Source organism: Gorilla gorilla, chromosome 8 (assembly GCF_029281585.2).
Source record: "Gorilla gorilla gorilla isolate KB3781 chromosome 8, NHGRI_mGorGor1-v2.1_pri, whole genome shotgun sequence".
In the NCBI taxonomy this organism is placed as follows: Eukaryota; Metazoa; Chordata; class Mammalia; order Primates; family Hominidae; genus Gorilla; species Gorilla gorilla.
In genome coordinates, this window is record NC_073232.2 from 116,362,001 (window position 1) to 116,624,184 (window position 262,184).

Below are 262,184 nucleotides of genomic sequence, written 5' to 3' on the forward strand. Positions count from 1 at the left end.
TGTCTTGTTTCCCCTATAGATGTCTTTGTCCTCTTTCTTGTAACTCAAGCCAGGTCGAGCCCATCTGGAGAAAATAGTTGGTGAACTAATTCATAATATGCTAATGACTGAACGTACTGAGCAATTGGTGGGGTAGGGGTTCGTTTTACAAAAGAGGCAACCAGATATAGTGATGCTGACCTAAAAGAGTGACATGTTAGTGATGGAATTTTAGGCATTTAGCCACCTAATACTGGAGAGAGGTGCTGTTGGGAAGGGATAAGGACCTTCTTGTCCTTCAAATCAGGTGACCGCATAGTCTCCATACACCTAAAGACATGTGTGGGCTCCCAGATGTCCTGCAACTCCAAGTACATCCTGGGGACCTTTAGATTTCCCTAGAGGGTCAACTTGCATCAATCAGGATAATTCTTATGAATACCTGGATAGCATCTGGCTTCCCAGGGGGCCCAAAGACTAGCTTGAGACACTTGGTGTTGGTAAAATGGGAAGTCTGAACCTGGAACTCACTCAGGCAGTCCTTTGAGGCCATAGCACATTCCTGGGACCCAGCATCACCCTGGGATTCCCAGTTCTGAGGCATTGTCCTAAGATACTGGAGGGGAGCAGTGGAGCCCCTACAGCATAGCACCGATGTGCAACTGCACCTTGCTATTGTGGGCACTGCATCCCATGGAAGGGTAGCAGACCACGACAACAGCTGTGGGGCTCTTGCTCCTAAGCTGCCCATATTCCACACTGGAGTCGTGCATTTCAGAACCCTTTCAATTATGCAGAATTTGACACTTGCTTTGTAGGATGTTCTTGCCTTCCCCAAATAAATACTCAATATGTCTTCCGTCAGTTTCATAGTAGAAGAACACTGAAGAACCCAGAACACACAGAGCTTTCAGCATAAAATAGACATGCCCCTGCATCATTTATTTCTTTATTCATGAATTCAAGAATTAAACAAAAATATATTGGCTCCTGCTTGGAGCCAGACATTAAACTATGTGCTAAGAGTTTGGTGGTGAAATATGAACATATTCCCTCTGCTTATGGAGTTCACAGTCTAATGGAGGAAGACAGGCCTTACATAATGTATTAGTCGGTGAGGGTTCCCATAACAAAATACCACGGACTGGGTGGCTTAAACAACACAAATTGATTTTTTCACAGTTCTGTGGGCCAGAAGTTCAAGATCAATGTGTCAGGAGGTTTGATTTCTCCTGAGACCCCCTCTCCTTGGCTTGCAGATGGCCGCCTTCTTGCAGTATCCTCACATGGCCTTTCTCTGTGCATGCACATCCCTGATGTCTCTCTCTGTGTGTCCTCATCTCCTCTTCTTAAAGGACACAGTCAGATTGAATTAGAGTCCACCCTGGTGGGCTTCTTTTTTACTTAAATTTAACTACTTCTTTAAAGACCCTATCTTCAAATAAATTCACTGAGGTACTAGTGGCTAGGGCTTCACATGTGAATTTTGGAGGGACACTATTCAGCCTATAACAGTTACGTACAATATATAATTGCAGATTATATATATGTATTATAAGGGCAATTGCAAGAATGTGATAACTATTATAAAGAAAGCATACTGACTTGAGGCCAGGAGTTCAAGACAAGCCTGGGCAGCATAGCAAGACCTTGTCTCTACTAAAAAAGAAAAAAAATAGCTGAGTATGATGGCATGTACCTGCAGTCCCAGTTACTCGGGTGGTTGAGAAAGGAGGATCGCATGAGCCTAGCAGTTCAAGGTTACAGTGAGCTATAATGGTGCCAGTGCACTCTAGCCTGGGTGACAGAGCAAGATCAGAAAGAAAGAATACTGGCTACTATGACAGCATAAGAAGAGACATAATCTTGGAGAGGGGTGTTAGGAAAAGTCCTGCTATATAAGTGATACATGAAGGTTGAAAAGAGATCACGCAGGTGAAGGGCAGGGTGGAGAGTGTTCTAATATCTAGATGGGGCAAGAGTCTCTGAGAAGGCTCTCAGGTGGAAGCTGCATGGTGAGTTGGGGGAAGAGTGATGAGGCCGATTTGCTCAAAAGCATCAAGTGAAGGGAGGCAGGCAGCGGGCGAGAGGCTGGCAAGGGAGGCAGGACTAGATCACACAGGGCCTCACAGGCTGTGGAGGGACATGTTTTGGGTTATGTGGCAAATGTTCTTAAGTTGACATTAAGGAGCAACTCCCTACAGGCACTGTGTGGGTGTTCAGATTACTGATCCCAGGAAAGAAGAACGACTGCAACTAATGCTTTCTAGAACTACTGTAAGCCAAATATTTTACATCCATTCTCTAACACAATCCCCACAATGACTCCGAGAGGCGTGTACCATTATTATCTTCATTTTATACCTGAGAAAAGTGAAGTTTGAGAGGCTGAGTAACAGGCCAAAGGTCTTCCATCTCATAAGTGGCAGAGTCTAATAGATTCCACTTGACTCTTGGACCTTCATTTCCCACTGCCTTGTGTATTATTAAAATTTAAGTCTGCCCATAGCTTTCAACCGAAAGAAAATAGGCAATATTAGAACAGATCAGGCTGAGGGCAAATTACAACTAAAAAAACCCCCAAACCATCTGAACAGTGGGGATGTTTTCAGTTAACAGCAGTATGGTATTGGAATAACTTATTGATAGTTTTAGATAGAAATCTGTTTATAGAACTCAGCAACCACAGACCAATCAATTATTCAACTATAACAACTATATAAAACCAAACACACAGGCCAGGTATTGTGGCTTATGCCTATAATCCCAGCACTCTGGGACGCCAAGGCAGGAGGATCTCTTGAGGCCAGGAGTCTAAGAGTAGCCTGGGCAACATAGTGAGACCCCCATCTCTACAGATAAAAATAAATTAAAAAATAAAATAAAGCTAACATGCTAAGCAACCATCAGAATCAGCATGGATGGTATTTTCCTACCCTTGGGTTCCTATAAAAATATTAGTATTCTCCAGGTACAATAGAACAGTCAGATCTATAACAGATAACCCCCAAAGTTAATTAGTCAAGGATGCTCTAAGCTAACTCAACAGCTAATAAGACTGCATGTCTGTGTGTGCATGTGCAGGTTCTCACATATTCAGATGTGCACGTGTGAGGAGTGTTTACAGAGTCCTGTATTAGGCATTTTGGAGGAGAAGAAAAAGAATTCAAGTGCTCACATTCTAGTTATTCAATGTTCATAGATTATTGTACTTGGCAAATCTGTGAGTAAGACATGGTACATACAGTGAAAGAAACTTCATTTAACATTTATGTATTAAGTTCCTACCATATGCCTGGTAGTAAGGGAGCTGTCTTTTAAATGTTTTTAAATTAGCCAGAAAACAACAAAATTCTTGCGAAAATGAAGAAGCTTTAGGAAATAGAAGTGACTAAGACACCGGAAAGGTGTTTTTTTCTCTCTGACTGCATTTGGAGCTGTGTTAATGAGTCACATTAATCCATTTTTGATGGACTAGAAAGTCCCTTAAAAGGCAACCTGGAAAAATAGTTTTACTTCCAAAATTATCTACTGACTTTTAAATAGGCTGGGGAGAAAGAGTGTCTTTTCACGTGTGGCCCAGATTGGCACCAAGTGACCAGACGCATCATTCTCTGAGCAGCGTGAGTACAGGCGGACTCTGCTTTATGTGACTGATGTGTTTCTGAAAAGGGATTTGTTTTCGGTGACCAGGGTGAGTGCTTTTGCCAAGTGACTGTTCACTACCTTATGAATCTTTGTAGATGCATATTTTCTTTATGAGTTTGGTTTAAAGGGGTGTACCCAATAGGTGGATTTCTACCTATTCTATGACTCTTTTCTCATAAAAACAGTTATCACATGATAGTGCCATGATGTGCTTATGATACTTTCACGAGGTATCTTATAGCTTTGGGACACATTTTGCCCTCCATTCTCAAGAGACAATAAGAAATAAAGTTCTCTGAAAAGGAGGTGAGGGAAAATAATTTTATATTTACTGAGGTAATTCCAGTATCTACAATTGTTGATTCAGCTCTTTTGTTGGACAGTAAATCCACTGATTTTTTTTTAAAAAAACCAATTCTCACATATTAAATAAAAATAATACAACAATTATTTGTTAGTTGCCTACTACTGTTCTAAGACTGGAAGAACATCTTCCAGCTTGGCTTCTTTGCTTAGCATGTGCTACTAGATAAGACTTCTCTATACACAATTATGACAACATCATATGTCATGGTGTGTGGAATTGTTTGGCTTTTGGAAGGACATAGCTAAGTAGTACGAACTCCTGCCCTTCCCATGTGGGCTTCTTGAATTATCGACAGTTGTGTTCCTTGCTGCCTTGATTATAATAACAAAGCACCCTGGTTTCCTTTTCTTCCATTCCCAACTTCAGATCTATTCACTCATTTTTCCATTCAAAACTCATACATATTTGTTGAGTGAGTGGACTACCACCTATGGAGTGTCTATCATGAGCAAGGCATGAGGTGTAGAAATACAACTGAGGGTGAGATATAAAACCTGCCTTCCAGTAATTTACAACACAAAAAGAAAAAATATATGAACACAGTCACCACATATACCAATAATTACAACATACAGAAGAATATAAACCACAAGAGAACAGTTAAGAACTATGAAAATTCACTCTCAGCTATGAACATCAGCCAAAGCTTCGCAGAAGAGGTGTCCTTTGAGCTGGGCCTTAAAGGATCGGGGGTGGTGAGAAGCCAAGGCTGAAGAAGATATTTCAAGCACAGAATCCAGCATGAGAGGTACAGATGCAGGAAAGAGGAAGGCTTGGGTGGAGAGTGGTGGAGCATAGTGTGAGAAAGGAGAGAAGATGAGAGGTGGGAAGGGTAGGATGCACCTACCCTTCAGAGAGAGTCTGAAGTGCCAGTCTGCGGCATGTCAGTGTCATTCTGAGGGTGAGGGGGAGTTGCCGAAGGTTCAGCTGGGCTGAACAAAGATAAATTTGGTGATAGTGTAGACAGTGGAGTAGAACAGAAAGAGGCAAGATAGACTGATGGGGACGCTCTGGCAGTAGTTTAGTGAAGAGCCTGAGCTTTAGCAAGGCAAGGATGAAAAAGAATAAGGAACTGAGAAGCGCAAGATCAGCAAGGTTGGACAGAGACAATGGTATTTAGTGGTTGCTGTTAAGATGAGGGAGACTGCAGGGCCTAGGATGATGCTGAGATTTTTCCAGGCCAACCACTGACTACAGCACTTCTTTCCAACTTCTCTGCCAAGTTACCTTTCTCAAAAGTCCCCATGTTAGAGCTTACCTTCTGGTGGAGGATATAAAAACAATAACAACAACAAAAAGTTTATTCGCTTTGGTTTGCACTCTTCCTTGCTCCCATTTTGTCCTGTGTTCACCACCTAACGTATTATCAATGGGAGATGTGTAAAAAAAAAAGGTTTCCGTTCTCTGGACTTGAAGAACTTAGATATTAAGACTATAGGATTATATTAGAATATATCACCTATAGATGATGCATTTAATTAAAGCTACCATAGGTTATTTTTAACACATGGCCTACTAAAGTATCTGTAACTTATGTCTAATAATTTAACAATTATAAATTAGCTTTATCAAAAGACAAAAATGAGCCAAAGAAAAATCTGTGAAGTGTTAGCCTTAGCAGTTGTTCCCCTTTTGCTAGAGTTTGAATATATCCCCCAAAGTTCATGTGTTGGAAACTTAATCCTCAATGCAACAATGTTAAGAGGTGGGACCTTTAAGAGGTGATTAGGTCATGACTCTACCCTCATTAATAGATGATTGGCATTATCTCAAGAGTGGATTTGTTATCTCTGGAGTTGATTCCTTATAAAAGGATGAGTTTGGCCCCCTTCTCTCTCTCTCACCCTTATGAGGCCTTCTGCTATGTTATGACATAACAAGAAGGCCCTCACCAGATGCCAGTCCCTCAATCTTGGACTTCCCAACCTCCAGAATTGTGAGAAATGTTTTTTTAAATAAATTACTTTCTGGTATTCTGTTATAGCAGCACAAATCAGACTAGGACACCCTTTATAATCAGAAAAAAATATCCCTTTGATTCCAAAAGATTCGCCTTATTAGCAGAAGAAATGAAAATCCTCCCATCAGGATGGGAAGTCACTTCTTGTTTTATGCTTGGCAGTGTTTATCTACCCACCCTGGTAGAGTTAAGCCTCTCCAAGAACTGGGGCAAGCCAAGTCATATGTACGTTATTTGCTCAGAAATGACATGGGAGGGATGTCAGGAGCAGCAAGAAGAGGAAAAGTTTAATACTGCTCACAGAAAAAGATAGGCTCTCAAAATCTGATTATTTTATATAAATAGACCAGTTCTTTGAAATTTGTGTTAGGCTTGATCCCTATTGGAGGCGCAACAAAAAATTTCAGCAAAACAGCTGGAAGCCACCTGATAGATGGATTTGCCAGAGAGCTGAAAAGTCTGCATAAGGATGAGCATTCTCTTATGCTGCAGGCCATGATTCAGGAGATGTGCTTAGTTTTCACAAAACATGTCTACACAAGGACTATCTTCATTAATATAAAGACCACACCCTATTACCTGGCTTGTGGTTGCCACTATTTTCCTCAAGGATATATCTGTAGTACATGAACTCATGCTGAGAATCAGGTCTTATTGCCTGACATACTCATTGACTTAACATTCTACTGATTATAACAGTCATCTAAAAGTTTTTGAACTGTCATTATGCCAGTGGTTTCCAATATGTGTTTTTGACGACCCTGGTGTCAGCAATTTGCCAGAATCAGATGCAAATCAGAAAACTCACATTCGGTAAAATTCACTTTTTAGTGGTCTAGGAGCTTTGACAAATGCATATAGTCATGTAACCACCACCATATTTAAGATATAGAACAGTTCCATTGCACGGTAAAATTCCTTTATGCTCCATTGTGGTCCACTCCCATCTCCAGCCTCTGGCAGTATCTCTATAGTTTTACATTTCCAAAATGTCATATAAGTGAAATCATACAATATATGTAACCTTTTGAGTCGACTTTTTTGACCTAGCACTGAGATTCATTTATGTTGTCATAAGCATCATAATTTATCTCTTTTTATTATTGAGTAATATTCCATTGAGTGGAACTATAATTTTTTTATACATTTATATGTTTATGGACATCTGGATTATTTCCCATTTTGTCAATTATGAATAAAGTTGTTATAAACATTCATGTACATATTTTATATGAACATAAGTTTTCCTTTCTCTTGGGTAAATGCCTAGGAGTAAAATGCTTGCCTAGGTAAATGTATATTTAACTTTATAAGAAACTGGCAAACAGTTTTCCAAAGTTTTATACCATTTGCATTCCTACTAGCAGTGTATAAGAGTTCTAGGTGCTCTGCATCCTTGTCAGCTTTTGGCATTATCAGTTTGTTCCATTTTAGCAATTCTAATAAGTGTGGAGTGATATTTTATTGTGGTTTTCATTGGCATTTCTCTAGTAACTAATGATGTGAGTCATCTTTTCACATGCTTATTTGCCATTCATACATCTTTTTTGGTAGTGTCTGTTCAAATCTTTGCCCATTTAAAAACTGGGTTGTTTTCTTATTATTGAATTTTGATAGTTCTTTATATATTCTGGATACAAGTCCTTTATCAGATAGGTGTTTTTGCAAATATTTTATCCCAGTCTACAGCTAGATGACCATTTTCTTAACAAGGTCTTTTGGAGAGGAAGTCCAATTTGTTATTTTTCTTCCTACTATGAATCATATTATTGATGTCACGTCTAAGGAATCTTTGCCTAACCTGCATTCACAGGATTTTTTTTTTTTTGAGACAGAGTCTCACTCTGTCGCCCAAGCTGGAGTGCAGTGGCGCGATCTCGGCTTGCTGCAACCTCCCTCTTCCTGAGGTTCAAGCAATTCTCCTGCCTCAGCCTCCCGAGTAGCTGGGACTACAGGCATGCACCACCATGCCTGGCTAGTTTTTTCTATTTTAGTGGATACGGGGTTTCACCGTGTTGCCCAGGCTGGTCTCAAACTCCTGAGACCTGGCAATCCACATGCCTTGGGCTCCCAAAGTGTGAGGATTACAGGCATGAGCCACCCCACTTGGCCAAGGATTTTCTTATATATTTTTTCTCGAAATTTTAGTATTTTCAGCTTTACATTTATGCCTATGGACCTTTTTGAGCTAATTTGTGTATAAAGTGCAAAGTGTGGACCAAGGTTCGTTTCTAAAAATTTAAAAATTTTTTTTATAAAATGGGATCTTCCTATGTTGCCCAGGCTGGGCTCAAACTCCTGGGCTCAAGTGACCCTCTGGCCTCAGTCTCTCAAGCAGCTGGGAGTAGAGGCATATGCCACTGTACCTAGCTCAAGGTTCATTTTTAAATATAAGACTGTCTGTTTGTTCTAAAACCATGTATTTAAAAGATTATCCTTTCTCCATTGAATCATCCTTCCAAATTTGTCAAAAATCAACTACTCGCATAAGTAAGGATTTATTTATCAACTACTCACATAAGTAAGGATTTATTAAAATTTATTTATCAACTACTCACATAAGTAAGGATTTATTCTTACCTCTGTTATGTTCCATTGATCTATGTGTCTACCTGTCACCAATACCATATGGCCTTAATTGCTGTAACAATATACTAAGTCTTGAAATCAGAAAGTACAGAGCCTATGAATGTTTTCCATTGCATAATGGTGTACGTTCTGGACTCTGAATCGAGAAAGTGTAAATTGTCCAACTTTGGGGTTTTGGCTATTCTAGTTCCTTCATTTTTTCGTATAAATTTGATTTCCACAGAAAATCTTGTTTGTAAATATATTGGGATTGCATTGAATTATAGATCTATTTAGGAAATAAATGGCATCTTAACCACAGTAAGTCTTTTAATCCACAAACATGGCGTATTTTTCCATTTACATATATCATTTTGACTTATTAGTGTTATAGTTTTCAGCAAACAGATTTTACACATATTTTGTTAGGTTTGTACCAAAGTACTTAATATTTTATGGTGCTATTTAAAATGCTTTTTAAAAAATCTTTATTTTCTAATTTTTCATCAATGATATGTAGAAGCAAAACTAGTTTTTATATATCGACTTTGTATACTGTAATGTTGCTAAACAATGGTTCTAGTACAGTTTTGGATATTCTTTGGAGTTTCTTATATAGACAGTCATGTCATCTGTGAATAGTTCTATTTCTTATTTCCAATAAAGAAATACCCTTTATTTATTTTTTGCGCACTGGCTAGAATCCCCAATGCAATGTTGAATAGAGTAGTAAGAGAAGACATCTTTGATTTGGTCCCATCTGGGAAGAATAACACTTAGTGTTTCACCATTAAGTATCATGTTAGCTATAGGATTTTTGTAGATCCCCACTATTAGGTTGAGAAAACTCCCTTCATTACTACTTTCTTGAGAGTTTGGTTTCTTAAAATCATGAATGCTTGTTGATTGTCAAATGCTTTTTCTGCATCTATTAAAATAATTACATTATTTGTCTTCTTTGGTCTATTGATTTGGTGGTTACATTTATTTAAATTTTTTTTCTTTTTGTTTCTTTTTAACTATTTACTGCTACATCTCACAGAGCTTACAGATTGGCAAATTCTCTTTTTTTTTAATTTTTTAAAATTTTTTTTGGCTGGACACAGTGGCTCACACCTGTAATCCTAGCACTTTGTGAGGCCAAGGCAGGAAGATCACTTAAGGCCAGGCGTTCAAGACCAGCCTGTGCAATGAAAGCAAGACCATGACTCTACAGATAAATTTAAAAATTAACCGGGCATGGTGGTGCACACCTGTAGTCCCAGCTACTCAGGAGGCAAAGGTGGGAAGATAACTTGAGCCCAGTTCAGGCTGCAGCGAGTGGTGACCACGCGACTGCACTCCAGTCTGGGTGACAGAGTAAGACTCAGTCTCAAATTTTTTTAAAAAAAGATTTACCATCTTTACTACTTTTAAGTGTGCATTTCAGTGATAATAAATACATTTATATCTTTTTTTTACCTTTATACCCCCTCCCTCAACAGAATTTGGTTCTTTTTTATAATTTCTATCTCTTTGTTGATATTTTCTGTTTGGTGAGCCATTGTACTCATACTTTCTTTTAGTTATTTAGATATAGTTCCTTTTACCTCTTTGAATATATGAAAATAGCTGATTTAAAGTTTATGTCTAATAAATCTAATGTCTGGGCTTTCTCAAAGACAATTTCTATTAATTGCTTTTTAAAACTTTATATGGGTTATAATTTCTTGTTTCTTTGCATATCTCATAATTATTTTGTTTTTGAAAACTCAACATTTCAAATAATATAATATGGCAACTCTGAAAAACAGATTCTCCTCCCTCTCCAGATTTTTTGTTTTTGTTGTTTGCTACTTTTTCTTATATTTTGGCCATGATTTTCCTGGACTAATTCTGTAAAGTCTGTATTCTTTGTTATATGTGGCCACTAAAGTCTTTGCCCAGTTAGGTCAGTGGTCAGTTAATAATTGGTCAGAGATTTCCTTAAATGCCCTGAACCAATAAGTCTCTGAATCTTTGCCAAGCGATTCTGTGTGCATGCAGGGACACACATTCAAGATTCAGCCAGCCAGTTGACAGCTCTGCCTTAGCCTTTACTTTCTGCTATCACAGAGCCTTGAAGTCATCCATAGGGCCTTCTTAGGTCTTTCCTGAGCATGCACACAGCTCTAGATATGTACACATGTCTATGCATGTACATGGTCTTCTAGATTTCCAGAAATATGTTAGAACTTTTAAAAGCCACTATGGATATCTTATCCCCAGTTTTTCCTTTTAAGCTTTTTGGTTAGCCTCTTATTTCCCTCAACTGTTATCCATTTCCTTGGGTAGCCACAGTGTTAGACAATTGCATTGAATTGTTTTTGACAAATGCCCCACGGAAAAGGCTTTTCACACTGAATGAGCTCTGAGACAGGTCAAATAAAGACAATCTTGTAAATGGAATCTTTCAAAGAACCACCAGACGGGTCAAATAGTGACAATGCTCTGTGAATACAGTTTTGAAGGAACTCTGACCTCATTCTGTCCACTCCAGTGGCTGCCAGCCTCCTGCTTCTCACCATGATTGTGGGCTATTGGTTTTCAAAGATACCACAGAGTTGAGAGGGAATGGAATAGGGCAAGTTAAAATGCCACAAAGCTTGCTGCTCTTACTGAGCCATTTTCCTGAATAAATACTTCCCAGGTTGCTGCAAGACTTTGGTTAATTTTCAGAGTTCTGAAAAAGTTGTTCTGACTATTTTTCCCACTTCCCCCCCATTACTTCACAGAAGAGAAAATATTAAGAGGTCCTTGGCTAGGTGCGGTGGCTCACACCTGTAATCCCAGCACTTTGGGAGGCTGAGGTAGGTGGATCACCTGAGGTCAGGAGTTCGAGACCAGCCTGACCAACATGGTGAAACCCCGTCTCTACTGAAAATACAAAAAGTTAGCCAGGCATGGTCGTGGGCACCTGTAGTCCCAGCTACCTGGGAGGCTGGGGCAGGGGAATCACTTGAATCTGGGAGGCAGAAGTCGCAGTGAACCGAGATTGCACCATTGCACTCCAGCCTGGGCAATAAGAGTGAGACTCTGGCTTAAAAAAAAAAAAAAAAAAAAAAAGAGGTTCTTACTCCATCATTTTCACTGATATAACTCCTGTGGATTTATTTACTTTGTTTTATTTTTATTTTCTGGAGACAAGGCCTCTCTATCCATTTATTGGTTTTTGAATGTAGAATCAACCTTGTATTCTCTGAATAAATTGCACTTGGACATGAGACATTTTCCTTTTAATATATTGCTGCATTTTATTGCTGATGTTTTACAAAAAGCTTTTGTGTCCTTGTTTATGAGAGATATTGGTCTATAGATTTTTCTTTCTTGTAAATTTTTTGCCTTATTTTGGTCAGGATAATAATGGTCTCATAAAATAAGCTGGGAATTTCTCATTTTTCCTTTATTTTTCTGGAAGAATTTGTGTAGAATTGGTATTATTTCTTTCTCAAAAGTTTGATAGAATTTTCAGTGAAGCTATCTGAGCATGGGATTTTATTTTCTAGAAAGATTTGACCTACAAATAAAATTTTCCTAATAGAAGCAGAATTATTCAGGTTATCTATGTCTTTTTGAGAGAGCTTTGATGGCTTGTGTCTTTCAAGAGCTCGTCCATTTCACTGAAATTATAGAATTGCATCATATGTTCTATTTGTTGCAATATTTGAGATGTATCCTCTAGGAAAGACATACACACAAGTTAGGGCGATTTACTTAGGAACCATTAATTTCATTTTTTCCCCACAGAATACAAATCATTAGTAGTGTAGCAACAGTAATGGGCTTTGGTCTTAGAGTGAGGAATTGACCAAGAATTTCCAGAATGTTTGGGAGCAGAAGTGTTCAGTACATGTAGCATTATGACAAGGAATCTGTGTGCAAGCACTATCTATGGACTACGAATATATTATATTATACATTATTGCGATCATAGTGGTTACCTTCCCATTCTGCCCCCAAAATTGTTAATTTTCATCCATTCCTTTTAATGGTGGATTTAGGAAGAAATGTGACTCATTTGTTGGCCAATGGTACATGAGGAAAAGTGTTTTCAGGACTTTTAGGAGAAGTTTATTGCTTCTAAGGAGAAAAAGCAGAAACAGTCATTTTCTTTTTCAGGACATTGGTACATCCGCATGTGATGTGGACGTGCTAATGCATTACACTCACAAGGGTATCACCACAGTGAGGAGATGAGGATTGAAAACATCCTTGCTCCTCAATGACAACATTGAGAGCCTGAATAAACAACCATGGGACTACCCTGCCTCTGGATTCTTTGTGTGTGAGATAATAAACTTCCTTATCATTTAAGCCAATTTGAGTTGGTATTTTCAGTTATTAAATTCGAAAGCATCCTCACTGGTTCATAATAATAAGTAATAGTATGCTCCAAATATATGTAGGTACTGTTATGAATAATAAACACAAATTCATTTAAAGTGTTACTGGAGTTGGAGTAGCGCCCTGGCATTGCCTAATTTTTCAATCAATTGATTACAGAAGTACAAGTTACATCAAGTGAAACTGCAAAATATTTTGACTTGACAGAGAGGTATTCACATTTACAAAGGCTGAGAGTGATTCACCCCATATATAAAGACTATAACTTCCTCTTGATAAAGGCCACGTAGACACCCATGACTTAAAAGTACTATGAAGAGATTACTCTCAGAAGATATTAGGAGCTTTGAGAGTAATTTTAGTAAAAGTGGGCATAATTCTAATATTAATATCATAAAATATTAGAGCTCAAGGAGACCTTACAGATTACCTAGTTTGGGTCACCTAGTTTGCAAAATGAGAAGGTAAACTAAATAATGTGCTGAGGGTAGTTAACGGCAGAGTCAGGACTAGTATGCAAAGCTTTTTGTTTGCTTGATCGTTTTTCCTATGCCGTTCAGTAAAATTGTTTAAAATAATTTTCCAGGCTCTTAGCTATCCTAAATCATGAGGAGCTTAAAGAATTATCAAAAATTTACAGAGCAAATCTATGCCACTAAAATGCTGTGCAAGTTTCAGTAATTCTCAATGAAATGTGATAGTGATGATGAACTTAAATAGAATAACCCTGTTCTGGTTTTTTTGTTTGTATGTTTTTTGTTTTTGAGACAGGGTCTTGCTTTGTCACCCAGGCTGGAGTGCAGTGATGTGATCATGGCTCACTGCAGCCTTGACTGCCTGGGCTCAAGCAATTCTTCTCCCACTTCAGCCTCCTGAGTAGCTGGAACCACAGACATGTGTCACCATGCCAGCTAATTTTTTTTTATTATTTGTAGGGATGAGGTCTTGCTATATTGCCCAGGCTAGTCTTGAACTCCTGGGCTAAAACAATCCTCTTGCCTTGGCCTCCCAAAGTATTAGGATTACAAGCATGAGCCGCTGCACCCAGACAGAATAACCCTATTCTTGATGGTCTTTACCATCCACTCATTCCTCTTGGAAGTAAGAACGAGGCTCAGCTAGCCTATATACTTACAGAATACTTGGCAGCATAGTTAGGATGGCACGTAATAAAATATACTTCATAAGGTAATGTTTTTTGACATATACCATACATTAATCAGATTGTGTTCATTTCATCAATGTTACGTGAAACAGCAACAGCAGGAAGAGTACCTGAAATGAGATATTAACATTTAAAATAAAATGTTATTATTTTGGAATATCTCAAATCCTCCCTCTTTGGCCTGCAGCTAACATACTTAATTAAATTTTTAAATGAGCTAAATATCACAAACGTTCAATAAGCAATTCTTCTCTCTTCCTAGAACAAACAAGAAGCAACATTAACTTCAAGGTAAGTATTTATAATCATCCTGCGGAACTTGCAAGAATATCCTAAATAAGGTTCAAGAAGTGATTCATAACATATGACCATAATTTAAATTACACATTTTAATAGGTAATTTTGAAACCAAGTGAACAATCTAAATTGAAAAGCTGGAGAAACAAACCTAGACATCACTGGGAAAAGATATACCAGTTGACTGCAGCTGTATAGATTTACCCCATGTGGAACTCCATGCCAGTGTGCAAAGCTGTCTGTTTTTTTAGCAATAACTTGTGAGTAGAGGACAATGTCCTTGCCACAGAAAAAGCACAAAAGGAGAGTTTTCCTTTAAAGAGCTAAAAATGCACCAAGTATTTGTCTTTTGGGTTTCTGTTTTTAGTTTGTCTAGATTAACTCAGGCAGCTGAGAAAGGACTGGGAGAACCAAGCTGTTTATGTAAATCTTAATTTACTTAATTGGCTTATGAGGATTTTTTAGGCTAGGAGGAATAGACACAAATGGATGGCTGATGAAAAGCATGGGAGTTTTCTCTGATGCTCACACAAATAGAGTTGGGGTGGGGTAGGGTGGGAGAATTTCCATTAGCTCCAAGATCTGAAAAGTTAATGGTCAAAGGGATTTCATCACAAAGACTGAAAAGTGTTTCTGAAGTAGAAAGTTAATTTCATTAGATCTCGCAAGATGGAAAACTCCATGGCAAAGATCTTCTTATTCTCTCAGAAAATTTTTGCAGCCAATCAGACTGCCAAATTTATTTAAGTCTGTACACTTATCTCAGAACACCCTTGGGTTTATTCTTGGGCCTATAAAATAGGAAGAAATGTAAGAGACCATGGGCTATTTTGCCAAATCAGCATAGTGTTAAGACTCATGGGAAGGAGGCCATGGGTTTCCCTTCCCCATCTAGAGATGGAGACTGTTCCGCTAAGGGAAGATCAATATCCAGTTAGAGAAAAGAGAACACAAATCTGAAAAGCTAACACTCCATGGGTAAGCCTGGCTGGAACAATTTAGCATCAACAGAGCGTCAAGTGCCAACCCCACGCATAATGCCTACAGAGACCCTCCTGGCTGATTGGCTCTATGAAGCCAAGGAGCTGGCTGGCTTTTCCCATTCCCCCACTTCAGTTTGATCTGACTGCTTTGCTTTGTATCTCCTCAGCATCTGCCCATGCTTTTATCTGGGCACCTCAAACACTTTAATGCTCTTGCCTGTTTTCTTAAAGCCCTTGGAAAAATGGACAGGTTTTATCTTTTTACTGTATTCCCAACTCCAAACACAGTATATATAGTATTCAATAAAACTTCCTCTTTCTTGAACTCCTGCTTAGCATTCCCAACCACTACTGTCTACCTCCATAGATGTCCAACAAGTACTTCAAACTCAACATGTTAAAAACCAGACCTGTTGTTTCTTTCTCCTCCTCCCTCTCCTCCACTTGGCCGTGACTCTGATGTTGTAGCCATCTTTGTGTCTGAAGGGCCTCTCTGTATTGGGCTCACTATAAGTATTCATTGAAAGTGGAATGAGTAGAGACATGAGGAAAGGAAGGACAGGAAAAAAATGAGAAAAAAACAGTAAAATAAAGAAGTCTTGAAGGCCAGAATGAGGGAAAAGGAGAAGAGGAAGGTGGCTAAGAATAAGAAGACTATTTTAGGTTGGTTTTCCCCAAACCAGAAGGGGTAGAAAGAATCTAGAGCCCTCTAAACAAGAGCTTGATAGAAAAGAACAATTTTTCATCTCATTCCTCTTCCTTTCCAGTGTTTTCTTAACTGCATGCAGTTTGGGTTAGACTCTGAATGTTTTGTGGGTGTGACGAGAGAAAGGACTTATGGGCACACTTCCACCCTTTTCAGCCACTCCTGCAGATAATAGCAGCTGAGTTCTTTTTCACGATGAACTATGACTCCTTATAACAGTGGACAAAGTAAAAAGTGTGATCAGGTGCCTCACTCCTAACCTCACAGTTCCTGAGATGAGGCTCTGAAATGAGCCTGGGGCTGGGGTTCATTTGTCCTTCCCATGGGGAACAATCCCCATTTTGCTTTAGGTAGGTAAAGGGGCAAGCCCTGCCTTGCTCTTCTGGTCCTGGACTTTTCACAATAGTGTTAACTTACTCTATGTTTTCTTTTTGGGGTTCTGTTGCCAGCTTATTTTAAGTTTGATGCTCTAGTCTCCTTGAGTGATGACATGTCATAACTGTAACCTCAAGACATTTTCAGGTAAAGGCAAGATGCAGGTACTCCTTGATTTTATTTGTGGGAGGAACTTTCTAGCCCACAGGGAAAACTATAAGAAATATTCCATCATTGTAAGGAGCTTGGCATGCTGACATCTGGTAGTTTTAAAGGGTGCTTAGATCTATGGAAGAAGCATTTTCCAGAGAAATTATTTATTTCAACACTTGTTCTGAAAAGAAGCTTAGAAGACTCCTGTGATTTTTTTTTAACCCAGTGAAATCACCTGCTATTCTTAAGGTAGCTGTCCTCACGTGCTATCAATCTATACACCACAGCTTCTGGTATCCTTGGGAGAGCCTTTCCTATTGGTATGAAGAGTTTTACTAAAATGTAAATGGCAAGAGTTTGTGAACTAACTCCCTCAGTCAGCAACAGGAGGTCTCTTCTTGCTGAACCCTCGGATGGCCCAGAGACTTGAGGCATATTCTTTTTTTGCAATCTTTTAAGCAAATGGTACAAGTACTCCTAGAAATAAATTATTTACACTGTTCAAACTCTATCAAGAGTTTTATTTAGGTTTCTAGTCTAAATGAATATTAAAAGTACAACACAGCTTCAGGCATGGTGCTCACAGGAAATATGGCAACAGTGTAGTTTAGGACACAACAACTCCATACAACTCAAAGGATTGTCCTAAAACATTGGAGTTCAAAGGCAAGAATTATTTTCATATAAAAACAACACATCCTTTCTTAATAAAGCAAATGACACCACACAGCAAATAGAATGAGCACAGAGCCCACTTTTACATGGGTCCTGATAGTCCACAAATCATGCTAACCCCATGGATAAACCTTGTATTCCATTGCCAGTGTTGATATTTGTGCAGCTCTATTTACCTAAACATTTCTGAGAACTCTACACTGTAGAAGCAGCTAATGGCATTTATCAGAGAGCAGACTCAGCTTGGCCTCATAAAGGGAAGCATGTTGGTATCTCAAAGACCCTTTCAGCTACACCTGAATGCACAGGTCATGATTTACCATCAGGTAAGAGTGTGTTCAGAAAAGAAGGATAATTTTATATACTTACCATTTTAAAACAAGACTTGTGATATGGTGAATGGAAATCTCTACATAACAGCAAAGATGACTAATAGAGGAGGCTACTCTGAGAGCTCCTGTGAGCTTCATGCAGAGAAGTATGATATAGGAGAAATTCTGAATTAACCAAGCTCCAGAGTTTACTTTCTGACTTTCTGTTTTGTAGTAACTGAAACTCAGGTACCACCCACATTGCTTTGTTGTAGCTCTTGGAGGCATTGTTTTACTGAGTAGGTAATTATCATCATGATTGTAAGTGTATGAATAGATATTAAAGTGTTTAACGATAATTTCATTTTCTTAGAGCTCTATATAATTCTCCATAATCTTATTGTTTTAATATTTCCATGAAGAAAAGCTCATTAAGCCTAGAGTAAACATCAATCTAATCCTTCCCTTTGATTTAGTAAGGTGCTTCGATTTAGTAAAGTTAGCATTATGAAGAGACTGTGCTAGTGGTTATTTTGATATCATCTGGTTTAAAATGTTGGCAAGCCCAACTCATGACAACTTTGAGCTGCCTTTGATGTTTTTCTTGACTTTACAATTCATCAGTTCTATTTGTGGATTTTGTTTGTGTGACAAGGGTTTTGGTTGTGGTTTCATTTTGTTTTTGTTTTTGTTTTTGTTTTTGTGACAGGGTCTCACTGTTGCCTAGGCTGGAGTTCAGTTTTGGTTGTTTTAAAACGTCTTTGAGTACATCTGCTTTCTCTTCTTCCAACATATAATCAACACTCACTGTACGTTGTTATATTTAAGGACTAATAAGTGGGTTTGTCTCTTATCCAGTGCTCATAGTTACAGGTCCAACAGAGTTCACTCTAAGACTAAAATGCAGTCATTAGAGTTTTTCCTTTAGTCTTGAGTATTTATTAGAAGCCACTGCTACCTGCTTCTTCTTTGTGAACTAAGACAGGTGAAAACAGTTGTCTTCCTTTCCTTACTTGGTGTTAGTCATTTCTGAGATGCTTTGAATACAGAGGGAGGAGCAGGGGAAGAAATTTGCTGTGAGACCCACTCCAGGTTGGATGTGGTTGATCTTCGCTTATTAAAGTGTACTAGACCTTTTGAGACAACTGTGCTGGAGCAGGACTTATACATCCTGTCTTGAGTCTTATGTTGATTCAGAGCATGACTCAGTGATCCCTAATGTGGAGGCCAAAGGTAGAATGGCCCATGGCAGGTCTTCCCTGAAGCATTGTAATAGAATCTTTCACTACAATGTTGACACATCTTCTAACTACCAAAGATAAGTGGAAAGTCGGCTATTCTAGAAATTTTAGGCCTGGGTAAATCTTTTGCCCAAGAACTTGGCCTTAAATCCTTATCTTGATGTTACTTGACTTAAGCCATTGGCTAATGGCATAAAAAGAAATGTGCATCCTCTTTCAGAAATAGCACTAATTATAAAGAAGATAAAATCAATCAGTAATGTGAAGGAATAATTATTATGGAAATGGTATGAATTTAGAAACCAAACACTAACAAATTGTGATGGTAGATATGTATCACCAGGCATTTGTCAAAATCCATAGAATGTACAACACAAAGAGTGAACTCTAGTGTAAATTATGGACCTTAGTTAATAATAATGTATCAATATTGTCTCACCAATTGTACCACAGTAATGATGCTAGTTGCTATTAGTAGGGAAAACTGTGTTTGGGGGTAGAGGTAAAGGGTTATATGGAAACTCTTCACACTTTCTGCTCCATTTTTCTGTAAACCTTAAACTGCTGTAAAAAATAAAGTCTATTAACAAAACGAAGAGAAAAACACTTTATATGTAAAATATGTATCTAACATATATTATTGTTGCTGCCTCAAAAAGTCTAAGTTCAAAAAAGGAATAAATCTTGAGACATTTTAAAAATATTTTTTTAAATATGGAAGAATAATACACATACAGGGAGATATTTTAGTTATAAGTATAGAGTTTTATGAATAATCACAAAGTGAACACACCCACGTACCACCACTTAGGGCAAGAAATAAAATGTTATTAGCACCTCAGAAGCCCACTTTTTAGAAGCATTTAACACAATAAATTAATTTTGTCTGCTTTTGAAATAGTAAAACGGAATCACATAGTGTGTAATCTTTTGTATCTGGCTTCTTTTGCTTCACATTATATTTATGAGATTCATCCATGTTGTTGTGTGTAATTTATTTTTGTTGCTGTGAAGTTTTCTGCTGTATGAATGTACTACATTAAATTTATTATATATTCTATGTTGTAAACCGAAAGTATCTGAGACAGGTCACAATCAATTTAGAAAGTTTATTTTGCCAAGGTTCAGGATGCGTGCCAGGGAAGTAGGCCTGTACCTTTCTCCAAACGTGATTTTGAGGGCATCAATATTTAAAGGGGAAAGGGTGGATACTGGGGAAAGAGGAAGACATTTGTAAAAGATGTGGGTAGATAAGAGAGATAAATGGTTGCATTCTTTTGAGTCTTTGATCAGCCTTTGACCAAATAACAATTTACATGTGAGAGGTGGGTAGAGAAATAGTCACTTATACATTCACCTAGTTCAGTGAATCTGCATTTTACATTAGAGGAAGCAGTCGGATAATGCATTTGTGTCAGGTGAGCAGAGGGTTGACTTCCCAGTTCTGCCCCGCACCTGTGAAGATAAGCAATCAATATACATTGTCAGGGTAAAATTCAACAGAACCATTTCAGGGTAAAGACCTTAGGGCCCACAAGGAATTTCCTAGTGGGCAAAATGTGGGGAAGGTACGTAGCTTTGTTTTTTTTTTTTAATCTTTATAGCTCTCTTTTTAGAAATAAAATGGGAGGCAGGTTTGCCTGATGCAGTTCCCAGCTTGACTTTTCCCTTTGGCTTAGTGATTTTGGGGTCTTGAGATTTATTTTGCTTTCACAATGTCGATGGCATTTGAGTTAGTTCCAGACTTTGACTATTAAGACAAATGATGCTACAAACATTGTTGGACATGTCTTTTGTTGAATATATGTACAAAATTCTCACTGGATTTATACCTAGGGGTATACTTACTGAATATTAGGGTACATATATTAACTTTAGTAAATAATGCCAGATTTTCCGCAATAGTTCCAGTTGCTCTATTTCCACATTAACACTTGTTATGGTTAATCTTTTTCATTTTTGCCATTTTGGTGGGTGTGTAGTGGTATTTGTTTGTGGTTTTAACTTGAATTTCCCTGATTATTAATGACGTTTCCTATATTTTCATACATTGATTGGCTATCATTTGGATATTCTCTTTTGTGAAGTGCCTATTCAATTCTCTTGGCCATTTTAAAGTTGGGATTGTTTGTCTTTTTCTTATTCGTTTATCAGCTACATATGTGGTAAATAACTTCTCCCAGTCTGTGGCTCCCATTTCAACTTTTAAAAATGTCTTCAATAAACAGAATTCTTAATTTAAAAAATTTTTTTTAAGATGAGGTCTTGCTATATCGCTCGGGCAGTTCTTAAACTTCTGGGCTCAAGCAATCCTCCTGCCTCAGCCTTGCAAAACACTGGAATTACAGGTATGAGCCACTGTGCCTGGCCCAGAATTCTTTATTTTAATACAGTCCACTTAATTAATTCCTTAATGATCAGTGTGTTTTGTGTTCTACTTTAGAAATCCTTCCATTTCCCAAAGTCATGAAGATATTCTTTTGTATAAATCTCCTAAGTTGTCACTTAAATTTTTTTTTCACATTTGGGTCTAAATCCTCTTGGAACTGATTTTTGTGTATGATGTAAGGTATAGGTCAAGTTTCATTTTTTTCCATATGACTATTCAATTGACCTACAACCATTATAAAAAGATAATTCTTTCCCTCATTTCTCTGCAGTGCCACCATTATCACAAATGAAGTCCCTACACATGCAAGGGTATGTTACTGGATTCTATTTGTTTCACTGCTATTCATCTATCTTTGCTCTAATTCCACACTGCCTAGCTATTAAGATATCTAGTAAAACAAGTTATTCCCCCTTTGTTCTTTTTCAAGACATGTTGGCTGTTCTTGGGTCTTTGCATTTTAAACTTCAGAATCAGCTTGTCAATTGCATACGTATACACACACACACACACACACACACACCTGTCAAGAATTTTTAAAAATTGAAATGGCACAAAATCCATGTATCATTTTGAGGGGAATCAACATCTTTTTTTTTTTTTTTAAGACAGAGTCTCACTCTGTTGCCCAGGCTGGAGTGCCGGGCGTGATCTCCACTCACTGCAACTTTCGCCTCCTGGGTTCAAACAATTCTCCTGCCTCAGCTTCCTAAGTAGCTGGGTTACAGGTGTGTGCCACCACGCCTGACTAATTTTTGTATTTTTACTAGAGATGGGGTTTCACCATGTTGGCCAGGCTGGTCTTGAACTCCTGACCTCAAGTGATCTGCCTGCCTTGGCCTCCCAAAGTGCTGGGATTACAGGCATGAGCCACCGTGCTCAAGCCGGAATCAACATCTGTAAAACATAGAGTCTTCCAATTCATGAACCCTGTCTATGCCTCCATTTATTGGGGTCTATAATTTTTTGTAATAATGTTTTAGTGTTTTATGTATTTTATAGTTTATATGCGTTATGAACATATATTTTACGTTTTAATGTTTATCATTTATATACTTACATGTTTTATAAATACATCGTTTTTATGTTTTATAGTTCATCATTCATAGTTTTCTGTGTAGAGGTTTTATGTCTTTCCCAGGTATTTCATGTTTTTGATGCTACTGGAAACAATGTCTTTTGAAATTTTATTTTCTTTTAGAAGTCTAATAGATTTTTTTACTATATTCACCTTGTATGTAGTAAACTTGCTATACTCACATATTACTTTGAACAATTTATTTGTATATTCTTTCAGATTTTGTATATACTCAATCATATCTCCTGCAAATAATGAGTTTTATTTTTTCCTTTCCAATTCTTGTTCATTTTGTATCTTTTTCTTATTATTATACTTTGTAGGAGCTTCAGTACAATGATGAATAGAAATGATAATAACAAACATCCTTATTATTCTCAAGTTTAGGGGAAAAACTTTCAACATTTCATTACTATATTTATCGTAGATCTTTTGATTAAATCTATCATATAAAGAAGTTCCTTTTAATCACTAGTTTGCTTTTTTAAAAAACAGGAATGAATGTTGAGCTTTATTAATGCTTTTTATTAATCATCTATTTGGATAGTCATATAACTTTCAATTTTTTTATTCTGTTAATATGTTGACAATCAAATATTAAACCAGCCTTGCAATCCTGTAATAAACCCAGTTTGGTCATTCTTTTTATACATTAGAGATTTGACTAGTTTTTTTGTTTAGGAATAAAAAATGTTAAGATTCTAATTCCTTAAGTGCAAAGCTGATAAAGTGTAGAAAAAGATTTTGTGGACTTAAGGATTTCTTTGTGGTATATTTAACAATATCCGGGTTCACATAGCTACAATAAAGAAGATGAGTCTTCCAGGAAACTTTTCCAAAAGCGTTTTGAATTATTCTTGTTTCAAACCAGAGCTTACCATCTAGATTTTTTAAAATGAATACAACTGTGGTCTAGGTACAGAAGCATTAGGAAGATGGGTTGCTATTCCTAGCTTTTGTTCACATATTAGATTCACTTTAATGCAGTAAAGCCAGCAATTGAGACAATTAATAAAAATATCAATTAAATTTATGACTATGATAGCTTCCTGAATGTAAATAACCACTTGCTAGAATGAAACTTCATTTAAACTGAAGTAAGGTTCATCCAGACCCTCAGCAGGGTGAGACCACCTGGAAAAGCTGGACTTGGGTCCAAAAATGTATGCCATGTCCTTTAAGCCTTTCCATTTGTGTCTGGATAATGAGCCTTCCCAATCTCTTATCTTCCATACCTCTGAATAAACACAGAAGACTTACTAGGATAAACACGGAAGAAGTAACACTGAGCCATACCATGATATGAGAGCTGCCCAGGGCTATTTGACAGATTGACTCCCTACAGTCCTCAGAAATCTGTCAGGCTTGTCAACACATAGAAATGTTCTAGATTCATTCCTTATCAAGAACAAGCAATAGACAAGTTATTCTGAGTCTCAGAGGATTTCTGAGAGGAAGACGAGTCAAGAATTAATCATCTGTGGTTTCCAAACCTTGTTCAGTCATTAACTGTGAACAGCTTGGTTTTCTCTTCTTGGGGATGACTTGTACAGAGTATGGCTGGAGCAGGGTATGTTTTCTATTTCCCATGTCTTCTTATTCCAACTCTTTGGAATATCCCAGTGGACAGTGACTCCAGGAGGTATAGACGTACTCTTTTATTCATGGTATATGGCACAAATAATACATGCAGCAACAAAGATTTTCTTTGTTTTTAAAATCTGTATCTGTAAAGAAGTGCTCCTCTAATGTAAGAGGAATGAGGAGAGGAATGATTGGGCTTTCCATAGAAATTGCAATAAAATCTAAAGTATGTCTTAAAAACCAGGGCTCCAAAGCCTCAGACAATGGGATGATGGCTAGCAGATCACATACTCCTGGTCAAGCATGGGGACGTCATGGTGCTCTTTGCAGAACAGCGTGAAATGCAGCCATATTTGGTTTTGTTGAATGAACTAGGAGCAATAATACTAGCAAGAAAAATGACTAAATTACATGTGTATGAATCTTTACAAAACAGATACACACACAACCTTTTAAAAAATAAATATTTGTTGAATGTTGAACAAACATTTAAAATAAATCAGGCTGAACATGGTGGTTCACACTTGTAATCCCAGCACTTTGAGAAGCTAAGGAGGGAATGTCACTTGAGACCAGGAGTTCGAGACCAGCCTGGACAACATAGTGAGACCTCATCTTTACAAAAATTTAAAAAATTAGCTGGCATGGGCCAGGCACGGTGGCTTATGCCTGTAATCCCAGCACTTTGGGAGGCTGAGGCAGGCAGATCACGAGGTCAGGAATTCAAGACCAGCCTGGCCAACATGGTGAAACTGCATCTCTACTAAAAATACAAAAATTAGCTGGGCATGGTGGTGCGTGCCTGTAATCCCAGCTATTCAGGAGGCTGAGGCAGGAGAATTGCTTGAGCCAGGACCTGGGAGGCAGAGGTTGCAGTGAGCTGAGATCGCACCACTGCACTCCAGCCTGGGCTACAGAGAGAGACTCTGTCTCAAAAAAATAAAAAATAAAAAATTAGCTGACATGGTGGCATGCACCTATAGTCCCAGCTACTTGGAGAGCTGAGGTGGGAGGATTCCTTGAGCCTGGGAGGTTGAGGCTACAGTGAGTCATGATCGTGTCACTGCAGCCTTGCCTGGGTGAAAGAGTGAGACCCTGTCTCAAAAAAACAAAAACTAAAACTAAATAAATCAGTTTACTGATCTTTCTTCTTAATATTTATTTGTAACCTATCCATTCTGTTATCTGCTGTCATCCACTTGCAGACACTAAAGTTTTAAGGAAAGGACATCAAAAAAATTAAAATAGAAAACATTCTACTTCTTTTTAATTTTTTCTACTAGCCTGGAAAATATCACCTTAATTTTATTTTACCTGTGAAACATCTTAGACCAGTTCATAGAACCATTGTGCCCTTGGAGCACAATTTGAGACATTGTGCCTAAATGAAAGAGATAAGAAAACTGTCATCAAGCATCTCTCTCTTGTACTGCCCCATCCACCTATCTCCATCCCTGGCTTCAAGGTAACCACCACTTCTACCACCAGACCTTCACCACCATTATGTTGAGTGTCACTATATGCCAAGGTCTGTGTTAATCGCTTTATTTGCAGCATCACATTTAATGGAGTAGATATTATTACCCGGTTTAATATATGAGGAAACATTTAGGGAGATTATCATCAATAGACTTTATAAGGGCAGAGTTGAGATTTAAATCCAGGTATGTCTAACTCTAGTGTACATTCCCTTAACTGCTACCTCGTGCTTTCTTCTCTATGACCCAATAAGAGTGGAAAATACCAACCTATGATGTTATATATACCTGTCAATCAGCCCTTAGGAAAGTGTTTTAAAACCTCTCAATCATAAATCTATTATTATATCACCCAAGGGAGATCTGTGTTCTGTTACCAGGTTTGTATACTTATAGAATATATTTTACAGAGTTAGTTTTAACAATTTTTTTAAAATGTTGATTGAAAAGCGAAAAGAGTCTATCGAGATTATTGTGGCGACAATAAAATACAACTCAAATACCATTTTTTCCATGAAGTCTTCCTTGACTCAATCTTCTCTAAACTCCCTTAGGACTTTCCCTGTGTATTCTTAGCACTTCATCTTCTGCTTGAACCCAAAAAAAATCTGCTAAGCTTTTTGTTGTGGGGGTTGCAGATATAGAGATCAAAGACACAGTTCCTGTTCTCAAATAGCTCATGGTAAATATGTATTATGACACCTACAGGGTACCATGGAAAAGGAAAGGCATCTAACTCTAGCCAGAAGATTCTGAGGAGGAAAAGAATAAAAGGAGAATGTGGGCCATTGGGAAGCAAGTGAGAGGGAGTGGGGATTTTGACACAAGGTCCTAATCTTGAGATTGGAGTAGACATTAGCCAGGTGATGAAAGCATATGTGTGTGTACGTTTGTGTGTGTGCGCACACGCATACACATGCCTGTGTCTTCCAGGCAGAAGGAAGTAGCAAGATGATAAGGAGAGGAGCTTGGTCCATTCTGGGAATTTTAAGCACATAATTCGGTAAAGCTGGTGTGCAGGGTGGGTGGCAGGGAGTGGCATAAGATGAAGCTGGAAAGATATGCATGAGTGATTTGGTAAGGAATTTGGATTTATCCTAAAGAGAATTGAGAGTTATTGGAAGATTTTAATATCTTTAAAAAGATCTTTCTAGCAGCAGTGTAGAGAATTGATGGGCATGAGAAATGGGATGGTATAGGAAAAGTGGAAGAAAAACACAGAAGTCAGGAAACCAGTCAGGAGGCTATTGTAGGCAGGCAGGCTGGACCTGAGCTCGAACAGCAGCAGTGATGTTGAAGAGGAGTGAGAGACAGGACATATGCAGGCAAATAAAGTGGAGAAATGAAGAAAATCAAATAGTAACCTCAATTTTTCAGATAAAAAAATTAAACTTATTTACCTTGTTATGTTATCCCTGAAAGGATGCACATTTCTCCACCTTTTTCAGAAGTTGTACTACAGGTATACAGCACAGTTTGCAGAATTAATAAAATCAGGATTCATTTTTAAACTTTTATTTTACTCTAATTGACAAATAATAATTGTATATATTTACGGGGTACAATGTGATGTTTTGATACATGTATGCATTGTGGAATAAAAATTAGTATTATTTGTATACCACCCAACATATATCTATTTCCTGCTGTAGTATCTGACTTGTTTTCCTTAGGCTGAAGTTATGGTTGGTTTCCACAAACTTAATTTACTTTCACTCTATTTCCTGGCTACACAGACTAAAAATTATACTACCTCTCACAGAAGATTTGGGTAAGGGGGAGAAAAGACAAAGCTGTTAAAACCCATCCCATTGTGAACAAAGGCACCACTTTCAAAGACAGCCAATATCATCATCTGGAAAGGAACCACATGTTTCCTGTATGTTTCTACTCTGGTAAAAGTAATCTTCCTTGGTCCAATGACAGAACAATACAAAGCAATGATAAGAAATAATTAGAAAACATACAGCTGAAAGGTTTATATTAGATTTGAGGAACAGTTTTCCCCTTAGAGAAGCCGTTACACAAGGTATCAGTTGCATCAAAAATATTCTTCCCTGGAGACTGCTACAGCATCACTTCCTCTTCTTATTTTGGGATGCTCACTTTCTGAATTGCTGATTAAATAATTAATCAATTCATTCTGAAATTCACCCATTCAAAACATTTATTGAGCACCAACTCTATGCATCCAATGTTAATAAAGACAGGGACATGAGTTCCAGAAGATGACAGTACAAGTAAGCAAAATAACTTGGAGTATGCCCTGCAATGGCAAGAGGTGGTTGATGAGAGTAGCCTAAAACCCTGGGCTTGAAAGGGTTCGATTAGGATAATGTGGGAGGCCTGCGAAGAGGAAAGAAAGGTCACTGGAAAAAAAAACACAAAAACTTCTGTGTGCTAGTTTTTCCCAGAGCTGGCTCTGGTTTAATCAATGTGATAAATACTGGTGTCCATTTGTAAACTCCTAAAGAATATATTTATTTTTCCATCTACAGCACCTAATACATCTTCCATCATATTATCATAATGGTTATTTCTATAGAGAATTTTACCCGTAACTTCATTTAACACTCTGGTGGGAAGTGGTAATTTCAGGTGTACCAAAATGACCCCACCTGGAATTGTAGGAACTAACTCAGAGCCAGGGAAAGATCACTTTTCTCTTCACAATTTATAGATGAGAAAACTGAATTGAACCCCCCAAAGTCAATACAGCTCATTAGTTTTTAGTGATAGGGTCAGTAAATAACTCAGATGCTCTGACTCAGGCCTATCCCTTTCTGCAGCCATATTTCCAAGAGAATGAATGACTTGGAGAAAAATGTTGTAAACATCAATGAGTGTCATTTTTATTCACCAAAACTTGTATTCAAACAAAAATTCCAAAGACTTCCCAATTTTCCTCAATTTAAACTGACAACCCATGATTATCTCATGTTTAGTACAGATTTAAGCAACCTCACCTTCACAGTTTGTGACCACAGCCCATTTCATCCCCAATTGACTCCATACAGCAAAAGAACTCAACAAAGACAAGATTTGGAATGAAAAAAAAAACAAATAAGTAAGGTCTGTGGCTTTATGGCTTTACTCATTCAAAATTTCACCTACTGTGAAATGGCTTATCTAAGTTACAAGGTATAATCAAGTTTAACCTGATCATTATAATATTCCACCAGTGCTAAGAAAGTACACATGTATCTGTAATGCATGCTTATACCTGTATTAAACACAAAATCTTGAACTTCCATAATCCTTTTAATTCAAATGTATCAAAAGGCCTTAAGAACATGACGAATACATTTCTCATTAAGAAAGAAATCATGACTTTGTCAGAATTTAGCCCAAATTAAGCGTGCCCAGGATTCTTGGTGTTTGAGCTGATGCTGAGGCCTTAAAACACAGGTCAAATCTGCAGAATAACTTTAGTATGGAGTAAACAAGCCTAGTAATCAGTAATTTGTTACGAAAAACATCATTTTGGAACACTAGTTTTTGTTCTGCTTAAGGGCAAGAAACATGTAGTAAATATAGCCCCCTTCCCTCCCTTCCTTCCCTACTGCCCCTACCTCCTCAATTCTTCCCTCTCCTCCTGCATAATTCTTGGCAGAAGATATTTGAACACTCAAGACAACTGACTTCAGTTATGAACGCAGTGGTCCAAGAAAGCTTCCTGTAATCTCAGTTTGAGCAGTTATTGATTGGAAGGTGAGGGGTTTCTAAGACTTGCCTTGAGAACTGTTAATTAGTATGCAAATGTTTAATTTCAGCTTCGTAAGTATTCTCATTAGTCCATGTAATTCTTACCTGTAGTGGTTCAAACCTGTGATTACATGCTATTTTTCACCCATCAAAATCAAGTCACTGTAGGTACTGGCTTACTGCATCTAGTGTTTGATATGTCTGAATTTCTCTTTCTCACATTTGATTTGGGGACTTAATCCCATTCTGAGCACGAAGGAATTTTATCTAGATTGAGGGGAGCAATAAAACTGATTCTTCTCAACTATTAAAATGAAAAGTATTCATAGAGATATTGGTGGGCAAATGTGGTTGATTGATTCATTCCAAAAACTAGTGACTGAAAATAAACTGCTATCCTTGCAGACAATTACTGAAATAAAACACAGTCAGCTTTACATCTCTTCAAAACCTGTGGGAAACAGCTCTGAGTGAAAATAATACATACTGGTAAAACTGCTTTTTTAAATAAGAGAGACATCTTGCAAAAGATTCAAACTCATTCTTTTCAGGGCAACTTAATTGCACAAGCTTTATGCTAATTATTGTTACATTAAAGATTTGGCAGCTTTACAAAAATCCTAAACTTGTACATGCAGGTTTAAAATCTCTATTTTAATTCTCCAGAGTTAGACTAGGAAAGCATTTCAGACAATGCCAACCTGTAGTAATGCTTGCTTTTTTTTTTTTTTTTAACCTATCGGTACCTTATAGTTTCATAGGAATTTGCTTAACAAATGTGGACGTGATTAGTTGCCTGTCCTCCAAAACCCAAACCTGTATTCTTTGGTATCATGGGATGCTGTTTGCCAAATGACAGGCCTCCAAAAGCCTGACCATCCTAAAGACCATCTTTGCTGGTAGGTGTTATTCCTGTGCTTAGTATGAATTCCCTTCACACCAGACCTTCAGCAACAGAGGTGTGTTTTCAATATCCAGCATTCATAAAAGGGTGTAGATTCATGTCATACCAGAGCAGAAGAAAGGGAGTAAACAGTAAAATGGAGGTATATTAAGCCATCATTCCCATGTAGCAGGGAGTGTTAGAAAACAATTGTTTAAATCACCCTTCTCTTGATTAAAATAATAATAATAAAAGAAAGGTTTCAAAGTGGCTGTAAGAAGAGGACAAGTTGACTCAGAGGTAGGTACTTAAATCAAGTGAAAAATAGCTTAGATAATGTGCTTGATAGATGATATAACAACCAGAGTGGAACATAAGGGGAAACTTTGTGGGGTGGGACAGTTTGGAAAGGTTTGAATTAAAGGTTTACATTGTTGAAGGAAAAGTATTATCTGTCTTAATCTTGTGCTAATAAAGTCTAAATAGCTGGGTGAAATCTTAGAGGACTATGTCAGAGTGAATGATTTTTTATTCTATACTTCTTTTCCAAGATCCTGTTTCTGTAAGAAAGACATATTTTTAGTATCTGTAAGAAAGACATATTTTTAGTATCAAAAAGTAATAATATCACTTGCCAGTTGAGGATCACCAGCATCATCATTAAACTTTATACATTATATGTGGGTAGCCACAGACGTGTCATGGAGGTGGAGAGCTGAGTGATGTTGCTGTCACTGACAAGTGGTATAATTTAGACACAGTATGGGGGACATGAGCACTCGACACAATCTTGGAGGTGGAAGGGAGAGGATCCATGAAGAGGTGTCTTTGCTCAAGCCACCTTGCCCGTCTTTGATCATGCCTCTCCACCTGGTCCTCACGGGGGCTTCAGAAGTCCTGGTCAGGGGCTCTGCATTCAGCAGGTTTGACGCTGCTCCTAAAGGTTGATGGTGTTAATGTAATGTTACTTTGCCTTTGGGAGTGGAGACGTAGTGTTTTCTCCTGATTGGTAGAGTGGTGGGAAAGGGATTAAACTTCAATCTAGCTCTCAGCTCCTGACGTGAGCCAGAAAATTTCTGGTTAGGCTAAATTCACAGATTTTCTCTACTACTATACTTATCATCAAAGTTTGCCAAGAGGTGGAAGAGCAGAAGCACGAAGATCAGTAGTATCCTAGAATATGGTCTCTTAATTCCTTATTTTCCTGGCACCTTTAGACACCCTTGCTCCCCCATCTAAAAAATACCACCAAGAAGAAACCTTTTATACCCTCAAGACTGAAACAGGAATGAGAGGCAAGGGTAGAAAACTGAGTTGACTTGTTTGTCGGCACTTTAAACAGATTTCAATACTGTGAAATTATCTTGGGGGTTGTTTCCTCAAACTTCAGGGTGTTTAAAGATGATTAAAAGACATGTTCTCATGCTTAAGGATATGCTGACATGTAATGCTTTTTTTTTTCCTCCAAATAAATGCAGGAGTGACATTTAAGAAAGAGTCTGAGAAGAACGTGGCCCTGAGCAGTACTTTTATTCCCATTACCTTTTAAGAATCTAACTCCTATGCCACTATCCCTCCCCCTCCACCCACTTGCCCTACCTTCTCCCTCACCATTATTAATCTAACCTGAATCACTCTATTCTTCTCCAAGGGAACACACCCAGTAACAGCAGTGAATCATAGACACTATTGCCTCTCTAGTCTCTAACGGATTTGACAAAATGCCAGATCCGGGAGAATAAAAGGACAGGAAATTCAGGTGAAGGGAGCTTTTTAGGTTCTTGTTTAGTACATTGTCCTGAATATTAGTTATTAGATACATTTTCTAGCTGCCTGGTGATGGAAAGGTTTCATTGTGCTAATAATACTGATCCTTTCCGTATCTCCGTATTCTAAGTAACCATCCTACTCAGTGAGGCAATCGCTCCGGCATGCCTAACAGCTATGTCAAGGGCCCTTTTCTCTTGAAGTTGATAATCAAACACTTTCTTGCATATCTTGGCTAAAGAATATGAAATAGTTAAATCATAAAGGTCAATGTTTGGTAACAAAGTCTCTACAAGTGCAGCCATTACACATTATGGAATTCCATGTGAGATCTTTAAGGTAATAGAGAAAAAAATAGAAATATTTGTCAATTATTCTCAAAGAGAAATTTATGAAATTACACAGCACTAAAACATCACTTTACCATGGATGGGTCTATAAGATGCGACTTGAATTCATGGCAAGAGAAACCCAGAGAAGAGTTTTTGAAGGGCATTTTCAACTTACGTACAAATGTCATAAGAAGTGTTGAAAGTCAGTTAAGAGAATTTGGCAGATTTTCTTGTGTTATAAATTTGTATTAAATTTAGTTTAATTTGTCCTAATGGACATCATAAATCAACAGAATCATGTGGATTTTACACAATTCCTCACCCAAGTGAATTTTAATCCTAGTTTCAGAAGCGTATATTTTTATCTTTGTTTCTTTTTTTTTTTTTAGAAGGAGTCTCTGTCGCCCAGGCTGCAGCGCAACGGTGTGATCTCGGCTCACTGCAATCTCCGAATCTCCGCCTCCCAGGTTCAAGCGATTCTCCCGCCTGAGTCTCCCAAGTAGCTGAGACTACAGACGCCCACCACCACGCCCGGCTAATTTTTGTATTTTTAGTAGAGACAGGATTTCACCATATTGGCCAGGCTGGTCTTGAACTCCTGACCTTGTGATCAGCCCGCCTCGGCCTCCCAAAGTGCTGGGATTACAGGCGTGAGCCACTGCACCCGGCCTATGTATTTGTTTCTTTTTTAAAAAAACCTATGGATACTAGTTATGTCTACATGACACAAAAATTTTTGTCAATACAGAAAAGTCTATGGTAATATAATTTAAGTTAGCTTGAGACTATTGTTAAGATTAAAAAATAATACTAAAGCTGAGAATTTAAAAATTAAAATGAACATTTTAATTATGGCTAAAAAGTACGTGTGTTTGTGTTTTTTTATATAGGTAGAGAGAGAGACTGAGAGACTATTTACTATTCTTGCCATTAGACGAGAATAAGAATAAAAAAATTTTTTTTAAAAACCTCATAAAGATTTTAGGTCTATATCATCATCCCACCAACAATAATTACAGACAAGAACAAAGCATTTTACCACTCCCTGATGAGTAACAAAGTAGCCAACAGTAGCCTTGGGTATTGAAGAAATTTTAAAACACAAGGAAAGCCTGACTTAAGTTGATATTAATTACTATTATTATTGGATTCTATTGCTTAAATTGTTCTCTATGGCAGGGTAAGGAGTCTTTGCTTCCCGGCTCACTGGGCCAGTATTTTTTCCTGCCTGAAAAGTTTCATACGAAACATACAATGTCCTGTGTCAGAAACACCAAAGTCTTCACAGGCTAATAGATTTGAAGTCACTTAAGACATTGAAATGTATGCTGTGCTTTATCTAAAGGTACAATTAAAAGTATAGGGGCTATATTCCAGATCTCTGACATGAAACCGAGAGGAAACTGGGTTTCCAATTTGTTATGTGAAAAGGTTAAGTAAAATACAAACTTATGTACAGGGAGATAATTCAGTTCTAATAATGCATGAAAGCCAGAGATGTAGATCAACAAATGCACATTTCTGAAATACGGGTTTTTCTGAGTATATGTTCTGAAGTTCTTTGAAAATCTGGCCAAACAATCCCATTTTAAGATACCAGTTCACATAATAAGCAAGTCAGAACATTTGCAAGGCAAAATGTTGTTTTCCTTTCTGCAGCCAGGAAAAACACAGCTCTAAGCTTAGGTTGTAACGGTAAAAGGATTTGGGAGCTGCTGATTTTAGAGACTCATAAAAACAACTCGCCCTTATGCCGGGAGGTATAAAGAATATGCAGAGTCTGCACTGTGCTTCTAGTGTCAGGACAAATCATTCTGCTTTTTCTTTGAGATTAACTGATGCCAATGGATGAGTAAAGGGAGAAATAAATGTACAGACTGAGACCTGCAGCTTGGTGAGGTGAGTAACACCTTTATCACAAAATCATGAGTTCTCTCTTCCCCTTTGTAAATTCCTTGGGGTTAACTTATGTAATTTTAAAAAATTTTAGGAGTGAAATATGTATTATTAATCATATGTGAGGCTCTACATTTTCTGCTATTTATGGTTTATATTGTGTGGGATCTTACAGATCACAGCATCTTCTAAAAATATATGTGCTTTTTTTGGGGGTGGGAGATAAATCAAGGGGTGAAACTGAAGGTGATACATTCCCTTAAATCCATTAGGGAATGGTGAATACACTTACATATATAAAATAACTACTGAGTGCTTCCTAGATACCTAGCTCTGTTCCAGCTGCCTCTCACCAGTTCTCATTTAATTCTCCAATCCCATATTAAGAGATGAAGAAACTGAGGCACAGAATCACCTCATTAAGAAGCAAATAAAGTATGGTGCCAGGATTTGAACCTAGACAATTTGACTGTAACGTGTACGCCCCTAATCATTCTCTTAGGTAGTCCTCAGGTTCTGTAATTATTATACCTGACTGCTTAAGACTCAGGTAACTCCCTTTTGGCCACTTCTAAGCCACTACTGTCAGATGTTATTAATAGTAAAGAGACGATATCAATGTTTAATATGGCCATTCAATAAGAGGACTGAAAACACTGGCCCCTGGAAATTTCCAACTTCCACGTGACTCAGAAGTTACTCAACTCTTTCCCTAAACCCAGTGCTCCACCCAATGTAGCTAACTTTGTCGTCGCGTAGCAACAGAACCTCGCCACACTGGAAGCGGGGGGGATTTTCTCGACTGAGGATGCTGCTGCCCGGTGGCCGGCAAGGGCCCCATCGGTCTCAAACGTGAATTTTGGACCAACACAATCTCATATAGTGATTGTTCTGCTTCCCGTGTTGCGCCACAACAAATTTCCTTGGGCTACATTTTCCCTCAGATTTGAGTAAAAGATTTGAGGTCACGCTAAGGAGCCTGCATACTGAGGTACAGAAACGGTTTTTTTGTTTACAACAACAACAAAAAACCTCGCGACGGGACCGCCGAGTTTGCGGCAGCCAAAAAAGCTAGCGATGAGCTCAGCTAAAGTGCCGGGACTCTCGGATAGATTTCTAACATGTTTGAAATCTGGACCCCAACGCTGGAACCCAATGCTGTTCTTTTGTGGTCTCTGGAACCACAACGCTGGAATAGGCTGGAACCCAACCAACGCTGTTCTTTTGTGGTCTCTGCCTCTGGGGAGTCCACAACCTGTAAATCTAACATGCAGCCAACGGTGCGGCTTCTGGCCGCCCCACGTCTGAGTAAAGCCTTCTCTGTGACGAGAGGGTAGAGGAGACTGACTGGAGCCAGAGAATGGAGGCGGCAGGCTGGCGGGGGTGGGGAGAGGCACTTTCAGGCGCACTTCACAGACGCACAAAAGCAAGGAAGCCTGAAGGGAAGGCGGTTGAAAATAAGGCAACAGAAGCCGCGAACGGAAGCGCGCCCCCCTCAGGATTGGTTTGACACTCCGAAGCTCAGCCTCGCCCGCCCAGAAGACCAGCTGCGGATCACGGCCGCGCGCGCGCGCACTCGCGCTGCTCTCGGGCGCTGGGCAGTGAGAGCCGCGCGCACCGGTTAATTCTGCCAATCATGCGTCTGGGCCTCCCATCGTGTGGGCCAAGCCCCGCCCCAACCACCCGCTGGCGGAGGCGGGCGCGCAGTCCCGCCGCTCCGAGTCGCTGAGTGAAGCGGCGCCTCGTGCGACAGTCAATCTGGCCAATTGCGCGTCTTTTCCGCTTACCGCACGGCCCCGCCCCTGCCACAGGATCGATTTATGGCCGCAGGTGCGCGCGCTTTTTTGCTCTCGCTGGGAATGGCGGAGGGAGGTACCCTGCTGAGGGGAAGGGGGATCCCTGACACCTGGGCTTCCCCGGGAGTCGGCTGTGGAGTCGAGTTGAGCTCCCTTTCCGGGTCTGGGGAACTCAACCTCACCTTATGCCTGGGGTCTCCGGGGAACTAGTGGGCTTTCTGCAACGGGGGGAAGGAGGGGACGACTCCCGCCCCTGGTTTGCCCCCCAAAAGTTGATGCCTTTGTCGGAGGAAGCAATTTCAGTCCACTCTCCTTTTCAGTCCCTGTTGGCGCATCTCCGCTGTGTTTCTTATGCCTCGGGCCGGCAGGGTAACGGGTTCTAGTCACAGCTTGTAGAGTTCAGGATGGGTGACATTCAGGTCCTATTGTTTTTGAGTCAAGGTTTCGGCTATAGCTTCTTGAATTATGAAGCTGTCATAATAAAGAATTCCTGATTATCTAAAGCTGTTATTCTTCCCTACTTCCAAGGCAGAATTTGAATATATTTTGGTGGATGAAACGAAAACAAGGAGAGTCTTGTGACTATGAGATACTAGCTGGTTGATGTATCATGAAAAACTTAGTGGTCCCTATGTGGGAAGGTAAATGGAAAACTGCAAAAAGAGCAAGAATGAATTAGAAAATGAAATTAGAAGAAATATCTGGCTTACTTGTGGATGCTTTGTACACCAATAAAATATATTATTTGATAAAAGTCGACTATAGAGAGGTGTGGTTAATTCGATTATTTTATAATTTTTCTTTTTTAGAGAAAAACCAAGATTTCACTTTCAAGATGGAAAGTCCGTCAGACTCAGCTGTGGTTTTACCTAGCACTCCTCAGGCCTCTGCGAATCCATCATCTCCCTATACAAATAGTTCGCGAAAACAAGTATGAAAGTCTTTGTTCTTCCAGTGGATCCATTATGTGTTTCTAAGTATTGTGGCAGTGGTGGTTTAAATTCTACGGAAGGTTGTTAATTAACATAATGTGTAGCATAAATAAGTAGACATTTTATTAAATAATTTTGGTTTTCTTCTAAGGTGACATATATGACACCCACCAGCCCCCTTCCATATTTTCCTCTTGAATGAATTCATTTCAGTTAGTTTCAGATTAGGTTATTACAAAACTTCAGATGGAGCAAGTTTGCATCTGTGCAATATTATTATGAAGGTCTTTAGTGGCAGAGTCTAGGTCTTTTCCTTACTCTGTAATTCTGAAGCACCTGGAGTACTATCAGGCATGTGCTTGTTACTGAACAAATGTTCCTTGATTACTGGGATAAACCTCTCAACTCTTTTAGAAAGGTGTTGATCTTGCTGAAGTAAAAAGGAAATAAAACAAATGGAGCTTCCAGAAATTAAAGTCATTTTGTGATGCCTTCTTTAGATGTGGAGACAGAAAGCCATCTAGTGGTGTCTAGCATAGAAATGGAAGGCCTTTATTTCTGGTGATTTATTGACATCAAGAATGTTTTTCTTAATTCACATTTTTAATGTTTTGTGCTTTTTATAGCCTATGAGTGCAACACTTAGAGAAAGATTAAGGAAAACAAGATTTTCATTTAATTCCTCTTACAATGTGGTGAAACGTCTTAAAGTAGAGAGTGAAGAAAATGATCAGACCTTTTCAGAGAAACCAGCATCTTCCACAGAGGAAAACTGTTTGGAATTTCAAGAAAGTTTTAAACATATAGACAGTGAATTTGAAGAAAATACAAATTTGAAAAATACTTTGAAGAATCTCAATGTCTGTGAATCTCAGTCACTTGATTCTGGATCATGCAGTGCTCTCCAAAATGAGTTTGTGAATGAGAAGCTTCCTAAACAAAGATTAAACGATGAAAAAGCCAAATTGGTGAAGCAGGTTCAGGAGAAAGAAGACCTTCTTCGGAGGCTAAAACTAGTCAAAATGTATAGATCAAAGGTGAGAAGAATTTCAGGACCATTGCATAATTTTTATTTTTACATAAATTGCAGGAAAGTAATTTCAAAAATAGAAATTTTTTTTTTTTACCATAATAAGCAATAAGCCAAATATTCAGAAACCTGGCTTCCAACAACTTTAATTCAACTCAAGATTTAGAGTAGAAAAGGCCTTTAAACACCAGGTAAAACTTTTTAAGAATCTCAGCTCTTATTTAATATGCAGTTAAACTTTTCTCTCTAGTTTCTAGCCCACAGCAATATTAGAAGTATTAAATGTTAGATGCAAGTACAACGGGAACAGAAGTGAAAGCTGACAGTGAATTAGTAAAACTAAAAATGGGCTGTAGAGTACAATAAAAGGTATTTTTAGTAATGATCTTGTGTCTCCCCAAATAATTAATGTGATTGAGCCATTTTATTTGAGAAAAAATATATATATATTATATTTTAGATTTCAACCCATATAGGTTGAATTAAATAGAACTTGGGTACTTGGAAGGAGAATAATCTTTATTACCTGGAAAATTCATATATATGCAATAGCTCATTTTCCCTGAATTATGTGGAATAAGTGATGGGATAGTGTATCTCATTTGTTCTCTTGAAATTTTGGAGTTTTTAAAAAATAAAATTTAGGAGTATTTAATGTTGAAAATATATATTTTATTTATTTATTCATTCTTTTTTTTAGAGACATGGTCTCTGTTGCCCAGCCCGGAGGGCAGTGGTGCAGTCATAGCTTATTGCAGCCTTGAACTCCTGGGCTCAAGTGATCCTCCCAACTCAGCCTCCCTAGTAGCTGGGACTACAGACATGTGCCATCACACCTGGCTAATTTTTTAAAATTATTTTTTTGTAGACATAGAGTCTTGCTATTTTGCACAGTGTAGTCTTGAACTCCTGGGCTCAAGCAGTCCTCCCACCTTGGCCTCCTAAGGTGCTGGGATCACAGGTGTGAGCCACCATGCCCAGCCTAAAAAAATATTTTTAACTTGAATATTGTAATTTTAAAGAGCAGTTTTAGGTTCATAGCAACATTTAGTGGAAAGCATAGTGTCATTTTTTAAAAAGTACAGTTGTAATACAGTAGATTTTTCCCTGTATTATTGCTTATTGACATAGTTTTGGCCCTATTTAATGATTTGATTTTTCCCTTATCATAAAGATGGCCCAGAGCTTAAGCCAACAAAATAGCCATAGAACTCAAGTTGAGTGACATTGTAACCATTCTACATATGACCATCCTACTTTTTCCTAGATAGAAGTCCCATTCATCCCTGTGTATGTTAGCCTTTAAACCTGCACATCCACTAATTTAACAACTTTAATTGAGTTGAACTAGCATGACTAGTTATTGACATACGTATGTTTTTTTTTTCTGTTTCAGAATGATCTGTCTCAGTTACAGTTGTTAATAAAGAAGTGGAGAAGCTGTAGCCAGCTCTTGCTTTATGAGTTGCAGTCAGCTGTGTCTGAAGAGAACAAGAAACTAAGCCTTACTCAACTGATAGACCACTATGGGTTAGATGATAAATTACTACACTATAACAGAAGTGAAGAAGAATTTATAGATGTTTAATTCCTGATTTCTGCTCCAGAATATCTTTGAGAATGACAACTTAATTAAAAGATACTTAGGCACTTTTTTTTTTTTTTTGATACTGAGTCTCGCTCTTGTCACCCAGGCTGGAGTGTGATGGTGCGATCTTGACTCACTGCAACCTCTGCCTCTCGGGTTCCAGCAATTCTCCTGCCTCAGCCTCCCGAGTAGCTGAGATTACAGGCACCCGCCACCATGCCCAGCTAATTTTTGCATTTTTAGTAGAGACTGGGTTTCACCACGTTGGCCAGGCTGGTCTCGAACTCCTGACCTCAGGTGATCCACCGCCTAGGCCTCCCAAAACCATTAGGGCTCAGAGGAAGGTATCCCGATGAATATCAATTAAGGGCACTTTAATATATAAATTATAAACTAAGTTCTAAAAGGAAAATTAGTATTTTGGATAGATTTGTCAAAACGACATTTAAGTCATGTTTAAAAAGTCATTTGGGCAGTTCTGGAAACTAGTTTTAATACATTTGTTTTTTATGACAAAAAGTTTTATTTTAAATGTTAAAAATTGTCCAATCTGGTGAATGTCTAACCCTAAAGTTTAAAAATTTCTGCCTCCTAAGTTTATGCACCTTGTTTCCATCCATTTACCACATATTTCCATCTGATAATCTAGCAGGTAATTAAACTTATATGTCCAAAACCATATTCTTCCCTGTCTCTTCAAATTTGTTTTGCATATTCATCATTTAGTGAAACAACCATCTATTTCTTCTTCTTTTTTTTTTTTTTTTTTTGAGACAGAGTTTTGCTCTTGTTGCCCAGGCTGGAGTGCAATGGCACAATCTTGGCTCACCGCAATTCCGCCTCTGGGGTTCAAGTGATTCTACTGCCTCAGCCTCCCGAGTAGCTGGGATTACAGGCATGAGCCACCACCCTGGCTAATTTTGTATTTTTAGTAGAGACGGGGTTTCTCCTTGTTGGTTAGGCTGGTCTTGAACTCCCGACCTCAGGTGATCTGCCCGCCTCAGCCTCCCAAAGTGCTGGGATTACGGGCGTGAGCCACCACACCCGGCTAAACCATCTATTTCTTATAAAACTACATTTCCTTATCTCCCACCCACATGAAGGTATCATGGCATATAAGGTTCTTCGCATTTGTTTGCCTTTCTAGCTTCATCTGTGAAATGGGTTAAATTTAGATTGTTTATTCTATTTACGAACCCACCTCCACAGGTTGGGTTTCTGCTGCCAAATTATACAGTTGTACCTATCATTTTGGCCATATATGGAGATAGGACCCAAACTGGGCCAGTCTCTGAAAATTTGGAATTTAGCTCAGGAAAAGAAAGCCCATCTCTTTTTGTGACTGCAGCTGTTGTATATATACCTGGAAGCAGCAGAGCTGACATGCTTAAGGGCAGTGAGTGTGCTTACCGAGAAAGGCAGAGGTGATAGGAGAGAATTTTATGGATCAGTGGCTTCCTGGTTTTAGTTGCTAGTCATTCTTAAGAGCTTTCTGGATTTCTGCTTTTGGGTCCTTTTAAGTGTTAAAACAGCTTTACTTAGCTTTTTCAAAAGCACTTTCCTACTAGTTTAGCACTCCTCTGAACCCCCGTCAAGTACATCCCACTTTCAGTCCAGTCCCTCCACATAATCTAACCAGTGTTGAATGGTTGGCACAGCAGGAGACGCCAGGGCCCTGCTTATGTGTCCATTCTAATTGTTAGTGCCATGCCAGTAAACTCTTACCCTGCCCACATACACAAATTCCTGTGCCGCTGGCCTTTATGAATCTGAGGAGACTGGCCCAGACATCATATGAGCTGCCTCTGGCACTGGGATTCCTAGATGGGCACCCCTGTGGACTTCTACTGTTCTAGTGCTTATCAGCCAGCCTCTTATCACTGCTTGCTGCTAACCAGGGGCCTAAATGTGGCAGGGGAAATGTTGCCCCTTGTGGTGGTGCTGGCATTTTGGTAGGTCATTATGGTACTTCTCCAGATCTCAGAGGCTGCAGCTGCCCACTGCTGACAGGCACATCACCTGGAGCCACCCATATATATCCACTTGGGGGAAATACAGCATCAGTGAGACTCTGGTTCTGGGAAAGCTTAGGGGCATGGTAATGGGGATTTCCAGGGCATTGACTGGGTGCTGAGGTTCCAACAGCACAGCAGCTGCTCTGTTGGATTTAATGGGATGCATTTATTAAAAACCACTGACTATGACAGCTTTACTTATAAAAATGAGAGCTAATACAACATAGCACTTGTTTTTAATTTAAAAAAACTAGAATATTCCAGTTTTAAAGAAGAAATATAAGATAGTTATTTCAAAATTAAGAGGTTATTTAAAACTCCAATGGCAGAGCCAAGATTTGAAGCCCAGGAATAGATCCTATAATTTTAATTCCTATGCATAAAGCCATACTGTGTCTGATCCAGTTAATTATATCACTAGTTGATAATATAAATAATATTTTAAAGGACTATAAAATATGAATATATTTGCTGTTCAGCAGAAGCTGAAAGGAGTCAATACCATCAACAGTATTAAGAGAGGAGTTACTGTGCATGACCCACATTCCTTCCAAAGCCCCAAAACCAGAAGGTATCTCCCGTTGAAAGGGCTTCTGGAATATGGCTTGATGGCAAGAGGGGCCCACTAAGCCCCACTCCATCCATGCCTCAAAGTAAGGCAGTCAAGCAAGGAATATTGCCAGAGTCAACAAAGGTTGATGACTAAGAAATAGAAATGATGCCGGCTGCTTTGTTAAGACCTGGGAATCCACAGAGCATTATCTAGTGAAATTTGTGGCACTACTAGCAAATGGAGTCTTCAGACAGCTAACTTAGGTGAAAATGGAGTTTGTGTCACCAGAAAAGATTGTAAAAAAAATCAAGTCTAGTACATCTATGGTTGACTCAAACCAACAGGACAGAGAACTTATGGCAATACCATCTTAAGTATAAAGTATTTGCACCCCTACCCTGGGGTCTGTCCCCACAACTCTCATCTCAGGGATAATTTTGAAGGACCCCAGATGTAGGAAATGGTACCCATGGGCACTTCCCTACTGAATAAGCCAAACTGACTACTTCATGAGTCCGTCTAGTACAAAGGAGGGGAATCATCAAAGTGTTGGTCCTATCATTTCCCTTACCATCCCCATCCAGCACAGATCACTATGTGGGTGATCAATTACATCTTCTAAAGATTTATTTTTCTAAACAGAAGATTTTATAGTAGCTCTCTTGCTTTATCTACATCAGTGTATATTGGATATGGTACTGAGGATTAAACTTAACGTTGAGTTCATAAATTGCAGAACAGTGAGACAGTGACATCACTTGGAGATTGTGGTCCATGATCCCTGTGGATAGCAGTCCACAGGTTATGGAAGGGCAAAGCAGTTTTATGGCCAATTATTCATCTCATTATATAATTATCACCATCTAAAAGTGATAAACTACTTCATGGGAATAAGAAAGTATTTTTCTGTTTGTTAAACACTATTGGGTAAAGCACAAAATTGAATTTTCTATTACAACATAAAAGAAATGTAGATTATGTCTCTAAAATATGTTGTAATTTTCTTCTGAGATGGAGTCTCGCTCTGTTGCCCAGGCTGGAGTGCAGTGGCGCGGTCTCGGCTCACTGCAACCTCCACCTCCCGGGGTCACACCATTCTCCTGCCTCAGCCTCCCCAGTAGCTGGGACTACCACCACGCCTGGCTAATTTATTTTTATTTTTATTTTTTATTTTTAGTAGAGATGGGGTTTCACCATGTTAGTCAAGATGGTCTCGATCTCCTGACCTCGTGATCCACATGCCTCGGCCTCCCAAAGTGCTGGGATTACAGGTGTGAGCCACCGTGTCCGGCCAAAATATGTTGTAATTTACAAATGATACAAGGCTTGGAAAAAGCTCTATCAATTTATCTTGTTCTCATTGGTGAGGCAGAGAATAAATACTCTCGTAATTTTTTTCTGATTATGAAAGAAATGCTTACTGAATAAAATGAGAAACAGAAGAGCATAAAGATAAAAATTACCCATAATTTCATAACTTTTCTGACAGTTTCATAAAATTAGAAATGCTAGTTTGGCAAAGAATTTCTTTTTAAGACTTTCTATACCATACCTATGAAAATATCTTTGATCCAACTCAGATTAAATGAGTAAAATAGATCTTGAATACTTTCTGACTTCAAGTCTTGTTTATTCTTGAATAAAAACAGCAATTCATGGTATTTTACACATTTATTCATGCAGGACAAAAATTTGTATACAATTAAGGCTAAAATTAAACAATTTTTTATCTAAAACATGCAACTCAGAGGACATGCTACTTCAATTTCCCAGTAAGAAAGAAAAGGAAATCGTTTTACCCAAATGAAATGATTTTTTAAATGATTGATTTGGCCTTATGTTTTCCTGCCAGCGTTTTTACATTTGAACAAGAGCAGGAAATGTTTTCATTCTTAATCTTTCAACTTCAGTCTGTAGTATTGAAATCTGTTCAGCTTGTTGTTTTGAAATATTTGTTAACTTCTGCTGTTGCATCATGTTTTCATACCGTTCTTTGACAATCTTTTCACAAGTCAGTTTAGACCCTATCCCAAAAATGAATAAAGGAATTTGATTATTTATCAATACTTTCAAATACAGAAGCAGCACTCAGAATCATACATGTGGAAGAAATGCTGGTAGCAAAAAGGCATATGCACTTGTATGTTTACGGCAGCACTATCACAAAAGCAAAGACATGGAGTCACCCTAGGTGCCCCATCAACAGTGGACTGGATAAAGAAAATGTGGTACATATACACTATGGGACACTACACAGCCATAAAAAAAAGAATGAAATAATGTCCTTTGCAGCAACATGGATGTAGCTGGAAGCCATTATCCTAAGCAAATTAACACAGGAACAGAAAACCAAATACCACATGTTCTCACTTACAAATCGGAGCTAAACAGTGGGTACTCATGGACATAAAGATGGTAACAGGAAACACTTGGAGGCCAGGTGTGGTGGCTCACACCTGTAATCCCAGCACTTTGGTTAGCTGAGGTGGGCGGATCACTTGAGCTCAGGAGTTCGAGGCCAGCCTGACTAACATGGCAAAACTCACTCTCTACAAAAAATACAAAAATTAGCTGGGCATGGTGGTTCCTGCCTGTGGTCCCAGGCACTTGAGGGGGCTGAGGTGGGAGGACCAATTGAGCCCAGGAGGTGGAGGTTGCATTGAGCCAAGATCATACCACTGCACTGCAGCTTGGGCAACAGAGGGACACCCTGTCTCAAAAAAAAAAAAAAAGAAAAGAAAAGAAAAGAAACACTGGGGACTACTAGAGGGAGGAGGCAGGGAAGGAGGAAGGGCTGAAAAATTATTGGGTACTATGCTCAGTACCTGTGTGACAGAATCATTCCATACCCCAAACCTCAGCATCACACAATATACCTAAGTAACAAACTTGTACATGTACTCCCTGAATCTAAAATAAAAGTTGAAATTATTTTAAACAATGTATTTTTAAAGAAATGCTGATAGCTTTTTAACTATTGTATACATTTTAGGATTACTGATTACTTTTAAAGAAACCTACAGTTGGTTAAAGAAAAAAAAGCATGCTTACCCATTGCATTACAGATGTCTTTTCTCTCTGAGACAGCTACCAACTCTTCTCGTAGATTGCAGCTTAGGGCATAATTTGCTATATCTTTTTGATTGCTGAACTTTCCAAGTTTTTTGAGTAGTTTCTTGCAGTTTTCCACATTCTTTTTGTGCGTCTGAAATTTTTGTTCCCATGACACCCCACAAAATTAATTTTGAAAAATGTAATTTATCCTATAAAGACATTATTCTTATATTTTAAATACATTATCATCATTAAGATAACATCTTACCACCATATCTGTAGTGCCTGGCATAGTAGGCACTCGAGTTATTTGTTGAAAGGTAGAATGGTATGTTAATAACAAATTTTAGAAAAAACATTTTGTATATTCTTAAACAGAGAATATTTTAAAAGCTTGAGATTGCTTTGTTTCTAATATATGCTACATAATAAAAACTGACCATTTTTATTCAGTGATGATTAAATAAAACCTTTCCAATGCCAAGGACTCCTACCAACACTCCTATTACATAAATCCTAACCTAATGTAAAATAGAAAATCCACTTACACTCAGATATGTCCCCAGGGGTTAATTCTAATATTAAAGGAAGTGCTTAATTTTATTTCATTAGTTACGGTTGCAAAGACACTACTTAGGGACTTTTAATTACCTCATGAATACTAGTAAATAACCAAGATTTTATTAGGGTCTAGGTAAATTCATGATTTGAAACACTATTACTTTGCTCAAATGATTTACAACTGTTAGGATATAATAACCAATGTCTTTGAGACTTACCTTATCTAAAACAGCAATGGTTTGTTCCATTATTCCAATCTGAATATTAATCAGAGCCTCATAGTTTGGTTCATTTAGGTACTTTGAGATTAAAAAAAAAACATGTAAGGATATTTTTCTCTCTTTCAATAGATGACTTTATAAAGGTTGTTTTAGCTTTGAAAGTTACTGTTTTTCATAACAAATATCTATGCAAGTTAAGATTGATTTGGCTTGGCCAGGCGTGGTGGCGTACGCTTGTAATCCCAGCACTTTGGGAGGCTGAGGCAGGTGGATCACCTGAGGTCAGGAGATCAAGACCAGCCTGACTAACATGGTAAAACCTTGTCTCTACTAAAAAATACAAAAAATTAGTTGGGCGTGGTGGCACATGCCTGTAATCCCAGCTGCTTGGCAGGGTGAGGCAGGAGAATTGCTTGAACCCAGGAGGTGGAGGTTGTAGTGAGTGGATGTCACACCATTGCACTCCACCTGGGCAAAAAGAGCAAAACCCCATCTCAAAAAACAAAAAAAGATTGATTTGGCTTTTGTGCCATAATATTTCCCTGTATTTAGCCATCAATACATTCATGTACACTAATTATTACATCAAAGCACCAATTATTACAAATGCCTACTTTATTTTCTCATTCATTAATTCATTTATTCAACTCACCAAACATTTAAGTGTTCCACTTGAGTCCCACATTAACAAAGTCCTAGTTAAAGACACTGAGGGAGATACAAAGATAGTCTAGTCCTAGTCTTTCCTAGTCTTCATGGGAAAATGACCACATAGATATGATTGGTTGCCAGAAGCCATGTAGAGTGTCATGCTAATTCAAAGGTGGTTTGTAATGAGATGGAATTTCTCCAGGCTTGGGAAATCAAGAAAGGTTTTATGAAGGAGAAGGTGGTATTTAAACTAGACCTTGAAAAGTAGATTTGGGATGTACAAAAAAGGCAAACTAAGAAGAGCTGCTGGGAGGTGAAAACTATAGAAATGGGGCATGGCTTGGAATCCACAGAACTTGGATTAGTTTGTAGAAGTGATCGTTGAAGTTAGAAAAACAGAGGACATCACCCAGGGAGAGGTATGGAAAGAAACACAAACATAGCTAAGGGCAAAATCTTGAAGAATGGCTATATTGAAGTGTTAGAGGCAAAAGAGAATCCAGTAAAAGAGGCAGAGTGGTATGACATGTTGGAAGCAAAATTAATTTGGGGTGATGAAAGCCAAAGGAATGGGAAATTAAGATGGTTAAATGCTACAGAGAATTGAAGGACCACTGGGTTTGACAGGAAATCCTTAGCTCTGAGTAGAATGATTCTACTAAATGGGTCATGAAGAACTGGAGGCTGCAAATGTAAACTATTGGAAGAAAAATAACTCACAGATATATTTTGAAACATTCCTGGCTTAGAATATGCTTGATATCACAGAGGCTTCTTATTAAATACTGGTTAAATGAATGAATACATTAATGAATAAAATTAAAACTATGTAGGGGGGTAGGGAGAATTTACCTTTTGACGATCTCTTGAAAAAAATAGCATCTGAATATCCCAAGCCTTCTGATTTAGATCTTCCCTTTCCATCTCCATTTTCTTATGTTCCCACTCAATCTGAAGTATTCTTTTGTGTACATCTTTACTTTCCATCATGCTAGCAACTTTCTTTTGTCCTTGAGTCTTTAAAAAAGTACATTAGATATCCATATAATATGATTCTGCATATAGAACATAGAATATTTGAGGCTGAATGCTATTTTTAGAAAATACTTGGATCACAGAGATAATTCTGTCTTCTTTTTAAGAAACAGACATTAAAAATGGCTTGTTGGGCAAAATCTGATCACTATAAAGCATGACAGTCACTAAACAGAAGGGATTATAAGATACATTTAAATAGCAGAGCCAATTTACTTTATATGTTCAACAATCAGGCAGGAACTTTTTTTTGCCGTCACCCAATCTACCAACCTGTATGCATTTGTATCCCTATTCTTTGTCCTCCCACCTGATGCTGGGTGTGGTGTCTCATGCCTGTAATCCCACCACCTTGGGAGGTTGAGGCAGGAGGAATGCTTGAGCTCAGGAGTTTGAGACCAGCCTAGGCAGCAGAGCAAGACCTCAACTATACGGAAAATCAAAAAATTAGCCTGGAATAGTGGTGCACGCCTGTGGTCCCAGCTACTCAGGAGGCTGAGGCAGGAGGATCACTTGAGCCCAGGAAGTCAAGGCTTCAGTGAGCCGTGTTCATGCCACTGCACTCCAGCCTGGGTGACAGAGCAAGACCCTGTCTCAAAAAAAAAAAAAAGAAAGAAAATAGAAAAACAATAGTCAATGATGAAACCAAAAGTTGGTTCTTTTAAAAAATCAACAAAATTGACAAACCTTCAGCTAGACTGACTAAGAAAAAAAAGGCTCAAATTGCTAAAATTAAGAAATGAAATCAAGAATATTACTACCAATATTACAGAAATTAAAAGGATTATAAGAGAATACTATGAAAATTCTACACCAACAAATTAGGTAACATAGATGAAATAGAAAATTCCTAGAAACACACAAACTATAAAAACCAATTCGAAAAGTAATAGAAAATTTTAATAGACCTAAAACAAGTAAATAATTGAATCAGTTATCAAAAACCTCCCAAAAAAGAAAAGCCCAGGACAAGAAGCCTTCACTGATGAATTCTATCAAACATTTAAAGAAAAATTACACCAATACTACTCAAATGCTTCCAAAAAATAGGAGAGGAGGGAACACTTTCTAATATATGAGGCCAGCAGTACCTTGGATACCAAAGCCAGAGAAAGACATCACAAGAAAATTACAGACCAATATCCCTTATGAATACATACACAAAGACAAAAACGTTCAATAAAATACTAGCAAACTGATTCCAGCAGCACATTGAAAGGATTATAACTATGACCAAGTGTCATTTATCCTAAGATTGCAAGAGTAGTCCGCACAATCAAACAACATAATATACCTCATTAACAGAACAAATTTAAAAACTCACATGATCATGTCAATTGATGTAGGAAAAAAGATTGACGAAATCCAGCACACTTTAATGATAAAAAAAAAATATATGCAACAGACTTGGAATAAAAGGGAACTTCCTCAACATGATAATGGGAATTTACAGAAAACCCATCATAACTTCATACTCAATGATAAAAGACTGAAAGCTTTCCAACTAAGATCAGCAACAAGACAAGGATGTCCCACTTTTTGTCACTTTGATTCAACACTGTAATAAAAATTCTAGTCATGGCAATTAGGCAAGAAGAAGAAATAAAAGGCGCCCAAACTGAAAAGATGTAAAACAATTTCTATTCACAGATTAATGAATCTATATATATAGAGAAAGTCATATAGAATCCACAAAAACCCTACTAGAGATAATACATAAATTTGGCAAAGTTGCAGAGTATAAGATCAATATGCAAAAATCAGTTATATTTTTATACATCACCACTGAAAAATCTGGAAAAGAATTAATAAATCAATTCCATTTACAATAATATCAGAAAGAAAAAACCTAGAAATAAAGTTTATCTAAAAAGTGTGTGTACAAAGAAACCTACGAAATATTACTGAAAGAATATAAAGATTAAATAAATGGAAAGTCATCCCATGTTCTTGGATCAAAAGACTTAAGACAGTACTCCTCAAAGGAATCTATAGATTTAATGCAATCACTGCCAAAATTTCAATGGCTTTTTTTTTTTTTTCAAATGGAAAAACCTGATCCTCAAATTCATATGAAGCTGCAAAGGATCATGAATAGCCAAAACAATATTGAAAACAAAAAGTTGGATGGCTAACATTTCCCTACTTCAAAGAAGAAAACAGGGACTGAGGCCAGGCACAGTGGCTCACGCCTGTAATCCCAGCACTTTGGGAGGCTGAGGCAGGCAGATCACCTGAGGTCAGGAGTTTGAGACCATCCTGGCCAACAAGGTGAAACCCTGTCTCTACTAAATACAAAAATTAGCTGGGCATGGTGGTGGGCGCCTGTAAATCCTAGCTACTCAGGAGGCTGAGGCAGGAGAATCACTTGAACCCGGGACGTGGAGGTTGCAGTGAGCCAAGATCATACCACTGTGCTCCAGCCTGGGAGACAGAGCGAGACTCCATTTCTCCATTTCAAAAAAAAAAAAAAAAAAAAAAGAAGAAGAAAAGAAAAGAAGAAAGAAAACAGGGATAAATCTTCATGACTTCAGATTTGATTCTTAGATATTTACTTATTTTATTTTATTTTATTTTATTTTATTTTTTGAGACAGAGTCTTACTCTACCACCCAGGCTGGAGTGCAGTGGCGCCATCTCGCCTCACTGCAACCTCCGCCTCCCGAGTTCAAGTGATTCTCCTGCCTCAGCCTCCTGAGTAGCTGGGATTACAGGTGCCTGCCACCATGCCCGGCTAATTTTTGTATTTTTAGTAGAGACGGGGTTTCACATCTTGGCCAGGCTGGTCTTAAACTCCTGACCTCAGGTGATCCCACCTCAGCCTCCCAAAGTGCTGGGATTACAGGCATGAGCCACCGCACACGGCCTGATTCTTAGATTTAACACCAAAAACATGAGACAATCCACAGAAGGGGATAAAATATTGGCAAATTATATAAGGGTTTAATATCCAGAACATATAAAAAACTCTTATAACTCAACAACAAAACCCAATTTGAAAATGGGCAAAAGACTTCAGTAGTCATTTGTCCAAAGATATACAAATGGTCAACAAGCATATGAAAAGATGCTCAATGTCATTAGTCATTAGAGAAATTTACATCAAGAATAAACCCACTAAGATGGCTGCAATTAAAAAGCAAGCAAGCAAACAACAAAAAAGAGAAACAATAACAAGTTTTGATAGGGACGTAGAGAAAGTGAAACCCACATACTTTGCTGGTGGGAATATGAAATGGTGCAGCTACTATGGAAAACAGTTTGCAGTGCCTCAATCAGTTAAACATACAATGACCATATGATCCAGCAATTCCACTTCTAGGTATATATCCCCAGAGAACTGAAAACAGGTTTTCAAAAACTTGTGCATAAACAGTTATAGGCACCACAATAGCCAAAAGGTGGAAATAGCCCAAATATTCATCAGCTGATGAATGGATAAACAAAATGTATATCCATAAAATGAAATATGATTTGGTCACAAAAGAAGAATGAAGACTGATACATGCTACAACATGGTTAAATCTTAAAAACATGCTAAGTGAAAGAAGCCAGAAAACAAAGGCCACATATTGTATGATTCCATTCATACAAAATACTAAGAATAGGCAAATCCATAGAGACAATGCAGATTAGTGGTGTCCAGGGGCTAAGGGAAGAGGTGAATGGGGAATAATTGCTTAATGGGTGTGGGGTTTCCTTTTAGGATGATAAAAAATGTTCTGAGGCCGGGTGGGGTGCCTCACTCCTGTAATTCCAGCACTTTGGGAGGCTAAGGCAGGAGGATCGCTTGAGCCCAGGAGTTTGAGACCAGCCTGGGCAACATGGTGAAACCCCATCTCTACCAAAAAAATATAAAAATTAGCCAGGTGTGGTGGCACATGCCTGTAATTCCAGCTACTGAGGTGGGAGAATGGCTTCAGTCTGGGAGGCGGAGGTTGCAGTGAGCTGAGATCATGCTCTGGCACTCCAGCCCAGATGACAGAGCCAGACCCTGTCTCAAAAAACAAAAAACAAAACAAAACAAAACAAAAATGTTCTGGAACTAGATAGCAGTACTAGCTGCACAACTCTGCGATGTATTAATTGCCACTGACTTGCACACTTTAAATGGTTAAAATAGTACATTTTATGTTATGTGTATTATACCACAATAAAAATATCTCTAAAAAACTAAGTTACAAAGCAATCAACACACCTAGATCAGAGATGACAGGTGTTAGAACTATCAGATGGGAAATTTAAAATAATTATGACTAATTTCCTTATAAAGAGTATAGCATGGAACAGCGGAGAAAAAGTAACTTTATAGTAAAGAAGCCTGACAAAACTCTACCTCAATTCAGGTGGTCAAGATTCAATAAACAGTGATGACATGTTGATAGCATGTATCCTTGAAATCATGTGCTGAGAGGGCATTTTACCTCTGTGGTCTCTTTCTCCATACTCCAGGCGAATAGTGATAAATACATCAGAGAAACCACAGTTGAGGGACATTCTACAAAATAACTGACTATTACTCTACAATAAACTGTCAAGGTCATCAAAAACAAGACAAAACTGAGAAACTGTCACTATCTAGAAAGAAACGACAACTGGCCGGTGGCACGGTGGCTCATGCTTGTAATCCCAACACTTTGGGAGGCTGAGGTGGGCGGATCACCTGAGGTTGGGAGTTCGAGACCAGCCTGACCAACATGGAGAAACCCCGCCTCTACTAAAAATACAAAATTATCCGGGTGTGGTGGCGCATGCCTGTAATCCCAGCTACTCGGGAGGCTGAGGCAGTAGAATCGTTTGAACCCAGAAGGTGGAGGTTGCAGTGACCTGAGATAGCGCCATTGCACACCAGCCTGGGCAATAAGAGCAAAGCTCAGTCTAAAAAGAAAAAAAAAAAAAAAGAAAGACATGACAACTAAATAAAATGCATCCTGATAAGATCCTGGAACAGAAAAATGACCTTAAGTAAAAACTAAGGAAAAGTGAATAAAGTTTGTACTTTAGTTAATAACAATGTGTCAATATTAGTTCAATAGTTGTGACAAATGTACCATACTGATGGAAAATGATAAAATATAAGAAACTGGATAAGGGGTATATGAGAATTCTCTGTACTATCTTTACAACTTTTCTAAAACAAAAATTTTTTGGAAAGGATAGACAACATGCATGAACAAATGGGGAATTTCAGCAGAGGGATGGAAAGTATAAGTTAAACAGAAATACTAAATGTAAGTCTATTTATCTGTCTGTCTATCTATCTGTCTATCTATCTATCATCTATCTATCTATCTATCTATCTATCTATCTATCTATCTATCTATCTACAATAATATGGTAACAGATATTTTGCCTTTGATTGGCTCATTATCAGACTAGACACAGCATAAGAAAGAATGAATGAACTTGAATATAGGGCAATAGTAATTACCCAAACTGAAACATAAAGAGAACAAAGGGTGAAAAACAATGAGTATGGAATATCTAAGAGATGTGGAACAGTATCAGACAATCTGACACGTGTGTAATTGGAATCCCAGTAGAAAAAGAGAGAGCGAACAGGGCAGAAGAAATATTCAGAGATAATAAATAAGAATTTTCCAAAGATAATGACAAATATCAAATCACAGATTGAGGAAGCTCAGAGAACCTCAAGAATCTCACGCACACATGCGCATACCGCCCCCATCCCCACCTAGACACATTGTGTTCAAACTGCTGAAAAACAAAGATAAAAAATCTCAAAGCCAGACACATTAAATTCAGATGAACAAAGATAAAAAATATAGCAGAAACCTTGTCAGAAACTATCTAGATGTTCAGAAGAAAATGAATATCTTTAAAATGAAAAGAGAGAGAGAACAAATGAACGAACCTGGCAATCCAGTGAATCTAGCAAAGTATCTTTCAACAATGAAGGTGATTAAAAACTTTTTCAGATAAAGAAAAATGGAGAGAATTCATTACTAGCAGGCTTGTACTTCAATTAAGTTAAAGGAAGTTCTTTAAGCAAAAGGTAAATGATACAAGATGGAAATTTGGATCTACACAATGAAATAAAGATCTTTTGAAATAGTGAAAATTAAGGTAAATAGAAAATACCTCTTTTCACATTTTTATTATTCTAAAATATAATTGTCTAAAGCAAAAATAATAGCAATATGTTTTGTGTTTATAGCATTTGTAAAAATAAAATATACAGTAGCATTATCATCTAATTCCCAAATAGCACAAAATCTGCAAATATTTAGAAATTAAATAACACGCTTTTAAATAACCCATGAATCAAATAGGAAGTCACAACAGAAATTAGAAAATATGTAAAAGAAAATTAAAACACAAAATATTAAAATTTATAGAATACAGATAAAATAAAGCTTATAGGGAATATTTTTTTTAGGACTCAATTATACCTAAAGCTTATACAGAAATAACATTAAATGTTCATATTAGAAAAGAAGTAAAGTCTGAAATCAACTAACTAAGCTGATCTAAGATTATCTTTGCCTGAGTAGGCTGGGCCTAGAAAAACGATGGCATACTAGAATGGACATTTAGCTCTATGATCCTTCTTGAACCTTAGAATTATGGAGGGAGCTTTTAAAAAATACTCATCCTGGGGGTGGGGTCTGGGCACATTTATAAAGTTCTTCAAATGATTCTAATATGCAACCACAGTTAGGAAACCACTGACTTAATTGAATTAAAATTACTTATGAAAATGGGAGAATAATGTAAAATATTTGGTACAGCAGGCAATATGTTTTGTCTTTGAACAAGTATAATTGGCCAGGTGCAGTGGCTCCCGCCTGTTAATTCCAGCACTCTGGGAGGCCAGAGCAGGAGGATCACTTGAGCTCAGGAGTTTGAGAACAGCCTGGGCAACATATTAAGACTCTGTTTTTACAAAAAACTAATTTTAAAACAATTAGCTGGGTGTGGTGGTGTGAACCTGTACTCCCAGCTACTTGGGAGGTGAAGGTGGGAGGATCTATTGAGCCTAGCCAAGGGTTAAGGCTGCAGTGAGCCATGATTGTGCCACAAGACTCTAGCCTCAGTAACAAAGCAAGACCTTGAATTAAAATACAAATAAAAAGTATAATTACCCGAATCACAGAATTCAAGTCTTCAATTATGTTCTTGTTGATGAGAATTGCATCAGAATACTCCAGTACTAGCTGGAAATTTTCCAGTTCTACTTGTCCTTGTTTAAGAAGAATTTGGATTGTCAAATTCAACTGGAATCTCACTTTCTCTTCCTGTAATCTGAATTGAAAAGTACTTCAAAGCAAGTAGTTGTAATATATTTCAAATTTCACCTATTATCTGAGAATATAAAAATCGAATCAGCTTAAGGAAAACATGCTGGAGATTAGTGTGGAGAATATTTTCCTGATGATGAGCTTTCCTAGAGGTCTCTCTGAAACCTCTTCCTATTGATGCAGAATTATACCTGGGTTGCTCAAAGAATGGTATGGACAGAAATACATTTATAGATTTTTTACTTCAGGATTAAGAAAAGATTGTATAATTTTGACGGTAATAAAAGTAAAGTAAAAATGAAGAAAATAGAGACACTTTTAAATAACAAATCTGGCCAGGCGCAGTGGCTCATGCCTGTAATCCCAGCATTTTGGGATGCCGAGGTGGGTGGATCATCTGAGGTCAGGAGTTCGAGACTAGCCTGGCCAACATGGCGAAACCCCATCTCTACTAACAATACAAAAATTAGCCAGGGGTGGTGACAGGCACCTGTAATCCCAGCTGCTTGGGAGGCTGAGGCATGAGATCTCTTGAACCTGGGAGGTGGAGACTGCAGTGAGCCGAGATCGTGCCACTGAACTCCAGCTTGTGTGACCGAGTGAGGCTCCATTTCAAAATAAATAAATAAGATAAATAACTCTATTAAAATTCTGAGCTTATTTATTGATTTCTGATACTATACTAACAATATTTAATATGTAAGTTACTTAACAAATCTATTTCTGGGTAATTCATATCCTCGCTATAGCCTAGATCTAAAAATGATGTGTTCCCAGTGAATTTGGGAACATCAGAGAAGTATTTATCGATGAGGCTATAAATATAGCCAAAAAATGAAGCAAGGACTTAAATATCTTAATCACTTAGTAAACAACAAGTTCCCCTAAAGAAAAATATATCAGTTGGCTGCGTGTCTACATGGAAAGTTCTTAGACATCTGCTTAATTTTCCACATGGTTAGCTTATATGCCTTGAGCCCCAAAGTACTGAAAAACAGGTTCTTTGTATTTTTAAGTGGAAGGGGCCGACTTAAAACAATACTAAGATTTTTCTGAAACTTGCTTATTTGTAATAAGAGCAACAAAACGTGGGAAAGTTCCATCCTGAATCAAGGTCTATGTAACAAAGCAGGCTTTTTAAAATAGAAATTTTAAAGCACAGTGCTGGAAGGGAGATAGCTGTAAAGCAGTCAGTAGGCATTCTCCCCAGTGATAACACAACCTGATTTAGCCCTAATTAGATTTTGAATAGGTGAACATGAAAGAAAGCTTCAAATTACAGGATGAGTTCATGGAACACTCTCTCAATCTCCTGTTGCACCTTCTCTTCCTCCTCAACTCTCTTCTGGAGGAAAGTTGCCATTTCCAATAAGTCAGCTGCTTTCTGCTTTACCTAAAGAAACCGAGCCAGAAACATGTCAGAACATATGGAGCTTCAATTTTAGACAACATACATCTTTTAACTTTTTAAATTTAAAAACCTTAACAGGTCTATCTTTCGAAGAAAGTAATAAACATTTAAATTTAAATGTCTAAAACTTACATGGTATGTAACAATTTGAACAATTTGAAAAGTATCAAATTTGCTTCTTGGTGAAAATCAAGTATGCAAGCAACTATAAATTCTTTTATATCTTATTTTTAAAATTTGTTCTCATCACTTTAAGTGAAATTATAGAATCATAGGTACTTTAACAAAAATATGCCAGCCTGATGCATGTGGGCATTAAATTTAGGGAATTTGGGGTAGTGGTCAAGAAACAACAAGAGGAAGGATTCTCTTCCCAAATAAAGACCCTCTTAAATTTTTACTTGTTGCCACATTCTAGCAAAACTATAAAGTTGGTTCTGCTGAGCCAAATATAATTCTAATCTATGCGAAATGAGATAACCTACAACAGTGCTGTCCAAGAAAAATATAACATGAGCCATAAATGTGAGTCACATATGTAATTTTAAATTCTGTAGTAGCCACATTATAAAAAGTGAAATCAAAGAAATGAACTTAATTTTACTAATATATTTTAATTAAATGTATCCAGAATATTATCACTTCAACCTATAATCAATATAAAAATATTAATGAGACATATTTCTTTTTATTCATACTAAGCCTTCTGATGTGTATGTTTTCCACTTACAGCACATCTCAATTAGGACTGGCAATATTTATTTCAAATGCATAATAACCACTTGTGGCTAATGGACACTATTTTGAACGGCGCCAGTCTAAAAGCAACAGGCCTACACTTAGCCTTCAATAGCACCAGGGTTAATATAGTATTTCATTACCTTATTACTATGACCAAGTACTACCCTAGCAGGGAAACCTAAATAATTAGCTTTTTTGGTTACACTGACCAATGTAAACTATGTATTTGATATTAGTACACTAAAAATTAAATTAAGTTAAAATAGTATATACTTTCTGTTCATTTTCCACTTTTGCTCGTCTTGTCATGCAGAAATGATTCCAGACCAAAGGGTCCAAGCCTTCTGGCATGTTACTAATATTGTCCAACTCATCCATAGCTTTCATTAACTGGGCAAAGGCATCCTTATTCAACTTGCCAGATCCTGGTAGTTCTCCGAAAGGGACAACGCTGGTTGTTTCTGAGTGCGTTTTCTGTTTGGAAATTCTGGTATTACCAAGAAAAGCCCATCAACATTTCACATTCTCACAAAAACATCAGTGTGAAACAATTAGGCCCTTAGCACAGGCATAACACATTGTATGGCTCTTCCCTTTGCCATGTGATGGCTGGCAGGTGGGTTATTCCACAGATAAAGGGATCCACTTTGCCCTTCTTCCATACTCTCCAGGTTCTCAGACGTGACCTTGGCTAGACTACAGATGTCTCCAACTATTGTCAGCACTGACAGACAGTTGTATCTGTGCTAGGACACATTTCCTTTCTGTATACTGTAAGCAGGCAAATAAATCAACCCATTGTTTCACCTCAGCCTCCCAAAGTGTTGGGAGTACAGTGGTGAGCCACCACCTGGCCAATTCTGTTTTTATCTACATTAATAGATTAGTTTCATTTCCCTGTGCTTCAGCTGGAAAGGGAAGAAGGGTACAAAGATTTGGGCGAGGCACTCACTATCAAGATGCTTTACAGTACACTGTGAGGTTGAAACTATATTATCATCCCCATTCTCTAGATGAGGAAAGTCAGCCTGGAAGAGAAGCTCATGGCCCAAGGCTATCAGTCTGACGGGTGATGGAGTTAGGATTTAAAGGTGATTCTGTTTGACAAGAAAGCTTGTGCTTTTCCCACTGCTGCAGGAGGTCTCACTTCTTTTTCCACAAGGAGAAGGTATGTAATTGGGCTAATTATCACTCACTCTTTTAAAAATAGGAAAACCGCTGGGCGAGGTGGCTCACACCTATAATCCCAACACTTTGGGAGGTTGAGATGGGTGGATCACGGGGTCAGGAGATCGAGATCATCCTGCTCAACATGGTGAAACTCCGTCTCTACTAAAAATACAAAAATTAGCTGGGCGTGGTGGCATGTGCCTGTAGTCCCAGCTACTTGGCAGGCCGAGGCAGGAGAAACGCTTGAACCCGGGAGGCGGAGGTTGCAGTGAGCAGAGATCGTGCCACTGCACTCCAGCCTGGGCGACAGACAGAGACTCCGTCTCAAAAAAAAAAAAAAAAAAAGGGAAACCAAAACAAGAGGCATGTTCTAGGTTAAATTCCCTAGGTTGCCTGTAACCTGTCAGAGTTTGTATCTCAAACACAAACTAGCCGACTACATCTTTGTGACAAACTCCTTGATTTCTAGATTACATTTGATTGAAAACTGGAAATCTGCATTTATAATGGTGGAAATCAGTGATACTTTCTTAGAACTCTTTTCAAATGGTTATTTTCAACCATTTATACTGGCATCTTTCAAACTTTAAGCACAAGCACATGAGATACTCTGAGGAAAAGCAATTTGTGGTCAAATAATTTTGGAAAACACTGCTTACTCTGTTTCTTACACTTGGAGATCCAAAGGCCAATAATACATTCTGCAGTAAAAGAAAAGCTGCTTAACTTCCTTTTCTTAACCCAGTATTTTCCCCAAACTTATTTAGTCCTGGAAGCCTATTACAAGTAGTTCCGATTTATACATCAGGGAACTTGTGTTTGTTTGAACGCACTTTAGAAAAAACTGTTTTTAAATCTGTGTGCCATCTATGATGTAAGAGGAACTTCATTAATGTACAAAGCAGAATCTACAATAGTACCGTGCTTACACAGATCCTTAACTATTTTTAAATAATGAAAATAAATCATTATTCTCTACCTTAAGATATAGACATAATCTCAAAAAATACTGAATTAGGATCAAAACCCTTGAACATCTCCACCTAAAAGATATTACACTGAATAATTCCATTTAATTGGGAGGAAAAAGCTGAAATCTAGTAACACTCCTCTTTATTTGCAAACTTTTTTCTCAGAAACACAATAGTGAAGGAGAAACAAACCTTGGTCGGCGTTTAAAAAGTTTGTAGAGTATATCCACTTGATGACCAGGAATTTCAGAAAATTCCTTTTTAAAGCTGCGATCCATAACCTAAGGACAAACATGACATTTGAGGATTGCAACTTGTTTGGAAACCTTTTATTTGTTGACAATACTCTTCAAAATACAGGTGGTAGCACTTTGGTTTTAAAAATCCATGAAACCTTGATTTATAAAGTTGTTAGACATTAACCATTCTCTGTACAATGATGTCTCAAAGATTTGTTTTGATAAGAAGCATCTAAGTGTATTAAAAATATTATTTCATATAACAGGTCTTAGAAATCATCCAGAAGTTTCCCAAAGAAGTGTCCCAAAATATATTTACCCAAAAAACATGCATGTTACTCTATTCTTTTCTTTTCTATTCCATTCTGTTCCATCTGTCTTCTTTATGCTATTCTATCCTATTCTTTTCCATTATAAAACTGCTGGTCATAACCTACTAAATTGATTTCATGGCCAAGTAATGGGGTGTGCAACCTAAAGTTTGAAAAGCCTTAAAGGCTAGATGATTTCCCTGTATTTTGTATAAGAGAAAGCTTAAACCAGAGAAGCTTATAAAAATTCATTTTACACATGGATTTTCAAAAATATACAATGGCATAGAATGAAGTTCACCCATAGCTGAGAATTAAGTGGGAGAAATATCTGTGAGAAAATTATATTATATCCCCTTTAACCTTCCTCCAATCCAGGCAGCAACAACTCTACTGCATTGTTGAGTGGGTAAGACAATGACTCTCACTTTGTCTTCTGCCAGTAAGTTGTCATAGTGCTCCTTGTACACATCCAGGTCTTCTCTAGATTTCCGAACAGCTTCTGAAGTCTGGCTCTATAACAGCATCAAGAATAGTTGATTGAAACTGGAGACTTTCCAGCATAAACAAAAATATTGGGGATACTGAAAAGAGCAAGGAATTTCCTAGTACTAGAGAAATATGTCTGTGAAGTATTTATTCATGAAGATAAGATTTATAGAAGAAAATACACCAGTTGGGGACTTTGAAAGAACACCCAATCACCTGTTTCTAAGTACAGCCAACTCTGTGTATGAGTGTGTGAGTGTCTATGGAGCACACTGCATTCTTGGTAAGTCAGTGTGGAGGATGAAAGTGCACAGGCTTCGGAATCACATGGACCTGGGTTCTGAGAGACTGGATATACATGCAAACAAGGGCCAGACCATATGTAACAACAGAACTCTGACCCACAACCTCTACAATCATCAGCTGGGAAACTAAACCACAGCCTTTTTAAGGATTGGCCTCAAACTTTCAGGGCTTGATCATAACCACCAGCTTCTATAATTTTGTCCCCATTTCCAACCTAGGACCATCCAGAGAAAGCCAAATATGTTCCCTAAACCAGTAAAATGAGTTGTCCCGCTTCTAATTGGTTTGCCTCTAGCTTCCTCATGCCAACAACTTCCAATCATGTTGCATCTGAAGCCCTCTCTTCTTTGAACTATAAAGCTTTCCTACTCCTTTCCTGCCTTTGAGTCTGCCAAAAGTAACTGATGGTGGATGAGTCCCTTGCTGTGCCAAGCTCTGAATAAACAGCGTCTGCTCATTTGCATTTGGATGTTCTTCACTTATTCCCACAGTTCCAGCTGCTGCTCTATTACACACTAGTGGCTGACTTAGGCATGTTACCCAGACTCTCTGAGATGGTATCCTCATCTGTGAAAGAAATCTAGTATGCTGCAGGGTTGCTATATGTAAAGTTGTATTTAGAAGAAGCTTTGCATATGCTGTTTAATAGGCTCTTAGAAAAAAGTTCATGTCATTTTTAAGTCACGCATTCATAAATGCTCTTTACTAATACTACTAACAAAAGCTGACATTTGTTGAAACATTATGTGATAAACATTTTGTATTCATTGTCTTTGTAATGAACCATATCTATCCAAGCTCATATTTAGAGTTTTTCATAATACGGCAGTTTTTCATTCTATACGCAAGCCCATTGCTTACATCTTAGTAAATCTTAGCGTGTCCAGAGAGAAAAACATTCACTAAATAAGAGCTTGTAAATAGCTTAAAAGGTTATATGCCTTGTCCTAGGTCCCACAGCCAGTGCTTTCAACCATGAAGCTATATGGCCTCATTTTATAAACCATGTCATATGAAAGCTACATAGTTCTTTTGGCTAAATGATTGCAGATGCAGAATCACATAACTTTATTAACAGATTGGAATGGTTACTTTCACCTGGCCCTGGAGCAAAGTTCCAGACAGGGAGCCAAGGGATGCACATGGTTATGTAGGAATGGTGGAGGGAAGGAAGCAAGGGTCTAGACACGTGGGCTCTTGCTAAATGAGGGGCATGTCTATCAGAAAATGCTTGTATTCAGATTTCAGACACTATTCTTACTTTCTCGTGCTGTTTCCTTGTAAGGTAGTTGTTCAGGAATTTTTCTCTAGAGCTTAATTCTTCATCCAACAATAAAGAAAATGCAAGGTTACTTATTTTCAGTTCCTCCTGTAGAAATATTTAAGAAAAAGGTTGGCAGAATTACTTCTACCTGAGACAGTATTTTCTATAGACTTGGCACTAATCAAGCAAGTTTATGACATACAGGTAAGAGAAACATTTTAAAGAAAAAGGGAATACAGCTTATTGAAATAACTTCAGTTATTTTACCTTTTTCATAATTTCATTGTAAGGTAAATCACATATACAAAAAATACATAACATGAATATATAATTTAATGGGTTATTATAAAGGCAAACACTCTTGTTAGCACCACTTATTGCAAGAAACAGAACTTTACGACTGCAGTTGCTTCTTCCAGGAGTCCTCATCAAAATCTCAACCCCAGTACTAAACACTATCTTGACTTTTTATTATATATTGTGTTTCTTTGTAGTTTTATTACCCAGGGGTGTATAATGCTGTAGTTTGGATATTTGCCCCATCCAAACTGCATGTTGAAAGGTGATCCCTGGTGCTGCAGGTGGGGCCTAATGGGAGGTATTTGGGTCATGGGTATGGGTCCCTCATGAATAGATCAATTCCCTCCCTCAGGGGTGAGTGAGTTTATACTCTATTAGTTCCCCTGAGTGCTGACTGTTAAAGAGAGCCTGGCACTCCCCTGCACCCTCTCTTGCCTCCTCTCTGACCATGTGATTTCTGCACACCCCAGCTCCCCTTCACCTGCCATAAATGGAAGCGGCCTGAGGCCCACATCAGATGCCCAATCTTGAACCTTCTAGCCAGCAGAATTATGAGTCAGATAAACCTCTTTTCTTTATAAATTATGCAGCCTCAGGTATTATTTATAGCAACACAAAACAGACTAAGACAGAAACCACTTCAGTATAACTTATTCATAATTTTTTTTCATGTCTTCTAAATCTCTTCTTACTACCTGGATGATGAAATAATCTGTACAACAAACTCCTGTGACATGAGTTTACCTACGTAACAAACCTATGCATGTACCCCTGAACTTAAAGGTTAAAAATAAAATAAATCTCTTATAATCTTCATGTTCCCTTTCATTTCTTTTCCTCACAATTTATTTGTAGTTATCAGCAGTCTCTGTAGCATTTCAGAGTCCGGTTTTAATGCCTGTATATTCATGGTGTAGTTTATCGAGGCTTCATCCTTTTTATTTCTTGAAAAATGGCAGCTGGGTCCAGAGGCCTGATTAAATCTAAGTTTGATCCTTTTAACAAGACTATAGGTGGTATTGTGTTCTTTGATCAGGAGACATATATCATCTGATTGTCTTTCTTTCTGTGATGTCAGCAGCTGCAGATACTCAATGCCCGGGTCCATTAATCCGTTGAGAGATGCAAAATGGTGAAAATCTGGTTTTAGTTTCCCTTTTCACTTATTAATTGAAATACTTTTATAAAGAGATGCTTCTCATCATCTACTATTTGGTTTCAAAGTGGTACACTTCAGTTCATATAGGAAAGGCAGACAAAATACTTGATGCTTTCCCTTTATCAGTTTTTAGATAATGAATTTGTTTTCATCCTCTGAAAGTGACTGATTGGCACTTCTCTTTTTAAAATATCATAAATTCATAAATTTAAACAAATGTGATGGGTTTAATTAATTGCAACTATTATCATCTTTAAATCTTAAATTGTCTCATTTAAAGGAAATGTTTTAAGTTAGCTCCTGAATTATTTTGATATTACTGAGTAGTCTGTTAGTTTCCTCATTATCTTATATGACATGAGGATCTCAGCATACCTTTAAAAAAATAACAACTTTGTTGAGATATAATTCACTACCATACAATTCACCATTTACAGTGTACAATTCAGTGTATTTTAGTATATTTGCAGAGTTGTGTAACAATCACTACAATCAATTTTAGAACATTTCATCATTCCCCAAAAATTCTTTAGCAGTCATTTCCCATCTGCCCCTCTGTTACCTCCTAGAGGCCTCCTCCTCCCCACAAAAGCAACGACTTTCTAATTTCTGGCTTTATAAATTTGCCGTTTTAGAAACTATATGATTCCACAAAAATGGAATCATACAATATGTGGCCTTTGTTGTCTGGCTTCTTTGACTTAGCATGTTTTCAAGGTTCATCCATGTTGTACCATATATTAGCACATTCCTTTTTATTGTGGGATAATACTCCCTTGTATGGATACACCATATTTTACTCATCTGCTCTCAGCTGTTGAATATTTAGATTGTTTCCACCTTTTGGCTATGACTAATGCTGCTGTTAGGCTGAAGCATTCATTCCCAATCTTCCCCCTCACTCCCAGTATATCCATACATCCACTCCCTGCCAGGCCAGTGATTACATTCTTCTATCTGTGGCCACAACTCCCAAGAGCAGCCCCTTTCCCAAGGCTACAGGTCTTGCCGGGTTCTGGGAACAGCTCTCTTTTCCTGCCTCTTTAGCCCTAGAGATGTTACTGGCCTCCCATTGTTTCTAATTACAACACGTTTGCCACTCCTTGCTGTTTCCCTTAACCCTGCTCATACCTCTGTAAAAAGTCACTGAGGGAATTTAAATGTAACCCTTTCGGTGTACCATTCCTGTTGAGATCCTGGGGATATAGTCATCCTCCTGAAGATTCCCTTCACATCTCTCCAGTGTTGCACCATCTTTTCTCATTAAGCCCCCTGCTTTGGTCAGACATCTTTCAAAAGCTCTCATCAAATGAGTGCATGTAAATTTGGGAGACCTGGCATTTCTCAAAATATCATTATTCTCTTTTTTTAACTTTTATTTTAGGTTCAGGGGTACATATGCATGTTTGTTATCTAGGTAAACTTGTGTCATGGGGGTTTGTTGTACAGATTATTTTGTCACCAGGTACTAAGCCTAGTACCCAATAGTTATTTTTTCTGATCTTCTCCCTCCTCCCACCCTCCACCCTCAGGAAACCAGACACCCCAGTGTCTGTTGTTCCCCTCTATGTGCCCATGTGTTCTCATCATTTAGCTCCCACTTATAAGTGAGAGCATATCGTATTTGGTTTTCTGTTCCTGTGTTGGTTTAATAAGGATTATGGCCTCCATCTCTATCCATGTTCTAGCAAAGGACATGATCTCATTCTTTTTGATGGTTGCACAGTATTCCATGGTGTATATGTACCACATTTTCTCAATCCAGTTTATCACCGATGGGCATTTAGGTTGATTCCATGTCTTTGCTATTGTGAATAGTACTGCAGTGAACATATGCATGCGTGTGTCTTTATAATAGAACAATTTATATTCCTTTGGGTATATACCCAGTAATGGGATTGCTGGGTTGAATGGTAGTTCTGTTTTTAGCTCTTTAAGGAATTGCCATACCGCTTTCCACAATGGCTGAGCTAACTTATATTCCCACCAACAGTGTATAAGCATTCCCTTTTCTCCACAGCCTCACCAGTATCTGTAATTTTTTTACTTTTTAGTAGTAGCCATTCTGACTAGTGTGAGATGGTATCTGGTATTTCATTGTGGTTTTGATTTTCATTTATCTAATGATCAATGATGAGTTTTTTTTCATATGCTTGTTGGCCATGCGTATGTCTTCTTTCGAAAAGTGTCTGTTCATGTCCTTTGACCACTTTTTAATGGGGTTGTTTGTTTTTTTTCTTGTAAATTTAAGTTCCTTGTAGATGCTGGACCTTTGTCAGATGCAGAGTTTGCAAATATTTTCTCCCATTCTGTAGTTTGTCTGTTTACTCTGTGGATAGTTTCTTTTGCTGTGCAGAAACTCTTTAGTTTAATTAGATCCCATTTGTCAATTTTTGCTTTTGTTGTGGTTGCTTTTGGTATCTTCATCATGAAATCTTTGCCAATTCCTATGTCCAGAATGATATTGCATAGGTTGTCTCCCAGGATTTTTATAGTTTGGGGGTTTACATTTACATTTAAGTAAATCATTATTCTATTCTTAAACTCAATGGATAGTTTGGTTGGGTATAGAATTCAAAGCTAGAAATAATTTTTTCCTCAGAATTTAAGGGCATCACTCTTTGATCTTCTTGCTTTTAGTTACTGCATACTTCATTTTTATTCCTACTGCTGAAGATAATTAAGACAGATTTTTTTTCACCTGATCTTTTGGGACATGAGGATTACTTTTTCATTCAATATACACTTTGAACAAAGCCCTTTGCTATTTGCTGGAGATACAGGGATGAACAAGACAGACTTAGTCTCTACCCTCATGGAGCATCTAGTCTTGAAAGCATTGAAAATAATCTCACATAAATTACAATTCAGTAGCAATGAATGGTAGAAAGGAAAAAATACAGTATATAATAGAAAGATATTACCTAGTGTGAGGAACTGATTTTTGAGCTGGGATCTGAAGGATGAATATAGTTCAGGAAGCAAAGAAGTGTTGGTAGACAGTATTACTGGCAGAGTTGGCAGAGGCATGAGGAGGGAGGGTATTGGGTGTGTTCAAGATGTTGAAAGAGGAAGTGTGGCAGGTAAAGGGGAAGGTGCACAAGATGAGACTGGAGAGGGATCCAGGGCCCAGAGCATACAAGATCTTAGTACCTGGTAAGGATGTTGATCTTCATCCTAAGAACTATGGAAGGGCCCTGCAAGCTCCTTAAAAGTCACATAAGTAAAGCTTTTATTTACCTGGTTGGTAACCATCTCTGCCTTCACTCTCCTTTCAAAAAGTCTTTTCAAATGTTCATCAAAGGCCTGTGTGCTTTCTTGAATAGAGTTTTGAAGTTTCTTCAGTTCTGCTTCTAATGACTAAAAGGAAAACAATAGTAAAGTTAACGTTTAGGAGTATTAAAGGCTCCTAGGAAGTGATGTTTACATTTCACCACAAGGGAGGGGCAGATGGAGGGCAGCCCTTGCAAGGTGTTCTGGGCTCTGTACTCTCTTAAACCAGAGATGCTCCCACTTGGATCTGTTTAATATACTGTGTGTTGAGATTTTTGCTTAGAAAAGATTACATTGGGGAAAAAAAGCTTAAAATTACTGATCATGGCTAATGATACAGACAGAAGTAGGCCTAGGAAAGCAAATTGCAGCAAATCTTTCCAGAAAATCCTCACTCTTTATATAGGACAGCAATCTCCAGACACATGACTTAGCCCTAAAAAATTTTTATTTTTTTCAAGCACTGGTCATTTTCATGGAATTATTTCTATTTTAAGGAAATAAGAAGTGAATGCACATATATGTATATTTATATATTTGTACTCTCTTGTTTTCTGTATGTTTTGTCTCTCCAAACAGTTCTATATCAAAAGGAAAATGTTCCCTTGTCCTCTCTTTTTAAAAAATTCCACCAGGACATAAGTGAAATATAAATTTATATTTTTAAAGAGAACAACATCAAAATATGAGGTAAAATTTTGATTGCACAACAGGGTGACTATAGTCAACAATCACTTAACTGTACATTAAAAAATAACTAAGAGAGTGTAACTGTATTGTTTATAACCCAAAGGATAAATGCTTGTGAGGATGAATATCCCATTCTCCATGTTGTGATTATTTCACATTGCATGCCTGTATCAAAACATCTCATGTAGCCCACAAATATATACACCTACTTTGTACCCACAAAAATTAAAATTAAAACATACAAAGTAAAAAACATGTGAAAAATGAGGTATATTGCTATAAATCATTTTTATCTTTAAATTTGTTTGCAACTGTTAATTTTGATATAACTTCAAACTTATAGAAAAGTTGCAAGAATAGTACAAAGAATTTCCATATACCTTTTTCAAAGTCACCAACTGTAGACATTCTACCCTACTTGCTTTATCACTTTTCTCTCTCTCTCTCTCTCTCTCTGTCTTCTCTCTCTCTCCCACCCCCCACCCCCCTGCCCCCTACCTATCTACTTTCTTTCCTACACTTTTCTGAACCATTTGAGAATAATTTGCAGACACTTGAGGACAGGCCACTTATTTTGTAGAATGTCATTCAGTTTAGGTTTGTCTGATGTTTTCTCAATTGTACACCCAGGTTACACATTTTTAGCAGGAACACTATGTAAGTTATGTTATGTCCTTCTGTGTCTACCCCATCAGGAGATACATGATGTTGGTTTGCTTCATTATTGGCGATGTTAACTTGGATCACTTGGTTAAGTAGTGTCTGCCACTTTCTCTATTGTAAAGTTAGTTTTTCCATTTGTAATTTATTAATTTTTGGAAAGATACTGAGACTACGTAAATATCTTGTTTCTCATCACACTTTTATCTAACAGCTTTAGCATCCATTGATAATTCTTATTTAAATTAATTATTACTATGATGGTAATAAATAGTTTAAATATACACCAGTTTAAAAAGTTTAAAAAGCCAAGTTCTCTCTATGCCAGATTAATAAGGAAAGAGACTGAGTCTGGGAGGATAATGGAGAAAGAGGTTTAGCAAAAATAATAGAGGTATATGATGCCAGGACAAAGACCATCCAAATTAAGCTACCTAACAGTGAGGAGATATGAAAATAAAACAAAAAAATATGAAAAAAACACATCTCAGGGTCATTTGCTTGTAATAATTTATATCGCTATCTCATAGCCACGGAAAAGTCCCACAGATTGTGTCCTTCTGGTGGCCCTTTATCAAGTTCACCTGTTCCTAGATAATGAAAACATCAGCATATGGCAAATGGCCACAGACCCAGCCGGCTGAGGCCAGATTGTCTACATGTCTTAGATCCACCCTTCTTTAAAAACACTGAGATTCTGGGCCTTTTGAGGGTCTCTGGTCCTGAAATAATCTTTTTGTAATGTAAAATGGCCCTTTGCCATTTCTTCTTCAAATGCCCCAAATTCTTCCCACTGCAGGTCCTTCTCACATGCTCTTCCATCTGCCTATGCTTCATTTCCCACTCTTCGGCCTCTTCAGTCTTTCTCACTTTTCCAATGCAAGCATAAATGCCATGTTCTCAAGGAAGAGGTCCTTGGGCCCTGTCTTAAGTCTCAGAAGCAAGGCCTGAAACAAGATTCCAGGGCACATGATTTCTGGAGGGGGCACTCTTTAGGAGACACCTGTAAGTGGGTGAGGGAAGCAGTGCAGGCAAGGCGCAGGAGCTGAGCAATGAAGCCATCTCAGGTGGCCCAGCCTTGGCTGGGGAAGGGCAGAGGAAAAACCCTGATTCCCAGGGTTGGGAGAAATGAGAGGGACTCGGCTGAATTGTCTCATCTTGGGGTGAGGAGGCTGGGCTTTTGTACCCCCTTCCCCTCGGGCTCCATCAGCCGGTCACTGGCTGCCCTGGGTGAGGGTAGTGGTGTAAACTTGGGGATGTCTCTGGACAAGGAGGCTCCCTTGATCATCCAAGGGCAACAACATTCCAGAGAAGGTCTCAGGTGTAAAAGCCTCTATCAGGAGCACTCATAGCAGTGAGGGGATGGGCACAGCAGCCGGCAAAGGGGATCTGGTGGGTACCAGTGGCTGATCTAAGTCAATGTCTGTGTTCACCGTCATAGATGGCACCCTGAACTTACCCTTCTAATTTATCACATTGCAGTTAAACAATTATCTTGCAAATGCACAGTTACTATATAACCGTCTTCACTCCACATAATGGTCATCTTGAAGGGGGTAGGGGAGGAGAGGCACAGGTAAAAATGAACTCAGCCAGGTGGTGATAAGTACAATGGAGAACCACAAGGCAGGGAAAAAGGGACATAGGGCAGGATTGAGGAGAAGCAGGAATCTCCACCATAATAGGAAGATGAGGTGACAATTGAGTAGAGATCTCAAAGTGGTGAGAATGCGAATCATGTAGCTAAAAGGGGGAAGAGCGCTCCAGGCCAAGGATACAGTGTGTCAAGGACCTGCAGCGAGAATGACCTACGGGTGTTCAAGTCAAGAGTTTGCTGGGTATCTGAGGAAAAGTAAGGAAATCAGTGGAACTGGAACAGTTAATGAGGGAAAGAATGACAGGAGATGAAATGAGATGGGATATAGGGATTGGGGGAGGAGGCAGGGGGCAGAGGAACTAAGGCAATAAATCCTGGGAAAGGTGACAGACAGTAGTTTGCATTAGAGTGGTAGCTGTAGAGGTGTCAGAAAAGCAGCTACTTTGAGATAAAAAAGAAGGGACTTAAAAGGGCAGAGGTGTGGTCTCAGAGTACTGCTTTGGGGAGAAAAGGGCAACTCGAAAGAGGAAAGTGCCCTGTGGAGACTTGGGAGTAAAGGGAAAGAAGGAAGAGGTGGAAATTAGGGGGTCATATAGAAACAAAAGAAAAATCATAAAATCGGAAGACACACCAGCCTCTTCCCCACTGCTTAAAGAAGTCAACTGTACATCAAATTGGTAATGTTATCCCCACAGAAAGGGGAAAAAAAGAATTAGTCAAAGTAATTCTCAACATAATATGTTGGTGTATTCTTAGTGCAATATAGTCTAAGAACAAAAAAAAAGCTACTAGGAAATCTGAAAATTGCTATAGTATTTGTTTTGTTTGTTTAGAGGGACTGTTTCTTTATTTCCAAAAAGATACCTCTTAATATTCAGTATCAAAATGGTTGCACTATTGGTTTCTCTTTCTCCCAATTGGCCCCAAAGAGACTACATCAAAGAAGAGTACATTTTAAGTCAATAAGCTTCAGGATGTAAACCTAACAGACCTTACACAAAAACCTTACCAAAAAGTGGGGATTGAGTAGGGAAAGAATCTTTAAACGATCAGCAAACTGCCAGCCCACAGACTAGAGAGCTCTCACAGTCAAACAGGGTGGCTCGGATGCCACAAACCCAAAGGAGCAAAGTTCCAAAATAATATAAAATTTAAAAGGTTTTGTACATAACTTGTTCAAAATTTCTCCAGCACCAACTGATACCAAGCACAATGATATGGCACTTTTAGAGACAGCAGCTTGAAACCCAGAAAAGGGCAAGGAGATGGGGTTTATATGGCTAAATCGGTGGCAAAAACACAATCTTATTTCTTTCTTTCAAGGAGGCAGGAGAGCTATTAAGTGGTCCCCTCAACATAAGGGGCACATGATCCATTCTGTGAGCAATTGGCAAGGGGATAGGGATGGGAAAAAATTTGGTCTCAGAGGTCTCACCATCTTAATTTTGGTCACTTCTAATGAAAAAAATAAAACACGTAAAAATAACATTGTCTAAAGATATCTTAAAGCTGAAAACCTGAACTGCACATTTTTGTTGTTGCTGCTGTTTGGCTAACCCCTCCTGGAATCACCTTTCTGGTTTAGCTGATACTTTGTAGAGAACAAAGTGGTTTCCCACAGGGAAGTCTTTCCCTGGACTCTGTTTAGTTCTCAGTAAGGCAGGCCCATACCTTTTTCCTTCCTCTACAGAGAGGGCAATGTGCATTAAGCTGAAAAGTCACCTTCCAAAAGTGACAAAGGGATTAGATTGCAGAGCTGTAGAAGTATTTGGAATGTTTTACATATGGTTGCTATAAAACAACAAAAAAGGTAATTACAAAATGTGCACATCACAACATGCTTTTAAGGACATTATGCGTTGTGCTCATGTTCCCTTAAATGTTGTTACCAAAGGGGCTCAGCCTCTAGCCCAGCTGGAATCTCTGGGAAGAGGCAGAGACAGTTTGGTGAAAAAAACATAGTGGGTAGATGGGACAGCATTTTTGATAGAGGTATTTTATGTACATTGTAGGAGTGAGCAAATCAGTAAGTATATTTATATTTTGGGAACTAGAGTTTTCACTGAAAAAGGGAGACCTAAATATTAAATGAAGGAAAGAGAAAAGAACCCTGTGCTGTCGAATTGGAATTGAGTTGGAATTGGAGCTAACTGGATGTTTTGTGTGTGTGTGTGTGTGTGTGTGTGTGTGTGTGTGTGTGTGAGAGAGAGAGAGAGAGAGAGAGAGAGAGAGAGAGAGAGAGAGAATGACTCCTAACCCCTATAGCAAAGAACACATCTAGTATCCAGATCTTGGTCTCTAAATACCAATTGCCAGCAAAAGGAATCCAGGATTCTCTAAAAAGAAAAATAGCTGATTCTTGGTGCCTAAAACATCTTGCTGTGTTAGAAACGGAGAAAGTGCTCAAAAACTGATGAGGACACATGAAAAGGACACAGATAACAAATTGAAGAAGCTCCAAACACTTTGAACAACAGAAATAATAATGATAGTCATGGATTAAAACACATTAAGTTAGAGTATGCCTCTGGTAGGGCAGAGGAAAAGCTCTTCTTTGCAGAAGAATACTAACTAATAAATATAAATGATAAAAGCTAGAAAGGCACCGTTTTGCAATCACTATAGTAATAATTGATTCAGGCAAGGATCATCAATGGATGCCAAAAGACAGAATGAACAGAGAGTCAGATTCAAAATGTCACCCCCACAGGTTAGTTATTACACACGAAGGAGAAAGAGAACTTCTATAACAAAGAAATCTGGAGAAACCTTCTTTCCAGTGATCATACTTAATGTTACCAACAGTGGGACTGACTGAAATCTGGAGCCTCCTGATATGATGCACTGAAGACACAGCATCACCTACTTAGTATGATTGTCAGAAATACTGCACCTAAATCTAATCATGAGAAACCGATCAAATTCAACTTGGGGGACATGCCACAAAAAAAATCAGCCTCAATTTTTAAAAAATGTCAATGTCATGGAACACAAAGTTGTAGAACTGTTCTGGATTAGAGGAGACTAAAAGAACATTACAAACTAAGTGAAATTGATTAGATTTTTTGATAAACACCAATAAAAAAACTATGAAGGACACTACTTGGACAACAGGGTAATCTGAACATAGACTTAATTAGATAATCATATTAATATTAAGCTTCTTTTGTATGATAATTTTACTGTGGTTATATAGAAGAATATTTTTGTTCTTAGGAGGTTTAAGCTGTAATATTTAGGAATATCATGATATCTGTGATTTGTCTCTAACTATTCAGGAGAAAAAGAGAACAAATGTGGCAATATAAAAAACTGATGTGCACAGGTATATATGTACTATATATATATAACATATATGTAATATATATGCCATTGGTACAAATATATGGTATATAGATGGTACTATTCATGTAACATTTATGTACATTTGAATAATTCTAAAATAAAAATTGGTGAAAAAAATAATCCAATGTTAGGGAAGTAAGTGGAGGTATAAAATGAATTAAGATTGGCCGTGAGTAGATAATTGCGGAAGCTGGAAAAAGGGGTCATTATACTGTTCTCTCTATTTTTATACATGTTTGACATTTTCCACAATACAAGATTTTTTTTTTACTTGAGAGAGAAATTGAAAACCATCAACATAGATTTTTTTGAGTTTTGCAGTAAAGGAGAGCAGAGACATTGAGTGATCCAGGGGGAAAGAGAGGCCAAAGGAGTTGGGTTTTTTCCTTTTACTTTTTGTTTTAAAATAAATTTATACTGACCCAAATATCACAAGAACAGTAGAAAGAACTCAAGCATTTCCTTCCAGGAAGTATTTTTTTAATAAGATGAGAGATGTATACAATTATAGCATGTGTCTACACTGATGGGGAAAATCCACAGGGTGGGAAAAATTGATGATGCAGGAAAGAAGAGGGTAAACTGATGAGTAATGACATTGAGTAGGTGAGATGGGATGGCGACTAGTGCACCAGGAGAGGACCAGGCTTAGGTGGATGCAAGGCCATTTCACCCATAAGAAGCAGGAAGGCAGACGCCATGGATTCAGTGGAGCTGGCGGGTGGATGCAGCAGTAGAGGAGTAAGGGAAATCACTTTTAGTTGTCTCTCTTCTCTTAGTGAAATAGAAAATAAGGTGAGAGTGAGTTGAGGGCGTCAGGTGTTGAAAGTTTGGGAGATGAGCAATGGGTGTGAAATGGTACTCTAGGATCCTGCTACTTAAAGTAGGGTCCACTGGCCAGCAATAGACTATTTGGAGTGCAAAATCTCAGTGTCCTTCCATTTTCGCAGAGCAACAATGAAATCAGAACCTGCATTTTTAACAAATCCCCCAGGTGATGCAGATTCGCATTCAAGTGTGAGAGCACTTGGCTAGGGGAAAAATGGAGTAGCATTGCGGACCAGCTCTAAGGACCCAGTTGAGATTAAGGTCATAATTTTGAGTAAACCCAGTCAATAGTTTTTCTTTAGCCACTTCATGGGTGCAGGTGCAGAGAAGGCAGAGTATCAGATTTAATCAAGGCTGGGGTTTCAGCAGGTGAGTACAAAGAAGGTGTAGGGACGTGAGGGTGCAGGCAGTGGACTATCTTACAACACAAAACTGTGGAGTAAATGTAGTTGATAGGTCATCAGCCTTTATTCCTTAGGCATCTATACTCCATAACTCTTTGAAATCTTTACTTCTTTCAGTATTACTGATTTTGGCTTTGAGTAAGAACCATTTTAGGTTAAAATATAAGGGACCCTACAGGGCCACAGTGAATAAAAATGTGGACAGGTTCACAACAGATTCAAAGAAGCTCTTCATGAGATACAGCCACTAGCAAGCTGGAAAGCTGGCCTACCTTGAATGATGGTATGACTTTACTTCCTTCATAGAAGAATAAATATTATTTACTTGACTGCACATCATCGTCTTTTATATCTCTACTGTAATTGTGAGCAATTTTAATGTGACAGTGTTTCCTTCTGATGGATGGGGATAAAAGTAGCAGAACTGCACTGTAAAACCCTTGAATTTGAGTTGTAAATAATGTACTGCATTGATTGTGCCATTTGTTCTTCAAACCTTTTTCCTGAGACGGAGAACAAATCAAGCAAAAGTATTACTGAATTCAAATAAATGTACACAACACAGAGCAATACCTTGCCGTGACTTGAACATGTTGTATTAGGTGTTCATTGAACACCTGAAGAATGAATGAAGGGCCAAATGAATTGTAATGACATGGGAAATGCTGAAATCAATAACGACTTTAAAAAAAACTATTGCTGTATGTTTCTTTGCTTTAAAATCGGTTAATTCCTTAAATTTATCTCCACCTACTTCTCTAAATTCTCTTGAGAATTTAAGCTGAAACACTGTCCTTAAGCTATTAAAGATATCGAGAAAATAGAAAACATTTGAAAAGATATTTAAACAGCACTCTGGATATGGTAGGTTATATTAATTCTTTGCTCTTCTGACCTTCCTATACTTATCTCTTTCTTCATTTAACTCCTTTACTTTTTTCTCATAATCTTTGAATTGTTTTCTTTCTTCTTCAGTCCACACAGCATCAGGTTTTGCCATGAAAGCAGGTTGAGGAATCACCTGAAGATATGAAGAAAAGCATATATTTCAGCTCAAACGTAAATGCAGTAGTACAGTAAAAGCTCAGGGTTTTTTTAAAAAAAGCCCTTTAAAAGGATACAGTCCTTCACATTGGCAAGGAAAACGACCTGACATCTTGGGCAAAAGATATTTTAAAATTTTACGACAGTTTTTCTGTGACTTAGGTGAAGGTGAGCAGGGCGGGATATACCTGGACTCTTAGGTGATAGACTCAGAGGGGTGTGTTGGTATCTTTATAGCGAGAACTACCCCTGAGCCCTAGGAACATCTATGTCAGGTATCAAAGAAAATGTTTCCTGGTATATCTGGATAATTACCGATGAAACAGTATTCCTGCCTTCAATAGAGACCAAAACCACTGTAGTTACTTATTTTTATTGATTTGTGTCTTGTCAGATTGGAAGGCAAACCTGCATTTTCAAATTTATTATCTGTCTAATGTGGTATGTTTTTGGTTTTCTGAGACAGGGTCTTGCTCTGTCTCTCAGGCTGGAGTGCAGTGGTGTGATCATAGCTCACTGTAGCCTTGAACTCCTACCCTCCTGCCTTGAATTCCCGGCCTCCTCACTTAGCCTCCTCAAGTGCTGGGATTACAAGCATAAGCCACCACGCCAGGCCCTAATGTGGTAGGTTTATAAGGTACTATGGAGGTTGTATAATATTTGTTGCTGTAGAACTTCTAAAACCCAGGTTTATATAGGACAAAAATGGTAAAACTTAAGTAGCTCTTTCCACCCCATTCCACCTTCTATAAGGATGAACAGAAATATCACCATTCTCAAAATATCTTCCTTCTTGACTTCCAGAACTCCTCCCATCATGTCCATCAGGGCTCGGAGTCTTGTACTGGCATCCTGGGAAAGAGTCAGAATCAGAGAGGAATACTGAGACAGAGACCTGACATTCCAGGTGGCTCCATAAGCAGCTTCCCACCCAACATTAGAATGACTGCATTTGGGATTGGGGAAGGTAGGTAGTGCCTGGAGGAGAGAAGGGGGAAGGAGGCCAACTGAGACTCAAGTGACCTCTGACCATGACAAATGTGTTGATGGGTTATTAAACCAAACTAGGAAGCAGCATCCCTAAAGCAAAGAGGGTCTTAGGACCTGTGTAAGCAAAGCTGCATGCCTGTATCAGAAGCCAGTGCTCCGTTTCATGATTCACGATCAATTCTTTGGCTTTGTGCCACGGCTTAATGTGTTTGTGGGCTGTAATCTGAAAGAGAAAATGTCATTTCCTGCTATTATTCTTACAAAATTCAAACTAAACTTTCCTTCCACATACTGGGAGGAGGCTAGAAGATACTAACGGGATTAAAGGGACTCTGCAGATTTTGCACCCAATTTTCTGTTTTGGAATAAGATGAGGTCTAAAATGAGAAAGTTGGAAAAATAGATCTTTACTTCTCTATTAACTCTCAAAGCTTGTGTCCACCACTAAAAAGATTATAACAGGGAACCTGACAGATTAAGGAGGGGAGGGAGGGGGGCTCAAAGAAGTGCCATCTAAGCCAAATTCTGAAGGATGGGGTTCCTAAGAGGTCGAGAGCTTGGGGCATTCAAGGGACTGTGTGAATGAAATTGTGACCAGAATGGAGCCAGGTGGGAGAGCAGTTGGGCAAGAAAGGGGGTGGGGTGGGCATTTAGGAGGAGGCTCGTGGGCTTTATCCCAAGTGAAGTGAGCAGCCACTGCAAGGGGTGAGGCAGAGAAGGGACATAGTAAGTTTGGCTTGCAGCAAGAGCACTCTCCTAAACGTAGGATGGATTAGAGCCCAAGGAGAAGTAGGTACAAAGTGAATGCCCCAAGCAGGGCCCTCCAGAGAGCAGCAGAGTGAGGTCCTTGCTGTCACCTTGCTCCAGAGTTTTAGGTCACATAGTGAAAGTCTGGTTTATGAAAAACGACTTGCTTAAACAAGTACAGCAGAGTGCACAGGTTAAGAGGATGAACTCCAAGGCATGATGGTTTGGGTCCAAAGCCCCAACAATGACACTTACTAGCTTTGTAGCTGTGGTCACACTACTCAAACTCTCTGTGTCTCACTTTCCTCATCTGTAAAATGGAAGTAATATCAGTACCTACCTTATGATGACTTACAATGATAAATTCATTTCAATCCATCTAGGGCACCACGAATGGTGCCCAGCCAACATCCAGCAGAGACTGTTAAAATATTTTCTATTACTTCTAAACACCACTATTATCTTTTGCCCCCAGGAGTCAAGTTGGTTTTATGTGAGAAAAGGTCTTTCTTTGAGTATTCTTCAGCATTTTTTTTTACTTTTAAAAAATGAAATATTGTCAGATTTTAATTGTTTTCTTTAGGCATTTATTTTCAACTGCCTCTGTGCCAAAACCTTTAAAGAAGGCTGTCTGGAGAGCCCCTTTCTCTGGGATCCACACCGCCTGAATGACCTAGATCACTACTGGAGCTCCACTGGCCTCGTTCCCGCAATGTGACCCAACCACTCTGGGTACAGGCACTGGACCCCAGCTGGGCCAAGGAGCCCCTTCCCAAATGAACTGGGAATTGGGACTAAGAGATTCTAATTCAGACCAGCTACTTTCTCATGTGGAGGAGATACAAAGTAGAAATTGCTAGAGGAAGTAGAAATGCAGAGTGATGTGAACCAAGAGATGAAGATAGAAAGCTTCTGGACCTCCCATGAGGCTCTAGTCTTTGGTTTCTGCTTCTTCCTGGGCTCAGTGTCCAAATCTTCCCTGGACTCCACAGGATTCGTAAAAGAAATTCTCATCATTGCTGAGGCCACATCACGTCTTTCTGTTACCTGCAACTGAGAGTGCTACCCAGTACAATCACTTCCCATAGAGTAACCAAGGTGAACAAATAGGAGCTGGGGAAACTCTCCTGAGAAAGAAGGGAAGGGAGAACACAGCTAGCCAGTACCTCCTCATCTTGCACAACAAGCGTTCTCTCTGGCTTCTCACAGTCTTCAAATTCTGGTTGCCAGACTGCTTCTTCCAATTCCAGATCTAAAATAATTTCTCGAATTCGAACATTTCTTTCCTTCACGCGTGCAATTTCAAACTCTTTTTGTTTATATGCAGCGTCAAACTCATTATTGAAAGCAGTTTTTACCTTGTAAATGATATCCTGAAATATTAACATGTTACTGAAAACACACCACATATTATATCTTTACTGGTAACACAATCCCACAATTATACTTTCCCTCTAAAATCATTCCACAAATTTTTTTTTTTTTTTTTTTGAGATGCAGTCTCTCTTTGTTGCCCAGGCTGGAGTGCAGTGGCATGATCTCTGCTCACTGCAAGCTCCGCCTCCCGGGTTCACGCCATTCTCCTGCCTCAGCCTCCTGAGTAGCTGGGACTGCAGGTGCCCGCTACCACGCCCGGCTAATTTTTTTGTATTTTTAATAGAGACGGGGTTTCACTATGTTAGCCAGGATGGTCTTGATCTCCTGACCTTGTGATCCACCTGCCTCGGCCTCCCAAAGTGCTGGGATTACAGGCGTGAGCCACCGTGCCTGGCCCCACAAATTATCTTTTAAGAAGGTAAAATGAATCTTTCTAGAATACTACTTAATATTAAGTCATTTCTTGGCTCAATAATCTACAGTGGCATCCAGGTATGGGTAGGATTAAGGCTACCACATAATTGTTAGACTATAACCTACTTCCTGAAATGTAAATTGTAACTCCATGTGCAGGTTGACAAATGCTGAAGTGGGTGATGGGTAGTTAGAGGCTCATTGGGCTATTCTCTCTACTTTTGTACAAAATCCACTATAAAATATTTAAAAAGCAATATACAGGATTTAAGTTGGCACATGTCTTTTCTTTGGAACCTGGATTGGGGTAGATGTGGAAAAGAAGAGATAGTTTGTAGAAAGTATTTGGAGAATCTGCCAGAGAATCACCACCACACACAATACTCTTCTTCTATATGAACCACCATTCTCAGGTAGGAAAGAAACCTGTGCTAGCCAGCTGGAGTAACCAATTCCTAAGGTGCCAGTGGGACCAACTGGATTGCTCCCACTCCTGGTGATGGGTCAACCCAAAGTGGCCTTTATGTTGCCATGGGAGTTTAGTCTATGTCTATCCTACTGAAGATGAAACCATTAAAGCAAGGTGAAAAAATGATCTGAACAGCTAGCACGAAAATTTCTCTTGGGCTGAAATTACCTCCTTGTAGGAAAACACCTTAATTAAAAGCAGCAAGAAGGTGAGACCCTGAAGGCAGAAGCTGAGCAACAAATGAGGTAACTAAATAGCTCTGAGTGTAAATGAACAGCAATTTCAGGGGCTAGAGCATAAAAAGAAAAGGATAGGAAGAGAGAGCTAAGAACATGGCAGGAGACTAGAATTCAAATTGCAGACATGGCTGGAGGGTTTTCAGGAACAGGGATTGCCAGCATTCAATTTCAAACTATCTTCATTGGCACAATCTCAGTCACTGCATTTTCAAAAACCTTCAGTCAGGGTTTCTACATATATAGACGTATTCTGAGACTGTTTGGTGGAAAGTTAAGGAGTAGGAGCTTAGAGCCAGAGGGACCCCAACACCTTATCCTTGAACCCCAGAATTTACAGAAATTTAGAGGAAATTGTCTTTCCCCAGGTTAAGGCAGATAGATAAACAATAACATCTTGATCTTACAAGGAAATCCTAATTGACATTTGGGTATACTGAGAAAACGGAATTCTAGTGTTTTCTTTTCTCTTTGAGCTTACTGAAGTTCAAAACAGAATGGTTTGTGGTGTCAGCTGTTGTGGAATGTTCTTTAGAAAACTTGGTATCACAGTAACCTAGTCCAAATGGTCGAACGCAACTCTTGTACACAAGATCTGTCTAAAGGACATGGACAGTATCTGTATATTCCTCTATGTATTCTTATTTATTTATTTATTTATTTTGAGACAGTGTCTCACTCTGTTGCCAGGCTGGAGTGCAGATCCAGCTCACTGGCATGATCTCGGCTCAGTGCAACCTCCACCTCCCCAGTTCAAGCGATTTTCCTGCCTTAGCCTCCCGAGTAGCTGGGATTACAGGCACACACCACCATGCTCAGCTCATTTTTTAATTTTTAGTAGAGACGGGGTTTCACCATGTTAGCTAGGATGGTCTCGATCTCTTGACCTCATGATCTGACCGCCTCGTCCTCCCAAAGTACTGGGATTACAGGTGTGAGCCACTGTGCCCAGCCTCCTCTATGTATTTTTAAATCATCATTTGATTGGCATTTGTTTTCAATGTGAGGCCTTGAAAGCCACCTAATGGGGAGTCTAGAGATTTTTGAGGATAAAAAGAAAATTGACCCACTTTCAATAATATAATTTGGTTGATTTTCTCTTCTCTGGAATGAAGCTCCAATTGGCTTGACAATAAAGAGGTATCTACCCCAAAATCAGTACTCAGACTACCAAGCAGGTAATTGGGCAAATTGCTATATTTTACTGTCCTGTCTTCCTCTTCCTCTTCTTCATCATCCTCTTCATGACGCTGTTTAATCAACTTAACTCCAGACTGAGCCTCTACAATTTCCTTCCGTAGCTAAATGTAGAAAAAGATGACACAGAAGTTATGCAATAATAAGAATCCTCTAAAGGGAAATTTTGTGACAACTTAATTATTTCAACAATCATTTTAATTTGTTGAATTGTCTTGCCAACAACTGAATTCGAAGTGATGAATAGATCCCAGAACTGCTGCAGAAGAGATTAAAGCTTCAGAAACTGATAAACGATAGATAAATCAAAGGAATAAAAATTGTCCTGGATGGTGTGTAATATTTATATCTTTCTGTCAGTATGACATCTGCTTGTAAATATTTTAAGTCTTTTTTGGTACTTAAGTATTAAGAAATATATATTCTCTTTATATTTTACAAAGAAACCTGTTAACAAAGGATTGGTGGGTGAAGGTTAACACGAATTAAGCATGCCTTCTTTTTGTTTCAGAAAAAGAGTGGGTGCAAAGTTCTGACGAAAACAAAACTACACTGAAGGGCAGTGTTTTTTTAGTGGTTTGACAGAGATTATTGCTTAAAAAGTTGGGATTTAGGAAAACCATAATTCCATCAAAACAAATTCTACTTCATCCTTGATCAATTATCTTAAAATACAATCCCTAGTGACAAGGGAGGATGAAAAGGATATGTGTGGATGAAGACAACCTCTGTGCAGGATAAGAGCAAAACACCAAATCTCATTTTTTAAGGTATATCCTCATATTTGAGGGCTAGCCAGTGTTGTATAGGATACAGGCTCCTTGATTTATTGTGTGGATATAGGCTCCTATAGTCATTAGAATATATTCTACAAATTAACAAGAAATAAAAATATAAATACATACAATACATAAACTTAAATTATATCCCAACTCAAACCTGAACAAAGGAGACTCTAAAATAAAGCACATCACTTATATAAACACATGTATATTTAAAATAGTACTTTAAGACACTCTGCTTCAATCTTCTTTTGCTGTAAAACTCTTTCCAATTCTTTCAGCTCTTCAACCGTGCGCGCTTTCATCGGGAAGTTTTCAACCACACAGGGGATATGAAAACACTTGGGGAAAAAAACGCAAGACAAAATAAATCCATTTGTAGTATAATTGTGTGTATCTGGGGTTGAGTAGGGGATGTTTTCTGGGATTAAAATTAACCCATAGGTTATCATGTGTTAGTAAAATTGACAATGGAAACCTTTTTAAAAATAAAACAATATATTCCATGAGTATTGGTATAAACTTTATACAAAATACTGTGCTTTTGTGAAGGGCTGATTTTTAGGTCAGTAGTTCCCAACTAGGAGCAATTTTTCTCCTCCCTTCTCTCCCTATCCTTTTTCCCCAAGACATTTGGCAACTTTTTTTTTTATTGTAATTACTGGAGGCGAACAATGCTACTGTCTCCAAATAGAGGCCAGAGATGTTGCTACACACCCTACAGGGCATAGAACAGCCCCCACAACAAGAAATGATCCAGCCCAAAACGTATGGCTCATGAGGACCCTGTTTTAGAGCAATACTCCATCACATAAAATGTAGGGTGGCCGTATACTTCATTGTCCACATTGGGAGCATATTTGAAAGTGAAAAGGATGCTGATAATAGTTACTCTGGGATTGCAGACAAGACCTGAGACTTTTGGTCACCCTACACAAAGAGGGAAATTATATTGGAGGGAATCTCAATGAGAAACAGCTCCTTAGAAAACGGGAAGGCAGGCACAGGCAGAAACATGAACCAGATTTTGTCTACCTTTCAATCTGTGTGAAATGTGAGTGAGCAGACAGCTATTAAGACCCAGATGCAGTGGGTGTCTGAGAGGAAAGGAGGAAAAGAATGCTAAGACGGATCTTCAGAAATGCTGGCTGGGAAGCACACGGGGACTGAGCACAGAGGGAAGGAACCAAGAGACAGGGACACATCCAGGTGAAATTCAGTATAGGAAGGGGCAAGCCATGCTCTCAATGCTTTGCTATGCCTGAATTTTCTTAAATTTATTTTTAAAACTTTCCTGAGCTTTTGATGACAATTCTCATCAGGTTTTGTACCTAGGGTTCTGTTACCTTAAGAGCTCGACCTTTCACAGCCATCGAATTCCAACATTCTTCTTTGATAAGTTCAGCCAAATAGCTCTTGGCTAAGTTATGCATCTCTACATCCTTTATCATCTTGAAGAACACAGACAAAGGGAAAAGATAAAAATGAAAGTGTGGACTCAGAAATAATAATCTCCATTGTAAACTCACTAAGTAGCCACTAACTGCACCTTCAGTGGTAGAGTTTGTCTTTCTCCAACACTTTGAGCCACCTTGCACTGAGATGCACTTTTGGGAAACACATCTCTGCCTTTGAGAACGTCTCCTGAAGTTTGTCTGCAGGCTTGGATTCTCTTCCTTGAGGACACACAGTACCTCTAAGGATGGTCGGGTTGCATACACGAGTGAAGTGGGGTGTGAGGATGGATGCACTGTGGTGGTGAGCTGCATGGCTAATGTGCACAAAGCCTGCTGGTTGGAACAGCAGGGAAGCAAAACCACTGAGCGAAGTCTTCCCGTTTTATTAGAGAGGTTTGGAATTCATATTTTTAAGTGAAACTGCCAGATATCTAAATGTTGGTTGAAATCTCGCCAACACACATTTGAAGTGCCAGTTTGTGACCTCTGTCTGGGAGTCGTTACTGTACTTAATTCTTCTATTATTTACGTCCACAATAAAAAGAACCCTCTACTACTCTTGGGGATCATACAATTTGTGTTTTTTTCCACTTAAAAACATGTTACTTCAGTTAGTTTTACTTGCTTACGTAATCCTATTGCTTATTATTTAAATAATTAAGTATTCTTATTTTAATAGAGTTTGCTGAAAGGCCTGGTGTGAAAGTGAGATCTAACAATCTTTAGTCCTTAGGATCCTCTTCAGGACCTTTGTGCACTTCATTTTGTTGGCAGAATTATTAGCAAACTAGCTAAGAATAATATCTCGCAGATTTAAAATGTCTTTTTTAGTACTTCTTGTGAATTTCTATTTATTTTATTGTCTGATTAAATGACTTTAATTTGCAATTCACTTCTTTTTGATTCTGATCCAGTGAGTTAATAGCTAATATAGTTTTAAATTATTTCTTTCTAAATAGACAGCTGGCTTGGCATATCAGTTGTCAGAGCCTGCCTGATTCCTAGCCCACTCGGCCCTCCTCTCTCCACTGCTGAGGCTGTTTGATCAACTCCTCCAAACTCAGTCCCTAATACTGTGTCCAGAATGTCATTATCGGGCTTTGGTCTTCTTCCTATCACTGGGATCCTGGCCGGGGTAGGGTAGTAGCCTAGTCTCTCATTCACATCCTTGACTGGCAGGTGCCACTAACTCCTCCCAAGGACTAGTATTCTGATCCTAAACATGCTGAAAGCTCCTAAACAGCTGAGTTTATGGTGCCATCTGCTAACACTGTTCTCTCCTGGGCCACTGTTGTACCTAATCTGGTGTTAGTATCTCTTCAAAGGCACAGAGCTCAAGAAAAAAAATAAACAATATGAGGGAAACTAGCATATGGAAGGCCTTTCTCTGCACCAAATCCTGCCTCAGAGGATCAAGGAGAACTCTTGAGGGATGAGCATGAATTTGGTAAGTGGCAAGGAGGGGCATCTGGGGCAGAGGCACAGGGTGGCGGTGGGGTAGGTAGGATGAGTTTGGCAATGGTAAATAGTTCAGTGGGCCAGGGGAGCAGGTTCACTGTGTCAAGTAGTTGTATACAGCTTGGAGAGAGAAGCAAAGATACGGTGAGGAAGGGGGCAGGCACTGAACCCACACACATTGCTGAGTGGTCAAGATGAGTGGGCTGGGAGAACTTGGTGCAGAATAGCAGGGGGCATTCCGAGCCTGAGCCAAACCAGAGCCAAGGAGGAAGAGTCAGGATCTTCCTGGCTCTGATCTTAGCCAAGTGACTCTAACTCTCTAAGCCTCTATCTAAGCCTCAGTTTTTTCAAGTGGGGCAAACTATCACCTGCCTCTTTTGATTGTGATGATCAAAATAAATAACATTTAAAAAGCTCCTAGATTGGTGCCTACCTCTTGTGATAAGAAAATGGGATTTTTTTTCATAGCTTCCTGTTGCACAGTTAATAAAAAAGCCAAATTCTTTGCCGCAATATACAAGCTCGTCAGGGCTAGCCTCTGCCTACCTCCCCCACCTCATTCCATGAGGCTCTCTCCCATCCACGATGCTTCAGCCTTTCTGGTGTGCTGTTCCTGGAATACTCCAAGCCATTTCTGCCTGTGGGCCTTTGCTCTTGCTGCTCCCTGTGCTTGACATTCTCTTCCCTCAGATCTTTGCACAGCCAGATCTCTCTCTCCCTTTAGTTCTCAACTGAAATGTCAGCCCTTGAAGTGGTTTTCTTTGACCACAGAAGTAGATCTCCCACATCTATCACAGCATCCAGTTTGTTTCCATCATATACATATGTAGAGATTTGTTTACGGCCTGTCTTCTTCAATACATTAGCCCCATGACAGCAGAAATGTGTCTGTCTTCTTTATTGTATTCCCAGCACCTAGATTAATATGCCCAGCACATTAATAAATGTTGCAGAATGAATGAAGGAATGATTATCCCAGGTAAATTTTATTGTACTAAGTCAGTCTGTTGAGATACTCTTGTCCTAATTGTTATCCACTACATTTCCTCCCCTTCTCAGTCTCATGTCATTCACTAATTTGACAAATCTCCTCATTTCTATATCTTCACCCCAGTCATTAATAAACATGTTTATCAGAACCAAGTCCTGGGGCACATGGTGGAAACCTCCCTCCTAGAGGCATCAGTCAAATAATCAACCTCCTCTTGGTGTAGTTGTTTAATCTATTATAATCTACCTTAACTGTCCTTGAATCCAGCTATCTTTCATTCTCCTGTGTTTTTATATTTGCACATTCAAAAAATTAACCTGTACTAGCAGGTTGAGAAAGAGGTAGCTTCAGAATATCCTGTGTAAAACACACTTAGGGCTTTTATTTACAATAAAATCTGTATGAGCAAACAATTTGATGTGACTGCCAGAAAATAATACAAAGGCTGAATTAATAGAAGTATAGTATGAATGGAGGTTTCAGTTTATGCTTTTCTCTACACTGGACAGAAAATAATTTGAATTCTTCTGTGGGTACCATATGCAAATATAATTAATCCAGAGGAAAACGGCATGATCATGACGAGGCTATTGAAACTATAATATATGATGGTCATAGGAGCTGGGATAATTAGCCCAGACAGGAGAAGATCCACAGGGAACATGGAAATCTCTAATCCTCTACCACTCTCAGAGGGGCCATAGAGTAGGAAGTGCTCAAAGAGTAGAAGGATCAGTGAGTACAGGAAGAAAGATTTCAACTCTAATTAAGAAAGGGCTTACTAAACCAGAAGTGTCCAAAGTTGGCATGAGGTGGCTGAGAAGACTTCCAACAATGTTCAAACGTATGGCTGGCATGAATGTCATGGAGGGGAAGCAAATGTCAGATGTCTGGCTGGCCTAGATGTTCTCCCTGCTCCTAACCCCCAAATTCGATGATCCTCTGATTCATTACACTTATATGCACTATGTTTGCTTTATTCACATTATACTGGAAAAGGTTTTGTCATATTCACATTATTATGAAAAAGTTCCCTTTCCTATTATCTTTTTACTTCTTTCATCATAACTTTATGGTGCTTAAATTATACTTTTTCATACCTTTGCCACTTCTTCCTGACTTTCATCATGAAGCCTTTCTAGTTCCTCAAGATCCAGACCAAATTCCTGTTGGTCTAATTTTGCAATATTTTCTAGTTTGTCATTTTCTTCCATCATATTCAGAATCTGAATGTTGAAATAAAAAAGGGTGCTGACAAGTAAAGAATTAAACTGTAATAAGATAATTTTCTTAGTTTCTTTTAGGCAGCAATCAATAAAAAATAGATGTTCTATTTATCAAAATGTACTACTAAGTAAATAATTAGATTATGGGCTTATTGTGGTTATTGAAGTTTTAAGGTTTCATCCTTAAAAACTGTTTCATCTAATAAGGAAAACTACAAAAATATATAAGCTCATCATTTCATTCAATGATATTAAAGCACTGTTGCTAGTTTGAGGTACACTAACAGCATTGTGGTTATGTGTTTTAAGAGTCTTTATCATTTAGAGATACATACTGAAATAATTAAAGATGATATGATGTTTGGGATTTACTTCAAAATAATCAGGGGAGGGGTAATGGATGGAAGCATTGGTGAAATGATATTGGCCATTGGATGTATTATATTATTCTCTCCAATTTTGTATAAATTTGAACTTCTATACAATAAAAATTATCTTTAAAATTTCATAACTTAAAAAAATTCAGGAGCAAAGGATACACACTACAACACATATGACAAAATATTAATGTCTTTAATATATAAAAATCACTTACAAATAAAAACGAGGCAGACAAATGATAGAAAAAATGGGACTTCAGTTTCAAAATGGTAGACTGAGAATGAGTTTAACAATTTTTCTTTTTTGCCCCAAAATATAAAGTTAAGAGAAAAGAAGTATAGCATAGATAAACCCATTACTACAACGAAGAAGAAAAAAGGAATAGAATCCTTCAGGAGCATGAAAACTATAACTGAAAGATGGAAATCAGATGGATCAGCAGGATGCATCACAGCCCCGAATGCCCTCAGCACAGCACTCAACAACGATGGAAGCTACACCAGATACAGGAACAAGGGTTTACCTAAGAGTGCTGGCAGGTTGATTAGCTGGGGGTGCTGCATCAGAAACAGACAGTAGAACCTGCCTGTACCCCTACCTGGTGAAGTTCCCTAGGGTCCAGCAGTAGTAACTGGAGTGTTTGTCTCTAGGTAGAAGAAACTGGAATGAATATTTGGATGGGAGAAACAGGGAAAGGCCCGAGGAATCTGTTAGTGGCTAGAAAGAATAGAGAACAACCCCCACCACACAATGGGCTGCCAAGACACTTTCCAACACCACCCATCCTTTCTCTTTTTACTGAGAGCAGACAGAATACCTGCTAAAGTCAGATCTCCTACACTTCTTCCAAAGCAGACTGACCTGGTGTCATGGAACTATAACAGGGAGTTTCAATTATAAAGACAACCATGAAATAATAACAATAAATCACTAAATATTTGGGGAACAACAAGACCACTGGAGAGAGACAATAAATTCAACAAATAGAAGACTTGTTGCCCAAAAGAAAAGTTAATTAAGTGAGAAGAGTATAATTTTACAGTAACTAGGGATGCAAAATATTGTATTTCATAAAAAGAATCATAAGACAAGAAAAATAAATGAAGTATAAAGACTGATGAGAGAAATATGTTATTTTCAAAAGATATGATAGTCTACCTAGGTAATCTAAGACAATCAAGTGACAAAATAGTAGAACTAAAAAGAATTCAACAAGGTGGTCAGAAAAAAATCAGTAACATTCACATATACCAATAATATATACCAATATATAACATATACCAATTGTATTAGTCTGTTTTCATGCAGCTGAAAAAGACATACCTGAGACTGGGCAATTTACAAAAGAAAGAGATTTAATGGGCTTACAGTTCCACATGTTTGGTGAAGCCTCACAGTCATGGCAGAAGGTGAAAGGAAAGGCATGTCTCACATGGCAGCAGACAAGAGAAGAGAGCTTGTGCAGGGAAACTCCCCTTTTTAAAACTATCCGATTTCCTGAGACTTATTCACTATTGCAAGAATAGCATAAGAAAGACCCGCCCCCATGATTCAATTATCTCCCACCAGGTCCCTTCCACAACACATGGGAATTATGGGAGCTACAATTCAAGATGAGATTTGGGTGGGGACACAGCCAAACCATATCACCAATGTAATAGAAAAATATTCCATTCACAAAAACGGTATAAACTATAAGATACCTAAAATAAACCTAATAAGAAATTTAAACAAAGTCACTTTCAGAGAAACTATAAACTTTCACTGGAGATTACCTTTTTAAAATTGAATAAAGATAAATAAATATATAATATACACATATGTAAGTATTATATATTTAATGAAAATATAACTGGCCGGGCGTGGTGGCCCACGCCTGTAATCCCAGCACTTTGGGAGGCCGAGGTGGGCGCATCACGAGGTCAGGAGATTGAGACCATCCTGGCTAACACCGTGAAACACCATCTCTACTAAAAATACAAAAAATCAGCTGGGCGAGGTGGCGGGCACCTGTAGTCCCAGCTACTCGGGAGGCTGAGGCAGGAGAATGGCATGAACCTGGGAGGCAGAGCTTGCAGTGAGCCGAGATCATGCCAATGCACTCCAGCCTGGGTGACAGAGCGAGAGCGAGAGCGAGACTCCGTCCAAAATAAACAAACAAACAAACAAAAAAAAACAAAAAGAAAATATAACTTTAAAAGTTATATATTTTAAAAGAAATACATATACAGGCCTGGTGCAGTGGCTCATGCCTGTAATCCCAGCACTTTGGGAGGCCAAGGCAGAAGGCTAGGAATTCAAGACCAGCCCGGGCATCATAGAGAGACCCTGTCTCTTCAAAAAAAATACAAAAATTACTTGGGCGTGGTGGTGCATGTCTGCAGGCCTAGCTACTTGGAAGGATGAGGTGAGAGGACTGCTTGAGCCCAGGAGTTCAAGGCTGCAGTGAGCTACGCTTATGCCACTGCACTCTAGCCTGGGTTACTAAGCAAGATCCTGTCTCTAAATAAATAAATGAAAGATGTAAATATATAAATATACAGATGCTCCTCAACTTATGATGGGGTTATGGCCCAACAAACCCATGGTAAGATGAAAATATCATGTCAAAAGGGGCATTTGTAGACATGATGGGCTGTGAAAACATAAAACACGATATCCAAAAAATGCTGGCAACACAGTACACTTCAGAATATTCATTGTTTACCTTCATGATTGCATGGCTGACTAGGAGCTGTGGCTTACTGCTGCTGCCCAACATTGTGAGAGAGTATGGTACCACATATTGCTACTCTCGGAAAAGATCAAAATAAGCCTGCAGACATGCGCCACCACGCCCAAGTTTCTACTGAATGTGCATTGCTTTTGCACCATCATAAGGTCGAAAAATTATAAGTTGAACCACTGTGAGTTGGGGACTGTCTGTATATATCTTAATTCAATTTAAAAAATATTCTTCAGTAAAGTTTTATCACACATACTGATATATATACTAAAGTTCAGAGCTGGCAGATAAATTCTTCTCCAAATCAAACTATAAGCAATATATTCTCAATCAAAATCAAATCAGAGTTTTTCATGGAGTTTGACAAGCTGATTTTAAAATTCCAATGGAAAATTAAGTACACATAAAAAGGCCAATTTTTTTTAAAGAAGGGCAAAAGGAGAATTATTCTCAAGGTACAAGAACTATTATAAAGTTATAGTAATTAAAATAGCTTGGTATTGGCTCAAGAAAAATCAATATTCAATCTTAGAACAGAGTCCAGCAACAATCCTATATCCAGGGATTGATAGAGGAGACATTGCAAATCAGCAGAGAAAGGACAGTATATTAAATAAAACAGGCTGGGGAAATGGGCTATTTCTTTGAAAAAATAAAATTAGAACTATATGTCATACCATTCACAAAAATAAATTATAGGTGAAATCAAAGAGCATTAGAAGAAAATATGTGTGACTTTGAAAGGTCATTTAAAATCAGATGTAAAACCCAAAAGTTATAAAGAAAATGATCAATAACTTGGATCATGCCATAGTTTTAAAATTCTGCTTTATAATAAAATTATTTAAAATTTGGCACATTATAAAAGTTAAAAGAAAGTATTTATAGTAGGATGAGCCATATACTTTTCTAGAAAATATTTGTAGGTTGAGCCACATAAAACAGCAATTGCACGAAGTTCCACCTAATAATAAGGGCTACCTTTAGATATGTCCCATTCACACTTCCACGCTCTTCTCCTTTCCAACTGACTCAAATGAGATCAAGCAAGGCAATCTTCGAAGCCCTGAGTTGAAGATAACAGGGTCTCCAACAGCCTGGGTCTCTGAATGACTGCATGGAACAGAGCAGCTGCTGAGCTAAATACCCACCCAGGATGGTTACACGGGAATGAAATAACCTTCTCATCACTGTGCCACTATGTTTTTTTGAGTTTGTTACCATAGGCTAGCTAACTCTAATTATCATAAATACATATAAATAAAAAATAAAAATAAAGAACTCCTATAATCAACAAGAAAATGACCAATTATCCAATAAGGAAATAGGCAAAGAATATAAACAGGAAATTCACAAGAGAAGAAATACAAATAGTGTTTAGAGTTATGAAAAGGTGCTCAGCCTTATTAGTAATCAGGAAAATAAAAACAAAGGCCAAGGAAATAATTTAAGAACTTTTTCTAAAACCGAGAGACAAAGGTTTCCTATTAAAATGCCCATCGAAGTCTAGCACATGAAAAAAGAAAACACCTAGGGGTCCTGGTAGGAAAAAGTAACACATTCAAATGGGAAAACTGAAGAGAGAAACTTTAAAAAAAAGATTTGGCAGAGTAAGGAGAGCCAGCAACACATGATAAAGCATTAGGCTACCAACTGCAGGAAGCCATCTCTGCTCCTAGGTCTGAAGGGCAAAGGCTGGGAGTGGTTAATGAACCTGGAGAGACCCATAAATGTAGGAGAAGGATGGCGGTCATTGCCAACTCATAACCCTACAGGGAGGAAACTGGGAGAATGAGGACCCTGGTCTTAGTCTTCTGCCCTGCAATCTGAGCCCCAACAGGCTGGCCTTCATGAATAGCAACAATGGGGTTCTCCTGCTGATGCCACTTATTGCCTAAACCCAAGAGAAAGCCAGAAGGCAAGAGAGTGCATTGCTACTGTCCATAAAGGCCAGCCTCTTGGGGCTCAAAGAAGAGTGGAAAAGGGAAGAGAGTCTTGGTTTGCACCAGCAAACCTAGAATACTCATCGAACATATCAAGGTGCATAACTGTAAATTTCCAAACACTATGGATAAAGAGAGGATCCTGTAAGTCTCCAAAGATAAAAATCTGGTTACCTACAAAGAATTGGGAGTCAGGCACTGGATTCTCTAAAGGAAACACTGGAAGCCAGGAGACAATGGAGCAAGCCTTCAACATTCTGAAGGCCAACCATCAAATGGTTATGAATGTAGGATAATCACATTTTAAGAAAAACCACATCTCACAAAATGTACCTCCCATGTACCCTTTCTCAAGAACAGAGCCAAAGCATCTGACAGGTCTAGCAGCAGGGCATCATTCACAGTGGATTCCACTTGGATGGCACCCCAGAAGCACAGCTTTTATAAAGGATGTTCCCAAGCATGGCACAACACAGCAGTCCTGCGTAGGAAGCTACTGAAGAATACGCACCAAGAAAACAAAGAAAATCACGTGGGACTCAGGAAACAGGAGCTCTGACTTAGAAGGCAGATCTCTAGGACGGCAGCCATACACCTGGTCTACAGAGCAAGAGCAAGGTGCTTTGACTGGAGCTGGAGGATGGAAAGCTCTAGAAGGGAGGTTGCCCAAAAAATGCACTCACAGATTGATCACTTCAGGTATTTGATTGTATTGAGAAGAATTTGTTAGCATTTTGAGTTTGAATAGGTCATAGAAAGGCTTACCCAAAACAAAGGCAACTATTAATTCTAAGAAAAATCAAGTTGTAAAAGCAGAAATGTAATAATATACCATGTGGCTCAGCATTGAAGAATATTCAAATAACTATCATAGTGTGTATTCCAAACATGGATTTATATGTGTGCTATAGTGGGGATGGGGAGCAGTAACAAGCATAACTACTCATGTTCCATACCAGGACACCCATAGTTAGCATCAAAACAGAAATATCAAGAAATAACAACAGTATTAAGAAGACTATTTAGACAGAGGTAAACAGCCCAAATAAAAAAGTAGAAAGAAGAGAAAACAGTTACCTCAGGAGTACAGGAATCAGTCAAGAGAAGTAGGGCAGTTGCTGCTTAAAAAATATTATTTTTAACTACACAACTCAGTATTATTTAATCTGTAAAAATATAAATGCATAACTTTGATAAAAATCAGTATTATAAAGACAAATAAGATGGTAATTTGGGGGAAGATGGGGAAAACCACTGTTGATATGGAGTGTGAATTGGATAAATTTTATCTTGTTAAAGAACCTCAGAAAACTGAGCTTACAAGCAGAGAAAAGGGAGGTATAGTGCCTCAGGGTAGAACAAAATTAAGTTCAAAAAGTAATTTTAGAATGAGGGCCAAAGGTATTAGAATATGAAATTACAACACCTACAGTTTTGGAAAGTGATTTGATTCCTTGTTTTATCTCTTTCCTTTTCTTGGAAAACAGATTAACCTCCTTTTTGATGGCCTGAAACAGAACAAGTGTATCACTTAACAAAGCAAGAGAAATATCAGACAGAGAGAGAGAGAGAGAGAAAGAGCAATTCTCTAGAAACAGAAACTAAAATTTGTAAAGACTAATATAAAGTGTACATGAAGTAATACCACTGCAGTACCTTGCTTAAATCTAACTGCTACTATGTAAGTGACATTAAAGCAACATGAAACTGATATCAATTATATGGCCAATGGAAAGAAAATAATGAAGCAGTGAAAAATTAGTGAACAGTTGATTAAGGAAAACCAGTATGCACTTTTATTGGGAACTTGAGACTAGATCAATAGGCTAAATCCAGACACGAGCTGTAATCAGTCGGTCACCTTCCTGAACAGCTGCAGCCACAGCATCCCTTCCCCTGTTCCTGGTCCACAGGACAGAGGAAGACAAGCATCCCCTAAAACTCACTCCACGGTGGAGTACTGCAGTTCATCCTTTGCTGTGGCTTACCTGGACACCATTGTTGGGTTGCATGTCAGCCTACGTACAGTTCTTAAAGCTCATATAACTTGATCTAAATGACTGGGCTGTGTGTTTAGGGTGTTTATTTGCTTTCAGAAAAGTTACACCTGTATGTTGTAATGCTCTGCCAAGTGGTGTCTCATTCCATCTTCTAACTTTCCAGTAGGTTTCCATAGGAAACTAATCTATTTGGTGCATCTACAGAGCACTATTTCAAACCTACCCCATGTTTCACAAATACCTCTTGGCTTTTTTGTTGTATCCAAGGAATTTCCTTCTTAACATCGGTTAGAACTAATTCATCTTGTGATAAGTCAGTGCTTGCCTTCTGTTTCTGATACATGGTAGAAAAAGACAGACATGTCTTAAAGTTAAAATTCATCAAGTTTTTCCCCTCCCACCCTACCACATGTAACTGCTTTGAATTCCTTTGCATTTGTTGCATTTTTGAAAATAATCTCAAACATTTTGTCTGCCCAAGATGTAACATTTTATTCAGGTAAGTCCCACCAGTCTGCCCTTATATTAGCCACAGCTTCCACTGAGGAAGCAGAGATGATCAGACCAGTCGCACTGTCACCACTCTTTGCCTTCTTTGTTACTGTGACCCAAATGTTCCTGCCCATCAGGGCCTGTGCCACCATCTATGCTTAGGATCTTTATTCTTCTTTTTGAAGTCTTAATACTTAACAAAAATTTTTTTCTATGCCATCTCCTTCTGTATCATCAATTTCTCCCTTTTACAGGATCTTTCCCAACAGCATCCAAACATGCTCTACTATCTCCTGTCTTAGGAAAACTACTCTCACTTGACCATCACATTCTTCTTCAGACACCACCCCTATTTCTTTTTATTTCTTTTTTTTTTTTTGAGACGGAGTCTTGCTCTGTCACCCAGGCTGGAGTGCAGTGGTATGATCTTGGCTCACTGCAACCTCCGCCTCCTGGGTTCATGCCATTCTGCCTCAGCCTCCGGAGTAGCTGGGACTACAGGTGCGTGCCACCACACCTGGCTAATCTTTTGTATTTTTAGTAGAGACAGGGTTTCACCATGTTAGCCAGGATGGTCTTGATCTCCTGACCTCGTGATATGCCCACCTCGGCCTCCCAAAGTGCTGGGATTACAGGTGTGTGCCAACCACCGTCCCCGCTGGCCCACCACCCTGTTTCTATGCTCCCCTTTGCAGGAAAATGTCTTGAAAGAGTTTTAGATGCCTCGTTCTCCTGGTTCTCCTGTAACCTCACTGGCTACCCCTCCTCAGGGTCCTCTGCATCCCTGAACTCTTCTCCTGGCTCTCCAGAAGTTGCTCTGTCCTGGTCCTCTTCTGCTTCTTGCCATTCATGCTTCCATGATGTCCTTACCTAGTGTTATGGCTTTAAATCCCATCTGCATGCCCTTGACTCAAATCAACATATCCAGTCTCGACCTCTCCCCAGAACCCAAGGTTCATCTATCCAACGGCTGAACTGGCATCTTCACGTGGATGTCTAACAGGCTTCTCGAGCTTAGTGTGGGTAAAACTGATTTTGAATTCCCTTCTTTCTCTTCATAGCTGCCCCCTTCCCCCAGAGTCTGCCCCATCTCCATGAATGACACCATCTTCTACATAAATGTTCAAGTAAAACAATCTAGGAGTTCTTGGGCCCTTTCTTTTCCTCTCTCTCTATGTCCAATTCATCAGTGAGTTCTATCAACCCTACCTCTGAAACCCACCTGGAATCCACCACTTCTCTCCTTGGCACAAGACTCCTCTACCTCCATTATTGCTACCTGAACCTCTGCCTTAGCCTCCTGAGCAATGTCCCTGCTTCTTATCCTTCTTATCACCTACAGGAAACATTCTCCTCAGAGCATCAAATAGTCATTTCAATAATGTCAACTATACCTTGTTAATCCTGTGTTCAGAACACCTGACTCAGTTCTCATTACATGTAAAATAAAATTCAAACGCTTTATCTAGTTTACAAAGCCCTTCGTTACCTGGTCTCCTCCCACTTTGAAGACCTTACCTCCCACCACTTTCTCCCTTGCTCGCTTCAACTGCACAGGTCTTTTTTAGGTCCTAACATACCACACGCCAAGCTCTTTCCCCTTTTGCCCTGAATACTCTTGCTACCCTCCCATTGCCTTTGCATGGTGGTGTTCTCTTTTAATTCAGATCTCAGCTTAAATGTCTGCTTGGAGAGGCTATCCAGCTCAATACTATCACATCAACCTATTTTTATTCACTGAATAGAACTTGTTACTATCTCATTGTTTCTTCTGCATTTGCTTGTTTATCTGTTTCTCCCTGCCCATCTCCAACCCCCAATTAGGATGTAAACTCCATGGAAGCAGAAATTTTTCTTTTTTGTTCATGGCTATATCCCCCACAGCCTAGCACTCTGTAGGCACTCTATAAATATTTGTTAATTGAATGAGTGAATACTGTTCTTTAGCTAGACACTTCCTAAATAATATCTGTAATATGAAAGTATAGAGAGACCATTTTGACCAAGCACAAGTGTGGGTAGAAGATTTTTTTTTCCAGGCAAGCCTGGATCTTGTACTATGGTTTAAATGAGATCTGAAATGTACTATTTGCAATTGCTTTGAGAAAGGCTGAATATTTTCTCTCAGACGTAGCTTATTCCCTTTTTGAAAATCATGGGATACCTGGATAAAGAGAAATATTACTAAATATCTGCTTAAAGAAAACCACAAACCGAAAACTTCTGATTTACAAAGAAAGAAATGTAAGCAAGCAAGCTAGCCATATAGGAACTCAACTGTGTGTTCAGAATCGGATCCCAAATCTACGGAAACTTTTGGTGTTGTGCTTAAATAATGATTCTCCTTGTCCATGGCGCTGCTCAGGGAAATTAATAGTTTCTGGTAATAGTCCAGAATTTCACTGGCTAGGTGTCCTCCAAATTGCCTATATTAATAAAAAAGAAAACACAGAGGCTACAAAAATCATAATTTAAAAAATCACATTTAGCTGTATTATTTTCAGGTAACTAACCATTTCCGTTTATAGGTAACTAACCAAGGAAATATGTGGACAATTCTTCACAGTGCCTTGTGGAAACTTCTTCAGTGCCTACTTCTTTTTCAGAATTTCTTTTTTTTTTTTTAATTTTTATTTTTTAAAGAGAAAGGGTCTTGCTCTGTCACCTAAGCTGGAGTACAGTGATGTAATCACAGCTTACTGCAGCCTCGAACTCCTGGGCTCAAATGATCCTTTCACCTCAGCCTCTAGAGTAGCTGGGACTACAGGGGTACACCACCATGCATGGCTAAAGGACTCTGCTTCTTACAGGAGACCCTTTCATGGGTTCCAGGCCACAACAAGCTTCTTGACCTTTCTAGGGTACCCTCTCCTCACACTGTCCTCATACCCTTACTCAACATGCCCTCTGTACCTGCCCTGGTCATTGCACAGAAGAGCCAGTGCACTGGCTGAGCTCTCGGAATGCACCAGGCAGTGTGCTACTTCACACACATAATCACATGTGGCCCCCTCATCACCCCACCCTGCATTGAGAGTGGTATTATTACTTCCACTTAATTCACCAGGGCATTGCAAACTTTGGACGCATCAGCATCACTGGGAGGGTTTAAAAACTGATTCCTGGGCCCCACTTGCAGACATTCTGACTCAGAAAGTCCAGATGGGATCCAAGAATATGCATTTCTAACAAGCTCACAGATGCTACAGACCCCCCTACCTTAAGTAACATTGTAACAGATGATTTAGAGGGGTTGTCATTTGCCAAAGTCACAAAGTCAAAAGTCCTAGACCATCGTTTTAAACCCAGCTTTGTTTTGAGTCAGAAGTTTGGGTGATTACCAATGGATCAAAACGTCCTTCTTTTTGAGCTGCATAAATAAGGCTCCAGCACTTGTTTGTTGTTGCCTGAGATAGTATTTGTTCGCTGGTTATAAACAATATGTTAGGACTTATATAGTGAGATAAAAGCTAATATTCTATTCAGAATCCCAGGTATAAAATGGGCATGATGATGCAATCCTCAAATGAGTTTTTGAGGTAAGTGGCTAGCAAAATTGTTATGATACAAAATCTCCACAACATTTAACATTTTCACAATGTTGCAGAGAAGGGCCATATTTTATTACTGCTTTGATCACAGGAGGTATCACAAAATATGATTTTTTCTAAAATGAATTGCATGATTGAAACCACCTTTGCAAAGATTACGGCAGTGAAAGAAGTCTAGCATGGCTGACTCCATCTTGTTTCTAGTCTCACAGGCTGGATGTTCCTGTTCATTCCTCCTAACCATGGGAGGAATTTCGTTTATAGTTTAACTTGGAAGCAAGGATGATAATAGTACCTCCCTAAAACGGATCCCCTCCTTGTTTGGGGACTGAAACTGTCTTTGATATAATCTAAGCAAAATCTAATTAGGAAAGTGTGTGTATATATATACATACATGTATATGTCAGGGATAAACAGGAGTTTTTAAAGTTATCTGAGGGTCAGAATTGTCCACATTTCTTATGTTATTAGAGATAGGACTGATCACTCTCAGATAAATATTAACTATGTCTTTTTTTTTTTTTTTGTATTTTGATGCTCTGATATCTGGGGCCTTGCTGACTTCTGGAGGCTAGCCAGTCTCTGAAGATAGTAAACAATTTGCTCTGGAGCACGCTTTTCAAAAGCAAACCAATCAATCCAGAGACCATACCCCCAACCACCTCCTCTAGTGGGCTTTCACAATCGGGGCCACCATTTCCCCACCCTAATCACCCCAGCGCCAAGTATGAGACAACTACAGCCAGCTCCTATGCCTCAGAACCTACTGACAATATTCAAACTAGCCAATCCTAAACCTGCCCAATCCTCCCTGTGAAAACCATACTAGAGGATCTCATCCACGTTTTCCTCCCTCTCTCAGCCTCCTGACCCACCCCAGGTCTGCCCCATGTGGTACCTGAGCATGCAGTGTACGCTTCTCTGGGGATCTGTGAGTATAACAAACTTTCTTTGCACTGGCAGTGGTCTCCCAGCATGTTGGCCTTGCTGTACTTAAATAATAATAAAATCTCTATTTTAAAACACTATACTACATGGGGTTACTTACTGAATACTGTACGTACTTCCACTTTAGGTAGACAAGGGTGCCATCATCTCTCCCATTCACCAGAATGTTTTGTCCATCCATTGAAATTCTCATTGACTGAATCCCATGACCCTGGTGAGAATGACTCCGACACCGAGCAAATGTTTCCTCAATAGTTAAGAAATAAAGCAGAAAAATTACAAATGCAATTCTACCACACGGCTTTTCTAATGGGGTTATATGCCCCTTTTTTGTGGATAAATCATTTTCTATTTGCTAACAGCATTTTAATTGGTATGGAAGTAGGCAATTGGCAATACATAGTATTTAAAATCCCCAGTTCAAACCACATTCACCAATACTAATTTGTTCTTCCACTACCTTTGTGTAGTATGGAAGGACAGGGATTATTATCACCAATTTATAATAGGAAATCAGACACAGAGAAGTGAATGGATTGCAGAAGTCTATAAAGCTAGGGAAGGGGCCTTCAGCAAGCAGAGATGGTGAGTTCCGATGGCTTCAAGAGTCAGGAAGGTTCTATTTATGTGTGAGGTAGCTGAGTATAATGAGAGAGGGTGACGAGCACTGTGAAGAATGGAAGATAACATGCTCTGAAGGATGCTAACTAAGCCAGTTTGATTAGAACTTAAACAAAATGCATCATCAATTTGGTATATAGGGCAACAATTTAAAAACTGAGATTTCTGAGTCATACTGGTTCTCAACCATGATGCCTTTTCTCATTTAGGTTTTTAAATAGGCAATACATTCAAATGGTTCAAAATTCAAAAATTATAAAAGAGTACTGTGAAATCTCCTTCCTGTTCCCATGACCTAATACTTCCAATGGCAAGCAAGGTAATTAGTACCTTCAATATCTTTTCAGAGTTTTTATGCATATATTAGCAAATTTTTATATACATATAAAATGTTTCCTATACGAGATCAATATATACACCCAAAATATTTTTTTTTAAGAAAACAGCTTACCAAAGTATAAACATCTCGGATACACAGAATTCCACATTTAGCTATTGTTATGAGCCACAATCCATGTGAAGACAGATAGAGCATTCCAGGTCCATACTGTCTGCTTTGTACTTTTTTGTATGGTTTAAGAATGTAGATACCGGTATGTTCCTGCCAATCAAAGAAAATAACCACATTATAGAAAAGATCAGGTAAACAGCACCTTTGGGTTTGCAGATGTACATGACTGTTGTATATTGTCATTGTAAATAAACTGATCTGGGATAAAGTGCAAACATTGTCATTGTAAATAAACGGATATAGGATAAAGTGGACACCTGCGTTTGCATCATGTTTCCCACTTTTGCAAATAAAAGTTTGTTTCTGCCAACTAAGTAAAGTCTTCTTTATTTACTTGCCATTAAAAATCCTAGCCTACACTGATAATCTTTGCTTTTACTAATCATTTTCACATATCTTCATGCTTAAGTCAAAATAATGTAGTCAATATTCCCCGTATGTTTCATGCATTCCTACCTCCAAGCCTCTGCACGTGTCCTTCCTTTTGTCTGGAATGCCCTTCTCTACTCCATCCCCACCAGTCCTGCCCTACCTCCCTATATGAGCGCTGCCCACCAAAATTGTATGCAATATCTCTCCATGTCTAAATCTGACTTACTTTTCAAAGTCCAGATCAAATATTGCTTCCTTCATGAAACTTTTCTTGAATCTCTCTTGCCACTAATCATTTATTCCTTCTCTGTGTCTAGTCCTGGCTACTCTGTCAAAGAAGAGCTTTGACTGAAGAATTTAGAGGAAGGAAGGTAGACCTTATCAAAGTGGGTAGACAGACATCAAGGGAAAGTGACAGGTCAAGGGGCAGCAAGCAGGAGGGTACTGGGCCATTATGTGCAGCAGGAGGTGACACAATGCATGAGAAGTCTGAAGAAAGTGTAATGAAAAAATGCCAGAAACACAGTTTAATTACTTTTTGTAATTTTGGTTATGGCTTAGATGCAAAGTTCCACTGCAAATCAAATCATCTACCTTGTAGCCCTTGGCATATGTAGAATAGATTTCCTAATGCTAGGTTGTTTTTTAAGGCACTAAACTAATATTGTGTCATCTGCATGTTTATCTGACAAAGATGATGTATGTGGCACAAGTATCAGGTTGCTCAAATATATTGTATGATGGATTAACAAATAACACTATATATCTAGCTCAAGGGAATTATATTAATATAATCAAGGCATTTGTTAACTGAACTATTCTGTTAAAGTGGTCATGAGGATCACATCTAATCAGTATAATGTATCAATCTTGATTGCTAAGATAAATGAGAGCACACTTAAGTGTTGACATACTTCTTCAGGAAGAAGGTAGCTACAGATGTATGGCACTTGACTACAGAAGCCATATATTTGGTTACTTTGAAAGCCCAAGACTGCAGAGGACAGAGCGTGCTCCAACTCATACAGGTACTTATGAATGATTTCATCTTTCAGCCTTCCTCTTTCATCAGCAAAGGTTGTGGAAACTATTAGATTTGGAAAAAGAAGAGAAATCACTTGCACCATAAATTCATTTTGTTTTTTTAAAATTATGAACAATTATGAAAAGCAAAATAAAATTTAAATGCTCAACTAATATTGTGGAAGCTAGTAAGTGATAAAAATGATTTAAAAACACTTGTCTCCCTAGAAATACTTGAGTATTAAATGACTGATAGTGGGTAAAACATTTCTGTAATGCCTTGATTAATTTTTAATCAATTAACTTAGAGACATATTAAAAGAAACCCATGGTAGTACAGAGATTCTTATAAAAACATGAAAGTACTTGGAGGTTGTCAGCTCTCTTCTGCTCTATAATTATATATTTGCAAAACTGCTAACCTGATATATTTGTCATTAAAACAAGGAAAGAGTATCTATTTTCTCATACCTTTTTATCCAGAAAACTGTCTTTATAATTTTGTCAGTGAAGGGAACTACACTGTAATCTATCTGAATTTAACCTTGTCTATTCAAAGCTACAAAACAAGAGACATCACAAAAATAACAAATCAATTTGATGTGTCCGTTGATCCTATCTCTTTTCCTATGGTAATAAAGCAGACTCATGAGTCAGGAAGCCCAGAGGAAAAGTCCACACTTCAAACTGTTTAGCATGTTGGTTTTACTTTGTAAAGATAGACAAAAGGTAGCCATTTTACTTCTTCACATGCCAAGGGAAAAACAAAACAAACCCAAAAAACAATAACAACGATGTATCTGGGCTCAGGAGCAGAACTGGCTGCTTATGTTTTCCTTACCTTGCGGCAGTAATGTAGGCAGTGTGAACATCTCCAACCTGCTTCTCTCTGCTTCTGGAAGCGAGGAAAGCACCATCACTTCCACTATGTCTGTTTCTAAAAGAGACACTGTGGATATCTGTAAAATGTCTTTGGCCACCTCTGAAAGCAAACAGAAATCAATACCACAAGTGGTCACTGGTAAGTTTAAATAATCTTTTACCTTTCCAATTAAGATATCATCCATGGACTTGCCTTCACTATATCTTTAGAATCAAATTATTTGCTGGACATTTAAAGTGACCTTTAAACATAAGTTACAGGGACATTTTTGATGAATGGATGAGGGATTCTCCTGATTAGATGTCTAGACTGGCAGATTTAAACCAGCCCAGTCTGTCTGGGTTTCTTTCCCAGCCAGGGTGGCCCCAGAATGCACCATCTCCACCCCCTATCCCTCCAAACCAGCATCTGCATGAGCTGGTCCCCACAAGTCCACTCCAGCCAGGTTACCTAATCCTAAAATTGGGTAAACTTAGGCATCGGCCTTCTTTGCATCTGTGGTCAAGGACTGTGGGTGTGGTGGAAACGTGACTTTATGAGCTTGCTCCACTAGAAAGCCAGCTGATCTAACCTCTGCAAGGTGTGCCAGGCCTGGAGCCCACCTTGGATTTGTTCCAGATTCACTCTTCCATTCTTCATGGGACTGTGCTGCAGGTGCCCACTTTCTCAGGCCCTTCCCCAGGCGGTCAGCAGATGACCTTCCCTCTTCCTTAACAAGGAAGACCAAGGACATCTACATAAACTCAATCTCAACTTTCTTACCCTGAGACTCACACTTTCCCCCTGTCTGTTTCCATTTTCTCCCTTCATTTCCTGACATTGATGTAGGAACAAAATGTAACCCCTCCCTGTCTGTGATTTTTGAGCCCATTCCTCCAATCTCCTATTAGACCATACATTATCAATCACCTCTTTTTAGCTTCTTGTGTCCCTTATGGTTCCTTTTATTCAGCCCTCATGACTCCCCTGTCTTCAAATAAGAACCTTCCTCCAACTCTGCTGTCCCACAACAGTTAACATCTGACTCTCTTTTCTCCACTGCAAACTTCCTAAAATAGGTTTGGCACTTTCTGACTTAATTTTCATACCTCTATTCCCTCCCTAACCTTCTTCATTCCAAAGAAGTAGCTCTCTCAGGGATCACCTGCTGACTGGCAAATATATGAGAGCCTATCTCAGCCCTCTCCCTACCCACACTTCTGTGTCAGCCTGTACTTTCATCCGCCTTCCTTCTTTAGGCTGTTTCTGGAGAGGATGACTCCCAGTTCTCTTATTACTCTGGCCTAGCCTCAGTTTTCTTCACTGCCTCATCTTCCTCTGTCCACAGCTTCAATATAAAATGTGGACCAGGGTTCTATTCCCAGCTTCTTCCATCCCACCCTCTGGCCAAACAGATACATTAAAAGTGGGGCAGGGAACAGCGGCTCATGTCTGTAATCCCAATACTTTGGGAGGCTGAGGTGGGAGGATTGCTTGACTCCAGGAGATCAAGACCAGCCTGAGCAACATAGACATTTTCTCTACTAAAAAACAAAACAAAACAAAACAAAACAAAACAAAACAAACAAACAAACAAAGGCCAGGCGTGGTGGCTCACGCCTGTAATCCCAGCACTTTGGGAGGCCAAGGCGGGCGGATCATGAGGTCAGGAGATGGAGACCATCCTGGCTAACACGGTGAAACCCCGTCTCTACTAACAAATACAAAAAATTAGCCTGGTGTGGTGGCGGGTGCCTGTAGTCCCAGCTACTCAGGAGGCTGAGGCGGGAGAATGGCGTGAACCCAGGAGGCAGAGCTTGCAGTGAGCCAAGATCACGCCACTGCACTCCAGCCTGGGCGACAGAGCGAGACTCCATCTCAAAAAAAAAAAAAAAAAAAGTAAACAAAAACAAACAGAAAACAAGCCAGGCTTTGGGGCATAAACCTGTAGTCCCAGCTACTCAGGAGGCTGAAGCAGCAGTATTGCCTGAGCCTAGGAATTCAAGGCTAAGGTGAGCTATGATTGCACCACTGCACTCCAGCCTGTGTGACAGAGCAAGACTCTAGAAAATAAAATAAAATAAATGAAATGGAATATTTAGGCAGGATATACATCCACTCTGAGGTCAGCCACAGGCTGTACCACACTCAGTGCCACCTAATTTGCATATTTAGTTACCTCTTTTGCCCCGTTAAGCATCCAGGTTTACTTCTACTCTGTTGAGCCATCTCATCAGCTACCATGATTTCAAGATCAGACTTCTATCATTAAGCCTGAACTACATATCCCGATTTCCAAACTTATGCTAAATATGCCCAAATGAAGAGTTTATTGGCTTTAAACCTATGGAACTCAACAGCTCAACCTATTCCTCAACCTCTAGAACTTTCTTCTTCAACTAATGGCATTGCAAACTTCCACCATTCAGGCTAGAAATTTTGGAGTCATCACTTATCCCTTCCTTTCGCATCAAATACCAAGTCCTACCAATTCCATCACTCATGGTTGTGCCATCTTTTCTCTTTCTGTAACTGCAGCATGAGTTTGTGCATTGTGGATAAGAGCACACGCCCTGAAACTGGACTTCCTTAATTGGGCTCTGCCACTAACTAGATGCATGGCCTTGAACAAGTACTTAGCCTCGCTGTGCCTCAATTGCCTCATGTGAAGGGATAATAGTAGTATCAATTTCATGAAAGTTGTCTAAGAATTCAATGGGTGGAGACATGCTGAGGGCTTAGAATACTGGCTACCACATAGTCAGGCATTCCTCAATAAGTGTTGGCTGTTGCTATGATTATGACTATGATCATCTCTTGCCTTGGCTAGTATTATAGCTTCCAATCTCATCTTTTTAATTTCATTCTTTTGCCTTTCTACTCCATCCTTCACACTGGTATCAGAGTCAGTCTCTAAAAACCAAGTCAAATCATGCCAGCTCCATCTTGAAACCACTGATGATGGCTCATTAACCACAGAACAATTCCAGACTCTTTGGAATGATATTCAAGGTCCTTCCTCTTTCAGACTTCATTGCCATAGTCATCTTCTAGTAAACTCTTCCATTTACCTGTTATACCAGACTTTTTTTTACCATTCCAAGTACCTTTGTTTGGGTTATTATTTCGAGTAGGAATACTAATATGTCCTATCCCACACCTATGAAAATCCTTCAAACCCACTACTTTAAGCCCTTGGAAAACTCTCCTCCAATCCTCCGCACCCCCTGACCAGTGCCCACCTTCACCTCCACTCCTCTCCTCACACTTGGCAGAATGAATTGCTGCTGTATCTGAGCCTACACAGTATCTGAGCCTACACACCATTCTGCATTTTCCTCCTCTACTAAATTGTCTCCTTAATATTTTCATCCCCCTACGAGGCCTAGGTTTGGCATTTTGCACCTTGTAGGCACTCACTAATTTTTATAAGTCAATGATAAACAAATTTAAAAATTTAGGAGTGGGACTTGGCAAAGTGTGAGGAGCAAAAAAAAATTTTTTTAAGGAGAATTAAAAAAAAATTGTGTGTGGGGGGGAAACACATATACAGTTGGCATGTAAAGCCAGAGAGAAAATAAAGAGAAAATTCTTTATTAGAGATAAAATATTAAAAAATATTTTCAAGAGAAATCAACCCAACTTCTCTGTATGTTAATATTAGAAATGTTCAGCCATTTCATTAATGTATTTAATAATTGATTCAAGAAAATTTATTTAGCATCAACTATGTACCAAGCAGATAACTCTAATATTCCAAATAAATCAAAATATAATGTGAGAATTCTCCTAAGTAACTTTAGTTATTTAAAGGTTTCTCTTTCAGAAAATATGCCACAAATAATTGTTTCAATATTCAATATGAAAATTCCATTTTCATAACCTTAAATTCTTTGAAATAATCAATATTTTAAATTAATCAGCATTCTATGTTGTACCTGTGAATCCAATAATCTGAAATGAGCTTGAGGAGTTGGCATTGATAATAAAGACTTTTCCTTCTGATGTTCCAACTAACAGAAATATTCCTTGCTGATCATAACTAGAAAAGAAGAAATCTGATGATCAAATCCCAATTGTTTCACCTGCTAGATGGTGAACAAGTTTATTGAATGGCCACAGAGATATGTTTAAAGCCAGTCATTTTTACGGTTTGCAATTTTTAATATTCTCTGACCTTATAAAAGTGGAGTGATTACATGTGGATATAATCATTGTACTTTAGGCCAATGCTATTTCCAAATTGCCACTTTAATAAATACAGTCAGGAAGATTCAGTAAAGATGGGCAGTTTGTTCATCATAAGTGAATGAAACATGTCGGTAGAGCTTTCTTGATGTTTCAAGTGCAAATAAGAAATTCTCAAATTAGTGGTGGGTGTGACATTTCATTACCCTGTGTCTGGTACCTGGCAGTGGGAGGAAGAATGTAGTGAAACATGTCTACAACTTTATCAAATTAGAAAAAGTGGGAAGATGCAAATTAGAATAAGAGGATCTGAGAAAGGAAAGGCACAAAAAAATGACAGTGCAGAAAGGCAGGGGGTAAATGGAAGGAGGTTATCCATCCTTCCCCACTGCGCTAGGGTGGTGGAGCTGGGCAGTCCACAGTGGCAGGGCCAGCTCCTCAGTGTGCTAGCTGTGTAATGTGTAATCTTGGACAATGCTTTTCTTCACCTCTCTCACCCTGAATTCCCTAATTTGTCTAATAGGGATAAGAATAACACCTTTCTGACTGGTGTTTTGAGGATCACATTCCACAAGCTACAGTGATCTCAAGCTGTAAAGCAGAATACAAATGTCTGTTCTTATTAATACCTAATAATATAATAAATTAAAAAGAAACAGTAATAATGATAGCACCTACAAGTCCAAATTTAATGTCTCTATATTATCATATTAAAAGTATTGCTTCAAAAGTTTTGAAATACTCTAAATGTTCATTAATATACTGTTTTTAAAAAATGATAGTATATTCATATAATGGAATACTATGTGGCTATACAAATAATCAGGCTGGTCTTTATGTGTGGATATAAAACATTCTCCAAGATATACGATTAAGTGAAAAAAGAAATGAGGCATTGTACATAGTTTTCTCCTTTTAAGAGCAAAGGCAGTGACTCTGGAGCCCAACTACCTGGGTTCAAATCCCAATATTTGCCATTCACTATCTGTGTACTATTGAGCAAGTTATTTAAAATCCTTGTGCCTTATCTTCCTCACCTGTCAAATAGAGACAACAAGAGTGTTTACCTCATGGAGTTAATACAGCAGAAATGCCTGGCACACTATACACACATGATGGCCATTGATACAAGTAAAAAGAAGTGCTTATTATGTTTTGCTTGTTCATGGATAAAACATCTCAGGAGAGACATGAGAAATTGGTACCAGGCTGCCTGAAAGGACAGACCTGGGTATGGGGGGTACTTTACTACACAGCCCTCTGTACCTTTTGAGTGTTGAACTGTGTGAATATATTAACATTCAAAACACATGAAACATGTAAAACTTAAAATTAAAAGAAAGGATGGCTTCACTAGAATTTTCAACAGACGGGTGTGACACGGAGCCGCTCCTGGAAGCAGAAGGGACTTACACAACGTGCTGCACGGACGATTCCGAGAGAAAGGTCTTGTGCACGACCTGAGGGGATTCCTTATCATATACGCTGATGAAGTAGACAGAGCCACCCTCTGTGCCCACGGCTGCAGAGAGGGAGGATGGACAGCAAGCCAGAACCGTTGCCTGTTTAAAATAAACCCCAGATGCGTATCTCTATTGTGCCTGCTCTCCTACACGTAAGAATGCTATTATACAGTGTACTTGAAAAGCCTGCAGGATGAGAAAAGTGGCAAGTGTTGTGTGGTGGGGTCTTTCAAATTATAGCCTCAACGTTCCTGAGCTGATCAACTGCATAAGACGGCACAGGAATCTGTACATCTTATTCTTTTATCCTAAAATTAGAGTAATAAAAATTATAGAGAGATTTCTTGAAATTTAAATCATGGCTTCATTTTTATCCCTAAATGATGATGAAATGATTATGCCAATAATCTATTTAAGTGATTGTGAAACAATTAGACAAATAATAGTGAAAAATAAGAAATTTAAAGAAAATTCTTAGCATCTTTTAAACATTTTTAAATTTTTATTTATTTATTAGCAAGGGGGTCTTCCTCTGTCTTGAACTACTGGGCTCAAGTGATCCTACTGTGTCAGCCTGCCGAGTCGCTGGGATTACAGGTTCAAACCACCACACCTGGCTTTTTAAAACATTTTTATAGATCCTGAGATGCTGGTATGACTAAAGAAGACTTAAGAAAATAACTGTATCACCGGAAGATGTATTCAGTCACCAAAGAAATGCGTAACAGATTCCCATTTATCTCACAATGATTTATACAGAATATGATGTCTAAGAGAATAAATTGACTTTCATAATACTAGAGAAATCAGTATTCTTTCTCTATAAACACTTTGTAGATTGTTTTGAATAAAATCATGGAACTTAGGACTGAAAAAGAACATAAGAGATCATTTTGCAAAATAGAAAACACAGGCCAAGGAAGTCCAGCAGCTTGCCCAAGGATCCCATATGTGGTGACAAACTTCAGATGAAGCACCCAGGTGTCCTGCCTTATTAGAATGCACACAGTCTCCCAATTGAGTGGGCTTTTTGTAAAATTGAAAACCTCCGTGGGAAGTGTGTATGTGTATGTGTTCCCAAAATAAAAATAATCAGCTGAAATTCTCCTTCATTCCAGGGCGATAGTGTGCTAGTCTGAAAATGTACAGCAAGGGCCAGAGGAGTCTTATGTACCCTTGCAGGTACCATCAGCGGATGCTGCTAGTGTCCAGGTATCTTGACACTGTGCTGCTGGACTGGGATCCCCCAGGACCACTGCCTGAAGGAAGGCAACACAGTCCCGGATGCAGGCAGAGAGACCTGGCATCAGCATTACTGTGTCTGGATCAATTCTCTATAGGGTAATGGTACCTGTATCCCTCCTTGTCCAAGAGGAACAAGGTATATCCTCATTATATGGGCCCCTGGGTGGGTTGTTAAACGTTTCTGTGTCTCTAATGTGTGAAAGGACATGTGATTAAATGCACTTGTAAGATCTCTCCTAGTTTACTATTTCTAATAGAAATGAATACATATAACCCTTTGTCACGTAGACTATGGAGTCTTTTCATATTCCAAGTTTTCTCAGTAAGAATTTTTATCTTTACTTTTGTGGGAGAGTTTTATTTATCACATTGAATTATGTATCTTTGGCATCTTATGTAAAATATGATGCTTAGTCTTTTATAATTATGATTTTAGTTTTATAAAAGGGAAGGACTGAAACTTCCCTACCTAATACCAAGATCCATTTCTCAACTAGAACTGTGTAATGCAGCAAATAATATTTTTTTTTAAAAAGAAAGCATTACCATTGTTTCTTGGTCCTTTTAAAATGTTATTTTGTGCAAAATGCACTGTGAACATGGCAGAAATAATGGTATCACATTGTGGTAGGTGTTGTGGGCAGTGTGGTTTGCAACTCAGCATCCATACACCCTCCTTCTGGAAAATCTCTTGAATATTCACTGAGAAACTATCCCTCCCCTATCTTCAGGGATGAGTGGAACGAATCTAACTCCCATTTCCAGGGCTGAGTTTGTGCATTAATTATGCACTTAATTGCATTTCTCATCCCCTGTGCATATGATTAGTTCACAGATGTTATTAAGATATTGCAAGACATTTACTGAATCTCTGGAAAGAAGAAGCATCTTTGTTCTTCCTCCTCCTACAGCAGGAATTTTTCTTCCCTCTCTGACAGTACGATGTGAGGTTGGCACCTGTGGTATCTGGGTGTACCTCAATGAAGCCTAAGATGAAACTAAAGGCATAGTGTGGAGACAGAAAGACAAGGTCCTTGGTATATCATTTAAACTGCTGGATTGAGGCACACATGAGGCCAGACAAGTTCTGTACTTTATAGTTGATTGTGCCAATAACACTTACTTTTTAATTTTTGGCTTAAGCTGGTTAGAGTGGCAACTTTCCTTCACTTCTAATTGATTTCCATTAAATGGGACCATTTAACCAATTATGGCCAAAGGGATATTTCATTTCTGAGAAAAAGCACTTACTTGCTGATTCAACAGCACCCCCTCTCCCTCCAAAAGACCTTTCAGCACTCTCTTCCTCTCCTGCCACACAGCACAGAGGAAGTATTCTTTGGTGGAACCCCCATCAGCCTGGCTCCCTGAGAGACTGTGCAAGAGGGACCCCTGCCAATCCACAATGAACTTATGGCATGAGTAAGATATAAACTACTGGGGTTTCAAAAACAACTGCCACCACAGAAAAACTTATTGTTTTCTATAACCAATATTGTATGCTATGGTTCCACTCTTGGGGCTGTGGCATATACTTTACACACAAGGATTACTGTAAATCTAGAAGGCAAAAATGCAGTGAGGCTTCTGTAACAAGTATTTCTACAGACTATTGACATGTGAATATGAAAAGGTAGATTGGATTAGAATTCAATATTTTTTTAAAATCCATTTATCAAGTATACTTACTAGGGTATTCAGATAAATCTTGCTTACACAAGCACAATCCTCCAGCCACCAAATACAAATTTCCCCTGAATGTGTAAGTGTCTGTAAAAAAAGAAAAACAAAAACTCTACATGGAAAATAAGACTTTCCTATGGAAGCATGTTCTACATCCCTTTCCAGTGTGTCGATGATTTAGTATAAAATTTCATTTTACTTACGTGGATTATAAATACTTATTTTATCATTTCAATGCCAATGCTTTGTTTCTGAACAAATATTAACTATTATCTTTAATGCAATTTAATACATAATAACTAATTAGTATTAGAAAAGTAAAATAAAGATTTTTCAAGTAACATATTGGAGTTGCTTATAAAAATCAGTAAAACTATTGCCTAATGAACAAATGTAGAAATAGGAAACTATACATTGTTCTTTTTTAAATTACTAGAACTTATTTTTTTAGAGCAGTTTTAGGATTACAGAAAAATTGAACAGAAAGTACAGAGTTCTCCTTCACCTTCCCCTCCACACACCTACTACCCTACTATTAACATCTTGCATTAGTGTGGTACATTTGTTACAACTGAAGAGCCAATATTGACATATTATTATTGACTCCTTAGACTGAATTAATGTATTATACATGGCAACTATTTCATTTTCAACCTCAGGTGGTGCTGCTGCATTACCTGGAAAAAAAGATACTAAATAAATACTAACAGTTTACTGAGTGCTGATGACTCATTAGCAATGAATGTGTTTTAAAAATGTGTTAAAGCCTGGCTTGCAGAGCTTGGGTGGTGAAAACCAAAAGATGGCTCCTAAGATCTCAATTGTGTTGGCTGTTTTCAGAAGATGATATTTTGAAGTCACAATATGAGGGTATCATTCTAACCGGGGGGTAGATTTGAAGATGGAAGTGTCTGGCATCTCCACCACAGTCTTCAAGGACAGCCTCTGCCTCCTATTTGCATTGCTTTGCCCATGAACTTTCAAAGTTACCCAATAACATATAAACAGGGATTTAAATCTTGCAACATCATTGTATCTTTACTCCTACTGTGACACAGTAAAATATTCTTTACCATGAAGTATTGGGTTCCAGGTGTGATAAAGTCAATTGCCTGAAATTTCCCATCACAAGCATCTAGGACTTTATTTAAGGTTGGCTCCTTACCAAAAGTGTAGATATAAACAGATCCCTGATAAACATACAAAAGAAAAGAAACACATTGTAATTGTTGTGTATATAGTTCAACAAATATTTATTAAATGCCTACTGTAACCAAGGCTCTATGTGGAAACAGAATATGGGAAATCACAGATCAACTCAGTAAGACCTTGACCCTGAAGGGCTTAAAATCCAGACACTTGATTTGTTTGTTTGTTTATTGATTGATTGGTTGATTCATTCATTCATTCACTTATTCATCATTTTATTTTATTTTAATTAATTAATTTTTGAGACAAAGTCTTGCTATTGTTGCCCAGGTTGGAGTGCAACGGCACAATCTCAGCTCACTGCAACTTCCACCTCCCAGGTTCAAGCAATTCTCCTGCCTCAGCCTCCTGAGTAGCTGGGATTACAGGCATGCGCCACCACGCCCGGCTAATTTTGTATTCTTACTAGAGACAGGGTTTCAACATGCTGGTCAGGCTGGTTTCAAACTCCTGACCTCAGGTGATCCGCCCACCTCGGCCTCCCAAAGTGCTGGGATGACAGGTGTAAGCCACTGTGCCTGGCCTCATAAATAACCATAAGACTTTCTTCTTCAATTCGAGACATTCGTTTTTTATTTTTATTTTTTTTAAATTTCATTATTTTGTGTGTGTGTGACTGAGTCTCCCTCTGTCGCCCAGGCTGGAGTGCAATGGCGGAATCTTGGCTCACTGCAACGTCTGCCTCCTGGGTTCAAGAGATTCTCCTACCTCAGCCTCCTGAGTAGCTGGGATTACAGGTGCCCGCCACCGTGCTTGGCTAATTTTTGTATTTTTACTAGAGACGGGGTTTCACCATGTTGGCCAGGCCGGTCTCAAACTCCTGACCTCAAGTAATCCACCCTCCTCGACCTCCCAAAGTGCTGGGATTATAGGCATGAGCCACCACGCCTGGTCTCCCAGACATTTATTTTTTAATTTACAAAACATAACAAAACATTTTTCCTGTTTCAAAAATAATATCTATTTATGTAGAAAATTTGGAAAATGTGGAAAACCCAAAAAGTTGTTAAGATGTACTAAATCCTACCACATGCTAAATATAGCGGAAGGAACACTAAACATTTAAACAAGCCTTTGTAGAAATAGTTGAGGTATGGCTGAAGCTGTCACTTTATGCTTATTATTTTCAGCTCCCAAACTCACCTCTAAAAAAACAATCTGTTTTGTAATGAATGCATCTCTACCAAGTAGCTGGTAATATAATATGGTCACTTAACCAGCAATAAGAAGTCTGCTTTCAGCTAATCACAAGTTCTTCACGTTCACTTGAGTTAAACATAAATATTTCTGGTGTTATTTATCTAAAAAAATATGACTTTATAGGAGTTCAAAATTTGGCAGATATTTACTAATGTTATCTTTCTTTCATTTCTTCAATAAATATTAAGTGGATACACAGTGCCAGTCGCTGCTTTAGATGCTGGGGTTACAGCAGAGGATAAAACAGACAAAAATCCCCTGCCCTCCCAGAACTTACCTTCTGCTGGGAGATTCAGACAATAAATAATATAACCAAATAAAATATACTGTAAGTTAAACAGTGATAATTGTAAGAAGAAAAAGAAAATATAACAGAGAAGGAGAACATTATATAGCAAAATAAGAGGGTGAAATTTTAAAGTGCATGTTTAAGAAAGACTTCAGTGAGAAGGTGTGGCAGGCCAGGTCTCACTAACAGCTGAACAGGCAGGCCTCCATGACAACTGTTTCAGCAATGACTGAGTGGTTAAGTTAAATATTAAAAGCTAATAGAGCCAGTGCCCTTACACAAACGCTTGAATGTAACAAAACCCCACCAAGAGTTTTGCCTAGGCCTTTCCTGGGCCTTGAAGCATGACAAGATAACGAAGGAATTCTCAACAGGACCCACTTAGAATTAAATAAGTTTTACTGGGGGGTCTGAAGAAAATCCCCAGACCTCCACAAACAAGCTTTATTGGGGGTCTAAGGAACTCCCCAAACCTCCATGATTTAGCAGGAGACAAAATAAGGGTAATCATACCTGGCACTTGAACCCATCTAGATTAAGTAAATTTACTGAGGCTCCAGAGGAAGGTCTTCAGGACTCAGGCCTTAGTTATATATTAGAAGTTAATCACTTACGTCTTTAGATGAATGCACACTTGCACATAGACATATAGCTTAGAAGGTATATAAGCTCTGGAAAGCTTTGTAATATTGAGTTGGTCCAGTGATATCTTCCCAGCCTTCTCCCTGTACCCGGTTACAGAAATAAACTCCCTTCTTTCCCAGTTCATCTGCATCTCGTTATTGGGCCAGGAGAACAAACAGCCCAACCCTCAGTTCGGTCCGGGAACAAAGGTAACTTTAGAGAAAAGACTTGAAGGTTCATGCCTGTAATCCCGGCACTTTGGGAGGCTGAGGTGGGTGGATCACTTGAGGCCAGGAGTTTGAGACCAGCCTGGCCAATGTGGTGAAACCCCATCTTTACTAAGAATACAAAAATTTAGCTGGGCATGGTGGCGCACACCTGTAGTCCCAGCTACGCAGAAGGTTGAGGTGTAAGAATCACTTGAACCTGGGAGGTGGAGGTTGCAGTGAGCCCAGATCGCACCACTGTACTCCAGCCTGGGCGACAGAGCAAGACTCTGTCTCAAAAAAAAAAAAAAAAAAAAAAAAAAAACCCAAAGGAAATGAGGAAACTATCCATGTAGATTCTGTGGGAAGAGCATTCCAGACAGAGGGAAAAGCCAGTACAAAGACTCTGAGGGAGAAGCATGTCTGGCAGATTCAAGGAAACAGCATGATGGCCAGTGTGGCTAGAGCAGGATGGACAAGACTTCACAGTAGTAGCAGATAAGGCCAGAGGTGGGGATTGGAGTCCACGTCATGAAGGGCCTTTAAAAACATAGTAAGGATTTTGGCTTTTTCTCAGAATGACAGGAAATCACTGGAGGGCTTTGCCTAGTAGAGAAAAATGCTTTGCTCACCTTGGCTGCTATGTTGAGAATACATTGTTTATTCTATCATGTAATGAAAGAAGTGTATTAAAATGTTCCATTAATATCAATGCTTTGTTTCTCCTTGTCACTCTGTCATGCTTTGTTTTAAATCTCTAAGGCTATGCTATTAGGTACATACATATTTTAAGTATTCATATATTCCTGGTAAATTTAATATTTTATTATTCTGAAATAAGCCCATTTATCTTTAGTAATGATTTTTACCTTAAAGCCTAATTTGTCTAATGTTAATATATTTCCACTGGTTTTCTTTTGGTTAATGTTTACATATCTTTTTCCATCTTTTTATATTTGGGTTTAAACATAGATTTTAATTTATGCTTTTTGTTTATCTCAATTGTTTTGCATTTCATTTTCTTTCTCTTTTTTACCTTGTTTTGGGTTAAACTTTTTTTTTACATTTCACTTTCTCTAGTTTGGAAATTTCATCTACTGTTCCTATTCTTTTAGTGGTTACCTTAGAAGTTGTAACATGTGTACCTAATTTATCAACATCAAAAGTTACTTTAAGCTTTATTCTCCTCCTGGGTTACATGAGATCCCTGGAACACTTTATTCTATATACCCTGCTCTGCTCCCCCCAACTTATATTACTGTTATTTGGGATTTTAGTTCAATATTATTTTTAAACCTACTTTCACTTTTTTTTTTTTTTTTGCTGTTGTATGCAGTGTTCATTTACTGTACATCTTCTACAATGTGTCATTCTCCACCTATTACTACTGCTCTTTATTTTTGTTGCATCATAGACCTTCCCACCTGGGATCATTTTCCTCTGCCTGAAGTAAATTCTTTAGAATTTTCTCTAGTGATAGTCAGCTGCTGACACACTCTTAGCTTTGGAGTGTCTAAAATGTCTTTTTTCACCCGCATACTGAAAAGATGTTTTCATTGGGTATAGAATTCTAGGTGGTAATTATTTTCTTTCATTACATCAGGGGTCATCAAACTTTTTCTATAAATAGGCTGACAGTAAATATGTTAGGCTTTGCAAACCATGTAGTCTCTGCCACAACTATTTAATGCTGCCATAGTGGTGTGAAAGAAGCCATAAACAATACGTAAGTGGGTGTGGCTATGTTCCAATAAAATCTTATTTGAAAAACATGCAGCAGGCTAGTTTTGCCCCATGGAGCCACAATTTGCTGAACCCTGCACTACATTGAAGATATTATTCCACTATTTCTTACATTATTGCCACAGAGAAGTCAGCTATTAGTCTAATTGAAATTCCTTAGAAGTAATCTGTCTTTTCTCCGACTGCTTTTAAAATTTTCTCTGTCTTTGGTTTTCAACAGTTTCACTGTGGTAAGTCTAAGTGTGGATATCATTTTATGTATTCTGTTTGGGATTCACTGGACCTCTTAAATCTGTAAATTCATGTCTTTAAGCAATTCTGGGAAATCCCCAGTCAATATCTCTTTAATTATTGCCTCTGTCCCACTTTCTCCTCTCTGGACTCTAATCAAACATATGTTAGATCTTTTCACTGTATTGTTCTTATCTCTTATGTTCCCTTCTGTATTTCCTACCCTTTTGCTTTTCTAGTGTCATTCTGAATAATTTCTGATCTATCTTCGAATTCATTTATTCTCTCTTTGGCTATGTCCAACCTTTTGTCAGACATGTTCATTTAATTTTTACTTTGCTAGTGTATTTTTCTTCTTTAGAAGTTCTATTTGGGTCTTTCCTCCTTCTTTTATGATATCTTTTTCCTAGTTTCCTATTCTCCATAGATATTTTAAGTTAGTCATTTATTTATTAAAACATAAGTTAGCATAGTTTTTTTTTTTTAAAAACTTCTGGTAATTACCAGAAACAAAAGTCTTTCCATACTTAAATTTAAGTTTCTTTCAGGCAGAAAATCATTGAATTTTGTTTGCAATTCATCTAAAATGATTGTCTAACAATATAAATATCTGCTAATCTTGATGTCTGAAGATCATTCCATTAATTAGGAATCTTCCTAGCAGTATAATTGAAGTAAATGTTTGTTTTAATCTTGCAATAATTCATTTTTCTTCTTCTCTTATAGAACACACATTTTCTTTGGAGAATAACCTATGCCCCCATCTCAGTTCTCATTTAAGTGGGTTGACTCTACCCAGCATCCAAGGCTATGCATTTGACTTAGGCCTGGCCAATCAGAGTTTAGGATTCCTATGGTGCAAGTGATTGACCCGGGTAGACACGTGATTCAGTTAGTCCAATGAGTCTAGATTCCAAGATTTTTTTTCTAGCTGGTATCTTTCCACCAGGGACATCAAGCAGGCAGAAATATAAGCTAGAGCTACATATAACTGTTAACACCATAAGGGGAGAGTCTGCATGGAAATGGAGGCAGCAGAGAGGAAACAGAGCCAAGAGATGGAAAAAAACAAGGCTTGGTGGCATCATGGTAGCTCTTTCATTCAGATTCACTCCTTGCCCTTTCAGTTACATGCACAAAAATAAACCAATAGCTCTTTGTAATTTAGGCCTTTTAAATTGGGTATTTTTTCATTTACAACCTAGAGTCTTGACTAGTAGAGTACCACTGTGCAGCATACTCTGCTCCTCATTCCTGTCATGTAATAATGATAATAATACTATCTGAAAATCACATATCAAGAAATTACCATCCAACATACCTTGTCTGTTTGAATCAGCAACGTTGTATAATTGGGAGAAAATGTCATATGTCCTACAGGTCTTTCAATCTCAAGAAAATCCTCGATCATGTAACTTCTATCTTTAATAATAAAAGAATACACAAAGCCATCCTAGAGATGAGTGAGATAAACATAGAAAATCAGTCTTAGTCAATGCATAGTCTACTTGCCTCATCAGACAAGCTAAGGCTTATTGATTACTTCTACTGCTTATTTGGAATCATCATCTATGTTTGCATAGATGCACTGTCCTTTCATCTTTATTTAGACAACTTTTAACTATGTTCCCTGGTCAAGCTTCAGTTTGATCTCTTTTGTGATGCATTTTTCAATTACCTAAAATTTTACTGACCTCTCCTTTTTTTGAGTTTCTCTAGTATCCCTCTTCTTACTACATTCTTCACTGCACAGGAGGTAGGAAAAATGAAGTAGAGTTTGTGTGGCTTGTGTATAGCAGTTTCTTTCCTTCAAAGGACACTAGCCCTCCTGTATGCTCTTTAATCATTATTATGTGCATTTCTTATCTCCCTAAATGATCCAAGGGTAGGCAGTGTGCCTTTCATTCCCTTCGGATCCTCTTTTTCTGTTCCTCACACAGTAGTAGAACATGGCAAGTATCCAATATAAACGGGTTGGTTGATTGGCTGGTTGTGAATAGATTTAGGTTAATTTTATTATTCTCAAGAGGAATTTTGAGTTATTTTTACAATAGTGAAAACACTCTGAGGAAATTTATTTATCATTTTCTAGATTAGATCTGTTATAACTAAGCGTGGGGACTTTAGATGGCTGGGTTCAAATGCTTGGGCCCTGGAAGGGAAAGCAGGCAAGGTGCTTTTTTTGAGCTCATCTCCATTCTCCATCACTCACCAGAGCAAATGCTATAATAATTCCTTTAAAGGGGGTTAAACAAACATCAAGGGTGGTCTTGAAGAGGACAAGAGTCATAAAAGGCACAAATGCAGACTAAATGGAGGAGGAGGAGGGGATAGTCCACTGCAAGGTTGGGGGAGCTAAGTGTAGGTGTATGTGCTCCAGATGGCCTCCTGAGGGTAGAATGTCTCTCACCCTGATGTCACTGCCTAGCTACCCTCAAGGTCCTGGAGATGTCATCTGTGGCAGTGAAATGGACTACGCTAACATCTGGGATAGTTACAACTAGACCTAGGTTTTAGTGTAGGTCAGTTCCACACCTTAGCATTGTTTACACTGATTACAATGGCATGGAAAAACATGGTCTGGGCCGGGCGCAGTGGCTCACGCCTGTAATCCCAGCATTTTGGGAGGCTGAGGTGGATGGATCATGAGGTCAGGAGATCAAGACCATCCTGCATAACATGGTGAAACCCCGTCTCTACTAAAAATACAATAATTAGCAGGGCGTGGTGGTGGGCACCTGTAGTCCCAGCTACTCGGGAGGCTGAGGCAGAAGAATGGCGTGAACCTGGGAGGTGGAGCTTGCAGTGAGCCGAGATCGCACCACTGTACTCCAGCCTGGGAGACAGAGCGAGACTCCGTCTCAAAAAAAAAAGAAAAGAAAAGAAAAAGAAAAATATGGTCTGACCCCTTTTATTAGTTACTGAGGCTGAGTTCTAATAAATGACAGCAAAGACTTTGGAGTTTGATACACCTATGTTCAAGCCCTAACTCTTCCAATTACTTGCTGGTGAACTCTGTAAGATTAGATTCCTCGTCTGTAAAAGGAGGATATCAATAGTTTCTATTTGATAAGGTTGTTGTAAGGACCTATAAGATAACACAAGTAAAGTACTTAGCTTGGTGCCTGGCACAAAGCAAGCACCAAGTAAATGGAGGCTATTAATACTGATTCGAATATCAACAATAACATTATGATACATGTAAGTTAAATGGGCATTCACAAGAGTCTAAGCTGCAGCTTAGACAAAGGGTTCCAAATTCGTGTCTGATAAGCTAATACATTAAGTGTAGAAATGAGAGTGGAACTGGGTTACAGATATTAGGTATTTTTTCATTGCGGAAGGGCAATGGATTTTTAAATTCTATTTGTGTTTGTTTGCAGTAATATATGGTAGTTCATTATATCGTTCCCTCTATTTTATATAGATTTGAAGCTATTCATAATAAATCCTTTTTAATAGTACCCAAAGAGGAAACCATTTTAATTAATAATGTGACAGATCTGACATCCTAAAATATGGCTCATAATAGTAAATGGCAACAAATGGGAATTGTGAATTTTCTTTAAACCAATTAATTTTGAAAAAAAGAATACATTACAATTCCAGAAGCCAGCAGGCCCTCCTTCTGATATACCAAGGTTACTGGACTGATAAAATTTCTTCTGTCTTCTGGAAAAGAAAAACAAGGTAAAGCAGGTGACATGTAATTAAAAGTACAATGTAACAATGAATAATAAAAGCTACTTTTACTGAAGTAAATCTTATAAGTTGTTTTTGAATTCTCTATCATCAGATCTATGTAACTAACATAGATGCTAGATTAGAGAGAGGAGCAAGGCTGGAGGGTACAGTAGGAGTAAAGGGAAGAGAGAAAGGGAGTAGGGAGGGAAGTCAAACCTCATGGCCTCAGTTTTACAGGGAAAGTGAGTCAGAGAATAGGAAAAAAGGCAGATGAGGGACAATGCAATGGGGAAAACTTGCTGGAGGGGGTGGTATTTGAGCTGGGCATTGGCAGATTCAGAGACAGTAAGTGCCAAGGGAATGGGCTAGAGGCATGTCTGTGAAATGGTGAAAATAAATGACTGGCTCAGAAAACTCATACCAGGGCATAGTTGGAAATAATATTAATGGAGTAGGTAGGATCAGATTAGGGAGAGCGTGAAATCAAGGCAGAGCAGTTCTTGAGCTGGGTGTTAAAAGTGGCCTTCAAAGAGGCAATTTGACAGAGATAAGCTGCATAGTTTGGGTCAGATGTAGATTAAGGTCAGTGAAGTCCATCCTAAGGTTGTTACAGAAATCAAGGTGTGAAATAGTAAGAGCAATTGAAATAGAGAGTGCTTTGGACAGGTTTGAGGAACTTGTCTTGGCAAGGCCCCCTCCTCCCAGGGTCTACATCTACTGCTCAATGAGTGGACAGTGGCTCCTGTGACCCAGGCCCAACCATGGCCACAGCTGATAGGGTCAGGAATAGATACTATATCTAGGGCAGAATAGATCAGGTTATCTTTCAAATTCTAGCTGAGCAATATGGCAGGGTGTGGTGGCTCCTGCCTGTAATCCCAGCACTTTGGGAGGCCAAGGCAGGCAGATCACTTGAGGTCAGGAATTCAAGATCAGCCGGGCCAACATGATGAAACCCCATCTCTACTAAAAATACAAAAATTAGCCAGGCGTGGTAGTGTGTGCCTATAATTCCAGGTACTTGGGAGGCTGAGACATGAGATCGCTTGAACCCAGGAGGCAGAGGTTGCAGTGAGCCAAGATTGCACCACTGCATCCTAGCCTGGGTGACGGAATGAGACTCTGTCTAAAAAAAAAACAAAAAAAAACACCTCTAACCGAGCAATAGAAAGGTAATTTTCAAGATGGCTTTTGGGCTTAACAGATGATCAGCCTGGAGAAAAGGGTTGGGGTGGGGGCAGGAAAGGGTATGATTAGCAGACTAAGCAGAATGGGCATATGTATAGAAAAGGATACAGCACAGTAGCCAAGAACTTGGACTCTGAGGTATTATTGCCTGGGTTCAGGTGTCAGCTCCACAGTTTACGTGGACTGGGCCATGTTTCCTAACATATCTCTTCTGTATCGTGGAGATTAAGGTGTCTCTCCTCATAATGTTGTTCTGAGGATTACATGAAATATGCATATAAAGTGATGGTAGAATGCCAACAGCACAGTAACAGCCAGAGGATTAAGAAGAAGGAGGATTCAAAGATGTCTCCAAGAAAGAGAAAAATAGGGAAAACCAAAAAAACCAACACCCATGGCTATACAGGAATATGAAGTAGGACAGTTTCTTACCCAATGGCGATTCCTCTTCTATCTTATTAAGTACAGTCACTTGCAAGGTGTCTCCATTAATCATTAAAAGATGACCCTCTTCACAGCCAATGTACAAGTCACTTGTTGGAGTCCAGCAATGCATAGTCGGGTGAAGCAAAGGATATAGATCATCTTTCGGCTTCAGGGAGAGAATAAAACCTTGTGTTAAGAAAACAATCATGGCTAAAAGCCTGAGAAATACTCACCAGAACAACTGACAAAAAGGAACCATACTTAACCCCATAGACGAAAAAAACGAGAAAACATAGGAACATTGAGCATTCATCATAATAATTTTTTTAAAGGACAGACTGACTTTAATTTATTATTTGTACCTTTCATGCCCTCATAGCCTTAGATAGTTAGAAAATAAATAGTTGGGTAACAATCTGGTCACTCAGTGGATCAAGAAAAAGGCAAACCACCTTTCCCACTCCAAAAAATTAAACTGCTGCTGAATAGTGACACTTCTGTGGTGTCTGATTGAGATTTGACTCATAAGGAAGACAGTTATTCACCGTTACCACCATTATTGAAAAGTTTCCTGAGTTTTGTTTATGACATCTAACCTTAAACTATAAATCACAAAGACAGACTTATCTGGAATGACAATAGGATCAAAATCTTAAAACAACAACAAAAAAACACCATGTCTCTCATTTGCACAATACCAGTGAATCTGTGTGTATAAAACAAAATGTGAAGATTAAAATTTGAAATTTTCTGGCCTTGGTATGTTAAACTAGTATTGTATGTGGCTTTTTTTTCTTTAAGACAAACCTGGGCTTGTCTTCCTATTACTTTTTCATCAATAAATATATTTGATGACATTTAAAAATGAATGTGAGTATATGGATTATGTAAGCAGAAACAATAGTTTATAATTCTGAGATATTTAAAAATAAAGGGTGCCAGTAGTGTTTAGAAATGTTTGTTGATAATATCATCTCCTTTTTCAGTCCTCTAGAATCAGAAATCATTTTGATCACATGATGACAAAACATGAAAAACTGCAGTCCAATTTAATCCCGCTTTAGAAAATGTAAAAATCCATATATATTTCAAAATATTTGAGTTTCTAAAAGAGATTCCTATTTAGCAACATCTGTTTGAAAAAATTAAAAAGGTAGATGGAAAAAAGAAATTAGACACTTGAGATTAAGTTCATGATCTTGGATCCAATTTCTGCCCAGATAACATCTGCCTTTGATTTCCCCCATGCTACGACTTAAAACCGGATACATTTCTAATGTCCTAAATAAGTTGTGTAATGTGACTCAGGGCTATTTAAAGGCCTGTAATGTACCCTTCTGGCATTAGCTATGAATAGATAATGGGATTATTTAGTGTTTGTAATTTTTTAAAAGTCCACAACTTACCCATTTTTAAGACCTTATACAGATAGAGTCATTATTGATTCCCTTGCCATTGGTACCCAGGTCACAAGAAATGACACTGAAGGAGGGATAGAATCAAGACATTTGAGATCTATTTTTGGTTATGCTTTCACTCATTGTATAGACATTAATTAATGTTTTAAACATTTTCCTCACTTTATTTTGCTACAAAATGAAAAAGTAAACTACTGGGAAAATGTCTAACTTAAATACAAAATATATGGCTTTATTAATAATCCATGAATGATTTAGGGTTGTCAAACTGTAATATTACATTTCTGCTTTCAGAAAAATTTAAAATACACTGAGTGCACAAGTCCTAGGAAATAAAGATGTCTGCCCAGACAATATATCCACATAGCAAAACTGCAGGCGTACCCCTTAAATTTATACAAATAAAAAAGGTTTTAAAATAAAGATGTCTATTATGAGCATTTTAAAATAATAACTCCACATTTGAGTATTTAAAGAAGGCATTTCATAGCATTTCTCAAATGACAAGGACAATTGCCTGAATTTTAAATGTTTTATGCAGAGTTCGTTATGTTTGTACAAAATGTGAAATATAAGGGCTCCTACACATATTTTCTGCCCAGAAAAACCCAATTTGAGATAGTAGAAATTTAGGGGCTCTGGCACCAAATACTAAACATAGAAAAATTTGAGTTGCAAACCTTGATGGCTGATCTCTTTGTTCTTCCTTTGCTGCCCCACTGTGGCTGAATGCAGTTATATCTCCAAGGCTGAGACCTGTGCTATAAAAGGAACTACAGTATCCACAGGGGATGGGTTCCAGGACCCCCCACCGATACCAAAATCTGTGGATGCTCCAGTTCCTTACATAAAATGGCATAGTATTTCCATATAACCTACATACATCCCCCTGTAAATTTTTTCTTTATTTTTAATTATTTTATTTTATTTTTTCTCCCATATACTTTTAAGTCATCTCTAGATTGCTTATAATACCTAATACAATGTAAATGTTTTATAAATAGTTGTTATACTATATTGTTTAGGAAATAACAAGAAGAAATAAAAGTGTGTATATATTCAGTACAGATGCAACCATACAACTTTTTTCTGAATATTTTTGATCTGCAGTGGGTTGAATACACAGAAGTGGAACCCACGAATGCAGGAGATTGACTATAATCTCTTTCCATAATTTAAAAAGGTGAATCATTGTCATTCATTAGAGGAAATATTAAGGGCATGTAACCCTTTCTCTTGCTTGCCACAGAGATTTTTTAATGAACTAATCTTCACACTGAATTATTTTTATTTTAGTCTATTTTAGTTTAGTTTAGTTTAGTTTTTGAGACGGAGTCTCGCTGTCACCCAGGCTGGAGTGCAATGGTGCAATATTGGCTCACTGCAACCTCCGCCTCCCGGCTTCAAGTGATTCTCCCACCTCAGCCTCCCAAGTAGCTGGGATTGCAGGCATCTGCCATCATGCCCAGCTAATTTTTAACACAAGGGTAAAGCATAGCAGGTTCAAGAGGGCCAAAAAAGTGGAGCTTCTCCCTTCATCCCAAAGGTCTTGCAGGTGCTGCCCTCTGTTCCCTGCCTGTCTCTTGAATAGCACCCCACACCTCACTTCCACTTCATTTATCATGCTCCAGCCATATGCATCTTTTCTCAGCTCCTTACACATACAAAGTTCTCTTTTTCCCTTAGGGCCTTGCACATGCAGGTCCTTCCACGTGAAACACTCTTTTTTTTTTTTTTTTTGAGACGGAGTCTCGCTCTGTTGTCCAGGCTGGAGTGCAGTGGCGTGATCTCAACTCACTGCAAGTTTTGCCTCCCGGGTTCTCGCCATTCTCCTGCCTCAGCCTCCCAAGTAGCTGGGATTACAGGCGCCCACCACCATGCCTGGCTAATTTTTTTGTATTTTTAGTAGAGACGGGGTTTCACTGTGTTAACCAGGATGGTCTCGATCTCCTGACCTCGTGATCCGCCCGTCTCGGCCTCCCAAAGGAAACACTCTTTATCCTGCTTGTAACATGAGTAATGCCTCCTTGTCCTTCAAATCTTAGCTTAAGTGTCATCTCCCCAGAGGCCTTCCTTAACCAGCCCATCCCATCCTTGCTGCCCTGTCTCCATTTATTCTGTTGTAATAATTACCACATTTTGTAATGATTTAATATATCATTGCAAAATGTGATAATTATTACAAAAGAACAATACTCTTTACTTTTGTTGTTGTAGTTCTGTCTCCCTGACAAGAATGTAAGCTCCATGAGAACTACATGGAGCCTGCTTGGCCACCATGCGAATCCCATTGCTTAAAACAGTGTCTGCTCCATAGAAGAAACTTGATAAATCTCTGTTGAATGAATGAATGAATGAATGAATGAATGGGTGTGTAACACCTGGCAAACTCCCTTTTGAAACTTTCTTCTGCTGTTTCCTATGGCCTTGTTCCTCCCTCCCGGGTTTGCTCCTACTTCTGTGACTGTGCCTTCTCAGAATTCCTTTCGCCCCTGAGTTCAGCAGTCAGCTGGCTCTGGCTCTCTTCCCTTCCCTTGCACCCTTTCTCTCTTTGCTCATCACACCCCTCAGTGCTCCCACCGTCCTATCTGTGAGAATGACACTGACGGTCCCACCTCTCCTCCCTAACACTAGGTCCACTTTCCCAACTTCCACCCAGCATCTCCACCTAGGTGTCTTCCCTGCACCCCAAATTGAGTATGCCCAAAATGGAAATCACACCTGGGCCCCCTGTCTCTGTTAGCAATGCCGTCATCATCCCAGTCATCCAAACTCAAAACTCCAGAGTCTTCATCTCTCACAGTCTCTGTGGCTAATCTATATTAAAAACCAAGATGATCCTCTGTATCCTGCATTTCTCATGGGATGGTTATGCCAATCAAATGAGATCAGGCTTCCTAGACCTCAACCCATTAGGCAAACAGGAAGAGGTGCCAGGTAATTACCCGGAAAGTCTCTGCCTCTTCGCCTACCAGCCCGGCAATGGCTGACAGTGGCAGCACGGGTCCATAGATGAGATCTTTCGGCAACGACTGGGGGAAAACGACATCCATTTCATTAAAAAATGACCCATCTTCTAGAGGTAATTTCACCGACCTGTAGACAAAAGAGGCATCAGAACAATGAGATGAACAGAAACTTCTTATTGATGCAACCACTGCATATCAGTTTAAGTGAGGTGGGGAGGTATTATAACTTGCAAAAATCAAATAAGAAGATAAAAGCCAAATGATAGATTTAAAAATATATAACAGGTTGTAAAAAGACAAGTTACACAGTTTTAAATTAAGTACTGTGGGATTATAAAAAATTTTGAAAGTTAATATCTAAAGCAGGAGTTGTAAATTTGAATACTGGATGAAGGTCGGGCAGGTGATATGTGACTGGTGAGGATAGTGGAAAATGGGAAAATATTTGTCCCCCCTCAAGGTGGCAGGGACCACTCAGTTCAAGCCAAGAGGGTTGTTGACATGTGAGAATTTTGATTCCAAAATTTCAAGAGAATACTATAACCTGGATATTTATGAGAAATCTCTTAAACTTTAAATGTTGGCAACTAATTCAAATGAAAAACACTGTAGACTAAAATAAATATATATTAAACATATATTCAGGCTGTATTCAGCTACTTTTATAATCTCTGATATTGAGTTCATTTTCAAATTTATCATATATCTACTTTTAATTTATAATATGGTTATAAAGGTTAATTTAGAGAATTTGTGGTTTCATGCATTAAATTCAAAACTTCCTTGCCTAGATTTTATAAATGATAAACAATTTTGAAAAAACAATCACATAAAAACAGCACCTACTACTCAAATGTAAGGCTGAAGTGTGTTTGAATCCTGCTTGCTTTGTGAACTAGGACAATCCACTCTTTTTATCTCCCATTTTATTTGCTTACAGAAAAGTCACAACTCAGTATTCAGAACTTGAGTAGAACGTTTGAGGGAGGCAAAGGGAGAAAAGGGTGTGATAAATTACTTGCCTGCCCTCACAAGGATCTGATAGAGATATCACCCACTTTTATTAAAAGGTGCAGTGTTGTCAACTCTCACTAGAGACAGATTTGGCTATTCAATGGGTTACTGTGAAAAAGAAGTTGAGACATAAAGAGCACTGAGCAGAAAGGCTTCTCTTAAGGCTCTCCATTTCAAAAGCTTTATTTACTAGCTTTAGATTCTCTTAAGGCGATTTATCAAAATTGCAATTTCAAGGGAATACTTTTGAGATCTCTTAAAAATCAAGAGATCCAACATATCTTCAACTTTGACTTCATGGAGTACACTGAAAATGGTCAGCTCAGTAGCACCTTGAGTCTCCGAGCTCTTTCTCAACAAAAGCACCCATTATCACCACGGCATTTGTCACAGAATTTCTCTTTGACCCAGTTCTATTTAAACAGGTAACTCCCATGGCTCCACTATACACAACTACCCTTTTGCTTGCGGATAATGTGTCTGAATGTATAATCTGCATTTTTTTTTTTTTTAGACGGAATCTTGCTCTGTCCCCAGGTTGGAGTGTAGTAGTGGCACGATCTCGGCTCACTGCAACCTCCACCTCTCGGGTTCAAGTGATTCTCCTGTCTCAGCCTCCCGAGTAACTGGGACTACAGGCATGCGCCACCATGCCCGGCTAATTTTTTATATTTTTAGTAGAGACGGGATTTCGCCGTGTTAGCCAGGATGGTCTCGATCTCCTGACCTCGTGATCCGCCCGCCTCGGCCTCCCAGATTGCTGGGATTACAGGCGTGAGCCACTGCACTCGGCCAATCTGCATACTTTCTATATCTAACCATTTCTTATTTTGGAAATTCCAGTAGGGCATCCGAGTAATAGCAAAAGTCTTAACTCTCCTTTTTATACAACAGGCATGTTTTAAAATAGTAAGGACAAATAAAATTTTAGAAAATTAGATCATGTTGGAAAAAGCTCTCAGAGAACTTAATATTTTAAATAAATTCATTGGGAAACAAGTCATAGAGAATTCTTTTGAAATGCAAACAACCACTCCAAGGTAATCACGCATGTAGAAAGATGTTATAACAAGATAAGCTGAACGTATGTGTGTGTGTGTGTGTGTAGGCATATATATGTATGTATAAAGCCACTTAATTCATCAAATTGACCCAATCACATTACATGAATGCAAACAAAGACCACCATGTTGCTACTGTTGTAACAAAGCCTCCTACCTTGCTCTGAAATAATGCTCCTGGTTACTTCTTTCAATGGTCCACACGCTCACTGTACTTGGACTTGATAAGCACAGCTGGCGCCAGTTCATGGGGTTAAAAGACATTTGGTTCACATCCATTCCAGGCTGTGATTTCTTACACAAAATGATACTCGATTCCCAGTTCCTTAGAGAAAAATAGCAGTTGATGAAAAAAAGTTCATTTGAATTTCATGTATTTAGAACATTTATCTATTTTTTAATTTACATAAATTGGGATATAATTTATGATACAATTTATATAATCAATGACCTTAATGTCAAATTTATAAATAATTATGCTTATCATTGTATTGTATCCTAAGAAAGCAAAAAAACTATGTTTTAAAAACACTATACTGTCATATGCTATACCAAGGCTATTTTATCCTCTTTAATAATTTTGCAATTTAACTCAGCCAAACCTAGAAAATGAAATATATCATCACATTTGCTACAAAACAAGTGTAAGTGCCTGAATCTGTAAGTACTACATGTGAGTACTCCATATGGATCTGGGGGTACTGTTCTCATCTATGCCAATTGATCATTTATTGAGTTTTTAAAATTAAAGTGGTGCCAGGCGCGGTGGCTCACGCCTGTAATCCCAGCACTTTGGGAGGCCAAAGCGGGTGGATCACGAGGTCAGGAGTTCAAGACCAGCCTGGCCAATATGGTGAAATCCTGTCTCTACTAAAAATACAAAAATTAGCTGGGTGTGGTGGCGCACACCTGTAATCCCAGCTACTTGGGAGGCTGAGGCAGGAGCATCACTTGAACCTGGGAGGCAGAGGTTGCAGTGAGCAAAGATTGTGCCACTGCACTCCAGCCTGAGCAACAGAGCGAGACTCCATCTCAAAAATAAATAAATAAATAAATAAATAAAGTGGTGTATTTTAAAATGGATTTATTCATTTACCCATTTAAGAGAATATCCTGAACTCCTACCATGAACAAAGTCCCTTGCTAGGTGAAGGAAAAGAAAAAAATTAAATGTGAGCTATGCCCTCAAATGAGGGGCCAGAACTCCATTCAGAGTTGTGATTAGGAAACTGGAGCTAATATTTATTGAGCTTAGCTTGTCTTTCACTCCCTCCTGCCCTCATCCTTCATTCCCTATCACAAATGCCCTGCCCATCACATCAACCACACTCTTGCTGGAATCTCTGGTTCCCTTGATCCTTTGACTTTTTGCATCAGGTACCTGGCAAAGACTGTCATCCCTGGATGGAGACAACTGAAAGCCTGGGCTGCTAGAGACATGGGAACAAAGACTACAGGACTGTGCATGGCAGTGACACCATAAACTTGTGGTTGCCACCCCCCACCAGACCCTCAATAGGATCTCCAATCCTGCTATGTTTCTCCGGCCAGTTCTCTCTCTCTCATTCTCTAAAATGGGCATTTAAAATATTCTCTCCTCTCCTGAAACCTCTAGCCCCTCTACTCCCTTCTCAATCTCAGTAAATGGCTTTGATTCCCATGAATAAAATAGAGGCCATCAACTGAGAATTCTTGCTCTCAACTATAACTACCCATTTGGGTCCGCATGGTTCTCTCCGCCTCCTCTCCCCTTACAAGGGAAGGTGTGTCCTTCCTCCTACCTAAGGCCAATTCCACCACCTGTGCTCTGGGTCCCACAGTCTTGCCTTCTTAGGGACATTGGTTTACCCAAGATAACTGCATCTTCCAACTCTCCCTCTCGCCTGACTTCTTCCTGCCAACACACAAGTGCTCATTCATACCATCCTCAAAAGAAGCCTTCCCTCAGTCTTACCTTTCTATGTCTCTCCCCTCTCCTCAGAGTCAAACTTTTTGAGCAAGTTGTTCTAAAGCCACTGCCATGGCTTCCTCAGCTACACTTTCCTCATCCCAGGATATCTGCATCCTGTCACCACCATTCCATTCACATAGCTATACCCACAGATACCTGCCTTCATCCTAAATCCAAAAGGCACTTCTCAGTCATTGCCTAACTTTACCTCTGCAGAACTGGGCACTGTTCACTACAACCACCTTCTGGAATCACTCTTAGACTCTCTGTCACACACCTCTTATGGGACACCACAGATCCTCTCAATTGTGTCTGGGCCCTTGACCACCTCTTCTGCCTCGCTGACTCAGTGGCTGTCCAACTGTGTGTGCACTTTGACTAACTTCATGTAGGCACACCCCACCTGTGCCTCGCCTCACACCCACTTCACACGCCCAGTGGCTTCACTGGGGCTTCACTGGGGCTCCTGGGGACAATCACGACAAACCTGAAAGTGTGAAGGAATTACCACCCTGTGCAGTGAAGCTTCAATCGATGGGATACAGGAGTTGGTGGATAAATTCTCATCTCCTCTCCCCTTCCCCACCCACAGTCTGTCACTGCCTGAGGACTGTCCTGATTCACAGCAGTTCATAGAACCTCTCAGAAGACCACTTTCGAGATAGAGTAACCAGTTGCACTCGGTACCAAGTGGTGGCCAGCAAGGTAATATGCCCTCATACTGGCTCTCCTGCCCTGGGATCACACACCCTGCTAAAGATGGGATGCATGAGCTCTCGCCTCAGCCTCTGCTTTCTGAGGAACCCAGGCTGAGGCACATTCTGGAACCCTCCCTGCCTAATGTCCTTCCTCCTTTCATAGCTACTCCTATGAGTCTCCTAGGTGGGTCCCTTCCATTGATATTCCTCAAGGTTCCACCCTAGGCTCTTCTTGAGGTGTTCTTACTTACATTTCACACTTTGGCTATCCATTGACTTAATTATTCCCAAATGTTTATCTCCAGCCCTCTCTCCTGAGCACCAGTTCTGGATATCTGTGGCAACGGCATGTGTCCCTCAACATTTATTCTCCATTTCTCCCTCTGAGTAACAGAAACCCCTGAATATTAGCCAGGCACATATGGCCACTCACAATGAGGACCTAATATTACCTAGCCGCCCTTGAAGCTGGCTGTGGCTTATGGCCGAGCCAGTCAATGAATGTTAGTGGCAGTCATGTGTGCACCTTCCAAGCCTTGCATTTTCTTTCTTTCTTTCTTTTTCTTTTCTTTTCTTTCTTTTTGAAATATCATTACTTTAGTGTTCCAGGCATTTTAAATATTCATACAATTTCCTTATTTCAGCAGTCATTTCCTCTGCAGTATAGATTTTGTGTCCAGGATCAGAGCCATGTACATCACTGAATTTTCTCTACAGCACTCGCATGCTACATGGGACCCACTAAGGCACCCATGTCTTTGCTAGTAGAGCCTCTCACCACACCCGCAAGAGGGCTGGACCTTCCCTTGCTTGACATAGGCTCCACTGCAAATGAAAACACACTTTGTAGCTTCGATCCCAGTACACTTCCAGCACTCTCAGGTGTTCCATGTATGTGGCAATCATCCTGCAGAGCTAGTGATACATCATGTCAGCTGGTACCTATGCCAGCACCTGCTCCACTATATCATACAGATGCTGAGGCACTTAAGTGTTCTGGGTAAAATGGAGTTCATAATTGCCATAGGAGTTGAGTGTGGAGGAAGACGACTTTCTCTCAATAATTAATACCCTTAATACAAATTTAGCAGATTTATAATTTCATGTCTGTTTACATTTGTTGTCAAAGCTTCATAAACTATTTACATAAATGAAAGCATGTTCGAGTTTCTAAATGCTGCTATGACAAGCAAACAGAGAAACTGCTTAGACAACACTTGCTTGCGCCATAAATACATATGGCAACATCTGGTCATTCTTAAAGAAATGCTTGTGTTTCCAAGGCCGGGCGCAGTGGCTCACGCCTGTAATCCCAGCACTTTGGGAGGCTGAGGCGGGCGGATCACGAGGTCAGGAGATTGAGACCATCCTGGCTAACACGGCGAAATCCCGTCTCTACTAAAAATACAAAAAATTAGCTGGGTGTGGTGGCGGGTGCCTGTAGTCCCAGCTACTCGGGAGGCTGAGGCAGGAGAATGGCGTGAACCCGGGAGGCGGAGGTTGCAGTGAGCCGAGATCGCACCACTGCACTCCAGCTTGGGTGACAGAGCGAGACTCTGTCTCAAAAAAAAAAAAAAGGAAAAAAAAAAGAAATGCTTGTGTTTCCAAAAAGAATTTTTTTTTCAAGTCATAAGCCTTATGCAATTCTTCCAAGGTAATAATGTGTTTGTCCTTCCTTCTCAAGCAGTGGTTCAAGGCATCTCAAGGCACATTGCTGTCTGAGGTTCTGATTTAACTGGCTGGGGGGAGAGGGGAAGAGTGGGCACTAACATTTTTTAAAAGCTTCACAAGTCATTCCAGCTTGTAGTCAGTGTTGAGAACCTTGGTACTAAAGGCTCTTCCATCTTCCTACTGTCACTCGTCCTCACCAAAAGCCCTTGAGGTAGTCCCTGGGTCAGGCAATGATCTCTTTCATGCAAGCCCTGCATTTCAACAGAAGGTTTGTGCCCTTCCCCTCATCCTTTTCCCTCCCCATTGGCTCCCAAAATACACCGGTGGTTTAGGGTTCCTCCGCTGTTCCTAAGGTGTTGCCCTCATCTCTACTATTTAACCCATTATAGACCAGAGATGAGAGAAACACCCTAGGAACAGCAGAGCAGCATGACAGCGGGAGACTGGACGCTGACCCCGAGGAGCCACCACACCATCCACAGCTGCTCGTGCCCAGACAACTGCATGTGAGAGAAGGAAACACGTGTTGGTGATTTGGGTTTCTGTGACCACAAATGAACCTAAGTCCTAACTGATATATCAGCTGCCAACTAGACATCTCCGTTTGTTCATCTCAAGCACTCTCAGTTCAGTTTGTCCCCCAGCTCATCTTCCCCCATTGCCTCCCCTAAATTCCCTGCCCCCAAGCCCTCAGTATCTCTCTGAATAGCATCAGAGTGTCCCTAAGTTGCCCAAGTCACACGCAACTCTGGATATAACCCTAGACCCATCCCTCTTCCTCAGCACGACACCCAACATTTAGTCAGTTACAAGTCCCATGATGCTACCTCTTAAACATCTCCCAAATAGTTTCACTTCCCTCCATCCCTACTCCCACCCTAGTCCCTGACACAGTCATCTCTCACCTGGACCACCACAGCCTCCTAATTGATGTTCATGCCTTGTTTCCTTCCAATATACCTTCCACAGTACGAAAGTATTGGAGATACTTTCATTGGAAATAATTGGCTGAAAGGAATCTTCTTAAATGCAGGTATAATTGTGTCACATCCCTGCTTAAAACCCTTTAGTAGCTCCCCACTGCCTTTAGGATAAAGAATTTGTCCATTAGCATAGCTTATATGGAGTGTGAGTATCCTTCCCAGTATGCCTAGGAGAAACCCAGTTTAGGCTAAAGAGCCCTGCATTCATCAGCAACACCCTCTTTCACTCTCAAAAGCATCCTGATTTGAATGATAAACCACATGGTCACCTACATATAGGGCTGCTCATAAGCTCACCTCTGACTGTCCCTCCAAGCTTGCCTCTCTCATGGCAAATCTCTTGTTCCCGTTATTATGACCTTTTCATTGAAACCTGCTGTGCTTTTTCTACTTCACGGCCTTTGCACATGCCATTCCTCTGCCTGGGATGTTCTTTCTTCTCGTCACAAGGCTGATTCCTGTTCATCCTTTGGGTATTGCTATGGGTTGAACTGTGCCTCCCCCAAATTCCCATGTTAATATCCTAACCCCGAGCACCTCAGAATGTGACCTCATTTGGAAATATGGTCTTTACAGAGGGTAATCAAGTTAAAATGAAGTCATTAGGATGGGCCCTAATCCAGTAAGTCTGGTGTTCTTATATAAAGGGAACATTTGGAGACAGACACACACAGGGAGAATGCCATGTGAAAATAAAAGCAGAGATCTGGGTGATGTGTCTGTAAGCCAAGGACTGCCAGCAAACAAGTGAGCAGAAGTTGGTGAGAGGCGCGGGGGCAGATTCTCTCTCAGCCCTCAGAAGGAACTAACTCTGCTGAGACCTTGATCTCAGAATTCTAGTCTCCAGAACTGGGAGGCAATATATGCATGCTGTTTAAGCCACCCAGTCTGTGGTACTTTGCTATGGCAGGCCTAGCTAATTAATACAAGTATCTGTTTAAACATTACCTCTCCTTCCAGGAAGCCTTCCCTGACCATTCCCCTCCACCATCAGACTATGTGAGATGCCCCTACTACAGGTTCCCATTGTGCCTTAGATCAATGAAAGCTATAAAAGAGCTTAGAAACCAAATGAGTTTAAAGCCCACTCAGCAACTCACCAACTATATAAGTTTAGGCAAGTAGCTATAAGAACAAAAAAAAAAATGAAACTTGGAAAAAAGAAAAATTGTGTTGGCTTGATTTCTCATATCATGCTGGGAAGCATTTTCCAGCAAGCCTCCTCGAACAAAAACCAGACTTTGTACCTTGCTTTGCCCCATATCTGACACTCCTGGGGAATGTAACTTTGTTGTCATAATACATACTAACAGCCCCGATGTGATAAAGGCAGGCATGCTTTTACAGGCTAAACTCTAGAACATGTACAATGCTATGATTGTATGCCCTGGTAGAATAGTTAAGTTTAAGGTCCTAAGGTTTTAGAGACCTCTGGAAAGATAATCATTCATATATCTAACCTAGAAATTTTATGTAACCACTACTTTTTCTAACTCTATGTGAGTGAGCACGTGTATGCATGTGTGTGTGTGTGTGTGTGTGTGTGTGTGTGTGTGTGTGTGTGTGTGTGTGTGTGTGTTTGAGACGGAGTCTCGCTCTGTCACCCAGGCTGGAGTGCAGTGGCATGATCTTGGCTCACTGCAACCTCTGCTTCCCAGGTTCAAGTGATTCTCCTGCCTCAGCCTCCTGAGTAGGTGGGATTACAGGCACCCACCACCACTCTGGCTAATTTTTGTATTTTTAGTAGAGATGGGGTTTCGCCATGTTGGCCAGGCTGGTCTCGAACTCCTGACCTCAGGTGATCCACCCACGTTGGCCTCCCAAAGTGTTGGGATTACAGGCGTGAGCCACCATGCCCAGCTGTGTGTGTGTTCTTTTAAGCACTCAGGAATTGCTATGGTCTGTTTGTGTGCTGCCTCCCCCAGCCAAATTTATATGTTGAAATCCTAACCCCAATGGTGATGGTATTGGGGTATTGGGACTTTTGGGGAGTGATCAGGTCAAGGGTGCAGAGCCCTCATGGTTGAGATGAGTGTCCTTATAAAAGAGAGCTAGCTCATCCCTTCTACCATGTGAGGACATGGTGGAAATTATCATCCATGAATCAGGAAGCAGGCCCTCACCAGAAACTGAAGCTGCTGGCACCTTGATCTTGGACTTTCTAGCCTTCAGAATTGTGAGAAACATATTTCTGTTGTTTATAAGCCACCCAGTCTATGGGATTTTGTGACAGCTTACTAAGACAGGGACCAGCTTCTTTTGTTTTCCTGCTGGTTCCATTATTAAGGAGTTATATAAAACCATCTTACATCTTATAATCTGTTTGAAAATTCTCCTTTAACATCCCATCTCTCTGAAGTTTCAGTCTCTTTCTTTAAAATGAGGCCATCATAGATGTCTCATGGGGGTTGTTGCAGGGGGGAGGCAGGGATTAAATGCACTAACCCATTGGAAATCTCAGTGAATGCCTCTCTGATGAAACTGCTGGTGGTGGTATTGCTGGTGTATAGCACATTGTCTTTGCTTATGAACCCCAGATGTCCCAGACCCCACCAGCCTGGGACTACAACCATGAGACCATTCCCCACCTACTTTAGATTCTTTTTCAGAATTGTTATTTTTAATTACACAAATAATATATGAATCCATTCTGCTCTTTTAAAACATTAGAACATAAAGATAAAGTCTTCTTAGATCAATTTACTTCCAGGAGTCAAATCATGGTACTTGGGCTCCTCCTGGTCTGACTTCCAGAAGTTCACCTCTTTTGAACTTTTACTAAATTATTTCTGGGAGTCCCCAGGGTCCACGGACTAACTGCTGTCACCAAGTGAGTTGCATCCTCCTCCCTGTTCATCTTCTAGCTCCCTCGTGTTTAGGCCCACTGCTGGCAAAGCTACTTGGTGAAGAGGACTACTGGGCCTCACCACAGGATTAAATCCCACTCACATTTCTATGCAGCACCCGAGGGTGCCATCGGGGTTGCTCCCAAAGCTTCTCATCTTGGGTTTCCAGAGCAGAGGCTGGAGGAGTGTCTGTCTCCCAGCTCTGTTCATACTCATTCTTGGGCCCCAGGGCACCTCTGCTGCCGCAGAGCCTCACTGAGAATCTCCTCATGAGAGAGCAGTGTCTGGTCCTCCGCACAGCATCTACCTTGTCCTCCCCTGCTGTCCTCACTCCTGCCCCCTTGTCTCTCCCCTCTGACTCAAATTTCCTAAATAGAAGTGCACATGAATATTAAGACATGCAAACAAATCTAGGGGAAGGGTTGGGACCGGGAGGAGATACTACCTACCCATAGTCTCAGTCTCACCTCAGCTTATCAAAAATGCCCTCTACAGAAGGCTCAGATATACCTAAAATGTACCTGAGATACATTTTATATCCAGCAGGAAGCAGGAGATACAAATTTATTGAATGAATTAAATCCAGTGAGCAAACTAAAATGCTTATAGGGGCCAGGAAGTTAATGTAAATGAATGAAATGTACTGAGTATAAACACCTCTAGGATAGGGGTTGGCAAGCTCTTTCTATACAGGACCAGACAGTTAATCTTTTTAGCTTTGCAGACCATATATGGGCTCTATTACAACTCAAGTCTGCCATCATAGAGCAAAAGCAGCCATAGATAATATATAAGCAAATGAACATGTTCCAACAAAACTTTACAAAAACAGGTGGTGGGCCAGATTTGGCCTATGGGCCATCGTTTACCAACCCCTGCTCAAGGTGGTGGGCATGTAGAATGAGCACCCACTTACTAGCCCAACCAGACTGTGACCATGTGGGAATACAGGTCCAGGGTTGCCTGTGTTTGAGAAAGGCTATACAGATAACTTTTTCTGTAAATTTTTCCAATTTTAAAAATATTTTATGGCCAAAACAAAATACACTGGTGGCCCAGAATTAGCCTAACAATCATCATTTTTGAAACTCTGACTTAAATAAACATAATGTAATAGACACTATTAGGTATGATGCATACTTTTAGTCAATGAATTATTAGAAAAACCATATTTAGGAGACATTGATGTACCCATTTTACAGAGGAAGAAACTAAGGCTCAGCCTTTCTAAGATCACACAGCTAGTAATTTGTGGAGCCAGGATTCAGGTCTAAGTCTGTTACACTAACACATTTGTGCTCATTCCACTTCACTGCTTTTTTAATATTCACAGATTGTTCTTAGTAAGGACAATTGGAGCCTTCTGCTTTTGGAACTATCAGAATTTATGCACTTGTCATCTCTCCCCAGCTGCTTCCTATCCTGTGTATCCAGAGCTGTGAGATAATACATTTCTGTTATTCGAGACACTCAGTTTGTGATACTTTGTTACAGAAGCCCTAGCAAGCTAATACAGTACATCCATCAACAGGTGAATAAAGTATGGTATATCCATACCATGGAATAGAAAGGAATGACTATTGACACATACATGCAGCAACATAAGATAATTTCAAAATAATTATGTTGCATGAAAGAAGCCCGACAAAAGAATATACACTGTGTCACTCCCTGTGTATGAACTACCAGAAAATGCAAACTAGAGTGACAGAAACTACATTACTGACAAAGGCTAATGAAGAAGCTCTGAAGGAACACAAGGAAACTTTTGGGGTGATGGATGAATTTATTTATTTATTTACAGACGGAGTCTTGCTCTGTCGCCAAGGCTGGAGTGCAGTGGCGCAATCTCGGCTCACTGCAAGCTCCGCCTCCTGGGTTCACGCCATTCTCCTGCCTCAGCCTCCCGAGTAGCTGAGACTACAGGTACCTGCCACCACACCCAGCTAATTTTTTGTGTTTTTAATAGAGACGGGATTTCACCGTGTTAGCCAGGATGGTCTCGATCTCCTGACCTTGTGATTTGCCCACCTCAGCCTCCCAAAATGCTGGGATTACAGGTGTGAGCCACGGCGCCTGGCCGATGGATGTATTTATTATCTTGATTACGGTGGTGGGTTTATACATAAATCAAAACTTATCAAAGTATTTACTTTATATATGAACAGTTCATTATCTGTTAGTTATACCTCAATAAAGCTGTTTTAAAAAAATTTTAGGGTGGTGGCTCATGCCTGTAATCCCAGCACTTTGGGAGGCTAAGGTGGGCAGATCACCTGAGGTCAGGAGTTCAAGACCAGCCTGGCCAAAATGGTGAAACCCCGTCTCTACAAAAATACAAAAAATTAGCTGGTCATGATGGCGGGTACATGTAACCCCAGCTACTCGGGAGGCTGAGGCAGGAGAATTGCTTGAACCTGGGAGGTGGAGGTTGCAGTGAGCTGAGATCGTGCCATTGCACTCCAGCCTGGGGGACAGAGTGAGACTCCATCTCAAAAAAAAAAAAAAAAAATTTACATAAACTAAATGTGGCTCCCTGAATCTAGGTACTTACATTTTTGTATAAGAAATGTTAGTATGTTATCCTTTAATCATTTCTGGAATATTTTGTACTTCCCCTTAATAAGAAAAATATCCTCTTGAAGGGGCTTATATCATGGATAGAAAAGGGAGTATAGCCTTAAAGTTGGCCATGTGAAATGATCCAGGAAAGACCAGAAATGTGTCTTAACCACAGGGTTTCCCATACAGTGGGCAAAAGTGGTATAATGTTCCACTCTCTGAACATATAATTGTTCTAATGTCTCTAACAACAATTACTTTAAACTGAACTCTAAAATAGAGACCATCTCAATTTCAATATTAGCAGGAAACATGCGAACAACTCCAAGATGCCATTTGTTTAAGTGAAATTTTATGTATTTATAAATATATTCTCTATCTCAGAATACATAAAGCATGTTAATGAAAGAGAATGACAATAACTAATTTAGTTCTTATATAGTGTTTGCTCTGACTGCCAAATTTTATGCCTAAACATAGCAACTGTATTAAAACTTGTGATTGGCATTTTTTCCTTCTATATTTCCTTGTTTCAGATTTTTTGTGTCTATTTCCTTCGATAAAATCCGGAAGAGTAAGAGGAAAATGTAACCCAGTAAAAGGAATTCCACAGGATGCTGAAACTTACCAAAGGGCCAGTTCAAATTCTGGGAGAGAGGAGTAACTAGCCAGGTAGGTGCCACAGTAACTGAATGAAAGTAAAGTGTAGTCCAGGAGAATGTTGCCTAAAATATAAAATCCATTATCGGGATTTGATTATGTTAAGACCATGTTCAGTTAACTATGGTCTTACAGTTTATATTCCTTTGCTAATGATTTTCACGTAATTCAAAAGCATTTAACTATTAGAATAAGAAAGATCCTGGCTAATTTCTAAGACCATGAACAGAAAGCTTAGAGCAAAGCTAAGATCCATTTGTAAAATATATTAAAGTGAATTAAGACCATTAGGTTACTGTCTCTAGACTTCAATGCAGAACTGAGCATACTGCACCACGTATGTCCCAGCATGGTCTGAAATGACCCAAGAATAATCTCATAAATATATGAGACATTGTAATTAGAATAGTTATTCAGACATCTTTAAATATCTTGGGAAGTTGTAATAATTCTAGCTTACTTCCTTATTTCTATTATCTTAGGCCATATCTGGCCCTTAGCTTAATATCTGCCAGCTTTTGGAACAGCTATAAAAAGTGACATACTCCTTTGTACCTATAGTTGACAAAAAGCAACATGAACTCCAAAGTCTTAGCAACAACATGTTTTAAAATGCGTATCATGGGGAGGCCAAAACAAGAAGCGCCTGTCTCTGCTTCCCAGTACAGAGTGGTCTGATTTTCCCTCTTCTTCATCTGCTGTTCTTCAGTGGGGTTCCACAGGTGCAAGCTTTGCCCTCATCTCAGTCTGTCTTTGTATGTTTGTGTCTCTATTGCTTGTTCTGTGGATTTTTAATAGCTGTTTTCTGCTTTTTTTCTCATTCTCATTTTAATTGACCATAATATAATCCTAAAACTTTGCTTTTGTCATTTATTGAATATATTTAGCATAGTCTAATCAACAAAGAAAAAATGTATTTATTGAGCATTCACTACAAAAACTAGTTTTTCTGTAGGCAGAGATCTTAATGATTTTTAAATGCTTGCTAAACAGATGTTTCCCCCCACAATTGAAGATGACCAACTTTAGATATTCTTTAAATCTTAGAAAATATGGTATTTGAAGAAAATGCCAAAAAAAAGAGAGAAAAATATATCCTCTATAATCCTACCAAACTTGGTAAATTTCTTTCTAGTCTTTTCTTCTGTGTTTACTTGAAAAAATACATACATATATATTTTCTTTAAATATAACTTTGCTTTTTATAGCTATACTAGCCATAGATTAAATATTATATATGAGGCCGGGCGAGATGGCTCACACCTGAAATCCCAGCACTTTGGGAGGGGAAGGCAGGTGGATCACTGAGGTCAGAAGTTTGAGAGCAGCCTGGCCAACATGGTAAAACCTCATCTCTACTAAAAATCAAAAATTAGCCGGGCGTGGTGGCAGGCACCTGTAATCCCAGCTACTTGGGAGGCTGAGGCAGGAGAATCGCTTGAACCTGGGAGGTGGAGGTTGCAGTGAGCCAAGACTGCGCCACTGCACTCCAGCCTGGGGGACAGAGCAAGACTCTGTCTCATCATATATATATAATATATGATAATCCATTTTTAAATGGAATTGGATCATAGTGTTGCCTCCTATTGGTTTTTTATTTATGTTATATTGACCATTTTATCATTATCTTAACACTTCTTTAAAAGTGTGATTTTTAATGTTTGCATAATACCCCTTTATAGTATATTTGATTTAACTATATCCATAATACTGGAGATGTAGGTTGCTCCAACCTTGTGCTATTATCATAGTGCTTTTTAAACTCATTTGCATGTAAATCTTTGACCATATTTCTAACCATTTCCTAAAAATTGAATTCGTCTTGAAGTGAGTATACTGGGTCAAATAGAGTCAATATTTATTTCACAGAAAGACTCTATCAATTTATAGTCCCACCTTCAGCAAATAAGAGTGCTACCAATTTCACTGCATTCTACCTAGCAATTATGATCATAAAAAAGTTGTGACCTTGATAGGCAGAAAAATAGCATCTTGGTTTAAATCACGCTTTTTAAAACAAATCTTGAGATGAAACATTTTTTGATGTCTTTGGTCATTTGGAGTTTAGTGATTTGTCTGGGTTAATTTCTTTTCCATTGTTCTAAGAGGCTGTTTGTTTTGTTCTTGTTTCATTAATGCTCTGAAAATATTTGATCATATTTGTTCCAAATATTTTACCTGGTTTATTATTTCCCTTTTAATTTTTCATGGTGTTTTTGATGTTAATCAGTTTAAAATAGATATACAATCAAATATGTCTGTCTTTTCTAAGTTTTTGTTTTGTGTGAAAAGTTCTTCCCCTTCCTGGAATCACTCCTCTATTCTACCATGTTTTCTACTTTTTTTTTTTTTTTTTTTTTTTGAGACAGAGTCTTGCTATGTTGCCAGGCTGGAGTGCAGTGGCGTGATCTCGGCTCGCTGCAACCTCCGCCTCCCGGGTTCAAGCGATTCTCCCGCCTCAGCCTCCTGAGTAGCTGGGATTACAGGCACGCGCCACCATGTCCAGCTAACTTTTGTATTTTTAGTAAAGACGGGGTTTCACCATGTTGGCCAGGATGGTCTTGATCTCCTGACCTCGTGATCCACCTGCCTTGGCCTCCCAAAGTGCTGGGATTACAGGCGTGAGCCATTGTGCCCGGCCCATATTTTCTACTATTTTCAAGTGCATTTGTTATTTATATTGAATGCTTTTTATCATCTGATATAGACCATGAGTATCTAACTTGATACTTTTGTTAAAATATGCAGTTTTCTTAACCACTGTTGAATAATCTATATTTTTTCTTCTTTCTTCCTCCTCCTCCTTCTCTTCCTCCTTCTTTTTGGTGGTAGCCTCTTTCTTCATTTACTCAGCTTTTATATGCTTTAGATTCTGTCCCAAGTCTTCAACTCTCCCACTGATTTGGTGATCCCTGCACCAATGCCATACTTCTAATTACTATGGCACCATAATATTAAAATGACCCTCTGCCTTGCCATCATTCTCTTTCAAATTATTCTCATTCTCTATGTTTTATTTTCCCAGATGAATTTTGGAATCATTTGAGTACTCCTTGCTGTCTAAAACATATGATAAACCTACAAATTACTTTCTATGACAAATCTCAGAAATATATTTATAATAACCAGGCTTTCCATCCAGGAATATATTTCTATATATTTAAATATTTTAAATCAATGATTTTTGTAGTTTTCTTCACCTAGGTCACTCACACTTTTTTTTGAATTATTTCTAAGTATGTATATCTTCTAATTGTATGGGTACTTATTTCAAAACCAGAATCTTACTGGGCATTCTTTTGTTACTCCTAGCAGACTATTGCATTACCCATCATCCCCTTTCCCATAGCTATATATTTTTTTCAGTTTTATATTTTGTTGCATTGGCTAGAACTTCCAGGTTGATATTAAATAATAGTGATAACAGGTCTCTCTGATTAATATTACTGATTAATATTACTGGGAATTCCTTTAGGGCATCATTATTCAGTATGACTCCTGGGTATTGGTTTGAACTAACTTTCAATTGGTTCAAACAGAACTACAGCCAAATAACCAACCTGGGGAAATTTTAAAGATAAAGGGTATAGTTCACCTAGATAGTCCCCAACATGTGAATGGGTTATGTTTTAAAAGTTGTCTTAAACTGTTGAGAATGCAAATTTCACCACAAAGTATTATAAATTATAGTGAAGTTCCCTGACTTCATCCAAACACTTATTTGACCCTTAAGACTACAGAGCTAAGTCCAGTCTCAAGCATGAGCTTTCTGCCTATGGGGTGTTAAATGAAGGAATCATTAGCTTGTGGCTCCAGCAGACGTGCAGCAGCTCAGTGTGGGTCAGCTGTATCTAAGAAAGAGGCATTAGGCCGGGCTCACGCCTGTAATCCCAGCACTTTGGGAGGCGGAGGTGGGTGGATCACTTGAGGCCAGGAGTTCGAGACCAGCCTGGCCAACATGGTGAAACCCCATCCTCTGCCAAAAACATTAAAAAAAAAAAAAGCTGAGCACAGTGGCACATGCCTGTAATCTGAGCTACCTGGGAGGCTGAGGCAGGAGAATCACTTGAACCCAGGAGGTGGAGGCTGCAGTGAGCCAAGATCATGTCACTGCACTCCAGCCTGGGTGATAGAGCCAGACTCTGTTAAAATAAAATAAATAAAATAAAATAAACAGTAATAATTCAAATGGTAGGCAATATTGAGCACTTGGCATACATACACATACAGCATATTATATAATTTCATCTATCATCATCACCGCAGCCTTCACATTAGACACCATCTTTATCCCTATTTCATGAATGAGGAAATTGAGGCTCAGAGACTTGACTTTAGAAGCTATACAAACATCAGTTCACCTGGATTTGCAACAAATATTAGGAAAGAAAAAAAATCATTGCTCTGAAAAAGGCAATAGTCTTCTAGCCCAGTGCTTCTCAAAGTTTAATATGCATATGAATCACCTGGGGAATTTTGTTAAAATGCAGATTCTGATTGAGTAGCTCTGGTGTGGGAGCCAAGTTTCTGCATTTATAACAAGCTTCCCAGGTAGCACCAATGTTGCTGGTAAACAGACCACACTTGGAACAGCAAGGCTCTAGCTAACATAATTTAAATCATCAGTGATCAGCTTGATTCCTTCTTTAAAAATGTATATTAAAAAAAAAAAATGGGTCCAGGCGTGGTGGCTCATGCCTGTAATCCCAGCACTTTGGGAGGCCAAGGCAGGCGGATCACTAGGTCAGGAGTTCGAGAACAGCCTGACCAACATGGTGAAACCCCGTCTCTACTAAAAATACAAAAATTAGCTGGGCATGGTGGTGCGCACCTGTAATCCCAGCTACTCAGGAGGCTGAGGCAGGAGAATCACTTGAACCTGGGAGGCAGAGGTTGCAGTGAGCCAAGATCGCACCACTGCACTCCAGCCTAGGCAACAGGGCAAAACTCCGTCTCAAAACAAACACAAAAAACAAACAAAAAAAACCTTTCAAAAAATAAATCTTCACTTATAATAGATTTAGTCAACTCTTTAAACAAAATCCTTCAATTATGGGCAGAGGAAGGGTTCTCCAGAATACCTTTTAATTTGGTCCTTCTGGTCAATCCTGGAAAGCTGTATATGTAGATGAGAGGTTTTAGCTTCCGGTCAGAAAAAGCCACAACTTCACAGGGGATGTTAGTTGCCACGACGCCCACAATTCCATTACTACACTGCAGTACAGTCTTTTTCTTGGTTTCAATATTAATAAATATTACATAATTCCCACAAGGGTAGCAAATGGTGTTGTCGTTGACAAAATGAACATTCTGCTTAGGGAATCCTTGCACCCATCTTTGGGAAAAGATATGTCAACATCAATATAATACATTTCAAATACTTTTTTTTTTAACAAAGCAAAGGGTCATCAAAATCTTTGAAACATTTCTATTTTCATGTCCTTTCTGCCCCCAATTTCCAAGATAAAAGAACACACATGCTGGCTGTGAGATCCATTTGAGTCAATGAATTATAGAAATTTAAATGTAGACCTAAAGTTCCATAGGTCTCCCAGGCCTTCTTCAGATAACTTTTTCAGCAAAGAAAACTCTCTGACCAAACCTGAGAAAGTCTCAGAAGGACTTCTGGGGTCTTCTATACTTGGAAGACAAAAAGTGAAAATAACAGAGAAAAGAGCTTGATCTCAACACAGTGGCATCCTGGGCCATTCTTTTATAATTAGTTTGATTTTTTAAAATAAACTTTAAAAAACAACTTTGCATAGGACAGCCTGCTTTGTGGTTGTAAGCGGAGTAGGAAAATTGCTTATTTACACAGATGAAGAGTATGTGGCCATATTTTAGATTTAAAAATACAGATAAACGTAGAAAATAAAAGGAATGAAGTCGACGTGAATGAAAGGCTAGCACACAAAAAGAACATACTCTCAAGTAAGGAGTGCGTGCTAGGTGTATGCTAGAAAGGAGAGGAGATGAAGGAGATTCTATTTTTATTTAAATATTAAAGGTATGCTTGAAGATGGTGGAAAAGGCAAGTGAAGGACACTGGTTTGATGAGAAACCTCGAGACATTAGCGTGTCCAGGACTAGCAGGGGATGCTGTATAGAGTGGAGGTGGGGGCTGGGAGGAACACTCTAGAATGCAGAAAAAAAAATGCCACCTATATCTGCGCAGTGCTTGATGCTTTTCAAAGGCTACTATAAATGCAAATAAATCCAAAGCTAGTGGATAGGAGTTAGAAGGAAAGGATTCAGGGACCTAACTTTGGGGAAAATCACCAAAGGTAGCAAGGACGGGATCCGGGCTGTCGCCAGGTGGAGGGGGAGGGGAATGTGATCAGAAGACCCGGATCACTAGCGGGAATCCTGAGCTAGAAGGAAGAGATGAAGGGTGCAGGGGGCGTTGCTGGGTAAGAGACGGAGGGTCAGGGTCGCAGAATAAGGAGTGGGAAAGACAACTGGGGACGGGGTCAAGGAACAAGGGGATGGGGAGCGGACAGGGGAGGTCACACGGGGAGGGAGGCTGAGGGAAGGCACTGGGGGCAGAGGGGAAGAGGTCGAAGCTGCGGGGAAAGCCGCCCTAACGAACCGGAGGGAGAGGAGGGAGGAGGGGACGTGGGGCAGGAGGTTCCGCGAGACCCAGATCGGTCGCGGGGCCGTGAACACCGCACCTCACGGACAAGGACGCGCCGCCGGCGGAGTGAGGGCCTTCGTCGCGCTCCCGGCCTTGCGCCATGGGCAGTGTTTTCCTCAGGCGGGAGCAGGCAGCGCACGCAGCACCCCAGGGCGGGTCGGTTACCTTTCTGCCGCCGCGGGGCTGCGGGCCGCGACCCCGCTGCTGTGTACACCCGTATCCCGGAGACCGTAAGCCCCGCGCCCATTGGCTCTGTGCTTTGGCCCGCTCCCCTCTGAGCCGAGCAGATTGGTGGAAGGTCCGCCGCTCTCGGCCAATGGGTGAGCGGCAAGCCAAGCGAGGGGCGGGCCCCTTGCTGTTCCAAGTGTAGTCTGTTTACCAGCAACATTGGTGCTACCTGGGAAGCTTGTTATAAATGCAGAAACTTGGCTCCCACACCAGATCTACTCAATCAGAATCTGCATTTTAACAAATTTCCCCAGCTTCCGGGCCAATAATTGCAAGTAAGACTCATGCCTACAATCTCCGCGCTTTCGAAGGTCAGAGCGGGAGGATCGCTTGAGGCTAGGAGTTGAAGACCAGCCTGGACAACACAGCGAAACCTGCCGCGCCCGTGCCGCATCTCTACAGAAAAATTTAAAAAGTAGCCGGGCATGGTGGTGCACGCCTGTAGTCCCAGCTGCTTGGGAGACTGAAGCGGGAGGATCGCTTGAGCCCAGGAGTTCAAGGCTGCGGTGAGCTGGGATGACGCCACAGCACTCCAGCTTGGGCGACAGAGCGAGACCTGTCTCTAAATAAATAATTATTTTAAAAAATTAATAAATTTCTAAACAGACTTTCATTTAGAGTGATGACTGTGCCAAACATTGTTGCAACGTCTTCACATCTCCCATCAGCCCCATTTTACAGATAAGTAACGTGAGGAAAAGAGAAGCACATAATTTGTCCATGGCTACAAAGTTGAGTGGGACTTTATTTATTTATATTATTTATTTATTTATTTTTGAGACAGGTTCTCACTCCGTTGCCCAGGCTGGAGGGCAGTGGCTTGATCTTGGCTCACTGCAACCTCCATCTCCTGGGTTCAAGCGATTCTCCTGCCTCAGCCTCCCAAGTAGCTGAGATTACAGGCACGTGCTACCACGCCCAGCTAATTTTTTGTATTTTTAGTAGAGACGGGTTTTCACCATGTTGACCAGGCTGGTTTCAAATTCTTGACCTCAAGTGAATCGCCCGCCTTGGCCTCCCAGAGTGCTGCGATTACAGGCGTGAGCCACCTTGCCCAGCCCTGAGTGGAACTTAAATGCAGGTCTAGCTAATTTAGAGCTCCAAGCCCTTAAGTACCATATAACACTTTGAAATGTACCCTCTTGCTTCCTCAGGGAAGCAGACAGCTCTGGAAGTAACCTGATTGAATGGTCGGCAGCTTGTCATTCCTTCTTCTCTCCCATACCTTACCTTAGACTCCCTCCCTTACCCTTCTTCCTTTCCCTTCAGTCGTCTTCCCTTCTCTACCCTTCCCTTCCTTTCTTTAGGTCTTTCCTTCCTGTCTTGCTTTCTTCTCTCCATTTCTTTCACAAATATTTACAGAGCATCCCGCATGCATTCATGCATGTGCTAGTCACTTGGAAAAAATAGAAAAACAAATAAAATTTCTTCCTTCTTGGAACTTAGAGACTGGTGGGATCCAGGGAGTTGGGCTAGATATCCACATTGTCTCAGATGGTCTGTGTAAGTTGTGAAAGGATTTATGAAAGTGATTTTATGCAAGAAATGTTGTACAATTCACAGATTGTTAGGCCTCCTAAATGCTTCATACAATGCCCTATGACTCTTACTGTACAACTTGCCTGCTTAAGTAAGGGTGAGCCCTGTGGACATGTGGAGTTAGCTATGCCCTCTAGCTATGCCCTCTAGCTATGCTAGAGAGTCAGCTGTTATTTGCACTTCTGCCTGGTGTGTCCTAGGCTAGGCTCCACACCTAGTACACAATTAAAATCTCTTACTTACCAAGGTTTTCACCAAAAATAAAAGTTGCTAAAAGTTAACATTATAACATGTAATTAAAACTATTAAATAAACAATTTTACATGCAAGGTGTGTAAAGAAAGTAAAATGTGTTTTTGGTGAAAGATTATAAGAAGTCATGGGAATGTGGATTTTTCTCTGCCTACATTTAAGTGTTAAAGGATTGCTTTAAGTAAAAAAAAAAAGGTTTAAATAAGTTGTGGAAGGTTTATAAAAATTAATTGTAAGAGATTCTGTGTGTGAACATATTGGCTAAAGTTACAGGGGTATTATTCAGTTTTTCGATAAATTAAACATTGGAATAAAAGCACAACAGGTTTTTCTTAGAGAGTTGATCTGCTCTTTCACACACACACACACACACACACACACACACACACACACACACACACACAATTGTAAAGGGTTATACGAGGTTTATAAGACTCTTACCTTATGGTTAACATTAAAATTGGGTAAATATGTCTATAAGGTTTTATTAAAAATTGGGTTTAACATTAATAGCACATTAATGTAAAGGTAAAATTTGGCTTATTTGCTATAAAAATCATACAGGAAGCATTGCCAAATGTGAAATGGTTTTTTGCTTTTTTGGACTATATTTGCATAAATGTGTTATTGGTGTATGTTACAAAGTTATGAGAAACTTATAATTCTAATATGACTTAGTGTAGATTATTAATAATTATAATTGTTATGTAAAATTTTGTGTGCCACATAAGTAACCAAGTTTCCTTATCAATTGTGGCTTTAATAGTGGCTATCCTAAAACTTTTTATCATCCACAATTGTTTTCTTGTTCTAATCCTCTTTAGAAGGTGGTTTATAATCAACTGTAGAACTCCAGCAGGTGTTCCCAAATGCAGGTTTCCAATAACTTTGGAAATTGTAACATTAGAATAGAGGAAACAACTTTCAGAACCCTCATGTAGAGCTGGAATGTTCATGAATATCAGAGTCAAGGAAACTTCTCTTTTGAGCTATTTACAGCTTTTAGCAATTGAGTATACTTCTGTGAACAAAATTTGGAGTATATTTGTTTCTCTCTACCTGATTTTTCCAAAATTTGGAAACTATTTGTGAGTATTCTTAATTTATGGCAATATAATTATTTGCATACATGCAATAAGGATCTGTTTTCTTTTGTAACAGAACACAATTGGAGAAATTGGTTATTTCACCAAGGCTTTAACTGGAATGGTGTGCTTTCCTTTAAGGAATCAAACTTGACTTGTAAAGCCAATAAAAGCCCCTTGGAGAATTGGCCTCAGATCTTGTCTGCAACTGTCCCTGTAAAGGTAAGTAAAGAATGACCTGTGGTAAGTAAAGAATGTCACTTTCTGACAGGTCCAGGAGTCCTAAGTTATCTTGGGACCCCAAGAGAACAGGAATTTACTCAACTCATAGGTATTTGAGGATACAAACACATGGCCGAGCTTGGCTTTGCAAAGTCTTGTCTAAGATTACTTCTATAGAGCAGAGTTCCATCAAAGCTAATTTAAAAAGAGCCTATGTGAAAAATAATTATTTTTGTTGCACTTTATACAAATAATCAGGCCAAGTATACAAAGCAAATCAGTCTTACCATGATTTGTCTTTAGTAAAAATGAGAAACTGGAGAGAAAAATATTATGTTTCAAGTACTGTGGTACACTTGTTATTAAATTCTAGTCTCATTAGTTGTTTTTAAGTTCGTTTCTGCAATTTAGGCTAACCCTGCTTATTCCTGTGAACCAACCAATGATCTCTGACTGCTGCTCAGAAGGAACAAAAGGGACGGGTAATGTAAAAATCTGGATCAGTATTCTAATTCTGGGTACATCACATTCAGCTAATAACCCCATATCAGCTTAGTTCCAACAGCTGCCCAGTTCATGAAAAGCCTTCTAATTTAGCTTACTTGGAATAACTTTACTTATTTTGCTTTACACTTGTGGAATATATTGCTGTTATACTCTTTGTGTGGGAATACAGGACAAGCTTACTAAATGTTTTCTTAAACACGTATTAATCTTCCAGATATCACCTTTTGTCAAAACTCAAGAGTTATGAATGGACCTTACCATACTGATGCTCTCTGACTGTACTCCTCTCTACCCTGAATGCAAGAGACCTTCATAGTTAGGCAGGAATATCGTCGCCCCTACTCAGCCTGAAAAAGTTACAAAAGATGGATCTTCTTCTCTCTGCAACCCTTAGGATTAAGGGTTCTCTTATAAAAGAGAGGGGGGAAATGTCAGAGGCATGTGAACAAGAGCAACTCCATCTTAAATAGGAGCTGGATAAAATGAGGCTGAAACCTACTGGGCTGCATTTCCAGATGGTTAGGCATTCTAAGTCACAGGATGAGATAGGAGGTCAGCACAAAATACAGGTCATAAAGACCTTGCTGATAAAATAGTTTGCAGTAAAGCAGCCGGCCCAAACCCACCAAAACCAAAATGGCGATGAGAGTGACCTCCGGTCATCCTCACCGCTACACTCTCACCAGCTCCATGACAGTTTACAAATGCCATGGCAACATCAGGAAGTTACCCTAGATGGTCTAAAAAGGGGAGCCATGAATAATCCACTCCTTGTTTAGTATATCATCTTTTATTCCTTTACTTTCTTAATAAACTTGCTTTCACTTTGCACTGCGGAGTCGCCCTGAATTCGTTCTTGTGTGAGATCCAAGAACCCTCTCTTGGGGTCTGGATCAGGACCCCTTTCCTGTAACAACATCATTATGCAAATAGAATTATAGATTGAAATAAGAAGAAAAGAAACATGATAGTATGAATGCTCATGTTAGGATCCTCGCCTAGTGACAAAGATTCTCTGCCTGGCCAAACTTTCGTCAGGCTACTGAGCCTTTCCCTAGGCTTGTCTGCGCCCTTCCTTGTAAGATCCGGTTTTAGCAAAGAACACTGCTAAGTCAGTTTGGCAACACTGCTAAGTCAGTCAGTCAGTGTCCTCAGTGTCTGATCACCCTCCATATCTGATCAGGTTCCTCATTCTCTACCGTCCCCCAGGTGATGTCTGATTACCTTGGCCTATGTGAACCCAAAATATCTGAGACAGGTCTCAATCAATTTAGAAAATTGATTTTGCTAAGATTAAGAACATGCCCATGACACAGCCTCAGGAGGTCCTGACATGTGCCCAAGGTGGTCGGGGCACAGCTTGGTTGTGTACATTTTAGGGAGACATGAGACATCCTACACAATTTGTTTAAGATGTACATTGGTTCACTCAGGTCATAGGGAGATAAGAGATAAAAGATTGCATTCCTTTGAGTCTCTGATTAGCTTTTCACTGAATACAACAATTTACATATGAGAGGAGGGTAGAGGAATAGTCACTTATGCCTAAGTCTGGCTTAGTGAAACAATAGGGCAGAGAAAGCCATCAGATATACAGTTGTCTCTTGTGACCAGAGGGACGACTTTGAGTTTTGTCTGTCCTTTGTCCACAAGGAATTTCCTTGTGGGAAAATTATGAGGGAGGTATGTAGCTTTTTTTATATTTGTAGCTATCTTATGCGGGAATAAAATGGGAGGCAGATTTGCCTGACACAGTTCCCAGCTTGACCTTCCCTTTGGCTTAGTGATTTGAGGGCCCCAAGATTTGTCTTCCTTTCATACCTGTCTTCAGCAAGAAGCCCATTAGGTCAATTTAGCCAGAATCCTCCATCAGCCCTGATGGTTTCTTATAGTAATTTTCCATCCACTGACCCCCACCCTGCTCCTTGGCTATAAATTCCCACTTGCCCATGCTGTATTTAGGGTTGAGCTCTGTACTCAAACTTCCATTGTCATGGTTCCTATACCTTTCATGATGGTCCTGAGTAAAGGTGGCCTTACCGTGCTTTAGCAAGTACCGCTGAATAATTCGTTCTTTAACACAAGCTGAGTGGGCAGTGTTAGGGATGGTCTCCGTGTGCATGCACTGCTTTCACTGAGGGTCAAACAATGAGGAGTGATTGCTGGATGGGGGTGGGATGGGCTGAGGATAATTTTTATAAAGGCACTAAGGCAGGGCCACAGATTGGATGAACTGGGAAGGGCAGTGTGACTGGCGCAGAGGGAGATAAGAAGAAAATACTTAAGATGAGGCTAGTGAAGGAACCAATGGCCAGGTGAAGGACAAGTTGAAAGTTCTGGCCTTTATCCTAAGAGCCATGAAAAGACTATTGGGGCTTAGAGCCCAGGAGTTCAAGACCAGCCTAGGTAACATAGTGAGACTTCATTTCTACTAAAAATACAAAAATTAGATGGGCATGGTGGCATGTGCATATAGTCCCAGCTGTTTGGGAGGCTGAGGCAGGAGGATCACTTGAGCCTTGGGAGGTCGAGGCTGCAGTAAGCCATGATCTCACCATTGCACTCCAGCCTGGGTGACAGAGTGAGACCCTATCTCAAAAAAATAAATAAATAAATAAGTAAATAAAAGTATAATGCTTTGGCATGCTGAATACTTTGAATTAAAGAAGACTGGAAGGCCTCAGAAGCAAAGTTTCTCTCCGACCTTTTTCTGTTCTCCTGTCTCCTGCCCCTGTTTCTCCCCCAAAGCAAGTCATAGACACCAGAATTCCTCTTCCCCAAGGTGGGTCATAGAAACTATTAATATATATATTATATATATTATAGAACCCCCTCCCTCAAAGCAAGGCATAAAAACCTGGAAATATTACTCTAACCTTCCCCCGCCTTTATTTGTAGGAACTGGCCATAAAGAAATTCTCTAGCCTACCTAATGTAGATCATAAGCATCTTATTCCAGAGGGGTCCTGCTCTGTACCCAGCAGGAAGGAATCCTACTCGGAGAGGCCAGGAAGAATGTAAATAGACGGGCCTTGCTGGGTTCCCCTTTCAGTCTGTTACCATTAGATCATACCCTTTTTGTCCAATCACATTTCTACACAGCTGTCCGTTCTTCATGGAGCCTAAACATAAAAATACTTTTCCCTGGGTCTTTGAGTCTTTATTTCTGAAGGCTCCTGTGTCGTGTAAAGCTTTGATTTAACAAATTTGTCATGCTTTTCTCTGGTTAGTCTGTCTTTTGTTATAGGAGTGTCAGCTATAACCCTTATGATAGATGAGGAAAGGTATCACACCTTCTCCTCCCCTATAAGACATTAAGGGGTTTTCAGCAGGGGAGTGACAGGATCAGGTCTATGCTTTTAAAAGATCATTTGGCTGCAGGATTATCAATTGGTTGGGGTGGGAGAACAGGGAGAATTGAAATAGGCAGATCAGTCGGGAGTCTATTCCATTCTCCTGACAAGTGGAGCCAATGCAGGATTTCTCAAATTCAGCACTATCGGTATTCTGGGCTAGATTTGGCGATTGTTGGTAGAGTCCTATGCATTGCAGGATGTTTAGCAATGTAGCACTTCTGCAGTTTTGACAACAAAAAATGCCTATGCACATTGTCAAATGTCCCCTGGATGGCACAATCACTCCCCAGTTGAAAACCACTGGTAAGTCAGTGTATTAAAAAGTTATTTTAAAAGGTAAAAATCTATAGGATTTGGTGATGGATTGATAAAAAGAGGAAAGGGAGAAAGGAGAGTCAAGGATGTTCCTAGATTTCTAATTACCACAGAGATGGTGGTGCTCTTCACTGAGACGGGGTGAGGAGGAAATGGAGACACGTGTTTCTATGCAGAAATGTGAGCGCCAGACACACACCATGCTTAGTTCTTAAAAACTCATAAAACTGACTGACAGAATCTCATGTTGCAGAGTCCCAGGGAGAAGTGGCAAGGAGGAAAAGTCAAACTTTCTCTTGCCACCCCTGATGACTTTGCTTATTTGTGTTTTGACCAAGCCCTCTCCACCTCACCCTCATACCTTTAACCACAACTAAGAAAGAAAGGCCACTCATCCTTCTGCAACCAGGCCCGGTGTGGGGGTCAGGGAATCTCCTGAATATCAGCTATGGCTATCCCCAGAAACCCAGCTAGAGACCTCCCTTAATTTTAAAGCCAACCCTAGAGCAGAATGTGAGGAGGCCAGTCTTGCCCTGCTCCCAAAGTGAGTGACTGGCAGAGGATGAAAGGTAGGCAGGAAATATAGAATTCGGGAAAGAGATGCTGGGCTGGAATCAGCAGTGACCCTGGGAAGCTGAACTTACCCTGTGTTACAGCAAAAGAGGAACTAAATGGAATCAAATTGAAAAGGCAGTCTCGTGTGTATCTTACTCTTGAAATCTTGGTGTTATGGTTTAGATGGAAAGGGAGGTCTCTGGCTGAGTTTCTGGGGATACCAGAATGTTCTGATATGCAAGAGATTACCTGACCCCTACACAGTGCCAGATTACAGAAGGATGAGTGGTCTTTCTTTCTTATTCTGGAAGGGGAAATGCGGATCATCCTAGAGAATGGACTGGGAAGGATAAGTTAGGAAAATCGGTTCCAGTTCTCACATTGAAAGATTTATGGGTATTAGAAACAAAATCTAAGACACACAAGTTTTTCTCTAATCAGTGACCCAGTGAGCAGTCCTGGGCTTCCTAAAGTAATAACCAGTGTGTTCCACCATTTTTAGGAAGGGCTCAACTCCCCTAAACTGGCCTTGCCGCTCCCAATCTTCTCTTCTCTGGCAAATCTCCACCTTGCCACCAACAGCCTAATCCTTGACAGAATACGCCTAATCCTCAGTGTGAGGTTTTATACTTTTGTATAACTCAGCTTGTATTAAAGGCTAAAACAGCAGTGGTTAATTCAAGCTCATTGAGCAAGCCCTAAAACCAAACTAGTCCACAGCCAGTCACAGAACAAAAAAATCCTTCTTTCCCACTAAGGGATCATTTCAGTCCTGGCTTCTGTAGGGTTCCAGCCAAATTCCAAGATAATCTGCAAGATGAAATTTCACTAAGTTTTTCACCCATTAATTAAGTTTTCTGTGACTATTTAAACATGGAAAAAAATCATACAGCATACTAGAACTTATTTTATTAAGTAGATGAGTAAGTGGTTTCCTGTTTATCAGCTAATTATTTGCTTTTTGTGAAATGCACCTTGTTTATGCAAAAAGTCAGAAAAATAAGTTGGCATTGTTTCTCTGTGTAAAAAGAAATGTAAATAATGAATGTTTTTAAAATAAAGGAATAATCTGCTATGATAGAGAGTATCTAGTTATTCTATGGCAATTGACCCCTTTTATAGCAGCGATGACCACAATTTACTAAGCAGCTATTACGTGTTTGGAGTTCCACAGAGTCTGAATCCTCCCACCAACTATGCTACATAGGAACCTGTGGCTCAGAGAGATGAGTGAGACTCAAGATTACACATTTAGTTAGTAGGCAGAGTTGGATTCAATCATGGGTTCACCTGCCCCTGAAGTCTATGCATTTATTTTTATTTTTTTTTGTAGAGATGGGGTCTTGCTATGTTGCCCAAGCTGGTCTTGAAATCCTGGTCTCGAACTCCTGGTGTCAAGCAATATTCCCACCCTGGCCACCCGAAGTGCTGGGATTACAAGTGTGAGCCACTGCGTCTGGCCTAAAATCTACGTCTTCTGCACAGGTTTTCTCTCTGCTCTGCCGCTGCATCCATGCATGTTTGTATAATAATAGCTAACTTATATTAAGCCACTCCTCTGTGCCTGGCATTGTATATCCTTATAAAACCTGTATTATTTAATCCTTATTGTAGAGACAGGAAAAATGAGTCTCAGAAAGTTAAGATTTTTTGCCCAACATCTGACAAGTTTCAAACGAACTTGAATTCAGGTAGTTAATTGTCTGAAAATAACTCTTCTTTCCAGCAGACTTGTAAATTTCAAAGTAAATTGGAAATTTAGTTTAAATTTTGCATTTTTCTGGAAAAAGAGAGGAAAAATAGGAAATCCTTCATAATTTCCAAAAGTTTTAGAATAAATAATATGGGAAGAGGCTACATTGTTATGGATCTCCTGGGCCACTTAGTGAAAATGACTGAATGTTATTATTTAGTGCATTTAATCTACAAATTCAGACTTCATTTTCAAGCTTCAAATATTTTTGAGATATCTGTGGAGTATAGCTTTATGACTAAATTTTGTGTCCCAAGATGCTTCCTTTACTCTTGATGCTGAAATAACTACACTAGGTTAAATACAGAAAGGGTTTGTAGGTCAACATTCAGGAAAATAGCACACTGAACATGTGGTTTTAAATAATGTTTTAATGAAGAAGAATGAGAAGGTTATTTTGCAAGACAGAGGGGATTGTCACATCACGCCCACCTAGAATTCTAAGGCAAGAATATTAATGGAGACTCATAAATCATTCGTTCAGTTATTTTCAAATTAGTTCTTAAAATTTTAAAGTCAAATACAAATTATAAGATTGAAAATTAAAAATTCAAATCAAAAATTTTTAAAGCAAATATTTTTAATTTAAATGAAATTTTATTACATATATAAATTTGCAATTCTAATATTTATTATTCATCTAGTTGTCAAATAATTGGTATCAAGCTTCATACGTGTTATATCTAGACCTACATACCTACAGAAATGTAGGACTAATACATTTTTTTCTATATCGCAAAACATTCTTCAGCATCCATGTGCAGCTATTGCCAATACCACACTAACTCATGACAACCCCTGGAACCAAATGGAGTTGGAATCAAAGAGACGCAAGAAAATAGTCACTTGATTGTACTGGGAAACAATACTTAATTATTCACAAATCAATACTGAATGAATGAATACATTCATGCTCTCTGAAAAAGGGAGTCAACAAATTCCTTAATATATTTTTCTGAGATGGAGTCTTGCTCTGTCGCCCAGGCTGGAGTGCAGTGGCACGATTTTAGCTCACTGCAACCTCTGTCTCCCCGGTTCACCCTATTCTCCTGCCTCAGCCTCCCGAGTAGATGGAATGACAGGCACGCACCACCACGCCTGGCTAATTCTTTGTATTTTTAGTAGACATGGGATTTCTCCATGTTGGTCAGGCTGGTCTGTAACTCCTGACCTCAGGTGATCTGCCCGCCTTGGCCTCTCAAAGTGTTGGGATTACATGCATGAGCCACAGCACCCGGCCAATATTTTTTATCTTATCCAAGCTTTCCCACCCTCCCCACACTCCTTAAGTAGTTTCCATCTCTGATGTTGAAAGAGGCACAACACACAAACCTCACAGTGTCCAAACACAGTAGCCTTTTGTTTCAAGGACATGGGACTAATGTGAAGTCATGTGGCAGATCTTCAGAGTCACATCATGCTGGGAGAGTGTTGAGAGGTGGACCCCACATGACAGCAGTGTGGACCCTCTAAAGGGTGGGGCCCATGGCAGGGGCACACCTTGTGGGGTCTATGGGTGGCACTATTTTTACTGGTGGAAGGTATTTGAGTTACGGGGGGCAAATCAGAACAGGTGTGTGACTCAACTCTTGCCTCCTCAGAAGGAAGAATTTGAGGGGCATAAGGCAGAAAAAGAGACCGAGGCAAGTTTCAGAGCAGCAGTGGAAGTTTATTTTAAAAGGCTTTAGAACAGGAAAGATAGGAAAGTACACTTGGAAGAGATCCAAGCATGCGACTTGAAGAATAAGCGCAATGTTTAACCTTGATCCTAGGACTTTATAGGCTAGCCCCTTTCCCATAATTCTTCCCTTAGGGTGGGCTGCCCACATGCACAATGCCTCTTTACCTTTGGGAACTGAGCAGGCGCAGTCTGTTTAGGAAGTTGTACACATGGCCATCTGAGGCTTTCTGCCCTTTTCTGGGGGAGTGCCCCTAGAAGGTCATACTCTACCACTTTGTCTTTTTTTTTTTTTTTTTGAGACCGAGTTTAGCTCTTGTTGCCCAGGCTGGAATGCAATGGCGCAATCTTGGCTCACTGCAACCTTCGCCTCCCGGGTTCAAGAGCTTCTTCTCCTGCCTCAGCCTCCCAAGTAGCTGGGATTACAGGCATGTGCCACCACACCCAGCTAATTTTGTATTTTTAGTAGAGATGGCGTTTCTCCATGTTGGTCAGGCTGGTCTCAAACTCGCGACCTCAGGTGATCTGCCTGCCTCGGCCTCCCAAAGTGCTGGGATTACAGACGTGAACCACTTCACCCGGCCCATTTTGTCTGTTAATGCCTATGCCCAGAAAGTTGCTTCTCTCTGGTGCCTGCATTCAATTAACACTTTAGTGCAATAATTGTGGACCATCAGAAAATGGCCTCTCCCTGGCTCCAGCTGCCAATTTATCACTTTTAGAGAGGCAATGTGATAATTGCTGAACCATCACCTGACAGTCCTAGTGGGCGGGGGAGAGCTGTCTCCTGCCCTGCTCATGCCTAACTACCTGTAACACTATGGTACATGTTTGAGAAACTAGTACTTAGTGAAAGATAAAATAACATAGGAGGAAGACTTTGTAGGAGACAACAAAAGGGGAAGACAGTGGAATTTATAAGAATGACAAAATACATTGCAGAGTAATATAAAGTAAGGAATTTACTCCCTGGAAGTACTTGGTTTGTGGTGGGCATGGGACTTCTGATATGTCTTGGAACCTTGGATGCCAGGTAATTACCAGTTTTGCAGAACACTGACATCTATGGACTCTAACATGGACTCCATTTAAAGAACTCCAAGGACGATTAATAAACAAAAACACAAATCAATTTGCACTGTTGCCTAAATATCACCTAAAATAGCACGTTAGGAAAGCACCAAGTACCAAGTGTGTGAAGACATGGTCTGAAGAAGTGTCTGAAGACCATCGTTCCACATTTCACGTTGAATAATATCATGAAGCCTTAAGATCCTCTTCAAAAGCTTCAAAGCTCATCTTTATTAATTTCTCACAAAAGTATAGCTCCTCCCAAAAGTATAAACTTAAAACTACTAATGTATCAATATATTCTATTTTGTGTCGTCTCATCGTGAGAGGTGACAGCGTGCTGGCAGCCCTTGCAGCCCTCGCTCGCTCTGGGCTCCTCCTCTGCCTGGGCACCCACTCTGGTGGTGCTTGAGGAGCCCTTCAGCCCGCCGCTGCACTGTAGGAGCCCTTTTCTGGGCTGGCCAAGGCCGGAGCGGGCTCCCTCAGCTTGCGGGGAGGTGTGGAGGGAGAGGCGCCGGCGGGAACCAGGGCTGCCCACGGTGCTTGCGGGCCAGCGCGAGTTCCGGGTGGGCGTGGACTCGGCGGCCCTGCACTCGGAGTGGCCAGCTGGCCCCACCGCCCCGGGCAGTAAGGGGCTTAGCACCCGGGCCAGCAGCTGTGGAGGACGCACAGGGTCCCCCAGCAGTGCCAGCCCACTGGCGCTGCGCTCGATTTCTCGCTGGGCCTTAGCCACCTCCCCATGGGGCAGGGCTCCGGACCTGCAGCCCGCCATGCCTGAACCTCCCCACTCCGCCGTGGGCTCCTGCGCCACCCAAGCCTCCCCCACCAGCGCTGCCCCCTGCTCCAGGGCGCCCGGTCCCATCAACCACCCAAAGGCTGAGACTTGCCAGTGCACAGTGCAGGACTGGCAGGCAGCTCCACCTGCAGCCCCGTGTGGGATGCAGGACTGGCAGGCAGCTCCACCTGCAGCCCGGTGCGGGATCCACTGGGTGAAGCCAGCTGGGCTCCTGAGTTTGGTGGGGACTTGGAGAATCTGTATGTCTAGCTAAGGGATTGTAAATACACCAATTGGCACCCTGTGTCTAGCTCAGTGTTTGTGAATGCACCAATCAGTGCTCTGTGTCTAGCTAATCTAGTGGGGACTTGCAGAACTTTTGTGTCTAGCTCAGGGATTATAAATGCACGAATCAGCACCCTGTCAAAACGGACCAATCAGCTCTCTGTAAAACAGACCAATCAGCTCTCTGTAAAACGGACCAATCAGCAGGATGTGGGTGGGGCCAGATAAGGGAATAAACGCAGGCTGCCTGAGCTAACAGTTGCAACTTGCTCAGGTCCGATTCTGTGTCGTGAGAGCTTTGTTCTTTTGCTCCTCGCAGTAAATCTTGCTGCTGCTCACTCTTTGGGTCCACACTGCGTTTATGAGCTGTAACACTCACTGTGAAAGTCTGCAGCTTCACCTGTGAAGCCAGCGAGACCATGAACCCACCGGGAGGAGCAAACGACTCCAGATGCGCCACCTTAAGAGCTGTAACACTCATCGTGAAAGTCCGCAGCTTCACTCTTGAAGCCAGCGAGACAACGAACCCACGAGAAGGAAGAAACTCTGAACGCATCAGAAGGAACAACCTCCAGACACGCCGCCTTTAAGAACTGTAACACTCACCGCAAGGGTCCATGGCTTCATTCTTGAAGTCAGTGAGACCAAGAATCCAGAAATTCTATACACAATTGGACTTCCCTTTAATTTCTGTGGCTTTTAGGGCTTTTCATATTGCTTGTGTTCCCTTAGGAGACAAACAATACTTTACAAAAAAATACATGTTTTGGGGCCTTTTTCCCTGGTAAAAACCTGGCATAACAATAAAACTACCTTTGCAAAGATTATGACAGTGCAAGAAGTCCAGCATGGCTGACTGCATCGTGCTTCTAGCTTCACAGGCTGCCTGTCTTCGCTCATTCCTGGGTGTAGGCTCAGCTAACCCCGGGAGGAATTTAGTTAATGGTTTAACTTTGAAGCAAGGATGGTAATAGTCTGTCCCTAAAACTGATCCCCTCCTTATCTGGGGACTGAAACCACCTTTGTAAGACTAATGAAAAAGCCACAAGATTAGGCTTGTGGGAGAGGCCTGAATTCTGCTAAAATGTAGGCGTGGTGAAATGATAACCAACTACTGTTTTCTATAATCCCTGACTATTAAAATGTAGGCGTAGTTAAGCAGTAACCAGCAGTTATTATTTCCTAGCTTGCTTTTCTATAATTTCTTACTGTTCAGGAGTCATGAAGTCAGAGGTCATAAGATTTATAATTGCTTCTACAGATGACATCACTATTGTCAAAACCTAAGACTGGTTTTTGAAATACTTTTCAGACTTCTCCATTCTGGTAACTAACTCCACCCAGACCCATGATTCGTATCAAGGAACTGACTCAACTGGTGGTCCCCACCCAGAATTGATTCAGCACTTGGAGACAATTTGGACACTCCTATGATTTCATCCCCAACCAATCAGCAGCACCCATTCTCTTAGTCTGCTACACACCAAATTATCCTTAAAAGCCCTAGCTTCTGAGCTCTCGTAGAGGCAGATTTGAGAATTATCTCCTGTCCTACCACTTATCTGGCCCTGTGATAATTAAACTCATCTACTGCAACACCACTGTCTCAGAGAATGACTTTATCTGTGCAGCAGGCAAGATGAACCCATTAGGTGATTACAGTAAGTTTAGAAGTAGGTGTTGTATTCTATGACAAAAATTTGAGTCAACATAAGAAGTGAGGATGAAGTGGTGAAAATATTTGAGTTCAGATTATACTCTCAGAGGCTACGTGGCATGGAGAGAAAAGCCCTCGACCTTAAAGTTCATGGTTCTTATTCTGTCTCTGCTTTTTACTAGGTATGTTATAACTGGAAAAGCCACTTACCCACTCTGAATTTTAACTTCATCTGTAAAGTGAATCTGATATTTCCCTGTCTACCCTCACAGGATTGTTGTGAAGATCAGATAAAGTCATGTACATAAAAAAGGACTTTCACATAAAATGTACGATACAGTTATGTGGTCTTGTTACATAGTTGCAAGTCATTTCCCCTTAGCTGTTGAGTCTGGGAAGGAAAGTGGTTTACAGGCACACTGAAACAATATGCCCTGTCTAGGCAGGATACATGGTAACAAGACTATGTTAGTTTTTAAAATTTTTTTTCTGAGTTCATAGAATACTATTGTGAGCTAATTCTCAGAAGGAAGGCTATAAATTTCCCTTAAATTGTTAATTAGCATTTATAACACACATTTGTGCTCTAGAGCAGTTCTGAGTTGGAACGTATTAGTGGTTGGTAAGATCTGCTTACTAAGTTGTAACCAACATGTCTTTAAAATGAACGGAACAAAAAAACTTCGCAGTGCATCCCAATGGTAAGTGTAAATTCTGTTTTAGGGGTGTGTGTGTGTGTGTGTGTGTGTGTGTGTGTATGTATTTTTTATTGGACATTAAATAAAATACATTTTTTTCTTTAAAAATGTCAGTAAGTACTTTAGGGGGACTGTGAGGGAGACAAACTGTATTTAGTCAGCTCTAAGATCAACTGACAAGGAGGGAATAATTAAATAAATAACCAATTAAATTACAACAGAATTGTAAAATTTTTATTTAACGCTTATTGAAAGAGCTCTTTTAAGCCCAGATTTTTATGATAAAAGAACTCTTAAGCTTATTTAGAAATGATTTTTATTCTATTTTACTCTTGTGCAAGTATAAAAAGGAAAATATAAGTTATATAAAGTATTCATTCAACTTTTAGAATCCAGCTCTTTTGAATAATTTTTAAAATCAGCATCATAGGCATTCATTTCCCCAACTCATTCATCCCATAGCATTGTCCTCTGTGCCAAGAAGAACATTTAATTCCATAATGCAGCAAGAATGTTCTATTATCTCTGGGATTTTCTTCCAAAGCCATTGACAGCTACCCTGCAAGTCCAAGCAAGAGCAATAACATCAGTGTCAAAACTGCTACACAGCCTGCTGTAATTTTAGATACACTTCCATTTTTAGAGGTATTTAAACATGAAGAAATGTGAATCTTAGAATCCATGAGATATGGTAGCAGTCTTAACTGCTACCTGATCTCTTGATCAGACTTAGGTGTCAGACTGATGGGTGAAGCCAGCTGGGCTTCTGGATCGGGTAGGGACTTGGAGTACTTTTCTGTCTAGCTAAATGATTGTAAACACACCAATCAGCACTCTGTGTCTAGCTAAAGGTTTGTAAACACACCAATGAGCACTCTGTAAAAATGCACCAATCAGTGCTCTGTGTCTAACTAAAGGTTTGTAAACACACCAATCAGCACTCTGTTAAAAACGGACCAATCAGCACTCCGTAAAATGGACCAATCAGCACGATGTGGGCGGGGCCAAATAAGGGAATAAAAGCTGGCCACCGGAGCCAGCAGGGGCAACCCGCTGGAGTCCCCTTCCAGGCTGTGGGAGGTTTGTTCTTTTGCTCTTCACAATAAATCTTGCTGCTGCTCACTCTTTGGGTCCGCACTAGGTTTATGAGCTGTAACACTCACTATGAGGGTCTGCAGCTTCATTCTTGAAGTCAGTGAGACCGTAAACCCACCGGGAGGAACAAACAACTCTGGACGCAGCACCTTTAAGAGCTATAAGACTCACTGCAAAGGTCTGCAGGTTAAAAACGGACCAATCAGCACTCCGTAAAATGGACCAATCAGCACGATGTGGGCGGGGCCAAATAAGGGAATAAAAGCTGGCCACCGGAGCCAGCAGGGGCAACCCGCTGGAGTCCCCTTCCAGGCTGTGGGAGGTTTGTTCTTTTGCTCTTCACAATAAATCTTGCTGCTGCTCACTCTTTGGGTCTGCACTAGGTTTATGAGCTGTAACACTCACTATGAGGGTCTGCAGCTTCATTCCTGAAGTCAGTGAGACCGTAAACCCACCGGGAGGAACAAACAACTCTGGACGCAGCACCTTTAAGAGCTATAAGACTCACTGCAAAGGTCTGCAGCTTCACTCCTGAAGTCAGCGAGACCATGAACCCACCAGAAGGAAGAAACTCCGGACACATCTGAACATCTGAAGGAACAAACTCTGGACACACCATCTTTAAGAACTGTAACACTCACTGCGAGGGTCCGCAGCTTCATTCTTGAAGTCAGCGAGACCAAGAACCCACCGGAAGGAATAAATTCCAGACACAAGACCAGAGTTGACAACCCATCTCCACCATACAAAATGAATTGATTTTGAGAAAATCACTTAACCTGTGCCCCCCAGTTTCCCTATCCCTGAGATGGTAATATTAACAGTATTTAAATCTTAGGATTGTTGTGAGGATTAAAGACTTTTCAGGTAGAACATTTAGGAGATAACTGGCAGGACGTGTACATTCAACAGATGAGATTACCTCCTGCATGCTGTTTTAAATAAAAATGTTTTAACAGTGTATCTCTGGCATGTTTCTGCATCAGTATATATGAATCTACTTCATTACTTTTAACAGTTGTCTTTTAACAGTAGGTTTTTTTTCCTGTTCTTTAAAAAATGTTTCTTAAATCTTAATTTTTCCCAATATAGCGTATATTAAGAGTAAAAAATCAAAGTGAATAGAAAGCTTTTCAAATGACAGCAGTCGCCACCTCATTTCTCCCCACCTGATCCTTTCCCATCTCAATGCCATTCTCTAGAAGCCACCTTCCAGCTGAAGAAACAGAAGGGACCCAATACTCTGGAAGCACCTCCCTACATCATGCACCCACCCTTTTCCATTCCCTTCCTTTCCCCTGGATGTAGCTACCATCCTGAATTGTGTGATTATTGTTCCCTGCTTTTCAATTCTACCATGTATGCATGAGCCATAACTAATGTGCTGTTTCACTTTGCCTGTTTTTAAAGTTAACACATGTAGAATCATACCATATATATTATTGTGACTTGCTATTCTGGCTCAATATCATGTTTTTGAGAGGGATTTAAGTTGATAACTATAGCTGTAGACTATTTGTTTTCATTGTTGTGTAGATGTCCATTATATGAATACAGCACAATTTATTTACCCATTCTTCTTTCAATGGACTTTTAATATCCCCTCAATTTTTTTTCTATTCAAGCTTCTTTTTTTTTTTTTTTTTTTTTTTTTTTGAGACAAAGTCTCACTCACTCTGTTGCCCAGGCTGGAGTGCAATGGCATGAACTCTTGATCTTTAACCAGGAGAATCCTCTCAGATTAGTCTCTTAGGTTATTAAGAATTGTAGTTGTAAAAATGCATGTATTGTTTCCTTTTAACTGTGGATATGGGCAGCGTGTCAACATAAAAGCAAGAGGGTGAACCAAAATTAATGCAATTAGGTAATTTGAGCCAAGGTTGAGGGTTGCAACCCAGGAGTATAGGTTCAAGTTGCTCTGAATAGATGCTCTCATTAGCAGCAGTTACAAGTGGATTTCTAAAGGCAAAAAGGGGCTTCAGGGAGTGGGCTGACATAAAGTTGTCTGTCAGGAATTCTCATTGGTTTACAGAAATAACATTGATTAGTAGCTGGCTACACATTGTTAAGCTATAGACTGTGGGTTATATTGTTTGCTGTGGCATTATTAGGTTAATTTATAGCTACTTGTGGCTATAACAAGCAGTTTCAAGAGGTGAATACATAGCTCAAAGCGGGGAGTGGGGCATGATTGCTGTCTCATTTTAATGTCTCTTTGGGCCTAATAATTTGAAATGGCTCACATTCCTCAGATGAAAGTTCTATTCTTTCCTCAGGTGTATATTCAGATGTTTACACAACCACAAAGGACTTGGAGAGGACCTATTGTAATGCACACCGGTAATATAGTACGGTAGTTCACTGGGAGAGTATATTTTCAATTTCTTTCTTTGAGGAATTAACCTTTTACTTTATTTATTGATGAGGTGGATCTTTCAAATCATTGCAATAAAATATTACATTATTCATACTAAATTAGGGGACAGGGCATTCCAAGTAAATCTTTTAAAGTAATACCTTGATGTGAAATTTTTTTTTTGGCCATTCAGAAGTTTTACCTTGCCAAGTTTCAATTTACAAGGTTATTTGCATGAAGTCATTAATGTGCTAAAAAGTCAATATCCTTAAAAAGAGTTAAGCAGTGCCCATATTTTAGCAAAAATGTGGTCGATTTTTAAAAATTTATATCTATTTCTTGCCTATTTACTAAATTAAATAAAAATATGTATTGATCACATTTATTTAACATATTCTATGCCAAGCACTGCTCTAAGTGCTTTCTGTATAGTAACTAATTTAATCCTGCCACAGACTCTATGTCAGAGACGTTTGAACCAGAGCGACTCCATCTTGAGTGAGGGCTAGGAAGATGCGGCTGGGACTTGCTGGGCCGCATTCCCAGAAAGTTAGGTATTCCTAGCCTCTAGATGTTTATGGTTAAGGGAACAGATTGATAATGTTTACTAAACAGACCCAGACTTAGGAGTGTCCAGATATCCCGATATCTTGAGAACAAAGGCATTCCTAATTTTGCTTTAAAGATAATAATATTGATTCTTGCAAAACATAGTAATTATGAAAATTAACCCTTTATCACAAACCCTTGTAGCAGAGCACATCTCCCCATGATCTTTTTTTCATCCTATATATACAGGCATTGAACCTGGGGTGGACGCCTTCGTCCTCTTACTTTGGGGAACACCCTACTCTGTCTATGGAGTAGCTGTTTTTTCACCACTTTACTTTCTTAATAAACTTGCTTTTGTTTTGCACGGTGGACTCGCTCTGAATTCTTTCTTATGCGAGATCCAAGAACCCTGTCTTGGGTCTGGATCAGGACCCCTTTCCCGTAACATCTATGCAGGAGGAATAACATGTGTTCCACCTCATTTTACAGGTGAGGGAACTGAAACACACTGAGGTTAGTGACTTCCCCATGTTCACAGTTAATAAGTGGTTGTTATGGGTTGAATTGTGCTCCCCCAATTTCATACATTGATGTTCTAATCCCCAGTGCCCCAGTATGTGACCTTATTTGGAAATAGGGTTGTTGCAGATGTAACTAAATTAAAATGAGGTCATACTGGAGTGTGAATGAAGATGAAGGCACAGATGGGGTGGGTGGTGCTTCTGCACTCCAAGGGACACCAAAGATTCCCTCAAACCACCAGAAGCTGGGAGAGAGGCATGGAACAGACTCCCTCACAGACTCCCTCCTCAGAAGGCAGCAACCCTGCTGACACCTTCATCTTGGACTTGTAGCCTCTAGAACTGTGAGGCAACACACCTCTGTTATTTAAGCCACTCTGCAGTACTTTGTTACCCTAGTCCTAGCAACTGAATACAGGGGTGGAGCCAGGATCAAAACAGGCAAGGTGCTCCAAGACTTGGTGCTTTTCACCTCATTCTCTGCTCCTCCCATAATAGGGCTAATCAAAATAAAAATAGACATCTACCCCCATCTCACCCCAATAAATGGCACAGGAGTTACCAGCTTTCAAATCTAGGCAAACAAGGAAATCATTGAATAGTCTTTTTCCTCATCTGTATGATGGCCCTGGAACCCCTCTTTCCTGACCCCTAAGTTAAAAGAGCTGTTTGAGAGGACTCTCTGGCCAGACCTTTATTCCCAGACCCAAGACTAAATTCACTCATCCCACCTGCTTGATTCTGAGCCCGTGCCCTTATTGTAACTGAAATGCAGGTTCAGTTGCTTGCCGCTTTCAGAGTCCAATTATTAATAAGAAGAGCAAATTCTGGTATAAAGAAAGTGATTTTTTATTCCAAAGCTAGCTTAGGGGAAGAAAAACAGGCTTCCTGCCTTAAGGGTACCACTTTGCTTCTGGGGCAGAAAGCAGGGGCTTTTAAAGGGGGCAGTTGGTATGAACTGCATGCTGGGGAGGGAGCGAGTGGGTGGGGGTTCCCATGACTCACTTTGGTGCTTTATCTACTGGGTGGTGCCATCATGGGCAGAAGTCATTTGTAAAGTGGCCTTGTCTCAGGCATACTTTTGGATGTAAATTGACTTATCTCTGGAGGCAGTCTCCTGGTGGGTGAGAGTCCTGCTCTGGATCTTTTAAGTAAACACCCAGTTAGTTAAGCTTGCCCTGTAGGGAGTGTCAGGTGAAGGGAAGGTAAAAGATGATAATTGCATTTCTAAAGAGCTAAGTAGGAAGTGGGGAACAGGGAGAAAGGAGGAAACAGAAAAGACGAGAGAAATAAATAATGTAAAAAATAACTCATCCTCTATCTCTTAGAAAAATGGGAGTACTGTTATATTACCAGGGCTCCAAAACACAAATGTTCAATAAGTGGGAGAGTTTTGAAAGCAGCACCATTATTCTGAGGTTGATAATATCCAGGTTTGTGCTGTCTCCTATGGGTTAAAATGAAAAGGATGTATCCTACAGGTGACGGTGGGGACAGAGGCTCTCCCAGTAGTCATGTTAAGCTAGTACTGACAGAAGAAGGAAAAGCCTGTCCAGGTGGCTGGGCAACCCTGCAGCGAGGCATAGATGAGCTTGTAAATCAAAGGAAATGACCAAGGTGAGTCTCAATCCTTTTAGAGGTTTATTTTGCCAAGGTTGAGGACACATCTGAGAAAAAGGAACACAAAATTACAGGAACATCTGTGATCTGTGCTCTTTCCAAAGAGGGCTTGAGGACTTCAATATTTAAAGGGGAAAGAGCAGGCAGTAGGGGAAAGTGGAAAGTAAAAAGGGAAGGTAGATAAAAGGGGCGAGTAGTTGCATTCCTTGGGGCCTTTGATCAGCATTCACTGAATGCGCATGTTATATTCGTGAAAGGAGGTCGTAGAGGAATAGTCAGTTATGCATTCGTCTAGTGCTTGGTGAATCTGCATTTTTACAAGATTAAATATAGGGTAGAGGAAGCGGTCAAATTGCATTTTTCTCCAGCGAGAGGAAGGATGACTCCTAGACCTGTCTTTGTCCCATACTTGGGAAGATAAGCTGTTAGTTTACATTGCCAAGATGAAATTCAACTGATCTGTTTTAAAGATCTTGCGGGCCAACAAGGAATTTCCTTGGGGAGGTGTGTGGCCTTTGATCGTTGTAGCTATCTATTTAGCAACAAAATGGGAGGCAGTGTTGCCTGACTCAGTTTCCAAGCTTGACTCTTCCCTTTGGCATAGTGAGTTTGGAGTCCAGAGATTTTTATTTTCCCTTCACAAGCTGAACAGGAGCCTTTGGAGAGAACGCTCTGGACCGGTGAGTGAGCCATGAGGTCGGGCCACAGGCTCTGAAGTCGTGAAGCCTTGGGACGGAGCGGGTGGTGCTTCGAGGTCAGTGTCACGGGAGGGAGGTCAGGGCCAGGGTCAGACGTGGAGCCCCGTGGAGTGGGGAGTGGTAACCCCTTCGTTCGGGGGCGGAGGGATGACTGAGCATTTATAACTTTTGTGCATCTCCCCGTGGGTGCAACCCTTGGCCAGCGAGATGCTTTGACACAGCCCCTTAAGATGTTTTAAGGGCTATCCCATAAAGCCGGGAAGGCACAACGGGTGGAGCTGGCGGCCGCCGGGGGCAGGCACTTTTGAGCTAAGGAGGAAGCGGGGGAGGGAAGGAGGGCGGGAAGGACGCGCGACCTACTTCCTGAATCCCCTGCAAACCCCAGAGGAGCTCGGCCTGCGCTGCGCCACGATGTCCGGGGAGTCGGCCAGGAGCTTGGGGAAGGGTGAGGCCTGCCCGCCGCGAAGAGGGGGTGATCTCGGCGACCCCCGGCGGCATGTTCGAGGCTGCTCCGGGAGCCCAGCCGCCCGGGAGCGCCCCACCGGCGGGGAACGGGTCGGAGCTGCAGTGGGACGCGGGGGCGGTGGGATACGGGGGGTCTCGACAACTCTCTGGCCCGTAATCGCCTTCGCTTCTCCCCGGCAGGAAGCGCGCCCCCGGGGCCGGTCCCGGAGGGCTCGATCCGCGTCTACAGCATGAGGTTCTGCCCGTTTGCTGAGAGGACGCGTCTGGTCCTGAAGGCCAAGGGAATCAGGTGGGCACCCAGGCGGGGGACGCTCCCCGAGCGGTCCGGGAGCTTGCTGCAGGCGGCGGGGTGGGGTGGGGTCTCAGCCCCCTTCTACCCCCCTCCCGCCAGCGTCCTTTACTGCACATTAAACTATTCTCGGCCCTTTGGAAAATAGCAAGTTATAGGCCATTCCCCTAGGAAAAATAGGCCACAGGTTCCAACGGTCTAGGACACCTCATTTAGATTAACCAACCATTTAATGGATTAGAAAAGCTGAGGCTCCAGTGATGTTAGTGATTTGCCCGGTAGTAACCGGCAGCAGCTCTTTTAGCTTTGGTAGGTCGCGAATTCCTGGTCCAGAGTCCTTTCGCTTTCGCCCTATTGTGATTCCCCGTTCTTATTCCAGCTTAACTGTTAGTTGTTATTCTGAATGTATTGTTCCCTCCTAGAATAGTAATTTACCCCAGTACAGCAGAGTTTAGACCCTGACCCTCCTAGGGTAGTGCTGAGTTTACTGCACATATTCCTGTGGATTGGGCTGTTGGTTGAGTCAAATAGAGGGAAGTGTCTGTCTAGCTCATCCTTCTGCAGAGCCTGTTTTGAAACTAGCATAGTTTTTGACTTACGGGCTATCCACAGGACATGTGCAACAGTCACTTGACTTTTCTCTGACACCAAGTATCCATTGGAACCACTTCCCTTCCCATGACCTTTGGATGTCTGTTGATTAGACATTTATTAGATACCTGTGGTGTGGAAGGTTCTGTGGAAGTTTAAAACAAACCCCCCCATTCTTAAGGAATTTTCTGTCCGTGTGCTTAGTGTTTGTGAACTAATTTTAGTCTTCTAAGGGGATAATCTTTAGGGGTAGGCAATTATTTTCCCTAAAAGAAAGGTAAAATGCATTTAAAAAATACATTTGAAGGGGATTTGTCATTACTTCACTAAGAAATGCATCTCATTTGGATGAGATTATGATTCTGAACACATAGAATACTTACTATTTAGTAATGTTTCTCAAAAACACTGTCATATTTGCTGTGATAGAACTCTTTTATTGTACTAAGAGAAATCTAATGTAACCAAAATTGAAAAAAGACATTTTTTGGTACTCATTTATTTGAAAAGTCCAGGAGCATGACACAGCTGGATTCAGAGGCACAAAGTCCTGGGTTATGTGCTTCACCCTGGACCTTTAGTTTGAAAACAACCCTACCTTATTTACTGGGGCAGTTTTCCAAAGGAACATTGAAACTATCTTCCCCTAATAGTGTGGGGTAGAGGGGAGGAAGAGAGTGGTTAACAGCTTCCAGACAGTGCAAACAACAAAGGTCTACTACATTAATAGACCAGTTTTAAGCTTGAGCCCGAGGAGGCTTTTACTGGGAAAGTACTAGATTTTAACCACATGATATGACTTAACAAAGCATGGTTTTCTCTAAAAGATGCATCTTCCAACTTGCTGTGGCATGTGTGTAGACTTGTTGGCTCACAATGCCAGCTTACCAAAATTCATGTGTGTTCTGACATACTTTTTTTTTTTAAATAACAAAAGCCCAGGATCTTTTTGTTTTCATAGTAACAAAAGTTTTTGTTTTATAGTTCAAAAATGTTGATAATTCTTTGGCAAGGAGCCAAATAATTTTTTTTTTTTTTGCAATGGCTTGTACTTAAGTGTCCAGTATTGTCAGCACATGAACCTTTTAAATTACATGCACACCTGTGCTCATGTTCAAATTGGATGTTCCTTTGTTCACATGGGGGATTATGTTATTTAAATCCTCAAATGAAATGCTGTTCTAGCTACAGCTGTGGATGGGAAAATAGAAAACAAAAGGTTTTGGTGTCTATTTTTTTTTTAGTAATCTGTTCTATTGAACATTTATTCAGCCTTGACAATCATATGGACCTAGCTCCTTTCTCTTAGTTCCTCTACAGTCTCAGGCAACATACAAGATAGACCTAAATACAATCTGACTATAGCCTGGACTTCACCTGTTTTCTTCCTTTTTGGTTTACTTTGTATGATTTACTCAGACAACATTTTTTAAAAAATCAGTACATGGAGATTTAATCTGAAAGCTTATTTTGTGTGTGGATTTTTTTTTTTTCAAGACAGGGTCGGCCGGGCGCGGTGGCTCACGCCTGTAATCCCAGCACTTTGGGAGGCCGAGGCGGGTGGATCACGAGGTCAGGAGATCGAGACCATCCTGGCTAACACAGTGAAACCCCGTCTCTACTAAAAATACAAAAAATTAGCCGGGCGTGGTGGCGGGCGCCTGTAGTCCCAGCTACTCGGGAGGCTGAGGCAGGAGAATGGCGTGAACCCAGGAGGCGGAGCTTGCAGTGAGCCGAGATCGCGCCACTGCACTCCAGCCTGGGCGACAGAGCGAGACTCCGTCTCAAAAAAAAAAAAAAAAAAAAAAGACAGGGTCTCGCCCTGTCACCCAGGCTGGAATGCAGTGGTGCAATCATGGCTCACTGCAACCTCTGCCTTCAGGGCTCAAGCAATCTTCTCACCTCAGCATCCTGAGTAGCTGAGACTACAGGTGAGTACCACCACACTTGGCTAATTTTTATATTTTTTGTAGAGATAGGGTTTCATCATGTTGCCCAGGCTGGTCTTGAACTCCTGGGTTTAAGCAATCTGTCCACTGTAGTCTCCCAAAGTTCTGGGATTACAGATGTGAGCTACCAAGCCTGGCCTTGTGGGTGGATTTTAAGGATTCCTTAATATCTTCATAAAAACCAAGAAACTTTTTACTCAAATTAGCAAAATAAATTGAATTTTATGTTGGTTCTCATATAGTGGATAGTGGACACAATTCAATTAGTTGCCTCATATGATTTATAACTAAGATACCTCTTAGCCATAAATGGAGTATCTTATTGACAATTTTGAAGCATTTCCACAGATTTATTCATTCATTTATATGAAATATTTCAAAACAAAAATATTTACTGAGTCCTTATCTGAAACTTTTTATTTTCTTCAGAGCATTTATATCTATATAGCATTTTGCTCATTTACATGTTTATTACTATGAACAGATACACAAGATCCCACCTTTCGTGAAGCTTACATTCTAGGAAGATAACAAACTTGTAAATAAGTGAGCAAAGTAATTTCAGATACATGCTATCAGTTCAATGAAGAAAGTAAAACATGATAATCATGTAATAGAAGCTGCTCAGCAACTTCAGAGCTATGGTCAGGGAGGGCCTGGGGATGTGTGTTTGACCTGGGAAGACCTGGGAAAAGGCAGGCAGAGGAGGCAGAGGACCATCAAGTGCAAAGACTCTAAGGTGGAAACACATTTGGCAAATTCAAGGAATATAAAAACCGCCAACGTGTAAACGTGTAAAAGAAAACATAGGGGAAAAGCTTCATGACACTGGCCTTGGCAATGATTTCCTGGACATGACACCAAAGACCAGGCAACAAGACCAAAAATAAACACATGAGACTACATCAAACAAGCTTCCACACAGCAAAGGAAACGATTAACAGAGCAAAAAGGCAACCTATGGAATAGGAGAAAGTACTTGCAAACCACATACCTGGTAAGGGGTTAATCTCCAAAATACATAAGGAATCTCTACAACTCAACAACAAAAAAACCTGATTTTAACATGGGCTAAGATCTTAAATAGACACTTCTCAGGCTGGGCATGGTAGCTCACGCCTGTAACCCCGAGGCAGGCAGATTACTTGAGCCCAGGAGTTCAAGACCAGCCTTGGCAACATGGCAGAATCCTGTCTCTACAAAAAAATTAGCTGGGTGTGATGGTGCACGCCTGTGGTCCCAACTACTCGGGAGGTAGGAGGATTGCTTTAGCCCAGGAGGTTGAGGCTGCAGTGAGCTGCGATCAAGCCACTGTACTCCAGTCTGGGAGACAGAGTGTCAAAAAAAATTAAAAATTAAAAAAATAGACATTTCTTCAAAGAGGACATAAAAATGGGCAACACATATATGAAAAAGTTCTTATCACTAATCATCAGGAAAATGCAAATCAAAATCACATAATAACCTCACACTTGTCAAGATGACTATAATTAAAAAAGACAAGTGTTAGCAAGGATGTGTAGAAATCAGAACCTTTGCACACTGTTGGTGGGAATGTAAAATGGTACAGCTGCTATGGAAAACAGTATAGATGTTCTTCAAAAAATTAAAAATAGAACTACCATATGATTCAGCAATCTCACTACTGGGTATATATCCAAATTAAGTGAAATCAAGTTCTCAAAGAGATATTAGCACTCTCACGTAGACTGCAGCACTGTTCACAACAGCATAATGTCAATGTCCATCAGCAGAAGAATGGATAGAGAAAATGTGGTAATGCTATTCCACCTAAAAAGGAAGGAAATTCTGCAATATGTGACAACATGGATGGACCTTGCGGACATTATGCTAAGTAAAATAAGCCAGACACAGAAAGACAAATACTGCATGATTGTTCTTAAAAGGTGTATCGAAAGTAGTCAGATTCATAAAATCAAAAACTAGAATGGAAGGAATCTAGGCAGACTCCTAAATTTGGGGTCTGATCAGCTAAGTGGATTGCAAAGCCAGTGAGAATTTATCCAAAAGCACAAAAGTTGTTTCCTCTTCATAGTCTCCTATGTGTCTTTCAGGCATGAAGTCATCAATATCAACCTGAAAAATAAGCCTGAGTGGTTCTTTAAGAAAAATCCCTTTGGTCTGGTGCCAGTTCTGGAAAACAGTCAGGGTCAGCTGATCTACGAGTCTGCCATCACCTGTGAGTACCTGGATGAAGCATACACAGGGAAGAAGCTGTTGCCGGATGACCCCTATGAGAAAGCTTGCCAGAAGATGATCTTAGAGTTGTTTTCTAAGGTTTGTGCATAAGAAATTTCAGCTCCTATTTGAAAAACCTGTTTTTTAAAGCGAAATCAGTGCTGCCATTTATGGTTCAGTGATTTGGGAGAGAAAAACAAAACAGGAATATGCTTGTCAGCTCTGAGTGTCCTGCAAGTCCTTTCACAATCCAGTTCCTGTTTACCTCCAAAATTATCCCTTTTCACTCGTCTCCTGACACTTTATATATGCCAGCCATATTAAACTTTTCTCAGAATTCCCAAATTCGCCCCTTTCTCTCTGAATTCTTGCTGTCAGATTCTTCCCACTTCTCACCGTGCCTGGTTATCTCCACGTCATTTTTCACATGTCTGCTCAGACACTGCTGCCTTTTCAGGAGCTTGGCAGGCTGGTTAGTGCTCTAGCTTCAGAGTTCCCATCCGTGTGAACTTTTGCCTGCCTTCTTGACTGTGTACTGCACTGGGGCTGTGAGCTCCTTGAGGGTGAGGGCTGCGTTTTGATCACTGTTAGTTCACTGCCTAGTTTTATGACTGGCTCTGCTACTTTCTTGTGACTCTGAGCAAGTTACTTATTACTTTGCCTCTCCGTTCATCATTGGTAAAATGGATATAGTAATTGTTCCCACCTCATAAGATAAAAATCAGTTAATATAAAACACCTAGAACAGAGTCTGACACATGGTAACTACTTAATTCTTGTCCTTATAGCCATAGCATCAAGCAGTGAGCCTCTACTTTGTGTTGGCAGTAACTCAGATGACTGAATAAATGGCAATCCTGTAGAAGAACTGTTTGTACCTTATTTAGCATCAACACTGTGGATTAGTTCAAACAATTAGTATTAACAAAGAAATGACTAACAGATGTGTGTTTAGACACCAAGAATAGCATGTCTGGTTATATGCCTATAACATTGTCACCTTGGTAGTACGGTCAGTGTATAAAGGATTATCTTTAGAGAAAAAGATGGTTAAAGAAATGCCCTAAGAGAGAGTTATAGGGAAAACATTCTGTTTTAGGAGACATTATAAAGGGAAGCCAATGGGACAGGAAGAGTGAGTCACCTGCTTAGTAAGATGAGGGTGAAAGAATAGTAGAGGCGGCTGCTGTGAAAGATAATGTAAAGGGAACATGACATTTTCAAGAACGATGTTGGAGAGTTTTACAAAGTAGTAACAAGTTAAAGGCATGCAGCTTCAAGACACGAAGTCATCAATATCAACCAAAAAAAATAAGTCTAAGTGGTTCTTTAAGAAAAATCTCTTTGGTCTGGTGCCAGTTCTGGAAAACTTTTTTTAGTATGACTGGAATATAAAGTGTCAGGAGAAGAGATAAAATGGGTAACTTTGGAGAGGTAAACAGGAACTGGATCGTGAAAGGACTTGTAGGACACGTCAGAGAAAATGAGCTTTAAAAGTAAAGCTTTTAGACATGAAGCTTTACTTTCATGCATAAAGCTACTACTTTAAAAAGTAGTCACAAGAGATTCATTGTACTATCTAGAAAGAAAATGAGATTTAAAAGTAATGCTGAAGATGCCCACCTTTACTTCCCTGCTTGGGTTTTAAAGGAGAGGTGGCTTTATGTACATATGACCCTGCTCTCCTGGCCACAGCCCATCAGAACAGAAATGTACCTAACCCCACACACCTGGGCCAGTTATCTTCTCTCTTGGGAACTTGGAAATGAGACACAGAACGAAGACAGTAAAGGTTAGGACAGTAAAGACAACTAAGCGTTGGGGCTCAAATATAACATTAAAGGCTAGAAAAACCAAAGCCACTTAAGAAATAAATTTTTAGAGGAGCAAGAATTAAAAACATTGCAAAGGGACTGAAGTATGGAAAGTAATATGGAGCAGAAATGTGAGGAAAAACAGACGAAAGACCAGGCAGACCCAGATGGAAATGTGGATGAAAGGGCTGCCTGAAAGCCTTCAGTCCCAGTGAAGGCAGGCTGAACTGATGTGGATGGGATTTCATGGGATTCTATATTTTTACAAGTGCCTGTTTACTTAAACTAGGATGAGTGGACTTCTGCATCTTGCAATAAAATGATACCAAAGACCAAAGTATTAAAGCACATAAACACCATCATGAGCATTAAAGCATCTGATGCTACACCCATCAAGTCTTTAGGTAGTCGGTCCCTTTTGAACAGTCTCCTGGTGTCCTCCCCAACAAAGAAATCAGAAAAATTCTCTTCCCTAGCTCTTTGCAGTTGGGGCCAAGTTTTGTGACCTAGGCTCTTCCTGTCAGACACACACATAGAGTTCAAATCAGAAACGAGCAAGGTAAGGAAACAGGCTTGGTGGGATATCTGCTTAAGATATTCAGCTCTCCACTGGTTTTCCTGGTGACAGCGGCAGCAGAGCTTCTGGGTTTCAGCAGTGTGGGTTACAAGATAAAATTCCAGAGTAGAAATGGCATCAGTGCCAGTGGCGTTAGCAGTTATCTCAGACTCTACTTTCTGGCAGCCGCAAACTGAAGCATCTGGTGCTCAGCTTGCACTGGCAGCAGTGAGTGCTTCCCATTAGGCCATTTCTCAGCATGAATTTGGGATGTTCTGTCTTAATTCCAAGCCTGTTTGTTCCGCCTCCCAATAATTGTATGAGCCACTCAGTCTCCTTTAAAGAAAGTTGTGTTGGCCGGGCGTGGTGGCTCAAGCCTGTAATCCCAGCACTTTGGGAGGGTGAGGCAGATGGATCACCTGAGGTCAGGAGTTTGAGACCAGCCTGGCCAATATGGTGAATCCCCATCTCTACTAAAAATACAAAAATTAGCCTGGCGTGGTGGCGCACGCCCATAATCTCAGCTACTAAGGAGGCGGAGACAGGAGAATTGCTTGACCCGGGCAGTGGAGGTTGCAGTGAGCTGAGATCATGCCACTACATTCCAGCCTGGGTGATAGAGCATGACTCCATTTCAAAAAAGAAAGAAAGTTGTTTCTTAAACGTGCCAGGGTAGCTTCTGTTATTTGTCATTTATAAAATCCTGACCAAGCCAGCATTTTAGGCCACAAAACTGTTCCTAAGACCAGTCCATTACCTCTGTGAGCACAGGAACTTGATGCACCCTTGGTGTTTCTAGAACACCTTGACACCAGGACTGTAAGGGTTCTACCATGTTTTTACGTGAGGGGGCCGATACAGTTAGCCATAAACTGATAAACTAAGAAATTATTCTCTGTCTAGGTGCCATCCTTGGTAGGAAGCTTTATTAGAAGCCAAAATAAAGAAGACTATGCTGGCCTAAAAGAAGAATTTCGTAAAGAATTTACCAAGCTAGAGGAGGTAATTATTTCTCCTAGCTATCATCAGAGTAAATGATAACTATATCTACCCTCCTTTTCCTCCTGTTCTTTTCTTTATATTCCCACTTTCCAAGTCACTTTAAGGTAATTAGGAAAATTCCCCTAAACATTTTTGTTTACAGCAGACTGCTGTTATAAAGCAGAAAGCTGTTCTGCTTAAGATATAAATCACAACATCTAAAAAGACTTTGTCATGGTCTTGCTTTTAAAATATTCTGCTAATGTTAAAATAACAAGGAAAAAGGAAATTGTACCCACGTTTCCACAAGTTTTTATGTATCCAGTTTTCCATGCTTGTTTGCAATCCTTGTCCATATATTTTAACAAAATTAATATAGCTCTAATCAGAGCATAGATATCATTCTGTGTCCTGCTTTTTTTCCTGTGTCCACTTAGTATTACATACTAAATATTTCCCACCAGAAAAAGTTTGCAATGAACAGTACAGACACTTGAGGGAATCCCAGATGTATTTTACCTTCTTTTGGGGACAGCTGACATTTGGGCCTTGGAGTCTGTCTCTTGGCCTTGAAATATTTCATTCATGCTAAGCCTGAAGTTTTTACTGACAGAAGACATAGTTCCTGTCTTTCATGGGAATGCATTTTAACATTTTATCAGTAAGTATGACGTTTGCTGTAGGTGTTTCAGAAACCTTTTTTTCATTATAAAGTTCTCTTCTATTACTAGTTTGCTAATTTTTAAAAAAGTCATAAATGTTGAATTTTATTGAATGGTTTTTCTGCATCTGTTACATCTATTGAAATGTTCATAGAATTTTTTCCTCTTAATCTGGTGAATATGGTGCTATTGACAAATTTTTTTTTTTAATGTTTAACCATCCAACCATCCTAGCATTCCTAAGATAAAACCTACTTGTTCTCTATGGATTTTTATATGTACTGTAGAATTAGCTAATGAATGATTTTTGTATGTGTGTTCATAAATGAGATTGGCCTATAAATTTTCTATTCTTATAGTATCATTATTGGCTTTTGGTTTCAAGGATATTCTGACCTCATAAAATGAGTTGGGTAACTAACCTGTTTTTCTAATCTCTGAAACCATTTGGTAGGGACTAGCGGTTTCTTTAAAACATTTGAGCCTGGTGTCTTTAACAGGGGTAGATTTTTCATTACTAGTTTGATTTCTTTAATGGTAATTGGTTTTTTGGTTTTACATTTCTTCTTGAATCAATGTTGGTACTTTATATTTTTCTGCTGAACAGTGTGGGAGCTGGAAAGTAAGATGCAGTCCATATTCTTCAGATAATTAGTTTAGTAGTAGACAGAACACAGTAGGTAGATATAAGCAATCTAAAATGCATATTATGCATTGAAAAAAACTATGGAGGTTATTTATAAAGGGCAAATTAGTTTGGTGGTTTAAATAGCCAGATAATATTCTCAATCACCCCCTTTGGCAAACCCCGTAACCAATTCGCCTTCTTAAAATTTCAGAAACATACAATTTGTGTTTTGTTTTCAAATGATTGTCATCTGTTTAGCAGTTAATCCAGTCTATTTCCAGTATATTTTAAGTACAAATGCTTTTGCACTTACAATGGGGTTACATCCAATAAACCCATCGTAAGCTGAAAATATCATAAGTGGAAAACGCATTTAATAAACCCAACCTACAGAGCATCATAGCTTAGCCTAGCCTGCTTTAAATGTGCTCAGAAAACTTCCATTAGCCTGCAATTAGGCAAAATCATCAAACATAAAACCATCAAACATAAAATATTTATAAAGTGTTGAATATCTCATATAATTTATTGAATACCTGCATCCAAAAGATGCTGGCAACACAGCACACTTTAGAGCATTGGTTGTTTACTCTCTTGATGGTATGGCTGCCCAGCATCAAGAGTATCATACTGCAAATCGATAGCCCAGGAAAAGAGCAAAATTCAAAGTTCAAAGTACAGTTTTTACTGATTGCTTGCTTTTGCACCGTCGTAAAGTTGAAAAGAATTTAAATTGAACCATAATAAGCTGCAGACTGTGCATTTTATATTGAAAAGTTAATATTTTTAATTTTTAATGCAGAGAAGTACCCAAAGCATAAGAACACAACACATTTTCACAAAGCGAACACAGCCATGGAACCGGCACCCATATCAACTAACAAAATACTAGTTTGGGCTTTTTTGTACTTTATACAAATGGACTCATATAATGTTCATCTTTTGGGTCTGCCTGCTTTCATTCAATATTAGGTTTGTGGGTTCATCTCTGCTGTGTGTAGTTCTTTCCTGTTCTTTATACAGTGTTCCAAAGTATAGTATATTACAGTTTACCCATTCTACTCTTGATAGTAAATGTTTTCACATTTGGGCTATTACAAATAGTGCTGCAGCGAACATTCACATACATATCTTTTGGTGAACATGTGTTACATTTCCAAGTACAATTGCTGAGTGATAAGAGTATGCATACTCTTAAAACATGGTTGTACCAATTTACACCTCTACGACAGTGGTTCCATACCCTTGCCAACTTCATTTTGTTCATTGTAGGCATTTTCTTGGGTGTATAGTGTTATTGCATTTTGGTTTTAATTTGCATTTCCCTAATGACTAATGCAGTTGAACACCTTTCCAAATGATAATTGGCCATTTGGACATCATCTTTTGTGAAGATCAAGTCTTGCTCGTTTTTCCAGTGGGTCGTTTGCTGTTTTTCTTACTGATTCCCAGGAATCCTTTCTATATTCTGAATACCAGTCCTTTGTATTACAAATATGTTGTACTCTGTGACTTGTTTTATTTTTCAATTTTCCAGTTTATGTTGTTGATTGTTTTACTTCATCCCAGACCAACAGATTCTAAAGCTTAATTAAGCTTTTTGATCAGACAAAAACCCAACTTGGATACATCAGAGTAAAAACTGCTTCTCTCACCTGCTCTACTTATTTCCCTTCAGCATTTCTAGTGAGTCTTACTACATGCACAAGTAAGAAATACTTTTATGCTGTTTAATGTTCAGGTTCTGACTAATAAGAAGACGACCTTCTTTGGTGGCAATTCTATCTCTATGATTGATTACCTCATCTGGCCCTGGTTTGAACGGCTGGAAGCAATGAAGTTAAATGAGTAAGATATTTGAATATTTTGTGCATAATTTAGGATGACAGTTGGAATAGTATATATTGATCTTTCTTTTTAACAGAAGTTGAAATATTTAATACAACTGGTCTGAATGAGAACAAGCAGACAGGGGAATCTTGGACTATCCCAGGCATGTCATATACCTACACTAACTACTCTCCATCACTGCAATGGGGCAGGGGATTTCTGAGACATGTAGTAAAGTGCTTTAAAATTTTCTCCTTCCTTCCTGATTAAAAATCCATAAGGGGAAGGATATGGTAGCTTACGCCTGTAAGCCCAGCACTTCGGGAGGCCGAGACGGGTGGATCATCTGAGGTCAGGAGTTAGAGACCAGCCTGGCCAATGTGGTGAAACCCCATCTCTACTAAAAATACAAAAATTAGCTGGGCATGGTGGTACACACCTGTAATCTCAGCTACTCGGGAGGCTGAGGCAGGAGAATCACTTGAACCCGGGAGGCAGTTGCAGTGAGCTGAGATCATGTTACTGAACTCCAGCCTGGGCAAGAGCAAGACACTTTATCAAAAAAAAAAAAAAAAAAAATTCCATAAGGTTGTAAATTTTTATAAGGATGTTGTTGCGGGATTGTATGACCAGTGTTACCTCCCATTTACCATAAGATTTCCACATTATTTTCCAAATTCTGTCTTGAGTTTGGCAGCCACCTTGCCTTACTCCGGCTTCTTGGACGTTAGGGCTATTCAGGGTTACTTTTGGTCATAATCTGGGTGTAGAAAAATTAACATAGAACATTCCTGATTGTACTCCCTGTTCTTATTTTAATAAATTGTCAGTTTCTCTCTTTGGGCAAGTTCTCACATTAACTGAACAAATTGCTTCACTCTAGTCTCATTCCTTTTGTGTAAAAAAGGGACCTCTATAGTGTCTTTCAAATTGAATATTCTATTACAGGCATTTTTAAATATTTTTAATGAAATATTTAAGGGAAAAAAATGAAACTGTAGAGTAATAATTACATATGGGAGACTCTGTGATGTCATCCTAGTTGACCTAGCTCACACCTTTCATTTTTTCCTCTTCCCACAGGTGTGTAGACCACACTCCAAAACTGAAACTGTGGATGGCAGCCATGAAGGAAGATCCCACAGTCTCAGCCCTGCTTACTAGTGAGAAGGACTGGCAAGGTTTCCTAGAGCTCTACTTACAGAACAGCCCTGAGGCCTGTGACTATGGGCTCTGAAGGGGGCAGGAGTCAGCAATAAAGCTATGTCTGATGTTTTCCTTCACTAACAGGAATAATAGCATGCTTTTATTTTACCAAGGGTTCAGGTTGCATGGGATCATCTTCTCTGACTGATTTGACATCAACAGCCGAACGGTGGGGTCTCCTTAACGCCCCCCTACAGAAATGAAAATGCATTTCCTGTCTCAGGATGCTGAAACGACTCTGAGGGTTCTATCATAGTCCATGCTGAAAACCCCCAAATTATCATCTTTAGCAAAATCTGGACTTGAATCTTTTTTTTTTTTTGAGACAGAGTTTCACTCTTGTTGACCAGGCTGGAGTGCAATGGCCTGATCTCAGCTCACCGCAACCTCCGCCTCCTGAGTTCAAGCGATTCTCCTGCCTCAGCCTCCTGAGTAGCTGGGATTACAGGCATGCGTCAGCACGCCTGGCTAATTTTTTTGTATTTTCAGTAGAGAAGGGGTTTCTCCATGTTGGTCAGGCTGGTCTCGAACTCCCGACCTCAGGTGATCCGCGCGCCTCGGCCTCCCAAAGTGGCATGAGCCACCGTACCTGTCCACAATCTAACTTTATAACTGCTCACAGGAAATACCCACTCAGTTACCCTGTTGTGTGATTTCATGAGATGCTCTCTTGTTGATTGTCTTCTGGTTTCTTAGTTGAGAAGCTTTCAATTCCTCCTCCTTTCATTTCCATCATCAACTTAATTTCACATTCTCTCTATTGTTGGCACTGAAGACCAGACGCGCATTACCCCAAAGCTGGGTGGCTGGCCAGACTCCTATTTGGTCTCCCTGTCTCTAACCCCTTCAAATCCTTCCTATCAAATCCCATGTTGGGCACATAGGTGGTGTCCCATTTATGTAATTAAATACTGTGTAGGCTGCATCAGTCAATTCCGCCTATAAGGTTGATGAGTAATAGGTAAGAGCCCCACTGAGAAATAGAAATGCCATCTTCCACACATTTCCATAGCCCACTGGGTTTCTCACTATTCAATTTTTATCATCACATCACCACCACGAGAAGGTAGGTCGGAGAGCAATCATTTCATTCTATAGATGATGCAACTAAGGTCCCGAGGTTAAGTGAGGCCTTAAGGTGCTGGCAGAAAGATCACACCCAGCGCACTGCTCTTACCATTGGAATCAGGGCTGTCGGTCCGCTTCAATTGTCTGGTTTCCTGAACTTATTTTCAAGTTCGCCATTGAGAGAAACCTCCGAATGACTAATTCTTAAATTTAAGGGTGCATAATAATCACCTATGGCTCACCGCTGCATTTCCGATTCAGCAGGCTGGGGTGGCTCGCGAAGTCTGTATTTGAAATGAGCCCCTCAACCCAGGTGACGCAGGCGGTGTGGGGACCGCATCCGGAGGGCGACCTGGAGCCGACTGACCTCACAAAAGCCTCCTGCCGCAAACCTTCAGCGGCCACCAAAGCCCCGGCTGCCGGCGGCGGATCACCTCTGCTGCCGCGCGCCTACCAGAGCCGCTTCGCCCTAGTGCTTTCCAGCGGATTTCCCCTCCGGTGCGGAGCCGGGTGCCGGGATCCCACAGCCAACCACTACCGGTTCCTCTTTCGTCAGCCACCGGCGCCGGCAGGACCCGCGAATCCCGATCTCCAGGAGCCTGTAAGGCGGCCGCCCATTGGCTCAGCCGCACTGCTGGGCAGGCACTTCCAAAGCTTTGAGGATTGGCTGATGCTCTGGGCGCCGGGGCTAGTTGGCGGGTAGGATCACGTGCGAGGGGCAGGCCCCGTCTAGGCCCCGCCTCCTTGCTGCTGCTGCCGCCGCCAATCCTGGTCCGGTTGCCCGAGTTCCCGGAGGTCTCTCGCGGGACGTCTCTCACCGCCACCGGGTGGGTCCGTTCGGCCTGCGTTGTATTGGAAGGGAAGAGGGGTTTGAGGTCAATTCTGTTTCCCGGGGTTTTCACGAATTTCGGGGCCCACAGTAGGCTTGCCAACTTTAACTTTTGCCTAACACTTTACGAGAAATCCTATTTAGCCTTGGCAACTGTTGCATCAAAGAATTTCACATCCAACAAAGTGCAGCCTAAGAATAAAGAACAGGTCTTTAAACCGCATACCTTTAATTAAGGTGTTCTTATTTCTTCTGATTTGGCTGGAAACAGGCAGAGACCACCCCAGATAACCAGTTCTCAGCCTTGCATGGGACACCACGAGTCCCACGTGTTTACGTGTTTAAGGCACTGGCAAGCAGGGGAATTTGGTGTCTGGGAATGTGCTGTCTTTGTGAAAACTATGAAAAGTCTTCCCTGCTACATTGAAATAATCATAAAAATAATAATAGCTAATGTTGAACACTTACTATGTATCAGACACATGTTAAGCATTCAATATTTCTCATCCAGTTTCTGAATGAAACCTTCGCAAACCACATAATGTACTGGTACTATTAGCTACGAATTACATATAAGAACACCAGAAAGTTGTTGTCATTTGCCCAAGGTCACCCAGCTAATAAATATTGAAGAGATTCTAATCTAGCCTGAACTCTTACAGTAAGACCGTTCGTGAGATGAATTTATATGTGCTATTTTTCCAGTCTCTTTTTATCCAACAGCTCTGACAGAGGATAGTATCTACCTTTTTTTTTTTTTTTTTCCGGACTGCAGTGGCGCGATCTCGGCTCACTGCAAGCTCCGCCTCCTGGGTTCACGCCATTCTCCTGCTTCAGCCTCCCAAGTAGCTGGGACTACAGGCGCCCGCCACCGCGCCCGGCTAATTTTTTGTATTTTTAGTAGAGACGGGGTTTCACCGTGTTAGCCAGGATGGTCTCGATCTCTTGACTTCGTGATCCGCCCACCTCAGCCTCCCAAATCGCTGGGATTACAGGCGTGAGCCACCGCGCCCGGCCTGTATCTGCCTTTTTGACCACACCATTATTCGTGGGATTTAACAGGAGTTAATGAGTTAATGTTCCTTTTCCAAACTCAGTGGTTTTGATTTTACAAATTATTTGACTTTTCCTGATTTCAGGATCTTGACAATTTGCCTTTACTTATTCAAATGTTATTATACCAAATATTTATTTAAAAAGTTTTTTTTTCTTTGATTCCTCAAGTTGTAGAGAGAAATAGGGATAGGGAAGCAGAATCAAGTAGTTAAAAAGATAGCTTCATTTGACCCTGATTTCCCAATTGGGAATATGAAATTTTTGCTGAATATAAGCACATTTGAGAATAGAACCTTTTACCTAACGTATCTCACTTTTTGAACTCATTGGACAATAAGGGAACACCTAGTAATATAACCTTTCATATAAATTAGGCTTCTGACTTATTAAGAGGAATGTACTCCAGTTTCTGCTACTATCAAGAGATGGCGTGACAAAAAATTTTGAAAAGTTGCCGAATGCAAACCACAGTTCCTCTTCTCAAAACAAATGCATGTAAATAGAGTGTAAGGTATTCCTTTGGTGGCATTATTTTCCTAGAAGGCTTAAGTCGTTAATCACCCATGACCAAAGATCCAAACATTTTCAAAGCAGATCCGATCATATTTCAGGTGGCTGAAAATGGATTTGGAGTAGGTTTAATATGGTCTACTTACAATTTGTTTCATGATTGAGTGGGTCAGTATAATAAAGGTATAAACATGAAATAACATAGAAGGAAAGTTTGCAAAGAGGATTTCAAAGAATACCTGTTGGGTATTCAAAAGAAAGTAGGGATAAGCTTAAGGTTAAAATCTTTCTAGGGAAAGTATAGTGTTCAGAGGTAAGATTAAAAACCACATTACTGAAATGGAGTCTGCAGCATTCAGCCCATTCAACTGGCATTAAACTGGTAACTGGTGAAATAAGTATTGTGAGTTGAACTTTAATTCTAATATGCTTGGCAAAGCTGAATCACAGTGTGCTTCATCTTTGTGGATACAAAATTGGAATGCACTCTGCTATTTAAAATGTGTTCTTACTCACTAGCGTTTGTCATTAACTTTGACGTATACTGAGCTCTTACTATACTGACGATGCCCTGGACTATTTGATTCGATACTCACAATTCATAAAGTAGGTATTATTGGTGTTCTCATTTTGCAGGTGAGGAAAGTGAAATCCAAAAAGGTTAGATAGCTTGCCTAAGTGCCAAAGCTGGGTCTCAAAAAGTCAGCCCATTGGGCTCCAGGGCCTGTTCTGAGAACCTTTACACTAGATTGTTTCCCTTTAGAGAACAGCTTCCATCCCTGTCTTCTAACTCTACCAAATTAACTTGGCATTTCAGAACTTGATTTCCCACATACAGATACACTTTTCATGAACATTTCCCAACTCTCAGAGTTAGTTTCTTTTAAAAGGTGGGAATGAAAAAACAAAACTTGGAAAATCATCCTCTTCTGGCAAAGTAGAAAGGTGGATCCAGGAACCTTTTAATTTACAAATGAAATTCCCAGTTTGGCCATTATCCAGAGACCATGGATGGGCAAATTAAGGCCATTGGGCTAAATCCAACCAATTGTTGGTTTTTTTATAGCTCAATATCTAAGAATGATTTTTTACATTTTTAAAGGGTTGAAAAAGAAAAACCAGTCACAATGTGATATGTGAAAATTATATGAAATTCACCAAGAGTGAGCCCTAATATATTAACTATGGATGTTGGGTGATAATATGTCAATGTGGGTTCATTGATTGTAATAAATGTACCTCTCTGATTGGAATATTGATAGTGGAAGAGACTGTGCATGTGCGGGGGCACAGGGTATATGGGAAATGTGTATTTTCTGCTCAATTTTGCTGTGAATCTAAAACTTTTTTTAAAAAAGGCTATTAAAATATATATATGAAGTTCAAATTCAGTGTGTCCATAAATACAGCCACACCCATTTGTTTATTTATCATCGATGGCTGTTTTTACACTACAAGTGTAGAACTAAATAGATGAGACCAGATGGCCTGAAAAGCCTAAAATATTTAATATATGTAAAAACATTTGCCAATCATTCAGTTCATGGCATCTGATAAAGACTAAGATACTGGTTGAGATTGTTGCCGCTGGAGTCAAACTTCCAGGGTTCCTAATCCTCCCTCTTCCACTTACTAGTTGAGAAGTGCTTAACTATGCTAGTCTCAGTTTACTCATCTTTTAAAGTGAATCAAAATAGAACAGTTATGGGACTATTTTTTTTTTTTTTTTTTTGAGATGGAGTCTCGCATAGTCGCCCAGGCTGGAGTGCAGAGGTGCCATCTCTGCTCTGCTCACTGCAAGCTCCGCCTCCCGCGTTCACGCCGTTCTCCTGCCTCAGCCTCCTGAGTAGCTGGGACTAAAGGCGCCCGCCACCACGCCCGGCTAATTTTTGTGTTTTTAGTAGAGACGGGGTTTCACCATGTTAGCCAGGATGGCCTCAATCTCCTGACCTCGTGATCCGCCCGCCTCGGCCTCCCAAAGTGCTGGGATTACAGGCATGAGCCACCGCACCCGGCCCAGTTATGGGACTATTTTAAGAATTAACTGGGTCAATACACATGAAGCACCAAATATATATTAGTAATAATTTATTTTGATTTTGAGATTTTGCAACCCTGTTATGGCCTTTTTTAGGCTATGGATATATTTTTCTCAACTATCTTGAAATCTGCTTTTTTTATATGAGGGATACATGTGTATGCCCAGAAGTCATCTTACCTACCAGGAACTCTAAGATGACATGGTTGTGTTTCTTGCTTCTATTTTACCATCCAATTTGTCCTTCTTGATCAGAATTAGCTCAAAGTAGTAGAAGTTACTCTGTTACTTTCTCTGTCTTCTTAAATGAAAAGTTGTCAGCGTAGCAAGCCAGGAACCAATATGTCTTATCCAACACCAGATTTCTTGCTGACATATATGCATTTTATTTTCAGAGAACATTTATTCAAACATTTTTGCCATTCCCTGATTCTTGTAAAATGTTAATACTTTCCATATTATTATCTAAGCTTATTTCACATGAAATCATTGAATGACAGCAAAAAATGTGGTTGAGTCACTATTCTGAAGATTTGCAAAGATTCTTATTCACTAGCAAAAAATGTTAACGCTATTATTAACCAAGAAGTTCTGGGTAGACTGGAATTCCAAAGGCCAAACAGTACCCAATTATAAACTACATAATTAGGCTCTGTCATTTTAATAAAAGATATTTAGATTCAAGTATTATTTGTTGAGCAGCCATTACGTGCTATATCTTTTCCTGGACTTAAAATCCTTTCCTCCCAACACTGTTACCAGTTTTAAAGGTCAAGACAACGAGTCAAGCTTTGGACTTTTAAAGTTCTTCAACCCTACTAGCTGGTCACTTTGGGCAAATAATTTCAATTTTCTGAAGCTGTTTTCTGTTTTGAAAAGTAGGAATAATATGAGTTGCCTGACTGAGCAATTGTAGGAATCAAGGTAATCTATGGAAATAATTTAGTCAGTATGAGTGAGACACAGAAAATATTTTTCTTTCCTTCATGATCTGTTAATCCCACAAAATGCATTTACAAGCAATTCCCACATCAGCTCAGTTCTGGAAAATTTAAGGAATTATTTTTTTACCTGCTGAAATTCAGGATCTCAGCTTATCAGCATCAGAGCCAAAGCCACGTCTATTATCTCACGTAAACAGAAAAGCTGTGCAAGTCGCCCCTATATGGCTGGGCTGTTGGCAATGTATCCTTGGCAACTAGTAAGAGTGTTCTCAAAAATTTATGCTGGGGAACAGGGGAAGCTCACAAATTGTTCTTTGCCTCCAGGTATCTTAATTTTATTCATTGCCAGTTTTTCAGAGCTTGGGTAAAATCTCACAAGCAGGGCCAGGACTGGGATGAGGCAACTGAGGTGTCTAGGGTGCAAGATGTGAGTTGTCTAGACACCAAAGGTGTCTAGGTGTCTAGGAGGCACTCACTCTCTGGGGTATGTGAGATTTCAACACCAATGACTTTTTCTTTCCTAGTTGCTGTATCATGAGAATGTTTGGCCTTATTATTTTTTAAAGCTGTACTTACTTACCGAAGAGTGGCCAGTTTAGTGATGCAAGAGATTCAGAATGGGAAAGAAAAAGTCAGCGTTACCCTAGTCAGTTTTGATTAAACTCCTTTGAAATCCATGTTGGAGTTTAAACGCCCATTCTTGAGGGATTCTTGATGTAGAGGAGGCCCCTCCAAAGCTTTAAGCACATGTCCAGAGCAAGGGGGAGCTTTTCAGGTGTTATTTTGTCTTGTTTTGTTTTTTGCCAGCTCCTACTCTCGGGCTTCCAAATCTGGGGCGATGTCTCCCCAGGTTAAATTACCCTAGCTCCTGCTCCAGATCGCTTCCTCCTGCCTCGCCAGAGCCCAGTAGTTCAAAAATTAAATTTGGGGCAAGAGGTGCGCGCCAGAGCGCAGCTGTTTCTGGAGCCTGCGGCAGCGGTGGCGAGCCACAGGGCGGCGACCGTGAGCTCCGGGAGCTGCGCAAACCACCTGGAGACCATGTCTGAGGATGCGACCAGGACCCTGGGGAAAGGTGAGTGCTCTCCATGGGGTCCGCGAGCTGGGGACGCCGCATGACAGAAAATGTTGCCTTCGGCGGAGCTGCCTGGCCTTGGCCTGCAGACCGGCGGGGCAGGAAGGGACTTGGAGGGCTCTCCTGAAGAAAAGGCACATGCAGCACTGCCCTCTCTGGGACTTGGGAGTTGGAGCTCCCACAGCCATCTTGGGATCTGGGCAAGTGAGCGAGCTCCTTCCTCACCGGGCTGACTAGCCTCTCCTTTCCCTGTCCCCCTCCATCGCTGCTCTGCAGGAAGCCAGCCCCCAGGGCCAGTCCCGGAGGGGCTGATCCGCATCTACAGCATGAGGTTCTGCCCCTATTCTCACAGGACCCGCCTCGTCCTCAAGGCCAAAGACATCAGGTGAGAAGCGGGAACCCAGAGCCCCCGACCAAACCCAGCGCCTCACAGGAGCCCGGGAATGTTTAACATCTGGGGCGCCCTGCTCAGATTTTACAAGGGGCTCCCTGTCCCTTTTTTCGGAGGCAAAGTCAACAAATAGCAAAGGGCGAGCTTTTTTTTAGCGGGCCCTACTGAAATGCGGAGCCCTTTTCCGAGTCACGCCTATGCATGAAACTTCTAGGCCAGCGCAGAGTAATGTGAATGATGGGGCTGGTGAACTGGTTCCCTCCCAGAATGTTTAAGGGCACAGCCAACACTACTGAGGCCTCCCCTGACTGCTCCACAGAGGTAGTTCCCCCACCACACCCCAGGCATCTTAGGTCACTGTTTCCTTTCTTTATTGAACTTACTGCATCCAGCATTTTCTTATTTGTTCATCCATCTCCCCTCCCCAGTCCCCTTCACCCGTGTGCGTTCTCGAGGGTAGGAACTCTGTCTCTTTTATTCATGAGCTAGGAGAGAGCCTGTCACATAGTGGATGCTCAAAAAACATCTGTTAAATGAATGAACAAATCTTTCCAAACAGTGAAATAGAAGGAATTGCTATCAAGAGGTGTCTGGGAGTTTTCAAGACACCTTGAAAACTTGAGAAATGGGTACAGATGCTTCCAGAAGGAAGTTTGCAAAACCAGCTCCTGCAGGTCTGGATTTGGAGGGCAGAGCAGCTTTGCTGGGATGTGGACTGCATAATGCAGCTGGCCTCCAAGCTAGAGTGTTGAGAATGTGTCACTCCAGGCTCCTGACTCTTGTCTCGGAGAGTCCATCACAAGGAGGTGACTTCAGAGTTTCAGACTCATGTCAGAGAGATACAAAGACTAATACAGAGATGTTTTAAATAAAATTATGTAAATCCGCCTTGTTGAGTATATAGGGCCTGTATTTCCAGATTCTTCCCTTTTGCTCAAATTAAGCTGACCTTAAGGTTACCTGTTTTTTGAGGAAAATAACAACAACTGGATGATTTGCCCATTTGGTGATAAATTATCAGCTTAGGAGCTGATGTATTTCCTTAGGTCAGCGTTTCTCAAACTTGGCACTGTTGACAATTTAGGCCAGATAATTCTTTGTTGGAGAGGTGGGATAGAAGCAGTCCTGTCCATCACTGGATGTTTAGCAGTATCCTTGGTCTCTACCCATTCAATGACAGTAGAGTCCCCCTTCCCTACGCACTACCTTCAGTTGTGACAACAAAACCATGTCTCCAGACATAGTGATATGTCCCTTGGGAAGGAGGTCAAAAATCACTTCTAGTCGAGACCCATTGCTTTAGGTTGAGACCCACTGCTTTAGGTCTTGCTATGTGGCCTATGCTGGTCTCGAAATCTTGGGCTCAAGCAGTCCTCCCACTCTGGCCTCTCAAAGTGCTGAGATTACAGGTGTGAGCCACCTCATCCAGCCTCTGCTGTAGGTTTAAGACAATCTCCTAGACTAAGCAATGAACGTTCCCATTTGTTTCCTTTCATCTTTTTAAACATACGTTCATGCTTCTGGTAACTTTATAGTTATCTAAATAATAATTGTATTATTATGTGAACATTAAATAATAATAGTATTATTTGAACATCTAATAATTAGAAGAAGAATTTAAAAAGTTATTGCATGCTTATTTTACAGGCACTGTCCTAAACACTTTATATATATCCCCTTACTTGATCATCACCACAGTACCAAGAGATGGGTGTAATTATTAGCCCCATTTTATAATTAAGGACACTGAGCACAGAGAGGTTAGGAATTCGGTTAAGGTCCCAAGCTAGACCGTTTATTCTGATGCCAAAACTCATACTCTTAACTGTTAACATTTACCATATTCTCTTGTGACCTGTTAATACCAGATTTGTATTTTCAAGCTGTAGAATGTACTAAACTCTCTAATGCCATGGTTAAGTGTGTGAGCTCTGAGTCTGTCTGCCTGGCTGTGATCTTGGCTCTACTACTTTTTTTTTTTTTTTTAGATGGAGTTTCCTGCCCAGGCTGGAGTGCAGTGGTGTAATCTCAGCTCACTGCAACCTCCACCTCCCGGGTTCAAGCAATTCTCCTGCCTCAGTCTCCCAAGTAGCTGGGGTTACAGGCGCCCGCCACCATGCCTGGCTACTTTTTTGTATTTTTTAGTAGAGATGGGGTTTTGCCATGTTGGCCAGGCAGGTCTTGAACTCCTGACCTCAGATGATCTGCCCGCCCCAGCCTCCCAAAGTGCTGGGATTACAGGTGTGAGGAACCGCGCCCGGCCAGCTCTACTACTTCTTAGTGGGTGGTATTGGGTGTGAGATTCAACCCCCTTGAGTCTTCTTTCCTATGAGGTGAGCCTACTTCAGGGGGAATTATGAGGAACAACTGAGATAAGGCATGGAAAACATCAGATACATCTTACTGCAGGAAGGAAGATGATGATGTTATGTATTTTATACAAAACTTAAACCTTAAAACACTAATTGCAAATTTTAACTTTTAAACTGATTGCTTCTGCTTTCAAGAAGAGTGCCTGCCTGCAGATGCCTCTCATTTTTGTTCTGTCTTGTTTTCCTTTTGCTTTTTAAGACATGAAGTGGTCAACATTAACCTGAGAAACAAGCCTGAATGGTACTATACAAAGCACCCTTTTGGCCACATTCCTGTCCTGGAGACCAGCCAATGTCAACTGATCTATGAATCTGTTATTGCTTGTGAGTACCTGGATGATGCTTATCCAGGAAGGAAGCTGTTTCCATATGACCCTTATGAACGAGCTCGCCAAAAGATGTTATTGGAGCTATTTTGTAAGGTATATTCAATTTAAAAAGCCACTCACACTGTATTTTACTTTGCATGTCTTTCCCAAACCTCAACCCATTTTAAAGCCAAATCATTGGTGAAACTGTTTTGTTTTGCTACCACGTGATCCTCAGGAGATTAGCTAGCATGGAATTAGGGTAGAGCATGGCCACTGATATTAAAGGCTTAACTGCTAGGTGCTTCTCCATTTCAACTGGCAGGCTCAGGAGGTATGGTTATGACACGGCAATGACCGTGTAACTTGAAGCAGGAATACTGAAAGAACTGAAAACTGGTGATCCTTAAAGGGAGTATTTCTCCAGCTTCAGGTAAAAAATAATGGAGTATGAAGATTATGCATAGAAGGTGATGCTTTTTTATTATTTTTTTTTGAGACGGAGTCTCGCTCTGTCACTCAGGCTGGAGTGCAGTGGCACCATCTCGGCTCACTGCAACCTCTGCCACCTGGGTTTAAGCAATTCTCCTGCCTCAGCCTCCTGAGTAGCTGGGATTACAGGCGCATGCTACCACACCCAGCTAATTGTTGTATTTTTAGTAGAGATGGGGTTTCACCATATTGGCCAGGCTGGTCTTGAACTCCTGACCTCAAGTGATCTGCCTGCCTCGGCCTCCCAAAGTGCTAGGATTACAGACGTGAGCCACTGCGCCTGGCCAGTGATGCTCTTTAGAGGCATAAGAGTGCCTGCTGTCCAGGAAATGTGAAGAATAGATAAATGGTGGCAGCTTTGATAATGAAAGAAAAAAGAATGGAGAAATTTTAAGATGGTGTCTTTGAAAAGGAATTTTTAAAAACCTCAATGATATTAACAGCTGACATATATCGGACACTTATGATGTGCCAGGCACTGTCCTAATTACTTTGTAGGAGCTAACTCATTTAATCTAACTGCCCTTTGAAGTGGGTACTGCTATCGTATCCATTTTTCAGATGAGAACACTGAGGCTTAGAGAGGTTGAGTGTCCCACCTAAGAATGTATAGCATGGAAGCAGCTGATCAAGTAAGGAGCACTGGAGAAACCCTCCTAAAGCACCCTGCTTTCCCAGGGTACTATAAGAAGTAGATTCCTCCTGAGAACTGGAACCACAGAGATAACCTAGTGCCCCTCACAGGGAGCTGGGGGGTCTGATGTGGGTGTTGCCCTGTTAGGCTGGAGTTATAAAGCTTTGCTGCCTTTTCAGGCAGAACAGGAACTGGAAGTTTCCACCGACTTCTCCACTGAGAACCTGTGTCCTCTGATTAGGTCCCAGATTTGACCAAGGAGTGCCTGGTAGCATTGAGATGTGGGAGAGAATGCACTGATCTGAAGGCAGCCCTGCGTCAGGAATTCGGCAACCTGGAAGAGGTACAAAAAGGGGTCCCTCTCCTGGTCAGCTACAGTGGAGGAAGCTAGGCAGGGTCGCTAACCTGGTCACTCTGACACCAGCTTTCACAGGCTTATTCTTTCTGCCTTTGATAAGTCAGACTTCTGATCATCTGATTGCATGTTTGCCCACCTCTAACCTGGTCTAGAATTATTCTGGAAAATCTGATGAGGAGTTGGGGAGGACATGCCATGAATTGCTTGCTTTCCCAGAGTCACGCCATCTCCCTGAGTAGCTCTGCATGGCTTCTGTAGCTTCTGCCAATGAGGTCAAGGTCTGTAAAGGTTAGGGGTTGTGTTTGGCTGCTGAAGTCTAACTACTGTAAATTCATGTTGTAAGGGTCTACTCTCTCACATAACATTCTTTCTCACGTATTATAAGGGTTTATTCTCACACATACGGTGGCTCACACCTGTGGTCCCAGCACTTGGGGAGGCTGAAGCAGGAGGATCACTTGAGCCTAGAAGTTTAAGACCAGCCTAGGCAACATAGCAAGACCCCTCCTCTACAAAAATAATTTTAAAAATTAGCCAGGCATAACGATGTATACCTGTAGTCCCAGCTACTTAGGAGGCTGAGGCAGGAGGATTGCTTGAGTCTGGGAGGTCAAAGCTGCAATGAGCCATGATTGCACCACTGCACTCTAGCCTGGGTGACAGAGTAAGTAGGACTGACAAAAAAAAAAAAAAAAAAAAAAAAGCCAGAGGTAGGCAATTCAGGCCTATCTTAATGGCTTCTTCATGACATTATCAGGAACTGAAGCTTTTTCTCTTTATGGGCTCTGTCATCCTTAGCACAACTTAGTACAAGGGTATCATCCTCAAAATAACAAGATAGCTGCTGTCACTGCAGCCATCACATCCAAGTTCCAGGCTCTGAAAAGGAGAATATAAAGAAAAAAATGGCAAATGGCCATACCCCTTTAAAGGGCTTTAAATCCTACCAGAAATTCTACTCAATGGCTATTTACATTTCGTTGGCCAGAACTTAGTTGTGGGGTCATAACTATCTTAGAGAAAGCTGGGAAATACAGTCTTTTAGCTGGGATACCCTGAATAAAATCAGAGGTCTGTAATTAAGGAAGAAGGGGAAAATGGGTGCAGTGGCAGGAACACTCTTTGCCAGTAGATGCTTCATTAACCTGGCAGTAATGGAGCTACTTATCCCGTACTTCTAGAATAATCAGGAAGGCAGTTCTTTTACTTCCTTTATTTTTGCTCCAGAAACTGATAAATTCACCTTATGGGTGGGTGGTTCCTCTATTGGCAGCCAGAGAATACAATTTTTTTCCCCTTAAGGGAAGACTGGTTATTAATACTCTTCCATTTGACCTTTATCAAGTGGAAACAGATTAAATGTATTGATATTTCCAGTTGCCTATCTCAAATTTGTACAATTAAGTATTTATGGATGACGAATGGTCATGTGTAGGAAATGTCAACCTTTTGTCCTGAGGTCACCAACTGTGGCCTTGACTCCAAGGAGGCCGTATGATGTGGTGGAAAGAATCTTGGATCTTAGGCTTGGCTTTACTGAATTCCAGAACCTTGGGCAATGTTCTGTACCTCTCTGGGCCTTGGTTTTCCCATGTGTAAAATGAGGGATTATTTTGAAATGTGTGTTTCTCAGAGCCTCTGGGTTCTGCAGGGGACTGCCCAGCGAGTGGAGGGCTGGTAGATTGTTCTAGACACTGCTTTACTTAGGTCAGCACTGCCTTTAACCACCATGTTCAACCTGGCATCTAAGGAGATGGCATTTGGGGAGAGAGGAGAGCTGCTGCTTTAAAAAAGAAGTTCGAAAATCTTGTGAATAGAGAATTTATAGTCTATTTTAAAGATCAGCTGAATGGACCCCATCATGCCTGGTTACCTTCTCACAGATAAACAAATACTGGACCAGGGAAAGGAGCTGGGAAAAAAAAAAAACCTTTGAATTCAACGATACAGTAATTGAAACATTTTCATCAGTTTCCCTTCTACCTCCATGTGGATGATGGATGAACTTTTTAAATTACAGATTGCTAGATGAAAGTATAGGGTTATGATGGAGATACAGTTCTTCTTCAGTCGGGGGTCTTTTCCAGGGCAAATGAACCAGTATTTTGTGCCATGAATCGTGCTGCAGATACTTGCATACATCATCTCATTCAATCTTTCCAACAACCCTCTCAGGTACAAATGGTACTAGTCCTGTTTTGCAAATTGGAGTGGCCTCTCTGTAAAGGCTCAGAACTAGGTACTAGGAATAAAAAAAAATTAAAGACCCTCGAGGGGCTCAAAGCCTGGACAGGGAGATAGGCTGTTAAGCCCATTTAAAACCTGGGTGTGTTGAGTGCTAGGCTGGAGACGTGCATACAAGAAGGCTGGTCTGTGGGGGTAGATAATGCCTCTGTTGACTCTTAAGATGGATTAGAGGCACAAGGGTGAGAGCCTGGTGTGTTCGGCAAGCAATAATCAGTGAGGGGTTGACAGCGAGGGAGTGATTGGTAAGAGGCGAATGTGGAGGGTGGACAAGAGTCAGATGCTAAAAGGCCTTTTCCACTGTGCCCAGGGATTTGCACTTTATTTCAGAGTTGATGGTGAGTAATTGAAGCCTGTCAAGCAGGAGTGTGGTGTACTCCTTCATGCTTTTAAAAGTATTCAGCCCATCACTTGAACCAAGGAGGGGGAGGTTGCTGTGAGCCAAGACTGCGCCACTGCACTCCAGCCTGGGCAACAGAGTGAGACTCTGTTTCAAAAAAAGAAAAAGAAAAAAAGAAAAGAAAAAGTATTCAGCCCAGCTGAGCACAGTGACTCATGTCTGTAATCCCAGCACTTTGAGAAGCCAAGGCGAGAGGATCGCTTGAGCCCAGAAGTTTGAGAACACCCTGATCAACATGGCAAAACTCCGTCTCTTTAAAAAATACAAAATGTTAGCTTGGCATGGTGGCTTATGCCTGTAGTCCTAGGTACTTGGGAGGCTGAGACGAGAGGATCACTGGAGCCTAGGAGGTTGAAGCTGCAGTGAGCTATAATTGCACCACTGCACTCCAGCCTGGACAACACAGTGAAACCCTATCTCACAAAAAAAAAAAAAAAAAAGAAGAAGAAGTTCAGCCCATCAGGAATGTAGAGGATGGATTAGAGTGTCCAAGAGGAGGGACTGGGAAGGGACAAAGAGGACCCCACTAACGAGGGTTGGAGAGGGAGGTTTAATTGGAGAGATTTTGAAGACCTAAGATGAGATGAAATCTGAGGAAGGAGTAGGAGTTATGGAGGATGATTTCCAAGTTTGTGGCCGGTAAATGTGATGCTTTTCACTAAGAGTTTGAGGGAAGACACATTTTGTCAAATTTGTGGTGTTGATGGGATATTCATATGCGGGCAGAGCTTAGAAGAACAATGTATGGTCTCTACTGGACCTTTGGAATGGTTTTGTGGGCTAGGAGCTTTAACCAGAGAGTTTAGGAATGTCATTAGTGGTGTGGTGATAAATGTTTAACAATCAATTTTCTCTTAAAAGAGAAAGAAAAAGAAAAAGCACTGATTTATAGCATTTGCTGATTTGGGTGGTGTAAATACTTCCGTCAAGGTTAATTTTGAGCTACCAATGTGCTATTTCTAAACTCAAGAGCTGGCAAAAGATGTGGGCAGCTCCAGCATGTCACTGAATAAGAAATTTCACTTTATCTTCAATAACTGAGCCCCAGAAACACTGTTGTTAACCAGCCTCTATATAGGTAGCTTTCACTAACCAGCCTCAGTGTAGGTAGCTTTCACTGATGCTATTTAAGGACCACTGAGTACTCCACATTGTCCTAACAGGTTTGAATGTGGTTTTGTCCCATAGAATGTTAGCAAGAATTGTAACTATGGCTGGGCATGGTGGCTCACACTTGTAATCCAGGCACTTTGGGAGGCCAAGGAGGGAGGATCACTTGAGGCCAGGAGTTCAAGACCAGCCTGGGCAACACAGTGAGACCATGTTTCTACTAAAAATAAAAAAATGAACTGGTCATGGTAGTGCGGGTCTGTAGTCCCACCTTCTCTAGAGCCTGAGGCGGGAGCATCTTTTGAACCCAGGAGTTTGAACTTGCAATGAGCTATGATCATGCCACTGCACTCCAGCCTGGGTGACACAGCAGGACTCTGTCTCAAAAACAAACAAAGAATTATAACTACAATTTAGGAAATATTGAAATCTGAAAACATGACCAATGAACTTGAATTATGCGATCCGTTCCTTTAAATGCCAAAATATTTATTCCAGGAGATTCTAGTGAAATTGAAATTTATCAGAATAATTCTAATGGAGAGGATCCCCTGATTTATGTAACTCTTTCACATGGTTTTGCACAATCAGGATTTTTTGTGAGCTAAAAATATATTAAATACTCATTGTCTTTCTGAGTGATAAGCAAGCTAAGATTTTATGCATAATCTTCTGCTATGTCATCCTGAAGTAGAAGGCTCAGTTAACCTTTTGTGGCCTTAAACTCTGACACTTTCTTCTTTTGAAATAACTGCCTTGTCTAACTTTTTAAGTTTTTTTTTTTTTTTTTTTTTTTTTTGCTTGTTTTTTTGTTTGCTTGTTAGTTTTTTAAATCTAGTTTCAGGTGGGTTCAGCGGCTCATGCCTGCAATCCCAGCACTTTGGGAGGCCGAGGCGGGCAGATCATTTGAGTCCAGGAGTCCGAGACAAGACTGTACAACATGGCAAAACCTTATCTCTACAAAAAATACAAAAATTAGTTGGATGTGGTGATGCATACCCGTGGTCCCTGCTACTTGGGAGGCTGAGGTGGGAGGATCACTTGAGTCCAGGAGGTCAAGGCTGCAGTGAGCTATGATCATGCCACTGTACTCCAGCCTGGGTGACAGAGTGAGACTTTGTCTCCAAGAAAAAAAAAATTAAGTTCCATCAAAATCAAAGATTTATTGTGCTTGTTATATAACCACATTTTTCTCTAATATCTTTTACAATTCTTTGAGATATATTACTGCCACTTTTATTATCAAACTAGCAGCCTGCTCACTGGCTTTCCTGTTCTGAACATTGGCATGAGTTTTAAAACTATGACACTTGTCTTGTCTTGCTGCACTTTATGTCTTCAAGCAGATTTTCTAGCCCTTACTGAATCATTACTCTAAGCAGCACACATTTTTTAGTTTTATTCTTTTTCAGGTATTGACTTTCCCATTTCAGAATGGGACTTGAGCCAGGCTTCATTTCATCTTTGTGGATTTGAATGTGGCAGGACCTCTTGGTGTCACTTTTTATCTGTGCCTTCCAAAAATATTTTCATTATGGAAGTAGTCAAATCAAGTCCAAGTGCAGTGAAAGGTGGATTTGGTCAGATTTCCCTGAGGCTTTGGAGTTTTGCTTTAAATCTAGAAAGTGTTCGTGGCTTATGAATTGGTTCTGCACTCTGACTATTGCTTGGTCCTTTCTTCATCATCATCAGAGCTCCATAAAAGAGAGCGGGGAGGGGATAACATAAATAATGCTGAAATAGCCCTGAGGGATGAGACCTGGCCCAGCCACTGAAGCCTTTGTCTGCCGGTGGCCACAGGGCACTTTATGGTTTTGCTTCTTGTCATTCAACCACCTGCCTTGGGGTGCTTCACTTTGCATTTCCATGCAGAGTTTCCCGCATTGCCAAATTTGATCATGTGCCTTATGTGTAGCAGTTTGCATGAGGTGGAATTTGCATAAATTATGTGTGCATCACCCAGGAGCATCTGTAGTTAAATACTTTATTGATTCTAAATTTTGCCCATAATCTTAATTTTTTAATTATTTTATTTTCTTTTCCTCTTTTAGAGATTGGGGTCTCTTTCTGTTGCCCAGGTTGGAGTGCAGTGGCACAGTCATGGCTCACTGTCGTCTTGAGCTCCTGGGCTCAAGCAGTACTTCCACCTCAGCCTCCCAAGTAGCTGGAATTACAGGCTGAAGCCACCGAGCCTGCCTCCGTTATCTTAATTATTATTATAATTATTTTTTTGAGTCAGGGTCGCACTCTGTCACCCACATTGGAGTGCAGTGACACAATCACGGCTCACTGCAGCCTCAACCTCCTGGGCTCAAGTGATTCTCTCACCTCAACCTCCTGAGTAGCTGGGACCACAGGTTCAGGCCACCATGCCCAACTGTTTTGTTTTTGTTTTTATTTGTTTTAATTTTTTGTGGAGATGAGATCTCACTGTGTTGCTCAGGCTGGTCTTGAACTCCTAGGCTCAAGTGATCCTCCCACTTCAGCCTCCCAAAGTGCTATGATTACAGGCATGAGCCACTGCACCTGGTAATCTTAATTTTTAAACTGTTCTTTCTTCTCATCAAAAAAGACATTTATTCAAGTTAGATTATATTGTCTTGGTTTAGTTTTGCTTTTGCTCTTTCTTAATTTTTATTAATTTCCAGTGATGATTTATATATTGTTTAATTGTTTCTCCTTTGATATCACCAGGATAGGAAGAAAAGAAAGTTTCTACCTGGTTAATTCGTCACTGAAAACAATTTTCTGTATCCTTTTATATATAGTAGACTACAAGCTAAATTTTTTATCATCTAAGTTAACATGTCTACAAACTAAATTCATTATTACTAGCTATTTTTAATAACAGTTATTGAGATATAATTCATATGCCACAAAATTCACCCTTTTCAAGTGTACAATTCACTGGCTTTTAGTATATTAAGTGAGTTGTGCAACTATCACCAGTATTTAATTTCAGAGCGTTTTTTTATCATCCCCCAGAAAAACTGCTGACTTGTAAGCTGTCATTTTCCATTTCTTCTCAATCCCCGTGGCTGTACGCAGCCACTGATCTGCTTTCTGTCTCTATGGATTGACTTATTCTAGACACTTCATATAAGTGGAATCATACAACATGTAGCATTTCATGAGCTATTTTCACATACCATAATGTTCTTAAGGTTCATCCTTCATTCTTTTTTATGGCTAAATAATATTCCATGTGTGAATACGCACATTTTGTTTATCCACATTTGGGAAGGTTCCACTCTTGGAACTAATATGGATAATGTTGCTGTGAACACCGTGCAGGTTTTTGCATGAATATACGTTGTTATTTCTCTTGGATTTGCTAGCTGATTTAGCATGTTTATTAACATGCCATTTTAGTTGTAACCACCATTCTTTCACACTTGGGAACTGGTTATCCCTGACTCAGGATGCCTCGTTAAGTGTATTAGTGCTGTTGCTAGTTGGGTTACTTCCTTCATCATCCAATTCTGACAGCTGCTAATATTTGCTGTACTTCTTTCAATGGCCTTCTGATATACCCTTTCCCATCACATAAATAATAGAATAATAATTATTCTTATTATTTAAAAATTAATTTTACTCTTCTCCAATTATAAAGTAATACTTGTTCATTAGAGAGAATTTGGAAAATACAGGAAAACATAGAAACTAAGGAAAAAAAATTATAATCCCACTACCCAGAAACAACCACTGTTATTATCTTGGGGACTTTTTTGTTTTTGTTTTCTGTCCTTTTCTGCTATGTATATTTTATGTAGTTGAAACTTGGTTACTATTATGATGTAAATATTCCCCACACCCCTGCCATTTTATTTTGAGACAGGGTTTTACTCTGTTGCCCAGGCTGGAATGCAGGGTGCAATCACGCCTCACTGCAACCTCGAACTCCTGAGCTCAAGGGAGCCTCCCAACTGAGTCTCCTGAGTAGCTGGGACTACAGGCATGTGCCACCATGCCTAGCTAGTTTTCTTTTTAACTTTTGTAGAGACAGGGTCTCCCTCTGTTGCCCAGGCTGGTGTCGAACTCCTGGGCTCAAGTGACCCACCTGTCTTTGCCTCCCAAAATGTTGGCATTACAGGTGTGAGCCACCACACCTGGCCAATTTTTATAAACTCTGTAAATGCTTATTTACATGTATAAGAGTGTTTCTTAGAGCAGCAGCATTATTTGTGATGATGACAAATTAGGAAACAATATTCATTAGATGGTGAGTGGTTAAGTAAATCATGTCTGTCTTGTGGAATTCTGTGGAACGGCTGAAAATGAATGAGGTAAATCTATGTGTACTGACATTAAAAGATTGCCTAGAAATATTAAATGAATCACACAGTAATACAGGTGGTATGATCCCATTTTAATAGAAGAAAACAAAACTGAACCATGCAGGTGTGCACATACATGTAAAGAAGTGGCTAGAAAAGTATCTAGAGAGAAACACATCCACCTCCTAGTAGTGTCTCACACTGGGAAGGGGACTGATTAGAATTAGGGTGGGTAAGAAAAGTGGTTAAGGGCAGGGACCGGGAGGGAAGATTTTGCCTTTTACATTATTTTCTGTGTTTGATTTTTTTTTTAATGATGGGAATGTATTTCTGTATTAAATATGTAAGTTTTAAAAGTAGAAAAAAACACTTTTTTTTTTTTTTTGGGGAGACGGAGTCTCGCTCTGTCGCCCAGGCTGGAGTGTAGTGGTGCTATCTCGGCTCACTGCGAGCTCCACCTCCTGGGTTCATGCCATTCTCCTGCCTCAGCCTCCCAGGTAGCTGGGACTACAGGCACCCGCCACCACGCCTGGCTAATTTCTTTTTGTATTTTTAGTAGAGATGGGGTTTCACTGTGTTAGCCAGGATGGTCTCCATCTCCTGACCTTGTGATCCGTCTGCCTCGGCCTCCCAAAGTGCTGGGATTACAGGCGTGAGCCACCGCACCCGGCCGAAAACACTTTTAATGTCTGCATACTTTGCCATGTTTATAAACCATAAAGTTATTTATCCAGCACACTAATTAGGAGTGTTTAGATGGTTTTCAGTCCTTTACCGTTTTGAACGGTGCTTCAGGGAACATCAGCTTCTTTGCATAAAAAGCATTTTCTCTATTTTAGAATATGTTCTCAAGCTGGACTCTCAGGAATGGAATTACCAGATCGAAGGGTATAATGAGCACATTGGAGGCTTGGACTGTATTTCACTAAATTGCTTCCCAAAAGACTTGTGTTGTTTGCCCCTCACCAGCAGTATGTGAAAATGCTCTTTGCCCTATATCCTTTTCACTGGTGGGAGAGTTCATTCAAAAAGATATTTGTTTGTTGAATAATATTTGCTGTGGAGATACACTGTAGTTCCTCATTGTTGACTTAATGCATATTTCTTTGATGGCCAGGGAAGTGGAAGGTTTTCCCGGAAGTATGTCATCTCTTGCTCCTGGTGTTGTAAAATTTGTCTGTTCAGTTCAGGGGCTTTGCCTATCTGGCCATCAGAGTCTTACTAATTTTCTTTGTTGATTTGTAAAAGTTCCTTTTAAAGCGTTCCTTGTATAGAAAAGATATTTGACTGGTTTTAAAACACATTTTTGTTTTCTTTTGACTTTTAATTTGGCTTATATATTTTTGCATATGGAAGTACAGCATTTGAAAGTATTGTGCTATAAGGCTTTCCTGCTATGATTTCCTCCACTGTTTTATGTGTAGGAAGTCCTCTCCCCACTTCAGAGACTTGATAAATATTCATTTATATTTTCATCTACCACCAATCACTTTACAGACATTTGACTGGTCAAGCATTACCCTCCTAGCTTTTCCCCCCACACTATCTTACAAATATATTGTGATTTGTTTTAGTTTTTGTTTTTTGTTTTTGAGACAGGGTCTCACTCTGTCACTCAGGCTGGAGTGCAGTGGCATGATCATGGCTCACTGCAGCCTCGACCTCTTGGGCTCAGGTGATCTTCCTACCTTAGCCTCCTGAGTGTCTAGGACTACAGGCACCACCATGCCTGGCTAATTTTGTGTATTTTTTGTAGAGATGGGATTTTGCCATGTTGCCCAGACTGGTCTCGAACTTCTGGGCTGAAGCGATCCTTCCACCTTGGTCTCCCAAAGTACTAGGATAAAAGGTGTGAGCCACCACACCCAGCCCTACAAATATATTTTGAAGATATGAATTAAGCTCATTAAAAGGATGCCAGCATAGAATTTTCAGAGTGGTCCTTTAATCCCCAAATTTTGACAGTTGTATTCTGCACCTTCATGGAGAATCTAGGTCATAACTGATGGGCAGCAGGAGGGGCATGTTCTGCTGCAGGTCCTCCCTCTAAGGCTCCTTCCCAGAGGAGAAAATGGTCTTAAATATGCCCTAGGTTTGTTCCACACCCTAGGTTTGTTTTACAGGGAACTGGGTCATCACATGGTTAGCTCAGCCTCAGCTATATCATTTTAGCAGGGGTCTGAGATTTGAAATCTTAAGAACCTCCATTTATCTTTTATGAGCTCAAAACATTTCTGCCCTGCAAAAGACTTGAATAGACATTTCTCAAAAGAAGACACACAAATGGCAAACAGACATATGAAAAGGTGCTCAGCATCATTGATCATCAGAGAAAGGCAAATCAAAACTACAATGAGATATCATCTCACCCCAGTTAAAATGGCTTACATCCAAAAGACAGGCAATAACAAATACTGGTGAGGATGTGGAGAAAAGGGAACCCTCCTTCACTGGGGCGGGAATGCTAATAGTTTAACCATTGTGGAGAACAGTTTGGAGGTTCCTCAAAACACTAAAAATTGAGCCACCATATGATCCAGCAATCCCACTGCTGAGTACACACCCAAAAGAAAGGAAATCAGTGTATCAAAGAGATACCTGGACCCTTATGTTTGTTGCAGCACTGTTTACAATAGCTAAGATTTGAAAGCAACCTAAGTGTCCATGAATAAGGAATGGATAAAGAAAATGTGATACAGGCCGGGTGTGGTGGCTCACTCCTGTAATCCCAGTACTTTGGGAGGCCAAGGCTAGCGGATCACTTAAGGTCAGGAGTTCGAGACCAGCCTGGCCAACATGGTGAAACCCCGTCTCTACTGAAAATACAAAAATTATCTGGCATGGTAATGCATGCCTGGAATCCCAGCTACTCAGGAGGCTGAGGCAGGAGAATTGCTTGAACCTGGGAGGCAGAGGTTGCAGTGAGCTGAGATCACACCACTGCACTCCAACTTGGGTGACAGAGTGACACTCTGTCTCAAAAAAAAAAAGAAAAAAGAAAATGTAGTACATATACACAATGGAGTACTATATGGCCATGAAAAGAATGAGATCCTGTCATTTGCAGCAACATGGATGGAACTGGAGATCATGTTAAGTGAAACAAGCCAGGCACAGAAAGACAAACATCACATGTTCTCACTTATTTGTGGAATCTAAAAATCAAAACAATTGAACTCATGAACATAGAGAGTAGAAGGATAGTTTGCAGAGGCTAGGAAGGGTAGTGTGAGCTGGCGGGGAGGTGGGGATGGTTAATGGGTACAAAAAACACAGAAAGAATGAATAAGACCTACTATTTGATAGCACCACATGGTGACTATAGTCAATAATAACTTCACTGCACATTTAAAAATAACTTAAACAGTGTAATTGGGTTGTTTGTAATTGAAAGGATAAATGCTTGGGGGAGTGGATACCCCATTCTCCATGATGTGCTTATTTCATACTGCATGCCTGGACCAAAATATGTACCCCATAAATATATACACCTACTATGTGCCCACGAAAAATAAAATTAATAAAAGATTTCTGCCCTGGAGTTGAGTACTTTTCCACTGCTTCTGGAAAAGGGCCAGTGTTGCTGATGTACTGGCGTGTTGCTTTGTGTCTTTTTAGGGGCCACAGAGGGTGGAGGATGGCTTCTGCTTTTTTGGGGGGCAGAGAGTAGGGGATGACCTCTGTATTTTCAGAACGATTTTCATGAGGAAAAACTCTTTCTTCCTCCTCCAGCAAGTACAGCAGCCCCCACTGGGAGCCACCACACTGTTTCGAGATTGGGGGCCTGGGATTTCTTGGCAATGGTGTAGATGGTGGTGAAGGTGAGGTGGCCGCTTCAAGGTTTGAAGCTCAATTATTGAGGCTGAACCAAAGAGTTGAAGACTGGAGCTCTCTCGAATGCCTGGTTTGGAGATGTCTGGGATTCGCTTCTCCTAATGATCTTGCTTCTCTCGCGAAAACTTTGCAGATTTCTTCATCCTCCGGTTGAACGTTCTTGGGGAGCCGCGGCCGACGCGCCTCGCACTGATGGCCACCAGGGGGAGCCCCGCGCGCTTCCTCCTTCCCCTTGTGTTCCAGGGCGCACTTCAAAACGCTGACGTTCTCCTTCGTCCCTCTGGGGGCGCCCGAGGGGCCCTCGCAGAAGATGAGGTGCCTTTCCAGCCAGGCTTCTCGCGTGCAGGGCTTGGGAACAGTGCACCCCCATCCTACCAAGCAGTCCCTTCCTCTTCATTTGCATCGCGTCCGTAGTCATATTTTTCAGTGAACTGGAGAACAGAAAATTTTAAAATAGATTTTTCTAATATTCCAGAAGGTCAAACACCTTTCTGCAAAGTATCTAGCATACTAAAGGGGAAGTAATTTTACATGTCTGGAAGGTACCATGTTTGCATTAGAAAGGAGCTCTTCTATTGTACTAAAGTCTCCAACAAACCTCTTGAACTCTTAAGCCTGAATTGAAAATGTGTCAGTGTTTTCAGAAAATCTGAGGCCTAGAAGCTAGAGCCTCAGTTCCCTCCCCTGCCATTTGTAGAAGCCTTATAGGGGATATCTGGGGTTTTTGAAGAAAAACACTTTCTAAGTAGGCGATTTTGCTTTGCTTGTTCATACAAAAGACAGTGGTTCTGAAAGTGAGGGATGCCATTGTGAGGGAAGCTATTCAACATTAAGAATGGCCAATATCTTTTTTTTTTTTTTTTTTTTTTTTTTTTTTTTTTTTTGTCTTTTGAGAGGGGGTCTTGCTGTGTTTGTTGCCCAGGCTGGAGGGCAGTGATGTGATCATAGCTCACTGCAGCCTCGAACTCCTGGGCACCACTACACCCAGCTAACTTTTTTATTTTTTGTAGACACGGTCTCACTATGTGCTCTAGGCTGGCCTCAAACTCTTGGCCTCAAGAGATCCTTCCACTTTGACCTTCCAAAGCACTGGGATTACAGGCGTAAGGCACAGTGTCTGACCACCAATATCTTTTTTTTTTTTTTTTTGAGACAGGATCTCACTCTGTCACCTAGGCTGGAGTGCAGTGGCGTGATCACTGCTCACTTCAGCCTCTACCTCCCAGGCTCAGGTGGTCCTCCCACCTCAGCCTCCCAAGTAGCTGGGACTGCAGGCACAGACCACGATGCCCAGTTAGTTTTTTTGTAGAGACAGGGTTTTGCTATGTTGCCCAGGCTGGTCTCGAACTCCTGGGCTGAAGCAATCTGTCCACCTCAGCCTCCCAAAGTGCTGGGATTACAGGCATGAGCCACCATGCCTGGCTGTATCTTTATATGTGATATATAATCAGGTGGGAGAACTCAACATAGAATTCTTTAAAAGGATGGATTGGATATTAACATAACTACTGCTAAGTGGATCTAGATCTAACACCCATTTTTCATTCCATTTCTGATGGTAAAACACTTAAGAAAGACAAGACGTTGGATGTTAAGTCTGTCAGTTTATTTTGCCTCTGCCTCTATCCTAAAATTTTTTCAGAGGGGTAAATGCAAGGGACTTGTTTTAAATTGAGTACAAGAAAGAACTATTTTAGTAAAGTTGCCTGAAGATCTGCTCATCAGTGGAATAAAACAGGAAGGAGAGAATTCTGATAAGCTCTTTCATCATGACTATGTTGGAATGTCTCATCCCTCTGTCAGTTGCTTTGGCTTGAGCTTCTAATTCAGAGAGCATAAAAGGGTGAGACTAAGGAGGAAATTCTTTTCACAGAGAAGCTCAGAGCTGAACCAATCCTTGGCTGTAGAGAAGGAGGAGCTTTCAGAGTTTGCTGGTTCCAAGCTTTTTTCTGTTACTTAAATTTAAAGCTGGAACAGAAGGTCAAAAAACAGGAAGGAAAACCGTATCAAGATATCAAGTCATGGTATTCTTTTTCATTCTTACAGAAAAGAATTCACAAGAGACTTGAGGAAGCTTTTTTATTTTTATTTTGTTTTGTTTGTTTATTTATTTTAAGATGGGGTCTCACCCTGTTGCCCAGGTTGGTCTCAAACTTCTGGGCTCAGGTGATCTGCCCACTTCGGCCTCCCAAATTGCTGTGATTACAGGCATGAGCCACTGCGCCTGGCCAATTTTTTTTTTTTTTTTTTTTTTTTTTTTTTGCGACAAGGTCTTTCTCTAGAGTGCAGTGGCATGCTCACAGCTTAGTGCAGCCTTGATCTCCCAGCCTCAAGCGATCCTTCCACCTCAGCCTCCTTAGTAGCTAGGACTACAGGCATCACTAGGACTACAGGTGCCACCACCACGTCCAGCTAATTTTCGTATTGTTTGTAGAGACGGGGTTTCACCGTGTTTCTCAGGCTGGTCTCAAACTCCTTGGCTCAAGCAATTTAAGGACGCTTTTCATTAGAGTCTAAAAATACATATTTGAAATTGAATGACACAGGGTTGACACTAGTCGGAGAATTAGGAAAATGTGATATACGTGTTAGTTCCAGTGCAAACCGGAGAGCCCGTTAACCTCCCTGGGACTGGGTTTCCTCCTCTGCACAGCAAGGCTCCCCTGTACTTCCCCACGGGAGACAAGAATCACATCACCAGCATGTTTTCCTCTCCCCTTTGGCTGCCAGGAAACTCAAGAGTCAAATTCAAGGCTTTATTGAAGGAACTCTGCAGGACCCAGGACGTGATATCTTGATACTGTTTTCCTTCCTGGTTTTTGACCTTCTGTTCCAGCTTGCGTTTTCCCTGATTATAGCATTTTATTATTTTTCATATTTAGTATGTAGTGCACATTTTTACACTACACTTCTAATCCTTTGTGTAATGATCATGGTAGAAATAAATGGTGAAATGAGGAGGTCACACTTAGATGAGTTTCAGGGGTCCTTCCAGTCCCAATTTTCCAGGATTCTTAAGGGGAAAAAGTAATTTTACGTGTCTGGAAGGTTCCAGGTTTGCACAGAAGGGAACTCTCCTATCGAGAGTCCTGAGGACTTCAGCAGACCTCCAGGGAGGCCTGTCCAGGATGTTTTCCTACGTCTGTAAGGGAGTGAGCACTTTGTGCTAGTTTAGGGAAAGACAGCTTTTCTGTTGGGATTTTAGACTTACCCTGCTTGAAATTGGTGGAAAAATACCTGTCTGGGATGGGGCTCAATAATCTGCAGCTGTATTAGGAAATGCAAGTAGTTTTGATGTGGGTGGTTTCAAGACACATTTGGAAAATGTGAGGGAAATGTGTATGTGCATTTGCTGAGCGGGGGACTGGTGAAGGATCACCGATCCGTTTATTCCTAATGCTCATCTCAGCTTTTTATTGTGCCGAGTACCTTGATAAGGCTTGGGTTATTTTATGAGTGTTTATATATAAACTGATAGTGTCCATCAGATCATGTATATTTAGAGGCATGCTCCTACTTTGAGTAAATGGAAAGCTTTAGAGATATACACTAAATAAACATCAGTTACTAATTAAAAATTCCCTCATCACTTTACCAAAGGACCCACCATGGGTTCCATTAAATGTCTATTTATGGTTTGTTTTGACAAAGACTTTTCCAAGAACACCTCTGTTCTGTAAAGCAGAAGAGCTGTGTAGATGTTCCAGAGTCGCTTGGTGTAAATTTGGTTTTGATTTGTGCCATGAAGCCCAATAACAAACTGGAGGCACACATTTCAAAGCCAGTGGTAAGAGTTTGAGTAATGATCATCTATTCCTGAACATAAAGTCTGGAGCCTTCTGGAATCCATAAAAATGGAATGATTTGTTCCTTTCCCCTCTAACCAAATTTTATTCATACCTGGCTATAAATAGCTTCTGTTTTGAGTTTTCACTGGTCAGACTCTGCTGTTTTAGTGCCATCCTGTTAGCTGCCTTGAACAAGGTAATGCCACCTAACATGTTTTTTCAGACTTCCAGGACAATGATCAGGGGGACTTCTCCATGCCACACTGGGAGGTGTGAAGGCGTAGGCTTTAGGGCAACCCCTCTGAGAAGGGGTGGCAGGTGGAGGAGCCCATTGATCCTTTCTGTCAGGGATGGCTTTGCTTTCTGTGGGTGTCACCTTCAGGGGCCTGTGTTCCCACTCATCACAGGAGCTCACATTTACTCAGTGGGGCCAGAGTGTTCTTCATACATGGTGATTTTACTCCTCACCATAACCTCCGTGGTGCGTGCTAACATGACCACCATTTTGCAGATGAGAACATGGAGGCTTGCAGGGGAGGTAAGTTGCCCCGGGTTCCATGCTGAATCAGAGGTCAAGCTCAGCACACAGCACAGGACCAAGTCTGCTGGTTCCCAAGCTCACGTCCTTACCTACAACTCTGAATCACCCCACAGCAGAGTCAACAAGCTGGCCTGGCATGTGAAGAAGCAAGCCTGGGTGTCTCCTGGCTGCCAGTGCCATCCCTGCCCCGGGACCCTAATCCACAGTTTGATTCTGGTCCTTTTGCCCTCTGTCCCTCACCAGAACCCTGATATTTCCAGATGAAAACACGAGTATAGCTTATTTCCACAACTCATCTGGGCCCAGCAATCAAGATCTATAGCTATAGGGAAGTATTGAGTTGATTATGAGTTATATAGGTCAAAATGAGTAGCTTGCTTGATTGAAGCAGGTAATTTGTGCCATACTTTTCTCTTTGGGAAGACCTGTACCAACAATAACCTCTGCTAAACACTTTCGCTTTTTTAAATTTGCAGGTACTTTTTTGGGGCTTTCTTTGGCTGCCTGTCTGTTGAGAGTTTGTTTTCTTTACAGTCCATCTGATTTACAGTCCATCCGGGTTGATTTGTCTCATTTGGGAATGAGAAATTTTATTTTAATGCATTAAGTAATAGTGTTGAGTGGCCAACAAATGTGAAGTTTGAAAAGCTCAAATGAAAAAAAAAGTGTGATAGAAACACAGAGTTGGGGGCCGGGTGCAGTGGCTCACACCTGTATTTCCGGCACTGTGGGAGGCCAAGACAGGAGGATCCCTCGAGCTCAGGAGTTTGAGACCCCTGGGCAACATGGCAAGACCCCAAGACCCCATCTCTACAAAAAAAATGTACAAATCAGCCAGGGGTAATCCCAGCTACTTGGGAGGCTGAGGTGGAAGGATTGCTTGAGCCCGGGAGGTTGAGGCTGAAGTGAGCTGTGATTGATCTACTGGACTCCAGCCTGAGTGACAGAGCAAGACCCTATCTAAAAAAAAAAAAAAACAAAAAAAAAAAAACAAAAAAGAAGAAGAAGAACACAGGTTGGAATTTGAGGGGGCCTGTTAAATAGGATGCTCTTTCCTGCCTTAGTTTTGAATTAATTGAGAAGATAAAATAATAAGGCATGGAGATTACAGCATCCCCTTTCTTTTTTTCTTTTTCTTTTCTTTTTTCTTTTTTACTTTTTGCTCTTCTTGGCCAGGCTGGAGTGCAATGGCACAATCTTGGCTCACCACAACCTCCGCCTCGCGGGTTCAAGCAATTCTCTTGCCTCGGCCTCCCCAGTAGCTGGGGTTACAGCCATGTGCCACCATGCCCAGCTAATTTTGTATTTTCAGTAGAGACGGGGTTTCTCCATGTTGGTCAGGCTGGTCTCGAACTCCCCACCTCAGGTAATCCACCCGCCTCGGCCTCCCAAAGTGCTGGGAATAGAGGCATGAGCCACCAGGCCCGGCAGCATCCCCTTTCTTATTGATAAAGCAGATCTTGGAGAATGGGAGATCCTGAGTGGGGTTCCTAATGCTAACCTTCAACATCAGGCTGAGGCTCACCTTGTCTTCAAGTAATGGGCAGTGCTGGCCTGAGGGGGAGCCTCCTCTGTCCAGGGCTCAGCTTATCCTTGGAAGGCTTAGCACATGGAGGAGCTGCTCCAGGCTAAGAGGGAGGGACTGGGGTACTCTGTAGAGGTTGTTCTTACAGTTTCTTCAATCAGATGAGCCACACTGTCACTCTAGTGTTGAAAGGAGGGAAGGGACAGAGGTGGCCAGGAGTGTGACCCTCAAAGAGGCAGAGGAGACCTCAGGGAAAGAGAAGAAGCATTCTCCTAACCAGAGGGAGAAGGAGAGAGGCCTCAGTTCTCCCTCTCTGGGAATTAATTTGAGATTTACATTTAGTGTCTATAAACATGTCAGCAGATATATAAACTTATTTGCTTTTGCTTTGTTTCCATTTTTAGATTCTTGAGTATCAGAACACCACCTTCTTTGGTGGAACCTGTATATCCATGATTGATTACCTCCTCTGGCCCTGGTTTGAGCGGCTGGATGTGTATGGGATACTGGAGTAAGACATTTGACCTTGTGGTGGTAAATTCCCGGAGTCACACTGAGTAACAATGGTTAAGATGGTCTGCATGCCCCCTGTAGACATGTTTCAGGGTGTCTGTGAAGTGAATCAGGTTTCTAAACCGCAGTGTGTGCTTCCTTGTTAAAAACATATGTGCTTTTCCACTGCTAACTTCAGACCCACACTTTGCCCGCATTTCCGCAGGTAAGACCCCTAGTCCAGGAGCCTCCCACAGACTTCAGAGCCTGCTGTCCTCACCAGCGCCCCCACATGGCCGGTCTGAGAGCAAGTGGAGAGTCACAGTCACAGTCACAGTGCCCAACGCCTCCACCTGGTCCTGACGGGTCCCCAGTGGACACCATATAACCTTAGTCATGTCTCATTGCCCGGAGGAATCTTCCCCCAGATAGGAATAACCTTATAAAAAAGATTTGTGTAGTAATATATGCTTGATATTGGAACATACAAACAAAATGGCAGTGACACACTATGGAAGTATGGAAGTGCAGGGACATTAAAGGAGAAGAAATAGCTGTGTAGGCTCCTGGGCAGAACAGTGCTGTGTTACTTCAAAGCTCAGTGAAGCTGGACGTGTGCGGACGTCCATCCTAATCCAAGCCACCCTCATGGTGGGTGCTGGACATTTCTGGCACTTGGAAATCCGGCCCTGCTGAAGCAGAACTGTGTCTGCACCTTCATAACCCGTGGGCTGGAGCCCAACCAGTCACTGTCTCCTGCACTTCCGACTTCAGCTCTCTTTGTCAGGATATTTAAAACTCAGTATCAAACATAAAATTTACAAAAGGCTGTATCCTCTGAAGACAGAGCATGGAGTCACAGGTTAGGAAACCTCACTTCTAGTCGTGGATTTCTGACAACCCACTCATATTATCTTCAGCTTATTGCTTTATAAACCCCAGAACTAAATATCCTGGTCGAGCTTTGAAAGAGCCCTGTCGGCTCCATGACTTCAAGGTTTCATCCTTGTTTTATTCATTTAAAAAATGTTTTGGAAATTATTTGTCTTTATTTTTTTATATCTCCTAAAGTAAAATCTGAGAATGACCCAAGAATATTTGTTTCAGAGGGTTGTCTTTTTGTTGGCAAGCAGTGAAGCATATGTAAGTTTCTCAAGCTTTAAAATATATATATATATATCTTAAAAAACAAAACAAAAAAAATGAAGCACAGACATGTTATTTTCCCAGAGCCATCAGTCCAAAGTATTTCACTGTATTATTAGAAGCAACAACTTCTAAACATTCAACTATTCCAAAAATAAGATTTTCCTCCAGTAAGTTATCATTCTCACTTGATAATAAGATAACTAAGATAACTCCCCAAATAAACTCATTCTTCATATCTCGCAAATCTAAAAAGCAACGTGCATCCCCTTTCCTAATGGCTCCCCTTTCCTGATGCCTCCCCCTGCACCGTGCTGACGCTTCTTTCTTGTCTTGCAGCTGTGTGAGCCACACGCCAGCCCTGCGGCTCTGGATATCAGCCATGAAGTGGGACCCCACAGTCTGTGCTCTTCTCATGGATAAGAGCATTTTCCAGGGCTTCTTGAATCTCTATTTTCAGAACAACCCTAATGCCTTTGACTTTGGGCTGTGCTGAGTCTCACTGTCCACCCCTTCGCCATCCAGAATTCCCCAGCTTGTTGGGAGTCTACATCACGGCTTGTCTTGGGAATCAGTCCGTCTCTCTTTCTTTTCTTTGAAGTTCCCAATAAAATGAAAACAGGAAATGTATTCTTCCGATAATCATTTGTCTGACTCCTCTAGCCTGTAGCTGCTGCTACTGCTGCTTTTTGTTTTTTTTTGAGACAAGATCTTGCTTTGTTACCTAGGCTGGAGTGCAGTGGGACAGTCACGGCTCACTGCAGCCTTGAACTCCTGGGCTAAGTTGATTCTCCCGCCTCAGCCTCCTGAGAAGCTAGGACTACAGGTATGTGTCACCACGCCCAGCTAATTTTTAAAAAAAATGTTGTTGAGACAGGGTCTCACTATGTTGCTCAGGCTGGTCTCCATCTCCTGGCCGCAAGCCATCCACCCAACTTGGTCTCCAAAGTGTTGAGATTACAGGCATGAGCCACCTGGCCTGCCTAGCCTGTAGCTTCTAACTATTTTCTAGAAAGTGCCTGGTGCTAATGTCAGAGCACATTTTGGGAGCCTGTGTGCCTCCTAACTCCTTGGCCTTCAGCCTAGTTTGATCTCCAGATTGTTGGTGCAGATGCTGATGCTGAGGTTCAGGGTCAACCTATGACTGATGCTTGTCACTACAGAATGGCACCCTCCAAAGACCTCCCTGGTGAAAGCTTAAGAAGAGGGAGAAGGAAGAAGAAAACACTCCAAGCCTAAATACCTTCCATTTGGCAAATGAATGTCGCTGTCCACGTGGGCGAGTATGAGTGTAATTCTCCAAACTTTGGCCATGGGCCTGGAGACACCGAGGGTCTTGTGACTGGAAAGAATTCCAAAGCAGGAAATGAAACACCAGTTTATCACCCAGGACTAACTACGTCAGAATTTCACTGGTGCTGTCAGGGCTCAGGATGTCTCACAAAATGTTCTATAGCCGGCATCCTGCCTTAAAAAAATACACACGCCCCAAACCCAGCCACAAGCAAAGGTCATTCCGTTGGATTTGCGTCACACTCTCTTCCAATTCATCTCAACAGATGCCTCTGGTTGCCTGTTGTGTACCAAGCCCAGGGACACACTGGGGATAAAGTTGAAAAAGACATTGGCTCTGTCCCTGGGAGCCCCCATCTCTCCACTTATCTTGGTTGAGGTTTTAAACCTAGCGCTTTGGAGCTGCTTGTCTGTTGTAGGGATGCTTGTCTCCGATGTGGCCCCTCTGCCAGCTTCGCCAGGCGGTACCACCCCACTGAAGACAGCAAAGAGCTGAGGATGGCTGGTGCCAACAGGTCCCTTGGGCTGGGAGCATCTACTGCCTGCACTATGGGAGGGGGACCAAGTTTGTCCAATGCCATTTCATCTCAGTGTCTGAGGATCAGCCTGTGATCATTTCAGCTTTGCTCATGCTGGATCCTTTCCCATCCTCCTATCTGTGCTGAGACACCAGGCAGCAACAAGAGCGATGTTTTGCCTTGTCTGTGCCCCCTAAGGAGCTGTCTGCCGCCTCTGCCTCTGAGACAGCCCAAATCAGCCCTCCTCTCTCCCCACGTCTCAGTCTGGCCCTGCCATCTGCTGGCTCTGGGTATATTTTGACCCATGTAAATAGTTACCAGGTGTTACTCTGTGCCAGCTGGACAGAAACAAGCCTGCTTGGTGAGGTGGCCAGAACTTCCAGAAGAGGCACCGCATGACAGGGGCAGTCTGCCGCACCATCTGCTCCGGATGTGGAGCCCTGTTGCCATGGCACCCTAGTTAATGCTGAGTGAGGTCTGTGAATCACCGTTTTCCTGGGATCTTTGCTCCAAGAAGAGGGGAATCTTCTCCTGTGGCCTCTCATAGGACTTAGAAGATTGATCAGCCTTTTGCTGGTACAAATCCTGCATGCTAGTGAGTGCTTGTCATAAGACCAAAGTTACTACTGATGCAACAGGAAATGGCATGCCTCTGGCTTACCAAAATGAAGGTGTTCTCTTTTGGGGCTCCGCACACTAATTTAGAAAGCTTGAAGAACCAGGAATTATAGAATGGAGAAAAGCACTCATGGGGGAGGTTTGCAGCCTGGTGGCCTATAGCCCAGTTTGGGATTTGAGTGCCTCTTGGCCAGGCATGCTCCCTGCTGTTTACCAGGGTCCTGGTCACCTGCACATCCTTACACTTCCTCCATCTCACTTCTTTGTCACTTGTCTGACCCACAGAGAAAACTGAGTTGTCAATCTTTGAATAAAACTAGAAGGATGTGGCCTGGAGAAAAGAGGGAAGGAGGTAATTAAATAATGCTCCATGAAGAACTTTTAAAATATGCTTCTTAATTAATACATGTGGAAAGATAATACATATGGGTTAAAAATACAATAATGTAAAAGAATAGAAAATCTTCCATTATCTTATGTCCTAGAGATAACCACTTTTAGTAACTGGTGTCTAACTTTTTTTTCCCTTTTCTTTTAAATAATAGAGATGGGGTTTTGCTATGTTGACCAGGCTGATCTTGAACTCCTGGCTTCAAGTGATCCTCCCATCTCGGCCTCCCAAAGTGCTGGGATTATAGGTCTGAGTCATCATGCCTGGTGGGTGTCTATCTTATAAAAAGCACTAAACTTAAGGATTTAAAGGTGAGAGCCTGTATTAGGCCATTCTCATGGTGCTATAAAGAACTGCCCAAGACTGAGTAATTTATAAAGGAAAGAGTTTTAATTGACTCACAATTCCACATGGCTGGGGAAGCCTCAGGAAACTTTCAATCATGGTGGAAGGGGAAGCAAACATGTCCTTCTGCACAAGGTGGCAGAAGAGAGAAGTACAGAGCCAAAGAGGGAAAAACTCCTTATAAAACCATTAGATCTCAAGAGAACTCACTCACTGTCATGAGAAAAGCATAGGGAAAACACTCCCACAATCGAATCACCTCCCTTGAGGTCCCTCCCCCAACATGTGGGGATTATAATTCAGATTAAAATTGAAGATGAGATTTTAGGTGGAGCACAGCCAAACCATATCAGAGCCATTCTCTATCTTTTGCAGATTGGAAAAATAAAAAAATTAGTTTAAACCACAGCATTTAAAAGAAATCGTCATAGATGATGTTAACATCAGAATGGAGGTTGTGTGGAGTTCCCCTCCTTGGAGGTTCTGAGCTACAGCCTAGCCTGGACTCAGTCCAGTTACAATCTAACATGGCTAGGGGGAGGAGGGAGCATGATGGGGCAGGGCTTGTGTGGCTGGGACAGCTGGCTGTGGTCGTGGTGCTGGTGACTAAATGGTACTTGAAATTTCTTTTAGATCTAAAATTCTGTGATATGGTTTGGATCTGAGACCCCACCAAATTTCGTGTTGAAATGTAATCCCCAATGCTGGTGGGAGGTGATTGGATCATGGGGGTGGATTTCTCATGAATGGTTTAGCACCATTCTCTTGGTGCTGTTCTCATGATAGTGAGTGAGTTCTCATGAGTTCTGGTTGTTTAAAAGTGTGCAGCATCTCCCTGACCCCTCTTGCTCCAGCTCCCACCGTGGGAGATGCCTCGCTCCCCCTTTGCTTTTTGCCATGAGAGGAAGCTTCCTGAGGGCTCTCCAGGAGCAGAATCTACTACACTTCTCATACAGCCTGCAGAACCATGAGCCAATTAAACCTCTTTTTAAAAACACTTTTATTTTAAGTTCAGGGGTACATGTGCAGGATGTGCAGGTTCGTTCCATAGGTAAACATGCGTCATGGGGTTTGTTATACAGATTATTTCATCATCTAGATATTAAGTCTAGTATCCATTAGTTATTTTTCCTGATCCTCTCCCTCCTCCCACCCTGCACCCTCTGATAGGCCTCAATGTGTATTGTTACCCTCCACATGTCCATGTGTTCTCATCATTTAGCTCCCACTTATAAGTGAGAACATGCAGTTTTTATAAACCTGTTTTCTTTATCAATTACCTAGTCTCAGGTGTTTCTTTTTAGCGTGTGAGAACAGACTAATACAGAAAATTGGTACTGAGGAGTGGGGCATTGCTGTAAAGATGCCTGAAAATGTGCAAGTGACTTTGGAACTGGGTAATGGGCAGAGGTTGGAAGAGTGTGGAGGGCTCCAAAGAAGATAGGAAGATGAGGGAAAGTTTAGAATTTCCTAGAGACTGGTTGTATGGTTGTGACCAAAATGCCAGTAGTGATATGGACAGTGACGGCCAGGCTGAGGAGGTGATGGAAATGAGGAACTTACTGGGAACTGGAGCAAAGGTCGCTTTTGTTATGCTTTAGCAAAGAACTTGGCTGCATTGTGCTCCTGGCCTAGGGACCTGTGGAATTTTGAACTTGAGAGTGATGATTTTAGGGTATCTGGCAGAAAAAATTTCTAAGCAGCAAAGCATTCAAGATGTGCCCTGGCTGCTTTCAACAACCTATGCTCATATTTGTGAGCAAAGAAATTATGTTAAGTTGGAACTTATGTTTACAGGGGAAGCAGAGCATAAAAGTTTGGAGAATTTGCAGCCAGCTATGTGGTAGAAAAGAAGAGCCCATTTTCAGGGAAGGAATTCAAGCAGGCTGCAGAAATTTACATAAGTAAAAAGGAGCCAAGTGCTAATGGCCAAGAAAGTGGGGAAAAGGCCTTGAAGGCATTTCAGAGACCTTTGTGGCAGCCCCTCCCATCACAGACTCAGAGGCCTAGGAGGACAGAATGACTCTGAGTATTAAAGTAGATTTAATCTAAATCATAAAGTACAAGCTAGAGCAATCCCTCCAGTGCTGCAGAAACTGCCTGCATGTGGCTCCCACATTGTTCCTTGGAGCTTTGGTGGTGGTAGGGGTGGCAGGGGCAGGTGTTATGTTTCTTGGTTTCTCACCTTCAGGTCTCCTTACCCATGTTTCCTTTGTCAGAGTCATTGGCCTTGATGGAGGGGAGACTGGGTTACTCTGAGTTGAGAACCAAGCTTGACTGCCCTGTGGTTTATATCAGCCTAGCTTAGTTTGTTTTCTGAGGTCTTCACAAATAACCAAATATCCAGCCCAATGCAGTTCTCAATGAGTAGTCTCCAGTTCCCATCCCCCACCACACACACACCAAACACTGTGCCCACCTGGGAGACCCATTTCCATTTATCTTCTTCTCTGAGTGCCTGGAAGGCTGAACATTTGATCTTTTCAAACATTTTGCTCTCATCTGGCCTGTTAGCGCTCTTGAGCCTTTGAAAATGCCATTTCCTCTACATACTATTCTTCCTCAGAGCAGCCCTCTGTTTTTTTTTCCAACCAGTCTTTTCTCTTGCAAAGTTCAGATCAAAATTCTTCTTTATGTAAAGAGAAGTGGTGTGCCATAGGGGTTACAAACAGGGCTTCAAGGTTAGCACTGGGATCAAATTCCGACTTTGCAACTTAACTTTCTTGAGTAAGTTGCTATACCTCTATTAGCCTCAGTTTCTTATCTGTAAGATGGGATGGCTAAGTACCTATTTCGTTGGGCTGTTGAATAATGATGGTCTCATCTATGCAAGGGCTTAGTACCAGCTGGGTGAAACTCAGTGAATGGCAGGCAACCCTATTATGACGAGGCTTCTGCCAATGATCAGACTTGAACCCTGTGCTCATCCCCCCATCACTTTGTGGAACTAGATGTCCTACGTTGCACATGGCTTGATTCATGGTTTGGAGTTGTTTTCTGGTTGTTTCCTGTGTGCAGGTTTAATCTCAACCTGTGATCCCTTGAAAGCTGCGATTTTATCCCTCCCCATTCTCCTCCCTCTCACCCCAAGGCCAAGTTTAATACTGTGCATTCTGAAATCTTGCAATGTTGTTGATGATGTAAAATAAATATTCTCTCCCGTGTTTCTGAAGAATACTCAGAATCTCACTACTCTCTGTTAAAGAAAAAAATCATTCACTGACACGTGTGTAAAGCACGTGAAGGAAGACTTCCTCATAACCATCACGATAGGTATAGGGGCCGCTGCAATGAGACTTTTGCAGTTGGGGAGGGAGATTGGGCTCAACTCTGAGTACAAGATGAAGAAGTGGATATTTATAGCCCAGAAGTAGAGCGGAGGTCAGTGGATTGAAAATCACTCGGAGAAAACGTCAGGGATAAGGAGGATTCTAGCTAAACTGACCTAACAGGATTCTTGCTGAAGACAGGCCAGGATCATCGGACATCACCAGAGGGCTGGCGGAGGACGAGGAACTTGATCAGATATCAAGGATGATCTGATATTGAGGTGGGGGAGTTCTTTTGCCAAACTAACTTAGCAGCGTTCTTTGCTAAAACAATTTTACAAGGATACGCACAGATGAACCTAGGAGGAGGTTCAGGAGCCTGACTAAAGTTTGGTCAAGCAGAGAATCTTTGTCTCCTCTTGGAGCAGGTTATCTCTTTCCGAGGGTTAAAATGTGAGGGATTTGAAATGCCTGCAGGCCTGCCCAGTTACCAATCAGCTTGGATGCTGAATGGAAAACTAAAGCACACCAGTACCATGCTGCGCATAGACAGGATGGTTACACATGTGCTCCAGGGACAAGAACTGTGCAATACTCTGCCCTGCCATTTCCTCTCAAGGATTCCTGCCATGCCCAGGAATCCCCTTGCAGACAGCAAGGGTTTCCGGCCTACTTTGTCATTAGCAGACAGCCCCCTCCAGAGGGAGCAGTTGAGCAGCAACAGTCAGCTCCCTGCTATAGAAGCCAATACCAGTCCTGTCCTGGAAAGAGCCATTTCCAGTCCTGTCCTGGGGCTGAGATGGACAAAGCAATGGAGGTAGTGGTTGCTTAGTGATGACGCTGCCCCCCAGGGAACCCTGAGTAGGGGCAGCCTCTGTTCCAGCATCACAGGACTGGGGCAGGGAAGTGGGAGGATGACTGTTAGCAGGAACAGCTGTTGCTAAATCTGGGCGTATTCAGGTTACGCTCACAGGTGAAGAATATCTCTCAAAGGGTGTGTGTGTGTGTGTGTGTGTGTGTGCGCGCGCGTGCACGCGCATGTGCAGCACACGCACCCTTTGTGCCTTTCTGCCATAAGAGGAGGGTATCAGGATGAATAATGAGGAGCTGTATAAAGGTAAGGGCGGGAGGTATTTTAAGTATTTCACTTAATGGTTTTTGGCCATTTATTTGCTAAACAGAAAGACCCTCTTTGGGGACTTTATCTGAGACACTGTCCCAGGTGATCTGATAGCAGCAGGGAGGTGGAGAGATGGGGACACACAGACATCCCAGGTACAGTGGCAGCAAGGGCTGCTTATCCTGGAAGCTAGGGGAAGAGTTAGCTGAGGAAACTGCAGGAAGCCCTAACCAGAAACCTGGGCTTCAGACTTGGGTTTTGGAGGAGGGAATGTAGGGTAGATTCAGAATGATAGTAAATCTTCTGTTTTTTGAGCACTTACTATATGCTAGGTACCTTAGATATACTACTAATACCTCCAAACCTTATGAGGTAAGTACCAATCACTCCCGTTTTATAGATCAGTAAACCGAGATTTAGAGGTGGAGTCGCTTGCCCAGGTGTTACATAGCTAGTGATGAGCAGAGCTGAGGTTTGCTTGCGGGAGGCTGACTCTGGAGCCTGTGCACTTAACCTCTGCCCTGCTCGGCCTCCCCACTACTAGCACTACCTCACCTCCTGCCCTTGCTGCCTTCCACTTCTGCTTTCCCTCCTGGACTGGGAGCTCTCTCAAGGTAGGAATAGTGTCCCACTTGACTTTGTTTTCCTGGTGCTTGGCACAGTGCCTTGTGTATAGTAGTGATGAATGACTGAGCAAATGGAAGGATGGATGGATGGATGGATGATGTAGAAACCCAGGCCACTTCCAGGAGCTCATCATGAGGCCGCTATTATAGCTGTTTCCCCACTTCGCTGTCTAGAAGAGGTAGCTGCTTCCCTGGAGCCACAGGGATGCCCTGCCTTGTACTCTCTCTGGCTCTGTTGTTGCTATGGCAACTGCAAGTCTAGGCTCTGGCTGTCCTGCAGAGGGACGAGGAGAACAGAGGGGTCAGAAGGGCAGAGGCAAGAGACCCTTTCTGTTCCCCTAAACAGGGGGCATGCCCCAGACCCCTCCTGTGAGGTGCACAAACATTTTCTGAGCACCTGGCCAGCGTCTGGCCCTAAGGGAGGTGTGTGAGGGAACCCCCAGGGAAGACAGACTCCCATGTAGGAGGAGGCACTCCCATGTGGAGGGACAGCTCACACTGCTGGGGGAACCAGGCAGTAGGAGTTGGGCTGTAAGGAGCCCTCCTCAGAGCAAGGGGAAGAATCTCCGCAGTTTTTCTTGTTGAGTTTATTTGTCAGGCCCGAAGCTAAGTGCATCACACACGTTCCTTCATTTAACCTTCTCAATGGCTCTACGAGGTGGGCAGTATTATTCCTGTTTTACAGTTGAAGAAACTGAGGCACACCCAAGGCTCTTAGAAATGGTGAGACTTGCTGAGCTAGGACATGGCATAGCAGAGATTGAACACAGAGCCCACACTCTTAGTCCCTGTGCTGTTTATAGTGAGGCTCTCAGTCTCCTTGGCCTTAGCACCAGCTTTGTCATGAAGGCTGGAACCTCGTGGGGAGGACGTTGCATAGGCCTCCATACTGAGAGGGTATATGGAGAGAGGGCAGAGGACCTGCTCTTGTTTCTCTCTGGATTTAAACGTTCAGGCTGAGCAACCTTGCAGCTTAGTGTGGCATCTTGTGTTGCTCTGGATGTATGGAGCTTGTGCAGCTTCCCTGCCTGGCCAGAAGCCCTCTCCATAGATTTGTTTCCTCTTTGTGGCATTTTGTCCCTATGGAGAGGGCTTCTTAGAAACTGCACTGGGCAAAGCTGTGGATATCCAGAGGGCTGAACACCACTGACCTTCTCCCTGGCCCTGAATCTGGCTCTACATACAGCACCTGCTCTAGTCTCACTTGGCTCTGATTCCTGGGGTGGGAGTACATGGGGTATGTATGGGCTGACTCACTGTCCTTGGCTGGGAGAACTGGCGGCTGACCTACAGCTTCCAGACCCTTGGGGGGCTGATTCAGCACTAGCCATGCCTTTTGGAAGAGATGCAAGGCCATCGTCCCAGGAGACCTTTGGTCTAACATAGCCCGGTCCTTTCTTCAGGAAGAAAGCCTTCTTTGTGGCAGCAAGGCTGTGGGGGCTATGGGCGTCATCTCTGGGTAGTTGGGAAGATAGCCAAGGGCAGCTAATGGGAAGAAACGGGGCGTGGGTCTTTGCTATTTCTACTTTAAATAAAGTTGCTCCAAAAGAAACCTAAAATATCACTGACCTGTGGGTTTGAAAGAAACAGATGGGACGAAACTCTTCCAGACTCCCTAACCCACCGCTGTGCTACAACTCTCACTTCACACTTTTGAGGCCCACCTATTCCCATCAAGAAGAAATGTCTTTGAACATCTCTGAGGTTTATGTGGTTCCCTCTTTCTGAGAGACAATTTGTTGTCGACAGTTTTATTTTCTGGTTTCTTTGTGGGGCTGTAGAGAAACATCAAAGGGTGGAAAATGCCATTTTTTACCCGTAAAGGAGGGCCCCACATTGTGCAGGAGGAAATAAACCAGACCCGGGCTCAGATGAATGGAGCGAGTACAAGCATTTGAGAGACAGAACAATTATGTGGATTTGATTTTCTCTGGGGAGGCTCTTCACAGTTTCCCATCTGTAAGGGAGCAAAAGAGGTTATAGCTGAAACTCACAGCTGATCTGTTTTCACATTCCGCTCATGCGGGCTTCAGAGCCACACAATTTCACTTTCAATTACTTACCACACTTCATTGATCTCTGACTTACTTTGCAGCCATTGGTAGTCTTCCTATTAGACCCAGTTCCTTGGGGACAGAGCCCCCATCTTATACTTTTGTTCCCCACATAGAGCTGGACCCAGGCAGATCACATGCTCTTGCTCAGTACTTGGTCAAACACCTTTTCCTCACTGTTGATTCAAAATTTATTCAATGATGATTGAATAAATCCCAGGCAATGGTTATTTTTATAATAAGATGCTGGTGGTGAATCCATATACAGCAAGTACAGAATATGGAGATTACTGGGAGAGGATCATTTCAAAACAGGATTTGTGCAGAGACGTTCACTAGAGTGTTGTTTATAACAGCAAAAAGTGGAGACAACTGAAGTGTTCCTCAGTAGGGAAAGTTGGGTAAATTATGGTACATGCATACAGACAGTGAGATAGTAAGCAGCCATATATATATATATATATATATATATATATATTTTTTTTTTTTTTTTTTTTTTTTTTTTTTTTTTTGACACAGGGTCTTACTCACTCTGTCACCCAGGCTGGAGTGCAGTGGAGTGATCACGGCTCGCTGCAGCCTCTGCCTCCCAGGCACAAGCAATCCTCCCACCCCAGCCTCCTGAGTAGCTGGGATTAGAGGTACACGCCACCATGTCTGGCTAATTTATATATTTTTTGTAGAGACAAGGTTTGCCATGTTGCCCAGGCTGGTCTCAAACTCCTGGGCTCAAGCGATTTTCCTGCCTTGGCCTCCCAAAGTGCTGGGATTATAGGTGTGAGCTAATGCACTCGGCCAGTAAGCAGCTAGTTTAAAGAATAAGGCAGAGCCAAATGTTCAAAAAGATAACCAAGAAGAATTAGTCGGTATGATGCCATTTATGTAAAAAAGGACTAAAAGGATGCATATATATCTATACATACATGTGACACATACACAGAAAAATTTTGGAAGGCTACACCAAAAACTTCATATTGGTTATCTCTGGGGAGTGGACTAAGGAGTCAGAAGTGGGACCATTAGTCCGTTACTTAATTTTCCTGTTAGTACTTGAATTTTAAAATTATGACTGTATTATTGCTTTTATGTTTATTTTTTAAACAACAAACTAGTTAAACAAGCAAGCTATTTTTGGATGGCAATGAGAAAAGTTAACTCTAAAAGATGCCCTTCCCAGGGACAGGGGTGGGGCAAGGCAGAGTGGGGAGGAGAGGGAGGGCCCTGTTGAAGGCACACATTGCCCTTCACTCTGTGACTCTTGGCTCCCTCTGCTTTCGGTCGCTGGCCAAACCAAACAGCCTTCCAGCTCTGTCCCGTGAGGTGGAGATGAGACGGACCACGAAAATGTTCTGAATCACAGCCTTGGGGTAGCTTGAGTTAGGACTTCCTGGACATTCACCAACCACTGCCAGCTGCCACCAACCCTGCCCGGGAAGCCGGCCATGTACCCTACAGCACAGGACATGGATGGCACTGATCACATAGATAGGGACTCCTTAGTTTGGGGGTGAATCAAGTTACTATCTCACTCAAAACCCGCCAATGGCCCACCTCTGCTTGTTGTGAGGTCCAAATTTACCTTGTATTAGCATTCAAGGCTTTGCATGGTTCAGCCCCACTCTTATCTTTTCAACCTCATTTGCTACGACTTCTCAGTATATGCCAACATATACACCAGGACTGCCTGGGTTGGAATCTGGGCTGTGCTACTTACCACTCTGACAGTAGGTAAGTCACTTGCCCCTTCAGTGCCTGTTTCCTTATCTGGAAAGTAGGGAGGATAAGAATAGCACCTACATCATAGGACTGACATGGAACTGTGTGCATTAACAAACGTGTGTGCGGAACGGTGCCTGGCATACAGTAGGTGCTTCCCACCCTCACTCCATGCTTCTGGCTGGAATGTCTTTCCTGGCCACAGTCCTGGTCATTTTTCAGACTCTATCTGGCAGCGCCCCACCATGAGGCCTTCCCTAATCAGCCCAGATACCAGTGGTTCTTGGACATCCAGAATCACGTGGGGAACTTGGTGAAGTGCAGATTCTTCTACCTAACTTCTCAGGATCCCACTGGAGTCTGTGACACGGCCCAGGAAGCTGCCCCCAGGTGACACCCATATGTGTAGTGCAGGGTCACACTTGGAATAGCTCAGTACTTGGAAGGCCACCTTCTGCTGCCTCTCCTAGGGAACAGGCTTGGTCCTATTCATTTTCCCATCTTCCACAATGTCTCATGCACGTTAGGCTCCTGACAAATGCTTGTGGACTATTCATGACCTGCTTGGGAAAAGGGCTCACCATCTTATGCCTTCCCACCCTCTCTCTGAGGCTTACGGCACTAGCGTGAATGTGGGTGCCCTCATGAGAAGCTTGTGGTGTAGCTGATGCCACTTAGACCACAGATTCCAAGCAGGCTCACTGGCTTTTCCCAGGTCTATCTATCTTCCAATAGATCTGTAGGGAAAGTAGTCCACTTGGGTTTTCTTTAACTTTCCATTAAGAAAGAAAGTGAGAAGGCTTCCTCAGCTAGGGGTACCATCAGTCACTTGGGGGAAATCTTTAAAAATCGAGCCTAGCCTGACCACTCCAGACTGGATTCTGAGCACCATGTAGGTTCAAGGCGGGGTCAGGGCAATGGACCAGGTTGTCTGGGTGATTCGGATGACACCCTTGATGATGAACCAGAGCTCCACCCCCAGGTTCTCAATGGGGGCTGTGCTTCAGCCAGGCATGCAGAGGGGCTAGAGCTTTTGAGGACATAAGGCCCTTCCCCAACATAACCAGCCTCTTGGCCTAGGGGCCAACTCTATTCATTTCACCCTTGTTATTTTGCAAAGCAAGTGAGCAGTTGCTGGGGAAAGTCAAGCATCCTTGGGAAAGAGACTCTGGGGAAAGAGGGCAGGGTTGTCCTTAGTGGAAAGGCCAAAGTGCCCTAGAGGACTCAAAATCGTCTATTTAAAATACAATCTCTTTCTTTAAAACCCAAAAGCTTCCTGTTAGTTCCAGCTCCTATATTTCTCGCTCACATTAGCTCTGTGAAATAAGGTCTTAGGCTGGAATCCACCCTACAGCCAGCTTTCAAAGGCCCTTTCTGGAGCTCTGCGGGCAGCACACAAGTTGCCTCAAAGACAGGGTAGAAATGTTCTGTTTTGTTATTTTTTAAAGTCTCCTGAAAGTGTAAGAATAAAAAGGGAGTGAAAGCTTCTGCTTTGTCAATAGGAAATCCACCCCCCTGTCCCCAACTCTGCCCTGGGAGCCTCACAGATTTCCTGAAGTTAAAAACAAACAGTGACCATTTCTACTCCTTGCAAGATTTAATTCTTCCTTTAATATAAATAAGGCAGCATGAAACACCAAGAGCCCCACTGCTTTCTGCTTTAGAAGCAGCTTTGGTGCAGAAAAGATTCCTGTTTCCCCACCGAGTTCTGTTGTCTCTGTATACACAAGAAGCCAGAAGATATTTTTTTTTTTCAGTGAACTTTCTCCTGGAAGCAAAGGAGAAGCTATGGGAGATCCAGGCATGGTTTTGGCTTCTGGAGGCTGTTTTTTGGTTACTGGGGTCTCTTCAAAGCAAAACGGGATCAGGATGAAGAGGGGGAAAGGCATGGGCCATAAATAAATAAGGAAATTTGCCGCGATTCTACAAATGCATCTGATGGAATGAGGAGGGTCAGGCTGTGAGGGATTGGGGTAGCTCCAGGCTGCTGTTAAGAGACACACTTGAGCTGGTTCATTCCCTGGAGTGCCCCGCAGCTGGGTCTAGGGAGAGGCAGGCCCAAGCACATGTTCAGTCTAATTCCAGCTCACACTGGAAGGCTTCCTATAGGTTTGGGTGCCCTGATCACAGCCGAGCTGCCCCACCAGGAATTAACCCTGGTGGGCAAAGGGTCCATCTTCTCAAGCTTTCTGAGGCTGGTTGAGAGCACTCCTGGGGACGGGGGCAGGATCTCCTTCCTTCAGTTTGTGGGGTAACTGGGCACCCCTGTCGAGTTGGTTATGCTCTCTGGAAGGCATGGCCGGCTTAGATCCTGGAGGGAGAACACAGGTATATTCTTGACTCCCTGGCCCCCTGCAAGGGTAACTGAAGTAATGGTGAGATAGGAAATCTCAAAGGGCCAGTGAAGCCACAGGTGGAAAAGAGGCTTCCTGATCCCCCTGAACCAGACCTGGAGACAGAGCCCAACTCCAACCACAGAGCTTCTGCCAGGCTCTTTGGGTCTGGGTCATCTGTGTGGTCAGCAGTGCCCACACAGAAGGGATGGGTTCTGTGCAGTGAGGGAGCCCCGCTGGAGTGAGGAACTAGGGGCTCAGAGCCTGCAGACTGGAGCTAGGTTTCCATAGTTCTTGCTTCCATGCACACCCTGCCCTAGGACTGGGACCCTGAGGACAACCTGGGGCTATGACATCCTTGGCCCCTGATCTCTGCAACTTTCTCTGAATTGGGCCAGACTGCAAGCCAGACCCCACCACCCCGGGTAGCATTTTTGAGCACCTCATCGAAGGAGTCTACCGTCTTACAGCAGAGACTTCGCTGCAGGACGCAGGGCCAGAAGAGGTTGAGAGGCTTGGCTCTGCGCACAGCCTCTGGGAGTGCCGTGGCCTCGGGCGCCTTGCGGTTGCCAATGAAGAAGTGATAGTTTCTTTTCCAGCTGTCCTTTGCCACAGTCACCCCGTGTGTCTCTTTCTCCAGGTCAGCTTCCACCTTTAGCATCTGTCCTCCCCCTACCACAATGATAGTCAGAAAGACCAGCTTTGGAGAGAATAAAGAGAGGTGGAGGGCTGCTGAGCTGGCACCCAGTGTGGCAAATACCCACCACGCTCGGGACCCAGTACGTTGGGGAAAGGACAGCAGAAGGGGGTGCACCTGAGTGAGAAGTGTAGGGTGCAGCTGAGTGAGAAGTGTAGCTGAAAAAGTGGCTAAGTATGTTTCTCTATGCCACCAAGTACCCATTTCCGTGTGAGAGACGTTAGTCACTCGGGCCTCGAATTTATACAAGGTCTTTTCTCCAAATAGTATAAAAAAGTGGCAGCCATGGTGGGACCACTATTGTGCAGGATGTGGATCAAAGGTGGACATTCCCACATCTGTCCCTGTTAGTGCTTTGGCTGCAGATGGTCAGGCCAGAAGCTCCTGGGAATAGGGGTGCTGGGTCTTCACACGGTTCCCTGTCAGCATTCTTGTAGATCCTCTGCTCATATTCAAGTACAGACTCGATCTGGGATTCAAAAAGAATTACACCCAATCCAACATTTGCATTGTCTCTAACTCAGGGTCCACAGCGTGTTCTGCCACCATCTTGGCCATTCATGGTGATCCAGAAGTAAACTGCAAGGGATCAGTCCCTAAACCCAAATAACAGCTTTACCAGCAGATCCCAATGGTATGAAGCAAACCAGCCTCCCGTTGAAATTCTGTTTCCTCTGCACTGTAGGGCTTGGCTTCCTGGCAGGCTGAGCACGGCTCCCACGAAAGCCCGCCTTGTCCCCAGAACAGGGCTGGCAGATGCCACCAGGGGTGTGAACGTGAGGGATGCCCTCATCTTAGCTCGAGGATCCCACATTCTCTACAAGACGTCAGCTTTTTGGGGTAGGCTGGTCTGAGGGGACATGTAGGGAATACTCGCTAATGAGCGCTGGGGCATTCTTGAGCATCTCATAGAAGGAGTCCAGTGTCTTACGGTAAAGGCTTCGCTGCAGGACGAAGGGCCGGAAGAGGTTGAGGGGCTCGGCCCTGAGCACGGCCTCAGGGAGTCCCATGGCCTCAGGCACCTTGCGGTTGCCGATGAAGAAGTGGTTGAGCTTCTTCTGGAGCAAGCTCTTCTCCAGGAAGCACAGCAACTCATGCAGACGAGCGTCCAGCTGCCCCGCCTTCCAGTCGGCGGCCTGCCGGAGGAGTAGGAGGTGCAGTAGGGCCGTCTTCAGGTGGTAGCTGCTGAGCCCGCTGGGGCCGGTCAGGCGGCTCTGCTTGGAGAGCAGGAAGGATGCTATTTGCAGGCAGCTGAGGTGGCAGGCGCCCTCGGGCAGTGCCTTTAGTGTCGTCCTGAGGAAGTGTCGCTCGTAGACAGCAAAGGACAGGAGCCAGTCTGTGCTGGAGGCTGGGGTGCCCTCAGAGGGCTCCCTGGGAAGGTGGGAGACAAAGTACAGGTCCGAGTCATCACACTGGATCACAGGAATCAGGTTGAAGGGCATGAACTTCCCTGAACGGAACTTGATCTTCAGGGACCCCGGGCTGTCCAGCTGGCCAAAGGCCAGGTCGAACTCGTACTTGTGGGCGATGCCCTTCCAGGCTCTGGTGAGGGCCGTCTGGAACCACTTCATGACCTGCATCGTGTCCAGGTACAGGGAATCTGTGGCACACAGCAGGTTCTCCATGTCGCCGCAGGGAGGCGCCATGCTGTTCCTGCCGTGCAGGAGACACAGCATGTCTTCCCCGAGCTTGGTCTTGCCGCAGATGCAGCTCAGTGTGTCCCCATCGGCGCGGACCACCTTGATCTGGCCGTAGCCCTGGCGATCCAGGGGCACTGAGCGGCCGGAGCACCAGAGTTCTGGGTGGAAGCGGTAGGGCTCGGGGGGTGTGAAGGGCACGAAAAGGTGGCACAGCAGTGGCCTGTCCACCTGCCAGTTCTCGTACATGCTGTCCACGCCAATGAAGTCCTCCACCTCCATGTCGGTGTCCCGGTTGCAGAGGCTCCTCAGGGCTTCCAGCAAGTCATCCACGAAGCCTTCCAGGAACTCCCGGGTACGGGCTGCATCGGCCGTGGCCCCCCGGATACAGCGCTCATAAAAGTGGCCAAGCGTGGCCTTGTTGGGCAGGGTGAGGCCCTGCAAGGGGGCGCCCCCCAGCCCAGGCAGCTCATCCTCCTCGCCGCCCAGGCACTCAGGTGAGGGCCCCTCCTGGTGGTCCTGCCGCCACACCTCGATCATCAGGAAGAGGATCATGCAGAGGGTGCTCCAGAGGTCCCAGGCCACGCGTGTCTCGTTCTGCTGCCTGCCCTCCTCCGCCACCTGCTCCAGTGCCTCCTTTTCGGCCGCCAGCCGAGCCACCTCCTCCTCCAGGCGCAACTGCTCCAGCTGCAGCTTCTCCTGGTGCGCCTGCATCTTGCGGATGATCTCCTCCTCATTCTCGGGGACCGTGGCGTTCTCCCGTGGGAACAGCAGCGGGTGGTTGATGATGGCCGTCACCACCACCAGACACACGCGGAAGAGCCCCATGGCCATGGTTGGAGCTTTCCTGGGAACAGAGAGACAGATGGTCACACCAAGCTTCCCTCAATGCCACTTCGTCCCTGGGCCCCGCACCAACCTCAGCCCCTCAGGGCTGGTTAAGGTCTTAGTTCTCCCACCCAACCCATCGAGAGCTCCCTGCGGCTGCCTCAGGAGCTTCAGTCTAGCCATGGAAGAGCCCCAAAGGCCTACCCTGGGGTGGACATCTGTTTTTGTCCTACCCAGACATTCCTGGATGGCAGCAGCACCCCACTGTCTCTAACCCTTTTCTCCTACCAGTCCTTATGGCCAGGGCGAGGATATACCCACCTCCAAGCTCCTGGGGTGGGCTCAAAACCCAGGCCCAAGACAATCAGACATTCTGCCGCCCAGCTACAGCTAGAGCGATTGGTTCTGCGATGAGCATTTGATTCAGTTCGGGCCAATGAGAGACAGATGTAGGCTGTGTTGGGCCCAATGGGAAGAAAGACTCATCCTGTTGCTAGTTTGGTTGCTAGGTTGCTGAGGGAACAGGATTATACCTGCAGTGGGCTCTCGGGAAGAGAGCCCGCCTGAGAAAGACACCAACATAGAGGAAAGCAGAACGCCCCCTCCCTACACTCAGCTCTGCTTGAAGGCATTGCTGTCTGAGCTCTTTAGTCACACAAGTCAATAAAGAAACCCTTTTTAAGTCAGTTTGAGTGGCCTTTCCACCACTTGAAATCAAAATAGTCCTGAATAACATATCCCCTTCTCTCCCAAGTGAATGTCATCTTCCTGCAATACAGTGAAGCCTAGTGGTTAAGGGAGAAAGGGCTAGGTTCCAAACCAGCACTGTCAACTGAAAAGCTGTGTGACCCTGGGCATGTTAACACACCTCTCTGAGCCCTGGTTTCCTTACTGCACAAGGGGAAAGCAATAGTATCTCACAGGGTCATGGTATTGAGAGACGCAATGATCCCTGCAAACTGCATGGCCCAGTGACCAGTGCACAGCACATATTCACTGAACAATAACTGTTTCGGAAGTAGATTTGAGCCCTTATCCTCCTCTTCTGTAAACGTCTCCTGACCTGGAAGACCTTACCCCAAATTCAGACACACTCTCCTGGCTTTTGTCTTTCCCCGGGACAATCTTGATGATGACCAGAGAGCAAAGAATCACTAATTTCTTCTCACCAGGCATGTGAACTTTAAATCTAACTTCTTAATTGTGAAAGGAGGCACTCTGTTCCCCTAGGATAAGTGGATTTTTAAGCCTCAAGTGACTTTTGGAGAAAGGCTAATCCCTACAATCTTTGCAATTCGAAGTATGATTCACAGACCAGCAGCTGCAGTATCTCCTGGGAGCTTGTTAGAAATGCAGAATCTCGGCCCCACCCACACCTACTGAATCAGAATCCACATTTTAATACCATCCATATAAAAATCTGAGAGGCACTGTCTTACACTGCAAGACTTAGTTACACCCTCTCCTCTCCTCAGCAGGAATCCTGGGACTTAACAATCTGCTATTTCCACACTTGAACTACCCCTCTCCTTGCTTGGGACCTCGATGAAGGAAGCAAATGGCCAAATGCAAATCAGTTGAGGTCCTGAGATTGTTAAGAGCACAGGGCTCCTCCTACCACCCCCTAGTGCACACTAACACTGGCTGATAGGAGCTACTGTGCCAACCTGAGCCCCATTCCCTTTGGCTTGAGCCCGACCTGGAATTTGCACAATGAAATTCTTGTCCTAATGGTGCCAAGGAACAGGGATTTGTCCCCAGGTAAAGATACCCCTGCAGGTTGTCCCTGGCAAGTGGCAGGATGGAGATGGACTGAGTTGGCTGCTGGTCACGCCTAGACAAACTTGCTGCTCAGATGTGACTCAGACAGTTCCACCCCATACACAGCTGGACAGGTCTGCAGGAACCAAAAGGGTTGGGGAGTGGAGAAGGTCCGTCCTCCACCCTGAAGATTCTCAGTGTGGGCCTCAGAGGTGAGCGCTGAAGCGCTTACAGGTTTCCACTGGAGGAGGAAAGCGGGGACAGGATGAAGTGGAAGAAGTCACACTGCAAGGTGGGTGGGGTAAGGAAAAAGTGCAGGGGGCAGCGAGCCAGCTTTCCTTCCCCAAGCCAAGGAGCAGCTTGCTGGATAATGGCAGAAACAGGTCAGCCTGGTTTCTACATTAGAGAAACATCAACGGAAAGTTTTGCCAGGGAGGGTCCAAGGCATAACTAACTGCGAGGCTGGGTGATTAACATGGGTGAGAAAGTTAACATAAAGGTGGAGAGTACTCATAGCAGAATATCAGGCAGCAGCCAGTTAGGAGATAATTTGGGGGGGTTTTAGGGTCCTTCAAGGTGCCTGGATCACAGGCAGCCACCTTTGGACACAGTGGGCCTTGACCAGTCACAGTAATAGCCAGGACAACCACCTACCCAGGTTCCTTGTCAACTCAGTGCAGGATGCCACGAACAGGGGAGTGGGGCCATGGCCAAGCCCTATGGCTGGGAACCCTCCCTGTGTCTACGCCACACTTCATGGTGCTACTTGCTACATCCTCATTCCTGCCAGAGGAGGAGGAGCTGTAAGAGCCTCCTTGTACTGGCACAGGCAAGGTTCAGAACTCCAAACCAACTGAAGGGACCAACTCTGTGTGCAAAAGGAAAAGAGGATAGACTCGAGAGGAGACAAGACTGGGTCAGAACCCAGTATGTGCACCTGCTGGAGGTGACTTCGGAGAAATCACTTCTCAGAACCTCAGTTTCTTCATCTGTAAAATGAGAATAATCATATCTACTGTTATAAAGCTTGAACAAGATAATGCATGTAAAGCACTCAGCAACATGCTTGCTCCTGAGCAAGTTTTCTTACAAAAGGAACTGCGATGGGATGGAAATACGCAGATGACCCTGCCTGCTGGGGTTCAGGGCGGAGTGCGCCGCAGACGCCCCTACAAGGAACTCTGGCAGGATGTAGGCAGTGCACAGTAGCACTGATAATTGTAGGATTACAGACAAGGCTCAACAGAAGCACCAGGGAAACAGGGCACCAGCCCGGGGAAAGACTGCAAGGAAAGGGGGCCTGGGCTGTAGACCCAGCAGACCTGTGTTCTAACCTTGAGTGACTGTGGGTGGATTGCACAGCTTCTGCGCTCCCACGCTTTCCCTGTGAGGAGGAATTAATAACACTTCCTCCTTCACAGGGATGTTGGGACGGGTGAGTGAGATCATACACCTTGGGTGCTTAGCACCATGCCTGGCACAGGGCAGGCTCCTCTCCTCAGCATCTACAGGCTTCTGCTTTCTCACCTGCTGAGCACAGCAGCCCTGCCTGAGCCCCAGGCATGGGGAGTAAACACACGCTCGAAAGTGCTCTGAAAGCACAAGATGTTCCACTGCTATTTCTCTTCCTTGGCACACCCCTGAGTCCACCCTGGCCCCCAGCAAAGGGGAGAAGGCTTCATTCAGAGCCTGGGATCCTCCTGCAGGTCAGGGGTTCCCTCTGACTCACTTTCTCACGTAATCCATCTCCCCGCTTCCCCGGATCGGATCCCAGCTGTCATTTGGCTCCCTGTTAAACTCTGCACAGGCTGGCTCTGTCTGCAGCACCCTATGGGATAGGACAGGCCGAGGCAGTTAATAGGGCTGTGGTCGCTCAGGGCCCACTAGATGGGGCTCAGTTTGAAGCCTCTGGTACTTCCCCTTCCCAAACCCAGTCATAGGAGACACTGCCCTGGGGACCCCAGGGGTCAGAAGAACGTCCTGCAGGCCAAGAGGATTCCAAAATAAACCTTAAAAACTAGTTCATGCCATGATGGGAAGGAGGAGCCGACAAACCCCATTATACCCTCCTCCCTCTGGAATTTAGGCACAACTGAACAGCATTAACATTAAAACAGAGATCCTAGGAGTGACAAAACAGACTCTGTAGCAATAAGATACCGAATTTCAACCCAATATAGCATCATATGAGATAGCAGGCCCTGAAAGAAATCAAAGTATTTTACCCCAAAATATATTTCTTTGACATATTTTGAAATGGCCCTCCAAAGCTGCCTATTGTCGGGAAAATCTACATTCTGTATAGAATCTCCTTCCCTTTCCAGGTCTCTCCTCATCCAGGAGAGATGAACTAAGACTCTGATCTACATTCTGTACAGAATTTCCTTCCCTTTCCAGGCCTCCTCCTGATCCAGGAGAGATGAACAAAGGGTCTGGCACCTTTTTAGGTTTGACAGACACTTACCATCTCCTGTCTCTGAAACTCGCTTCCTGAGACTTCATCTACATAGTAAGAACCATGGTCTCCATACCCCTTATCCTAGACACTCCTTTCTACTGATTCCAGGTCTTTAGATAATAACTTAACTCGTTCAACCAATTGCCAGTCAGAAAATCTTTGAATCCACCTATGACCAGGAAGCCACTCCTTGCCCTCACTTCAAGTTGTCCCATCTTTCCACACCAAACTAACATATTCCTTACACATGCATTGATGGATGTCTGCCTGTAATTTTTTTTTTTTTTTTTTTTTTTTTTTTTTTTTTGAGACTAAGTCTCACTCTGTCGCCTGGGCTAGAGTGCAGTGGAGGGATCTCAGCTTACTGCAACCTCTGCCTCCCAGGTTCAAGCAATTCTCCTGCCTCAGCCTCCTGAGTAGCTGGGACTACAGGCATGCCCCACCATGCCCGGCTAATTTTTATATTTCTAGTAGAGACAGGTTTTCACCATGTTGGCCAGGCTGGTCTCGAACTCCTGACCTCAAGTGATCTGCCTGGGATCACAAGTGCTGGGATTACAGGTGTGAGCACCTGGCCTGCCTGTAACTTCTGTCCCCCTAAAATGTGTAACATCAAGCTGTAACCTAACTGTCTGGGGCACATGTTTTCAGGATCTCTTGGGACTGTGCCTCAGGCCTTGGTCATTCAGATGGGTTCAGAATAAATCCCTTCAAATATTGTAGAGAGTTGACTTGTCCACAAAAGGGAAGGAAACAGGGCATTCTGACATTCTGAGACAGGACGGGTAGTGAGGAGCCTCTCACAAACCATGGGTATGTGTATATGTGTGCATGTTCTTGCACATACCAGCACATGCCTCCCCAAAGAGTCCCCTACTCCCAATTCCAAGGATGTCCACCTCTGCCTTGGCCCTAAGTTCTCACCTCTACCAGGCTCTCCCGCACCTGTGGTCTGAGACATCAGCTGGTGGGTTTGGCTTTGAGAATAAACCTGGGTCACTTGGCGGGCTTTTTTCTGTCTGCTTGCCAGGAAGCCTGCTGAATTCCTCTCCACCTCCGCCCTTGTCCACAGAGAGGGGCGGCCCATGCAGTTCACAGCTAAACTTAGCCTGGCAACGCTGGAGTCACGGGGCAACAGGGTCTGAGGGAAGATGGAAGCTTCTGGGTGGCCCGGACAGAGGGCTGCAGGTGGCTGGCCGGGACCCGTGGTTTATTCAGACCCTTACTGTGAGGCTGGCCAGAAGCCAAGACCCTGGGAGAAATCCAAGGCTTCCTTCCTTCACTGGGGTCCCTCACTCCTGGGTCCCCCAGAGCCTGCAGCACTCCCCACCAATAGCTTAATCCAATAAACACCACAAAGCATTGCCTAACACCCATAGCTCTCCCATTTCTTGAGCCCTCACTAGGATGTGCTGGGCACTGCACACACTGACCACTGTAACTTTCTTTTTTTTTTTTTTTGACCACTGTAACTTTCTAAGAGGTGGGTGCCATCCCTATTTTGCAGATGGGTTAACCAAAGTCCAAGAGACTAAGTCATTTTCTAGCCACAGGACTAGAAAAGCCATAGCTGGGCTGAGATTCAAGCTCATTCTGTCTTTGCCAGCAAAGCTCAAGTTTTTCCACTGTGCTACATGTATGGAGCACCTACTGAGATCAAGGAACATGATGGATGCTTCAGGGCCTGCAGTGATGAGTATGGCCTGACCCCTGGTAGCAAAAGCATTACAATCCACACGGGAAGGTAGACAGCCACTACGTATGGAGTCCCCAGACAGAATGAGATGTGGGGCATAAAAGGCACGTGAGCTACAGGCTGCAAAATGCAGAGGAGGGAGGGAGCTTCCTTCCTGTTCTCTGAAGGCCTCTCCCTGTCTGGAGCTCTCCCTGCCCTCACCTGTTGGGGAGATGTTGGTGTGCAACCCCTTGGCTCCACCTTCACCTCCTCCTCTCCTTCCAGACAGAATTCCTACAACCAACCAGGAACAGTAGGAGCCTGTGTCCGGCCCCACAACCTGTTCATCACACCGCTTTTGCCCCACTGCCCATCTACTCCCACTGAGGGTTGACTGACCACAGCCTTAAACAGCAGGGGTGCCCAGGACCCATTTCTTGGCCACCTGGTATTCCCTCTGGGACGGTGGTTCTCAACGTGCTTAGCAGCAAGTGCCACCTGGCAACTTGTTACAAATGCAAATTTTCACAGGCAACCTGAAACCCGCTGATCAGAAATTCCAGGGCTGGGCCCAGTATCTGTGTCTTAACAAGCCCTCTAGGTCATTCTAATGCCCGCTTATGTCTGAGAACCATCCCTTCCCAAACCAGGTGTCCTCTGGGTAGGAGGGTGGCGCTCCTGCAGCGTCACAGCAGCCCACATCCTGGAAATTGCCAAGGGCTTGCCCAGCACACAGCCTGACAGGTGCAATTAGCTCTGCTAATTACAACAGCAAAAGAAGGCCTGGCCCTGGCGTCACGTTCAGAGCCAAAAGGAGTAGCTGATAGGTTTCCTTTACGAAATGAAATAAAGGACTGGCTGAGGGCAGGGGAGGGCACTTTTAGCCGAGGCCTTGGGGGTGACTTGGGTCCCTTTCACTAGGTTCTGGGTCCTCCAAGAAAGAAGGAGCCAAGGGAGGCCCAAACTGCCATGAGTTTGGGCTGAACTCCTTCTGTACCCTGGCCTTGTGCTGCAGTTTCTCAGCCCCAGCTTATGAGGTACACAGTTGTTGGGGGGGAAATCAAGCCAAATATTTAAAAAAGTCAGAATATAGAGTTGAATTTAGGTTTCTTTATTTTACAGAGGTAGAAACCGAGGCCTCAAGAGGAGACATGCTAGGCCTGGAGGGTGGGTGGAGTGGAAGAGGCAGGCTGGGTATCATCCCATGGACCCTCCCAGGGAGCACCTGGCAGTGATTCCAGCACAGAACAGGGGAAGGGTGGTGAAAGGTGAAGATGTATACATGACCAGCCATTTAGGAAGCAGGTGCCCCATACTAGGCAGGATGCTAAGTACTCTGCATATGTTTTGTCATTTAATTGTCACAACCTCATTTAGGTAGTTGCATTAAAACTCTCTTACAGATGAAGAGACTGATGTTCTGGGAAGGTCACTGGGTGGCCTCTAGGATTCCTGAGTCTGCAGTGCATGGCTGAATGTGAGCAGCACCTAGGCTGAGTCTGCCCCTCCCTCTGGTCTCCTTCCAACCCCTCAAGGGACTGATGGAAAGCTGAGTGGGTCCTGCCTCTTCCCCTGCCTGGGGGTACCTCTACAGCATCATTGTCAGTGGTGACCACCAAAATTATCCAGGTTGGCTGTCTCCCAAGCTTCCCAGGCCTTAGAAAAACAGGACTCTGAGAAAGGAGCATGAGTTCTATCCTGAGTCTTGGTTTTAGAGTTTGGAACCCATGGGCGGGCGGTCTGAGCCATCGTGAAACCCTCCTCCCATGGCCCAGCCTACTCGTCTCACCCTCGATTCCATGCTTCTCTCTAGCAGGGCTCACGCCCCACGCTGCAGTGACACCAGCTTCCCATAGCACAAGGCCAGCTCAGGGCCCTTCTCCAGGCGCCTGCCCCTGGATCTGGCCTATCTCACCCTTCCTGGAACTCCTGCAGGTCAGGCCACCTTCCTGCTCTTTACTATGTCACCCACCAGTCCCTGCCTTCCTACCTACAGTTCCAGCATGGTCAAGAAGCTGAATGTTCTCCTGCAGCCCCCGGGGTACCACGCACGGGGCTGGGCACACTGCAGGCTCCCAACATGTAAGTAGGAGTTGACTTATCGCACATTGGTAGGAGGTGGCTGGTGGCAGATAGAGCTGGGGAGTGACATGTCTCCATCAACTCCCTCCTTGTTGCCTAACTCAGGACAGAGGACACAGCACAAATGGCTCAGTAACACTGGCTCTGAATGTGTCACTGCTCAGCCTGATTGGCTCCCATCCTTCCAGGACAGTGGGACAGGAGAAGGGCTTTGCCCCAGCAAGTGCAAGGCCTCAGAGCTGCTCCCACCAGGGCATCTCTGGCTGGGTCCCTCTTCACTTGCACTCCAAATGGGGACAGGAGAGGGAATATAGGGGGCCGGTTGAGCAGACTGGGGCCGGAGGCTGAGCCCGGAAAGGGGAGGGAGGGACAGGCAAAGAAAGGAAGTGAGGAAAGAGGAAGGAAGAGGACCAACAAAAAGATTGAGAAAGTAGGTGGAAAGGGTGCGTTTGCGGCTCTGGGCTTGCTGCACTTCCTTTTCTTCTCGGCATCCTTGCAGCCCTGACCCCGTCCAGTCACCTGCCCCCTCTCCCACTGGGCAGGACCACCATGTTGGCCAACCCACCTTCCTCAGACCTGCCACCCTGTGGCCACTGGGCTCCTTCCCTTCCTCTCTCCAGACACCTGTCTCGAGGACCTGGGTTGTAAAATCAAGTGTCTGGGAGGCCAGCCCGCAGGGAAAATGAGCAGGGCTGCAGTGGACAGCTGAGAGGAGGGGACACTGGTCGACTGGATGGCACATGCTTCGTCTGAAGGGGCGAGTCCCCACGCCACACATTCTGTGCATCCGGAATGACAAGATCTTTTTTTTCCCAAAGAAAAGCCACTAATCTGGACTTTATCAAAATCCCCCCATTTTTAAATGTTAGCTGCTATTTCAAAAATTCTTTAAAAACCATGTGAGCAACACTGGGTGCAGTGGCTCACACCTGTAATTCCCAGCACTTTGGAAGGCTGAGGCAGATGGATCGCCTGAGCTCAGGAGTTCGAGACCAGCCTTGGCAACATGGCGAAGCCCTGTCTCTACCAAAAATATAAAAAAATTAGCTGGGCGTGGTGGCACATGCCTGTGGTCCCAGCTACTCAGGAGGCTTAGGTGTGAGGATTGCTTGAGCCTGGGAGGCGGAGGTCACAGTGAGCTGAAATGGCGCCACTGCACTCCAACTTGGGTGATACAGTGAGACCCCGTCTTGAAAAGAAAAGAAAATGAAATAAAATATGTTAGTGGCCACCCAGAGCCTGTGGGCTCTGGTCTGCAACCCCCCATGAAGCGTTCCTCAAGGTAACCCCTAACCCAGGACTCTCCTTACTCCTACCCCATCAGCAACTACTCAGCAAACCCACTATTTCCTCTGAGTCCATGACTCCCTGAAATACCGGCTCCACCTTTCTCCCCAAACCTAGGCCTGATTACTCCCGTGTCTCCTCGTTGGCCCCAGCAGCCACACTCAGAATAATCCTAACCAGCACTTATGAGGGCTGACTCTGTGCCAGGCCTTGTAGGAGCTTAGTGTAAATGCCAGAGCAGATTTTCTTCCTTCCCCATGGCCTCTGCAAGGACTAGAAGAAAAGAGAGAAGAGGCTTTGTTGGGTTGGCATCCTGGTGACTTTTTTAAAGTCCCTCCCTCTTCCTAGAGTGGGCCTTGAGGACATTTAATGCTTTGGGTGGGTGGAACCGGGCACCCCGAGTCCAGCCAGCGTGTGCACACGCGGACAGCAGAGGCTCGCCTAAGCAAAAAGGCCTAATGGTGCTGCACTAAGAAGCGCTTGGTATTAGAGTAAGGCCTGTGGGCCCCAGGAGGCCCGACTGTCCCTCCCTAACCCAGGGGAGAGCCCAGACTGACTGAGTGGGATGCTGGGCTCAGAAGCACCCAGGGGTCAGTCTGGACTCTGGTGAGGTTGGGGCAGCAGGACAGACAGCAGAGAGGGGAGAGCTCCACCCCAGTGCCCACCTGAGGTGGCCCTACCACCGAGCCGGTGGGGAAGTACACACGGGGCAGGAGCTGCCTTTTTTGCTCCAGCGAGCCTCTGTTGTCTGCACGTGGACACTCTGGCCGGACTCACAGGAGGTGCTGCTCACACCCATCCAAAGCATTAAGTGCTCTCAAGGCCCACTCTCGGGAGAGGGAGCGGTTTCAAAAAGTCACCAGAATGCCAACTCTGTTCTCAGGACTGGGTCATGGGGGTGGTCTGCCAGCCAGCAGAGGCACAGGAAGGACAGAGGGCTGGACTCTGCCGACTCTGGGTGGGTGAGCCACATCCTTCCTGTTCCCGCTCCTCCGCCGGCTGATGCACATCCCTCGGCGAGCAGATGGAGAAGGCAGGGAAGCCATCCTCTCCCAGGAAGGACAGAGTGTCCCTCCGTCCAGCCACTCTGCCTGCCTCCTCCAGCAGGACATCATAGAAATCACAGCATCTTGGGACAGACAGACAAAAGCCTGATCTCTATGGTTGGGTTGTGGAGAGGACAGTGAGAAGAGACTACAAGGAGTAAAACAGTAGCAGAGACAAGGAGGGGGCTCCCCTGCAACCCCTGAGCTCTGGCCCACACTTCCTTGTCTCCTACGTGTTCCCTCCAGGGCATCTCAGATCCATTCAACTGTGTGGGTTGAATGGCAGCCCTCAAAATATACATCCTCGCGCTAATCCCCAGCCCCTATGAATGTGACCTAAAAGGTCTTTGCAGATGTGATTAAATTAAAGAATTTGAGATGAGATCATCCTGGATTACCCGGGTGGGCCTTAAATCCAATGACAAGTATCCTTATGAAGTGACAGAAAAGAGAGAGACAGAGGAGAGGTGAGGGGAGACGGAGGCCAGGATGGGAGTGACGCTGCCACAGCTGAGGGTCATCTGGGCCAACAGGAGCTGGAAGAGGCAAAGAGGGACTCTAGAGCATCCGGAGGGAGTGTGGCCCTGATACCTTGATCCTGGTCTCCAGAATTGTGAAAATAAATGCCCGCTGTCTTAAGCCCTCCCGGTGTGTGGCAACTTGTTATGGCCACCCCAGGAGACTACTGCAGTCTCAAAGTGCGATGCACCCTCCTCTCTCCCAGCCAGCTCCCCTTGCTGACCTTCCTCTTTGTTGGGGTATCTCCAGTCTCCCCAGCCACCTCTGACCTGGCCTTTGCTCTGCACCAAAGCCCGGGGATTCCACGTGAGATGGAATCTCTCTCACGTGCTGGCCAGCATAGACCTTTGGGGTCAGCTCATCTGAGCTCTCCCTAACACCCCAAACCCCCAGTTAGCTCCCCAACCCTGCATGTCTCCCCTCCCCATTTCAAGGGAGTCTTGTTTCCATGGGACACAAGTCAGCGCTTTAAGAATGTTCAAGGCCTGGCCCAACCAGCCTCAGAGGACCTCTTGGTTCCCTCTCTGCCTGGCCCGGCCACTTCAGATCATCTCCTGTCCCCCAGATACCTCCTGCACCTCCCCACCATTCCTGGAAACATCCATGCTTCACCTCTCTGCTGGCCAAAACCCTACCCAACTGACCTCACAGCAAGCCCATCTCAGACTCCACCTCCAAGGAGCCTTCCAGGATCCCAAGACAAATCCCTCTTTCTTCCAAGGGATAGGAGAACAGGGGAGGGAGAGGGACATATGAATTAGGCCCCACTGAGTGCACCAGGCACCTCATGTAGGTCAGGTGGCTCTGTAGATGCACCGGCACACAGCAGGCACCCAACCGAGGCTGGTCCCATGTGTCTCTATCCTTGAGTTATTGCATTTAACCCATGCAGCAACCCCGGGGGAGGGGGCCATCAGCCTCATGTCCCTGGCAGGAGCCCAAGGTGCTGAGAGGTGGGGCAGTGTGCCCAAGGTCACACAACAGCCTGGCTCCAGGCCCCGTGTCGCCCTGGTGTGCCCGACAGCTGCCTCTGTCTTTGTCTTGCCCCATCACCTTCCTCACTGTGAGCTCCTCCAGGGCAAGGGCAGGGTCCTGTTTGTCTTTGCATTCCCCAGAGCAATTGGCATAGACCTGTGCTCGGTGCTAAGGACACACACTATCCTGGGGGCCCACAGCTCACACCATGCACTGGAGGCACCACTTTCACAAGACAGTTCCCCACAAATGCCCACCACTTGCAGGAAGGATGCCTCTCCCACAGCCAGCCTGCAGCGGAAAGTCTCCTTCAGCCTCCAGGATTCCCACCTCCGGTTTCTATGCGTGAATCACAGTCACAGCAATGCGCCCTCACCACTTCCCGTTGTCCTACATTGGCTTGGTCTGGGCTCGTATTCCTCCGAATTTCCCCTAGCCCTGTGGCCGCATCTCACCCACAAGGGTGCTGGTTTGGAGAGAACATGAATACCCACCTTGGGGCAGGACATGCCAGAGTTCCCAAGAGTCGTTCCCTTTCTCTCTCTCCACCCCATGATCTACACACCCCCTGCCTCCAAGCAGAGCCACAAACGTTCAGGCAAAACCACACTTTCTCAGTGGGACAGGGAGGGAAGGCTGCGCGCTTAGACGCAGGCTCTGCACAATAGCAGACACGCTGACTCAATGGAAAGGGGAAGGGACTGGAACAGAACCGGGAGTAAACACAAAGGAAAACAAGGAGGGAACAAAGCCCTCCCTTGGCCACTCCCCGCCCCCTTCCACTTTCCCCCTTTCACTGAGAAACTAGGATGGATGGAATTAAATAAAGGGCCAGCACCCAGCAGCCACCTTCCGTTTGACCCCTGGATGGGAACAAAGAGAGCCCAGCTTAGAAAGACACCCTGCCTCTAGGAGATGAGGGAGGATGAACCCCCAAGGCCTTGTCCACGACCTCGGAAAGGCTTGTTCCCCACCTCAGCCTCCCCACCCCACTGGTCTCTTACCCACGTCCTGGCTTCCTGAGATTCTGGGCCCCACACAGTGAAAGAAATCCCAGACTGTTCTTCTACCCGAGTCCCCTGCGGCTTAGGCGGTACCTGACACAAAGCCTGGGCCCCAGCTGGGCTGGGGAGAGCGGGGAGGGGAGAGGAAGGGAAGCGCTGTGGGCCTCCTGCACGCATGCACACACACACACACATACACGCATGCACACACACACACACTCTCCCTGCAAAGATCTAAAAACCCCTTTCATCTCAATAAAGGGGAACAGTAACAGACACAAAGACAAAGGGGAGGCCAACCCAGCTGTAAAAAAAATTAAGAGCGTCTTTGCTTGTGCTCTGCTGCAAGGATCTGGGCTGAACAATAGAGCCGGGCTTCTGCCAGCCCTCCGCCAGCCCTCCCACACCAGTTAGTCAGAGCAAACCAATCCTCCTCCTCTCTGGAGAGCAGAGGGCCCACATGGAAGGCTAGGAACAGTTAGCAAAATTGCTCCCAGAATTACTTATGACTACTCAGACTCACACTCTCTACGGATTGCACAAAACAACCCTACTATGACATCATTTTCTAGTCACAGGGACGGAGCGATAAGGTGTGATGCGGGTGCTCCACCGAGGCTGTACTGGCACCCAGTAGGTGTCCAAATAATGCCTGCTGAATGCATGGACCCATGACTCATATGTGCGTCAGTCAGACTGAGGTGGGCAGCAAGCAGCCACTGATAGTGTCAAGTTCACACGGGCTCATTTCCACTCCTACGGTCACCGAGAAAGAATCAGCCCAAAGCTCATCAGCTAAGAAGAGCTTAACAGTTTGCAGAGGCTTAGAGAACCATTGCTAAGGAGTCAAACTCTGGAATCAGAAGGCCTGGGTTTGAATCTTGGCTCTACAACTTGCTATGGCAATAGTGTCCAATTTATGACCTTGTGGACCATCTCACAGTCACTCGGCAGTGCTTGGTAAATGATACTGCTGTTGGCACTGGTACTGGTGCTGCGGTCAGGTCTCCTTTTTGATTTGTTAAATCGTCATGGTTGCATGTTAAGGAGTCCTCTGGGAAGAAGTGGGTGAACAACATCCTTGCAGCTCCTCCAGAAGCCTGGGGAGTATGACTAAGTTGTCTCCTCCACCTCCTTGTCTTCTTCTAAAGGCCCCAGGGGCTGACACAGAGGAAGAGGAGGAAGTTTGGAGACCTAGGAAGGTCAGCAGCACCCTCCCTTGCTCCCTCCAATCTGGCATCATTGACACTGACAGCTCTTCCATTAGGTTCTGAGTACCCAGCATTGGAAGAGGGTAGTTGCTATAATGAATGCTTGATGAATACATGAATGGAGTTAGGATTGGGAAAAGAACCTCACTGCCTTTACTCCCAGGAACAGGAATTTGAAATCCCTGGAGTGAAGTGGGAAGCTCTGGATAAAGTAACCTCTACATTCTTTCTTCCTGGGAGGCACGCTGCAGTCAGAAAAACAAAGTGCTAACAGTGTAAGTGCCTTGGAAAATCCCTTCCAGCAAAATCCCTTCCAGACTAGCCCTGGAGACAGAGACGGTTGCAGCCCCGTTTGGTCTGGACTGGCCTTCATCTAACTGCAGGCAGACTTACTGCCAACGTTTAGAAAATGGCCCAGGAATGAACCCTGACACGTTTTCTGACCCTCAGCTGCCTTGCCGTGGACACCTCCCTTCTTGCTCAAGCTTCTTGTAGAAATAAACAGAGGATTACAGAGTAAGAGAAGGAGCAGAGAAGTAATTCTTCTTTCAGGAAAAAACTGGACAAGCCTCAGGGCCCTGACACACCATGGGAGGGTTTAATAAATTACAACTACTGCATCCCATTTATTGAGGCTTTAGCATTACGCAATAAATCTTTACATGTATCATTCTCACATCAAACCTCTGAGGCAGGCACTTATCTCCATTTTACAGATAAGGCAACTGAGGCACAGAGGTGAGGCCACTCACCAACATCATAGAGCCAGGATCTGAATCCAAACCTATCTGACTTTCAAGCCTATAATCTTCCCATGAAGCCACGAGCTGTGCTGCTCAGTGACCTGGTATCTGTGAAACATTAGTCATGTACCTATGGACTTTCCTTGCCCGGACTGTTTAGGGAAGGGTGGGTGACAATCTAGATGAAATGTGGGCATGAAGCAGGGAGTAAAACCTAATGAACTTATGAGACTCCTTCTACCAAGATTCTGTGAGTGTGGCCTGGGCTATTTGAGATAAAAGGAATGGAAAGCCTTCTCTGCAAAAAAGGGAGTGAGGGCTCTCTTGACACTGGCAGGTAGGCATGTGTTGGGGTGAAATGTCAGGAAGTGGCATGGGTACATTAGGGACATTTTGGGGCAGCACACAGGGGTAGGACCCAGGCAGCCCCTGCTCTCCTACCCTCCAGCCCAGGCATGCTGCACCCCTGCCTTCTTGGGAACTTTGGAACAAAGTCTCAGCAAACAAAGGATGCGTTCATAAACTTCAGGCGGGTCCCCTGACTGCTGCTAAGAGGCTATTGAAGCCGGCTCCCATGAGAACAGTATGTTATGAGCACATGGTTTTGCACCAGCGGGCAGGGCCAAAATAATGACAACACCTTCCCTGCTGCTTTGATACAGGAGGAGGGGGCGAGAGTTGGGGGGACTCCTGCATCAGCTTCAGGGAAATGACCTAGAAGGGACAGAAAGCAGTAGCAGCCCAGGGTTGCTTCCAAACTGAGCCCCTCTTCCCAGGCAGTGAGTGTCCCACTGTGTTATGCACCTGGAAGTGAGTCATTTGATAATTGCGGGGCTTTGTATTTTTCCTAGGGACTTCCAGCAGAGGACTGCAAAGTGCTCTGAATATTATCAGGAACTGGTTGTTACTGTGCCTATTAAACAGAAAAGAAAACAGTGCTGGAAGGGAAAGCCTTTCCTTCCTTTCATCCTCAGATAGCTCAGGCCACACTCACAGAATCTCTTGGCAGAAGGAGTCTCCAAAGTTCACTAGGTCTGCTAATATCAGAGTGAGACAGCAGGAAGGGACCAGAAGTCTCAGGCCTGGAGTTGGTGGTCTGCTTGCTGTTTTCTCAGTATTGACACTTAAAACTTTGTGGGATTCTTTATGCCATCTGTATGTGTTCTGGGCTACGGTGTCCAGACAGACGCCTGAGGTGGCAGAAAGAGTCTAAGGCCCTGGGAGAGAGCAAATCTAAATTCAAATCTCTTCTCTGTTGTTGTCCGTTTGGGGCAAGTCCCTCTGAGTCTGTTCTTTCACCTGTAAAACTAGGATAACACCCACCTTGAAGGGCCATTGTGAGGAGGAGAAATAAATATGTGTAAACCCCTAGAATGGGGCTTTGCTCAGTAAATGAAGCCACTATTTTTTTTTAATAAGGCTATTCTACTTATATGAACAATGTCATATCCATAACGGTGGATTCTGCAGATTAATGATACTCTAATTTTCATTTATAAACCTGAAAAAGCTAGGTGCATACAAGAATTAGGGCAATGACTTTAACCACCGATATGCTGGACATCAGAAAAGCACCTGAAGTTATGCCTAGTTGCACAAAACAAAAACTTTAATCAGGTGCCTTCAAGTGGAAGGACAAGGTGATTCCTGAAACCTCTACAGAGACACCTACTATATCATCTAGTTTTTCATCTTTCTTCAGGGCAGAGAGTCCTCCCTTTCCTGCCTCTTTCGTCTCCTGTGCTGACATTTGGCAGCCCTTGCTTAGGAGGAGCAGCAGGCATCACCTGATAAGATGTGGCGGAAACACAGGTCACCAAGTTAAGAGCATCAGAACTGCTGAGTGACCTCAGCCTTGTAAACAGTGCCATCCCAGGGACAAGATGGACATCCATGGCTGCCCCCTCTGACTCCACTCCCAAATTAGCAAGTGTATCTCAAGCACATCCAACTGAAAGCATTCCATGAATTTAGTTTAACCCATCTAGAATTCCACAGGGAATGCTAAGTTGAGTGAGGTGAACTGTGAGACAGGATTCCTATCTCCAGTTGGTCCTGCCTCTTGGGGCAGTGGATTCCACACACTCTTCCTCTCCATGTGCATTTCATCATAACACTCCACGAGGCCGCTGAATCCCTGGCACAGGCCATGCATAACATAGATGCACAATGGCTGCTCGATCAATGAAGCCCCCGTAATAAGGATGTGAGCATCCTATTTCTCACTGTCTTTTGTGGGGAGGCTGAAGAATGGAAAGTCACTTTTCTGATGGCCCCATCACTGCTCCAGCCTGCCCTTCCCCTAACCCTCCTTACAGATCCAGGCTGCAGGAGGACCCCTAAGGAGTCCCGTTCAGAGAACTGAAGGAGATTGCAGCTGTCAGCACTGGGCTCTCTGACCCAAGGCCTAAAGACCCACCACCAACTGACACAGCCCAGATCTGAGACTGCAGCACCTCCCTCTTCTCTTCACCCTGCAGCTAACTGGGCCCATCCTCTCCCCAGCCTCTGAGAAACACACCTGTGAACGTTACACCTTCTATGTCCCTTCCCTTCAACATGCGTCTCACACTTGAGGCCGATTTTTCACCTCCCCGTCCGCCTTAGGGTGGATGCGTTGCCCTGAGCAACAGTGATGTCACCTGCAGGGTGCTTCCGTTTCACTGATGTCACGGGGTGGGCCTAACAGATAGAGGGGGGATGTACTCTCTGTGGGAAAACGTCACAGGTCCTAAACTGTTGAGGAGGGGTCTACAGGCCTCTGGGGCACTCCCAAATGACCCCTTTCCTCTCCCAGAAGAGCTCCTCACCCTTCCTTCCTCTCTGGATGCCTGTTAGAGCTCAGGCCTCAAATCTGACTTTCCCTCTGCCAGAGTCAGCCAAAAGATCAGGACGAGCAGCTCCAAACAAACTGCTGGAAAGACCACTGAGGATAGATGTCCTCCCCGTCTAGGACAGTCTAGGTCCCTACAGCCTTGTCCTTTGTCCAGACCTCAGAGGAGGGAGCAGTGACCTGATGGGGAAGTTGGGGCCCAAGTCGGCAGAGAATGCAGACCTCCAACTGACCTCTGCTGTCCTGAAGAGCGCACACTGGCCAGGTTTCCAGTCTGCGCCAGGCACGGTGCTCAGAGCCTTCTGTGCATCGTCTGGGTCAACCCTCCCCACAGCCCTGAGGGTCATCCCCATTTTACTGATGATGTTACCGAGACTTGAAGAATCAAGGCACCTGCCCAACTACTGAGAACGCCCAACCACTGAGTGGTGGAGCCAGGACTCAACTCAAGTCTGCCCCACTTCAAAGCCCGTGCAGTCACACCGCCTTGGCTCTGGGCACCTGGAGATGTGGCTCATTAAAGATGAGCCATGAAGGGCCTGGACAGAGACCAGAAAGAGCCCTTTAAATCCAAAGAGGCCAGCTGAGCAGGGCAGGCTGCCTGAGGCAGCCAAAGCAGGCACTGCTTTAGGAATGCTTCACCCCCTGGCCTACGCAGGGGATGCAACAACTGGCCAGCCTTGGCCCAGCCTCCATGCTGATTAGGGACCACATGTCTTTGCTCTATGCTTGGCTTTCTATTGATCCATCCAGGTTACCGGATCATCCTCTTGATTTGCATATAGCACTTACTCTCATGGCCTGGCCCTACAACCCTGAGATTGTACAGTAGTTACCGAATTTACGCAAATGCAAATCTATGTCTCTGGGAGCTAATGCTTGCAAAGCACTAAACAAATAGGTAAATAAAATAAAAAATTACTACATTATGAGAGAGGAAAGGGAGAAATGCTACCAGGATTTCTCAGGGAAATACTGCCCTTGAGGCACTGGCCAAGGAGATGCCCATAGCCAGGCTGACCTGAGTATCCAGTCTACCTGGCAGCTATCTTTCTGCTGGTGAGAGGGCCGCAGAGGTAGACAAAGCCCTGCACTATTGGACATCACTGTCCCCCACCCCCACCCCATGCTGCTCTTGCCTGGTTCTGACTCCAGCTTTGATAAGCGCAGTCCACCTTCTGGTCTTTGGTTTCCCATATGGCTTGTCTAGGACGCAGGGAAGAGACGACATTCAGTCTGTGTGATGTTTGCAAAGTCTCCTTGCAAATCAATAAATCAGCATTCTGATTCGTACACCCTCTTCTGGGAGCTTTCTCAGGGTGAATCAGTAGCTTGAGTCCAAACCACTCTGAAAATTATGGAAATTGGGTTTCTGAGCGGGCACAGCTAAGAGCCATGCCCTGGGACAGGTGACATGATCCAGGTAAACACCACCCTCTGAGCAATCTGCTGGGCACCAGCTGGCCCCTCCCAGGAGGCATCTTGACTTCCTCACTGATGAGAAGCCTATTTTGTTTAAAGTGCCTATCGACAGTACATAGTGAAATGCTCGGTTCCAGCTAATTAAGCGCTCAGCTGTACGGTGTGGAAACTAAGAGATCATGTATATGGAACTGTGAAATGGAGTTTCAGGAAGGGTTCTTGGACGAACTTGAGAAGGGCATTTGTGAGTGAACAGGACTTCAACAAGGAAGCAAGAGACCACAGATGGGGATTAGGGGTTGGGAAGGTCAGGACAGTTGTCTCACCTCCTTCCACTCGCTCTCTGCCTAGGTCAGGACCCTGCATGCAGCCACCGCCGTTTCCCTCTGAGCCACACCTGGGGGCACTTACTCATCACCCTCATGCCAGGCCCCAAACTGGATCTGCCACCTCACACCGCCCAGAGATTAAGGAAAGTCACTTGATTCTTGGGCCAGGCTCCCCATCAGCCATCAAGGCCCGGCTTGCCTCTTTTCTTTCCTCCTCTGCCTCCTGCCAGATGAATTTCCCCTCCTTCCTCCACCTGGACTGAGAATGGGTATTTCCTCCTTTGACAAAGAAAGAAAAAGGCAACTGTTCTTCCCCCTTTCCCACGAGGGTTCCCAATTAAACTAGCTTTTTAAGCTTAAGTTGCTTCTTGGTCTATGAAGCCCAGTGATTAAGACTCACCTTCCAGGCTCCGGAACACTTAACATCCCTGTGCCTCAGTTTCCTCATCTGTAAAATGGAGTTAACAATACCTAACTCATACGGCTACTGTGAGGATTAAATGAGTTAATACAGGCTAAGTACTTTTGGGGGGGGAAAAAAAAAGCCTGGCGAATGTTAAGCCCTCAATAGTGGTTGTTTATCAGGGCTGCTGTGTGAATGGTGGACCAGGCAGTGTACTGCTTAAGGCACCTGGCTGAGGGGTGAGGATAAATCCAGCTCACATGCCACTTATCCAGCTATATGGCTTGGCTATGTCCACTCAAGTAAGGCCAGTATTTCTAACAGGCATCAAGCCCCATCTTCTTGCCAAGACAGAGCACCTTATTCTAATTCATGCGAAGGACTGAATAGGCTAGCAGTAGCCCTGGAGGTTATCATGAACAGTTCTCAGCATCCTCGTGGCTCTGTATCCCTCCCCAGCAAGACTGGATGAGAGAAGGGTCCAGGATGGCCTGGTGTCATCCATAATAAAGTCCTGCTTCTCAGCTCCCAGAACACTTGGAGCACCCACCCCTTCCAAGCAGATTCTCCATTAAAGCCCCACAGGCTGCCGTGCCACCTCAACCCTACTGGGGCAGAATCTCAACTCCAAACATGGAACCTGAGTCTTGGACTCTGAAAGCACCTTCTCCTGCCCAGTTATTTTTTTTTTTGGTGGGGGGGGGGGGCAGCGGGGCATTGCGGGGTAGGTTAAAGACAGGGTCTGAACTCTGTCACCCGGATGGAGTGCAGTGGCACGATCCTAGCTCCAACCAAGTGATCCCAGCTCTAAGCCTGGAACTCCTGGGTTCAAGCAATCCTCCCACCTCAGCCTCCCAAAGCTCTGGGAAGACAGGCAGCCACCCAGCCCAGACTCTTTCCTAACTGTTGATGGCCACCTGTCTCTGCTGATAGCTGTGAAAGGAAAATACAACCTTAGGACCCCAAGCTCAGGAAGCCAAAGGGAAAAGTTAAGCTTGGGAACTCAGTCATGCAAAAAACAAAACCGAAAACAAAACTGCATTCCTTTTGTTGCCAAACAGATAGCTATAATTTCACATGCTTACTTTATCTTATGTAAAATGTAGATTTACTGAGCATGAGAAGAATGCACCCAGGGAGAGCAGAGAGTCAGTATAACTACTTCATGGTTACCCACAAGTGGAGAAAATCCGAAGGCAGAATGGCCCGGAGCAGCCGCAACATACAGGGAATTAGCAAACAATGAAAGCCACTTAGGCACGAGGGCTGGAGGGAGGACTCAAAAACACAGCCTGTTCTGTTTTCGTAAGGAGGAAAGACAGTAATCCACTTTTCTGATACTCTATTTTCAGGGCTCACCTGGGCCTAAAACTGCACCAACCACAGATGAACTTTAGCTGGCAGTCAGATAGACTCCGTTTGTAAAAGGCAAGAGCCCTGGGTCATATCCAAAAAAAGAACAAGAAAATAGACCGCGACCCCGATTTAGATCCAAAAGACCAGAGTCCAGATTGCGACCAATATCTGGTACTCTACTATTTGTGAAATGAGACCAGTATCTGGTACTCTACTAGTTGTGAAAGGGTGCTTTTCTCATACCAGCAGCAAAAGGCAAAATGAGGCCCCTGCCTGGTTCCGTAAAATATTTTACCTTCCTGGTCGGTGGCTTTTTTTTTCTTTTTCTTTTTCTTTTTTTAAGAGAAAGCGTTTTGGATGGGGAGTCCCGCCCCGGGAGTCTTCACCTGGCGGCCAGAATGGCAAAGTCACAGGGATGGGGTTGAGGGTGGGGTTAGGGGTGAAGGGGCAGAGAGTTATTTGCAGCCCAAGAGCAAGCCTGCACAGCGTGAGGTCTGGTCCACTAATAGTCCCGAAAGAGGAAGCGGCGGGGACTTTATCCGGCCTGAAGCAGCCCCGTAACTTCACTACCATGAACCGAGAAAAAACAAACTTCACGCCTATTCGTCCCTTACAGGAAGGGAGGGAAGGGGAAGGGGAAAAGGGGGCAGCAAATGAGCAGGGCGAACCGGCTTTTCTTTCTGCGGTAGCGCTCTGCTCAGATGTGAGAAGTAACGGGTCACCTGGGCACTAGGAACAAAAACGTGGTCCCGCTCTGGGCTCCAAGGCTGCGCGCGCCTCGAGGAGGAGCTGCCCGCAGCCCTGGCTGGAGCGAGCGCCCGGGACGCATCCCCCGACGCGGCGGGAACAGGACGCGGGACCACGAGGAGACAATACGCCCGCCTGGGCACACGCGCTTTAAGGGAAGGGGGTCTCCAAAGTCAGCCCCCACCCGGGAGGAGCAGGCGCCTGCGCTCCCCACACCCTCCTGCGCCCCTTCTGTCGGCAGCCATCTCCGACACAGCTCCTCCGAGCTCGCGGTCTCCATTGCGCCCTTCTTCCTTCAGCACACTAGGCTGCCCTGCGACTTACGATTGGCTTGGGTCCCCGCCGCGGGAGGACGGCTCCAACACAGGCTTTGCGCGCAGGTCGAGGGCCGAGGCGCCGCTGCTTGCAGGCGGCTGCGGTGGAGCTTGCGGCCCGGCACTTAGAGGGGCGCGGGCGGCGATGCCCCCGCTGGCTCCCACCTTCTGGCCTGCAGCGGCCGGCTCTACTGAACTTCAGAGTTACTCATTTCCTGGATGTCACAAAAACTTTTTCCTCCTTATAAGAACAAAACACCCGCCTCTACCCGCGGCCCCGGAAGCTCCTTAAGGAGGACCGTGTGGGTTTCGGTGGTTGGGCCCAGGATCCGCCGGGAAGATCTTCCCAGTGAGCCCCCAGAAACTTCCCCGGCACGGCAGAACTGGAGAGTGACTGGGAGAGACGGAATCAGGCCACTGGAGTAAACTGGAGCGAGTGGACAGGGGCGCGGGGAGGACGCCCTTAAAAGTCGTCCTAAGCCGCGGAGCGGAAGGGGTTAAGTCCTTACCAGTCTGGGAGAGTTTTCTGCGGCGCGTTTTACAAGTGGCGGAATTCCTGGGGCCACCTATTTAGTCTCTTGGAGGAAAATATAACTCTAGACAAAACGCCAGCCTTTTTCTCTTTTGCAGCTTGAAAGGATTAAAATAACTTGCTAAAGTTTTTTTTTTTTTTTTTTTTTTTTGAGAAGGAGTTTCGCTCTTGTTGCCCAGGCTGGAGTGCAATGGTGGCGCTATCTCGGCTCACCGCAACCTCCGCCTCCCGGGTTCGAGCGATTCTCCTGCCTCAGCCTCCCGAGTAGCTGGGATTACAGGCATGTGCCACCACGCCCGGCTAATTTTGTATTTTTAGTAGAGAAGGGGTTTCTCCATGTTGGTCAGGCTGGTCTCGAACTCCCGCCTCGGCCTTCCGAAGCGCCTGGGATTACAGGCGTGAGCCACCGCGCCCGCCTTTTATGATACTCAAATGCATGGTTGCTTTTCTCTGGGATTAACCGGGCACAAAGGAGAACAGTGACCGGATACTGTACGGGACAGGCGCGGTAGTTTCTGGTTACTGTTGTGACGGTAGATCAAGTGTTACTACCCCTATGTTAGAAACAAGAGAACTGAGGCCTGGAGGAGCAGCAGCAGCAGCAGCAGCGTTCTGGTCGAGCTTAATAGTTTATGAAATCCATAACTTCTATTGTCTTCCCTTTGACCTGCCCAAATCCCACCATCAGTACAAAAGGCAGAGCAGGGTTTGAATGAATTCTCCATTAAGCGGCTTTGGGGGCATCAAATGCCAGTGAAGGCACATTGGGGAAATTGGAACAGTGTCCAAAATGATCACCATTGCTACTGCTATTTGGTCTTAGATCACCTTTTTTTCGTCTTTTCCTTTAACACTCGCCTGGAAGACTTTTTGGCTGAGTCTGAAAGATAAACAGGCAATGAGAAAATGTTCTAAAAATAGACTCCCTGGCCCTTGGCCCAGGGTACTTTTGTTTTCAAGTTTCTACTGCTGCTCAAATTCTTTCCTTACGTAAGAGGTTATGGCAGAATTTTGGGGGCCAGTATGTGTGTTGGAGGTGGTGGGGGCGATCTGGGGAAACGGTCTTGAAGAGCTGTGTATTTCCAAAATGTCTAGAAGTTGGTCCGGTGGGTTACTCACACCCTCCGCAAAGCAGGTGGGGGAAATTTCTGTGAAGTAAGAGCGCTGGGCTGAGCTTTGTCATCCTTGGGCTAAGAGTTCAGCGTTGTGCTGGAATGCCAAGGTTAGTGCTTGAATGCCCTCTGGGATTGTCATCCCGTCTGCAAAGTTGTTTCAGCAATTTCTAACCAGCCATGTATATTTATATAAGGAATATTTATTATATTTGTTTTGCTTTTAACCTGATGATTTCACCTTCTGTGTTCTGATTGGTTCCTGTCTGTTCTAAGGTCCACCCTTCTACCTGGCATGTAAGTCGTTCATGAACTGGCCTCTGCTTATCTCACCAGCCTCATATCTCACTCTGTGTCCCACACAAAACTCCTTGCAGTTCTTGGAACCTGTGCTTCCCAGAACGTGATATGCTCTTTGATATGCTGTTTGCATGACATGCTTTTTCTCTCCCCTTGGATATTCATATGTACTCTACTTTCTGCCTGCCACAGCCACCCCACCTCCTCCTCCAAACTGTCACCCCAGTGCACATGCATGTTATTTTGCCCGACTAATTGTATGCTCAGTCTTCCTGTCTCAGAACAGGCAGTTACTCCTTCAGGAAGTCTTCCTGGAACCCTCATGTCTGGATCGGACACCCCTCCTGTCATTTCTACAGAACACTGTGCTAACTCGAGAAACGTTTTTTAAAAGATGGGAAAGTACAAAGATTCAACTTATGGGAACTTGAGGAGTCAAGAAGTCAGGGAACTCCTGCTTCGAACAGTGAAAGGCTGAATAAAATATATCAACAACGGAAGGGAAGAAAGGGGGTCTCCAGCTGTGAGATAGGTCAAGGGAACTCAAAAGCATGACATGAATATAAACCCAAATGACTAAGGACCAGGGGTGAGTACCCACTCAGGGATTGGGGTTAGTATCTATTCAGGCCTTGAGTTCTGTAAAGACAGGGATCTGGACTTGAGATCTCTGCCTAAGGCTGGAACCCTGGAAAGGCTGCCCTTTAGTAAGAGGAGGATAGAAAAAAGCCCTCTCCCCATTGGCTCAGGGTCGCGGGAAGGAAACTTGTGGTTTATCCCGGCCCTGGATGAATTTTAAAATGTCTTCTATAGAAATGAAAACCCCTAGCCTGCCTATACTATGCATAGGTGTGAGCTCCCAATTTATACTACCCACGTGCTGAGGGAATCCTAATGTCAAGAAAAAACACAAAAAACCTGTTTCAAAGTGGTGAATCCCCTTGGCCCTGTCAGAAGCAAACGTAAAATTCGGTTGTTTATCCTGGTCCCTAGCAGAATAAACAACTCCTATTGAAGTTACAATAAGAAATTAAAATGTTTCATGATAAGAAATTAAAATATTCTTTATATTATTTTAATTTCTTAAAATTAAGAATTATTAATAATCATTAAGCTTATAATAAAAAATTAAAAACCAGACTAGGAAATGAACCACATGAGAGTGTGAACTGGTAAATGTAATAAACAGGAAAATTAGCCCCTTAAGTATCTGAGACAATATAACAATTTGAAAAAGAGTATCAAATAGTTATGGTCAAAATACAGAGATAAAATGATAGGACATGGGACTATGAAAAAAGAACAGGTAAATTTGAAAAAGTACAGCTATAATATGTAGAAATAAAAAGTTTAGTCATTTACATATAAAAAACCTCAATGATTGAAATTCTTTTTTATTTAGGCAGTTGGTAATATATCAGTCAAAAATCTAATAAAAATAGCTCATTGAAAAGGGGAAAGAAAAGTAATATATTATTGTTTATAAATATATAAATTATTTCAGAAATTTAAAATAATATATTAACAAATAGAATTCCAGCAGCACACCAAAGAATATTACATCATTAATAGATCAAAAGAGAAAAACGGAAAGATCATCACCATATATGCTGAAAAGCCATCAGATAAAATTTGGCATCGACATATAAACAAACCCTCTGTAACATGGTAGAAACAAAGGGTAAAGTTCAGCCCCCAAACCAGTGTTATGCTTAATGGGGAAATACTAGAAATCTTCTGAAGTCAGTGCAAGATATGAATGTCCTCCTTCACCCCTATTCCTTTTAAAAATTATCAATTAGGAATATGTTTGGCTGCAAGTAATGGAATACCAGACTGTAATTTTATAGTGTCTAAGACTATAAAAGGCTTAAACAAATAAGGATTTGTTTTTCTCACATCAGAAGCTTGCATATAGGTGGCTATTTTGGGTCAGTGCCTTGATAGTTTCAGGGCTGATCAAAGGATATGTGCATTTACTATTTTGATATATATTACAAAATTGCCCTCCAAAGAGATCTCACCAATTTAAACTATTTCCCATAGTATGACGATTGCCTTTTTCTCTACATTGTTGCCAACACTGGCTATTTTCTATTATACCTTTAATTTAGTTTGCTTCTTTTATAGGTGAAAAAAAACCCTAATCTCAATGTTTTGATTTGCAGTTTTTAAATTATGAGTGAGGCTGAACAGAACGTTGTTATTGGCCACCTTTATGTGTTTATGTGTGAAGACTCTGTTACAACATCCCCCCAGTTTTCTATTGGCTTGTTTATGTGTATACATGTGTGTGTGAAAGTATGGAATTTTCTTCATGATCATTTAAGTGCTAGATGAGGCTTCACATTCCATAGTGAAAGGTGACTTGTCAGCTGGGTGCTGTGGCTCCTGTCCGTAATCCCAGCACTTTGGGAGGCCAAGGTGGGCAGATCGCATGAGGTCAGTTTTAGACCAACCTGGCCAATATGGCGAAGCCCCGTCTATACAAAAAAAAAAAAAAAAAACAAAAATTAGCCAGGTGTGGTGGTGCATGCCTGTAATTCTAGCTACTTGGGAGGCTGAGGCACAAGAATCACTTGAACCTGGGAGGTGGAGGTTGCAGCGACCCGAGATCGTGCCACTGCATTCCAGCCTGGGTGAGGGAGTGAGACCCTGTATCAAAAAAAAAAAAAAAAAAAAAGTGACTTGTGACAAAGTCTGAACCAACTGGAAATTTTTTACCACATCTCACGGTTAGGAGCACTGGAAATTTTTTAAAGATTAAATACACAGGGACAGATTTCCTGTTCACCCCATCTGTGGTTATTCCAGTATATGGAATAAAATGCATGACAATGGGAGAGACAGGAAGCCTATGCTAGTCATTAAGCATCTGATGGAGGGGAAAAAAGGGCACTTCCCTTGATTTGGTCAATTTCCCACTACCCTGATTTCAACTTCACATGGAATTTCACAAGATAATAGCAAGTTAGTTTAGAGGATGTTTCACAGAACAGGCTGCTTTGCTGAGACCTCAGAGGTGTCAGTTGAACAAGACGAATGATTTGCATTTGGCTATTTCATTCCTCAAGGTCAGTGCTGGTCACGTCCCTCCTCTGGGAATGTCAGAGCCCACAGGGCCTTTAGAGATTATTTACTGACAAAAATTAAGTCCAGAGAAGTTAGGTCACATACTCAAGGTCACATTGCTGGTTAGTGACTGAATAATAATAGCTAAAACTTGTGCCATCTGCTAGGTATTACTCAAGCATTTTATACCTACCAACTCATTTAATCCTCATATCAACTCATGTGGTAGGAATCATTAGATTCTACAGAACCTACGTTTTTCAAAGATTTTTGAAAATACATTTTATTTCACAACCCAGTATACTCACACATACAAGTGCATTATAATTGAAAGACAGTTTCCTTAACAACAATTGTTATGTTTACTGAATGTGATACAAACTGTTATGTTCCCTTTTCTTTTTACTCTTCCTATGTTACCCTCTTTTGAAAAAAATGCAGGCCACAACTCATTAAATGAGTCAAGATCCAAAGTTTGAAGAAAATGCTTATTTATTTATTTAATTTGAGCTAGAGTCTCACTTTGTTGCTCAGGCGGGAGTGACGGTCAGCTTCACTGCAGCCTCAACCTCCCAGGGTCAATCAATTCTCCTGCCTCAGCCTTCCAAGTAGCTGGGACTACAAGTGTGTGCCACCATACCTGGCTAATTTTCCTATTTTTTGCAGAGATAGGGTCTCACTATGTTGCCCAGGCTGGTCTCAAACTCCTGGGCTCAAGTGATCCTCCTTCCTCGGCCTCCCAAAGTGCTGGGATTACAGGAGTGGGTCACTATGCTTGGCTAGAAAATATTTCTTTAAACTACTCTTCTAACTCACATCTCTGTTTTGAAAACTGTTATTGGTTTATGTATGTTAATTTTCCATCTACATATGCCACTTGGCTTGGGAAAGAACTGCCACATGATTTCCATCCAACTTATTTCTGGTCAGTAGATATTCATTGCTCTCCTTGTAGTTAATGTCTAAAGATGGTACCCTTGCCTTTGACACAGATCATTATGCTGTAACCTTAGGAATACCTTAATTCACTTATTCATTCATCCATCCATTCATTCAACTAATATTTCAGCACCTAATCTATGCCAGGCATTATCTAAATCAGGAGTTGGCAAACTATGGCTGTCAGGCCCAATCCAGCGTGCCACCTGCTTCTATAAATACAATTATATTGGCTCAGCCATGCCCATTCATTTATGTGTTGTCTATGGCTGCTCTGGGGCTCTAACAGCACAGTTGAGTAGCTGCCACAGAGACCATGTGGCCCGTGAAGCCCAAAATATTTCTTTTTTTCCTACCTGTCCTCAGGATAGTTCTATTTTTTTTCTACCGGAAAATATTTCTTAATGTGGTCTTTTATAGAAAAAGTTTGCAAACCTTGGTGCTAGAGTCTAAAATACAATGGTATCTTAGACTGGTCTCTACTGTCCTAGAGGTTTAAATTGTCCTGCTTAATTTAAAAAGGTTTGAGGCTTTTTGCCTCCCTTGCATTGCCTCAAAAAGCACCTGTTCCCAGTAAATGCTCAGCAGGCATTTGCTTCTACTAAAATCATCCAGTAGGTCTTGCAGCAGGTATTGGCAAGAAAGCAACATACCTAACAGGTAGAAAAGAGGCATGGTGGCTCACGCCTGTAATCCCAGCACTTTGGGAGGCCAAGGTGGGTGGATCACCTGAGGTCTGGAGTTTAAGACCAACCTGGTTAACATAGTCAAACCCTGTCTCTACTAAAAATACAAAAATTAGCCGGGCATGGTGGCACATGCCTATAGTCCCAGCTACTTGGGAGGCTGAGGCAGGAGAATGCCTTGAACCCTCAAGGAGGAGGTTACAGTGATCCGAGATTGTGCCATTGCACTCCAGCCTGGGCGACAGAGTGAGACTCTGTCTCAAAAAAAAAACAAAAAGCTTATTCCTTTAACATAGCAGATTTCATTTTATAGATGCCTATCCTTGTTGCCTATGAGAGTTCAGTAGTCAACTTTTTTTGAGTACTGATTGTGTGTCTCACCTTGTGGGTGAGAAAAAAAAGACATAGTTTTTGGTATTTACATTGAGGATAAGAAAAAAATGAGATAAATGCATTTTATTGTAATCCTTACTACCTGTACTTCTGTTTGGGATCTTGGTGTGTACTTGGAAGTAATTTTAACTACTATAGAATCTTAAATGTTTGTGTACTGATACCTTTCACCTTCCTTTAGTCACTAATCACTCCTAAGAGTAATTGCTGTGTGTGTGAGTTTATAAGTTAATTGTATCTTGCATTCATTCATCAAACTTTTTACTTCTAGTGTCTCCTATGGGGCAGCACCATAGATGTATTAAAGAAAAGACTGGCCCTCCCAGTCTGGTGGGGAGACATAGAAGTGAACACACAATGACAATGCAGTGAACTGACAGAAGATGCTCAGTCTTTCCAGCAGCACAGAGGAGAGGTACTTAACTGGGTAAGATTTTTTGGATGAGGCAACACTGAGCTGTCACTTGAAAGAGCTAACTGGACAAATAAGGAGTCATTGGATTTTCCAGAAAAGGGATCAGCATTTGTAAAGTCTAGAGGTGTTTGAAAATAGAGACTTTCAGGGGATAGTAGATATAAAAGCATTGGCCCATCATCAAAGGTATTTTGTGCTTTGGTTTTAAAAATTTTTTAAATATATTCACTGTGTTCATCTGTTTGTATTGCTATAAAGGAATATCTGAGACTGGGTAATTTATAAAAGAGAGAGGTTTATTTTGGCTCATGGTTCTGCAGGCTGTGCAGGAAACATGGTTCTAGCAACTGCTTCTGGTGAGGGCCTCAGGAAGCTTATAGCCATGGTGGAAGGCGAAGTGTGAGCTGGTGTGTCACATGGCAAGAGAGGAAGCAAGAGTGAGAGAAAGGATGTGCCTGACTCCTTTAAACAAACGGATCTCATGTGAACTGTTAGAGTGAGAACTCACTCATTACCTCTGCACCAAGCCATTCATGAGGGATCTACCCCCCATGACCCGAACACCTGAGGTAGAAACATTGGAAGTCATGTATCAACATGAGATTTGGAGGGGTCAAAGCATCCACACCATATCATTCACTTATTTACTTTTGTTTGTTTGTTTTTGAGACAGGGTGTTGCTCTGTCACCTAGGCTGGAGTGCAGTGACATAATCATAGCTCACTGTAACCTCAAACTCCTGGGCTCCAGTGATCCTCCCTCCTCAGCCTCCTGAGTAACTAGGACTACAGGCGTGCAACACCATGCCCAGCTCATTAAAAAAAATTTTTTTTGTTTAGATACCAGGTCTTGTTATATCGTTCAGGCTACTTATTTACCCACTCATTTATTTATTTTTTATTAGTGGGAATAGGTTGTATGGAGCCATTTAGTCTTTTTTTTTTTTTGAGACCAAGTCTCACTCTGTCGCCCAGGCTGGAGTGCAGTGGTGCGATCTTGGCTCACTGCAACCTCCGCCTCCTGGGTTCAAGTGATTCTCCTGCCTCAGCCTCCCGAGTAGCTGGGATTACAGGGGCCCGCCACCACATCTGGCTAATTTTTGTATTTCTAGTAGAGACAGGATTTCACCATGTTGGCCATGCTGGTCTCAAACTCCTGACCTCAAGTGATCTCCCTGCCTCAGCCTCCCAAAGTGCTGGTATTACAGGAGTGAGCCATCGCACTTGACCCACTTAAGCTTTTTGACCAATCTGGTCTACCGGTTGACTTGTGCACATCCTTACCAGTCCTGAGTAGGACATCAAACTGCAACCTTTGTGTCTTGGGCAAGAAGCACCAACTGAATGATCTAGCCTAACCAGTCATACCCAAAAGTAATCTGTGTGGGAGAAGAGAGCAGCTGCTTTTAAGCCAATAAAATTCAAGGCAGGTAAGACGACTGGGTAGTTATGACACTGCTGTCTCCTTCTCCTGGTAAAAATGCTTACCCGCTGTGGCTGCTCCCTCAGTGCTTCTACCTGGTGCCTGACCTTTCAGTCTTCCTAATAAATCTGCCTGAGCTTCGTTGCCTCCTCAGCTGTCACAAGGGGAGTTTGTCTGGAGACCCTTTGGGAGCTGATGTCAAATGCTCAACAAATGTTCTGTTAAGTTAGTGCTGCAGTAGTCTGGAAAAGGAGAAGATTAAAGGAATAAAATATGCCCCGAACAGTTTTGGAGAACACTAGCCAGTGGGGACTCTGCTCTGTCATCTAAGGTGACCATATGGTTGGCTGATAAATGATAACAATTTTCTGTAACACGTGGGCTTTTCATCTTCCCAACAGTCTGGAGGAAAAATGTTAGATATGATGACAGGAGCAGTTTTTACCATGTCGTTAAGGGCCCCAAATTTAGTTTTTAGATTCCATAGACACTAAATCTAGCAATGCCACAAGAATACCTGTGCAAACAGGATCTGTGTTGATGCAGGCTTTAAAATTTTTTTTATTTCTGATATATACAAAGAAAACTCACTTCATCTAGCTTAAACAAATAAGGTTATTTTGTTAGGAGGATACAAAGTATCTAGCAGAATCCAAGAGAGCAGGTGTTCTGGGTCTCTCAAGGGACCTGTCACCAGGTTCCCACAGGGCATCGGCCACCAAGGAAGAAGCTCCCTCCCCCATCTTTCGCTTCCTGTTTTTGGTCTGTGGATTCCCCTCATCCATTTGCTTTATTCTTCCCTCCATACAGCCTGCCTTTCTCTGCCTCTCCTGGGCTTCACATGCTCAGTTCCAGACCTGAGCA

At 41.8% G+C, this 262,184-nt stretch overlaps 6 protein-coding genes, 1 long non-coding RNA gene and 1 other non-coding gene across 20 annotated transcripts; 4 read left to right on the top strand and 4 right to left on the bottom strand.

The window, feature by feature from the left end:
• Positions 1 to 34,692: 34,692 nt before the first annotated feature.
• SFR1 (SWI5 dependent homologous recombination repair protein 1) lies at positions 34,693 to 39,929 on the top strand. Of its 2 annotated transcripts, none has more exons than XM_019034466.4 (4): positions 34,693 to 35,732; positions 36,508 to 36,629; positions 37,257 to 37,667; positions 39,057 to 39,929. In XM_019034466.4, the coding sequence occupies exons 1-4, from the start codon at positions 35,723 to 35,725 to the stop codon at positions 39,246 to 39,248; spliced, it is 735 nt and encodes a 244-aa protein (XP_018890011.2). In that variant the 5' UTR covers positions 34,693 to 35,722; the 3' UTR covers positions 39,249 to 39,929. The 2 variants fall into 2 exon arrangements, with proteins under 2 accessions (XP_018890011.2, XP_055208870.2); XM_055352895.2 differs by lacking the exon at positions 34,693 to 35,732 and adding an exon at positions 35,743 to 35,774.
• A 3,493-nt stretch (positions 39,930 to 43,422) lies between these two features.
• On the bottom strand, positions 43,423 to 145,649 carry CFAP43 (cilia and flagella associated protein 43). Of its 5 annotated transcripts, none has more exons than XM_031015140.3 (38): positions 145,460 to 145,649; positions 143,870 to 144,123; positions 138,757 to 138,853; positions 127,575 to 127,742; positions 125,319 to 125,469; positions 120,962 to 121,121; positions 119,259 to 119,329; positions 116,979 to 117,110; positions 111,229 to 111,345; positions 110,162 to 110,242; positions 107,178 to 107,326; positions 105,515 to 105,618; positions 101,556 to 101,696; positions 100,606 to 100,778; positions 99,260 to 99,409; positions 98,304 to 98,434; positions 95,966 to 96,113; positions 93,437 to 93,529; positions 92,626 to 92,703; positions 86,021 to 86,146; positions 82,361 to 82,465; positions 81,239 to 81,355; positions 80,106 to 80,336; positions 77,706 to 77,912; positions 75,929 to 76,015; positions 75,574 to 75,654; positions 74,654 to 74,779; positions 66,202 to 66,321; positions 61,500 to 61,607; positions 59,872 to 59,958; positions 59,086 to 59,174; positions 57,026 to 57,239; positions 55,881 to 55,993; positions 54,445 to 54,604; positions 47,156 to 47,320; positions 45,650 to 45,730; positions 44,868 to 45,021; positions 43,423 to 43,840 (listed from the first exon to the last, which is right to left on the bottom strand). In XM_031015140.3, the coding sequence occupies exons 1-38, from the start codon at positions 145,522 to 145,524 to the stop codon at positions 43,674 to 43,676; spliced, it is 5,001 nt and encodes a 1,666-aa protein (XP_030871000.3). In that variant the 5' UTR covers positions 145,525 to 145,649; the 3' UTR covers positions 43,423 to 43,673. The 5 variants fall into 5 exon arrangements, with proteins under 5 accessions (XP_030871000.3, XP_055208871.2, XP_055208872.2 ...); XM_055352896.2 differs by having other exon boundaries at positions 119,259 to 119,326; positions 145,460 to 145,647; XM_055352897.2 differs by lacking the exon at positions 92,626 to 92,703 and having other exon boundaries at positions 145,460 to 145,647.
• Positions 132,058 to 132,169, bottom strand: MIR609 (microRNA mir-609). The gene has a single exon (NR_106514.1). It is a non-coding gene; the product is annotated as a microRNA mir-609 (primary transcript).
• Positions 145,128 to 155,796, top strand: LOC129524987 (uncharacterized). The gene is made up of 3 exons (XR_008669008.2): positions 145,128 to 145,198; positions 148,603 to 148,748; positions 154,815 to 155,796. It is a non-coding gene; the product is annotated as an uncharacterized lncRNA (long non-coding RNA).
• Positions 155,797 to 167,895: 12,099 nt separating this feature from the next.
• GSTO1 (glutathione S-transferase omega 1) lies at positions 167,896 to 181,491 on the top strand. Of its 3 annotated transcripts, none has more exons than XM_019034983.4 (6): positions 167,896 to 168,296; positions 168,886 to 168,994; positions 173,610 to 173,832; positions 177,007 to 177,105; positions 180,116 to 180,222; positions 181,288 to 181,491. In XM_019034983.4, exons 2-6 carry the CDS (start codon positions 168,936 to 168,938, stop codon positions 181,439 to 181,441), a joined length of 642 nt encoding a protein of 213 aa, XP_018890528.1. In that variant the 5' UTR covers positions 167,896 to 168,296; positions 168,886 to 168,935; the 3' UTR covers positions 181,442 to 181,491. The 3 variants fall into 3 exon arrangements, with proteins under 3 accessions (XP_018890528.1, XP_055208876.1, XP_004050100.1); XM_055352901.2 differs by having other exon boundaries at positions 167,896 to 168,222; XM_004050052.4 differs by lacking the exon at positions 167,896 to 168,296 and adding an exon at positions 168,337 to 168,685.
• A 95-nt stretch (positions 181,492 to 181,586) lies between these two features.
• Positions 181,587 to 213,469, top strand: GSTO2 (glutathione S-transferase omega 2). The gene is made up of 7 exons (XM_004050055.4): positions 181,587 to 183,305; positions 188,663 to 188,927; positions 189,204 to 189,312; positions 191,890 to 192,112; positions 193,366 to 193,467; positions 211,606 to 211,712; positions 213,179 to 213,469. The coding sequence occupies exons 2-7, from the start codon at positions 188,894 to 188,896 to the stop codon at positions 213,333 to 213,335; spliced, it is 732 nt and encodes a 243-aa protein (XP_004050103.3). The 5' UTR covers positions 181,587 to 183,305; positions 188,663 to 188,893; the 3' UTR covers positions 213,336 to 213,469.
• Positions 213,470 to 226,367: 12,898 nt separating this feature from the next.
• On the bottom strand, positions 226,368 to 228,023 carry LOC109028656 (uncharacterized). Its single transcript, XM_063710476.1, has one exon. It carries the CDS (start codon positions 228,021 to 228,023, stop codon positions 227,439 to 227,441), a length of 585 nt encoding a protein of 194 aa, XP_063566546.1. The 3' UTR covers positions 226,368 to 227,438.
• Positions 226,368 to 253,051, bottom strand: LOC134756385 (inositol 1,4,5-trisphosphate receptor-interacting protein). Of its 6 annotated transcripts, none has more exons than XR_008669009.2 (3): positions 252,460 to 252,820; positions 227,565 to 230,303; positions 226,368 to 227,100 (listed from the first exon to the last, which is right to left on the bottom strand). XR_008669009.2 is itself a non-coding variant. In XM_063710475.1 (3 exons), the coding sequence occupies exons 2-3, from the start codon at positions 249,107 to 249,109 to the stop codon at positions 228,647 to 228,649; spliced, it is 1,749 nt and encodes a 582-aa protein (XP_063566545.1). In that variant the 5' UTR covers positions 249,110 to 249,226; positions 252,959 to 253,051; the 3' UTR covers positions 226,368 to 228,646. The 6 variants fall into 6 exon arrangements, 4 of the variants coding, with proteins under 4 accessions (XP_063566545.1, XP_018891060.1, XP_004050107.1 ...); XR_010135287.1 differs by lacking the exon at positions 252,460 to 252,820 and adding an exon at positions 249,018 to 252,435; XM_063710475.1 differs by lacking the exon at positions 252,460 to 252,820 and adding exons at positions 249,018 to 249,226; positions 252,959 to 253,051 and having other exon boundaries at positions 226,368 to 230,303.
• Between the last annotated feature and the right edge of the window lie 9,133 nt (positions 253,052 to 262,184).

Excerpts from the sequence above, each read along its gene's own strand:
- SFR1 (XM_055352895.2), top strand. Across the intron at positions 36,630-37,256 it reads CAAATAGTTCGCGAAAACAA|CCTATGAGTGCAACACTTAG; the intron begins GTATGAAAGTCT and ends TGCTTTTTATAG. Across the intron at positions 37,668-39,056 it reads TCAAAATGTATAGATCAAAG|AATGATCTGTCTCAGTTACA; the intron begins GTGAGAAGAATT and ends TTTCTGTTTCAG.
- CFAP43 (XM_031015140.3), bottom strand. The coding sequence starts at position 145,524 with ATGGCGCAAGGCCGGGAGCGCGACGAAGGCCCTCACTCCGCCGGCGGC. Across the intron at positions 138,854-143,869 it reads CAGAAGGACCAAATTAAAAG|GCAACATTCTCCTGGACTAC; the intron begins GTATTCTGGAGA and ends TTTATATTTTAG. Across the intron at positions 98,435-99,259 it reads TCCGAGATGTTTATACTTTG|GAAACATTTGCTCGGTGTCG; the intron begins GTAAGCTGTTTT and ends TTAACTATTGAG.
- GSTO1 (XM_004050052.4), top strand. The coding sequence starts at position 168,652 with ATGTCCGGGGAGTCGGCCAGGAGCTTGGGGAAGG. Across the intron at positions 168,995-173,609 it reads CTGAAGGCCAAGGGAATCAG|GCATGAAGTCATCAATATCA; the intron begins GTGGGCACCCAG and ends TGTGTCTTTCAG. Across the intron at positions 180,223-181,287 it reads GAAGCAATGAAGTTAAATGA|GTGTGTAGACCACACTCCAA; the intron begins GTAAGATATTTG and ends CTCTTCCCACAG.
- GSTO2 (XM_004050055.4), top strand. The coding sequence starts at position 188,894 with ATGTCTGAGGATGCGACCAGGACCCTGGGGAAAG. Across the intron at positions 189,313-191,889 it reads CTCAAGGCCAAAGACATCAG|ACATGAAGTGGTCAACATTA; the intron begins GTGAGAAGCGGG and ends TTGCTTTTTAAG. Across the intron at positions 211,713-213,178 it reads GATGTGTATGGGATACTGGA|CTGTGTGAGCCACACGCCAG; the intron begins GTAAGACATTTG and ends CTTGTCTTGCAG.
- LOC109028656 (XM_063710476.1), bottom strand. The coding sequence starts at position 228,023 with ATGGGTACTTGGTGGCATAGAGAAACATACTTAGCCACTTTTTCAGCT.
- LOC134756385 (XM_063710475.1), bottom strand. The coding sequence starts at position 249,109 with ATGTCGTCTCTTCCCTGCGTCCTAGACAAGCCATATGGGAAACCAAAG. Across the intron at positions 230,304-249,017 it reads AAAGCTGGAGTCAGAACCAG|GAAAGCTCCAACCATGGCCA; the intron begins GCAAGAGCAGCA and ends CTCTGTTCCCAG.